At 41.3% G+C, this 288,358-nt stretch overlaps 7 protein-coding genes and 1 pseudogene across 8 annotated transcripts in view; 1 reads left to right on the forward strand and 7 right to left on the reverse strand.

Moving 5' to 3' along the window:
* Window positions 1-14,923, reverse strand: part of axdnd1 (axonemal dynein light chain domain containing 1) — a gene marked incomplete at its 5' end in the record, with an annotated part of 40,793 nt that extends 25,870 nt beyond the window's left edge. The window contains 12 exons of the mRNA XM_080731147.1: window positions 478-579; window positions 2,191-2,311; window positions 3,340-3,444; window positions 4,658-4,798; window positions 6,997-7,118; window positions 8,264-8,372; window positions 8,886-8,942; window positions 9,111-9,196; window positions 9,535-9,625; window positions 9,986-10,089; window positions 11,049-11,155; window positions 14,854-14,923. Of these exons, the coding sequence (XP_080587273.1) occupies window positions 478-579; window positions 2,191-2,311; window positions 3,340-3,444; window positions 4,658-4,798; window positions 6,997-7,118; window positions 8,264-8,372; window positions 8,886-8,942; window positions 9,111-9,196; window positions 9,535-9,625; window positions 9,986-10,089; window positions 11,049-11,155; window positions 14,854-14,923 (1,215 nt within the window). The remainder of the gene's footprint in view (window positions 1-477; window positions 580-2,190; window positions 2,312-3,339; window positions 3,445-4,657; window positions 4,799-6,996; window positions 7,119-8,263; window positions 8,373-8,885; window positions 8,943-9,110; window positions 9,197-9,534; window positions 9,626-9,985; window positions 10,090-11,048; window positions 11,156-14,853) is intronic.
* A 2,994-nt stretch (window positions 14,924-17,917) lies between these two features.
* LOC308289470 (sterile alpha motif domain-containing protein 9-like) lies at window positions 17,918-27,029 on the reverse strand. Its single transcript, XM_080731158.1, has 3 exons — window positions 26,362-27,029; window positions 22,628-22,898; window positions 17,918-22,105 (listed from the first exon to the last, which is right to left on the reverse strand). Exons 1-3 carry the CDS (start codon window positions 27,025-27,027, stop codon window positions 18,504-18,506), a joined length of 4,539 nt encoding a protein of 1,512 aa, XP_080587284.1. The 5' UTR covers window positions 27,028-27,029; the 3' UTR covers window positions 17,918-18,503.
* Window positions 27,030-63,979: 36,950 nt separating this feature from the next.
* Window positions 63,980-64,540, reverse strand: LOC308289481 (sterile alpha motif domain-containing protein 9-like; the record flags this gene model as incomplete). Its single annotated transcript, XM_080731169.1, has 1 exon — window positions 63,980-64,540. The coding sequence occupies one exon, from the start codon at window positions 64,538-64,540 to the stop codon at window positions 63,980-63,982; it is 561 nt and encodes a 186-aa protein (XP_080587295.1).
* A 224-nt stretch (window positions 64,541-64,764) lies between these two features.
* Window positions 64,765-66,897, reverse strand: LOC308289492 (sterile alpha motif domain-containing protein 9-like; the record flags this gene model as incomplete). Its single annotated transcript, XM_080731180.1, is given in 3 exon segments — window positions 64,765-64,803; window positions 66,395-66,532; window positions 66,535-66,897. Coding segments are annotated over 3 exon segments (540 nt in total).
* A 16,018-nt stretch (window positions 66,898-82,915) lies between these two features.
* LOC308293473 (nardilysin-like) lies at window positions 82,916-148,731 on the reverse strand. The gene is made up of 33 exons (XM_080736011.1): window positions 148,664-148,731; window positions 148,052-148,137; window positions 146,202-146,395; window positions 137,484-137,700; window positions 135,219-135,300; window positions 133,321-133,474; window positions 128,954-129,027; window positions 126,372-126,467; window positions 125,461-125,583; window positions 123,791-123,848; window positions 121,022-121,095; window positions 120,306-120,375; window positions 118,961-119,038; window positions 118,156-118,276; window positions 117,954-118,012; window positions 117,745-117,799; window positions 114,185-114,289; window positions 104,317-104,440; window positions 104,033-104,119; window positions 102,538-102,657; window positions 101,608-101,659; window positions 100,855-101,005; window positions 99,774-99,901; window positions 98,886-99,048; window positions 98,022-98,053; window positions 97,770-97,908; window positions 95,783-95,830; window positions 95,483-95,535; window positions 88,645-88,728; window positions 86,890-86,973; window positions 86,303-86,426; window positions 85,944-86,033; window positions 82,916-84,966 (listed from the first exon to the last, which is right to left on the reverse strand). The coding sequence occupies exons 3-33, from the start codon at window positions 146,390-146,392 to the stop codon at window positions 84,736-84,738; spliced, it is 3,267 nt and encodes a 1,088-aa protein (XP_080592137.1). The 5' UTR covers window positions 146,393-146,395; window positions 148,052-148,137; window positions 148,664-148,731; the 3' UTR covers window positions 82,916-84,735.
* A 9,440-nt stretch (window positions 148,732-158,171) lies between these two features.
* On the reverse strand, window positions 158,172-182,537 carry rab3b (RAB3B, member RAS oncogene family; the record flags this gene model as incomplete). The annotated part of the gene is made up of 4 exons (XM_080725782.1): window positions 158,172-158,362; window positions 163,851-163,975; window positions 165,294-165,412; window positions 182,313-182,537. The coding sequence occupies 4 exons, from the start codon at window positions 182,535-182,537 to the stop codon at window positions 158,172-158,174; spliced, it is 660 nt and encodes a 219-aa protein (XP_080581908.1).
* Window positions 182,538-201,955: 19,418 nt separating this feature from the next.
* Window positions 201,956-219,658, reverse strand: LOC308281052 (ATP synthase mitochondrial F1 complex assembly factor 1-like; the record flags this gene model as incomplete). The annotated part of the gene is made up of 9 exons (XM_080721119.1): window positions 201,956-203,450; window positions 203,949-204,056; window positions 204,810-204,905; window positions 207,610-207,657; window positions 209,380-209,430; window positions 213,199-213,261; window positions 213,891-213,947; window positions 217,628-217,736; window positions 219,441-219,658. The coding sequence occupies 9 exons, from the start codon at window positions 219,656-219,658 to the stop codon at window positions 203,271-203,273; spliced, it is 930 nt and encodes a 309-aa protein (XP_080577245.1). The 3' UTR covers window positions 201,956-203,270.
* Window positions 205,442-206,663, forward strand: LOC308281044 (growth hormone-inducible transmembrane protein-like; annotated as a pseudogene). The gene is made up of 2 exons: window positions 205,442-205,708; window positions 205,884-206,663. The product of its transcript is annotated as a growth hormone-inducible transmembrane protein-like (transcript).
* Window positions 219,659-288,358: the final 68,700 nt, after the last annotated feature.

Genomic DNA, 288,358 nt, shown 5'->3' on the forward strand with positions numbered 1-288,358 from the left:
GGGTTAGGGGACAGACAGTACCTTAGCGGTCAGGGACAGGGTTAGGGGACAGACAGTACCTTAGCGGTCAGGGACAGGGTTAGGGGACAGACAGTACCTTAGCGGTCAGGGACAGGGTTAGGGGACAGACAGTACCTTAGCGGTCAGGGACAGGGTTAGAGGACAGACAGTACCTTAGCGGTCAGGGACAGGGTTAGGGGACAGACAGTACCTTAGCGGTCAGGGACAGGGTTAGAGGACAGACAGTACCTTAGCGGTCAGGGACAGGGTTAGAGGACAGACAGTACCTTAGCGGTCAAAGACAGGGTTAGGGGACAGACAGTACCTTAGTGGTCAGGGACAGGGTTAGGAGACAGACAGTACCTTAGCGGTCAGGGACAGGGTTAGAGGACAGACAGTACCTTAGCGGTCAGGGACAGGGTTAGGGGACAGACAGTACCTTAGCGGTCAGGGACGGGGTTAGGAGACAGACAGTACCTTAACAGTCAAAGACAGGGTGAGGTGTTGGGCCGTGGTGGACCAGGTCTGCTCACTCACATGGAGCCTGCTGGCCAGCTGCAGTTTGTTCACACTGATCACCTACAGTCACAACAACAGCAACACAACAACTCCATTTACACACTAAACACAGGCATTTGTAGATCCTTTTCATAAACCCTGGGTTTTTAGCAGAGATCATTTGTGGAGTGATAGGAGTTGTTGATACTTTCAACCACAAGAGGGCAGTAACGATCTACCTGAAAGCTACAGTGAGGGTAGAATGAGAAACCACTGCAGACTAGTTTGAGAGCTGCTACCTTGTACTAATACATGTGTTGTATATTGAAATAATCCTGTTTCTAGAGAAACATTAGAATGTGTTTTTGAGCGGTGGTCACAACGCTCCTATACGTGGCCGTGTGTGTGGGTCTGTCTGTCTGTCTGTCTGTCTGTATGCGTGTCTGTCTGTATGTAGCCTGTATGTAGTACCTTTTGTGACCACACATGTTAAGGGAGGGGCGCTGTTGTTCAGGCCAGGCCAGGCCAGACACCCACCCACCCACACACACACACACACACACACACACACACACACACACACAATATATATATATTTGTTTTGCTGTTGCGCAGCCTCCACGACCACCGCTCAGTTCACACGGGTGTGATTTTTTTCCTATATTTTGTTATGATAGTTATGTTTCTTCTACTTGTGGGCAAATATGATAAAGTAAAAACATGGTATGGCATTGATACTCACACTTCTGAACCTGTGGGCCACATTATAAAAATGTCAAGGGGCCACGGGCCAGTTGATAAAATGACATTACTTGATAACTTCTCTCTTTTATTTGCTTTATTTCCACATAACTTAAGACAAGTGCAATGTGCATTATTTTATGGCTTGGGATTACATTTATATTCTGTCAATGACACAATTTGTAATCAAAGTAATTTGCTACATGTTCTCTCTTTTTAATAATTCTGTGCAATTAGCATATTCCACACAAACACAAATTTACATTTGTCTGCTATTTGTCTGGGTTGATATATGTCTGCCTGCTATCAAGTGGCATAACAACATTAAAGATAGTGTAGCTGCATGAGCACGTCTCTCTTTCAATTGCTTCACAATGTTATTTACACTCAAATGGCTTTTTACAGAAAATAAACTTAAATAGTTATGGCAAAGGAAAATCAAATAGAATCAAACAATCTACTTAAAATAGATTACCCAGACTGTTTAGCCAAATGGCTAATGGTGCAGTTGTTAAGTAGAGCTACAGTGGGCCTATATCTCTCTTTCATTTGATTTGCATTAGGCCTACGATGAGGTTTTGGGTATGCTAATTAGTCGGACGAGCCACTGGAAAAAGAAAAGAAAATCGGCGATTTCAATGGCTGCTTTCAAGATGTTTTGGGAACGCAAGGTCCAATCTGCTCAGTTTAAAGCTTGTTGAATGCGTAACTTCGAGGACATTAAGTTGGTGGGCCAGTCAAAATACCGTGGGCCGGAAGTGGCCCGCGGGCCGGAGTTTGAGTATCACTGTTCTAAAGTCTGCTGTCTCTCCAATACATTATCTGTATAATAAGTTCATACAGTACAGTGCAGGCTGGATGGATAGACCCTTTCTGTGTGTGTGTGTGTGTGTGTGTGTGTGTGTGTGTGTGTGTGTGTGTGTGTGTGTGTGTGTGTGTGTGTGTGGTGACCTTGACAGCCAGGTTGTAGGTCACAGTGCTCCAGAGGTCTCTCTCCTGGGTCAGTCGGACCACCTGACCCTCCAGACGCCTGCGCTGCAGCTCATACAGCTCATGATACTCATGGACCACACTGTGTGCACGCGCGTACACACACACACACACACACACACACACACACACACACACACACACACACACACACACACACACACACACACACACACACACACACACACACACACACACACAATGACCCCATGAACCCTATTCTCGGGGCGAACATTTGGCAAAACATTGCAGATCTAAAAGCTCACATGTCGTGACATGTTGTGACCTTGTTTGAAGAGCTTTGGTGTAGAGGGAAATACTAGGCGGCCTAGTACGGAGCCCTGGGGATGTCCGGTTTAACCAGTAGCTATAAGTGGTTAAGGTCTGTTACAAAAGTGTGTAACTTTAAACACAGTCTGAAATCATACCTGTTTTCACAAGCTTTAAGTTAGGTTCAAAGTGTATGGTTATCTTATCCTTTTGTTTCATTGTATTACGTTCTTATCTTATATGTCAGGGGTGGGCAACTTTGATGATGGGCCACTATATTTTCACACAGTGCATGTACAGTCAAAATAGCAGAAATAGCCGATCTACAGGCTCAGAACTGAGCTTGTAGATTATTATTTTGAGCTATTTTGGAATTTGAATCCTGAAAAGTATTAATGCATTTATGTTCTTAACTTTATGAACAAATACATTGGACATAAAAAAAGACTAGTACTAGTCATTAAGCTACTAATATAGACTGAAGTAATTAAAGTGGGTCATGTTTGCATGTTTTGAATTGTAACAGCTGAAATCAATAAATATATCGGTATTCTGATATTAACCCGCAGGCCACATTAAGTGAAGGTGGGGGCCGCATGTGGCCCCCGGGGGGCCAGTTGCCCATGTATGTCTAATATGTAATATCCTCTATGTTTTTCCATGTTTAATCCTTGTCTATTTTTGTTTTATTTTGAAGTACAACTCGTCTACACCGGAGTACATTATGAAAAGTGCAATATAAATACATTTGACTAAGACATTGGCACACAATTTAAGATATTTGGCAAAATATAATAAAACAGAACATAAAGGAACAGGACAGAACAGTTGTGGTCTTACTCAGAGTTCTTCTGGCACTGGTCCAGAGCTCTGGATAACTCCCGCTGGGTTTTCTCTGCTTGCGTTGATACAAACTCATCATGGTCTCTCACTGCAGACAGCTCCCTGAGGACACACACACACACACACACACACACACACACACACACACACACACACACACACACACACACACACACACACACACACACACACACACACACACACACACACACACACACTAGAGATGCTCCGATTGGAATTTTTGGGGCCGATACCGATCACCGATCAACTGGAATCAATATCTGCCAATACCGATATTCCCGATCACAGCGTCAAATCCATAAATTCTTCTATTTATTGTGTTACTGTAGCAGTATTTATATATTTAATGAAAACAAAACATTGACATTGTATATTAAGTATAAACATTAGGAGATTGCAGGCTGAGGTCCTTTAGTATCCAATTCAACTTGTAGGAGTTGAAGCTGAGTTTACATTCAGTCCCACAGATAAATATTGTGAAAATAGCTCATCTAGCTTGTAGAGCGGAAAAGCCGATAGAGGCAAAGCTGATACCGATATAAGCCAATAGAGGCATTATCGGCCGATCGCGATCACTCACCGATCAATCGGCACATCTCTAACGCACACGATGCATATACATTCATCAGTTACAGTATATTAAACCTCAAGAATCAATATAATGTATTTGTCATTACCACTCATACAGTACAGGTACAAGCAGCAAAATGCTAGTGGCAAGGTCCACAATACACTGCTAACAGCAACGTAAGACAAGAACAATAATATATTGGATAGAATATGAACTAGAAGAGTAAAAAGTAAAGTAATAATAATTACAATTCACAATTTAGGCATTAACCAGAGCGACTTCCAATAAGCAAGGTAAATACATACTGTACTGTACATCAAATGCAGACAGCGTAGTGCCTCAGGAAACTAGGAGCTCTCTACCAATGTTTCTGCGTTTCAATTTAAAGTTAACTGACCCTAAACCTATAGTTCACTTGAATTCATTTTTTTTTCTCGCATTCCCAATAATTTGATTACAATAAATGTACCCCCAATGATTACGGATGGGGACCCAAAAGCACAGGTCCCCATCCGGAATCAATGGGGGTAGATTTACTATAATACATTTTTTGGTCTTAGGGTGACAAATAAAAATAAAAATATTATTGAACTCAAGTCTCTATGCCGTGTACGTAAACAAAAGAAAAAAGGTCATTTTAGGGTGAACTACTCCTTTGAACCCCACACCCCAACAGTGCCAACACACACTGTAACCCTTGACCCCCATCAGTCCCAGACCTACGTGTTGATCTCCTGGATGTTGGTCTTGAAGCAGATGATCTCTTCAGTCATCCTGCGGTCCAGAGCTCTCTGAGCCAGAGTCTCTGTGTGGAGACCCTTCAGCTGCCTGGGAATGTGGTCTAATAGAGACACGTAGCGCTGCCTGGAACATATAAACACAATGTGGTCTAATAGAGACACGTAGCGCTGCCTGGAACACATAAACACAATATGGTCTAATAGAGACACGTAGCGCTGCCTGGAACATATAAACACAATGTGGTCTAATAGAGACACGTAGCGCTGCCTGGAACACATAAACACAATGTGGTCTAATAGAGACACGTAGCGCTGCCTGGAACATATAAACACAATGTGGTCTAATAGAGACACGTAGCGCTGCCTGGAACATATAAACACAATAAGGTCTAATAGAGACACGTAGCGCTGCCTGGAACATATAAACACAATATGGTCTAATAGAGACACGTAGCGCTGCCTGGAACATATAAACACAATATGGTCTAATAGAGACACGTAGCGCTGCCTGGAACATATAAACACAATAAGGTCTAATAGAGACACGTAGCGCTGCCTGGAACACATAAACACAATATGGTCTAATAGAGACACGTAGCGCTGCCTGGAACACATAAACACAATATGGTCTAATAGAGACACGTAGCGCTGCCTGGAACACATAAACACAATATGGTCTAATAGAGACACGTAGCGCTGCCTGGAACATATAAACACAATATGGTCTAATAGAGACACGTAGTGCTGCCTGGAACATATAAACACAATATGGTCTAATAGAGACACGTAGCGCTGCCTGGAACATATAAACACAATATGGTCTAATAGAGACACGTAGTGCTGCCTGGAACATATAAACACAATATGGTCTAATAGAGACACGTAGCGCTGCCTGGAACATATAAACACAATATGGTCTAATAGAGACACGTAGCGCTGCCTGAAACATATAAACACAATATGGTCTAATAGATACACATAGAGCTGCCTGGAACATATAAACACAATATGGTCTAATAGAGACACGTAGCGCTGCCTGGAACATATAAACACAATATGGTCTAATAGAGACACGTAGCGCTGCCTGGAACATATAAACACAATATGGTCTAATAGAGACACGTAGCGCTGCCTGAAACATATAAACACAATATGGTCTAATAGAGACACGTAGCGCTGCCTGAAACATATAAACACATCCCTGCAGCTGTCTGGGAATGTGGTCTAACAGAGACACGTAGCGCTGCCTGGAACACATAAACACAATGTGGTCTAACACAGTGGTTCTCAACCTGTGGTACATGTACCACTGGTGGTACTTGAGCCCCCCTCTGGTGGTACACAGAAGGGGGCTCCGAAAAAAGAAGAAAAAAGATAAAAGTGTAGTGAAATATTTATATTATACTGTAGGAAGTTCTGACCAAGCAATTAGTTGAAAAAGGCTTTCAATGTCTGTCTCAATGTGACAACTGCAGGTGTGAAAGGGGAAAAATACTTATTTCTATTGATTACACAACCCATGAAGCCTTGAATTGATGTTTTTGTTTTTGTTGCATTCCTAAGCCAATAATTTGATGACCGGCGGAATCGGCCTAGAACACATGAACACATCTCTGTAAATATATATATATTTATATAAACATATGAAAGAATATGATCATATGACCTGTTAAATTCTGACAAATGTGGACAGACACTGTTCTACTCTTCTGGAGCAAAAGCAAAGCATCACAAGAAACTAGTCATGCTTATTTTATTCAGTTATGTTGAGTCAGTTTTTATGATTGGGGACTCTTTATAACTCAACAGAGTGTTCCATAGCATAAAGCAAGAAGCCCCAAGATGCAGAGGTTTAAATTGATTTCAGAGCAGCTTATTGGGTCAGGGTTAGGGGTCATTGCGAGGCAAAATGCAGAGCAGAATACCTACAACTCCTCCCCACCTACAACAAATCATATTCAGCCATGGCGTGACGAAGTGGCTTATAAGCTTTTATAGCTGGAGATTCAGTGAGGCAGAAGCAGTATTGCATTCACTGTACCGCAATGTTCTGACAAAAAAACAGGAAGGCCTTGTCTTTGTATGCCTGTCAGTGTTTGTTACTCTCACCTATATAATAGTATAATAGTATGGTCATGAAATGGAGTTACAGACCAGCAAGAGTCCATTTGGTTCCTAACTATGAATAATTTAGCTGGTGAATCGTCCTGGAACGCCCTCAAGAACCCCGTTTTGTGACCTATTGTTGACTATGATAGTAGTGAAGTTAACACAGACATGTCTTATTGTGTGCTGCATGCATAGTGTGTGGAGTTGCATTACCTGAGTTTGGCCAGCAGGTGTCCCCTCTCAGCACATTCCACACTGACCTGTCTGATCAGCTCATGAAACACTATGTTGTAGATGTTCTGCTCCACACGAACCAGCTCCAACAGGTTCTGCATCTACACACACACACACACACACACACACACACACACACACACACACACACACACACACACACACACACGCACACACGCACACACGCACACAAGCACACAAGCACACACACACACACACACACACAAGCAAGCACACACACACACACACACACACGCACACGCGCACGCACACGCACACGCACAAGCACACGCACACGCACAGTTATGGTGGGTATGGTGTATGGCAAATATAGTTTGATTCATTGATTACATGTTGTATTGACAAATTGTGCATATACACGACCATACTGTATGTTTGTACATAATCTGTCAAAATGATAAAACACAACAAAGCCTAGGAGACTCTTTCCATTGTGGTCCTTTAAGTGCAAACTGAGTGAAGGGAATACAATTCCAACATTCTAGACAAGTAAAATACCAAAGAACAACAACTGTACTGTAAAAGGAACCTGTTACAACGGACTGATTGATGCTTTGATTTTGTCTAGCTGCTATTCAGACAGCTCTTTAAGGAGGACATTTAGTTAACGATGGAGCTAATGAGAGCTAATTGATAGTGTCACAGTTTTTGCATATCTCATCTCATTCAATGCAGAGCTGTTCAAGAGGAGAGTGGCGTCACGCTTTGCTCTCGCCGCAGACCGGAAGTGGCGTCGCTGGAGTATTTCTAACAAGCCTCTGCGGCTCTTCAGCCCGTCCACCACCATTGTAACCGAGGCATTTTCACTCGCTGGTAAGTAGACTAAATCAAATCTTTTTCACCCTTTTAACGCATTCACGGGCCTCTCCAAGTTAGGCAACATTATTATTTCACGTAATCGGCTCTAGTTATTGTTTAATGTAAAAAAAATGTACTTAATTGACTTATTGAATTATTTACTTAAATTAACTTGGAGAGGCCTGTGAATGCGTTAAAAGGGGTAAAAAGACGTGATTTAGTCTACTTACCAGCGAGTGAAAATGCCTCGGTTACAATGGAGGTGGACGAGGCTGAAGAGCAGCAGGAGTATCACCAGACTACCAGGACGCTAAATGGTGACGTCACGTCCGCTTTCTACGCTTACAATGGGAGTCAACGTAAGTGTCAGAACTCTCTCTATCTATCTATGGGTCTGATTCAATGTAACCGTATGTCATGTGTTCACCTGTGACAGGTGTGTGAGCTCCTCTGGTCTCTGATTGGCTCCTGCCTTCTCCAGCATGTCGTCCATCACTCTCATCAACTGCACCGCCTCCAGCCTGCCACTGGGCCTCCTGCACACACACGCACACGCACGCACACACACACACACACACACACACACACACACACACACACTCACATCACGGCACTCTGTGCTGCGCTGTGAACTTGTATCCACAATTTTCCCCGGGGGTTTACTGGAGACTATCAGGACCAAACTTCCGGGTTTAACAGCAGACATACAAGCTCATATACATACATACATACATACAAGCAAAATATATATATTTTGAGCCTAAACTTGCCGACGGGACAGTACTGACAGCGACGTGTGTGTGTGTGTGTGTGTGTGTGTGTGTGTGTGTGCGCGTGTGAGTGCGTGTTTGTGTGCGTGTGTGTGCGTGTGTGTAATAATTTTTGTTATAAATACGAAACAAACGGTTTTGGACATACAAGGTTTCCATCCGACAACGACGAAATAGAACCACACCAATTGTGTAAGTTATACTGAATTACTCTACAATACAGTTTGGACAACATAACATTCTAGTCATTAAAACAAGTAGAGCAGCTTTAGTACTCACAGTGAAGGGAAGAGCCTCAGGCGTTGCTCTTCATCTTTGAGCTGCATGGTGAATTTACTGTGAGGAGAAGAAGAGGAGAGAGAATACTGTTTATGGTTCTATGGGTTCATGAACAGAAACAGAAACACTGCTTAGAAGTTCCATACAGTCCATTTTGAGGTGAATTGAGGACCTCAAGGACATGGTGAGAGTTATGGTGAGAAGGTTCTATCATGATGAACTCACTCATTGTAGAACTCCAGACCCTGGACTCCTCGGTTCTTCACTATGTGATACTCCTCTGGGATCAGAGTGTCTGCCACACCCACATCCTGGAGAGACAGACACACAGACAGACAGACAGACAGACAGACAGACAGACACACAGACAGACAGACAGACAGACAGACAGACAGACAGACAGACAGACAGACAGACAGACAGTATTAAAGGCAGAAATTGTGAAAATAGACGATCTACATTCTCACACCGCCCGCAACGCAAACAATAGGACATGTTATACAAAATGTAATGCCTCGACTCTTAGTGCTCGTGGGGGGCTTAACAGTGGCACTTAACAGGCCCACAAACACTGTTTCAAGTGGGCCCTGATGCAGAAAAGGTGGGGAACCTCTGGTCTAGAATGTAGAGACAACAGTAACAGTCTTGCCTTCAGGTTGTCACTGCTCCTGCTGCTCAGAGGTGGGAGGGTCATCCTTCTCCTTGAGGTTACCATGGAGTCACATAGGAAGGAGATGTCCCTGTACGCACACACACACACACACACACACACACACACACACACACACACACACACACACACACACACACACACACACACACACACACACACACACACACACACACACGCACGTGCGCACGCACGCGCAATGTACAGAAACACATCCTGTTAAACATGAGGGACATACAGTTAGGACAGCTGAGATGGAGACAGTGTAGGAGAGACAATACATTTGAGAGACAGACAGTGTAGGAGAGACAGAACATTTGAGAGACAGACAGTGTAGGAGAGACAGTACATTTGAGAGACAGACAGTGTAGGAGAGACAGTACATTTGATAGACAGACAGTGTAGGAGAGACAGACAGACACACACTGACCTTCCAGCTCCGGTCAGGGACGGTGGTTGGTCCAGGAAGTGCTGGTATTTCTTACGTCCATGTGGGTGATTCCACACAGGGTCTGGTCTTCTGACTCCATTAGCCTTTAATACACAAACAACACTATAATAGTATACTGGTTGGAATCATGAAGGTAAACAGCTCAACTTAAAACTACTTTACATCATAAAGAAAAGAAGAAGAAAAAAAAAAAAACACTTAAAAACCAGCGTACCAGCGTCAGTACTAGATACATTAGCCAGTAGCTTGTAGGTATCTTTGCTGCTTTCAGAATGATGCACTCACTGTTTCAACGAGCAAAAGCTACATCATTACATTTTCAGTGGCATTTTGTTATTTTATCAACATAAAATAACAAAACCGTTTGAGTATTGAGTGCAGTTTGTTCATCACACCAAAGAATGAATTCTCCATCTGCATCCATTTGTAGCTTTTTTACACAGTCATCTGTGTTATGTATTTAACCACTCAATGCCATATAGCACACTGTTTCCCAAACAATGGGTCGGCACCAATTTGTGGGTCGCAGATTGACTGGCTCCAGCCAATAGACCAGCCCACTCTCTGAGTGGACTGCTCCAGCGCAGAGTCTGAATTCAGGCTAGGTCGCAGAGTGAGTGTCCCTTTATTTTTTGTTTCCAAAATGTTGTAATTATTATAATTTTAAAAGATTTTTCTAAAGATTCCACAAAAATGCACAAATTCTCATTAATAAATAATCAAATAACCAAACCATCCCAGTCACATTTGGGTAGCTTCAATGTAGCTAGAGACTTTCACCAAGTAACTGGTACTATATTGCTACTTATTTTGTAAAGTAGCTATCTTACTCAACACTGATCAGCACACACAACAATAGATACTGTATGCACTAATAGTGGGGTGTGTGTGTGTGTGTGTGTGTGTGTGTGTGTGTGTGTGTGTGTGTGTGTGTGTGTGTGTGTGTGTGTGTGTGTGTGTGTGTGTGTGTGTGTGTGTGTGTGTGTGTGCGTGCGTGCGTAAGTGCGTAAGTGCGTGCGTGCGTGTGTGTGTGTGTGCATACCTTGGCGTGTGTGTGGCAGGTGGAGGTGAGTGTATCTAACAGCTGGTCAGGGATCAGTTCAGTGTGGACAGGAAGCAGGTGTTTGTCCTTCAGTACAGGAAGCTCCACTGATCAGGAAATACACTTTGATCACTTTTTTTTAATATAAAGAACAGGATCTGCAAATGATTGTTGATTCATTCCTATCACTCACTCAGCCCCTGAAGCTTTGAATCATTGAGATTCTGGTGTTTTTGTCACAGTAAAGTAGGCTAAATAGGAGGCCAGGCTCTGCAAAACTGTAAAGAATTATGAACTCCAAACACTGGGTTACAAGCACAATGTTTTAAATATCGTTTTGATCTTGTTCAGATTGACCTCCTATTTACTTCAATTAATTAATAATTGGAATATTAGATCAGGAATGTGACAAAAAAGAAAAATAATAAAATCCTCACAAATGCAAGGCCTCCATAGGTGAGTAGCCCAATTGATGGAAAACAAAAAGTCATTTTTGGGGGGATGAACTACTAAAGTATACTAACTTAGCAACCACATGCAGGGAATTATAGGGCCTAATTAAAACAATGTATTTCCCCCCTGTATTAGCGGAGCGGTTAAGTGCTACGATCTTTCATTTTATGATAAAAGCGTGAAAATTGGCATGAGCAGTCTCCATGGGTCACTTGACAAGAAAATTGTCCTAGGCAATTGAAATTTCAATATGGCGGCCATTTTTCAAGATGGCCAACACCTTAGTGCAGAATTTAAGTAATGTAATGGTATATTTGGTGATACAAGCATGAAAATTGGCATGAGCAGTCTCTGTGGGTCACTTGACAATAAGCCACCCACAGCCACTTGAAATTTCAAGATGGCGGGCATTTTTCAAGATGGCCACCACTGTAGTGAAGCAATTAAGTGATATAAGGGTTTATTTGGTGATACAAGCATGATAATTTACATGAGCAGTCTCTGTGGGTAACTTGACAATAAGCCACCCACAGCCACTTGAATTTTCAAGATGGTGGCCGTTTTACAAGATTGCCACCAGCCCACCACCTAAATGGAGCATTAAGCAATAGAATGGTTTAGTTAGTGACACAAGTATACGCAAATTGATATGAGCAGTCTTTATGACAAGAAATCACTTCCAGCCACTTGAAATTTCTATTTTCAAGATGGCCCCCTGGATCCTCAAAAGGTACATTTTCTCATATAAATGTATGTATTTTTCATTAAGGACGATTTGGTGTTATTCCATTTTAGATTATGTTAAAGAACAACTTTTAACACATCAAAATACAACTGTGTGGATCATAGAAAGATTAGAAAAGAGAGATTATCTGCACTACCAGGACACGCTGGTGATATATCACTGCTGTTAAACTCAGAATGAGGTTCAATGTCAGCTAATTGAAAGTTAGTATCCCAAATGTTGTCTAATTACCCCAAAACAGATAGCTGCACCTGAATTGACAGGTTGTGCCAGCACGGGAGAGCCGAGCCAAGGTTAAACAGTATTTAAACGGCATTGGAAGAACGATTGGACCAAGTGTAGGGTTAAGGTATGAACTTAGTTGTATCCCATACATCAAAGTGCTTGGTAAAATGTGGTTCAAGGATAAACCCTCTGCCTCTGCCTAAGACATGACAGAAGCCATCATAACAGTTGAGAAAACTAACTGGGACAGATGTTTCATTTGTCAGCAGGTCACAGAGGAAAAACAATTCAGCAGAGAGCACAATCTTGGTTATGATACCATTGCAAGAAATGTTCCATTATTTCAGAACAAAAAAAAACATTGCATGGATGCACCTCAGTGATGTAGCCCAAGCTCATCAGGATTTCGGGTCTCGCAACATCATGCCCCTCACTTGGTTGACCCAGCCGGGGTTGATTAAGTCCCGATTTATGTCCCGGTAGCTACCCACCATCAGTCCCATTAAAGAAAGACAGGACCATTCACTCCACCGCTCTGGAACTACTCGGCCGAGACTGGGAGAGGAAAATCTAGCGCATGCATGGAGGGACTAAGCTTTGTGGATTGACTCCTGTCCGGGCCCCTCCTATGTCTCACCAGGTCCAGGACCTGTGCGTTGCACCATACTCCAGCCCCAGACATTTCACTCAGGAGTGGTGGATTTTGAGCCACAATGGTACTGCAGGCTCCACCTGGCCCAATGGTGGTGATGCATGCAGGCTCCGCTTGTGGCTTGAATGGCCCTCCTAAAGGCCTCACAGTGGGGTTGTTGGGCTTCTTCCTCATGGAAGACACAAGCTGGGGCGCTAACCCAACCTGCTCCCGGATGTCGTCTACATTCCGGCTGTCACCCGTCTCTCTGGTGGTCACCAGACTATTCCTGGTTGTCATGTAGTCTATTATATGAGTCACTATAAATAAAATCAATGCTTTTCCTATCTTACTTAGTCCAACCCGACTAGATGAAGGTGATGGTATAGAAAGCACATTGACAAGACACCCGGCAAAATATCATTCAAGCTGTAAACAACACAGAGCTGGAAAGGGCCCAAAAGAGAGCATCTACTGCTGCTGAAGACACCAAAGATATCATGTCAAGAGGCCAAGAAGATCCCAGCCCTCAAAAGCTTTGTGCTTTATCTGTGAAGATGACAGTGCAACGTCCCCCTTACAGGACGCAATGACAATGAAACTTAATGAAAGGGTTAATGAATGTGCCAGGAATCTAAGTGACAAGAAGCTCCTTGCAAAGCTTATCATTGCGTCCTGTATAGGGGACGTTACATTCTCATCTTCACAGATAAAGCACAAAGCTTTTGAGTGCTGGGATCTTCTTGGCCTCTTAATATGGATATATTTGGTATCTTCTGTGTCTTCAGCAGCAGTAGTTTATCATTTTACCACATTTTACCAAGCACTTTGATGTAAGGGATACAACTAAGTTCATGCCGTAACCCTACACTTAGTCCGATCGTTCATCCAATGCCATTCAAATCCTGTGTGATCTGTACACCATCCAGTTTGTGCCCTGGTAGTGCAGATATTGACTATTTTCTAATCTATCTATGATCAACACAGTTGTATATTCATGTGTTGAAAGTGGTTCTTTAGCGTAATCTAAAATAATTTTTTCCTTAATGAAAAATACATACATTTCTATGAGAAAAGGGATCTTTTGAGGATCCAGTGGGACGCCATCTTGAAAATAGAAATTTCAAGTGGCTGGAAGTGATTTCTTGTCAGAGACTGATCATAACAATTAGCATGCTTGTGTCACTAACTAAACAATTATATTGCCTAATGCTCCATTTAGGTGGTGGCAATCTTAAAAAAGATGTCCGCCATCTTGAAATTTAAAGTGACTGTGGGCATTTTCTTGTCAAATGAGCCTTTGAGACAGCTCATGGCAATTTTCATGCTTGTATCACCAAATAAACGATTATATCACTTCAGTGCTCCCTAAGGTGGTGGCCATCTTGAAAAATGGCCGCCATCTTGAAATTTCAAATAGCTGTGGGTTGCTTATTGTCAAGTGACCCACAGAGACTGTTCATGCCAATTTTCATGCTTGCATCATCAAATAAACCCTTATATCACTTAATTGCTTCACTACGGTGGTGTCCATCTTGAAAAATGGCCGCCATCTTGAAATTTCAATTGCCTCGGACAATTTTCTTGTCAAGTGATCCATGGAGACTGTCCATGCCAATTTTCACGCTTTTATCATGAACTGAAAGATTCTGGTGAAAAAAAGCAGTTAGCCGCTCCGCTATATGCTGCATTAGTGTAGCCAATGAGGCTAAATATGAGCATAAAATTATTTTTATATTTCACGTATTTACCTGTGTTGTGTTCTGAGGCTGTTGGATGTGAGGACTCCGTCTTCTGTGAAACGTTCAGAGTCGCACACATTCTGATGGTCAAGTTTACTGTATGTCTGAATCTGACAAATCCCTCTAACGTCAATCAGTCAGAAATATAAGACTTCATGAACACAAAAACAAGTTTCCTGCGGGGAGCTGCATCGTTTGAAGTCAGTTAATACCAGCCTATAATCACTACACTTTGATAAGAATCGATTCGTTTCTGTTTTTCATACTGTAGAGTTGTTCCTTCACGTCCTCGCGGTTGCCATGGACGCCTGTGCGTGTAGCTATGGAGGAATCCGAGTGTTGTAGATCCTATCGTCCGGAGGGACGGTCGGTCGCGCTGATTGGCTACTTGGTTGCCATAGAAACTGACGGTAGGGGAAGTCTGTGAAGCAGCCTACTACATTTTCTAAAATAAAACAAACTACCAGTCTGGAAAAATACTCAAATGTTTTACTTAAAGGTCAGATGTCAGCCCCGAAATTAATAAAAAAAAATTAGGGTATTGATACTTTTACTTAAAGGGGGCCTCCGGGCCTGTCACCTAAAGTAGGCTATCAGTATACATTTTATTAAAACATTTTAAAAGTATCAAGAATAAAAGTATCAATACCGCAATGTAGAAATACTCTGACAAGTAAGAGTCTGGAATTAAAAATATACTTGAGTAAAAGTACTAAAGTATTGGCATTAAAATTATGCAGAAAGTCCCATTTCAAGCTGAAGGTGTTAATGTATGTTTTGTAATAATAATCAAAATCTACAAAGTAACTAGTAACTAAAGTTGTCAAATAAATGTAGTGGAGTATAAAAGTACAATAGGCTATTTGCCTCTGAGATGTGGAGTGGAAGTAAAAGTAGGTCTACTGGAAATTGGAAATAAGTAAAGTACAAATAGCTCAAAAATGTACTTAAGTACAGTAACTGAGTAAATATACTTTACACCACTGTAAATGACAAAACACATAATGCTGACTGAGTCACACATAGGCCTATACAGTAAGATTGTAAATTATCTTCAGCTGTACTTTCATATGGATTATAATTATAATACAATATATATATGGGTAATAATAATAATAATAATAATAATAATGCCCAGATTTTACCACTGGGGAGGGGGCAATGGGACATGTGCTAATGTGCCAGCTGTTTAGCAGTAAACTCAGTAGATGATGTCTCTGCACTGTGAAGTGTGCACTGTGTAACATTTCTTTGTAAACTCACTGAGCTATGTTGAACCACTGAGTATTATGCACTTATTTTACTTGTAAGTTAGGCCTACTTGTCTAAGTTTGTTAAACCAGGCATTGATACACGATTTACACCACAATTAAGGCATACATACTGTATCTATCTGTCCCAGAACCTTAAAGCAGCACTATTGTATAACATACAGATTGGACAACATTAAATGTTATTTATACAATAATTTACATGACATATATTGCCACTTTAAGCCTGTTTTATGGCCTATGAATGCATTTTATCATTTCAAAAATATCTTATTTTTAAAGTGCCACTATGTACGTTTTTAACAACTATATCATATGATGTTCCACAAAATGATGAAGTTACATGTTTAAGCAATAGCCTCTAGCAGGGACCCCCTGAGTCTATATTTTATGGAAGGATGATTGCTATTGCTTAAACATGTATTTAAGAAAAAATGCATTTATAGGCCATAAAAGTAAACAGGCTTAAAGTGGCACTATATATGTCATGTAAATTATTGTATAAATAACATTTAATGTTGTCCAATCTGTATGTTATACAATAGGCCTATAACTTATATAATTGGGGTGTTTGCGAACTTGCAATTTGTCTCCCTGCTCTTCTGTTGAGACATTTAGATTATATCAAAGGTCACGCCATGTCTCGCGTTTACACAAGTCCCGCCCTGTGGGGACTCTGTCATTGCCCGACGCGTTACTTTAAAGTCATGAAACTGCTGTTTCAATGAAGTTGTCTTGATTATGACAGTGAGAATGAAGAAGACGTTAAGAGGTTCATGTCACACAGATGAAAAATGTCATCAGTGCTGCTCGCTTAAGTGCAAAGCAGGCAATACTGTATAGCCCTTGCGATAGAATAGATGATGCAGCCTAGGCATATATATCCGTCTTAAAGTGACTTTACTGGTTAAATAGGTTTTTAAAATGAATAACACTTGGCTACGGTAGATCTATGTACATAGCCTATTTGAACTTTTACCTAACAAGGATTACGATACGATACTCACTGTCAATGTGTCATACTCAAGATAACTTAAATGAAACAGCAGTTTAAATAACGCATCGGGCGATGACAGCGTCCCCACAGGTCGGGTCTTGCAACACAGATGCGGTTAGTAAAGACGCCACCTACACACAGAATGTGATACACAATATTAACCTGGCTCCGAGTCAGACGATAGACCCTGTCCACTCACTGCTTCAGTCTGATAATCAGGGACACACAAGATAATAATATGACATTTCAAATCCAAGTATACACGCACTCACACACACACACACACACACACACACACACACACACACACACGATTAAGATTAGGGTTCGTCAGTAAGACAAGTAGGCTATTTATTAAGATCAAACTCAACATAACAGGACTTGTTTTACTTTTACTCCATGTTGACGATTAAAAATGCATGAATTAAAATATATATATTTACAGTCACTGAAGTAGCCTACAACAACAAGGCATCGTCTTTACAGATCAAAGCAATGTCAGGATATTTACAATAAACCAAGTACAGGTCTACAATTTCAACGTGACACAAATGTTTTACTTTAACATGTGTTTTCTTGTAAACACATCTTCAATCATATTAAAAAGCTCAGCATAATGCTCAGAATGTATAGGCTATGCTGTCACAAACCAACAATCTGATATCAAATGACAAATCTCTCTTCAGATTGGGGAGGAGCTAAAACACAGCAGCAGCAGCAACAGCTACAAACTGTAGATTATTTTATTGCAATAAATTGATTCCTGCAGACACAAGAATCAAAGATCAAGAGGTTGTATTGGTCACTCACTCATACAGAGTTAAGGTACAATATGTACATCTATCCAGCCAACAACACATTACTCTGTACATTAGACCAGTGCAAGTAACAGTAAAACGACGAGCAAAACAACCATGTTTACAGTATTTACAGGTGAAAGCACTTTGTTTCTTTTTTCTTCATTCATTTTAGGTTCATTTGTTTTAGTTTTCTGTCCTAATCCTCATTCTATAGGCTCTGACAACGGAAAGGGGGAGAATGCTTCTTGAGTATTGAGTCCCACACTTTGAGAACCCCTCAAATGCTTAGTCCACATGGTCACAAACACTCCATTACTGGGGTCTGTCCTTCCCTTTTGCCCTACTCACACCCTGCTCTCGTATGTGTCCTGCAGGCATGGTAGGGAACTTTGTACGGACTATGAGAATAAAATATTCAGTCAATATTCCATTGGTGTGTCAGCCTTTCTTAGAACTCGCAGATCCTGGGAGCAGCTATTCCCTTACCATGCAGTACATGTTTAATGTAGCCTGTGTATTGTGTTGATCAGTCTAAATAATCCAGTTAATCTCGCTTCATCGCACTGAGTCAATCAGGACCACTATGAACAGTCAGTTTTCATACTGGATATCGTATGCAAGTGGTCCATTAATAGCAAAGCCTAAGTAAAAGGACACCTTTTCTTTGGTGAACCCACTTCGTATTCCTGCATAGGCTGGATGCACTGGGATTTTATTTTTCCCATAAATGGCATAAACCACACCTGCATCAAGAACGCCATTGACCCTCTGGAGGCGATCTTGGATTTCTTTCTCTTTAAAGATGTCTCCATTTAACCAAAGCTGTGCCAGGGCTTTGTATTGCAAAACAGAAAAACATCTGTCCAATTGGGATTTAGAAATAACACGTCCTTTACCTTTTCTTCGACCAAGATAAAAATGTGCAACTCTGCGCCTTTTTCTCAACAAGTGAGACAGCTGCTTTCGAGATGATTTGCAAAGTGAATCAACATATGACACTATATTTGTGTCTTCAGTATTTGTACTTGGCCACAGTAATAGCAGTGCTACATAGTATGGCTCTGGGAAGGGGTGTTGCAGGCCAATACCTTGCAGAAGGGCCAGGAGGACATCAGTGAGGTCCTTGTTATTCTTCATGAGTGTGGAATTTGGCATCAAGCAATGGAGAATTATATTTGCCAAAATGAAACATGTTTTTTCTTTGATATTTGTCTGAGAATTTTGGTGTAAGAATGCGTAGCTGTCTGCAATTTTCTTAAAGTCTTCAGGGCTCTTGTCTAGAAACTGGAGTACTCCTGGAAATGTGTCTGCATTCCACTGTTCAAGAAACATTCTGGTCGTTTCAAGAGCTGAGTTTAATCTCAGTGCTGACTTGCTTGCTTGTGCTTGAGAGATTTCCTCTGGTGTAGAGCACATTAACTCTATGTAGCGGTCAAAGTGTTCTGAGATCTTCTTCTGTTTGCGGAAAAGATTGTCTCCTGCATCACTTTCACGCTTCATGTACGTAAAATAGCAGTTAAAGAATTCAAAGATCTTTTTCATGTGGGTATTCAGATCCTGGAGCAATCGCAAATACTCCTGAATTACATGAAAGTACTTAACATTATCTTCAGATTCAATGTCTGGTACAGATGTAATGCGTGTCACTCCCTTGAGAAAACTCTGCATGTATTTCTTCTTCTGTGGGTCAGTTACATCAAAGAATGGGAGGTTGCTGATCATTTCAAGCACTGTGAGTACAGTTTCCAGTTCTTCCAGATGGCCAGAAGTATTGTAGCGTTTTGAGGGATGTATTTCATAATCTCCATCAGGTTCAGCTTGTCTTTTTGCCAGATGCTGAACCCCTTGAAAAGCCTTTATAGCCTTTTGTGCTAATGTAAGATTTTCTCTGAAGTCCTCGGGACTGCATATTTTCTTCTTGTTATTAATTTTGTGTTTGAGCTCACTTTTGTAAACTTGTCCAATTGTATCAACTGTGTAGATGTTTTCAGTGATTCTCTTTGCATCTTCAGCATATTTCAGTGCCTTGGGAAAATCAATCTCATTTTGGTAGAGATATCTTGCCAAAGCTTGAGGAATAGAGGCACAGTCTTCAAATCGCTGTGATGCTTTGATAACGATTTGTTCAATCCTTTCCCCTCCTTCCTGCTTGTGAATTTCCTCTATCAGTGGGGAGAATTGAGTGTTTCCATAACCCCAAATTCTAGGCTGTCGTTCAACCAGCATGCGAAGAACTGATTTCATGAATGTGTCTTTTACCACAGCCGTTTTGAAGAAGAGGTCACAGTGAAGCAGGTTTAAGGTTATATCACTTCGCTTGAAGTTGTGGTATGTGCCTAAATCTTCAAGACATGCGGTGGCAATGCAAGGGTGAAGGATCCTAATGGCTTTTAAGCCTCCCCAATCCTCTATGCTGTCTTCAATGAGAAAGTTTGCATATGGCTCCATTCTTTCAAGCACACCATCGCCCCAGCAAACCATTCTCATCTGAAGAAAATCTTCACAGAGGGAAAGAGATATGTGTGACTCTGCCACATATGTGTTCACCAGTGCTAGGAAAGTAAGTAGTTGAGCCTTTTTGGTGGTGATATCCAGATTCTCAAGAGTGTTTCTCACAAGTCCAGTCACATACTTCTCATCAAAATTGCTCTTCATTATCATGAAACTGTAGAAATTCTCTGGCGTTTTGTGAGTTTCTTTTAGTTCCTCAAGTTTATCTTCAAAGTCTTCTTGTTCCTTTTTGGTCAGTTTGGCTGTGATAAACTGGCACGGTGAAGGACAATCTTTATACTGCATCTGAGGGTAAGGAGAGCGAATACAACTCAGAATGATGACTTGAGGAGCATCTGGAAAGTCCTGTACAGTCCTGCATGAGTATTCCTCCTCAATAGTTTTGCGAATGCAGTTCACAATACTTTGTGTGTTTTCTTCCTTTGAATCGTCTACCAAGAGCAGAACCCTTGTGGGCTTTTCACTCTTTCCACATTTTGCCAATTTCTTTACTTGATGAGCCACTTCCACTGGTTCAGATGAGCCAACCTTCAAAATGGCACATCTGAACTCTCGACGAAGGTCCCACATCACATGCATCGCTAAAGAGGTGGCACCACAGCCTGGATGATGAAACAGATTTATTGAAATGCATGTGCCTTTGGGATTACTTGAGTGTACTTGAGTTTTAATCAACTTCATGAGGTTGTCATATTTGTCTCTTTTAATGAAAGGCTTTGCTCTGAGCTTCTCACAAAAATAGAAGTTCCACCACTTCACTTTGCTCCCTCTGTAGAACTCCTCCTCAACTTTGATTTTCAAGGCTTTGAATTCATCACTGTTCTCATCATAGACATTTTCACATTCATTCTGGCATAAAATATCCAGAGCAGGCATGTAGTCTTCATCTCTCTTCGTAAGAACAACAGCGCTGGAATCAGAGGATGGGAGAAGTCTTCCAGAAAGCTGGTTGTGAGGTCCAAGCTCCATCACTTTTCCATTGATTTGACCTAGGTTAAGCTCATATACAGAGCCTCTGGTGATATCACACTCATATCGGTTCAATACTACTTCCTTCCAATTCTCAAATATCTCTCGTGATGCACATATACTAACAATGTTAGCCTCCCCAATGTGTGAATAGAAGGACAGAAAGGTTTCCACAATTGGATCTTTATCACCATGAATTGGTGAGAGAAGAAGAAATATGACCAGAGTTTTGCCATTTGGTAGCACCTCAGGTTTGCAGATGAATGACACCAAGATATCAATGTCTTTCTTTTTTCTTATCAACCAGTTTTTGTAGTCCAACTCTTTATCAGTTTCACTCTCTATGTCATGCCTTCCATTGCAAAACACCCAGCTGGTTTGTTTGTAAAGGTTGAGGTCTTTAATTACAGCATTTGCTTCACCTTGAAACAGTGATGGTGTATGAAGGTTTGCTGCTCTCAGGGATCTGTAAGAAGAGCAAACTCCTTCCTGAGCTGACCAAGGATCAAAGTCCAGCACACAAAACAGTTTCTCCAATTTACTGAGAAACTGTAAGTGCTCGCGTTGTTCTAACTGACTCTTGTTCACTACAACAACAAATTGTTTGTAATAGTCCAGACTATTTCCTCCACATGTTAACAAGTTCTTCAACTTTTCACCATGTTCAGCCTCTCTGCTCAAGTCCTCTGTGTTCAGTACAACCTGTTGGTGATCTGAAGGATAAAAAAGCGTAATGAATGCAAAAAGTATTTGTATGTGTCTTAAAGATCAGCTGAAATGGCTTTAGTTTACATGACCATATCATGACATAATACCTGGGTGGCATCGCCCTAGCATTTATCATTATGAATCGTCTCTGTGTGGTACAGTATGTGTTTGTTTGTAAAGAAGTCATCAAAGGGGAAAACCACCCATTTTCAAATTGAATTATGTCATTAATATATCATCGCAGAGTTGTGTCCCTCCCCTTCTGTGCTGCCTAGAACTGGAGGATTGATTTTGGGGTTTGTATTGTAAATCACACCGTGATGACATCACACCGGTGATAGAACTCCTCTATGGTATATTAATTACATAGTTCAATATTGAAAATGGGTGGTTTTCCCCTTTTAGATCGGTCGTTTATGGACTTGACATGCTCAAAAAGTGTGAAAGAAAAAACATTTTAAATTTCAGCAGGTCAGACTTTAATATTGCAAGTCATGTCAAGTCAAATCAGAACATATTTCACTTACCTATGTCTTTCTTCAGGTTTGAAGCAAGGTCAGCGCGTGGAATTTTATCAAGGACTTGTAATGTGACATCTAGGGCTGTATCCATCCCATAGTGTTTTGTCATTAAGTCAACAAGTTGAACAATGCTTTTGTCCTCCACATGGCTACGTTTTATAAATGGATATCCAGGCACATCAGACTGTCGCAGATAGAAGATAAACCTCTCTATTTCGTCTTTCGCCAGGTCTTCTAAGGTGCTCTGGAGAAGGACTGTCTTCCATGGCATGTTAACCTATAATGTAAGAAGATAAGTCATATTTATTATTTAGGACAAGTAGCTCTTAATTGCTGTTACAGTTTCAAGGGGATTTAGAAGCCCACATGATCTTGAAGAAGGCTGGAAATCTATAAAATAAAGGAAACTAGAAAAGTGGCAGGAAAGGGTTAACTAAACAGACAAGGGTTGCAGAGCAGAAGGCCTACTGAGAGAAAGCTGCCTTTTATGCCCATACATGGAGATTGCTGATGTCATAAATCCCAGGCCGAAAATGAGAATGTTAGGGTACCCCCTTATGCCCATATACAGTATGGAGATCCACTGGCATCAAACCAAGGCCCTAACTCACCATGGCCCTGCTTGGCATTACTAATTAACATACATTTGTTTTATGCCCATCTCCATGTATGGGCATAACATAATATTGTATGTATATGGATACATATTATTATTATTAATAAAGGATCAAATAAAATAAAAAGTCCATATGGTCATTCCCAGAAAAAGAAAAAACCTTTTATGCACATACATGAAGATTTCTGATGTCATAAATCCCAGGCCGAAAATGAGAATGTTAGGGTACCCCCTTATGCCCATATATGGAGATCCACAGGCATCAAACCAAGGCCCTAACTCACCAAGGCCTGCTTGGCATTACTTACGTACATTTTATAACCATATATGGAGATTCCTATATTATCAATATTAAGGACATATATGGGAATGCCCATATTTGGTAATGTCCATATATGGGCATGTTTTGACATAACATAACTATCATGAAGGGGTCTCCATATATGAGTAACTGGTTCATATACATCACTGGCCAGATGGCCAAGAATTGGCGCGACCTCACCCTTTAGGGCGAGGTCGCATGTCACCCGGAGGTCGCAAGTCTTACTACTAGTATAGTGTCCCCATCTTCACCAAGGACAGTCAGTGTAGATTTATGAAGACAGAGTTTCCTGCTATTATTTGCTACTGCTTGTTACCTTACTACTGTAACTGTGATACATTGAAGAAACCCGGAGATTCATCTACTTGACTTGACTGGCGCTATTACAGGACAATGTGAAAACGGTGGAATTTTTTTCTTGGTCTAGTGGGAATGTGCGTGCAGTTTCACGGCAATCAGACATGTGTACATGATCTGAGGCCTTTATTTTAAAACGAGCTACTCTATGCCAATCTTAGCCAATGGAATATGAAAAATCTGACAGGTCTGTCTTGATCACATGACTATAGAGATAATGTGTACAGATTTAAATGTGATGTTTGGACAAAATATGTAGGAATAATATCAGAAAATGTGTTTTGCAAAAATCGGCCTCCTGCTGAGGCCGATGCTTCCGAGCACAGGTCTCCGCCAGGTCAGGTAGGCTATTGTGGCCTCCTGTGATGCTACTGTAAAATAGGACAATGTGAAGTGTGCCATGTCTTCTTTGGCCTTTCACAGCAATTGGACGCTACAGGATGATTTGAGGCTTTTTTGCAAAAGTCAACCACCTGCACCGGTGGTGCTATAACAGGCCAATGTGAAATGGATGGCATTTGTTCTTTGACTTAGTGGGAATGTGCATGCAAAATGTCATGGAAATCGCAGGCTGCTTTCATGATTTGAGGCATTTTGTTCAAAACGGACCAATCCTGCAAACTTTGGAAGCCAATGTTAGCCAATTAGGATATAATATGAAATATCGGACCAATCCCTCTTGATCACATCACTATAGAGATACTGTGTACTGATGTGCGTGATTTTTGGATAAAATCTGAAGGAGTAATATCAAAGAATGTGTTTTACATAAGTCGGCCTCCTGGTGGGGCTATAAAAGGCAGATATAAAATGCAGCGTAAAGGTTTTTCCTTGGCCTCTAGGGAGTGCACAATTTTACACTGATTGGTGGAGTTATACAGTAGGTAAAAACACGAACCGGCCTGTTATGGCGCCACCATGAGACTGATTTGAAAATGTGGCATTTCTTCTTCGGCCTAGTAGGAATGCACGTGCACAATTTCATCAAAATTGTTGAGGCATTTTGTTCAAAACGGACCAATCCTGCAAACTTTGGAAGCCAATCTTAGCCAATCAGGATGGAATATGAGAAATCGGACAGATTCATGTTGATCACACCGATTTGCATGATGTTTGGACAAAATATGTAGGAGTGCTGTTCAAAAATGTGTCTTGCAAAAATCGGCCTCCTGGTGGGGCTAGAACAGGCCCATGTGAAAAATGTGGGGCAGAGGTTCTGAATTGGCATCCAGGGAGTGTGTTTGCCAACAGTGCCAGAGATTAGCTGAGATGGGGCGGAATGGGGCGGGGACGGCCCATTGTGGGCCTGTTAGTGTTTCGAGCTCCCATTCCTCTTCAAACCTTTATTGAACAATGGAAAATAACATTCCAAAAAGAAAACGTTCCTTAACAATGAAAAATAACTTTTAATAATAAATATCAGGGACGAGGGTCCCTTGCCGCCGACCCACCACCGGGGCCCCGCGGCGCCTCTCGCAGACCGCCGCTCCTCAGGGGGGTTCCCCGGGGGTCCATCGCCAATGATATTTATTATTAAAAGTTATTTTCCATTATTAATAAACGTTTCCTTTTTTTGGAAGGTTATTTTCCAGTGTTCAATAAAGGTTTGAAGAGGAATTCAAAGCCAAAAGTGAATCACAACATGAATCTAATTAATATAGAGTGGATTTTTGTTTATTTTCTTTATGTAACTTAAAACAAATATTGATAGGAACCAATCTGGAGATACTGATAGGGGGACACATTAGATAGCCACTGCAGAGTGGGAGGAGACGGCTAATAGTTGCAGTTATAGGTAAGAATCAAACAAAGTTTTAAGTGAGCGGTGGTGCGTGTGTGTATGTGTGGCCGTGTGTGTAGCAGTTCATTTCAGGGTTGCGTGTGTGTGTGTGCGCGTGTGTGTGATGTAACAGCACCACTTGGTCACCAGTGGTATTGCAGCTCATGCTCAAGCTACATATCTACTACACGCATATTAACAAACCTACACACACACACTCACGCTAAGGAGACAGTGTACCACCGCTCAAAATTTTGATTTGGCTTGTTTATAGCACCACCATAAAGGCCCATTCCCACTGGGAATCTCTTTCTACATATATTTTTCCATTCAAAGTGGATGGTAGATATACAGATAAAACATATCTGCCACATACAAAAGAAATATCTGTGGCAGAATTCTTTTTTATCTGTATCTACCATCCACTTTGAATAGAAAAATATCTGGAGAAAGAGATTTTTTTTATCTGTTATCTGGCCCAGTGGGAATGGCTGGTTTAAAAAATATAGAGTTTCATTTCTTCCTTGGCCTAGTGGGAATGTGCAAGCAAAGTTTCACAGCAATTGCATGCTGCGTTCATAATTCGATGCATTCTGTTCTGGAGTGTGTGACACATATTGTGTCCATTGCTAACAAGACAAAGACATACCATAAAATGTACTTACGTTTACTTGACTTGGTTTTGCGGCATGTGGTTTGGCTTCTTTCTTTTGTGATACTTGTTGCTTCGGTGGCTGAGGTTTGTCCTCAACTTTGACTGGTTCTTCAGTACTGACTGGTACCAGTTCACTGGCAGACGGGTCTTGTTGTCTTTCAACGTGTTTTGGTTCACTGCTGGTTTGTAGTGGAGGTTCATGTGTTCTGTCCAATTTACGAAGCTCAGTTTTGAGGATCCTCACTGCAGGACCACTTTTCACACCTAGATCCATAAGATCTTGCTTTGAGAAGCAAACCAGGCAGTCTCCTGACACCTCTTCCTCTTGAAGGCGTTCTGCACATTTAGAGTGCAGCTTCACGTAATCCACCAGCCACTGGTGAACTTGCTCCTTTGTCCATTTTTCCACATATGCTGGCCATTGTGATTCATGTTTTGACCCACTTTTCAGATGTTCTAAAAAAGATATGATTTTGACAGCAGGTCCATGTTTTATTCCCATGTCCAGCACATCTTGCTTCACAAAGTCACCCAGATTGTCCCCCGGTACGCCATCTTCACGGAATATGTCTGCATATGTGGGATGAACTTTGACCTGTGTCGTTAACCACAGGTGAACTTCTTCCACGGTCCATTTTTTTACCTCAGATGGCAGATCACTTCCTGAATGGCTCATTTTGGATCAACTAAACAATAAGGAAAATGGATCATAATAAGAATCACTGCACACATTTTGCATTACAAATGCAATGTATCAAACCTCATCTTTCTAAGACTCGTTCCTGATACAATGATGGGTCATTTTGGCCCTTTTAATTCATGAGCAAAAACAAGAGAGAGAGACAGGAAAGAGAAAGCTAAACACACTGGCACACACAGTCTTTTGTCATTTTATGCGACTATATATTACTTTTAAAACAACGCACTACTAGCTAACTTACGGTATGCTATAAATAGTCGCGGTGCAACACAATTTGCACACACACTTTTCCATGCCAGGCAGTGTTGCCATGTTTGGCAACACTTTTCAATTTTTCTTGTTTTGCTGCATGGGGACCACCCTGTGTGTCTGATCATGTGGCTTAGTCACTTATTTTGGGCTTGTTTATCTAGCAAAATCTGGGAACAATGATGTCAGCCCTTAACCATAAGTGTAGATAAGTATAGCCAGGGGTGTGGCACCAAATCCTGGGCCCTGGGTACAAGAATTCCCTGCGGGCCCCCCATGAATGTTCTTCATAGAGGGAGGGGGTTTAATCCATTTAGACTGGGACCTGCATGTGGTGGGATTTCGATTACATGCAGAGATCTTGCTTATACAGGTCAGTCTATCTAATGAACTCTGTAAATAGCAGGGACATACTGCGCTGAGGAATGCACTTCTAGACTCACACAAATGGGCGGCTGTAGGCTATATTCGGTACTTAAACAACATGCGTGCTGGGTGTAAAAATGACAACTGTGTTGGTTATGACCCAGTGCGTGTAATCTCCCCGGCCTTATGCCTGGTGGAGATAATAAAGATTAGAAATTATACAAATTAAAAGGATATGTAGAACAAGGCTAAGTTATGGGTTGTAGGTTTAAAGCCAGTGTTCAAACCCCCCTTTTCAGTCCATTAGCAGTTGGCACAAACTGTACTATTTCACTGTTGTGTGTTAAACAAATGAACACATGAGTTGTGCTTCTAATAAACACATAGTTACCACATCAATCTAGAAGTCTCTGGAGTTCTAGCAACATGTTTATTATGGAATCCTTTGCTTGTGGTCAATTAGTGAAACTCATAGCAGAGAACTCATCTGAATCAGTATTAGGGATTGACCATGTTTTTTTATTTATGTGGGAACAAAATTGAGTTTATATTGAAAAAATAAACAGTCCAATTCGATCTTGGGTCAGAATGATAATGTAGCCTGAGAAGATGAGGTTTGCAAATACACTGTAGTGCCCCACGTATATACATACCAGTAAGACTCCCTAATCGGGAGATAAGCGACCGTCAGGTCGCAGCGTGATTTTAGGGAAACGTGTAGGAGCAGTGTACAAAAATGTGTTTGAAAAAATCGGCCAGATGGTGGCGCTATATGGGACAGATTTATGTTGACGGCTCTCTTGGTGCCGCCGAGGCGGACGCGTGGGTACCGGCCCCGGCTCTCCCGGTCACTCCTAGCCCGAGTTACGGCATTTTATGTGCACTGCAGTGGCGGGGGTCCTCCACTAGGGGTGCGACCACTTTTGCTTCCATTCTGGAGCACCAGTAGTCGGTGGTCCCCGGGAATTCCCCATGAACAGCCCCGTTAGGGTGGTCATTTGGTCATTTTTGCAGACAGACAGACTGACTGACAGACAGACAGCCGGTGGAGGTTTTGGTAGTAACTGCGACCTGACAGTCACAATAATTGTAGGTTAACTAGTATTGTGCCCCTGTCCGTGTGTGTGTGTGTGTGTGTGTGTGTGTGTGTGTGTGTGTGTGTGTGTGTGTGTGTGTGTGTGTGTGTGTGTGTGTGTGTGTGTGTGTGTGTGTGTGTGCGTGCGTGCGTGCGCGGAAGTGTGTGTGTGTGTGTGCGCACATGTTAGTCAGTCTAACTGTCTCTCCGTCTGCGACTGTGTGACTGAACAGCTAATCTCGGACAATGCTGGACTGATTAGGCCAAGGAAGAACCAACCTCCACTCCACCCAAAGCTTTCTAATTGGCCTCATGGTATTGCTATAATAGGCCACTTCACATTTGGGCCTATAAGTGTTGAATTAGGGGTCATAATAGACCTCACGAAATTGGCCATGCCCACTTCTGCCATTTTCTTCAAAAGCCCTTTTTGCTACTACTACTACTACAAAAAACATACTTCAATTCCACCCATAGCTAGGGGTGGCAGAAATGCTGCTGTTTACAGAAATACCCCCACCCCCATCAAATTAGGTACAAATGATCTCATGACTCATGTGCTGACCCAGTGCAGAATATATATTTTTCCCCCCACCAAGTTAGGTACACCACGAACACAACATTCTGTCATATCCAATTTGAAATCACATGTTGAGGGGCCTCTATTATACAGCACACCTCTAAAAGCACTTCATCTAATGTTCACAGGAGCCGCCACAAACGTCAACAGTTGCACGTTGTACATAACTCAATTTCCCTTCACAGCTTCCTTGTGGCCTGATGGCTGCACCCCACCACTGACATAGCCCTGGTGACTTCACTTACTTTACTTTGAAGTCAATGTATGGTTAATATTAACTTATATTCTTGCGCACCTAAGACTATCGTGTGTCTCATTCTATTACAGTAGTGTGTAAATAACAATATAAAGATACTTATAATGTAATTTATAACCTAAGTGAAATTATAAATATCTTTTTTGGACTTTTGTTAATGATGTTAATGATTACTCACCTACTGAAGCATAATGTGTCTTTCTGCTCCAGTTGGATGTGGTTTTGTTGTCTCCTGTTGGGCAGTAAAGATTTTTACTTTAAATGACATACAGTACAGCTACACACATCCTATTTGTCTTAACCACTAAAACCCTAAATAGCTCACTAACCGATGTCCCCCGGGGCTCTTGTTAGATCTACAAGCTCACACAGTGGTGTGATGCGCTGTGTGAGCTTGTAGACTTTTGCTTTTCGCCAAATGTTTAGCTATTATGACATGCCCAAAATAGGGTTGCTAGGGTTCAATAGTTCAACAAGTGGAATGTAAAAAACTTTACGGTGAAATCTTGACTTTGTGAAACAATGCATGCAGTGTAAATAATGTACAGAGGGAACAGACACATTAGAATATGAATGAATTGTATATAGATTAGATTAGATTATTTATATGCTGTGCCTCTGTGAGAGGCGAGCCACCGAGGAATTAATAAGGGTAATAATAATAATAATAATAATATATAATAAAAATTGGTCTTAATGAGGATGTTCAGATGAGATTAATAACTTGCAGTAAAAGTAACTAAAGCAAATACATTGTTTGTGAATTCTACTGTTCATGACACATTAGTTAAAGCCTTTAGACACTTCCTATTTTCAATTTCATGTCAGTCATAATTCATAAACAGTCAGTAGGTACAGGATTGGTCTGACATCTCATTGTTCCTACAGTACATCCCATTAGTCAGAATTTGGTGATGTTAACCTGGTGAATAATACTATGCCTAAACCTAAACCTAACTCTAACCTCAGTAAAACTATGCCTAAACCTAACCCAAACCCTAACCTCAGTAAAACTATGCCTATCTCATTGAAACTATTCTTAAAGTGGCCACACTTGTTGGTGTGAAAATCAGTCCCGCCATTACAATATAATCACATTTCCACCAGGCAAGAGATACTGTATAACCTTACAAATAAGGTGTCTAGACAGATGCAGAGTGTTTTAACCAAGCTACTGTATGTAGCAACACACACGCACGCACGCACGCACTCACCCACCCACGCACGCACGCACGCACGCACGCACGCACGCACACACGCACGCACGCACGCACGCACGCTCTGTCCGAAAGCTACGCCTTTCAAATCAGCCGTTCAACTCTGTTTTCCCTGTCTTCCTATTACTTTAGATCAAGTAAGAAATAATCAGCTTGTCACTATAAGGAAACGTACAGAGAGGCTGCTGGCCAGAGCCACCCATAGGATGGAGCCTAATGAATACAGTATCATTATTCGGGATGTTTTAATCATTAACTTGTGATTGTGATTTTCGTATACCTTCTAATCAGTGATTTGTGATTATAACCATAGTATGATTTTCGTATACTTTCTAATCATTGATTTGTAAGTTAATCACATTATAATTATCAGGTGTAAGAGTATTCGTTGGTAATCAATCATCGGAGTAGAATAGATCCTTTGCAGTCAATCAAGGGGTTATACTGTGTTAAAATAGATAATAATTTTTCCTTCCACACCATTCAGCGGTTTTAGGCATTGGGCGGTGGCTTTAGTGAGTAATTGGGTGGAGGACCAACTGTCTCTCTGCGAACGGTGTGCATGTTGCAATGTCTTGACCTCTGCTCCAGTAGATAGAGGAAGGGTGGTTTGATTTAAGCAGAGCAGAGATTCTGGAAAGTATCTACAATAACAAGGTGATGTCAAAATGGTTAACAAGCGAACTATGTGCATGTTGCAATGTCTTGACCTCTTCAGTAGAAAGGGGAAGGGTGTTGGACCTACAGTTTCAGTATGGCATGGTTGGAATGAAAAATAATAATGTGGGGAGCCCGCTGGCCTGGTGGTCAAGGCGCATACCACATACTAGGCTATGATGCCTGCTGGCGTCGCCGGTTCGATTCCCGATCCGGACGACCTTTGCCACATTTCATTCCCCATCTCTCTCCCCATTTCCTGTCAGTCAACTGTCCTATCAATAAAGGCATAAAAAAAGCCCAAAAAACAAATCTTAAAAGAAAAAAAAAAAATTATAATAATAATGTGATGTCAAAATGATTAACAAGATCGTAATGATGTTAATAAAGTGATTTATGTTTAACAAATGTGAAGGGGAGAATGGAAATGGTTAGGAAAAAAGGGTGTTGTTGATGCATATGAGGCCGCAGGCATACTAAAAGGAAACTAGTTACATGTACACGTGTGAGTAGAAGTTTAAAGGAATATGTACGGCAACATAGCTATACTGGCATAGACAGTAGAGCTATATTCATATATTCCTGTTATGCCCATATACATACATACATATATATATATATATATATATATATATATATATATATATGTAGGCTATGTATGTATATGGGCATAACAGGAATATAGTATTTTCGGGGGCCACCGGTATCTCTGTGACAGGTACACAGTGAGTGCTCTGTGTTACTTAAGTTGCTGTATTTGGGCAGACCTGTCGGGGTAGCGGATCTACAGGCTTATCGCATGTGGGTCTGCTATCTATCCGATGGCCGAAGCAGTCAGGGATGTTAGATTGGAGGGATGGACGGGGATTAAAGTGGCTGACTGAAAAGATAGTAACGAGTTGTTTAGGCCAGATAGCGCACTCATAATCATAGAGTACATGGTGGAACACTGCTGGCTGCTCCAAGTCTTGGCCCAAGTATATTCGCTTAGGGGACGCAGATCAGGTCCTCATATCAGAAACTTACAGTAGAGATGGTATGGGGATGTGATTGGAAACGTGACAATGACCGGAGCAAGTTAGGTACACCATGAACACAACATTCTGTCATATCCAATTTGAAATCACATGTTGAGGGGCCTCTATTATACAGCACACCTCTAAAAGCACTTCAACTAATGTTCACAGGAGCCGCCACAAACGTCAACAGTTGCACGTTGTACATAACTCAATTTCCCTTCACAGCTTCCTTGTGGCCTGATGGCTGCACCCCACCACTGACATAGCCCTGGTGACTTCACTTACTTTACTTTGAAGTCAATGTATGTGTAGTGATACGCGGAAGCGGGGATTGAACCCAGGACTCCCACTCGCCAGTCCAACGCACAACCAGTCGTGCTAATAGGGCTGAGCCCGATTAGCAGGGCTGTTGTCGCTGGTTCATGGCTGATACTAACTGTGGGGTGCTACATTCACCCCCCAGGTCTTTTGGAGCGCGCCCTCGCGCTTCACACATCATGCCGCGGACCACCGCACACGACGTGGCACTGTTCCTCCTCACGAGGGCATCACGCTCCTCATCCTTCCGACAACGCCAGATGTAGTGATACGCGGAAGCGGGGATTGAACCCGGGACTCCCACTCGCCAGTCCAACGCACAACCAGTCGTGCTAATAGGGCTGAGCCCGATTTGCAGGGCTGTTGTCGCTCAGGGGCGCTGGAAGTGGGGTGCTGAGGGAGCTGCAGCTCCCCTGGTGGTAGGGAGATTTAAAAAAAAAAGATTTTTTTTTTTCTTTTTTTTTTTTTTTAAATAAGCCTATGTATACACCCACACAGAGCTATATTAAACAATAATGTATTTGACTTTGGGGAATAAAATATGTTGAAAAAGGGTGTTTGATTATCACATGGTGACCTAATCACATGGTCACCTTGCCACCTCCGGTCAGAAGGGAAGTCAAATTGAAATCCCGCTTTGATGGCACACTAAAGTCTATTTATTTGAGAACTAGAAACTGTCTATAGGCAAACTAACACCGTTGTATATGGGGAATAAAAAACTGTAGAAAACTGTTACAAAAATAATACCCGATTTTGTAGTGTGTGTGTGAGTGACTGTGTGTGTGTGTGCATCCGTGCTGTGTGTTGCACTGTGCTAAAATAACTAGTAACTATACAGCTCCTTGTTACACCGTTGTGCGGGGAATAAGCACCCGAAACCGTAATAAAAATAACCCAAAACCGGATAAAAAACGGATAAAAAACGTGAATTTTCGGAACTCCTCCAGCCTCAGCTCCCCTTGGGATTTGGGAGTTCCAGCGCCCCTGTTGTCGCTGGTTCATGGCTGATACTAACTGTGGGGTGCTACATATGGTTAATATTAACTTATATTCTTGCGCACCTAAGACTATCGTGTGTCTCATTCTATTACAGTAGTGTGTAAATAACAATATAAAGATACTTATAATGTAATTTATAACCTAAGTGAAATTATAAATATCTTTTTTGGACTTTTTGTTAATGATGTTAATGATTACTCACCTACTGAAGCATAATGTGTCTTTCTGCTCCAGTTGGATGTGGTTTTGTTGTCTCCTGTTGGGCAGTAAAGATTTTTACTTTAAATGACATACAGTACAGCTACACACATCCTATTTGTCTTAACCACTAAAACCCTAAATAGCTCACTAACCGATGTCCCCCGGGGCTCTTGTTAGATCTACAAGCTCACAAAGTGGTGTGATGCGCTGTGTGAGCTTGTAGACTTTTGCTTTTCGCCAAATGTTTAGCTATTATGACATGCCCAAAATAGGGTTGCTAGGGTTCAATAGTTCAACAAGTGTAATGTAACAAAACTTTACGGTGAAATCGTAATTCATAATTCATAAACAGTCAGTAGGTACAGCATTGGTCTGAAATCTCATTGTTCCTACAGTACATCCCATTAGTCAGAATTTGGTGATGTTAACCTGGTGAATAATACTATGCCTAAACCTAAACCTAACTCTAACCTCAGTAAAACTATGCCTAAACCTAACCCAAACCCTAACCTCAGTAAAACTATGCCTAAACCTAAACCTAACCCAAACCTGAACCCTCAGTAAAACTATATGCCTAAACCTAACCCTAAAGCCTAACCCTAACTAAATTAGGACTAAATAGATGTAGGACTAATGAGATTTCGGACTTATGGGCAGTCCCCGGTACGGCATAGCTATCATAAAGTTACACTAGATTAGCCATCATAAAGCTACACTAGATTGCTGTGAGCCAAACTCAAACATATTTTATCTTTGAAAACGTGGGCGTTGATTTTTCTCTATTCAATGTGGTGCCTACATTTGCATTTCTATGGGAGTAAGGTGTGAAAATCGGCCAAGTAGCAGGAATGTGGATGAGTGAGACGACTCAGATGAGGGAGAACCGCCTGGTAGCTATGGCACCCAGTTATAGACAACTGGGTGCCATAGCTACCAGGCGGTGACTATATCTCCGCCCATGTCTGAACATATGAATTCACGTATTCCTGCCTCCAGCTCCATTTATTTACACAAACATTACATTCTCTAGTAGCCTATTTTGTAATTATTCATTCTTGTTACCTTTGTACACAAGAGTATCCACTTGACTTTCACAGTAAAGACTTTTATATATCATGTATATTTTTTTTAATTAATGCCCTACTTCGTTGTAAAAAAGTGACACACAAAAGTAGCTAAAATAGCCAATCTACAAACTCGCAAGGTGTTGCATCACGATCAGTTGTGAGCTTGTAGATCTGCTATTTTAGAGTTTTTTTTTTTTTAAGTCAAAGTACAAGTAGTTAAGTGTGTCTGTGGGTATTATCAATATCGAACCAATGACAAGTATTAACTAGAGTTTATGACTAAATAATAAATACATTGGATCCAGTGGAACACAAGTCCTTATTTCCATTTCCTGACAAGTATACCGTTTTGGATGTACAAGGTTTCCACACGACAGTGATGATCCTTTCCTTTTATTACACTAATTCGACTGGACTTGAAGTCAAGCTTACAACTTCATTACAATATGTTATTTAACTCCTTACCTACTGATGCCGGTCCAAAAGAGCCCCACTGTTCATCTTAGGAAGCCGTCTCTCATGTAGGTGCTGTAGTTCCAAGCTGATGTGCACAGGATGATTATACTGTACATAGCTGTCACTGATTGGCTCTGATGTACGGTGAAAAATACTAAGCCTATCACACGCTTCATTCTGGCATGAATTATACGGTAGTGCTGACTCATGAGGAGTGTTGGACAAAGTTAACAAACCATTCCTTGAGTCAAAGCATATACTCCCTGTCAAATATCACACCACTACAAGTTAAAAGAGCACGTCACCCATTTTCAACCTTATCTTATATATTTGTCTGCCATTTTATGTCTCAATGAAATTAGTACAAAGGACCCCAATGTAAACAAGCTATAGTGCTTTCTTTGGTTTAAATCCTATTAGTAGACAGTGTACCAGTCTGCTCTACGGTCCTGTCCGACTGTGAATCAAAAACGGACAAAACGAATAAAGTATTAAAAACCTCTGAGATGATAATGTTATTACAACCTGTATGTGTATGTACATGTGTATGTGTATATGTATGTATGTATGTATGTATGTATGTATGTATGTATGTATGTATGTATGTGTATATATATATATATATATATGTATATGGGTCAGTGACGTGACGCCCCAAAAAATGTGTTTTTAAAAACACTTTAAATTGCAGGCATAAAAGTTATTTACTTTTGTTCTACTCACTCTCAACCTTATGGAAATACATTTTGTTTTTAGATATTTTATTGGAATCAGACTTTATTCAGCAGTTTGTTGTACTTGTGCCTAAAATCGTCATATGGTGTGACATGAAAATAATTGTTCATAAAATGAAAATGGAGTACATCTTTCTTAAGTTACTCACTTTATCAAAGTCCTTTATCATAACTAACCAGTGATCCACTATAGTTTGTTGAAAATTAATTATATCTGTATATTTTTTTCATAATCGACACTCTGTGTGAGGCCCATGTTCATGATCTTACAACATATTTTAAATGTATTCTGTCAAAACTTTCTCTAAAATTACACAAATATTTGTGACTCTTCCTGATAATATTCTCTATGTAATCCATAAACATTTTTTTGGTTTAATCATTAATAAAGGTATGATTTTTCACTATTTGGAATGTCACACCAAATGATTTAGTGTCACACCGTATGATCATATCTTCATGTGTCAAAGCAAACTGTGTTTTAACCTACCTATTAGTGAGTACTGAACTTTACTGATTGATTAAACAATTACCCAGGATAACATGGCCTTAATATTTCTGAACAGGATATTATTGTAGGGCTTTAACATGGGATAAGAAAGAATTGTAGTAGTAGATGGATGATGAGGATGTGCACAGGAATGCTACGCACACCTAAGTCTTCTGCCGGCCCACGGCAGAAGGATCCTAAAGAGACAATAAGGCGCATAGCCACACTTGGAGCCAAGGCAACATTTTATTAACACCAATTAGTGGAAACAGAACTCAGCATTCAGGTAAATTGCTTTTTTCCGAAGTCTCCTGAACTTGAACACAGCATTTTGTGTTGAACAAATGTAATTAGGAATCATGACATTACACCACATCTCCACTAGCTAAAGAGTGCTGGGTTGCGCAACTCCGAAAATAGCTGATCTACAAGCTCTCGCAGCACAACGTGTTGAGAGCTTGTAGATCAGCTATTTTCGCTAGTTTTGTCTCGGGTCCTACCTTAACACTGTCCACTGTCCAGTCCAGTGAGTGAAAGTACAAAAGTATTAGATCAGATTAGATTATACATTTAGACTGTATTGTACATCAGCCAGTCGTATTTGGTGAGGGTAGCAAACCGGCTGCCTTGTTGCGGTTCTGCTATGCCACAGACAACCTCCTGCTCTTCGTAGAAAATGCAGTCTCGCCCCTTTGGCTCCTCTCTCCTTGCTGGGTAATTGTTTAGTTTCTCCCTGTACTTTCTCGTTCTCTCAGCACTTGTCATTTTCCAGCTGACAAAAGAAAATGGAATGTATAGTTTAAGACAAAGAGAAAATATTGTTTAGATTGAAACAATATGTTAAGGTTTCTGTGAAGGGGTTTCTGCTCTGTCTGATGAATTTGAAGTATCACTGAATGAAGCTAAATTACATTTTATGTAAAAATGTTTAAAACAAATGTTTAAATTTACAAAAGAAACATGGAACTTTGTTATTTATTGTTATATCTGTAGTTAAATACAGTATAAATCATATGGTGTGACAATCAAGTCATATGGCGTGACAAGCAGACATGTCACACCATTATGATTAAGTGTCACACCATATTACGTTTTCTGCATTTAGGTTTACCTTGAGGCTACTATGTACACATTAGCATGCTAACAGCATGCTAGCTATAACAAAGCAACCTAGATCTACATGGAAATATGACCAAAACTTCAAATAACTTAAGCTTTTTTTAATGAAAAGGTGTCACACCAACAGACATCCAAAGTGGTGAGTTTGTCAAAGTTTCAACAAGATGGCATTTCATGAAAATGTTAAAATCATAACTCACCTCAGACACCTGTCTTGCAGTTGTGCTGGGAGTGCTGAATAGCCTTACAGAAGAAGGACCTCTCTAGCCAATAGGTGTCCAAATAATTGCCTGTTTAATTTGTCCAAACTAGTGTCACACCAAATGATTTTGGTTTGGGGGACAACATGTTTTTGATCAGAAATGACTGAAAACATTATGCTTTGACTTTGAAAAGATATAGGCTCACAAATAGACATTTTTTTTAGCCTAAATTCATTTTCAAATGATTTTTAGCAATTCTTTTTCTTAGTTTTATTCAAGTTCCCACTTTGAGAAACAAGGTCAGGACAGTCACACCTATGAGTTTTGCCATGTTTGGTTGAAAATTCTGAAGAAATGAGGAATGAAATGTTTTAATCTTGAGTAAGTTCACATAAAGCTTAATGTCCTGCACAATATTCAGAAGGTTTTTGACAAATATATTTTTATTTATACATGTTTGACACCGAGGACAGCGAAAACGTTACGTCACGTCACCCACCCATAGGATATATAACTTGATATTTTGTATATAAAATTGAGTATTAAGTTTATTTTGAAATAAGTCAGGTACAAAAGGGGTGGCAGTTTATAAGTTTGACTTGATATGTTATTTTGTTTATTTTTTTGTTGTTTTTATTACTTGCTATGTTTTAATTGGATATTCTTTATTAGTTTTCTTTGTGTTTGGAAGTGCAGTATTGTGCTTTTTTAATTTGACATATTCGAAAAATAAATATGACTAAACTAAACTAAACCAAGTAATTTATTGCGACCGAAGGTCGTTTTTTTGCGACCGAAGGTCGCATTATACCCTGAAAAACCTTGTCGCTTGTCTGACTGTCCGGCTGTACAGGAAGTGATGTCAGTGTGATGTCACGTGTTTTTCAGTACAGGAAGTGATGTCACGTGACATCACTTTTATGCCCATATATGAGTCATTCTGTACCACATCACTGTGACTCACTGTCACTCTCTGAGATCACGTACACCACATGAGTCAACAAAAAATGCCATGGTTACTGAAATGTAAATTATTATGAAGTTAAATAAATGTGGAATATGGATAAATTCCATAACCAAAATAAGACAAGAGACGAGCCAAAGGACTGATCAATAAATTGCTGTATTTGAAGAGAGTCAGACAAGGAGACAATACAGTGAGCATACCATAGTGGTAGCTTTCTAAATCTCTCTCTCTCCCAAGTTGGAAGTTAACATGTATATAAAGAGTACAGTTATGACAGTAAGATCTTCGTGGGACTCATTGATTCGTTCCCAGATCATAACAAGGAAGACAGTGACACGTAGTGTTGGTAATTTTCCACTAGTGACATACAGTATAAACAAAAACATGATTATAGTCATGGCAACCAAAGTTACTATGACCTGTAATCTATTAGCCTGAGCTTACAGTATCCGACCAAAATATGGTCCTATACTGTAAGTTCAGTTCATAATATATCCTTATATGGTCATATGAGCCTCGTACACAAATCATAGAATTATGTATCATAATTTATATCTAACAGTTACGTATTCTGATGTTCCTATATGGGCATAAAAGGACACAGGCAAACATATGGTCAAAACGGCTCTTATGACAGCACGAAAGGTTCGGATTCTGATGTCTGACATGAGATCACGTACACCACATGAGTCAACAAAAAATGCCATGGTTACGTATTCTGATGTTCCTGTATGGGCATAAAAGGACACAGGCAAACATAATGGTCAAAACGGCTCTTATGACAGCACGAAAGGTTCGGATTCTGATGTCTGACATCAGGATTTTCCGGAACTGGCACTGTGTCTGCATAGATCTCCATATATGGGCATAAAATGGATGCAGACAGACAGATACAGATATCTCCATATATGGACATAAATGGACACAGGCAAACAGATGGTCAAAGATCTCCATTGTGGTTTTCCAAAACCGGCACAAAACGTTCGGAGGAAATCGGCGCAAGCGCTGACTCATTGTGACATCACTTCATAAAAGGCTCTGACATCACGTACGCCACATGAGTCAATGGGCATAAATGGACACAGGCAAACAGATGGTCAAAACGGGTCCTATGACAACAGGTATAATGGGGTTTGCATTAAAGGGGGAACCGGCACTGTGTCTGCAACACAGTCGGAGGCACAGACAGATACAGAGATCTCCATAATGGGCATAAAGGGACACAGACAAACAGATATAGAGATCTCCATATATGGGCATGGCATAAAATGGATGCAGACAGACAGATACAGATATCTCCATATATGAGCATAAATGGACACAGGCAAACAGATGGTCAATACGGGTCCTACAGAGATCTCCATATATGGGCATAAAATGGACACAGACAGACAGATAACTCCATATATGGGCATACATGGACACAGGCAAACACTTCATAAAAGGCTCTGACATCACGTACACCACATGAGTCAATGGGCATAAATGGACACAGGCAAACAGATGGTTAAAACAGATCCTATGACAACAGGTATAATGGGGTTTGCATTAAAGGGCAGGGCATTCATTCCCTATTTACATTGTTCCCGAGTTCGAGCTTCTAGTACAGAAAATGGAGGCCGAAAATTAGAATGTTAGGGTAGCAAACCAAGGCCCTACGTTTTATGCCCATATATGGAGATTCCTATATTGTCATTATTAAGAACATTATTATGGCCCATATATGGAGATCCACAGGCATCAAACCAAGGCCCTAACTCACCAAGGCCCTGCTTGGCATTACTTACGTACGTTTTATGCCCATATATGGAGATTCCTATATTGTCAATATTAAAGACATTATTTTACGTTATCAATATTAAGGACATATATGTTCCTCCCCCCGCGTCATCAGCACCCACACCCTAGGTGGGGTTGGCGATAGGGACTTTCTGTGTGGAGTTTGCATGTTCTCCCCGTGTCTCCTAGGGTTGATACCCTCACAAAAACAGGAACAAACTCTCCCCAGAATGACAACAACTAGAATCGTCAGAGAAACGCTGTGGTTGGCCAGATGGCCAAGAATTGGCACGACCTCGCCCTTTAGGGCGAGGTCGCATGTCACCCTGAGGTCGCAAGTCACCCTGAGGTGTCTTACTAGTTAAGTTTTAAATGTCTCTTTCAGTGTTAATGGAATGTCATGAATCATCACCTTGGCATCAAAGCTCATATTATAGGATGCCATGTGACAAGAATGAGTAGGAAACCAAATGTGAATAAGCTACAGATAGTTTTAATAAATATGTACATAATATTAAACAGTTGAGAACATGTCAACAGTTCAGTGGTTATGTTGTTTAGGGTGGAAAACACTGTCTGTACAGTCATAATTACAGTGCTCTTTAACAGGTGGGTCGGGACTCCAAAACGTCCAAAGTAGAATACAGTAGGGATATCATATTAGAGGTATGTTGGTTAATGTAAATGATATTTTTCTTGGTTAAAATAAGTTTTAATTTGATGTATATTCCCATAGAAATCATTGTTTTTAGAGTATTGCTTCATTAAGTGCTCTTAGTAAACAGAACATTTCAGGTTATGATACCAACTTTGTCCAATCTGGAGAGAGGACAGATACAGGATGAACAAGTGAAATTGGACGTGACGAAACAAATAAATTAGTATAAGCTAATAAAAGATCTTTGTGGTGTTCTCACTCCTGAGTGGATGACATTTTGCAACCCACCTGAAAATATATTTTCTGTTTACTAAAGAGCAGGAGAGACGGGGAGACCCCTGTTACTGAACAACCACTCTATAGCAATGATTACTAGCACAATGCAGAGGTGTAATTAGTCCCCCCAGGAATCCGCGGAGAACAATCCTGATTCTGCGGAATTCTGTGGTGAACAATTCTTGATTCCGCGGACATTAAAAAACAACCTAAAATGACCAGTTATCAAGCTAAAAATGATATAGTTCTAATAATAGTAAAACCCTTCATGAAATAGCTACAATTAATTGTAATTAGTGGTTAGAATAATCAAATAATCATTTTTGAGAATAAAAATCTAATATTAAATCTATTATTTTTGTAATTGTTATTGTTTTTAATAATTACTTTCTGTTGCAAGGACTATATTGTCATGCAAACCCTGCCCATATAGTAACCACATTTTAGAGGATAGCCTACCTACTACCTAGTATGATGTAAATATTTATTTATTCTCTTCTGCATTAGCATTGTTATTGCCAGGACCATAGAGGCATAGAGAGTGCAGGACACAGTTTCTGTCAGGAACGAATGTGGGACCGGACCAATACAGCGTCAGTGCAACTAGCAGGAGGGAAGCTAAGCTATTCCCCCAGGCTCTGTATGAGGTGGCCACTGGCCAGACCATGTACACATCGTTTTATAATAGTAGTAATAACTACTCCCGCCGCTCTACTGCCACTCGCGACCGTTATTCCACGGACGTCAGCAAAGTCCGCGAATGGCCGAGAAATCCGCGGGTGGTCGCGAATTCTGCGATAAATTCCGTGATCACGGAATCGCGGATTCCTGGGGGGACTATGTAATGTTTCTAATAGGGCTGTCAATCGATTACAATTCAATTAATCGTTCATCAATCATGCCCAAAATATGTCCATTTTGCCCCTCTCTCTCACCACAAAAAAAAGAAATAAATAAATAAATAGTTTGGTAATTATCGTCTAATCAGGCTTTTATGAACACCCTGAACAGTTTTTAATTTGCTTGATTCAATATTTAGATATTTGATGTAAATGTTACCAGGCCCTCCTCCTCCTGGGCCTCTCCCCATACACACCCATTGTAAATTCAAACTCCATTTTAACCATGATAGATTCATTAAAAACAACCATTATTTTTTTTCTGGTGACTCATATTACCCTCCTCATACGTGAGCAGGTTGTGTTTTTTCAATATTTTTTTTTCATTTATTTTAATACTTTTGTATTGTATTTAATTTTTTCCAATTTCAAAAGAATTATTAAAAATAAATGTAAAAGGTTATTGGAAAAAATCACGTATTTGGAGGGTGGTATGAGTCAACAGAAAAAAAAATAATGGGTGTTTTTAATGAATCTATCATGGTTAAAATGGAGTTTGAAGTTACAATGGGTGTGTATGTGGAGAGGCCCTGGGCCAGGAGGGCCTGATAACATTTACAACAAATATCTAAATATTGAATCAAACAAATTAAAAACTTTTCAGGGTGTTCATAAAAGCCTGATTAGACGATAAAATTACCAAAAGTTTTTTAGAAAATTGAAATATCCCTTTAAGTTAATGAACTCTGTTGCCACCCCGTTTTTCCAATGCAAAATGCAAACATGGCCGCCCGGTGAATATGGTCAATAGCCTGACATGGATTGCATTTCCATGTCAGGCTCCAAGGGGATTAAAATGGCTCTGGTGATAAACCTGCCCCATATTTGCATACCAGTTCCTGATCGGTGCCGCACAACTGCTGCGAAAACCCAATCACAACCGAGCGGGGCTATTTTCCAGATTCCAGGCTTCGACGAGACAACGACTAGTGCAGAGTGGCTGGAATTATGGGATGTATGGGGCAGCTCATGCTGCGCACCTTATTATTTTTAACCAAATTAATTAAATTAATTTACTGTTAATTTGACAGTCCTAGTTTTTGTTTTAACGAAAGAAATATCACTTTCAGCACCTTGCTCTTCTATTCAACATCACCTGTAAAAACACTGGCCGTCATTCTATAAACAATACATTTACTATAGGACAAACATCTTACAGTATGAACATGCATACGTATCCTGGATCCTGAAATTATACAATATTAATATCATGAACACTAAAGGGGCTTTGTCTCCTCGTTAGTAGGTTGTGACAGGAAGTCCATATACTGTAAGGTATGAGAATCTTTCCACTTAATTTCCGCTTAATTAATGCTCGTTATCACCCTGAGTTACCATAGCGACCGTTAACAGGAAATACACTGGCAAAAACACAGATGATGTCTTCACTGCTTCCTTCAGTTTGTCCTAACTACAGTGGTTCATGTGATGCCTTCATTTTAATGCCGTCAGACACAAAACCTTGCATCTCCTGATTTCTTTTTATGTCCGTTTTTCTTTTCTGTAAAGAAAAAGTGGGGAGAGAGGAGGTGAAGGATCACTGTAGGATCTTGTGGTAGGGGTGCAGGGGGAGAGAGGAGGTGAAGGATCACTGTAGGATCTTGTGGTAGGGGTGCAGGGGGAGAGAGGAGGTGAAGGTGCGGATGTCCGTGATGAGCGTGGCGTCCTGCAGGGAGGAAGAGGAGGCAGGGAGGAAGGTGAGCCAGGACACCTCCCCGTACGAGGAGGAGCGCTCTTCCTCCCCCCGCTGCTGCTGCTCATCCTCGGCGGGGGAGGGGTCGTTCTCCTCCGCCCCGAAACCCACAACCTGACAACACACACACACACACACACACACACACACACACACACACACACACACACACACACACACACACACACACACACACACACACACACACACACACGTGGAGGTTAGGCCTGGTTAGACCCATCGTTCACAACGTGACGAAATCACAGTAGTCTGAATTGTTCTGTTGCCAGGGCCGGACTGGGACCTAAATTCCAAAAAACAAAGACAAAACATAGAAGATCTACAAGCCCACGACACACGAGGCAGCTCTGCGTTGTGGGCTTGTAGCAGCTGTTAAATGTTTGGGGGGGGATTCCTGGGCCACAGTAGCCTGTGATTGGACTACACAGCCAGTATTCAGATGATAGACAAGCCAGTGGGCCAATCATGTGGTGTCTCTTTGCTCTGTGGGCCGGTGCTACTGAAGGGCCACCCAGCCCAAAAAATACTCTAAACTATGCTAAAATGGTGGCAAAAAGAAATTGTCCCACAGGCCCACCTGCATAGTACGGCCCTGTTGCAGGTCGGCACATGCTGGCTGACTGTGTTGCAATTTGCCAATTTGTAATGTTCTTTACAAATCTTTTCAGGCCGTGACCCAGAAGAATAATCATATTTGAACTGGGGACCCCCAAACCTGACAAGCACTAGGAATTGTAGGAGATGATGCATTACATTATAGTTTGACTCTGTTCCAGACATATTGTGAAAATAGCAGATCTATAAGCTCACAGCGACTGGCACCGTGTGTGCTATATTACACACACACACACACACACACACACACACACACACACACACACACACACACACACACACACACACACACACACACACACACACACACACACACACACACACACTAGTGGTCATATCAGAGAACTGCTACAGACACCAGAGGGCAGAGGAGAACGTCAACCCTGTCAGAGTTTCTTTGACACTGTAGCAGCAGGACTAACACTAACAGACAGGTTTGAAACAAATACAGAAACAAGGGTCCAATTGTGTGGATTTAGTTGTTTCCTATAAAGCACTGTCAGTTTCCACACTTACGAAGTGCCTGATACAAACACATTTTAGACTTGACTAAAAATGATCTTGACAGAATGTCTCCCCTGGCAAGCCATGAGAGAAACATTGTCCCCAATGTACTGTAGTTTTCATACACAGCAAAATCCAGGCTTTTACACTCTGGGGGGGTCAAATTAACAACAACAACTGAGGGTTTGACCCATTGAAACCGGGAAAGCATCCGTGTCATTTTAGTAGTTAATATAGTGTCATAGTCATTTTAACCACTTTAACTATATTTTATACTTTGGCTATTCAAAAATAGTAGATATACAAGCTCATAGTGCGTCACTTTGTGCCACGCTATTAGCATGTATATCTGCTATTTTTGAAAAAATCTATACATTTTTTTTAAGTGAACACTCATCTCAAATCTATGCTTCTGGAGGTCCCTGAAAATAAAACATTTTGAAGATGTGGGTCCACAAGCCAAATACATATCATTTTTGGGGGTTCTTCACATGAAAAGGTTTGACAACCACTGAATTATAGCAACATACGTTTTTTCAGAAAACTGATTTAGAGCACTGGCTCCCAAACACTGGGTCGGGACCAATTTGTGGGTTGCAGAAACATTTTTACGGGTCGGGGCCCTTGATCTTCCTTACGTCGTCCTCAGACGAGCCCTCCATCGGCATCTCGGTTCTCCATTCATCTGGCCAGCTCATTTGTGCTTTCTGCACCAGCATCTTTATTTAGTACGTCCACGTAGGTAGGTGTGGGACGTCCCCTGGATCAATGCCAGTCACCTGTGTTGGTTCCCAGGTCCCACAGTACAAGCTTTTTAGCCGGGAGTTCTTAGTGTCGGTGGCAGTGGCCGGCTAGTCTCATCCTCCTCCTGACTGCTATCTTCTCTGATACACTTGGTAGTGGCCTACAGACGCTTGTTGTATTATGCTTGTCCTGCCTGATATTTTTGGTTTCCTACATTTGGGTTTTGATTATTCTTATATCAAAAGATTTTCCCAAAAATATGCCACAAAAAGCAAAAAGCACAGATTTTCATGAATAAAAAGAGTAATTCTAAGTTATTATTATTATTATTATCCATGAATTAGAAAACAAATGTTGAAGAAGTACTGAAAATAGCTGATCTACAAGCTCACGACGCGGCGCAAAGCAACATGTTGTGAGCTTGTAGATCTGCTGTTATCACTAGTTTGAGTCCCGGGTGAACGTTTAATTTCTCTTTTGGGTCTTGAGCTGAAAAGTTTGGGAAACACTGATTTAGAGGACATTTTGCAGAATCGTCTTCATGTCTTAATGGGTTAAGAGCTGAGAAGCTTGAAGTTCTGCCTCACAGGAGGAGCTTGTCTGCGCTACCGAAACCAGACACAGCATGACGATGCTGTCTGGTGGAAACCTTGTATGTCCAACACGGTTACTTTTCAGAAAACGTGTTCCAATGGGATCCAACATTGTTATTTATCACAAAAAAGGCATTAAGCTTTTCATTGGTTCAATTCATATTTATTTATAATTCAAGCTTAACAACTTTCACTTTTAATTAAAAAAAAGACAAAATATAGCTAAAATATCCGATCTACAAGATCGTTATGTGATGTGTTGTGAGCTTGCAGATTGGCCACATATGCCACTTTTGTGTGACGTTTTAGCGTGACGTATAGGACATTAATTAAAAAAAAAGAAAAAGAAAAAAGTTATAATAAATAAACGTGAACTATGGAGATACAAGGTTTCCGACAGCGATGATGAGTTCCTGTGTACAGGAAACACAAACAACAACCTGCGTAGACAACGATCAGCGCCAGAGACGATCACCAAACACGATAGCTTCTCCTCCCAGCCTGTATGAACACCAGTCTTCATCTAACATGGACACATACTTCACCTTCAGACCCTCATCGCTTTGGAAAGTTCTGCTTGTTGCCGCTCAGATTCTACACACCGGTAAGCTATGTTTAGGCCGGCTTCAAGTCCTGGTTTAATTATGAATACGTTTTCAATAAATGACACAGGAACTGTTCTCTGTGGAAATAGAGATGCATTAAAAGTCAACAGTATGTACCTACCGGTACTATACACATGATGGTCCACAAGAACAACATGGCATCACTAAATAAACATAAGTACAGTGAGACATACAACAGACTGAATACTTTCGTAAAATAATTACAATTTAGGCATCCAACAGATGCACTTATCCGGGACTGGAGTAAATACACAGTATATTGGACGTAATATCTCACAAGGTTTTGCTGTTCATGTATTCTTAGTTAAATCAGTGCCTGATTCTTCTTAAAACATTACGTTAGAACCTATTCTGTGTGTGTGCGTGTGTGTGTGAGTGTGTGTGAGTGTGTGCGACTGCGTGTTTTTTTTTCTCTTTCACTTTCTGCACATTATCTTTGTTGATCTTATTTGCTGATATGACATTTGTTTTAGAAGGTTCTATGAAATAAGACTGTTGATCGATTGTGATACTGTTATTTAACAATGTGCTGTCTCCTACTGTACATACAGGTTGCAGCAGGACACACAACTTCACCGGAACACAGGGGGAAGACATCACCCTTAAATTCCCATTGGGGATAAATGGATCCATATCTATAAGTTCTGTTGCACTGTATTTTGGACATGGACCATTAGACAACAAAAAGCTCCATGAATGTCCGTTCCTAACTCACTGCTCAACAGACCATGTCTGTGTCTTCAACAACGAATCCATGACTGCTTTTTACTGCATCACAAACCTGATATTCAACCATACTGGAAAATACTGGATTGCTTTTTATAAAGCAGACAGTATCGACCCGCTGAAGAGCACGAAAATATCTCTGACGGTCCAAAGCAACAACCGAAGTATGAGAACTAATGTAGTATATCTTAAGTATATCTAAGTATATTAGTATATTAGTATATTAAGTATATCTTCTTATTTCTTGGTACCATTTTTCCAGGTTTTAAAGAGATACCATTTTTATTATCATTAAAATCTCTGTGTTTTGTCAATTATTTAATGCCCCCCATCCCACCAGTGGGCCCTAACTCACAGGTCTGGTAAAGAGTAACGTGTATTTGATCTGAATTTAAAACTGAGCCAAAATAAAGGTAGTTGCACACTGCTTGTTTTTTCGGCCGAATATAGGAGTGAATTTCGGAGCACGTAAATAAATAAATCAACCTCACTTTATGTCAATCACGTTTGCACACTGCTGCCCGCTTCGTATTTATTGTAGATAATAGTCCTAAGAAAAAACGCAGCAGTGTGCAACCAGCTTAAGAGCCTGAAAAGGTTATCAAAAGTATTTAAAAGAAAATACATATACCATGTTTTTTACGCTGACTGTCAAACATTATTGTATTTCACATATTGTCAACCTTTTATAATATGTCTATATAATGTATTCTGGTACAGGTGCAACAGATGCACCAGGTCCAACTGATGCACAAGATGTGACTGACAGCTCGAAGACGCCTTTCCCCCTGATTCCTATCCTCCTCGTCTATCTGTTCAATAAGATAGTGCTGAGTCTACTGATGTTCTCCTATCACATCTACAGCAACTGTCCAGTCACAGGTATGGAATGATACTGAATGAATGCTAAACGGATTTTTTTACGTTAGAAAAAAAAAGGTATCTGAGCAATTCAAAATAGACAACCCAAATAAATGACTGGAGTACTGAAATAGGTCTATTACACGTTTTTAGTCAACCAAAGGGTTGCCTGGTGTGAAAATGTTGTTGGAATTCCCTTTTGACATTATTACACGTGTACAACAATAGATCTGTGCCATATTTTGTAACATAATTGGTGGGAAGTAATCTAGTGCTTTAAACTTAAATGTAATCATGTTTAATCCTAAACCGGAGGCTCTGTCCTGTCCTGTATGGCACATTTATAAAGTGCATACACCTACACTTCAATGGAAACAGGATGGCATGTATGATGTGGTTAAATGTGCCACATGCTAGGAGACAGGATGCAGTTTCACTTCCTTTTCATGAGAGATGACTCACTTATTCTTATACTGGGTGAAAGCTTACATGTAGACAATACTATTGACACGCATTAGTAACACACACACACACACACACACACACACACACACACACACACACACACACACACACACACACACACACACACACACACACACACACACACACACACACACACATGACTTGCAAGGTGTGAACATTGCCTCTCTTTAGCCTGTTTTGACAGCCTCTGTGCTCTCAGAAAACAAATAGAATAGCAGGCTGTAAACAAACGCCTGGGTTAGACACAGTGTTTCTGCTCACTATGCATTCTGGTACTGCATTATTTCATGCTAAACTGGTCCAGAAGAGACAGCTTTGTGGGGGAATTGTGGAAATGAACCATCATCATATATATATGTTTTACATTGACTTCTACCACTTTTTCGAGTCACGTGTTCAAATACTGGATTCTGATTGGCTAAATTCCGGAGGTTATGAGAGGACAACTGCCGCAAAGTTGTGTGTCCGAGATCAATGCGCCTCAGTGTACATCCGGGGACTTCAGGAGGTAGTCCCCCAACCAACAAATGAAGGTCGCAGCGGTCCTATGTTTACTAACGTGCGTACTATCGTCGCCGATTTATTTGGATCCAATGCAATCCGCCAACTTTAAAGCCCCTTTTCTCTGAACCTATGCCTTTCTGGAAGCGAACAGCCTCTATTTACGGCCGGAACGGTGCTTTTAACTGACGTTAGCTTAGCTGTAAGCTAGACGCATGGATTAGTATGGAGTTGGCGCCATCTGTTGGTGAGTAGAAGATGTTGTTGGTGGAACTATCTGCTGTCTCGCGGAAGTTTTATAGGCAATAATGATTGTAACTTAAGATCCTTGCAAGTTACAACTATGTGTTTTCTTTCATGTATACGGGAAAAAGTGGTAGAAAAGCTATTTACCACTCGGGGTCGGACATTATGCTCTCATAATGTCCTGAGTGAGTGTGTTATCGGACTCGGCTGCGCCTCGTCCGATAACACCCTCACTGCGGACATTATGAGAGCATAATGTCCTCTCACTCGGGGTAAATTGCTTACTTTAGTACTGCCAGGTCTTAAACAAAAAACACACAACAGAAACATAATGTTGCAGCAAACGTTCCAAGGCATGTTCTTGAGAGGCAGTAAAAATAACATTTCCTGGACATATTACTTTTCCTTGAATATTTCTCTCTTGTTTTTGTCTTTTTTCTTTAGCGAACCAGAACCAGAACCAGCCTAAGACCTCTATCGTAAGTAAAACACCAAAGTAATTCCTTTATTTTTTTGGCACAAATTACTTTATCTTCAGCTTCAAATTCAATTTGTCCACAGGAACTAACAGAGGTTTCCAACCACGCAGCTCCTCTGACCAACATCATGCCCCAAAGAGCCCAGAGTGGAATGGAGGCAGGCCGTATTCGGCGTATGGATTTCTGGACAACACATAACCACAGACATATCCACAGGAAGTGGTCTTCACCAGGAGTGCCCCCCACCCCTCCCCCGCGGCAGAGTAAACAAATAATTATAACATAGTGGGCTACCATGGACAGCAATGCTCTCCAATAAAACACAAGATTGCACCAAAACAAACAAACCATTTTCACGCTAGCTTTGCTATCGATTGGTATCCAAGGGTTTCCAACGCCCCATAGTGCATTGCGCAGACGTTGTACTGAGCTTCCGGCGCCGCAGCCGAGTGTGATTTACAAGCTCACAACGGGTTGCATCTGCGACGCGACGTGAGCTTGTATGTCTGCTGTTAAACCGGAAGTGTGGTCCAAATAATCTCCAGTAAACTCCCACGGAAACAGGTGGATAGGAATTGAGAGTTGAGAGTGTGGGGTGGGCAATATAATCGATATGGCAATACATCGCAATAGTTTATTTGCCAATACTGTATCGATACTTCAGGCCGTAGTATCGTGATACTTTGAGGGAAATAAAATATGTTCCCATACATAGGAGCCAATGGTAGAAGTCCGGTCCTGACACTCCGCTGCCTCTAGATGTTGCTTTACTGTAGTAGCTACTTCCCCTTCCCACGGTTCAGTGAGTGAGGTCTCTCGAGAAAATGTCTGCGAACGACGAAAACAACAACATTAGAGCAGCGTCTTCAGCTTTTAAAGCTGATATATCACAATAGTATTGTATCGCAAAGATTCGCAATATATCGTGATACTATTGCATCGTGACCCAAGTATTGTGATACGTATTGCATCACGAGATTCTTGCCAATATCCACCCCTAGTATCTAGTTCAAATGTGCAACCAGTGGGCAAATGTCTCTGGCTTATTTAGGCTTGCTTCTGCACCAGTAGTCAGTCCTGAAACATGACGAGCATTGTGTAATCCATGGCTACACCAGTAGCAGACTAGAGGTCCACTCTACAGTCTTCACCCCCCTCCCCCACATCACTATACAACACGGATATCGGCGGCTACCGAGGACGGCAAACGACCGACCATGCTCAGTTCTTGTCGGCAGGAGACACTTTCCGACTTCTTCCGCGTCGGCCCGATTTCGGCGCAGTGGCGAGTTGGCTTAAGTTTGTATTTGATTAACTGAACAAAAACTAATCAACACCCAGGCGGTATCTATTTGTATTTAGCATTAACATTTCAACCCATCTTCATATAATTGGTCCTCACTAATGCTCATTAATATCGTACCATAATATTTGTCTCTCAGAGGAGGACTGGACAGTTCAGAAACAGTGACATCATCGATATGGAATCAAAGCTAATAGAAACGGCAGGCTTTCTATTACTGGAAAGTTAGCATGCTGTAATGGAAGCCATTGTTCTGTTAAAGTGGCACTATGAAACCTTTTTCATATGAATAAATGATATGTAGTCTGTGCGTATACAGAGATGACACAAAGATATGTGTAGGAGGTGTGAACCAATGTGAATGTTTGGACGCCTTTGGTTGGTTGATAATACAAGAGTGGAAACATTGAAGCTGGGTGTTGTTGGGTTTCTAAGTTTAACAGAAATACGTGTTCATTTTTCCATTTAACTGAGAATTAACTCTGACATTGAACTGTTTAACTGCAGTTTTACAGTTTTATGCCAAATACTTCTTTTATAATCCATTTTAAAGTCCTCCTTAAAGGGATATTTCACTTTCAAAAAAGGTTTTGGTCATTTTATCGTCTAATCAGGCTTTTATGAACACCCTGGACAGTTTTTAATTTGCTTGATTCAATATTTAGATATTTGATGTAAACGTTATCCGGCCCTACAGGCCCAGGGCCTCTCCTCATACACACCCATTGTAACTTCAAACTCCATTTTAACCATGATAGATTCATCAAAAACACCCATTATTTTTTTCTGGTGACTCATGCTATCCTCCTAATACGTGAGCAGGCTGTGTTTTTCCGATAACTTTTTTCATTTATTTTTAATAATTCTTTGGGAAAATGGAAAAAAATATTATTTATACAAATAAATAATTAAAAATAAATGAAACAGTTATCGAAAAAACACAGCCTGCTCACGTATTAGGGGGGTATTATGAGTCCCCAGAAAAAAATAATTGGTGTTTTTAATGAATCTATCATGGTTAAAGTGGAGTTTGAAGTTACTCGCTTTCTTTCAAAATGTTCTCTCACGTACCTTAATATACCGAAACGTACAAATTACAAATTGTAATTGTATCTGTCTTTTTGTGAGTATGTTTGACAATATAGTTTGTGATCGTATTAATACAGTATCCACACTTGGAGTGCTTTCTTCAGGCAGAGAGACTTAGGGAAAAAGACAGTGGTCTTGTTTTGCCAGAGTCAGCTAGCTGACCACACTTGGTGGTTTTATAACTTTGTTGCAGATGGTGGGTATGCAGCATGAGGGTTCCCTGTTATCTTTATGTCTTGAAAGGGAACTTGGGTAACACACATCGACTGGTGGGTGCTGGGCTAAAGAGGCTTCAGTTCACGAAAGGATAGAGGCTGCACACCGAAGTATAGGTACAAACATCTTTATTTGGCTGACAACGTTTCGATCCTGTTGTGGATCTTCATGACATGACATGAACCGATGAAGATCCACAACAGGATTGAAACGTTGTCAGCCAAATAAAGATGTTTTAGATCTACTTCGATGTGTGAGCTCTATCCTGTGAACTTTATTTTTTTAATTCTTTACAACTTTATAAATACATATTTTCAAAAATATCCTCTACATATTGGTCGCAGTTAATTGTATTACCATATTCATGATGATTTATGAAAAAGTTATTACTTGTTAAACATTAAATAAATATTTTGGAATATCATTGCTTCTGTTCATCAAATGATGTATGAATTATGGATAATTTCATCCATGTTATCTGAGCACTATAAAGAACACTCACGAAAAAGGTGTGACATTGATGAGGATTTGCTGATAATAAATAAACAAGTGTGTTCAGGATTTAGATGCCGTTTCCAAACGAAACATATTCTCTGAAGGTCTGATCTGAGTACTGGTCAAAGGCCATCATATTATGTCTTTACTTTATCACAACACACTCACAATTTATTTAGCTAAAATCCTAGCTCACTGAATGGCTGCCACGACACCATTTGCAGTCAGATCAGATCCAACTCTATATTCACAGTGACATTGTATCGTTAAAGAAACACTTTAGAATATACTCCCTGGTGTCCTTTAGATCAGCTGCTAAACTGAACTAAACTAAGTGTCTCACAAGGGGCCCACGGTGGCACAGCTGCCCCCACATGTTCCTTGTGAGTCACCAGTTGGAATTAGAGTTCTAAAATTCTGCCCGAGCGGCCAATTGGGTTCCATCACTCAGGCAACAGAGAACAAGCGCATATCCCTGTCTGTCTGTCTGCACCTCAACACTGAAGCCTGACCCAATGGACCAAGGATAATCGGTGACACATGCAGAAGTATAGCTTGGTTGCTGGGATGACGTCAAAAGCATAACCTTTGGATATACAGTAATTCTGCCTCAGAGCTCCGTGGTGGAGCGGCTGCGATGAAAGGTTAGAGCTGCGATGTCAATTTAAAAGGCAGCACGCAGCTTCACAAGTTTGTAATAAGTTACAAATCAAAGAAAAGTGGACTCAAAGTGGAACAAAAATATTGACAAGGACTTATAGGAGGATTGTATTCAACAACATCAACATAATATTAAGCTGAGCACCACATGACTCCCCTCTCTCACATCAGTTTTCCTGAAGCTAATACTTAGTTAACAAGTTTTGCTGGATAACAACTCATATGGGCTAACAGCTGGAAGCAATAAAGCAATTCACACTATCAGTAATATTGATATCAAACTGTTGTTATGTGAAGATGTGAGCAATGACATGTTCATAACAGAGAGATAAAAAGAGAATAGAGCACTGACCCCAGAGTCTCCTTCGTCCTGAGGAAGTCAAAACATGGTTCCTCCATGTGCATCTAGAGAGAGAGAGAGAGAGAGAGAGAGAGAGAGTAGAGTAACTTACACTTTTTATAAGTTTAACTGGGAATAAACTAATAAAAGCCTGGGTTTCGGAGGCAAGGAATAAACTATAACTTGTACCTAATACTTTTCATAGGGAGTAAAGTAGGCCTATATAATACCTTATGAAGGGAATAAAGTAACTTTAACATAATACTTTTTACTGGGAGTAAAGATACTCACCACCAACAGCTCCATCAGTGTGTGTTCCCTCAGATTCTTCAGTCCTGACTGCAACACTAAACCTGGTAATACACATCATCATCATCATAACCTTTATTTAAACTGGGGAATACAATTCAAGGCAGGTCCTCATTTTCAATGCAGCCGAGATAATCAACAATCATTCAATAATAATCAACAGAAATATACATTTACATACAGTGATGTTAAAATATAATCACCAGACAGAATACTTAGAAAACAAAAGAATATTCAAGGAACTAAAAAAAGATATTTAACACAAAATTAAAGCAGTTACAGTCTATGGTCGATGGTTTCTAACACAACATCGTCCTGAATTGGCCTAAGGACGGCAGTGATCTGATTTTTAAGGACTTCTGGAGCTCATTCCAAGCAAATGGAGCACTGATAGAAAATGCTGCCTTGCCCAGCTCTGTAGGAGCAAATGGAACTTTGAGCATCAGGACCTGCTAGTAGCCTACACATTAGTACCAGGTAGTACACATTAGTACACACCTGGTAGTAGACGGTGACCTCAGAGTTGGCGTCTCCCTTGTTGAGGGACTTGACTTTACACATGTGATGTTTCTGAGGAAGCTCCACCACCCGAACAGCACAGGGACCTCTACTGACAGAGGCTGGTACTGCATCTTACTGCCACCAGGAGGAAAACAGCACATGCATGAGAAAGGTGAGGTAATCAGTTGTACATTGAAAACGTTTGTTGACTAAAAAAACACTATATATACAATATTCAACATCTAAAAGAATATATAATTATTATTGTTACGTATATTTATTTTAAAGTACAGAAGTTCATCATTATTTATTCATTTGTATTTATTTGCGAGCAAACAGAATGCACTAGTGAAAAATGAATGTTTTAATCACAACTGGGGACATTGCTGGTCACAAGGTGAGGTGGGTTTTTAAATGTCATGTTTGACGATGATATAATTACTACTAATAATGTACAGAGTATGATTTAAAGATGTAGGCCTAATGAAATACTTACTCTATGAAATACTGTAGAAACTCTATCGACTCCTGGAGAAGAGAGACACAATACAAACGTGGAATTAGTTTACCCCCAAAAATGACTTTTTCTCTATTGATTACTGATGCCATGGAGACTTAAGAGAAAAATCGATTACAGTAAATTGACTGTCATTGATTCCGGATGGGGACCATTTGTGTCCCCATTCAGAATCAATGGGGGAAAATGTAATTTGGGGGGTGAACTACTCTTACTACTTTTAACAGACAGCAGAGAATACTTCAAATAAAGTCTGAATGAGGAGGGTGTGTGTGTGTGTGTGTGTGTGTGTGTGTGTGTGTGTGTGTGTGTGTGTGTGTGTGTGTGTGTGTGTGTGTGTGCGCGCGCGTGTGTGCGTGCGTGCGTGCGTGTGCGCGCGCGCTGGTGAAGTTTCCCTGCACCAGGCCTTCGGTGTACATCTCAGCCTTCAGGGCGTTGACGAAGGCGAGCAGATGGTCTACGGTCAGACCCTTCATGATGGCCTGGTACTTCTGAATGACTGACCATGCTGGTATTTCTTACGTCCATGTGGGTGATTCCACACCGGGTCTGGTCTTCTGACTCCATTAGCCTTTAATACACATTAATGGGCGGCTTGCACCAAGAGGGATTAAATAAATCTTAGTTTAGGGTTAATCAAGGATTTGTTGATCTTATCTAGGTTTTATTTTAAATCGAGGTGCGTTGCACCACTTAAATTTAAGCATTGCTTAACAAATCTATTAGCCTCTATTGAATATCCATGTGTGTGTGTGTGTGTGTGTGTGTGTGTGTGTGTGTGTGTGTGTGTGTGTACAGTACCTTGGTGTGTGTGTGGCAGGTGGAGGTGAGTGTATCTAACAGCTGGTCAGGGATCAGTTCAGGGTGGACAGGAAGCAGATGTTTGTCCTTCAGTACAGGAAGCTCCACTGATCAGGAAATACACTTTGATCACTTTTTTATAAAGAACAGGATCTGCAAATGATTGTTGACTTATATCTATCAGTTACTCAGCCCCTGAAGATTAGAATTCATGGAGATTGTCATGTTTTTGTCGCAGTAAAGTAGCACTGCAGGCCAAGCCAAAACTATATAAAATGTATAATGTAAAGTAGGCCTACTCCAAAACTGGAGTTCTAAATATACCGGTAGGTTGGCTATTGTTAAAATTAGCCTTCAATTTATTTCAATTGATTAAATAGGCTAATGGAATATTGAATCAGGAATGTGAATGCTTTTTTTGTATTATATGTGGCTGTTATTTAAAAAATAATTACAACAAATATATTATTTGTTGAATGAATATAGGCCTAATTATTAATGGCCTAGCCTAGGCCTATATCATTAACACGACGGAATAATGTAGGCCTAGGCCTATTTCTTCCCTATAGACTGCATATAGTGTAGGCTACAATAAGGCTATAGCCTATGTGTACATTTTTTTTAATATATTTCATGTAGTATATTTACCTGTGTTGTGTTCTGAGGCTGTTGGATGTGAGGACTCTTCTGTGTGACGTTCAGAGTCGCACACATTATGACCGTCAAGTTTATGTCTGACAAATTCCAATACCTGCTTAATGTCAATCAGGTGACAAATAGGCTTCATGAACACAAAAATATATTTTTTTTTAAATAATTTTATACTTTTTCTATTGAAAAATAGCAGATCTACAAGCTCACAGCGCCGCGCTGCGAGCTTGTAGATCTGCTATTTTTTGAAAAGTCTTGAGCAAACATTTGTAACTCAAATGTTGTCCCTGGAACTAAATATTTTGAGATGGGGGTCCGTTGCCAAACATATTATTTTGGGGATCCTTCACACGAAGAAGTTTGAGCAGCACTGACATAAAAACATATAGGTTTTTCAAAAAATCTTAGAAGGATTTGAAATATTCAAAGACTTGGCGACGGGGTCTCTTACTAAATCGGCAAGATTACATTACATAACATAATACATAAAAGCTAAGCTATCACCTCTCCATCATCAGCAATAGTCAGTGGTGCGTGTCCCCCACACGCCCAAGCCCCCACCGTTGCGCACAGATTCACCGGGAAATACCCGGTCGTGGGCTGAGCATGGATCAGATTGTAAATATCATCATTTTTTCTATTTCACTGCAGATTAGGTTATCATCCCTAACCCTTAGATTCAACAAATTCTTTCAATGGACTAAAATCTTGTTTTATTTGATGGCCTTTCTGCCCTCAAAAAATGGACAACACCAAAGGCCAAGTGGCCTTGCCCCTAAAATGAAGAAATTCCACGCCTGATAACCCACGCATTGTACACACATTTTTTATAAATACTTTTCCATTTTACTCTTGCCTTGGCAAATGTCAGGATTAATAATAAATTATGGATCTCTAAATCCATAGTTAAAATAAGACAAAGAGCCAAAGGACTATATTTCTTTAGATTGCTGTATTCTTGAGAGAGCAGACAAAGAAGACAAAACAGTGCGCATATCATCCTAGTGGTATGCTCGATAATCTCTCCCCACCCTAACGGCAGGACAGAGGATTCTCTCTCTCCCAAAATGGAAGTTTAACATGTATATAAAGAGTACAGTTATGACAGTAAGAAGTCGTGGAACTTATTCATTTGTTCCCATATCATAACAAGGAAGTAGTAGGAACTCATTGATTCGTTCCTATATCATAACAAGGAAGTAACAGGAAGAAAGGGACACGTAGTGCTTGGTAATTTTCCACCACTAGTGACTTATATCATAGTATCACAGTATATCAAAACATGATTCTATTCAGGGCATTCAAAGTTATTATGACCTTTAATCAGTTTGCCTGAACCTACAGTATGCGACCAAAATGTGGTCTCTTATACTGTGAGTTCAGTTCATAATAATATCTTATATGGTCATATGAGCTTCATACACCAATAACATAATTATGTATCATAATTTATCCTAACAATCTATCCTTTTAATTTTTGTATGAGGTTCATATGACCTCCATATTAAACATTTTATCAGGGTAATAATAATAATAATATTATGAAGACTTTAATAATATTTAGAAATTCAAATTTTCAAAAAGGGAACTGTAATAAATCCTTAAAGTTAAAGAAACTTGACACCAAATAAAAATATTTCATCGTTTTTTACAGATGAAATGAAGACAGAATTAAAATTGAATAAACAGATAAAAATAAAGAATGAAAAATGAAAACCTGTAATAAAAGATGAATTAAAAAAAAGTCCATAAGTCCAGTGATCGGATGACGATGACGACGATGATGGTGATGATGACGGGGACGATGATGACGGTGGTGGGGCAGTGGAGAGACGGCGGTGAGGACATGCAGAAGCTGTGGGTTCTTCTGGGTCTTAGATTGCGTCTTCTTTCAGGTGTTTCCTACGGGGGACGAAACCTGGCCAGTTTACTGTTTCCAAAACAATTTAGTTCAGAACTTCAGGTAGCGTTTGTACTACATGGCTGTATTTCAACAGTGCAACAGAAACTCACCGACCAGGCACCATTTTACTGGTGCCGCTGCGGTGGATTGGCTCGTGCACTGGTCTGGCCGGGCCTCAGGTCGTGGTTCGTCTGCACCCCATCAGTCAGGTGGTTTTCGATGATGACCCGATTCTCCTTCCCCACACTCTGCATTCCTCTCTCCGTCCAGTCTCAAGCCCATGTAAACAGAAATATTTCAAATTAAGTTTCAAATAAATCTTAAATCAATGAAAAACCAAATTAAATAAATCAAAAACAAATTAAAATTAAAATATATTAAACCTTAGACACTCCCCTTTTTTACAACAAGTTGTAAAAGTTAAATAAAATAATTTAAATTATTTAAATCAATGAAAAAGGCTTTAATTCATGCACTCAGTACAGTACAGTAGGTACAGGGGAGATAGGGACAGTTTGAAACTGTCTGTGATAAGTAATACGCCCTAGGTGCGAGAAAGGGACCTTGTGTCCTTCTCCACAATGGGGTCTAATTTGGTTGTTATGGTAACCGGGGACATGACGTTCCAAAACAGAGATTTCTGGGTAATGAAGTTCTTAACAGTAAGAGAACAGGACAATTAAACAAAATACCATAGACAGTAAACAATCAGAACGTTTACGAAAAATAGGAGAAAGGAAAGTCTAAACAAGACATGTTCCCAAAACAATTCTCTCACACACAGACCATCTGACCTTGAAGGCTCCAGGTGGTTTCTCAGACAGGCACACATACGCTGCACTCAGAAGTGCACACACACTCACATACTGGGTCAGAGACACAGAGTTAGGGGGGGGGGGGTTGACAAGATGAGGGAGGGGGGGGCGGCATGCACGCCCGCACACTCTCTCAGAACACCACTCACACGCACTTCCCCAAAATTCGTGCACGCCCTCACACATACAGTAGCCTACGGCAAACTCATTCTCACAGAATCCATTCATCACATAAATGAAATTATAGTATAATACACAGCCAGAATCCTCTAGCAGGTTTTAAATCTTAACGTTACAACAGTTTAAATGAATTTAGGCATCAATAATTTGAGTTAGTTATTCTTAATCTTAAATCTTAACTTTAATTTCTCAGAGACATTTTAAAACGTCTTAAAAGTATTTAATATTACAGAAAACAGAACTGGTCAGTAACATAGTCAAAGATAAAAATATTGTTTCTCAATTTCCAAATGGCTGGGCCAAGCCATGAAAGTGAGAGACCTAAATAAACACAGTAGTATCGGTACATAAACAGATAACTAAACACTCCGCTGACTTGCGGAGGACAAATAACATCCAACTGTACTATACAGAGATTCTGCCTGGGTCTACAGTGGGGATAACTGTACTGGGTCTACAGAAAAACTGCCTGGGTCAACAGTGGGCAAATAATGACCCTTCATAGGGTCCAGACAAACAAATAATGACAAAAACAACTGTACCGAAAAAAGTTAAAGTTTGAAAATCAGTATTGTCTCTTCCTCCTCATCACAATGAGAGAGCGAGAGCACGAACCAGAGAAATAGTTTAAAATAGAATAGGGATTGTGTACACCTCCCTGAAACTTTGTAAGATGAAACAAAGAGTTACGACCATTCGGTATCTATAGATAAGGGTTAATTTACGACGCGTGTCAAACCAAAACATTATTAGGAGCTATCGGACTCCTCCAGACGGAGGGAGAACATCATTCTCAAATCATATCAATTATCATAACATTAACATCGTTAATTCAAAATTCAAAGACACGACGCGTTACAGGGATTTAGTAAATATGTACTTATCTTAATCAACTTAGGAATTTGCCGATGCGCAGAAATCCAGGAGGCGCAGCCGGGCGGTGGTGCATCGGTGGAAAATCCAGCCTTTCGTCACGGTCCGGTGCTGCTCCTGGATGTCTACGCGGTTCCACATTAATCCAAAACTCATAACACTGTTGTCTAAATAAATTCCTTTGTCTGAAAATACAGCAATGTAGAGAATTCCTTGCTGTTCTTTTAAAGCGTGTCGGAACGTTTTGACCAGCCCTGGTAAGAGAAGGACCGTACAGTACCGGTCTCTAGTCCCCCCCTGGCTGGTCAAACGCACCGCAGCTTGACCATTCTCGAAGGACCAATTAATAATAAATTATGGATCTCTAAATCCATAGTTAAAATAAGACAAAGAGCCAAAGGACTATATTTCTTTAGATTGCTGTATTCTTGAGAGAGCAGACAAAGAAGACAAAACAGTGCGCATATCATCCTAGTGGTATGCTCGATAATCTCTCCCCACCCTAACGGCAGGACAGAGGATTCTCTCTCTCCCAAAATGGAAGTTTAACATGTATATAAAGAGTACAGTTATGACAGTAAGAAGTCGTGGAACTTATTCATTTGTTCCCATATCATAACAAGGAAGTAGTAGGAACTCATTGATTCGTTCCTATATCATAACAAGGAAGTAACAGGAAGAAAGGGACACGTAGTGCTTGGTAATTTTCCACCACTAGTGACTTATATCATAGTATCACAGTATATCAAAACATGATTCTATTCAGGGCATTCAAAGTTATTATGACCTTTAATCAGTTTGCCTGAACCTACAGTATGCGACCAAAATGTGGTCTCTTATACTGTGAGTTCAGTTCATAATAATATCTTATATGGTCATATGAGCTTCATACACCAATAACATAATTATGTATCATAATTTATCCTAACAAGGATGAAACTCATTGTCTCCCCAGGGACCCCTCTAGACTATATACCTTTATGGAAGGATGATTGTTATTGCTTAAACATGTAACTTTATAACTCTGGGACATCATATGCTAATATACTGTGTGTGTGTGTGTGTGTGTGTGTGTGTGTGTGTGTATATATTAGGGCTGGGATGCGATTAAAACTTTTAATCTAATTAATTACAGGCTCTGTGATTAATTAATCGCAATTAATCACATTTTAATCGCACATCGATATTTGACCTGAAAAGCATCTTTTTTCAAGTAAAACACATTTTGTTGTACGAGTGAATCAACAAGTGAGTTTTTTAAATCTAAATTTCGCATCCACTGGGCCAAGCAAAGCGCTCTGATCGGCTACTTCTCCCTTTGCGTTTGTTGTCTCGCTGGGACTTTAACTGATTAATTGCGATTAATTAATTACAGAAAAGTAACGTGATTAAAAAAATTAACGCATTTTAATCGCACTTGGTTTTTGCACCACAGAACCTTCAGTTTCGGGCATACCGATCATAGCGATGCACCAACCAAGAAGAGACAACAAACGCAAAGGGAGAAGTAGCCGATCAGAGTGCTTTGCTTGGCCCAGTGGATGCGAAATTTAGATTTAAAAAACTCACTCGTTGATTCACTCATACAACAAAATGTGTTTTACTTGAAATAAAATGCTTCTCAGGTCAAATATCGATGAGCCTGGAATTAATTAGATTAAAAATCATCCCAGCCCTAATATATATATATAAATTATAATATATATATTCTGGCGTAGTACAGACGGCTGCTACGGCGGCAGGTTGAGCTATCGAGCGCTGATCATTTCCATCTGCCGTCACATTACTAAGCTTAAATAGCCTAGTATTAGCCTGGCTACAGACTATAGACCCAACCTCACTGAGTGAGTCAGAGGGGAGCTAAAACACACATGCAGCAGTTACAACCTGGTATTGTCTGTAGATTTTATTGTAATAAATGGATTCCTGCAAACACAAGAATCAAAGATCAAAGTTTTATTTGTCACTCACTCATACAGAGTTAGTATCAGATTTACAGAAGGTACAGTATGTACAGTACATCTATCCATCAAGTACCCTTATCTCTTAGTGCAAGTAACAGTGAGCGAAACAAACATATTTATTTACAGATGAGAGCACTTTCTTTTCTTACATTTTTGGTTCTTTAGTTTTTCGTATTCTGTCCTAATCCTTGTTCTAGGCTCTGACAGTGGAACGGGGGAGAACGCTTCTTCAGTATTGAGCCCCGGGCTTTGAGAACCCTCAAACGCTTGCCAGTACACATCACACATTACAAACACTCCGTTATGGGGTGGTGTCTGTCCATCCTTTTTGCCCTACTCAAACACCTGCTCTCATATGTGTCCTGCAGGCATGGTAGGGAACTCATTTAACTCACTGGTATACGGTACTTTCAAAAATGTGTAAATAAAAAGTCAATATTCAAAGGGAGCCTCGTAGGTGCGCCTACTTTTTTAGAACTTGCAGATCCCGAGAGCAGCTATTCCATACCATACATTACATGTCACAATTTCTCATGTTAATGTAGGCCTACTGTAGCTTGTGCAATAACGTTGATTAGTCTACTCTAAATCAATAATCCAGTTAGTGAATCAGGACCACTATGAACAGTCAGTTTTCATACTGGATATCGTATGCAAGTGGTCCGTTGATGGCAAAGCCTAAGTAAAAAGACACTTTTTCTGTGCTGAAACCACTGCGAATTCCTGCATAGGCGGGATGCACTGGGATTTTATTTTTCCCATAAATGGCATAAACCACACCTGCATCAAGAACTCCATTGACCCTCTGGAGGCGATCTTTGATTTGTTTCTCTTTAAAGATGTCTCCATTTAACCAAAGCTGTGCCAGGGCTTTGTGCTCCATGTCAGGGAAACATCTGTCCAATTGCGATCTAGAAACAACCGTTCCTTTACCTTTTCTTTGACCAAGGTAAAAAAGTGAAATGGTGCCTCTCTTTCTCAACAAGCGAGAATACTGTTTTTGAGATGATCTGCAAAGTGATTTTACATATGACACAATATTTTCAACGTTTGTACTTGGCCACAGTAACAGCAGTGCTACATAGTATGGCTCTGGGAAGGGGTGCTGCAGGCCAATATCTTGCAGAAGGGCCAGGAGGAATTCAGTAAGGTCCTGAAGGGCCAGGAGGAATTCAGTGTTATTCTTCATGAGTGTGGAGTTTGGCTTCAAACAATGGAGAATTATGTTTGCCAAAATGAAACAACATTTTTCTTTTACGTTTGGTTGGGAATATTGGTGTAAGAACGCATAGCTTTGTGCAACTTTCTCAAAATCTGCAGGGCTCTTGTCTAGGGACTGAAGTAGTCCTGGAAATGTATCTGCGTTCCTCTGTTCAAGAAACATTCTGTTCGTTTCAAGAGCTGAGTTTAATCTCAGAGCTTTCTTGCTTCCTTGTTCTTGAGAGATTTCCTCTGGAGTAGAGCACATTAACTCTATGTAGCAGTCAAAGTTTTCTGAGATCTTCTTCCGGATGTATGACTGATTGTCTCTTGCGTCACTTCCTCTCGTGTACGTATAATAGCAGTCAAAGAATTCTAAAACCTTTTTCATGTTTGTATTCAGATCCTGGAGAAATCTCAAACACTCCTGAATCACCTGAAAGTACTTAACATTATCTTCAGATTCAATGTGTGGTACAGATTGAATGCGTGTCACTCCCCTGAGAAAACTCTGCATGTATTTCTTCTTATGAGGTTCAGTTTCATCAAAGAATGGGAGTTTGCTGATCATTTCAAGCACTGTCAGTAAAGTTTCCATTTCTCCCAGATGGCCAGAAGTATTGTAGCGTTCTATGGGATTTAAATCAGGTTCAGTTTGTGCCAGAATTTGAGCCCTTTGAAAAGCCTTAATGGCCCCTTCTGCTAATTTAAGATTTTCTCTAAAATCCTCAGGATTGCACATTTTCTTCTTGTTACTCAAGTTGTGTTTTAGGTTACTTTTGTAAACCTGTCCAATTGTATCAACTGTGAAACTGTTCTCATTGATTCTCTTTGCATCTTCAGCATATTTCAATGCCTTGGGAAAATCATACTTATTTAGGTACAGATATCTTGCCAAAGCCTGAGGAATGGAGAGACGATCATTGAATCGTTCTGATGCTTTGATGAAGATTTCTTCAATCCCTTCCCCTCGCTCCTGCTTGTGAATGTCCTCTATCAGTGGAGCAAATTGAGTGTCTCTTTCATCACCCCAAGTTCTACGCTGCCGTTCAACCAGCATCCGAAGAACTGATTTCAAGAAGGCGTCTTTTACCACTGTTGTTTTGAAGAAGAGGTCACAGTGAAGCATGTCTAAGGCTATATCACTTCGCTTGATGTTGTGGGGTGAGGTGCCTAATACTTCAAGACATGCAGTTGCAAGGCAAGGGTGTTGGAGCCTAATGGCTTTGAAGCCTCCCCTATGCTCAATGCTGTATTCAATGAGGAAGTTTGAATATGGTTCCATTCTGTCAAGCATGCTGTCACAGGGCCAATGAACCATACCCATCTGAAGAAAATCTTGACAGAGAGAAAGGGATATGTGTGACTCTGCAACATATGTGTTCACCAGTGCTAGGAAAGTAAGGAGTTTAGCTTTTTTGGTGGTGATATCCAGACCCTCAAGAGTGTTTCTGACAAGTCCAGCAACATATTTCTCATCAAAATTACTCTTCATGATCATGAAACTGTAGAAATTCTCTGGCATTTTGTGAGTTTCTTGTATTTCCTTAAGCTTTTCGTCAAAGTCTTCTTGTTCCTTTTTGGTCAGTTTGGCTGTGATAAACTGGCTTGGTGTACGACATTGCTGATACTGCATCCGAGGGTAAGGAGAGCGAATACAACTCAGAATGATGACTTGAGGAGAAGTGTCTGGAAAGTCCTGTACAGTCCTGTGTGCATATTCCTCACCAATAGTCTTGCGAATGCAGTTCACAAGACTTTGTGTGTTTTCTTCCTTTGAATCATCTACCAAGAGCAGAACTGGTGTAGGCTTTTCACTTTTCAATTTAGCCAATTCTATCACTTCCATGGGTGATGAATTATCCTTCAAAATGGCACATCTGAACTCTCGACGAAGGTCCCACATGACATGCATTGCTAAAGAGGTGGCACCACAGCCTGGATGATGAAACAGATGTATTGAAATGCATGTGCCTTTGGGATTACTTGTTGATTTTTAATCAACTTCATGAGGTTGTCATACTTGTCTCTTTTAATGAAAGGCTTTGCTCTGAGCTTCTCACAAAAATAGAAGTTCCACCACTTGACTTTGCTTCCTCTGTAGAACTCCTCCTCAACTTTGATTTTTAGGTCTTTGAATTCATCACTGTTCTCATCATAGACATTTTCACATTCATTCTGACACAAAATATCCAGAGCAGGCATGTAGTCTTCATCTCTCTTTGTAAGAACAACAGCGCTGGAGTCAGAGGATGGGAGAAGTCTTCCAGAAAGCTGGTTGTGAGGTCCAAGCTCCATCACTTTGCCATTGATTTGACTCAGGTTAAGCTCAAATACAGAGCGCATGGTGATGTCATACTGATATCGGTTCAATACTACTTCCTTCCAATTCTCAAATATTTCTTGAGACGCACATATGCTAACAATGTTAGCCCCCCCAATGTGTGAATAGAAGGACAGAAAGGTTTCCACAATTGGATCTTTATCACCTAGAATTGGTGAGAGAAGAAGAAATATGACCAGAGTTTTACCATTTGGTAGTACCTCAGGCCTGCAAATGAATGAAACCAAGTATTCAATGTCTTTCCGTTTTCTTATCAGCCAGTTTGTGTAGTCCAACTCTTCATCAAATTCACTCTCAAGGTCATGCCTTCCATTGCAAAGTACCCAGCTGGTTTGCTTGTAAAGGTTGAGGGTTTTAATTAGAGAATGTGCTTCACCTTGAAACAGTGATGGTGTATGAATGTTTGCTGCTCTCAGGGATCTGTAAGAATGACAAACTCCTCCTTCCTGAGCAGAACAAGGATCAAAGTCCAGCACACAAAATAAGTCTAATTTGCTGAGAAACTCTAAGTGTTCTTGTTGTTCTACCTGACTCTTGTTCACTACAACAACAAATTGCCTGTAATAGTCCAGACTATTTCCTCCACATGTTAACAAGTTCTTCAGCTTTTCACCATGTTCAGCTTCTCTTCTCAAATCCTTCTTTGTGTTGAGTGGAACATGTAGACAATCTGAAGGATAAAATAATAAGGGTAACAATAATACTGCCGAACACTTCAGGCAGTTTCTATTCAAAATCCTGTGGCCGGTGTACACACTCGAGCCGGTGTACACAACACGATCATTTGCTCGAGTTCCTAAGGCTCGTGTTCAGGCTTCCCGATCACGAAGCCCGGTCTCTGTGCCGACTTTACTTTCTCAATGGGGGGCAGCAGAGAGCCATAGTCTAGCCTACTACTGCATGGTTGAGCTTCATACAGCCAAGTACTGCCTTGGCTGGTTCCCAAGGTGTGGTTTGGGGACCTCTGGGGGTCCCTGAGGGGTTACCAAGGGGCTCCATGGCTGATTCCAAAAGTGTGGTTTGGGGACCCCCAGGGTTTCCATGGCTGATTCACAACAGCCTGGGACAGCCATGGCTAGTCCCAAAGTGTGGTTCGGGGACCTCTGGGGGTCCATGAGGGGTTTCGAAGGAGGTCCATGGCTGGTCCCAAAGTTTCCGGGACCCCCGGAAATCCATGGACACCCAGGGACCCCCTGGTGCCGCTGCCGAAAACTGCAAAAATAACCAAATGACCACCCCAACGGGGCTGCTCACAGGGAATTCCGGGAACCACCGACGCCTGGTGCTCCAGAACGGATGCAAAAGTGCTCGCAGCCCCTAGTGGAGGACCCCTTAGGTTTGCTGGGCTCTATTTGGCTCTGGTGGGCTCTGACTGCAAGTCCTGACTGCAAGAATGTGGGCAAAGAGGAAAAAGAAATACTTGAAAACATTTTGGGACCAATCCCTCAGTGTCCATTCATAAATTCAAAGTGCTTCTGTGACCGTCCTATTAATGTAATGGCGTGATAAATGAGTATAGAGAAAAGGGTTTACCAGAGACAATCCAGAGAGAGAAAACATCTCACCAAAGTGTGGGTCCTACTCCAGAATTGACAGTTTAGCGTGAGTACAGGTGTAATACTTTCAGTTCATTTACATTTAGCATGATTGAAATTTTAATCCTATCATTTACATTTTAGAATTTAAATTATGATTCAATTGTATGGAAACTCAGTTTGCTAAGCAAAGTTTTAGTTTAGCCTATACACAAGATAATGACCAAGTATCCCAATTAGCGTATTCCCATCCCATTTACACAATGAGTTTAGCAGCAACTGTTGCATTATTCAGTCAAATCATTCACAAATGCATGCTTAATGTACAAATGTGCATTTATTTGTCACAGTACCAAAACACAAAAAAAAAAACATAGAAAAACACACCAGTGTGAACTGAACTATCGAAACATAAATCTGGCCTCACACCATTACTAGCGAAACATAGCACTGTACTCAGAGGGGCCTTTTCCAACGGCAAAGAACGGTTTTGAGTTCTTTCTCCCGCCTATGGGATCATGGCAACTTTCTTGGAACCTTGTTTGTCCTTGCGAACTGGCCACGAACCAACTGTTCTCGTTGGAAAAGCTCACTTCTGGTTCAACCCATAGGCAGAAGAAAGAACCCGGACCGGTTCTTTGCTGGTGGAAAAGGCCCCTGAGTGGCAAACATAGTGAGCCAGCCAGGCAGCCATGAGACAAAGCTGTTCCTTGGAGCGGTCCAGGGCCCAAAAAAAAGGGGGAGGGGGGGAACTGAAAATGGGTGGAGGCAAAACTCTACTCCACAACTTGAAAGTGCAGTCAACTGGAATACATCCTGTGCTGGGGTTGTTTCATTCTAAGCTGCTATCTGCTACACATTAATTCACATTCTAAGAATGGTCAACATCGAGCTTCAGCTATAAAAGTGGGCATATGAAACAATTGAGGATCCTGAGCAAAATTAAACTTCATCTGGAACTTGGTGCGTGAACACACTAAAATTGCACAGAATTTGAACATTATCAGTGCATGTACCTCAGGACCATACATTTCTATTTCTAAAGTTTTCAAAGCAAGTTCAGTACACAAGATATTAAAGTAGTTTCAAGTATTCTACACAGTATAAACACTGAAAACCTATGTGGAACCCAGCTATACACCAATTTCCCCGAGCACTGCTGTGGGCGCCATGACGCCGCAGCATGCAGTTATGGCAGCGCTCAGGAAATTGGCGTATATATGCAGAAGCAGGGCTGGTTCCACATACACTGGACGGTTGAGGGGCGGTGGAGGGGGCTGGCGGGAGAGAGAAGACTGGTGAAGAGACCACTCTTGGCTCCACTTGTTATGGAGTTTCATCTGTGGACCAAACACAATATATTAGTACCATAACTAACTGTTAACGGTGAACAACATCTGTGGACCAAACACAATATATTAGTACCATCACTAACTGTTAACGGTGAACAAATGTTGGGTTGCAATATCGAAACGCTCACATTCGGAGCTGTCGAGAATAGCGCAAAGCGTGACATATTTCCAAAAAATTATGAATGCATCTGGTAAGGGAATGTTCTCACAGATAACATATATACTGTATATAAACATGTCAGCGCGCGCGTGTGTGTGTGTGTGTGTGTGTGTGTGTGTGTGTGTGTGTGTGTGTGTGTGTGTTCCTAGAGATAAAGTGGAGCATCAGTCATTATGCTTTCAATATATCTGTACTTGCCAAAATTGAGCTTGGTCAAGACCATAGACAAGACTCTTTTATAGGGTAGGGGATTCTGGGTGTTGGGCCGCAACACCTGGCTCCGTGGGAGCGATCTCCGGGTCTTGATTGGACTTGTTCGGCTCCAATTCATCTTGGGCTGCTTTTGGGGTGCCCTTTTGGGCTGCTTTTGGGGTGCCCTCTTGGGCTGCTTTTGGGGTGCCCTCTTGGGCTGCTTTTGGGGTGCCCTCTCCTCCACCTCCACGTTTTCCTGCTGTGAGGATGTGGGCTCTCTCTCCTCCACCACAATGTTTTCCTCCTGTGAGGATGCAGGCTTTATCCCCTCCATCTCCATCTCCTCCACCTCCTCGTTTTCCTCCTGTGAGAATGAGGAACCCCCTGATTCCTGGTAGACCACCTGGAGAGCATTTTAGAAGAAAAGAAATACACACTTCCCTAAGTACACAAGACAACATAACTACTCTTCTTATTGGCACAGGTGTACCAATACCAATATATAACTATGTAAGAGACTGAGAAGGTAGTTAAATGATGTGGTAGTTAATGTTGCAACACATTATAGTACTAGTGCCTTCTAGATAAACTTTTAGCCAATCAGGAAACAGCATTATCGGACGTAACCATTATAGAGTAATAATAAGTCCATTGAGATCAATAAGGGAGTGGTGCTAGTTTGAGGAAAATTGGTAAAGCTTCATATGACAATTTGGTTATATGGGGGGGTGACATTCGGTTGGAGGGGGAAATGTAGAACATAAAATCAATATTCAATTTAATTAATAAACTCATCCAGTACAGGGCTCCCAGTTATCCAGACAATAGGCAACCACACTCGCAATTTCCCAGGATTTAATCTTTCTAGTTAAATATATTCTAAATAATCCAAGATACCTCCTGTTCCTCCTCCGTGGTCTCATCGTCACTTTCTTGCCGAGTCCTCCTCGACTTGAACTTGTCCTTGGCTTTTTTATAGAAAAATAGAAATGCATGTTTCAATAACACATGATCACACCAATGTAAGATCCAAACAACAGGAATAAGTAACAGGAGTAAAGCTGAATGGTTTACTCACCAGGAACTTTGGGGAGGGTGGAGACGTAGTCTTCCAACTCCTGCAGTGTGGAGGGCTTGAGGTTGTTGAAGTCAATAGTTACTTCATTGACCTCAGGGTTTATACCCTCGTGCGCCTGCAGGAGAGAGTAGACGTGGCCTGTCTGCTCATTGTTCAGCTGGCTGATGGTTCGGTTGAGCAGACGGAGGCGCTTCTCCTTGTCTTTATCCTCGCCTTCCCTCTCTTTCTCCCCACATTCATTTTCGGGGATCTCCCCCTCCTCAATGGCCTCCTGTCTGGCCTTCTCTAGAAGCCTCTCCATTTTGTTGGCCATGGTGGCGCGCTCGGGCCCATACAGGGAGCGCTGGATCGATTGTCTGATCTCCAATGCCCCCTCAGGGGTGGGGTTCAGGGCATAGAACCGGTCAGCGACTTCCATGTTGTGGGCCATGAGATCGGTGACCTTCTTGCGCGCCTCCGGTGACATGGTTTGGCGGACCTGTTTCATTTAGCACATAAAAAGCAAATAATTATTGAGAAATCAAATTGGAGCACAGATATTCAATATATTCAAACAAATTAATGTATGTAATGTTGGTCAATGCTACCTACATAAAAGGATATGGCAGTCCGTATCAACATAAAGAAGGGCCTCCCCTTCAGGCCACAGGTGGACCACTCCTTCCGGAAATAGTCGAGAAGTTTCTCGCAGACCCCCTCCCCTCCGGTGAAGAATACATGAGGACTCTTTCTCCCTGGGCACCGCTCCTTGAGACAAGGAAACGTACAGTATTTGTATTAATGTCTGCATTGGACAATTTGCGAGTAACACGGTATACAAATCCACTGTACTAATTAACCTACTGTAGTTGTGCTAATATGTCAGTTGATGTATGTGTTTGGTTTGTGTGTGCTTGTGCAGAAGTGTCAACCACTTTAGTAGCACGGATATAACTTTACTAACCTTGATCTTGAGCCACTCCTCCACCCAAGAGAACTCCTCCTCTGTGGCATGAACACATGCCTCAGCAAACATATGGGCCGTCTTGTGCTCCTTGACCTATCATAGGATAGAGAGATTTACACATGGGAAAGGAAACGACACTTTACGCCAGCATACAGCCCCCACCTTCACCTAAGGTGGCCTGCATATTAATATCAGAATACTGATATAGTATTGATTTCAGCTGTTACAATTACAAACACGCAAACATGACCGCTTTAATTTGAAACATTTGTTTAATGACTAGTGTTAAAAATGGTCTGTTTTATGTCCAATGTATTTGTATTTAAGTTCATAAAGTTGACATAAGTATAACTAAATACATTTGAAATCAAATTAAACATAGCAGATCTACAAACTCAAAATTGTGTGTTTGTAGATCAGCAATTTTTTTCCTGAAGTAGGACATTCATTTATGAAAAAAGACTAGAGATGGATTTCTGCCCAACAACAGTGAGCATGGACATAAAGTGACCCTCTGGAGTGGGGGACTGCCCATAAGTCCTACATCTCATTAGTTCTAATGTAGGGTTAAGCATAGTTTTACTGAGGTTAGGGTTTGGGTCAGGTTTAGGTATAGTTTTACTGAGGTTAGGGTTTGGGTCAGGTTTAGGTATAGTTTTACTCAGGTTAGGTTTAAGCATAGTATTTTCACCAGGTTTACATTCACCAGATTCAGACTAATGGGATGTAGGAACGACTGGAGTGAGAGATATAGTGACCCTCTGGAGTGAGCGTGGACATAAAGTGACCCTCTGGAGTGAGCGTGGACATATAGTGACACTATGGAGTGAGCGTGGACATAAAGTGACACTATGGAGTGAGCGTGGACATAAAGTGACCCTCTGGAGTGAGCGTGGACATATAGTGACACTATGGAGTGAGCGTGGACATAAAGTGACGCTCTGGAGTGAGCGTGGACATATAGTGACCCTGTGGAGTGAGTGAGGAAATATAGCGGTCCTTTCCATCATCAAAGTTTCCCACACCTGCTATAAGGGCTGGGGGATGTTTAGAGGCTGAAAAAGTGTGACAGGCAGATTGATATATAAAAGAAAAGACCACAAAAATAATGTGAGAAATACACTTTTTAAACACCAACCCGCATATCAAGACAGCGAGCAATAAAGGAGAACCAAGAAATCCACCTGATGGACTGGGAGAGGGTTAAAGGAGTAGTTCAGCCCCAAAATGCATTTTATTTTTATTACGCACGCCATGGAGACTTGAGTTCAATAATACTTTTTGGTATTTGTCGCATTCCTAAGAAAACATTTTGATTATAGTAAATTCAGCCCCATTGATACCGGATGAGGACCCAAATGCATTCGGGTCCCCATCCGGAATCAATGGAAGGACATTAATTGTAATCAAATTTTTGTCTTAGGAATGCAACAAAACACAACACAAAAAAATATTATTGAACTCAAGTCTCCATGGCATGAGTAATCAATTGGGAAAAAAATGTCATTTTGGGGGTGAACTACTCCTTTAAGATAGCTCATGGGGACAGTGGATAAGAGAAGCTGTGTAAATCCAGAAACAAACCAACTTTCCCACACCTGGGACACAGTCCTGCAGAGGCGCCCTCTTACGCATGGCAGACCACTGGGAAATCTGATATGGAGAGGTAAGTTAGTGATGCAGCAGTGATAACCACTCAGTTACAGCAAATCTTTGAGTAGCAGCAGCGCTATAGAGAGAGATCTCTCTCCATAGCGCGCAATGAGGGCCTCTCCAACTCTTTTTCCCGGGCTGAATCAGGGGCCCAGCATGTCCCTGGATGCAGCAGTGATAACCACTCAGTTACAGTTAAACCTGGACTCATCTGAAATGAAAAGGTAAGTTAATGATACAGCAGTGATAACCACTCAGTTACCTGGACTCATCTGAAATGAAAAAGTAAGTTAGTGATGCAGCAGCAGTGACAACCACTCAGCAACTCACCAGGATGAGGAAGTCCTTTGCCTTGGTCCTTTCTCTGGTCTGTCTGGCCAACTCCACCTCCTGGTCCAACATGTTTTTCAGGACACAGGGCCTGTGTCCGTACAGGGTGGACCAGAGGCCAGACAGGAGTCCATAAAACTGGAACCTAAGGCTCTTGTTCGATGGCTTCTTTTTGAGTTGCTCTGGGTAACAGGACCAGGGGGGAGACAGAAGTGCAAACAATAAATATAAGTATTATGTTTTTATAGGCTAAAACCTGTAACAATGTTGCTATATTGTGATTGGTGGTGAATAGCTCCGGGTATGTTTGGGAATGGTATAGTCTAATGAAATGAGGGTAAACATACCGAGGACTAGCGGAATTCTGGCCCTTGCCTGGGTCTGGAAGGTCCGGAGCTCTTCTTTTGTGGGGAGCATCTCGTGCTTCTGCCTCTTTGTAGCCTGCTGGTGTCGCACTACGGCCTTGTGGATTGTTTTAATAAGCATTGCGAAAGTGCTCTCTATGTTATACCAATCAGACTTATTGAGCTTGCAGGCCGGGTAACGGCTCTCCTTGGCATGTTTCAAGAACTGCTTCACACTCTGTAAATAGTGCAGCACTGACGTCGGCATCAGCGACGAGTTGAGGCTCTTGTAAAAGCTGCAAAATGTGGAGATAATGTTATCATATTGATGTTGATATATTAAATGTACAGATAATAATAAAAAAAAAAGGAAATCCAACACCGGACTGTTACAGTGCAAATACGTCTTTACCCCCCGACCGGCCATCAGTCAGTCCATCAGACTCACCTTTTGATTCTCTGTATGTCAGACAGGAATCGCCAGTCTGCTGTCTTAGGCACACTGTGCGACATAGATAGAATAAAAGCCTTTATGCGGCTGACTTTCGATACTGCATTGTTGTGTGCAGTACGATTCGGATCTGCTCCCTCACGGGCCGCCTGGTATGTCTCCAATATCGTTTCTGTAATGGCACAAGTAACACACATTGTTGAATACAACATTTTTGTGCCTGAATAGTTCATACAGTAGAGAATGTTCTGTGTGGCAAATGAATGGCCCTTGTTGTGTGTGTGTGTGTGTGTGTGTGTGTGTGTGTGTGTGTGTGTGTGTGTGTGTGTGTGTGTGTGTGTGTGTGTGTCATGCACACTCACGAAACGACGAGGGCACAGAGATCTCGCGCATCTTATTTCCCCTGCACTTGCCATCCGCCCACGGCTGGCACTTTGAGGGGGAGAATTCCTGAGCATGCAATGCATGCACTCTGAGTCGAGTCTCAGAGTGCGATCCATCTGGTGTAACTGACACCATCTAGATGTGCGAGACAAAATACAACAGCCGACAAGAGCATACATAAACAATTACATAAAATATACACAAACAAGATTAAAAAAAGATCTCTACATATTGTGAGCATGATGTTGAGTGTGAAAGTGAATTGAATTAGAAAACAACACCTTTACCGGGGTCCCGTTACCCTTGGGCCTTATGGCGGGGGCAGCCGACTCCATGGCAGGGGCAGCAGACTCCATCGCCTGTCCAGTGTCCTGATCATCGTCAGGACTGAGTTCGGGGTCTGGACACTGAGGTGGAAAGGTAAGTTAGTGATGCAGCAGTGATAACCACTCAGTTACAGTTAAACCTGGACTCATCTGAAATGAAAAGATAAGTTAGTGATGCAGCCAGGGACGTGCTGGCCATTGGGAAAACCGGGACAACTCCTGAACGGCCGGTTCATTCCCGGCCAGTCCAGGCCGGCCATTAGGAAAAAATGAAAAATAAAATGTCGGCCCTCGTTCCTTTTTGGGGGCTGGGCGGCCAACAAAGTAAATCGTCACTGTCGGGCAGAAACCTTGTATCTCCAAGTTTCAAATGTATACATTTTTCTTCGCAAAGCATAGACCTGCTTCATCATACAAGGCCGTTGCACAAAAGTAGTGAAAATAGCAGATCTACAAGCACACAACGCCTCGCACTGCGAGGGGTTGTGTGCTTGTAGATCGTCTGTTTTCACAAATTTAAATCATTTTTAAAGTGATAAATACAAAACGGTTTTGGACATACAAGGTTTGCACCCAACAACGACGAAATATAACTCATGTACAGTAATTGCCCCACTGGCTTTTCATGATCTGAAATGGCAAATCTTTGAGTAGCAGTAGCGCTATAGAGAGATCTCTCTCCATAGCGTGCAATGAGGGCCTCTCCAACTCTTTTTCCCGGGCTGAATCAGGGGCCCAGCATGTCCCTGGATACAGCAGTGCTAACCACTCAGTTACCTGGACTCATCTGAAATGAAAAGGTAAGTTAGTGATACAGCAGTGATAACCACTCAGTTACCTGTACTCATCTGAAATGAAAAAGTAAGTTAATGATACAGCAGTGATAACCACTCATAATGTTCATTGTTAGGTGATGTATGCAACGCATGTTGACAGACACAGACCTACAAAGCTCAAAGTGCCTATATATCTGCCATTTCTCACCTCTGGTAACACTGGTAGGGAGGACTGCAGGAGACCTCTAGCCATTTGCAAGGCCCGGTTCTCACTCTTGACCTTGACATGGAGCTGCTTCAGCAACCTGAACCAATTAGACACGACCTTAAAACGTTGCTGTAGTCCCTGACATTTAGGCTTTCGACATACCAGCCCGCTCTGCCTGGCCGGCCGTTCGGGACTTTGCAAGTCCACGGCACGATCATCATTCTGTGTGAAGGAGAGAAAAAACATGATCAGTGTGCACAATAGGCGCACTAGATAGACTAGGAAATCTGAGGGAGAATGAGGTTGAGGATGAAGGGGAGATGAATAAGGAGAGGGAAGTCCAACATAATACAAAATATATTGTACATACGTCGTCGTCCCAGGTGGTACTTAATGGGACCACCGGGTTGGTGGCCCTTAACACCCGGAGGAGTCGATCTGTTTCCAGCCTCCGGGCTGTTTGTGTGAGGTTGTCGATTTCTGAATTACCCAGTTCCTTATGGGCTCGGGCAATGTGCCTCTCAAGGAACGTCCCCACAACTCCACAGCCCGGGACTGGACATGGGCACTTCCGGATGAAGGTGCGTTTATTGCACAGATTTAGTATAATTTTTCGCTCTTTTATATTTAGATACTTGTGCTGGCCTTTTAGATGGCCTGGAAGGGATGTCAGAGTGTACTCATTGAAACACACAGGACAGGTAGGCATCCTACACATAACAGAGAGGGGAGAGAGAAAATTGGTTAGATTTTGTGGCCCTCACAAAACGGAGAAACGTGATGACTCATCACTAAACCTAAGTCATGGGTCAGTTTTTAGCTTGCTCACTGTATAGTAAAGTTAATGGGACCCATCTTTCAGCAGTTGATAACACTAATTTAGCTGTGACTCAGAAAGGGTTATACCAAAATATTATCTACAGATAGAGCTTCTCAAAAATACTAAGTAACTCCGTCTGTCTGTAGCCTACAGTACCCCGGCCGGAGCGAGCCAGCCAGCCAGCCAGCCAGCCAGCCAGCCAGCCAGCCAGTGATATGATTATTTTGGGGGAATTATATGCAGGGTTTAAATTGCCTACAGTATATGAGTGCACTCTCTCACACTTCTGCCAGTGTGCCATTGATCACCCACACCTGTGCCAGTGTTGGCACCCGTGCCAAAGGTCGTCTAGCCCTGCTGTAGACCCTCTCAGTAAAACAAACCTTATTTGATTTTGCACTGTATTTGATTTATTTTTTCAGCTATGGTCTCTTCACCCAAAATTAACAGATCACAACATACCATGTTGTGAGTTTATAGACTTAACGGTGTAATTGAGGGGTGTCATGGATGAAAAAAATATTTACAGGGGTGACCTGTGTCAAAAGTTGGAAAACCATTGGTATAGAAAAATCACACCCGTGTGAACTGAGCGGTGGTCGTGGAGGCTGCGCAACAGCAAAACATATATATATATATACCTGTATATATATATAATAAAAAATAGTAAAACAATATTAAACAAAATATTAATAATAATAATAATAATAATAATAATAATAATTATCATCACTTCATCCACATCCTGAGATATCCTGTCCCATTTTGACCCTTTCAAAAAGCATATCTTGGAGAGCATATCTCCACCAGGCTGGGTGGCCTACCCATGGCTGTGTAAGTTGTGGGTTTCAGAGAAAGCTATGGGAGGAAATAACATATAAAATAATTAGGATGAAACTTTTTGGAAGTGCGCTCTTTAGAGGCCCCTCAACATGTGATTCCATTGCATTCATGATCCATGGGATTCAAATTTCTTGTACAAAATTGGTGCATTCCATACATTTTTAAAACCATTTACAGATAGTCCAGGCGTTTCGGGCAGTATTTTGATGTACCTGTAATCGTGCACTTTACGAAAGAAGCATGAAATTTGGCACACAGTTAGAACATGCCATATGGAACATTTTTGGCTATAGGGGCATCGCAGATTTGTCTTGGGAAACTTGTGGGAGCCAATTAAAGTTGGGCTCTCATAGACTTTACTGTAGAGTAAAATAATACAAAAAATACATATGCTTTAAGTAGCATGTAAGGGGTCAAACTGGGTGTTTTTTGGGATTCTGAATCCAATGCAAACATTTGTTTTGCAGGAAAAAAATTCCTTGGGCTAAAAACGGACCACATATAACTATGGTTTAGTGATGAGTCATCACTTTTCAAGGTTTTGTGGCGGCCGTTTCTTTTGAAAGGAATGTTTTTCGTGCAAAACAAATGCTTGCATTGGATTCAGAATCCCGAATAACACCTAGTTTGATCCCTCACATGCTACTTAAAGCATATTTATTTTTTATATTATTTGACTCTATAGTAAAGTCTATGAGAGCAACTTTGATTGGCTCCCACAAGTTTCCCAAGACAAATCTGCGATGCCCCTATAGCCAAAAATGTTCCATATGGCATGTTCTAACTGTGTGCCAAATTTCATGCTTCTTTCATAAAGTGCACAATGTTTGATTGAAACGTTCGGACTAAGACAAACAGTATAACAAAAGGTTGTGTGATGCTCATTGCCATGACTCCTGAGATCTTGTGTACATCATTTGGTGAAGACTGGTACAAACAAGACAGATTAAATCTCATTTGGAGATATGGCTACGCTAAGGCTTCCCATTGCTGTTTTGAGAACTCATACGTTACCAGTAAGACTCCCTAATCGGGAGATAAGCGACCGTAGGTCACTTATCTCCACAAATAGGGCAGAAATGTGTTTTTCCAAAATCTTCCTGATCCATATTGATGACATGAGTGTAGACATACTGTGTAGTGATTTTCGTGATTTTAGGGCAAAATCTGTAGGAGCAGTGTCCAAAAATGTGTTTTTAAAAATCGGCCTGAAGGTGGCGCTATATGGGACAGATTCATGTTGATGGGATGAGTGTAGACATACTGTGTAGCAATTTGCGTGATTTGAGGGCCAAAACTGTAGGAGCAGTGGCCAAAAATGTGTTTTAAAAATCGGCCTGAAGGTGGCGCTAGAAGAGGGCCATGTGAGAAATGAGGGGTGGGGTCTCCGCGTTGCCTTGGCGGACGAATAGGTACCGGCCCCGGCTCTCCCGGACGCTCCTAGCCCGAGTTACGGCATTTTATGTGAGCTGCAGTGGAGGGGGTCCTCCACTGGGGGCGTCACCACTTTTGCATCCGTTCTGGAGCACCAGGAGTGGGTGGTCCCCAGGAATTCCCCGTGAGCAGCCCCGTTGGGGTGGTCATTTGGTCATTTTTGCACATTTGGTCATTTTTTACACCTGGGGGTCCCCCAGGGACCTGAGGGTCCCTGAAGCTCCGGGGGTCCTTGGAGGTTGTAGTTTGGCAGGTAAGGAGTGTGTGTGCAAAATGTGGCATGGATGGGGGCAACGGTTGTGGAGATATGAGCAGGGCAAAAGTGTGACGTGTGACTCACGGACGGACATTTTTTTACACCTGGGGGTCCCCCAGGGACCTGGGGGTCCCTGGAGCTCTGGGGGTCCTTGGAGGTTGTAGTTTGGCAGGTAAGGAGTGTGTGTGCAAAATTTGGCATGGATGGGGGCAACGGTTGTGGAGATATGAGCAGGGCAAAAGTGTGACGTGTGACGTGTGACTCACTCACTCACTCACTCACTCACAGACGGACAGCCGGTGGCGCTTTTGGTAGTAAATGCGACCTACGGTCGCAATAAACAAGTGAAATTGGATATAAATAAATAAATAAATAAATAAATAAGCAAGCAAGCAGGAAACATTGGAATGGGAACATTATAGAATTAAAGCTGATATTTTGGGTTATCTTTCCTGATTGGATGGGTCAGGTGGATTGGCCCACCTGACCCAAATGTATTTTCAGCTTATTAAAAAACTGAAGAGCTGAAAAACATTCTATAGCAAATACCGTAGCATATTACTCATAATACAGAACTTTAACCTTTTGTTAACGTTAGCACATGACAGTAAACAATCTGATTGCGTAATAGTGTTCCGTACGATGAGTCAACATTATAGTATTTTGCAACGTATTTTATTGCTGTAATAACATTATAAATGTTTTGTATACCGTGTATTTGGAAAAATAAATTGCGCACATAAAACAGCATTACCACTGGACACTTGTGGGCCTATCTGGGATAGAGGGCAACAGGTTGGGTCCCCTCAGAGGTGTAGCGGGACGGTGCTGCATGTGGATGTGGTGGGATTTTGATTACAAGCAGAGATCTCACCTATACAGTTCAGTCTACAGTACAGTACTATCTAATGCACTCTGTAAATAGCAGGGACATACTGCTTTTCAGTCCATTAGCAGTTGGCACAAACTGTACTATTCCACTGTTGTGTGTTAGGGTTAATGAACACGTGTTGTGCGTCTAATAAACACATAGTTACCACATCAATCTAGAGGTCTCTGGAGTTCTAACAACATGTTTATTATGGAATCCTTTGCTTGTGGTCAATTAGTGAAACTCATAGCAGTGGAGAGAACTCATCTGAATCAGTATTAGGGATTGACCATGTTTTTTTATTTTATTTATGTGGGAACTAAATTTAGTTTATATTGAAAAAATAAACAGTCCAATTCAGAATGATAATGTAGCCTGAGAAGATGAGGTTTGCAAATACACTGTAGTACCCCACGTATATACATATCATTAACTAGTATTGTGCACCTGTGTGCCAAATGTCATGCTTCTTTCATAAAGTGCACGATTTTTGCCTGAAACGCTCTGACTATTGCTACTATACTGTACTAAGAAAACTACTACAAAAACATACATCAATTCATCCCATAGCTAGGGGTGGCAGAAATGCTACCGTTTGCAGAAATACCCCCACCCCCACCAAATTAGGTACAAATGATCTCATGAGCCGACTCAATTTTGGATGTACAAGGTTTCCACACGACAGTGACGATCCTTTCCTTTTATTACAATAAATCGACTAGACTTGAAGTCAAGCTTACAACTTCATTACAATATGTTATTTAACTCCTTACCTACTGATGCCGGTCCAAAAGAGCCCCACTGTTCATCTTAGGAAGCTGTCTCTCATGTAGGTGTTGTAGTTCCATCAGCTGATGTGCACAGGATAATTATACTGTACATAGCGGTCACTGCTATGGTGTACTGTAAAAAATAATAAGCCTATCATAAGCTTCATTCTGGCATGAATTACGTCAGCACTACCGTGTGTTGGACAAAGATAACAAACCAACAAAATCCTTGAGTCAAAGCTACTCCCTGTCAAATATTACACCACTACAAGTTAAAAGAGCATGTCACCCATTTTCAACCTTATCTTATATATTTGTCTGTCATTTTATGTCTCAATGAAATTAGTACAAAGGATCCCAATGTAAACAAGCTATAGTGCTTTCTTGGGTTTAAATCCTATTAGTAGACAGTGTATGGGAACTGTACTGTCCTGTGCTTTTCCTATGCAAACTGCTAATGAAGTATTCAATCAATCAATCTTAATATAATTGGTCCTCACTAATGCTCATTATAATATGGCAACATTTCTTTCTACTCACTCTGTGTCTAAGAGGAGGGCTGGGGACAGTTCATGAATCTGCCGACCATTGACATCATGGACGGGGATTTCAAGTAACTGGAAAGTTAGAAAATAGATACAGTACTGTATGACCATTGGTTCTATGTTCTATGTGAACCCTTGGTGCATAGCAGCCATGTTGGAAAGACATTGGGCCACTTCCTTACTTCACATGTGTTAGCAATGATAAGCTACTAATGAAGGCTCTGTTCCATTCTGGTCAGAGTCAGGGTGTTGATATTGTGCATGTTGGCTCACTGGAAACACTCTGTACACCAGTGGGTCTCAATGTGTGGTCCAGGGACCCTCATGGTTTCTTGAGAGCATTCCAAATGGCCCCTTACAGGTGTGTGTAACTGAGTGTACTTATGGACCTGTGAAGGAAGTAAGGAAGAGGCCCAATTTCATTCCAGTGTGACTGCTGTGCATAGAGCCTCCAGCAGGTGACCAGTCTGCTCTACGGTCCTGTCTGACTGAAGCAAAAACTGACAAAACGAATAAAGTATTAAAACAAATCAAACCTCTGAGATGATAATGTTATTACAACCAAGTCATTTATGAAGTTTTAAATGTCTCTTTCAGTTGTAATGGAACGGTAATGATCACTGAATCATCACCTTGGCATCAAAGCTCATACATAGGATGCCATGTGACAAGAAGGAGTAGGAAACCAAAGGTGAATAAGCTACAGATGGTTTTAATAAATATGTACATAATATTAAACAGTTGAGAACATGTCAACAGTTCAGTGGTTATGTTGTTTAGGGTGGAAAACACTGTCTGTACAGTCATAATTACAGTGCTTCTGAACAGGTGGGTCGGGACCCCAAAACGTCCAAACAGAACTACAGTAGGTCCTTCAATAGAATACAGTAGGGATATCATATTAGAGGTATGTTGGTTAATGTAAATGATATTTTTCTTGGTTAAAATAAGTTTTAAATTACTCTATATTCCCATAGAAATCATTGTTTTAGAGTATTGCTTTAGTAAGTGCTCTTAGTAAACAGGTCTCAGGTTAGGACAGATACAGGATGAACAAGTGAAATTGGACATGATGAAACAAATAAATTAGCAGCCAAGATTGGAACTGGAGTATAAGCTAATAAAAGATCTTTGTGGTGTTCTCTCTCCTGATTGGATGACATTTTGCAACCCACCTGAAAATATATTTTCTGTTTACTAAAGAGCAGGAGAGACGGGGAGACCCCTGTTACTGAACAAACACTCTATAGCAATGATTACTAGCACAATGCAGAGGTGTAACGTTTCTAATAGGGCTACAACTTAATTAATCAGTCGTTAATGAATCATGAATGGCCTAATTATGGCCATTCCAGGCTATGACAACTTGTGCAGAGTGGGGGGAATTATGGGATGTACGGGTCAGGTCATTCTGCGCAGTGCGCATGCGTTAATTGTGGTACTTTTCTTAACCAAATTAATTAAATGAATTGACAACCCAAGTTTTTGTTTTAACCAAAGACATCGCTTTCAGCAACCTTGCTCTTCTATTCAACATCACCTGTAAAAACACTGGCCGTCATTCTATAAACAAATTAATACTTCTATGGACAAACATCTTACAGTATGAACATGCATACGTATCCTGAATCCTGAAATGATACAATATTAATGTCATGAACACAAAAGGGGCTTCGTCTCCTTGTTAGCAGGTTGTGATAGGAAGTCCATATAAGGTATGAGAATCTTTCCACTTAGCTTAATTAATGCTCGTTATCACCCTGAGTTACCATAGCGACCGTTAACAGGAAATACACTGGCAAAAACACAGATGATGTCTTCACTGCTTCCTTCAGTTTGTCCTAACTACAGTGGTTCATGTGACATTCATTTTAATGCCGTCAGACACAAAACCTTGCATCTCCTGATTTATTTTTATGTCCGTTTTTCTTTTCCGTAAAGAAAAAGTGGGGTTCCGGGGACCCCCAGGGGTCCTTGAGATTATCAGGGTCCTTGACAAAATTGGTTTAGATATGGTCAGAGTCATTTTAAACACTTTAACCATATTTTATACTTTGGCAGTTAAAAAAGAAATCATGAAAACTAGTGCAAATCTTGTAACTCAAATCTTTGCTTCTGAAACCTTTTCAGAAGGGGGGGTCCACGACCAAAAGCATATTAATCTGGGGGTTCTTGACATGAAAAGGTTTGAGAACCACTGGCGTAAATGAATGCCCTACTGTACTTCGTCCTATGACAGTGTCAAAAGTAGCCAAAATTGCCTTGCAAAGTACCCGTTTTGGAGATGCAAGGTTTCCACCCGATTTTAGTATCTATTATGAAACAAACAAAAGGGGTTAAAAACAAAGAGAGAGAGAGAGAGAGAGAGAGAGAGAGAGAGAGAGAGAGAGAGAGAGAGAGAGAGAGAGAGAGAGAGAAGGTTGTTTCATTTGAACAAGAAGAGGTTACTGGTGTCGCAGCCAAAACGGTTCCCCCCGTTGCGGGAGCCGTTCCTCAGTTCCGGTGGGAACCCGTCTCACTGTAGGATCTTGTGGTAGGGTTGCAGGGGGAGAGAGGAGGTGAAGGATCACTGTAGGATTTTGTGGTAGGGGTGCAGGGGGAGAGAGGAGGTGAAGGCTCGGATGTCCGTGATGAGCGTGGCGTCCTGCAGGGAGGAAGAGGAGGCAGGGAGGAAGGTGAGCCTGGACACCTCCCCGTACGAGGAGGAGCGCTCTTCCTCCCCCCGCTGCTGCTGCTGCTGCTGCTCCTCATCCTCGGTGGGGGAGGTGTCGTTCTCCTCCACCCCGAAACCCACAACCTGACAACACACACACACACACACACGGAGGTTAGGCCTGGTTCACACAGCAATCGTTCGCAATGTGACAAAACTGGTTAGCGCATGCTGGCTGATTGTGTTCCAAGAGATTCTACTCTACGGGACAAAGAAAGGTAGAGTGTGCAGCTATGGCCTGTTTGTCACTGTCCAGTTTTAGGCAGATAAACACATTTATTGTAACCTGACTTTCGCCAGATGGTGGCAGCATTGCGTTGCATTGCTTTACCATCTGGGCTCGGTCCGGCAGAGTTGATAACACTCGTAAAGTCCCGGGCCGGACCAATCAGCGGCAGCTATGGGCGGGCTCTGAGCGGCTCTGAGCCAATAGAGTCTGATTGTTGGCACTCCCAGACTGTGACAGAGAGACGGCCATATCCAATCACCTGCTATAGAATTTGAAAAAATGGCCCGCCCCTTACATCGGTTCTGCCGGAGCGAGCCCAGATGGTAAGCAATGCAACGCAATGCTGTCACCATCTGGCGAAAGTCAGGTTACATTTATTGGCCATAACATAATAAAAGTGCAGTGAGCCACCCGACTGATCATTACACGCAATCACTTCCCGTGTTCATAGTTTCTTAAAGCATACAGTATATACTCCACAGTGATTAATTTGTTAATTTATTAGGGGCTGGTGCCCATGAATCCGACAAAGTCAGGCCCCCTCCGAAGCCCTTTTCTATATATTATTCATGAAATATAATTCATTGATTTAAGCGTATAATAGCCCCAGAAAGCTAGGCCAAATAACAGCATAAGGGCTACCGTTTCCACATTATATAATGCATTTAATAATCATGTAGCAATAGAAGAATGCTAGTGTTATTTATTTATTTTAGCGGTCAATTAAACATGGTTATCGTGAATCGGCCGGTATAAGGTTATATCCCGGCTGATGGAAACCTTAACACACACACACACACACACCAAACAAACACTAGTGCTCATGTCTTACGTGCACACTGAGCTTCCTGCAGGAGGAGTCTCTGTGTTCCATGAACCAGGAGAGAAGATGTTCCTTGGTGATCTGCTTCAACGCTTCAATCTACACACACACACACACACACACACACACACACACACACACACACACACACACACACACACACGATTAAAACACGACACCAGTGTTACATTGTTTTTCTTTGCACTCTATGTACTCTATTGTTTATTGGCTAGAGTCCATGACATTTACTCTGAGCTTACACTTTATAAGTCACTCTGGATAAGAGCGTCTGATAAATGCCATTTCTGCCAATTGTTCTGTGTGTGTGTGTGTGTGTGTGTGTGTGTGTGTGTGTGTGTGCGTCCTACCTCCTTGCCGAGGCGGTCAAAGATGTACTGCTGAGTGACGACCTCGAACCAGTTCCTGTCCACCTCCTCTCCCAGGTGTGTGTCCTCACACTCCTTCAGCTTGATGAGAGCTGTCACCTGAGTCCTGCAACCAACACAGTCACTCTCACCAACTCTACAAACCTTGTTCCATCTCCCTCAGAACTACTACTTATTTAAGGAAAGGGAAATAAAACATGTAATAGAAACCTCTTATCTCCATATTTTAGCTTGTCATGTTTTTTTTTTTTTTTTGTAAATTCCTACTTGATCATACTACAGCGTCAAACAAATGTGTCATAAGCAGCAGATCCACAAGCTCTAAACACGTCACTTCATGCCGGGTTTCGAGCTTGTAGATCTGCAACTAGTTCTGACGTGGATCTACTTCTGAGTAAAATATAAATAATACATTCAAAATCAAAGAGATTTCTACAAGTGATTGAAATGTCAATCTATCTGAATTCAACATACTTCACTGGAGTGAAAAGTAGAGAATAGTGTCAGTGAACAATTATCGTTCGCACGCACGCACGCGCGCACACACACACACACACACACACACACACCTGAAGGCCTCCTCACTCAGGTTAACCATCTTCTCTCCAAAGTTCACCAGGAACTCTTCAATCTTGCCTTCTACAAAGTCCGTACTGAGAGAGAGACACACACAGTTAGCAGAAAACACATCAATGACAATAAAAGGTGCAGGCACGTCGGACAGTGAAACAATAAACAAAACAAAAACCACACAAACTCTCAAATGGAATTAAAAGCCAGGGCGTACAGGTGTGTCTTCAGACGAGATTTAAAGATCTGGATGGTGGGGGCCAGTCTGACTTGGGAGGGGAGTGCGTTCCATAAGGTGGGACCTGCGACTGAAAAAGCTCGGTCGCCTCTGGTCTTTTTTTTTTTGTCTTTTGGTGCCTCCAGATTCAACTGGCCCGTGGAGAGCAAAGACCTTGGGGGGGTTGTACAACTCTAAGAGTTCTGCAAGGTATTGGGGTGCCAAACCATTTAACTCATACAGGGCCAGATTTCCAAAATATGAATATGAATGTGCGCTTATAACGCCAGGAAATAGCTATTTTGTATCCCCCCAGACCACCTTAACCAGACCACCTTAACGAATGCACGTTCAGCATACCATACCACCAGATGACCACTAGAGACCACCATACACCATACACTGACATGGTCCCATGTTAAGCCTGTTTAAATCCACATAACAGGATGAGATGCTGACTTGGTCCTCATTGACTTAACATGGACGGGCCGCCGGTCACCATTTCAGCTCAATACTGTTCAATTCGTGCTTGATCGTCTCAAACCACCATTGGTATGGGCATCGGGACGTATATAGATGCCACACAGAAAGTTTCAGAATCAAAATCCGACCTAGTGAAGCTACGTGAGGGTCGGATGGTTGCATTGAGGCTAACGCTAGCAGAGGCCTGTTGTCAACAGGAAGCCCTGGTTTAAAGGTGACGTCATAATCGTATCCTTTTTTTTCACGGTTTACGTGTGGACATTAGCTGAGGTAAGCTAACCATTTCGCTCCGTCTATAAACACATATTAAAAGCTTAAACAATGCTTTTATATAAAAGTCGCTCCGAGTCGCTCGGCACCAAACGCCATAGTGAACTAGTCGCTCGTAAAGTCGCCCGGCGCTAACTGAGTTAATGATTTAAAAACAAACAATAGGATCTTAAAATCAATTCTAAAGCGAATAGGGAGCCAGTGAAGAGAAGCCAGCACCAGTGTTATGTGGTCACGCTTGCCGCGCCGCAGCATTTTGGACTACTTGTAGCCGTGCAAAGGATGCTTGGTTTAAACCAACATAAAGTGCATTACAGTAGTCTAAACGAGTGGAAATGAATGCATGGATGACACGCTCAAAATCCTTAAAAGAAAGCACAGACTTAATTTTAGCGAGCAGCCTCAGGTGATAAAAGCTGGAACTGACCACAGCGCTTATTTGTTTATCCAGTTTGAGTGCATTGTCCAACTTGGCACGCAGGTTGGAAACAACTGGTTTAATATAGGGCTGCATGGAAGTTAGCAGGTATAACACCGGGGCCATTGGGTCCAAACACTATGACCTCGGTTTTGTTCTCATTTAAACAACAACATTAAAAGCCAACCAAGCCTTTATGTCATTTAGACAGTCAAGAAGAGGAGTCAAGGAGCTGTTGCTTTTCTTTTTTAGGGGCATGTATATTTGGGAATCGTCCGCATAAAGATGATACGAGATGAGATGTTTATTTTTATAGGACAGCATCCACAGCATCACATTCATGTTGTTCACAGTGGGTGAACTCACTTGAACTTGGTGGCCTGTGTCTCCACGGTGACGGAGAAGCCCAGCACCCCGGAGGTGTTGCGACAGGCCGGGTACACCTGGTACCTGCAGGACACAAGGGTCAGAGGTCAAATCACTGCTTTCATCATCATCATAAACTATCAGTGAGCATACTGTAGTCATTGAGTGAATTCAATTATAATCATCGGAGCTCATCTGTTTGAATCAGGGGTGTCCACACTTTTTTCAAAAGGGGCCATATTTGAAAATATGAAAGTACCTTAGGGGCTGACTATAGTGCAATATGTAAGCCATTTACCATGAGAGGGAGTGGGTTGTTGGCTGATTTACCACTGTTTCAGGGTTGTGGCACGAGACAACCCATGACCCTCGAATGGTAAATTGCTTTTCTACCACTTCCACCATATAAATGAAAGAAAAACACAGTTGTAACTTGCAAGGTTATTTAGTTGCAATCAACTGCAACACAACAGTGGGCGGGGTCCATGAGCCAACTCAAGGTTGTTGACTGATTTGCCACTGTTTTAAGCCAATCAGAATCAAGTATCTGAACATATGACAACAAAAAGTGGTAGAACAATGTTTTTTTTTCGTTGGCAGAGTATTTTTCTCCACATGCTATTATAGTTACAGTCTTTTGTTCAAAACCAAACGTACCCATGTGTGAAAGGGATTCAACAAAAGAATGAGACAACACAAGGACCTGTTTACTGTAAATATATATTTTAATTTTCTATTCCTGATTTTTGACTGTTAATTTCTTTTTCTTTTTTTGCATAGTACTGTATATCACTGCTATTTAATGTCTCTAAGAATTGAGTACAACAGGACCCCAATGTAAACAAGCAATAGCGCTTTCTTGGGTTTAAATCCTAATAGTAGACCTTGTATCTGTACTGTCCTGTATTCAATTAATCAATCAATCAATCAAAGGAACAAGCGGTTATGAATCCTCGGGCCGATCTCTGGACATACAGTACATGTCTGGTTTAGACTTTGAAAAGCTTAAAGTTCAGCATCAGAGGAGGAGCTTGTTGTAAGACACTACTGAAACCAGTACAGGCACATCATCAGTTCCTGTGTACTGTACAGTTTCCTCCTCTTTGATAAAAAAACAACTATCAAAGACCCCGCACTGCTGCAGAGGTATTCACCACACTCAGGCAGTGAACAACAATCAGCGGAGAAGAGATAGCGTCTCCTCCAGGCCTGTACGAACACCAGTCTTCATCTAACATGGGCAAATGCTTCCTCTTCAAACCTTCATCGCGTTGGACATTTCTGCTTCTTGCAGCTCAGATTCTACACACCGGTAAGGCTGCCCTTTCATGCCCTGCTAATCATCTTATTACACATACAGTAGAACAGTTGGCAAGATATTTAGTAGGTCGGGCTACAGTACATCCTGTAGTTATTTTATTCTGAATGCATGTAAACACCAAGCTATGAAATCATACAGGAATCGATCTGGGTGGAAATAGAGATGCATTAACCCATTTAGGCCTAGAATTATTGAATGCTTTAACTATTGAAAAATAGTAGATATGCAAGCTCACAGCGCGGCACCGAGTGCCGCGCTGCGAGCTTGTAGATCTAGTATTTTTTTTTAAGTTGTGAAAATGTGTGCAAATCTTTGAATATATAAGCAAACGTTTGTAACTAAATATTTTGAGATGGGGGCCCGTGGACAGATTTTGGGGGTCCTTCACATGAAAAGGTTTGAGAACCACTGACATAGTAGTCTCTAAATAACAGACTAACTGATCTCCAGTTATGTGAAAAGGACCTTTTCTTTGACGATGGCCAGCCAGATTGCTGACGTAGAAACATAGGTTTTTCAAAAAACCTTAGAAGGATTCAAAAGACACTTATAGAATCGGGTCAAAATTCTAATTTTCACAATAAAAAATAAAAAAAAATAAAGAAAATAGCAGATCTACAAGCTCACAGCGCGGCACTCGGTGCCGTGCTGTGAGCTTGTATATCTGCTATTTTTCAGTAGTTAAGCATAAAATAATAATACACAATAATGTGTTCTGTATGCATTTTAAGGCTGACACTATGCACTTACGACACACAGTGCACTACAAGAACATGACATCACTACATAAACGCAAGCACAGTGAAAGACAACAGACTGTGAATATTGTGTATAAAATGTACACTTGAGGCATTTAGCAGGATTGGTATCCCCATTAGAGCAGACTATTACAAAGTGCAAGACTGGAGTAAATGTCACTCTCTTAGCCCACACCACATCCACCACCGCTCTACCCACCCAAGGAGCACCCCATTTCCTGTTCAGGTCTTCATAGTTGTTTTTCTTTTCTTTTTTTTTCTTGCTTTTCAATCCAGATTTGTATGCCATTCTTCTTTATTATTGCTTATTTTTTCTTGTCTGATGATATGCGAAGCGCTTTGTAACTTTGCTTTAAAAAGGATCAATAAAATAAAAGTAAAATTAAATAAAAATCATTAAATTATCATCATTATTTAACATTGTTGTCATTGTTGCCTCCTACTGTACATACAGGCTACAGCTGGACAGAGAGCTTGAACGGAACGCAGGGCCAAGACATCATCCTTGAATTCCCATTGGGGAGAAATGGATCCATATCTATAAGTTCTGTTGCACTGTATACTGGATCCGGACTATTAGACAACAAAAAGCTCCATGAATGTCCGTTCCTAACTCACTGCTCAACAGACCATGCCTGTGTCTTCAACAACGCATCTAGGTCTGCCTTTTTCTGCATCACAAAGCTGACATTCAACCATACTGGACAATACTGGGTTGCTTTTTACACCGCAAACAGTATTGACTTGCTTGAGAGCAGGAAAATATCTCTGACGGTCCAAAGTGACAACAGAGGCCAAGGTATGGGCATGGGCATGTCTAAATTCTAGATAAATGTCATTTAGATTTTCACACATCGTTTCTTTTAAATGCTTTGATTGAGTTGCATTAAGAGACAGAGATAGAGAGAGGGTGTGTGCACTGCATATGCATCTGTGTGTGCACGCGTGCACATGCATGTGACTGTACATGGTATGTTTCCATACCACGTGGATTTAAAATGTAGTCAAATCAACGCCAGCTAAAGTTATCACAGTAATGCAAATCCAATCCAATATATTGATAAAGCACATTTTACAAACACAGGGTTTCCAAAGTGCTGAACAGTAAGTCCATTCACATTATGCCTCAACCCCAGAGACCCCATACAGACAGTTAACATGGGACTTTACTCTGAATGGCAACAACACGCTGTACAGGTAGGTATTTTCATGGTATCACACTTTATTATTACAAAACTCTGAATGTCTTCCTGTACAGGTCCAACGGATGCTCCAACTCAGACTACGACTCGCATCACAGAGAATGACAGCTCTGCACCAGAGGCAGAGCCTGTCACGATGATCCTTATCCTCATGGGGGCGCTAGCTGCAGCCAAGATAGCTGGACTGCTGTCCTGGCTCACCTGGAGCCACTGGAGAGAGGGCGAGATCATTTAGCGACCTACAACCGGGTTGCAACGTGGTCGGTAGTTTTCAGCGACCGGGCCGGAAAATCACCAACCGGGACGCTAAATCCACGGACCGGGTCGCTAAAACTACCGACCACGTTGCGACCCGGTTGTAGGTCGCTAAATGATCTCGCTCCTACTGGGCCACTGTACAGCCACAGGTAGGGACAGACCTGCTATTTTCAGAGCGCAACAAAGCATAAAATGACTTGTCTTTTAGTTCTACTGGATCTCTTCTCCACTAGTCCCTCCCTGACATTTTAGTCTAGTTTTTATTTGTTGATGAAATTGTCAATATATTTAGTCACTGCTCCGGTGTGCCCATCGTGGCCATCTGAACAGCCATCGGCTGGGTGACGCTGAAAACTGAATTTCCCCCATGGTATTAGCACAGGACTGGGAAAAGTACAAAGTTGCATGGGTCCACATCAGTGTTCCGACGGGCCGGTATTCCGACACTAAAACTAACCCTAACTCTACGCCTAACCCTAACCCTAACCCTAACCCTAACCCTAACCGTACCTCAGTAACTAACCTGCCGACGCTAGTCGGTAACCGTACCTCAGTAACTAACCTGCCGACGCGGGTTCGGAACAGCGGCCCGTCGGGATAGTGAGCTGACCCCCATCCGTATACAGTACCTAATTCATGGGTTGCATTTGTAGTCCTAAAGGGCCATGTTGAGGACCAACACAGGTTTTTCAATTTGTCTGATTGGCACTCAGAACACCTGTGTTGGTCCTCAACATGGCTGGTGTAGGACTACACATGCAACCCATGAATAGACCCACACACAATCACATGTACATTGACCAACTTATTTGAATGGCAAGGTCTGAACATTGCCTCTTTAGTCTATTTTGTCAGCCCCAGTGACCTGAGAAACCACATCGACAAACACATGCCTGGGTTAGACACTGTGTTTCTGCTCGCTGTGCATTCTAGTACTGCAGTATTTTAATGCTAAACTGGTCCAGGAGAGACAGCTTTGTGGGTGAAAAGAACACAATATAATCTATTTGTTGCGACCGTCAGGTCGCAGTTACTATCAAAACATTCACCGGCTGTCTGTCAGTCCCTCTGTCTGTCCATCACGTTACGTCACACTTTTTGCCCTACGCTTATCTCCACCACTGTTGCCCCTATTAATGCAAAACTTTGCACACACACTCCTTGGCTATCAAATCACAACCTCCGCCCCTGATTTTTCACATGGCCCTGTTCTAGCGCCACCATGAGGCTGCTCTTTGCTGACAACATTAATGGACACTGCTCCTACAGATCTTGCCTAAAAAGAAATCATGCAAAGTGGTACACATTATCTCGCAACTCATGTCAGCAACATGCATCTGTACCATTTCCCATAATCCCTCCTGATAGGCTTCGATTGCCTTCTAAAGTTTGCTGGATTGCTCCCTTTTCAAAAGAAATCTGCAAATCATGAACACCACATCTCCTGATTAGGGAGTCTTATTGGTATTTAGACTGCGTGTGTTGTGTGTACTGCCAAACACCAAAACCATACAACAGACACATAAAGTTACAGAAACGTTCCAAGGTGTGTTCTTGAGTTGACCACATCACTACCTTTTACTGACGACCTATAATCGAAGAAATTACCTTTCCTGAATAGTTTTCTTGTTTTTGTCTTTTGTTTAGAGAAGTAACACCAAAACCAGCCCACTTCCACAGAGCTGGTGAGACCCCTACAGGAGGACTTAGAGCCCACGTTTCCCGCTCAACACTCTCTGCTGACAGGTGCTGCCCCCAGCCCGTAGGAATACATGCAGTGATATCACCCTCCCTGTCCAGCTTCGCTCCCCTGAATTGTGTTCGTATAGACACTAGACAAAGCCAAACACACCACAGTGGATTTGAAACCCGCAACCTCCATGGTGGTGGGTAGGAACTTTATCACTGCACCACCTGAACGCCATCTCAAAAGGACACTTTGAGAACATTAAATACAATATACCTGTGTATATATATATATATATATATATATACATATATACAAAAACTGTCCTGAATCCTGATGCTTTATTTTTCACTGATTGCATCTACTGTTGGCGGTGCCACTTGTGACACACTGATATTTGTGACCTTTCGACAAAACTCGAAAGGTCACAAATATCATGTACAGAGATCATATGTTTCAATGCATACAGAGAGAGGTGATACAGAGATATGTGTAGGAGGTGTGAATGTTTGGACTCATTTCGTTGGTTGATAGTACAGTATAAGAGCAGAAACAATGAAGATGGGTTTTAACAGAAATACATGTTAATTTTTCCATTTAACTGACAGTTAACACCAGACACAGTACTGTTTAACTGCAGTTTTACACTGTGTAAATAGATCCAACTTCGCTTCTGACAAATGTTCAATAGACAAACATTACATTACTAATCTGTTTTATGCCAGATATAGTCTTTTACAATCCATTTTAAAGTCCTCCAGATAGTTTTTAAGTCTCTGAATGGTTTGTTCCTCTCTATGGCACTGAGTGTCTTTAATTTAATGTTCTCTTGTGTACCTTAATCAGGTCATGACACCCCAAAATAATCATATATGAACTGGGCACCCCCCACCCTGACAAGCACTGGGAATTGTACGAGTTAAAAATAACGCCTCTTTCTTATATTATTTGACAATATTAAGGCTTATGGGTTTCACTCTATGCTATGAGGGCTGCTGGGCTCTGCTGGGCAAACTGTGGCATTTCTGTCTAATAGAACCCATGGAGAGTCATTTTTCAAAATGAGCCTAGATGTTATTTAGTGCGGAGTTATCCTTCCCAGTTCTCCCAACAGTGACATTCTCTGTTATCAACATGTAGCTAAAATGCTAGCTCACTGAATGGCTGCCACGAAACCATTTGCAGTCAGATCAGACCCAACTCTATATTCACTGTGACTTTGTGTTGTTAAAGAAACACTTTAAAATATCGTCACTGTCATGCATGCGGTTTGTAATAAGTTACAAACCCAAGAAACGTGGACTCAAAGTGGAACAAAAATATTGACAAGGACTTATAGGAGGATTGTATTCAACAACATAAACATACTATTAAGCTGAGGACCACACGACTCCTGTCATGTTTTGTACGTCTCCCCTCTCTCTGCCCTTAGTTTTCCTTACGCTAATACTAGTTAACAATTTGTACTGGATAACAACTCCTATTGGCTAACAGGCTGGTAGCAGTGAAGTAATTCACACTATCAGTAATATTGATATCAAACTGTGGTTATGTGAAGTTGTGAGCAATAACATGTTCATAACAGGAGATAAAAAGATAATAGAGCACTGACCCCAGCGTCTCCTTCGTCCTGAGGAAGTCAAAACATGGTTCCTCCATGTGCATCTAGAGAGAGATAGAGAGAGAGAGAGAGAGAGAGAGACACAGAGAAAGAGAAAGAGAGAGACAGAGAGAGAGAAAGAGAGACAGGGAGAGAGAGTGAGAGAGAGAGAGAGAGAGAGAGAGAGAGACAGACAGTAACTTACATTACACGTTTTATACATTTAACTGGGAATAAAGTAACTTGTACCTTGAGTATAGTAATCCTACAACTGTAACTTTAACATAATATTTTTTACTGGGAGATACTCACCACCAACAGCTCCATCAGTGTGTGTTCCCTCAGATTCTTCAGTCCTGACTGCAACACACACACACACACACACACACACACACACACACACACACACACACACACACACACACACACACACACACACACACACACACACACACACACACACACACACACACACACACACACACACACACACACACACACACACACAGATTAATAAAAAAATAAGCACGCATACAGTACATGTACATAATAGTTTCATCGGGCCTGAAAGAGTCCGACTGGGAACAAGCCTGTCAAATCTCTGTGACCAAGACCGACCTCGATCACCTTTTATTAAACCTGAACTGATTAACACATTGACCGCCATTTTAACATACCTCCGTACTCCCACCTGCCATTCGTCTCCATAGACTTCCATGTAATTGGGTGTGCACGGATCATGCACACCCATGCCTAGATAATGCACCACGTGTGTCCACATTGCTCACAGCTTTCAAACAAAAAAATCCGAATGGAAATCCGTTCAGGCATTCATGAGATAACAGCCACTATGTTTAACAAAGATGGCTGCCAAAATGGCTGCCATGCTTGAAAGATGGGGTTGCTATGGGGGTTAAACATGCAATTTCGCGATTGCTATCATGCCTACTCCATTTTTGGGGGTCAAAAAAAATTTTTGAAAAAAAAATTTTTTGAATCTTTTTTTTTTTTTAAATTCTCGGGACTATCGGGCCTGGCCGGGAAAGACATTGGAATAATCTCGGGACTATCGGGCCTGGCAGGGAATGAGTTAAAGCCTGACATTTTTGTAAACAGCAGCAGGAGAATCTAGCCCTATACCAGTACATCTCTAAACCTGGTAATACACATCATCATCATCATCATCATCATCATCATCATCATCATCATCATCATAACCTTTATTTAAACTCGGGAATACAATTCAGGGCAGGCCCTCATTTTCAATGCAACAATACTCAACAAAAATATACATTTACATAGAGCAATGTTAAAATATAATCACCAGACAGAATACTTAGAAAACAAAGCCATATTCAAGTAACTAAAAACAGATATTTAACACAAAATTAAAGCAGTTACAGTCTAGAACAAAAGTGTTAGAAACCATCATCCTGAATTAGCCTAAGGGTGGCAGTGAGGACTTCTGGAGCTCATTCCAAGCAAATGGAGCACTGATAGAACATTCTGCCTTGCCCAGCTCTGTATGAGCAAATGGAACTTTTGAACATCGGGACCTGATAGTAGACTACACATTAGACAGACAACGATGCCATGAGGTTACTTCTTCGTGTTCCTAGGTGGCATAGTGCCAGTCAGTTGTTCACTTCTGTTGGTGTGCCCATTTGTGAAGCACTATTAAGACAAGTCATGTATAATTTCATGCAGCGCTTGGAGGTGTCAAATAAGAGCATTATAGTTGGGCTAACAAACCCTACAAAGAGCTGTTACCGTGTCACCTCCAGGCTGCACAAGCACTGGTTCAACAGCTTGCTGCTGAGTGGATATTTTCTCATCTTTTCTATATGTCTGTTATTGTATGTTACATTTTGTGATATGGACTTGAAATAAAGATTATATATCGTCACTGTCTGGCCAAAACCTCTTCACTTGGCATAAATCAGGGATATTGAACACCGTTTACATCTGAGTGTTGGTTCAAATAATATTGAACCAATGGAAAGTAGTAAAAAGTGCTTGGGACAAAACCTCCACACTTTCTGCCAAACCAGCTAACTCCACCCGATTGGCCCTCTCATTTCTTCCATAAATATGTGCTATTGAACACCCTTTATGTCTGTGTGTTGGTTAAAATAATATTGAACCAATGAAAAGTAGTAAAAAGCTCCTAACTCCACTTGAGCTCATTTTCCTGAAAATGAACATTTTGGAGTTAGGAGGTTTTGACCCGACAGCAGAGATATAATAGTACCTGGTAGTACACATTAGTACACACCTGGTAGTACACATTAGTACACACCTGGTAGTAGACGGTGACCTCAGAGTTGGCGTCTCCCTTGTTGAGGGACTTGACTTTACACATGTGATGTTTCTGAGGAAGCTCCACCACCCGGAACAGCACAGGGACCTCTACTGACAGAGGCTGGTACTGCAGCTTACTGCCACCAGGAGGAAAACAGCATGAATGTGTTAAATGTCATGTTGATGATGATATAATTACTACTAATAATGTACACAGTATGATTTAAAGATGTAATAATGAAATACTTACTCTATGAAATACTGTAGAAACTCTATAGACTCCTGGAGAAGAGAGACACCAACGTGGAATTAGTTCACCCCAAAAATGACATTTTTTTTCCCCTATTGATTACTCTCACGCCATGGATATTTGAGATCAATAATATTTTTCGGTATTTGTCACATTCCTAAGACAAAAGTCGATTATAGTAAATTGACCCCCATTCCGATTCCAGATGTTTCATTTGAGGGGTGAACTACTCTTTTAACACTTGGGGAGCCAAACGCGTTCAGGGACGAGTTATGGCCACTAGATGTCACCCTGCCACAGGAAGTTATATCGTCGAGGGACGAGTCAACAAATAGTTAACTTTTCGAGACCGCAGCTTCCCTTTGCATGCCCTGAATCCATTACGTCACCCAGCCAGGGCAGGAAGCCCCCTGTCTCTCCCCACACGGAAGGATTTTACATGGCTTTAGATTCTACTTTGAAACATAAGAACGGCTTTATCTGAGAATGAGGTAAAAACAGCCCCATGGAGGCAGAGAGCTGATTGTTTTCACGGCGACACTTTACCGCGAATTTACCGCGATTTTTTTACCGCGAGTTTCGCGAGCGTTTGTAAACAAATGGAGTACCTCCTCAATCTTCTCTGGACACGCACGTGCACACGCACGAAGCTTGCGGGGCTCATCAAAACATAACGTAAGTCAATGGTGGCACCAGCAACAGCTATAAATGTTATAAACCTTGGCCGCCCATGTGTTAACAGACAGCAGAGAAAACTTCAAATACAAGTCTGAATGAGGAGGGTGTGTGTGTGTGTGTGTGTGTGTGTGTGTGTGTGTGTGTGTGTGTGTGTGTGTGTGTGTGTGTGTGTGTGTGTATGCTCACAGCACTAGTGAAGTTTCCCTGCACCAGGCCTTCAGTGTACATCTCAGCCTTCAGGGCGTTGACGAAGGCGAGCAGATGGTCTACGGTCAGACCCTTCATGATGGCCTGGTACTTCTGAATGACTGACCATCTGCAGTGCTCCAACACCAGCAGACGGACGTCCCTGAGACACAGAGAGGAGGGAGAGAGAGAGAGAGGGGGGGGGGGGGGGGGGGGAGAGAGAGAGAGAGAGAGAGAGAGAGAGAGAGAGACACAGAGAGAGAGAAAGGAGAGAGACAGAGAGAAGGGAGAGAGGGAGGGAGAGAGTGAGAGGAGAAAGACAGAGACAGAGAAAGAAAGATGTTTTAACATGTATTATGTACAGCACTTGTTCACAAACACTGGGTCGGGACCCATTTGTGGGTAGCGGACAGTTTTTTATGGGTCCCTTAATCTTTTATTTCCTATTTTTTTTTTTTATTATTATTATTATTTCAAAACATTTTCAAAAAACATTCCCAAAAAAAGCAGTCATTTAATGAATAAATGAAAGAAGCAGATCTAAAAGCTCACAACAATGCGGTGCGTTGTGAGCTTGTAGATCGCAGATCGCTTGAGCTTGTAGATCGTCTATTGTCACTAGTTTGTGTCCCGGGCGAATGTCCAATTTCTCTTTTGGGTCACAGGCTAAAAAGTTTGGGATCCACTGATGTACAGTAACCAGTCATCATTAGATTCATGTTCAAGCCAACACAAATACACATTTTATATCAATCTGGAGGTTTGAGAACTACTGATTTAGAAGGCATTTGTAGAATCAGCCTGAGATCTTAATGGGTTAAATGTATTAGTTAGACTAACTGTTGCACCACTGTGTAGATAGATGTATGTTATCCCAGCAGGACTCACTTGCCCAGTCTCTCTGGTTTGATGAGGATGTTGAAGTAGGTTTTCTTCAGCTGCTCAGCGAACATGGTGAACACTCCGGGGTCCGCCGTGAAGTCTGCCAGGTGGTCCACGATCAGCTTCAGCAGCAGCTGAAACAAACACACAGTTTACTGTTTTGATACGGCTTTGTATTTCTGTGTGTGTGTGTGTGTGTGTGTGTGTGTGTGTGTGTGTGTGTGTGTGTGTGTGTATAATTCTGGCTTGCCATGTACTAGCCAGGGTATCTGGCATTGCAACCCAGATACTCCAGCAACTAACCATTAGGATAAGTTTCAGGTTTTTACATTTATATGTTAGGATTTGATTTATACTTAATTGTGCAGCGGTGTGTGTGTGTGTTGTGCACCAAAAACAACAGATCTACAAGGTCACAACTCGTCACAGCGTAACACGTGAGCTTTTGCTGAGTGTAAAAGGCCATTCACACTGTGCACTATAACTACGTATATAACTACATAAAGATCCATCTAAAAAAAAATGAATATTGTGTAAAAAAGCATTGCAGATGCCATAGCACCACAAATCATCACTGAGAGTGGAAACTTCCCACTGGACTTCAAGCAACTCTTGGCTTCAGAAGGCTGGCATTTCTCTATTATAAATCCTTGTTTAGAGTGGTCTCGTGTAATATTGTAATATTTTGAAATATGGACTTTTGATATTCATGAGCTGTATGCCATAAAAATGCTAAATTTTAACAAAAAAAGCTTTGGAATAATTCACTGAATGTGCAAAAATATATTAAAGTTTTAAGAAAATTTACTTTTACACAATATTACATTTTATTTAATGGATCTTTCAACTATATAAACAAAGTTTTAAATATCTATAAAAAATCAAGTGGATGTATATATAAAGTATATACATATACACATACAATGGTGAACGATATACAGACAGTAGTTATAGTTATCTTTATCGGTAAAGTGCTCAAAGGGAAATTGCAGGTATTACAAATGCATGCATGCGTGTGTACAATATGTCTGTCTGTCTGTCTGTCTGTCTGTCTGTCTGTCTGTCTGTCTGTCTGTATGTGTCTTACAGGTAGCTTGTGGTTGAATCCCTTCACTCTGATGACCAGGCCGTGTTCTCCTGCTATCAGCTTGTAATCCAGCTGGGCCACATCTGCCTCATAGGCCGGCTCTGCCAGGTTATGAGCCAGGATGTTTATGAAGATGTCAAACAGCACCAGGCTGAGGGAAAATCAACACAAGAGCAGATTGAGAAAGATTAAGAGTTCAAATACTGAGACTGAGAGACAACATGTTCGATCCAACAGTTCTGTGTATACGTAGCCCCTGTCACTACTGACCGCTACAATGCAGTAGTTAGTAATTGTGGTGTGTTCATTGTGTACACTGGAACAGTGTGCATTTCAATGACGAAAAATGTTCGCCGAATACTGTACTAAATATATTGACAATTTCGTCAACAAACAAAAACTAGACTAAAATGTTAGGGAGGGACTAGTGAGGAAGAGACCCAGTGGAACTAAAAGACAAGAAATTTTATGTTTGGTTGTGCTCAGGTGTGCATGTCGTGTCGCAGCGCAACGCATTGTGACCTTGTAGATCTGCTATTTTCAGCATGCAACCAAGTGTAAAATTACGATGCCATCAAGGCCTTTTTTGCAGACAAAATCAACTGTAGATTTGGTTGCCTAAAATCTTATATTTAGTCAACCAAAACTAGACCTTTCAGAGGACTAAAATGTGACTAAAACTAAATTACATTTTATTCAAGACTATGACATAAACTAAATCAAGATTTGCTGTCAAAATAGAGTAGAACGTACTTCTCTGGACTCTTCTGGATGACGGGGGACAGCAGGTTGAAGCGAGCGAAGCCTGCAGAACAAACCAGAGGTTGGAGAGAATATAATGGACGGTACGGTGAAGGAAGGCAGCAAAGACAAAGCAGAGAGAGAATGACGGGTGTCATCTCACACACGGTCTGGCCTGGTCACAGGTTGGTTACATCTGTCAAAAGCGGAGACCCCCACATGTACACGCATACCATCTACTTCTCGTATGATGAATAGCCAAAATACGCAATCTACAACTGGGCTCAAGGTTGACGCGGAAGACACTATCTTTCAAATGGATGGTGGCAACTAGACAAGGATTATTTTCTGATTCTAGAACACCCGTGGGCATCTTTTGAATGCTCCCGCGGGGCGGATCGGAGCAATGCAGAATATTCCGCGATTTTTCAAAGGTTGGTGAAGAACGCTCTGAATCCTGGCAGTCAATTGACAATATCTCTGCTGTCAGGCCGAAACCTCCCAACTCCAAAATGTTCATTTTCGGGAAAATGATCTCAAGTGGAGTTAGGAGGTTTTGACCGAAGGGCTTTTTACTACTTTTCATTGGTTCAATATTATTTTAACCAACACTCAGATATAAAGGGTGTTCAATAGCCCTGATTTATGCCAAAAAATCAAAAACCTCAAAAAAAGGAGTTAAGAGGTTTTGGCCAGACAGTGACGATATAATAACATGCTCAAAACAGGGACGCCGGGGTATTACAAGTGGATTGAAGCAAGTAGTGCAACATGTTGGGACTACCTCCAGAGAGACCTTACTGTATCTTCATCACACAGAATGTGTATTTAACTTTCTTCTAGCTGGCATTCCATTCTTATCTCATACCCAGGATCTGTGTATGTGTATGTGTGTACACGCGTGCACATGCGTGTGCCTGCAATGCGTGTGTAATGACGTACCTTTAGGGATCTTGAACTTGTTGTCTTTCTTGTACCACAGACATCCTCGTTCGTTGTTGACGATCCTGACAGGAACCTCGGTGTCGGGACAGTCCGACGGCTTCAGGGTGAAATCCGTGGCTGTACAAGAGAGAGAACTGATCTGTACGGGAGGATGTCAACGGTTTCCATGGGAGCGTCCCCATGTTACCACAGAACTAGCACTAAACCATAACCTCAAAGCTAACTCTAAGCTGAGGGAACATTATTTTAACCATCGTGTTTAGGGCTGTCACAATTATTACATAATCGTCTAATCGTGATTATTTGACCTTATCGTAATTATTTTGTCATAATCGTCATAATCGTGAATGTTGAAAAATGTCAGAAATAGTGGAAATAGCAGATCTAGAAGCTCACAACGCGTCGCATCGCGACGCGTTGTGAGCTTGTAGATCGGCTATTTCCACTATCAAAGTTATTTTTTAAGTAGTAAGTTGTCAAATATGTCAGTAATTTCTTTGTATGTTTATGTTTATTCAACTTTCAGCATGATCACAGATGTTTAAAAAAGACAGGTGCCATTAAAAAACACTGAATTATTTTGCTGATTACAATAAAAATCATAAAATCATAAAATGCATTTGCCTATCTAAAAGTCCATATAACCTATATTTAGGTTATGTGTCATATCTACCATGTACAACTTCAAAGCCTAAAAGCCAAACAGAAATGTAATTATTATTAACGACAAAAACACAATTAAATCGTTAATCGCCAATTATTTGAGTGACAATTAATCGTCATGTAAAATGTCATATCATGACAGCCCTAGTCGTGTTATAATCAAACAGAAAATGAGTCCACGGTACTCTTTACTATCAGGCTAATTCATAATAGAACAGTTCAAATATTACGGTTAGGGACATAATTCTTTTTTAAATAATATCTTCACTGTTCTGTTTGCACTCAATGTACATGATCCTTTACCCAGTTGTTTGTTGACTTTTATGACTTTTATTCTGACCTAATACTTATTCTGACCTAAAACTTTTTAAGTTTCTCTGGATAAGTGTGTCTTATAAATGCCTAAATGACAATATCGTCTCTATCGGATGGAAACCTCACATGTCCAAAACTGTTACTTGGATTCAAATTCAAAAATAGCAAAAGTAGCAGATCTACAAGCTAGAAACACGCCACAAATGAGCTTGTGGATCTGCTACTTTTGTGTGATGCTGACCTATGATCAAGTAGGGCGTTAATTTAGAAAAAAACAAAGAAAATAGAGATAGGAGGTTTCTGGCCAACAGTGATGATATACTTTATTGTAAATCTTGCAGAGGATCACTACAGATGCCACGGTTTCCTGTGGTATTGTGGCTTACTTGACTTGGATATCCACAGGCTTTGAGGAGACACGTGCAAAGGACACACTGAACAAAGACAGGATACACACGGCAGCCAAGTGGATGCATCCAAGTATTTAACGTTAAGTATGAGTGAGTCTTCATACCTATAAACTTGTTTTCTGCTGGCAGGTGGAGTCCAGGGTTCACATCAAAGTCTTGTCTCCAGCGCTGCATCCACTCCTCCGAGATATCTGACACACACACACACACACACACACACGCACACACACACACACACACACACACACACACACACACACACACACACACACACACACACAATTTAAATGATTAAATGTTGCACCCATATTGTGAAACTCCAGAGGAACGATGTGAACATTCAGTCCCCATGCGGTGATGCCCAGTGACAACCAGCTCCCTGCAGTACCTTCCATGCTGTAGCTGGTCCCAAACCAGCGCTCTCTGAGGGGACACTGGCCCTCGTGTTCTGGGGACAGCAGCAACAGATTGGCCCGCTTGGGAGTCAGCAGGGACACAGCCTCTGAGATCACCTACAGACACACACACACCGCAGCATGCACATTAAGAAGTGACTACACTGCAAAAATGAATGAACTAAGCAAGATTTGCAATCGTATATCTAGCCATAAATTCTTATTGGTCTAGTTTTAAAAATTATATTCTAAAGAAGATAAAATTGTACAAGATGATGATTTTTGTTTTAAGAAAATATTTCTTTTTTTTCTTACCATGATATTAGATCTTAAATTATAATATTTCACATTTACATCAAGTAAAAATTACCCTCTGAGACAAAGGTTGAATCCACAGTGTCACTTTTAAGAAAATGAGTAGCTCTGAGTACTTATTTTAAGTACCAAACTAGTAAAATACCCTATTGTCTTTATGTATGGATCTCAGTGTTTGATTAGGTCATATGGAAATACAATGACTACAATATGGGCATTCCCAGATATGGGGTTAATATTGATGACACCATATATGGCATATATGGATATGTCCATGTGCTTTGCCAGATATGGGCTTAATATTGATGACATCAGGGATCTCCATATATGGATATGTCCATGGGCTTTGCCAGATATGGGCTTAATATTGATGACATCAGGGATTTCCATATATGGATACATGGGCGTTGCCAGATATGGGCTTAATATTGATGACATCAGGGATCTCCATGCTGCATAAGGGCAAAAAGGGGAGTCCTACATCTTGGTCAGTGAGTCAGAGTGATGTCACAAGATCTGCACGGTTTCAGAGAAACAGCGACCGAAGGTCACAATAACTATTTTCACACTACATATTGGAATGAAAAATGTTGTTCAACATCACGTTTATTCACATTTAATTAAGTACAGTGGCTTTCAAATGGCAAGATCAGAGTACATGGAATAAAGTAAATAATAAAGCAAATATATAGAAATCCCACCTCAGCCAAACCTTTAAATATAACATGTCTCTCGAAGTGGTGTTCAAATACATCATTTTGGGGGACCTTGGCATGACAATGTTTGAAAACTAAGGCATTTGTAGAATCAGGCCCAGGTCGTATGGCTCAAGTCATAACGGGTTAATTACACCACACTCATTCCTTTTGGGTTCTTAAAGGAGTAGTTCACCCCCAAAATGACTTTTTTTCTATTGATTACTCACCCCATGGAGACGTGAATTCATGGAAATGTATTTTTTGTTTTTTTGTCACATTCCTAAGCCAATAAAGCCTAAAGCCCCCATTGATTCCGGTAGGGGACCCAAAGTGTCTTTGGGTCCCCTACCCCTACATTTATTATAATCAAATTATTGACTTAGGAATGCGATAAGGGTAATAATAATAATTATTATAATTATTATTACCCATATATATATATATATATATATATGGGTAATAATAATAATAATTATTATATATATATATATATATATATATATATATATATATATACATGAATTAGAGTCTCCATGGTGTGAGTAATCAATCATTTTGGGGGTGAACTACTCCTTTAATGGTAATTTTTCAGTGCAATTACGTCATCAATGTCATATGGAGCAAATAACGCAATTCAGAAATGACATAAATAAACAATACATTTTCTTTTTGTAATAGCCTGGGCATTATTTTAATGTATTATGTTAGGCTTATTTCCACAGGGCTTATGACGTAAGCACGTAAGCGCACGTTAAGCGCACGTAGATAGGCTATTTGAAAACGTCACATCCGCTTGACTTCATCATCATCATCATCTTCTTCTTCAAACTCCCAACCGCTAACCTATGCCGCTAACGCTAACAGCTGTGGACTTGGAGTGGAACCGAACGCACGCACGGTAAGCTATTATTCTATTATATTCTACTTTGCACACGAATGTTGAGTGCCATAAAACAACAAGACGAGGCCACAAGCCACAAAGCCTAATTTATATTTTGCACGGCGACGGTGTCGCACGCTGAAAATAACAGATCTTGCAGTGTTATACAAGCTCACAAAGCCGACCACGCTATGCACGGAGAGCTTTTAGATCTGCTATGTTCAGCACCGTCGTGCTGCTAAGTACTTAAACATGCAATTGCACCGTGTTTTGAACTTGTGTATGGTTCATTTTTATAAATTAGGGCTTTTGCCACGTTATCATGCAAAGTGGAGGGCCTGTTTATTATGATTTCAGGTTAACCTACAACAATAAAAGAACAATGATGATAAAAAAACGTTTTATTTTTACGATGAATAACAGAACAGTAAAGTTGTCAGAGTTGCAATTGGTCCCTCCTGATGTGATCATTTTAAATGATGCCATAGCATTTCAGTGAATTCACCCCCCCCTCCCTGTCTGCCAGGTACAATATGTGACAACATGTACTGCATCATGGTTAAGCTGGAAACTACCACACTATCCATTTTACAAGGTATGTTGATATTCAGCTGATTAAATTAATGCATGACAGACCTAAATGTGACCCTTGCGGGTACATTTGAGGACCCCCACCCCAAAAAGCACTTATAATTGTAGGATTTGAGGCATTACATTTAGTTGAAGCTTGTGGATTGGCTACTTTCATCTTGGCCAATGTTGGACCATTTAGCTGGCGACCACCTTAAAAGGATATTTTACTTTCATAAACAAATGTGGGTAATTGTTGTCGACCCATGCTTTTGTGAACACCCCAGACTGTTTTCAAGTTGTTCAACATAGTATGCAGAGCATGACATCGAAGGCTCTGTTCAATATAGTGAAGTGTTTCTCAACTTTTTTTAATTTCTAGGACCCCCATAACAGTATGGTCAAAAAGAAGCCAATGAGGGTCTACTCACTTAGGTTCTCCTCACTCTGAGTTACACCTATTTACATATTGATATTCATTTGATCAGACACGCCCCTTCCTATTCAATCCCATTGTAACTTAAACCAGTGGTCCTCAACCTTTTCAGGCTGTGACCCCCAAAACAATCATATTTTAACTGGGGACCCCCCACCCTGACAAGCATTAAGAGTTGAGGCATTACATTTTGTATAACTGTTTTTTGCAAGGCGTTGTGAGCATGTAGATCTGCTATTTTCACAATTTCTGCGTCTAATTTATGCCAATTTGGCCAATGTTTAATTTGTCATTTTAGAAGTATTAAAAAGTCCTTAAATTGTCACTTTAGAAATGTGCAGATACCCTCTATACACTTAAACTTTATGTTGGTTTGTTTACTGTTGAGTGAGAAAACAGTGTTGCACATTAAGCTAATCTTCTGGAGACCCCCCAAAATAATTTGGGGACCCCCCTGGGGGTCCCGACCCCCAGGTTGAGAACCACTGACTTAAACCATGGTGGATATTTTTTTTACTATTTTGAAAAGCATTTTAAATGGTTCAAATAGCTGATCTACAAGCTCACAATGTGTCAATGTAGCTATCCATTTGAAGTATTTAAAAACATATTGTTCAAAGTGGTAAAAATATTGTTCAAAATGGTAGAAAAGCCTAAGAAGTTAAGCAAAAAAAATAAAAATAGAAATTGATAAATACTGTATTGAAACAACACAAAACTAGGTATAAACTAGTCCCCTGGGGATTTGCACAGTATATGGGGGATTGATTAAATGTAGGGGTGTAGGAGTCTCAGAATTAATGGTGGAGAACCCAGACATATCAGTGTCATGTCAATGCCCATATTTGGACATTGTTTCATCATGCAGCTGTTACCATGGTGACGACACTGTTAAGTTTCAGTGCAGACAGAGATGGACATACATTCCGTAAATTAATAGTTATTATATTATTGATGTGTTCATTTTGCTTTACATTAGAAGCAGACATGCTACGCACCCTCACCCAAGAGGATTTGATGGAGGTTTTTCCAGGCCAGGCTGACTTTGGCCACAGAAAGCGCTTGTGGGCTCCAATTCACCCAGAGGTATTATAACTGCATTGTTTGGCAAATATCAGTGACAGAGTTTTAAATTGGGTCAGTTATTTACCACTTTGTAAATGTTTTATCTGCTTTACTTAGAATGAGAATCCACAAGACAAATCTGGCCCTGTTGGATCCAGAACGTCTTCCTTCTCTCCACTCCCACGGTAGGAGTACATCCCACCACTCCGACATGTCTCCTTTCCGACATGTCTCCATTCCGACACTAACCCTATCTCTAACCCTAACCTGAACCCCCATGGGAGTGTTGCCACTCCGACAATAAGAAGCCAATTTCGGAGTGGCGACATGTCGGATTGGAGAGAGCCTCCCCCACGGTAGATAATTATGTAACTTTGAAAAAAAAAAAAAAGATCTACAAGCTACAATTAAAATCACACGACACGACAAATCATATTGGGACATGGGTCCAAAAATACATTTCAGTCTTGGGATTTCTTTTTGCTTTTACCTCTACATACAGCAGTTGTTTCAATGTTTTTTTTGTTGTTTTTTTTTAACTTTTTTTCTAGGTTAAAGATGAGCTACGTCGGATCTTGGCAAAGGATAACCCTAACTTCACTGAGGCCAAGAAGAGGTGGGATAGCTTCTGCTGCCAGGTCCAGTTCTACGCTGCCTGGAACAAGGCAAGCACAGCTTCCTTTGGATGGAGGTAAGTGATTTTGCTCTCATCCACTCGTCCTAGACAAGTCGCCCTTCTGGCACCCAAAATGTGTAATATCTTCCTGTTGCTCTTAGAACTACAGACCCACTCTCTAGGTTCTGCCGTGGTCTGAAGACTCACCTCTTCAGACTCCATCATAGCCCATAGCACCTGCTCTTTAACCTTAACTATAAGTTAGATTGCATTTTTGTTTACTTTAGTTTTTTCTTAGATTACAATGAGTTTGATGTATTGACCTTGCTTAATGTATGTCGCTCTGGATTAAGAGCGTCAGCTAAACGCCTTAATTGTTTACAGTAGTACATTTTTGAGTAAACAACACTGAGTGAATAGATTTACTAAGCACTTTTATTTTTGTCTCAGTTGAATTTGCTGTAGGGAGAATCAAGGCACCCTGTTTCCCTCCAGCTCCCCACCACCAAAGAAGCTGGGAGGACCCAGTGAAGCGTTGCTCCACATCCTTGAGGTAGGAGTGTCACACCAAATAGACAAAATAGCTGATCTACAAGCTCAAAACATGTCCGTGTGGTATGTTTTATGCTTGTATATCTGCTATTCTTTTTTATTTTTATTGGAATTCTGAAGTGTATTTTCTAATGCATTTATGCAAGGTTTATTAACTTAAATGAACTTAACTACAAATACATTGGACTTAAAAAAATACTGAAATCAATACTATATCGGTTTTCTGTTATTAAGTGACAAGTCGGTTTGCCAGTTGCCCATTTATGTTTACTGAAATCATTTCTATATTGTTTTTCTTTGTTTTGCTGTAGCCATCTGAAGACCCAAATCTCTACCACCAGAAGAGACCCCTCCAGAGCCCCGTCCTGATCCTGGATAGGCCCCGCTGTTTGGTTGCTGTGGGGAACACTCCCATCACCATCTTTCCAGAGGAGCAGCTGATTGACGGTCTGATCTATTTACTTGGCTATTACTACACCTTCCATCTCACGTACCCCAAGTGCGTGGCTACACTCCTGTCTGTCGTGCAGACAGAAATATTATGTGATGACATACATGACCGTGACACCACTCCATCCTACAAAAAGCCTTGGCAGAGTGGAAGACTTTTGTTGATGGGAAGTAGTGAGGTGCTAGTGAAGTGCAATAACGGATGCTGTATTTTTTATTTGTTTTTATTTATTTTATTTGTTGATGTAAAGTAGAGGTGCTTGTAAAGTACAATACCAGGTGCTGTAATGTCAAGTTAACACACAAATCCATTCATTCAAGGAGTTATTGTTTTTAGATATATTTCTAAGCCAATCATTTGACCCGCTCAAATTATAAGCCTGTGAACTGATGAAATCTTCAATGTTGTCATGCCAATTTAAGCACAGAGCCCCTATTGCAGCCTATTGCATGATCAAAATAACAACCTGTAGTATAATGTAAACCTATCACTTCACTTGCATGTTTAAGATCCTTGAAGCAAGGATATGCTTTAAGGATCTTTGCAGGCCTGTCTTCCTTGTTCAGTGTTTCATCGCTGTCTATGAAGGCCCTCCTGGCATCGAGCTCCAGCAGTTGTGCCACGTCACTCTGGTTTGGTTTAGGCCTTTTTAGCAATTCCTGAAGCGTCTTGTAATGCCTGGCCTGTGCTTCACGGCTGTCTTCGACAGTCAACCTCCACTAGTTGACTCTCCTCCGCTAAAATCGAGAACACAATACACAAATCATGGTTATAGGTTTGGAGTCTCCCAAAAAAGAAATCATAGAAGCAGAGTGAAATATTTACATTATACTACAGGTTGTTATTCTGATCAAGCAATAGGCTGAAATAGGCTCTGTGCTTAAATTAGCATGACAACATTGAAGATATCATCAGTTCACAGGCCTAGTGGATGCATCTGTCCAATGACCTGGTGAAATTATTAGCTTGGAAATATATTTAAAAAAAGAGAACTCCTTAAATGAATGAATTTGTGTTTTAACTGTGCTACACACCTATATTAACATCAGTTATTATGATGGTACTTGGAAAAACATTTTCTGAGGTGGTACCTGGTGTAAAAAGGCTTAGCCTATAGCCAAATCTACTTGCATGCAACAGGGCCATCAGGTCCATCATCTGGTGCTGGGCTCCCCAAAATCCCCAGAGGTCTCAGTGGTTTGGGACAAAATGATGGTTGAGCCACTGGATTCGTCATCACTGGGAGAAAGGTTGAGGCGACGTCTCTTCTTGGGGACGCCTCGCTTAGGTGTTGGCCCTTGTTTCTTCGGGTAGCAGTGCTTCTGTCCATGTTCACTGGCTTGCAGTATCGCAATCATGCTAGTGACTGTATTTCTCACTGTGGGGGTGTCAAAGATCTCCTGTATTTTTTGTAAAGTTAAAGTGCTGCTATTATGTTAAAGCTCTGGTACCTTTTGTTGTTAAAAGCTCTGGCAGTTTTATTTTTGCTAGTTAAAGTGCCGCTATTATGTTAAAGCTCTGGTACCTTATGTTGTTAAAGCTTTGGTGGTTTTATGTGAAAGCTCTGTAAGTAGTAATCTCTATAGTGTACGTATCTACAGTGTTAAGTCAGCAATCTCCAAATTTAGGCCTATCCAGGATCAGAACATACTCTTAAGATGTTCTGTCCGTCCGTCTGTCATGTCGGTCATCTCTAAATTTGTTAACTGTTTCCGCATGTGGGAGTATCTGATGTGGGCACTGTTTAGTGTCGGTCGTCAGCCATCTCCAAATGCGGGCTGACTTCAGTGACTTGGCAGCCAAATTCAGCCTGAATCAGATCTGGGCCACATCCAGATTGAAATCTGATCGGTATTAACAACACGTGACCATTAAAACCGATTGGATTCCAGTCTGGATGTGGCCCAGATCTGATTCAGGCTGGATGTGGCTGCACTGTAAATGGTGCCTTAATGACGTCAGTCATCTCCAACTTCTGGCATGTTTCAGCATCTGGCTCATATGGTGGTGTAGTGTCAGCATGCATGGCGGATGGACAGACATAGACATTGTGACACTGATCTCTGGTTTGGTTTGGGTCTCTTTATTGTCAAGTGCTGGGAGTGCCCTGACTATGGCAAATTCAACAAAAATAAGTGCTTAGTATGTGTTTACTGAAAAGTAAACACATACCCAGCTTCTTTGGTCGTGGTGAGCTGGAAGGAAACAGGGTGCCTTGATTATCCCTATAGTAAATTCAACTGAGACAGAAATAAAAGTGCTTAGTAAATCTATTCACTCAGTGTTTACTCAAAAATGTACTACTGTAAACAATTTACTGTAACACTCTCACACTTATTTGTTTTATAATAAATTTTGAGAACATTCATTATGCCTTCATTTATTTACTACATTTCAGGATTTGCTTTTTACCGCTTATTTGAGTAGCTTTGGGGTATTTTGGAAAGGGATTAACACTTAAATTTCAAGACCTTTAAAGGAGTAGTTCACCCCCAAAATGACTTTTCTTCTTTTGTTTACTCACGCCATGGAGACTTGAGTTCAAGAATATATTTGTTTGTATTTGTTGCATTCCTAAGACAAAATCCGATTATTGTAAATTTACCCCATTGATTCCGGATGGGGACCCGAATAGAAAATTCATTTTGAGGTGAACTACTCCTTTAATGGCTAGTTATTAGTCTCTTTGACTTGGTATTGTGCTTGAAAGGGGATTTTACCACCGATTTCAAGACCTTTAATGGCTAGTTATCAGTCTTTTTGACTTAAATATAGTGCTTGGAATGAGTCTGAAAAACTTATTTGAAGAGGTTTGCCAACTAATTTTGAGTTTCTATGACTTAAATGACTAGTTACGAGTTTATTTAACTTACATTTAGTGCTTGGAATGAGTCTGAAAATCTTATTTGAAGAAGTTTGCCAACTAATTTTGAGTTTCTATGACTTAAACAGGTAGTTATGAGTCTATTTGACTTGAATATATTGCTTGGAATGAGTCTGAAAATCCTATTTGAAGAGGTTTGCCAACTAATTCTGAGTTTATATGACTTAATTAATTACTTGGAATGGGGTTTAATGAACTTATTTTAAGAATCCCTGACTTCCCTAAAGCCTTGATATATTTTCTTATTTCAAGAAATCTTACCGGGAAAAATTTTCTTACCCCACTGGCAGATAATCTTACTTGTTTTTAGTTGATTTATACTCAAAAACATATTTTTTTTCTTATATTTAGAGTAGGTTTTTTTGCAGTGTAGAATCATGGTGTCATTATGATACACACACACTTTTTTGAGGGGGATGTATTTGGTAGTTTCTTTTTTCCAGTTCAGGTGAAAAACTATGCTGGTAGAGCGGCAGGATGGCAACCGCGAGGTTCCCGGTTCGATCCCGGGCTCCCCCAGTGTCCTTGAGCAAGAGTCTGAACCCCTAGTTGCTCCGCCATTGGTGTATGAATGTGTGTGGATGGGTGAATGTAATGCACAATCTAAGTAAAACACGTTGGATGAGAAGCGCTATATTAAGTGCTTTATTAGACAGTGACAGTGAGTAGAGAGACAGGGGTTGGGACCCAGGGTGGCATTATTTCATTAACTTAACACTTATGTTGCTATGATTTTTTCTCTTCAATGTCCCACGTTGCCATGGTTACCATAGACTTCCATGTAATTGCGCAATTGTGTAAAAAGTGCACGCCCATGCCTAGCTGATGCACCACATGTGTGCACACTGTTCCACAGCTTTCAAACAAAAGAATCCGCTTGGAAATCCGTTCAGGCATTCATGATTCATCAGCCATTATGTTTTCTTCAGATGTAAACAAACATGGCTGCCATGTTTGAAAGAATGGGTTGGTATGGCGGTTAAACATGCAATTTCACGATCGCGATCATGCCTAATACATTTCTGGAGGTCCAAAAAATAAATTGAAAAATTTTTTTTTTGTTTTTTTTTTCAAAAACGGCCCAAACTCGGGAAACTCTGGGTTGGCACAGCGGTAGTACCTTTTCAAACTCGGGAAACTCGGGGTTGGCACCAGATGTGTTAATAAGAAAATGGCCGCCGTGCGAATATGGTGAATGGCTGGAGAGAGAAGGGAATGACGTGCAGCAAAGAGCCTCAGGACGGACTCCAACCTTGGCTACAGTGAGGACTCAGCCTTGATAAGGTACAGTACACACTCTACCAGACCCAATCTGCTGTCGTTTGAACCTGAACTGGAAAGGGTTTCACTCCCCCCTATTATTATAAGACTCTCCCACTGGAGTGCCGTGGTACCTGGGAGTTGTAGTCAAACATGAGCTGGTCTCCAGTCAAGAAGTCCTCTTTAGGAAACAGCTGCATGTTTTCACAGATGTTCTCCACAAACTCTATGGGGTCCGTCTGCAGTTACACAACAGTACAGTACACACAGTTAACACACACAACCATTGACACACACAGTTACACGTACAAGACACAATGATATCTGGCAGTGCAGACAAAACCGTCATCAAAAACAATAAATAAAACCGTCATCTATTAATAGTGCCTCGACATATGGTTAAAAATAGTCATATTATACCTGTGTATGTACAGTATATAGTTGTTGTTGGGCAGAAACCTTATATCATATTCCAACTTTTTAGAAAGTTTCACCTATAATACGTCTGGCAAACAAAAGAGGAGAAGGGCGCACAACAGTATTGATGCTTGCTAAATAAGTCTAAAATTAAAGAAAAGGCTGCACACTCATAGCCCTGATACAGAATAATTTATTAAATGAATACCCACAGTTTACCAAAACCAGTTTACCAATACCAGGAACAATTGATCCCTGAAGAGGACCGTAGTCAAAACATACAATATGGTATTCATTTAATAAATTATCCTGCATGGTGGCTTTGAGTGTGCAGCTTTTTCTTCACGTTTAGACCTACAGTTTAAGTCCAACATAAATAAACCAGGTTGGAAGTGTTACTGTAAGTGTGGCTGTGGCTTTTTAAATAAATATGGTATTAAGATCAGCTTTTGACTAAATAATAACTATATTGGATCCACTGAAAACTCCATTCCCTGAAAAGTAACGATTTTGGACATACAAAGTTTCTACCAGACAGCGACGATACAGGCACACATAAAGTGATGTAGTGCTATTTCTCACTGTGCACAAAAAGTAAAGAGAATTGAGTTTGGTCCATTATATCTCCCCTTTAATAATACAAATTGTTATCGTGTGTTATATCATTTTTTATCGTTTATTAGTCACCTTTACGAGGTACAGCTTGTAAGCATCGGGTATTCGTGGAATGAGCAACACAGCCAAACTTGTGGGTAGCGCCGAACAAAATCTTTCCAAAATGGCCTGTAATACTGTTCTGCTGGCATTCACTCTCGTTTTGCTGGCAGGTGTGTGCCGGTCACAGGTGTGTGCCTAGGGTTGCCAACTCCCAGAGTTTCAAATACGGGACACTTTCTAAGGAAACATGCGCCGCCAAAGGCGGCGCCGAAAAATCGCATATTTTCGGTTATAAAGTTGGCTAAAACGGGCATTTTCCGATATTAAATCATATTTTTCCTTTCACAATATTAATTCGGGTGTCTTTGGGCCGAAAAATCGGATATTTTCGGTTATAAAGTTGGCTAAAATGGGTATTTTCCTCTATTAAATCATATGTTTCCTTTCACAATATTAATTCGGGTGTCTCTCAATTTTCCAAAACATATCGCCTAAGTCTACCTGGTCCTTATGTGCCCACTCTCTGGTACCCAACACTAGTTTAATCATATTGGCATACAGCAATAACCATTAGGTTTTAAAAACAAAATCAACGCATGCTTATGTTATTTCACATACCAGCCTGTCTGGGGTCGCTTTAGTTGGCAGACAAGATTACTGTAGTGTTCCCAGGAATACCAATATCCATGGCTTATTTTCTGTTGCTTGCCTGCTTTTTCACCTTTTTGTTTAGCCTATCACCTATTATGGATTCATGTCTAATATGTTTGTACACAATCTTCTGTCACACGTTTTTTTAAGACATTAAACAATGTTCTGAGCCGAGCACTGTCGTATGGTCGCTCGCACGCACTCGTTTCGTCTCTCGCAGGCAACTTGTGGAGTGAACCTACAGCCCATGCTTGGGAAGGGAGTGTGTAGGGGGCGGAGACTGTGTCTTAGCAACACTCAGAGCCGTATGTTAATAAGCCAATCAGCTGCTTACAAACAGCGCAGCGCCTCTCACAGCAATGGGATGCAGCACTTATCGTCTCAGAGGAGAGCAGAGTGGAAGTGGAAGCTCTCTGACAGGCAGAATCGCTGTCATTTCTCAATTAAATCATCCCGTCATTCATATTTATCCCCCAACCTTAAAATACGGGACAAAGAGCGTCCCGTTTCAGTTCAATACGGGACACGTCTTTTAGTTTCCAAAAAAGGGACGATCCCGTATTTTACGGGACGGTTGGTAACCCTATGTGTGCCAGTCACAGTGACCCTCTAGCACCTGAGCATGGGTTCTGCCAGAATTTGGGACCTAATGCTATCCTCCCGGATGACAACGCTCCCCCCACAGAGCCAGGATCATCGGAGTACCTCCAGAACTTGGGTGTGGAGAGTATGGAATGGCCTGCTGTGAGTCCAGACCTTAACCCAATTAAACAGCTTGGGCGAGCTGTACGTGCTAGAGCGACCAACAGAACCATGTTGGCTGACTTGTGACAAATCCTGGGTCCTACAGCAAAATGTGGCTAGGTTGGTGACCAGCATGAGTAGGAGGTGCCAAGCTGTTGTCGTGTGGCTGTCTATGGATCTTCCACGCGCTACAGAGGTCCCAGACACTGAGTGTAAAATTAAAGTGTATACATGGCCAATATGTGTTGTTTTCTCTTGTCCTTATTACTGTGGGAGAGTGCAATTGTCAATGCTCCAAGCAACAAAGGTGAATACCAAAAAAAAAAAGGTATTACAGGCCATTTTGGCCCATTTTTGGTCGGCGCTACCCACACGTTTGGCTGTGTTGCTCATTCCACAACTGCCCCATGCTTACAAGCTGTACCTCGTAAAGGTGACTAATCAACAATAAAAATGATATAAAACACAATACCAATTGGTATTATTAAAGGGGAGATATAATGGACCAAAGTCAATTCTCCTGACTTTTTGTGCACGGTTTTAGAAGCTGGAGGATGGGAGTGGATATGCAGAGGGCCCGTCTCCATATGGGCTCAGTGACAATTAGGGTTGGGTATCGTCAGCGATACTTTTAATGGTATCGATCGCAAGACGTCGATACTATCGAGTATCGGTTCAGTTAAAAACGAACGTTACCTTGTTTCGATACTCTTGAACACACCCCTGGCCGGTCACATCTGACAGTTGGGCTACTGAAAGTTTAATGACTGCTTTAGTAGGCTACACTCATTAGCCTACTGTGAAAATAGCCGACAATAGCCTAAAATGTTTATCATTATGCTGATTCTCCAACGTCTATACTAAAATAGCTGAATAACTGGCTTATTAACCTATTGTGGCGTGTAAAATAGCCCATAGAAAAAGGAAAATAATAATTATAATAATAATAATAAATAAAAAGTATCGAAAATGGTATCGAAACAAGGTATCGTATCGATTCCCAGGTATCGAAAAAAGTATCGTATCGATTCAAAGGTGAACGATACCCATCCATAGTGACAATACTGTAGCACATCAGTGTCAACTTGGCAAGAAAGCTAACCAGAGTGCTATGTTCAGAGTGATGGGTGTTTTAATGGTGGTCCAACCAGCCATACAGAGTGCTAGGTGGTCCAACCAGCCATACAGAGTGCTAGGTGGAATGGTGGTTTGTGAAGTACAGTACCTGTTCCTGGTAGTGGAACTCATTAGCTTCAATCCTCTGAATCTCCTCATAGATCCTACACAAACAGAAAGGACTTAGTCAGTGTGTGTCGGCCTACAGTAGTGTGTGTGTGTGTGTGTGTGTGTGTGTGTGTGCGTGTGTGCGTGCGTGCGTGCGTGCGTGCGTGCCTGCGTGCGTGCGTGCGTGCGTGCGTGTATACGTGAGCTCACCTCTGCTGTGGTCCCATGATCTGAAGCATCTTTAGATACTGAAACACTAAATGAATCACCTGCAAGGAGGAGGAGAAAGGTCAATAGGTCAAGAAGCATGTATGGTTTTAAAGTGAAGTGAAGCTTGCTGAGTTTGTGTGTGAATAAGGTAGAGGTGAGTGTGTTCGTGTGCGTGCGTATACGTGTGTGTGCGAGTGTGTACCTCATAGAAGTTTTGAAAACCCTCATTGGTGAGTGTGATGCTGATGGAGAAGATGGAGTAGGTGGCGTTCTGGTCAAAACCCGTCTCACTGTTCCCTCCAAACAGAGCCAGAGCCCAACACCTGCACGCACAATGTTTAGGTACTTAAGCTACCTGTAATGTTGTTCAACGAGTTCCATAAAGTGACAAGGATCACAGTTTTATTTTTTATATGATTTTATATTTCGAAATATATTTACAGGGTTCCCACACATTTTTACCAATTCATTTCCAAAACCTTTCCAAAACTTTTCCTGAATATTTAACCCGATTTCCAGGACTACCGGTACATAACAATAATTCAGCTCAATAACGAGTCGCTTACTCCTATGTGCAATACCCAAAGACAGGTAGTGTATGCCAGTGGTTCTCAACCTTTTCAGGCCGTGACCCCCCAAATAATAATGTTTTAACTGGGGACCCCGGCACCCTGACGAGCACTAAGAGTTGAGGAATTTTGTATAACACGGTTCTATTGTGAAAATAGCAGATCTACATGCTCACAACGCCTCGTAGATCGACTATTTTCACAATTTCTGCCTCTAATATTTGACAATTTGGCCCATGTTTAATTTGTCATTTCAGAAGTATTAACAAAATCAATAACCAAAGACAATGCATGGCTATTTTTTCCAGGACCTTTGATCAATTCCAAAACCTTTCCAGTACTGGAAAAATATTTTTTCTAATTTCAAATATTTCCAGGAATTTCATGACCGTGAGAACCCTGTATACAGTATTTATAAACTGTCTGTCTGTCACTCACTTCTTCCTGAGCAGTGATAGGATGCTTCCGGTGCCCTCGTGGCCAATCAGCCAGGAGATGTAGTGCAGTGGTTTAACCCTGAGGACCATATGACACAGTTACACCATTTAAACGCTACACACACACACACACACACACACACACACACACACACACACACACACACACACACACACACACACACACACACACACACACACACACACACACACACACACACACACACACACACACACACACACACACACACAGTAATACAAAACTAACGCACACTAGGGCATTCACCAAATATTCTAATATTCTAATATCAAAGTCACTATTCGACGTTGCTCACCGAAGTCGAATATTCGTTTTGTTTTTGTTTTTTTTGTTTGTTTGTTTGTTTTCTCTTTAAAAAATATATAGTTTAAAAAGCTTGGCTAGATAGGAAGTCATAAGAATGAGTTGTCAATGCCCCTGGTGGATGAATTTGTTAATGCTCTATACCAGGGGTTCTCAAACCTTTTTAGGCCGTGACCACCAAAATAAACATATTTGAACCGGGGACCCCCACCCTGACAAGCACTTGGAACTGTGGGTATTACATTTAATGTGACTCGGTACCGCAGATAAATATTGTGAAAATAGCAGATCTACATGCTCACAACGCCTCGCGTTGCGAGGCGTTGTGAGCATGTAGATCGGCTATTTTCACAATGTTCGCCTCTTGCTTATTTAATATTTAACAGTTTGGCCAGTCCTGTCAAATATTCGACTATTCGAATACTTTGAGGTTGAATAATTCAAATACTAAAAATCACTATTCGTGAATGCCCTAACGCACACACTCAGAATTATCACTCAACAATGATGGTACCATCATACGTAGGAATGTCCATGGCAAGGCTATTGCTAATGCAAAATAGCAACACAAATATTTATTGATGTTTCATCAAAACCACATGTAACAGTTTTAGTGTGATGACAGAAGCTGCTTTGGAGATGTAGAGTCCGTCGGGTGTGTCAACACCTCTGCAGGAGAGCACACGTGTTGTCAAGAATGTCACTGGTCACCTACGTTTCATGACTGATGCATACACACACAGGAGGACACTGGGATATGTTTCATTTGTAGCTTGTCCTATAGACCAGTGGTTCCCAATTTTTTTAGCTTGAGACCCAAAAGAGAGTTTGCCCGAGACACAAACTAGTGAAAATAGCACATCAACAAGCTTGCACTAGCGTGTACATTGTAGAAGCTTGCAGAAGAACATATCATCAGTCCAATGGTAACGTGCACAGTCTGCACACACTCACACAGCAGTAATGTGCACTCTTGCACACAAGGACACACACAAACACTCACCTGTAGTGTTTTCCCTGAGGGGGAACAGCCCAGGTGATGGTTAGTGCATGAACCTTCCTCACAGGGACCACTAGAGAACAAACACGCACACTAGTTAATATTTACAAGGGGTGAGCATTTTAAGTAATTTTTATATTCAAGTACTCACATTCAATTATTACAGTACGTAAAAAAAAAGACAAAAAGGAAAAGGCTAACGTAAGAACAGGGTCCAAAATGTGGTCACCACCTTTTTCACTTTGTGCAAATGGTTAATCATTAATTTGTCTATTATAGACAAGCCCAATGTTACAGAGCATGGACTGCACATTCATTTAATGTATTATTTGTGCCACCAATGCCCACCATACAGTTCAATAATTGGATTACACAGAACCGGATCTTTGCAGATATCCATATAGCAATTACCACTTCTTTCTTCCTGAGCAGTGATAGGACTTTTTTTTTTAACAATGTAGAAAGAAAAAGTGAAAAAGGTCGTCAACCACAGTTCAGAGTTGCAGAGTGATGTTCTGTTCATCGAACAAAGAGATCTTTGTACTTGAGAGTCAACAAACCACATCTAGTACATGGCAGAGTTTCTGCATCGGGTTTTGAAATGTGTTATTTTCGGCACATGTCAACAGCACATAATCAAGTATGAACCAGGTTTCAGACGTGTACTGGCCTATCATACGATAACTGGCCTCAGTAGTTTGTAGAAGATAATTACTGACCTCGGTACAGTTTGTTGAAGGCTGGAGTTTCAAAAGGCTCTTGTAGCTGATGAAAGTCTGGACGTGGTTCACCACTGGACACAACACCACACATATAAACACACACATTAGAACAGCTGAGGTTCAGTAGCTCAGTCCATGCTGGTTCAAGTCCAGCGTGGAAATCTTTTCACATCCTGGCCACTGCTGAGGTGCCCTTCAGCAAGACACTGAACCCCTAAACTGCTCCTAGTTGCCACTATGAGCAGTCTGCCACTCTACATTTGCATATCTGTGCGTGTGCATGTGTGTGTGTGTGTGTGTGTGTGTGTGTGTGTGTGTGTGTAATAGAAAAACGAGTTTCCCCACAGAGAAATGTAATAAAGCAATTAGTCAGCCACTCTTCTGTATTTTGTGTCACTGTATATTTGCACATAGATGACCATTTCCCCTCAGAATGTAACAATTCCTTTGTTTGTTTGTTTAGGATCCCGGTGCTACCGGCAGCATCCCAGATAGGGGTTAAGCGTCTTGCTCAGGGAAACTTCGACTGGGTGGAGTGGGGGTCCAACTGGGGACCTTCTGATTCCATTTCATGGCGTTTAGCCATGGCCGCCCATGCAGTCTATATATCGTCTCTGTCGGGTGGAAACCTCATATGTCCATGTCATTTTCAGGTTCAAATTCAAAAATAGCAAAAGTAGAAGATCTAAAAAGCTCTAAACACAGTGTGAAGCGAGGCATTTCGAGCTTGCAGATCTGCCACGTTTGATGCTTTTGTGTGAGGCTGTAGTATGATCAAGCAGGGTAAATGAACAAGCAGTTCATTTAGAACTCAAAAAGTTAAAATATGGAGGGTTTACATGCTTACTCAGTTATTCGTTATGTGAAAGTCCTATGACGTCTATGATATCTGACATCATCATACATACATTCCCTTTTATGCCCATAAATGGAGATCCCCTCTGTAGAACCAGCCACTGACATCACTGTAATGTCAGGGGAACCAAATCCCTTTTATGCCCATATATGGAGATCCCTGTGATGCCAGGGGAACCAAATCCCTTTTATGCCCATATATGGAGATATGGAGATCCCTGTGTTGCCAGGGTAACCAAATCCATTTTATGCCCATATATGGAGATCCCTGTGATGCCAGGGGAACCAAATCCCTTTTACGCCCATATATGGAGATCCCTTATGTCATCAATATTAAGCCCATATCTGTGAATATCTTTGGGTACCAGATGTCTCCATATATGGTTAAATGGTCCGATATACATCACTGGCCAGAAGACCAAGAAATGGTGCAACCTCGCCCTTTGCTTTTCTTCCTTAGGCATCTTACTGGTAGGTAGTTTAATGAGGAATGCAGTATGGTGGTAGGTAGGTAGTTATGGCCTTTGATGTAAGATTTTCACTTTCTAGGATAACTATATTTGCTATTCCCAGATGATGCCCTTTTAGGGTACCCCTCATGCCCATATATGGAGATCCCCAGGCTTTACTAATTAACATAAGTTTTATGCCCATATATGGAGATCATTGTCCCAATGTCATCAGATATATGGGCATAAATGGACACAGGCAAACTAGATGGGCTGTATGGATATCCAGATGTGTGATGTAAGTGTTTTATTCCAAATGTGGCACCCCACAGACATATTTCCAGAAACAAAATCCCTTTCATGCCCATATATGGAGATTTCTGATGTCATCAATCCCAGGCCCTGTAAAAAACATGGTTGCTATGGTAAACAGTTGGTTGCTAGGGTAAACAGTTGGTTGCTAGGGTAAGAAAACATGGTTGCTATGGTAAACAATTGGTTGCTAGGGTAAACAGTTGGTTGCTAGGGTAAAAAAACATGGTTGCTGTGGTAAAAAGTTGATTGCTAGGGTAAACAGTTGGTTGCTAAGGTAAAAAACATGGTTGCTATGGTAAACAGTTGGTTAGTAGGGTAAACCTTCAATGATTTTGACATCTTGTTACTAATCTGTCGGTAGATAATGCCGGTCTTATATAAGGGTCATTTGTGTACGGTGCGATGTCATACTGATGTCAGCAGTGTGACAGGAGATAAGCGACCAACGGTCGGTCGCTTATCTCCCGATTAGGGAGTCTTACTGGTACAGTATATCTTATGTGAGTGTGAGTATGTGCGTGCGTGCGTGTGCGAGCATGTCGATATTTCGACCTAACGTTTTGTTCGACGCTCCATTTTTTCGACACAGGTGAATACTAACCTGCTGACGCTGGTGAATGTTAACCACTATGCCCAAACCTAACCCAAACCCTGTGTGTGTGTGCGTGTGTGTTAGGGCATTAACGAAAAAGTCGACAAGTCAACAAGTCGACTCTCACCAGACAAAGTCGAAATTCGAAGTTGAAAAAAACGTTCTATTGTGAAAATAGCCGATCTACACTCGCGATGCGAGACGTTGTGAGCATGTAGATCGGATATTTTCACAATTTCTGCCTCTATATATTTGACAATTCGGGCAATGTTTAATTTGCCATTTTAGAGGTATTAAAAAGTCCTTAAATTGTCAATTTAGAAATGTGCAGATACTCTCTATACACTTATTTGGTTGGTTTACTGTTGAGTGAGAAAACAATGTTTCACATTAAGTTAATCATCTGGGGACCCCCCAAAATAATTGAGGGGTCGTGTGTGATGTGATGACGTCATCAAACGATAACTTTTTACTGAGTCGAGTCGACTTGCAAAAATCACAAGTCGTTAATGCCCTAGTGTGTGTGACTGTGTGTTGTGTGTGTTCTAAGCTTACTTGTTGGGAACTTTAATGAAGATGTCTCTGACCCATTTCTCCAGGGTGTCCAGAGTCTCTGGAGGAGAAAACAAGCACACAGCATGACTCATCACTACTCCTCCACCCTGCTGGGAGGGAGCCAACAGCCTCAGCTTTCAACATCACACGTTAATTATTGCTGAAAAATAACCAAATGTCCAACTCTCCCCTCGAAGGAGAGTATTATTATATAACTTATTTTTTCCAGTCTTTTCATGCCTTTATTGATTGCAACCGTCAGGTCGCAGTTACTATCAAAACCTCGACCAGCTGTCCGTCTGTCCGTCAGTCACGCGTCACACTTTTGCCCTGCTCATATCTCCGCAACCGTTGCCCCGATCCATGCCAAATTTTGCATACACACTCCTTGCCTGCCAAACCACTACCCATCAATTCTCACATGGCCCTCTTCTAGCGCCACCATGAGGCCGATTCTTGCAAAACACATTTTTGGACACCCTGATGTTAAAATAAAAATAAATAAATACTATTTCCTTAACCCATTTAGGCCTAGAATTATTGACTGCTTTAACCAGTGAAAAATAGCAGATCTACAAGCTCGAGCTTGTAGATTTGCTATTTTTAAAAGTCGTGAAAATGTGTGCAAATCTTTGAATATAATGTATTTTCAAAGCGAACGTTTGTAACTCAAATTTTGCTTCTGTGTGGTCCCTGGAACTAAATATTTTGAGATGGGAGTCCGTGGCCAAATAAATATCATTTTGGGGGTCCTTCACATGAAAACGTTTGAGAACCACTGACATAGTAGTCTCTAACTGACTAAGTGAAAAGGACCTTTTCTTTGACGATGGCTGGCCAGATTGCTGACATAGAAACATAGGTTTTTCAAAAAACCTTAGAAGGATTCAAAAGACACTCGATTGGGTCAAAATTGTAATTTTCACAATTTTTCAAAAATAGCAGATCCACAAGCTCGCAGCGCGGCACTCGGTGCCGCGCTGTGAGCTTGTACATCTGCTATTTTTCTATAGTTAAAGCATTCAATAGTCTCAGGCCTAAATAAACTCTGTCTAAGGAAGGAGTCTTCCTTAATTGTTTATGCTGAGAGAGTTTAAAGGCACGGTGGCGCAGTGGTTAGCGCTTCGCCTCACAGCTAGAAGGTCCTGGGTTTGATTCCCGCCAGGGGACGCTGTGGGCGCTGGGGCGTGTTCCTCCCTCCGCGTCATCAGCGCCCACACCCTAGGTGGGGTCGGCGATAGGGCCTTTCTGTGTGGAGTTTGCATGTTCTCCCCGTGTCTCCTAGGGTTGATACCCTCACAAAAACATGCAGTAATCCTGGTCTCAATAATGCCTCCCCCTTGCCAGCCGGGGCGCCTGATGGAGGGGAAAGGAACTGGTTGGAATAACGTGTTCCTTCCACGTGCTACGTCCATCCCAGGGAAATCCCCCCTGTCAGGTGAAAAGAAACAACTTGGACTACCCATGTATAGAAGGAAGCATGTTGTCCGTTGTCTCCCCAGGCGCAGCAGAGGGAGAGCAGAGCCCAGGATTACATAGGCAATTGGCCCTGGGTGAAAATGGGTTGCAAAATCGTGGGATAAAAAGTTATAAAAAAATAAAAATAAATAAAAAGAGAGAGTTTTCTGCCAGTTTTCCCTTCATCAGTCATATTTATTTTGATGCGTTACCTTTGGACTGCACGGCCAGGGTCATGTAGTGGGCGGAGTAGTATCTCTTCCAGAAGTCCCGGAGCCTCTGGTAGGTGTTGATGCCTTTCTCTCTGGGCTCGTGTTTTAATGTCTGGGCGTTACCTGGGAAGTGACATGACATACAGTGTGTTCAATGTGTGCGGTATGTGGTGTGACCTGTGAAAGCCTCATCTGCAAATACATCAAATACATTCAAATTAGTGGCATGTCTTACTTTGCGTTCAGACTACGGGGACCCTTCAAGTGCTGCTCAAGCTAGTCTCGCGTGGAGCAACAGAAGCTCTTTTGCTGTGTTGATATGGCGGTGTGATACTTGTGATACTTGTGTTGCATTGACTAGCATTGACTGCTATGTGCACTTTTTTGTTTGGCACTGTTTGTTAGGTTGTGCTTTGAGTATAGCTTTTTCTTGTGTGTGTGACGAGTCACTTATGAGCGTTGAATGTTTCGTGGTCACTTTATGTATATATTCTTCTTTTTTGCAATAGCTTTTCGACACTTTATGTTTATATTCTTCTTTTTTTGTGCTTGCTCTTTGGACTACAGTACTCTTATATCCTTTTCCTACTTGTTGTAACTTGTAACCTTAAACTGCTGTGCTGCCTCTGGGCAACTGAATTTCCCCCGTGGGATAATAAAGGTATCCATCTATCTATCTATCTATCTATCTATCTATCTCTGCAAATGATCAAGTGATAAAGCAGAAGTGAAGCCTCCTCCCTGCTTCCGTTTCATCTTTACAGTCGCGCAAATTTCTCCAAACCATAAATCTAAATTATCTAAGCTTGTATAGCTTGCTGCTTAGCAAATGGTGAAATTACTTTCTCTAAAACTATGACTGGTTGATGCGGTACTTGTGCGTGCTTGCTGTGTACGTGTGCATGTCTCACCCCAGCAGAACTTGCCCATGGGGTGTCCGGGCTTCGCCAGGCTCCCAAACAACATCTCCTTACGATGGGAGTCAGAGGGTCTCGCCAACTGGTACTCTGCACGAGAGAAAGAGAACAGGAAGGTGAGGGGTAGGAGCAGGGACGTGCTGGCCATTGGGAAAAGCAGGACAACCGAACGGCCGGTTCATTCCCGGGCCGGTTCAGGCCGGCCATTAGGAAAAAAAATAAAATAAATGCCGGCCTTTGTTCCATTTTGGGGGCTGGCGCAGCCAACAAAGTAAATCGTCACTGTCGGGCAGAAACCTTGTATCTCCAAGTTTTTGCAAAGCAAAGCCCCGCTTCATCATACAAGGCCGTCACACAAAAGTAGTGAAAACAGCAGATCTACAAGCACACAACGCCTCGCACCGTGTGCTTGCAGATCGTCTGTTTTCACTAGTTTAAATCATTTTTATAACGATAAATACAAAACAAACGGTTTTGGACATACAAGGTTTCCACCCGACAACAACGAAATATAACTCATGTAATTGGCCCACTGGCTTGTCACTTTGTCACAAATCTTTGAGTAGCAGCAGTGCTATAGAGAGAGATCTCTCTCTATAGCGCGCAATGAGGGCCTCTCCAACTCTTTTTCCCGGGCTGAATCAGGGGCCCAGCACGTCCCCGGGTAGGAGGGCTTTATGAATGAAGACAGAAGAAGTGCTTCTGTGTGGTGCAGTGGTAAAGTGCCTGCCCACCACCACAACAGAGGTGGTGAGTTCAAATCCATCGTGGTGCATCTGGCTTTGTTGGACGTCTATGCGAACACAACTGGCCCGTGTTCCGGGGAGGGTGATATCTATCATTGCATGTATTCCTACCGCGTGATTCAAAATAACGGCGTAGTTCGGCCAGTGGAGACGCCCCTCTCGTTCCGCGAATTCGAATAAGCTTTAAGGAAATGCTGAGTATGAACGTTAATTCACATTTTATGGTTTCCTTAATTGTTTCCTTAATTGTTTCCTACAGCCCATGTTTTACAACTGTATTACATTTTTGGCTGTTGTAAATAAACAGTTATGTCTTCTAAGTTATGTCTGCACTTTCTAGTAGTGAACAAAACAAGACAGTATATTTTTATCTTTTCAAAGTGTGTTGTGAGCCGTTTTCAGTCTTTTCACTAATTCTAATTTCTCTTTATGTACCATGCCAACCCATTAAAAAAACACCCAGCACAGAAGATAAATAAAATGAGAGGCCTTTCAAAGTACAAGTGTCAAGTTTATTTTGAGCACAGCACAAAAGTGTCAAGTGCAGGCTTTAACAGTTAATGCGTGTGTGTTGTTAAGAGGGGCGTCTCTATAGAGTATAGGGGCGTCTCCACTGGCCGAATTGCGCCGTTATTTTGAATCACGCATTCCTACCGACTGGGGCGGCACCTGTCAGCAGGGAGTGTTGGGTGGGAGGAGTAGGACGAAGGCTCTACGTCCTCTTGGTGGGGGCTCCTCACTGGCAGGTGAGTCAGTAGGATACAACAAACACCCACAAAACTGTGATTAGTGATGAAAAGTGATGAGTCATCGCTTTTCATCACTAAATCATTTTCTGGGGCCATTTGTAGCCCAAGGAATGTTTTTGGTGCAAAACAAATGCTTGCAATGGATTCCGCATCATGACAAACCCCTAGTTAGACCCCTCACATCCTACTTAAATACCCAGAAAAAATTTTTTTCTGGGTATTTTCCTCCTGTATAGAAAGTCGATGGGAGCCCAACTTGATTTAGCCGCTGTGGCGACCCCAAAGGTTGCAAACTCGGGAGCCCTAGCTAAATCATTAGAGCAAGCCCTGGGCTACATCTGTGCAAAATGTTGCGCTTTTAGACAGATTTGCACAAAATTAGCATTTGCTCCCCTTAACGCCCGGCACTAACAGCAGTGACAACACAAAAATGTGTGTGTGGAGGAATAAATTGGCATAATGACTAAACTGGGGAGAAAAGGGGTAAAAAAAAAATGGCTACTCTAAAATAAAATTAAAAGAAGTGGTTCTGATGTCCACCAGAGGGAGCAGGAAAGGCTAACTGGAGAAGAAAATGGACGCCATAATCAGGCTCTTACTCCAGTATGCTGTATGTTCAGTCAAGGTACTACTATTCACAGTTGTTCAGTCCAGCACTTTGATCTACAAGCTTGTAGATTGGCTATTTTTGGAAGCATAAAATGACTTGTCTTAGTTCTACTGGATGTCCTGTCCACTAGTTCTCCCCAACATTTTAGTCAAGTCTTATTTTTTGGGTCAAAATTGTCGATCTACAGTATCTAGTCATTTTTTGTCATCATAGCTTAGTTTTTATTTAGTTTTTGCTAGTGAAACGTTTTGGTAATTTTTGGTCATAGTTTTAGTCTACAAATTAGCACTGCTCTGGACGGACACACAGACAAATAGACAGAGTCCAGAAGGACCTGGGGGGGACACCAGTCATGGGTCATGTCATCCAGCTTTTTAACAAGGAAACCACTGTGGTGGATTAAATGGCCAATCAGTGATGGCATTGTTGGGTGAAAAGGCCAATCAGTGATGAGAAGGCTGCGGTACTGACCACTGTCCACGGCCTCCACCTCTCTGTCGATGGCGTCTTCTATCATCAGAGGACAAATGAAGAACTGGGCCCACCTGCAGAACACGCACACGCGCGCACACACACACACACACACGCACACACGCACACGCACACACACACGCACACGCACACGCACACACACACACACACTTGAAGGGCATGTTAAACAATGCAAAACACTAACTATCAGACTTTCAGATCAGGTCAGTTTTCCAAAAATCTTATCCCCGAAGGCAAATCGTGTTAATTTATGGCTTACATGTTTCTTAGGGGTATTAAGGCGTGCTGAATCCAAATCTGCTGTATGTCCAGCTCAAAAATGGCCGACAAGCCCTCAAAATGGACCATTTAACCCTCTAAGGCCCACTGTTGTAATATTACAACGTTTGTATTTTATCCAAAAAAAGGTTTAAATCATTTTATTTTAGCTCCCCCTACCACCTAAACATCACCATTGGATTCTATTGTTTAGTATTACAATGCCATTGGCCACAATATTTGCATATAAATACCCCCCACAGGGGCTGACATTCACACCCGCTGACATTCCAGAGTTTTGACGAACAACATCTCACTTTTTCATGGAAGCTATTCCTCACAAAAACATAAGTAAAATGCCTGTACTATTTTTTTTGGTGATCATTAGAATGTCTACTCTAGAACATGTACATATGTTATTATTGTGAAAAATATCCCCCGTATGTAAATTAGAGCATGATTTTTGATTTATGGCTATAAAACCTTACAAAAACATTTTTTTGAAAAAAAAACATTACATTTTCCTCTTATTAGGACTCCTACAACACCATCTGATTTTTTTCAATTTTTTATTTCAAGTATTTCTATATTTGGGCCTTAGAGGGTTAAAGATGGCGGCCACCACTATGCTGAAACATAAAAGTGAGAATATCTCGGCTTCCAAGCCACTTTCATGCTTTCGTGTGTGTGTGTGTGTGTGTGTGTGTGTGGCGCGCGCGTGCGTTCTTGCTTAGACATGGTCTGCATGTGTGTGTGGTGTGGGCTGTCATTTTGTTATGTTGCTGTTGGTAGTCATGGCAGCCAGTTCCCACCTGATGTCATGTGGGAGTTCAGACTCATCCAGACCATAATGAATAACTGATAGCTTGCATAACATCTTCAGGCTAGGACTTAAATCTAAGATGTACAGGTCATCAGTGAGTGCTTGTGGGTATGCTCCATTGAATCCTCCAAAGATGATGATACGATCTCCCACCAAGCAACAGCACATCCCATACATCCTACACGGGTCTTTCCCCTTGGTCTCAACCTGCTTCCAGGAAAAAGTCTCTGGACTGAATTTCCACAGATCATTGAAGTACTGGTTCAAGTTCCCGCCACCAAATATGTACAGCTCTCCATTGTAGTAAAAGGCTGAATGACTTGAACGTTCTTCTGGGAGAAGCTGTGCAGAAAGTGTCTTCAGCCAGCAGTTGGTATCTGTGTCAAACACAGTGTTGTTGTTGCTGAAGTAGTCTAAGCTACTACTCCAGCCCCCAAATACAAACATCTTTGTTCCAATGATGGTGGCAGAGTGATTGTAGGAAGCAGGGGGTGGAGTTCCTCTGGTGTTAATTAAAGACCAGACCATTATGCTGGTGTCCAACTTGTACATGTCAATGATGTCATTAGTATTTTTTATTGAGCTGGGTGTCTCCTCCGTACACATATATGACCTTCTCCAGGACACAGGCTGTGTGGGAATGCCTTGCTTCTGGAATAGTCCCAGAAACATTGGGTTTGAACCATCTGTGGGTGTCGACATCAAAGGCATAAAGCACATTGCAGTAAGGATACCCTCCCCAGATGTAGACAATGTCTTCTACCAGCACAGCTGTGTGGCCCCAGCGCCAGGAGGGAACCTCAAGGGGACGTCGTCCTCTTCCATTCGTCACTGGGGGCAACTTCCTCCAACGCAAAGACACTGTGTTGAAGATGTGGACTTCAATCTGATCCCTGTAGTTCTGGTAGTTGTTGTATCCTCCAAATGAGTACAGCTCGTGTCCGACTACCACAGCAGCGTGGTAGAATTCTTTAGGTCCGCCTTTCAGATGTATTGTCCAGTGAAACATTTCACACACCAGCACCACCGTGAATAAGTGCTACAAATGTACAGGATTTGTTGTCAAAGGAGAGTTTAATTAGTTGGAGTAGTTGTTGAATGACATTTGGTGTATTGGACGTTTACTTTTAAAGACAAGTGCATTGGTTGTGATGACAATGTTGTGATGTCAAATGTGTGATGATGTAATTATGTAGTATTTGGAATTTCGATCCATCCAGACTAGTATAGAGCCCTGGTGGATCCCAACCAATTAAGTATAGAGGGTTTAAGTGGTCAGACTGTCATCATTCACAATGTGTGTACATTGTGAATATTATGCAGCGTTGAAGTGACTTAACACCTGAGGCAGATTATGTTTTCTGAAAAAAAAAACATTGTGTTGCTATGTATATATGAGTGGTGCACAAACGGAAATTATAATTATATATTTGGCAGTAGACCCCCATCTGAAAATGTTTAGTTCCATGGACCCCCAAGACCTTGCCTGGCGTTGCCAGCCTCTATCACATACTTTGTTTTGGGAAGAGAGTCTGGGATTTCAGGAAGAGTTTTCATTTCTGGGGTTTGCCCCAAACCACTTGCCCCAAGCCTACAGAAACCATGTGCCCCAAGCATACAACCCTGATTGGCCAACCCTTGAAGCTGGTTGAGGAAATAGAATCTCAATGGATCGGTGCCAGACCGTACTAAAACACCACTACCGCCAGGGGGTGTTGTTGTGTTCGGTCTGGTTTATTAACCAGGCAACCGAAGACCCCCAAGAGATATATATTTTTAAATTCATATATTCAAAGAAAAAAAAAAGTGAGGCACTATCAGTGTTGATTTCGTCGACTAAAACTATGACGAAAAATGTTTGTTGTTGTTTTTTTCACTGACGAAAACTAAATAAAAACTAAATAAAAATTAAGATGTGATGACTAAAACTATTGACAATTTCGTAGACAAAATACAAACTAGACCAAAACGTTAGGGAGGGACCATAGTGGAGAAGAGTCATTTTATGTTTGGTTGTTCTCAGGTGTCGCGTGCTGAAAATAGCCGATCTACAAGCTCACAACGCGTCTTTCAGCACACAACCAAGTGTAAAACCAGTCATTACGATGCCATCAAGGCCTGCCAAAATACATTTTAGTCGGCTAAATCAACTGTAGATTTAGTCGCCTAAAATCTTATGACATTTAGTCGACTAAAATTAGACTAAAACTAAAACTTTTCAGGTGACTAAATTATGACTAATACTAAATTACATTTTATTCAAAAGACTATGACTAAAACTAAATCCAAATTTGCTGTCAAAAACAACACTGCGCACTATGAGGGGAAGCAGTGGCAAAGGGTCACGTAGGATATCTGACCAATTCCCCGGCAGCTTGTTCTGACCAGCCATCTTACGTTGTATCCCTTGAGTTGCCCCTTCTGACTTATTTTCCAGCCGTATAGTTTCCCTTTATCAGACAGAAAGAAGGGTATGGTTTTCATGCTTAAAGGGCAATTCCAGGCTAAAAGCCCACATACAGGGTTCCCAGTTCCCACACATCTTTACCAATTCATTTCCAAAACTTTTCCCGAATGTTTAACCCGATTTCAAGGACTATATAACGATAATTCAGCTCAATAACGAGTTGCTTACTCCTATGCACAATGCCCAAAGACAGGTAGTGTATGCCAGTGGTTCTCAACCTTTTCAGGCCGTGACCGCCGAAATAATCATATTTGAACTGGGGACCCCGGCACCCTGACGAGCACTAAGAGTTGAGGAATTTTGTATAACACGGTTTTATTGTGAAAATAGCAGATCTACAAGCTCACAACGCCTCGCGTTGCGAGGCGTTGTGAGCATGTAGATCGGCTATTTTCACAATTTCTGCCTCTAATATTTGACAATTTGGCCAATGTTTAATTTTTCATTTCAGAGGTTAGGGTTAGGACCCTTGATCAATTCCAAAACCTTTCCAGTACTGGAAAGATATTTTTCGAATTTCAAAATATTTCCAGGAATTTCATAACCGTGAGAACCCTGCACATACCAGCTCTGCCAGCGTGATGGAACCGGTTCCTGGTTCCAGAGTCCGACGCTTTCTACAAAACCATGGCGGAGGGCGGCGTGCCATCTCTAGCGACCTTGAGCCACGTGACGCCGGGCCGAGTGTTGCGAAGGTCGCTTGAGCCGACTCAGTGCCGTTTGAGTTCGAGGGACAGAATGGTAAATAATGTTTAGGCAAGAGCGTTTGTCTTCTGACCGAGAAGCAGCCGTGCTCACCTGTCGAGTGCGTCGTGGAAATACTTCCTCTGGACGTCGAACTGGAAGATGGTTCTCTCACAGTCTGTGGAGGCGTTGTCACTCCCTCCATGCTTCTTCAGGAAGGCATCGAAGCCGTTCTCTGCTGGATACTTCTCACTGCCCATAAACACCACTGGAACAAGACACACACATCTCACTACACACTTCTCTCTGCCCGTATACACCACTGCAACTAGGGGTGGGCGATATGGAAAAATACAATATCACAATATTTTCCCAAGCTGTATCACAAATCGATACACGATTTTATCACAAGTCTTTTGTCATGTTGGTTTTTATGGTTATTTTTCAAGGTACTTGACAAAAACTAGACTCTCTGGGTTCCTTTTGGGAGGTCTAAATTGAACTTTACAAGTATGTAACTCTGACAGTATACAAATGAGAACTACTGATTTAGACCAAAATGCAGGTTTAAATTGAATTATGCAATGAATCTCTGTATTAACGATTAAACAGGATTTTTTACAAGGCTACCTCAATTGTATCACGATATATACGATACCTCTGAAAAGGCATATCGTGGAGACATTGTATCGTCTCAACGATAATTATCACCATATTGCCTAGCCCTAACTGCAACCAAAATACACACACGGTCTGTCCACTGGTCGCATTAAAGCACAACAGATATCGGATTTATCAGTCTTCTGTAGACTCATATATCGGCTGGCCAATAGTACAGACCAAATGGCCTATCAAAGATATATTGTTGCCAATACTTTCGTACTTATACTCAAAAAGTTTGAAATTTTGAATTCCAGACTTATATTTTAAATTTAGAACTTTTTTTTTTCCAGAACAGAAAATATGCTTAGGGTTAAAAAAAAAAAAGGAGCAAACTGTCCCATTTTTAATTTCTTAAATGTGTATTTAATTAGCTGTGTCCACTCTTATCAGCTCTTCCTAACGCTACAGTGGGACATGTTGCTGCTGGTCTATCAAATCCAGATCTTCGCACCACCTTACTCCCAGTGACAACCCCTGGAAACTATGTTTCCTATTGTATCGCATCAATACCTACAGTGCTTTGGTGATACTCTAGTCTACACAGACATAACTTCTGAAGGGAGACACAGAGAGCAAGAGAGGGAGAGATGGAGAGAAAGATGCCTAATTTATGCTCTGCTGTACAACAGTATAGCAGTGTAGCAGACCTACTAGCTCACAACGCATCATAAATGCGACACTGTGACTCTGTCCACCATCACTGTGTATAACAGGGGTGGGCAACTTTGATGATGGCAAGGGCCACTATATTTCCACCTTCACTGCAGAGGGCCACATTGCATATTGCTACTCCTAGCATATTGCTAGTCCTACTTTGTCATATCTCATATAAAAAAGAAGCAAAAATAGCTGATCAGCTAGCTCAAAACGCATCGTGCTGCGATGCGTTTTGAGCTTGTAGATCGGCTATTTTTGCTTCTTTTGGCTACTATAATAGACTGACGGAATTAAATGTTCATGTTGGAATTGTAACAGCTGAAATAAATATAATATTATCTGTATTATTATATAGATTATTATTATGAATAATATATCAGTATTCCGGTATTAACCTGCGGGCCGCATTAATTGAAGGTGGGGGCCGCATGTGGCCCCCGGGCCGCCAGTTGCCCATGTATGGTGTATAACATAGTATCAATCAGGCTATTATAGTGGACTAGATCAGTGGTTCTCAAAGTGGATTCCAGGGACTACGTCGGTTCCTTTATAGGGGTCTAAATTGACCCTTACAAGTCTGTAACTCTGACAGTGTACAAATGGAACCAAATGAACCCGTTACTGTCAGAGTTAAGGGGAGATCATGAAACTTGAAGGTTTGAGAAGCCCTGAACTAAATAGAGGTGACTCACTGTGTTCCAGGAAGTGTGCAAGGCCGGGCAGGTCTTCAGGGTCACTGAAGCTTCCCACGTCGATACACAACGCTGCTGCAGACTGTGCACGCACAAAGATACATCTCAACAACTGTTCTGCTCATTTGTTTTCCTAATTTAACACACGAATGTATAGTAATCATTATTACAGTGCTTTGTTGAATGCTTGATTCTGATTGGTCAATCGCTGAATTAAAAAGTGTGTTATTTCTGGATAATGACCTATGAGCTCAAGAACTGTCTAATCAACAGCTCAGAGCACCTGCTGCACTGCGTGAATTTTATGCTGTATCCAACATGACAGCCATGAAAACAATGTCATTTACAACTAAACATGTTTTTGAAAACATTTGAAGTGAAAAATAGATGATGCAAGTAAGTAATTGAACATGAATCCAACATATTAATAGAAAAGATAATGATGTGTAAACCTAATTTTATACTGTATAGTAGTATATCGATGTTGCAGAAACCCTTTGCGCCTGGTACAGGGTTCCCACCCATTTTTACCAATTCATTTCCAAAACTTTTCCAAAACTTTCCAGAATATTTAACCTAATTTCCAGGACTATATAACAATAATTCAGCTCAATAACAGGTCGCTTACTCCTATGCGCAATGCCCAAAGACAGGTAGTGTATGCCAGTGGTTCTCAACCTTTTCAGGCTGTGACCCCCGACATAATCATATTTTAACTGGGGACCCCCCCACCCTGACGAGCACTAAGAGTTGAGGAATTTTGTATAACACGTGTGAAAATAGCAGATCTACATGCTCACAACGCCTCGCAACGCACAATTTCTGCCTCTAATATTAATTTTGACAATTTGGCAAATGTTTAATTTGTCATTTCAGAGGTATTAACAAAATCAATAACCAAAGACAAGGCATAGCTATTTTTTCCAGGACCTTCCAGGACCCTTGATCAATTCCAAAACTTTTCCAGTACTGGAAAAGTATTTTTCTAATTTCAAAATATTTCCAGGAATTTCATGACCGTGGGAGCCCTGCTGATATTACAAATATAAAAAATATTTAAGAAGCACTTCTGACTTAAAAAACAGACGATTTTTTTTTTAAAAGAAAACAATGATTCTCTATGACCTCATGCACACCGGCTCCGAATTTGCCATGCGGTAGGTGGCTGCGGCTGTGTTTTTTTTCCTGATCGAACCCAGTTCGATTCGTGTGTCTTGTCACATGCGGTAAACACTCATTGATTCCTTTTATGACTCCTCTTCGGATCCGCAGTGTGGATTCCGCACAGCCTTGCACACCAAATCCAATGTGGTTTATTCATGCAGCAAATGGAAAAAACGCAACAGTCCTGTGTGCAAAGCCCTTAAACCTCCTAACTCCATTGGATCATCAACTCCAACTTGTCGAGTTAGGTGTTTTTTTCCACCACTGATTTAAATGAAGAAGTCAGACGTAAAAAAAAAAAAAAAACATTTATGGTCAAAAAACTCCACTTGAGCTGTGTTTGGGTAAAGTAATAATAATATATGGACACATTCTAGTATCTAACAAAATGTATAAAGTCACCATACCGAGATTACCGACTTTGATGAGGAAGTGTTGTGTTGTTCGAAAAACACGTTTGTTTTCTTACAGCAGAGAATATGTAGTGGGGGTCCCTGCTTAATCTCTCTCTTAGCTAAGGGGTCCTTCCTTGGCCTGAAAAACCTTGAAGACCCCTGCGCTACATGGTTGGGGCTCTTATTGCAGGTGTTTTCAAAGTGGCTGACGGGGCACCCTGGGGTGCCGCGACGGCAGTCTAGGGGTGCCACGAGATCATTTGATAATATTTGGAATTTATTTGGACACTTTTATTTATTTTATATTTTAAACTTGAAGTACAAAGTTATTTTCAGTCAGTTCTAACCAAAATGGCTATTATCTCAACGGTTTCCTCGCAACATAATCACTAAAATATCGTCACTGTCAGGCAGAAACCTCTGTCGCACAAAACTAGTGAAAACAGCGGATGCGAGGCGTTGTGTGCTTGTAGATCTGCTGTTTTCACTAGTTTAGTACATTTTATAGATGATAAATACACAACGAACGGTTTTGGACATACAAGGTTTCCACCCGACAATGACGATATGCTATAAATTATTAAAGGTGCTGGGAGTGAAAATTATAATGTAGGGGTGCCTTGGATTTTTAAAAAAATGTATAGGGTGCCCTGAGACAAAAAAGTTTGGGAACCCCTGTCTGCATAGCATAGCACATGTGACCAACCTGCTTCTCAGAGCTTCCTTTGGGCTTCTCCTCTTCCTCGCTCTCATCCTCTTCCTCACTGTGTCCTTCCTCTTCCTCTCTAGGCCCCTCCTCTTCCTGTTGTTCCCTTCCTGCTTCCTTCTCAGCCTCCTCCTCCTCTCTCCTCCGTTCCTTTGCGTCCGCCTCGGTGAAGTCAGAGATGAGGAGCGCTCTGAGGCCGTTGGCCAGCTCGATGTATCTGCACAACACACACACACACACACACAGCTCAAATGTTATTTAGCAAATTACAAATGTCCATGTTGTTATGCTAATACGATATATGGTAGAGTATGTTAATACAAAATAATAATTAGCTCAAATTTATATAGCGCATAAAGTACACTTTTTACACAAGGAAAGGAAGGAACAAACTTTAATGAGAAAGAAAAAAGAAAAGGAGAGATTAACTGTGATAAAAAGTTAAGCATGGTTGGGGAGACTTCCTAACTAGACCTCAACTGGGAAAGGCCGCTATCCTGAAGAGATGTGTTTTGAGTGTGGTTTTGAAGGAAGTGAGGGAGGGGGCATCTTTAATATTGTTGGGGAGTGCTTTCCAGAGGATATGGACTAAGTAATTAGCACATTGGCAGGTACTAGAGTATGTTAATACAATACAAGCAGTACATGCTCAGGTTGGAGGTTATTCATCCATTGAACATTTAAACCCGGGTGTCTGGTAGGATACCAGGGTCCAGGGACCAGGGACACCAGCCATCTACTGGTTTGGAATAAAGTTATTTGAGGCAGACCTTGTGGACAGCAGCGGAGACTAGAGGCCTTATTTTTGTCCATTCCTTACCCCATATCCCAAAACGTCTTTGCCTTTTTTACTATTTTGAAAAACATTTTTAATATAGTTCAAATAGCTCATCTACAAGCTCACAAAGTGTCGATGTAGATCGGCTATTTCAAGTAGTTTAAAATGTTTTTTCAAAATAGTAAAAAAAAGGCAAGGAAGTTTAGAGATAAGGGGTAAAGCATGGGTGAAAATATAGCTGCAGATGTATGATTATGGTAGCTCAGACATCGTTGTAGTTACCTCTCCTGGTCAGGAGAGGGAGACAATGTCCATAAAACCTATACACCCTCTATGTGTTTGGTTTCTCAGTACACTGAAGGTAAGCCTTAGCCTGACACTCAGCCTGAATTGACATTTCGTTAATCGCAGAAACACAAAAATTAAAGGGGTGTGGCTAGCGATTCAGGGTCTGGAACTAGGCTAGGTAAGCCTGACTATCAGCCAGAATTTTCATTTCGTATCACTCCATGAACATATTTCTTTAATGGGCGTGGCTAGTGATTCAGGGGCTGGAGCCAGGCTACTCTGAACGTGAACTTAAACCTAACTGCTCCTGATTAACAGGTATAACTGTATATAAAGTGGGCTCAGTCTTAGCAAGTCTGAGTCTGATTGCAGTGTGTAGTTGTAGAATTGCTGCTTCCTACAGAAGTTCCAGGTCATTATCTGTTATCGTTTCTTGGGTTTAAATCCTATATTAGTAGACCTTGTATCTGAACTGTCCAGTCATGTCTTTTCCTATGCAAACTGCTAATAACGTATTCAATCAATCAATCTGTGCTGTTATGTCATCTGCCATTAAGATAATTTCACTGATCTGTTATTTAACTTTACATGGAATAATGACATGACTGGGAGGACCAATCTATTCCTAGCTGTCCTTAACCATGTAACCCTTATATACTGTACTTTGTTCTACAACAAATAGTGAACATTTTTTGCCATTTTTTAAATGGTTTATGTTTTGAAATCTTCAGAACATTTTTGCCTATAATGATGACCTGCTACAAATTCTTCTTGTTTTTTCATACACAAATGCCATATGCCATATTATACTTGGTCGTATGACAGCACTGTGCAACATGTCTTAATTGATTTTCTTGATTTTCCTTTGCATTCTGAAGCAGTAGGTGTTTTGTGTATTGAAGTTGGGTTAATAGGTTTTTTTTCTGAAAATCTTAAGTGACCAGATCAGATCTGCCCCGAGGATGCGTCTAGTTGTAGGCTTGTAGATTAACGCGCAACACGTTCGTACGGACAAAGTACAAACCCAGTTTTACCGTAATTCCTCCAACAGTCGTGCATGATTGGTTCTTTAGTTTACCGTATATGACAATCACACCAGCAAACTGGCTGAGGTAAGATTTTTAGAAGCCACAAATGACAGTATAAAAATAGAAAGGATTGTCAAGCCAATTTCACCAGCAACAACAACAATATAATAACAACAATAACAATAATAATAAATATTATTATAATAGTAATACTAATAGACCTGCAATAATTTATTTATTTTTTGGGACGTATTACATTCATTTGGGGACGGTTCAATTTGTATTTTGGGACGGTCCCGGGACGTAGGTGAAAAAAGTTAGTCTGGAGCCCTGGTTAGGGTTAAGGTATATCTCCGCCCCCCCGACTTTCGTCACCTCCGTGCAGCCAATCACAAGCTTCTGCTGCCTTAACCCAGTTGCTTTTTTGATACACTCGGACTGAAAGACCTGCGAAAAACACCCTCCCATATTTATCGGTACTTATGCAGAGCAGGTTTTAAAGGAATAGTATGCCTGGTGGAGTGTTTTTCAACATGTTTCAACATGACTGACAGTGAATAATGAAGATCTCTAGGATAAACACATAAAAGTGTAATGAAACATTTCTTTCCAATGTGGTCCTGCAACATAAATACAAATACAAATTCCAATAAATTATATTATAGCACCAATACATTACATTAGAGCACCACTAAAGGACATTATAGCACAGATACATTACATAGCACCAATAAATGACTTGCACGCAGCATGTCACATGAAGTCACGTTGTGTGACTGAACATGCTGTAAATCTATAAAGAGTTCATCCATGTTGAATCAAAAACCTGATTAGCACAAAACTATCTCTATCTCAAACTATAGTTAACTGGGGTCCCCCAGAGATCTATACTTGGTCCACTCCCTTTTCCTCTGCACCAAGTCTCCTCGCTGAAAATAACGGTACATGCTCACAACACATTGTGAGCAACACAGTTGTACGACGAAGAAAAGGGGTTAAGTGATAAATCAGATGAATCGCTTCGAGTCGATTATTTAAAAGGTCTACAGTATTAGAATTGTTGCCGTCGATTCAAGTTGCGTCAAATAATCGCGATTCACGATATTATCGCGATAATCAACACTATTATCCTGGGGCGGAACATTTGCCAAAAAATAGCGACGCGTTGTGAGCTTGTAGATCTGCTATTTTTTGGCAAAGACATAGAGAGTGAAAAAATACTGTACGTATATTATAAGTACCTTTTACCAGTTATAGAGGGTTTAAGAGATACCGGATATGCAGCTCGGCAAATAAATGTGAATTGATCCCAGTGCATGACGGAGGACGATTTCACAATATATTAAATCTCCACAATACGATTATCATGAGTGTTTTTTATCACGATAAACGATAATATCGCTTATCGTCCCATTCCTAGAAGAGGGCAGACGCCTTTTTAGGAGATCAGAAGCAGGTTGGAGTCCATCATTTCCAATGGGAGAGTGAACGTGAACGCAGCTTCAGAACTTTATCTCCATGATGACTGAACTAAATATTGGACCTGATCGACACAAGCCACACAATAAAGCAGTCCAACATCATTCACTGTTCATTCTACACAAGCTCAATATTGTCACAGCTATCTTCTGCAGTCTGTGTGTTGAAACTCCCTCCACCTTCCTGGCCTCATTACACAAGTCGACTCCCACCAGAGAAAGTAGAAAGTCGAAGTTGAAAAAAAAAAAAAAGTCCTTTGTATTTTTTTCTATCATTATTTTTGCTCCATGTGTGCGTCTGTACAGCATTCAAACAGTAGGATTGCTTATTGTCAAGGACGGCACGATCCAGTATTACAGTGCTACATTACATTTGGTATAACATGGTTCTATTGTGAAAATAGCAGATCTACATGCATGTACATGCATGTAGATCGGCTATTTTCACAATTTCTGCCTCTATATATTTGACAATTTGGACAATGTTTAATTTGTCATTTTAGAGGTATTAAAAAGTCCTTAAATTGGCTCTTTAGAAATGTGAAGATACCCTCTATACACTTCAACTTTATAAAATAATTGGGGGGTCATGTGTGTTGTGATGACGTCATCAAACGATAAAGTCGACTTCAACTCAACTTTTTACTGAGTCAAGTCGACTTGCAAAAATCACAAGTCGTTAATGCCCTAGTGTGTATCTTACTTGAGACATTGAAAGGTTCAATGTTATTGTGTAATAACACCCTTTTTTGGGGCTCTGCTTCTAGACTAGAGGGTTTGTGATCTCAGATTCTGTGTATGCTTGAACAGATACATAGTAAATGGTGCATTTATATAGTGCCTTTATCCAAGGTGCTTTACATAGATTGTGCATTACATTCACCCACACATTCATACACTGATCATCAGGAGCAACTAGGGGTTCAGAGTCTTGCTCAAGGACTCTAACTCTGGGGGAGCCTGGGATCAAACTAGGAACCCTTAGGGAACCCTCCGTGTTCTAAGACGGCAACTCTACCCCTGAGCCACTGCCGCCCCCAGATAAGCTGTAGCATCACAGGAGTCATGCCGTCAAACTGAATGCAATATCATCTATCTATAAATGCGAGAAGTCTCTGCGTGTGTGTGTGTGTGTTTGTAATCCGCGTATCTCGAGAACCGTTCGTCCCACCGGCTTCAGATTCGGCACGCGCGTTCCCCGCCGCGGCACGGAGTGCAGTGCCGGGTCTCGACCCGACCCGACGCGCGGTTTTCCCAAACCGGCGCGAAACGTTCGGAATCTCCTTATGCGGGGTTGATTGTTGACATCAGGCTGTTTCTGAGGAAATCGGCGAAAGCTCTGACTCATTGTGACATCACTTCATAAAAGGCTCTGACATCACGTACGCCACATGAGTCAACAAAAAATCTCTGTGAGTGTGTATGTATGTAGGTAATCCACGTATCTCGAGAACCGTTCGTCCCACGGGCACGCGCGTTCTCCATATGGGCATAAAATGAATGCCCCCATATGAGAACCGTTCGTCCCACGGGCACGCGCGTTCCGTCCCACGGGCACGCGCGTTCTCCATATATGGGCATAAAATGAATGCCCCCATATATGGGCATAAAATGGATAAAGGGACACAGACAGACAGATTCAGAGATCTCCGAGAACCGTTCGTCCCACGGGCACGCGCGTTCTCCATATATGGGCATAAAATGAATGCCCCCATATATGGCCACGGCACGGAGTGCAGTGCCGGGTCTCGACCCGACCCGACGCGCGGTTTTCCCAAACCGGCGCGAAACGTTCGGAATCTCCTTATGCGGGGTTGATTGTTGACATCAGGCTGTTTCTGAGGAAATCGGCGAAAGCTCTGACTCATTGTGACATCACTTCATAAAAGGCTCTGACATCACGTACGCCACATGAGTCAACAAAAAATCTCTGTGAGTGTGTATGTATGTAGGTAATCCACGTATCTCGAGAACCGTTCGTCCCACGGGCACGCGCGTTCTCCATATGGGCATAAAATGAATGCCCCCATATGAGAACCGTTCGTCCCACGGGCACGCGCGTTCCGTCCCACGGGCACGCGCGTTCTCCATATATGGGCATAAAATGAATGCCCCCATATATGGGCATAAAATGGATAAAGGGACACAGACAGACAGATTCAGAGATCTCCGAGAACCGTTCGTCCCACGGGCACGCGCGTTCTCCATATATGGGCATAAAATGAATGCCCCCATATATGGCCACGGCACGGAGTGCAGTGCCGGGTCTCGACCCGACCCGACGCGCGGTTTTCCCAAACCGGCGCGAAACGTTCGGAATCTCCTTATGCGGGGTTGATTGTTGACATCAGGCTGTTTCTGAGGAAATCGGCGAAAGCTCTGACTCATTGTGACATCACTTCATAAAAGGCTCTGACATCACGTACGCCACATGAGTCAACAAAAAATCTCTGTGAGTGTGTATGTATGTAGGTAATCCACGTATCTCGAGAACCGTTCGTCCCACGGGCACGCGCGTTCTCCATATGGGCATAAAATGAATGCCCCCATATGAGAACCGTTCGTCCCACGGGCACGCGCATTCCGTCCCACGGGCACGCGCGTTCTCCATATATGGGCATAAAATGAATGCCCCCATATATGGGCATAAAATGGATAAAGGGACACAGACAGACAGATTCAGAGATCTCCGAGAACCGTTCGTCCCACGGGCACGCGCGTTCCGTCCCACGGGCACGCGCGTTCTCCATATATGGGCATAAAATGAATGCCCCCATATATGGGCATAAAATGGATAAAGGGACACAGACAGACAGATTCAGAGATCTCCATATATGGGCGTGAAATGGACGCAAATAGACAGATATCTCCATATATGGGCATATATGGGCAGACGTACGCCACATGAGTCAACAAAAAATCTCTGTGAGTGTGTATGTATGTAGGTAATCCGCGTATCTCGAGAACCGTTCGTCCCACGGGCACGCGCGTTCTCCATATATGGGCATAAAATGAATGCCCCCATATGAGAACCGTTCGTCCCACGGGCACGCGCGTTCTCCATATATGGGCATAAAATGAATGCCCCCATATATGGGCATAAAATGGATAAAGGGACACAGACAGACAGATTCAGAGATCTCATACGGCATAAAGGGACACAGACAGACACACAGACAGACGGATACAGAGATCTCCATAAATGGGCATAAAATGCGCGTTCTCCATATATGGGCATAAAATGAATGCCCCCATATATGGGCATAAAATGGATAAAGGGACACAGACAGACAGATTCAGAGATCTCCGAGAACCGTTCGTCCCACGGGCACGCGCGTTCCGTCCCACGGGCACGCGCGTTCTCCATATATGGGCATAAAATGAATGCCCCCATATATGGCCACGGCACAGAGTGCAGTGCCGGGTCTCGACCCGACCCGACGCGCGGTTTTCCCAAACCGGCGCGAAACGTTCGGAATCTCCTTATGCGGGGTTGATTGTTGACATCAGGCTGTTTCTGAGGAAATCGGCGAAAGCTCTGACTCATTGTGACATCACTTCATAAAAGGCTCTGACATCACGTACGCCACATGAGTCAACAAAAAATCTCTGTGAGTGTGTATGTATGTAGGTAATCCACGTATCTCGAGAACCGTTCGTCCCACGGGCACGCGCGTTCTCCATATGGGCATAAAATGAATGCCCCCATATGAGAACCGTTCGTCCCACGGGCACGCGCGTTCCGTCCCACGGGCACGCGCGTTCTCCATATATGGGCATAAAATGAATGCCCCCATATATGGGCATAAAATGGATAAAGGGACACAGACAGACAGATTCAGAGATCTCCGAGAACCGTTCGTCCCACGGGCACGCGCGTTCCGTCCCACGGGCACGCGCGTTCTCCATATATGGGCATAAAATGAATGCCCCCATATATGGGCATAAAATGGATAAAGGGACACAGACAGACAGATTGAGAGATCTCCATATATGGGCGTGAAATGGACGCAAATAGACAGATATCTCCATATATGGGCATATATGGGCAGACGTACGCCACATGAGTCAACAAAAAATCTCTGTGAGTGTGTATGTATGTAGGTAATCCGCGTATCTCGAGAACCGTTCGTCCCACGGGCACGCGCGTTCTCCATATATGGGCATAAAATGAATGCCCCCATATGAGAACCGTTCGTCCCACGGGCACGCGCGTTCTCCATATATGGGCATAAAATGAATGCCCCCATATATGGGCATAAAATGGATAAAGGGACACAGACAGACAGATTCAGAGATCTCATACGGCATAAAGGGACACAGACAGACACACAGACAGACGGATACAGAGATCTCCATAAATGGGCATAAAATGGACGCAAATGGCATATATGGGCATAAAATTTACGCAGAATCACAAAGATCTCCATATACGGGCATAAAGGGACACAGACAGACAGATTCAGAGATCTCCATATATGGGCGTGAAATGGACGCAAATAGACAGATATCTCCATATATGGGCATATATGGGCATAAAATGGACCCAGAACTATATCTGCAGTGATCTCCATATATGGACATAAAATGGACGCTGACAGACAGACAGATAACAGATATCTCCATATATGGGCATAAATGGACACAGGCAAACAGATGGTCAAAACGGGTCCTATGACAACAGGTATAATGGGGTTTGCATTAAAGGGCGGGGCATTCATTCCCTATTTACGTTGTTCCGAGTTGGCCAGGTCGCCGACTAGACGCTGGGCCGCCCGAAGGGCGGCCCAGCTTCTAGTTGCAATAAATGGTTAATGGTTAATCCTGAGCTGAAGTGTCTCACTGAACTGGTATGAAGTCAAAAACGTAGACCTGGTATGACCCTTTAAAAGCACTCTGCTGACCTCAGCTAGCCTCGCATATCCAGACAAATCTGCCACTGCAAAGAAAAATTGCCCTTGGCAGACTGGGTCTGGCCCCACTCAGTTATTCACATATTTCATGGCTCTCAAGCCGACAGGAACCAACCAGGGCCAAGTATGCATTGGAAAAGAGAGCTTTCTCTAAATTGGCTTTCCCTGAATAAATAAGGGTGAAATGAAAAAAGAAGGGGAAAAAAAGTGATGTAACTACTAACGAGTCTCACCTGTACTTCTTGGGGTCACTGGGAGACTTGGTCATTTGGGGGTCACCCAGGTCCTCCTGCTCAGAGACCCTGTCCAGCTCCGGACCCCTGGGCTCGGCTGGAGGTGGCGGTGGAGGCTCCCCCTGGTCCGGTGCAGCCACCTGCCCCGCCGATCCTCCGGACACACTCAACGACTTGCTGGTCTGAGGCATCTCCTGTACGGTGGGAGACAATGATGGAACAGCTGAAACCAATCAGTCCCATGGGGAGAACACACTGGAGTGGTTGACTGAAACCTTTACTGACAAATAGGGCTCTATGCGCAGCAGGCATACTGGAAAGAAATTTGAAATTGGGCCTTTTCCTTATTTCTCTCACAGGTGTTTCCAATGACACTAATGAAGGCTCTGTTCCATTCTGGTCAAACAGAGTCAGGGTGCTGATATTGTGCATGTTGGCTCACTGTGGAAACACCCTCTGCTACTCCAGTGGGTCTCAAAGTGTGGTCCAGAGACCCTCATGGTCATTTGAGAGGGGGGGGGGGGGGGGGGGGGTCCAAATGGCCCCTTATGGATTAACTCAGTATGAATGGACCCTTATGGGTTCATTTGGTTTCATTTGCACACGCTCAAGAGTTATAGGGTCCTATCAATTTAAATGTTTGAAAACGACTGTGTTACACTAAATGTAACAACGGAGCCTTAATTACCGCAGTATAAGGGGTAAGACCTGTGAAGAAAGTAATGGCTGCTGTGCGTAGAGTTGTCTATTGCAGTGTTTCTCAACCACTGTGCCTGGGGACCTTTGGTGTGCCCGTGAGAAGGGTCAAGTGTGCCCCTTGAAACTGCTTGAAAGCCAGTATTGTATTTATCATTTTAAAGATGATTTAAACTAGTGAAAACAGCCAATCTACAAGCACAGTTGTGTGGTTGTAGATCTGCTGTTTTCACTATTGTTGAGCGACAGCCTTGTATGATATTAAAAGCAGGGCTTTACTTTGCGAAGAAACACACAAATATGAAACTTGGAGATACAAGGTTTCTTCCTGACAGTGATGATATTTACACCCCCGTATTATGTTGGTGTGCCTACGGATTCTTGGGACATGAAAAGTGTGCCCATGCAGAAAAAAGGTTGAGAAACACTGGTATTGCATACATCGCTGTGGGGCAGATATCTCATCCATGTTTCATCTCTTAGTTTTTTCATAAATGAATGAATGCCCTATTTCGCTGTACAAGAGTGTCGCACGGAAAATAGCAGATTTTGCAGCCTTGCGAATGTCGCGATGCAACGCGTTTGAACTTGCCTTGTAGATCTGCTACTTTAGTGTAGGAAGTGGCTATATTATATTGTCATCATTATAAATAAATACCAATGAAAGGTATTAACAAGCGCTTTATTACTAATTAATACATTGGATCTACTGGAGGAATACACTCCCCCCTAGGACCAAATGTGTTTAGGCGAATACCGTATTTTCCGGACTATAAGGCGCACTTAAAAGCCTTTAATTTTCTCAAAAAACTACAGTGCGCCTTATAGTCAGGTGCGCCTTATATATGAAAACAGTTTGAAAATAGACCATTCATTGACAGTGCGCCTTATAGTCAGGTGCGCCTTATAGTCCAGAAAATACTGTACCTTTTAGGCGAATTTAGCTGACACCGATTTATTATTACTCTGTTCTGCTTTTTGTTTTCTTAAACTTTATGTTGGTTAGTTTACTGATGAGCGAGAAAACAACGTTGCACATTAAGTTAATCATCTGGGGACCCCCTTAAAATAATTTGGGGACCCCCCTCCCCTGGGTTGAGAACCACTGGATTGGCACAGTATATCTATTCTAGCTTCTTCTCTCCTCCACCCACCTTGACTGGTCTTGCAGGCAGGGCTTGGTGTCGCTCTGGGACAACTATTATCTGCTGATCTTCACGATTCAGGTTCAACAACAGCTCTGTGCCAGAGGAGTAAAAATCACACATTGTACATTTACTTAAGTATACTGTACTTAGGTAACCTACAATTCTGAGGTATTTGATTTGTACCTCACTTGAGTATCTCCAATGTCCAGTACTTTTACTTCTACTCCACTACATCTGAGAGACAAATACTGTACTTTTACTCGACTACAATGACTTGAAAACTTTAGTTATGTATGTTATACTTTGTAGATTTTGACTATTATTACAAAACATACATTAACCATTTCACATCTGCCCTATACACATTTAGGCCATTTTGATAATAGCAGATCTACATGCTCACAGTGATCTTGTAGTCGATCTGCAGAGGAGTCAAAATCACACATAAGTGAGTTAAGTAAAGCTCATTACTAGCTTGAAGAGGCTATGATAGCGGCTAGCCCGGCTAATGTCCACACAATAAGACTCAACAACATGAATGATCGCTTATTAAAATGTTCCAATGAATGACGGCTTATTAAAGATGTGATTAATTGCCAAGTAAGCTAATAAACTCACCTTTGATTGTGACAGAGCTACAGAGCGTGGTGAAAGTAGAGCAGTTTTCTATATCCAACCTAACCCGGTCTAAACATGTAGTCAAAACAAAGTCTGCAAGGCCACACGCGATTGGTCGATCTAATGCCTCGGTTGAAAGAGGGAGCGTCTGATTGGTCCGAGGCTTGGCCTCTGAAGAGGACATGGGGTACTTTTGCCTTGTGTGAAAATTATTATTAATTATTTGGAATATTGGTTTAATTATTAATTTTATTTTATTTGATCATCTTTTCTATTTTTACTTTACTTACACTTACACGTAGGCCTATTGCCTTTTGTGAAAATTAATAACAGGAATAATACACTTACACTGCAGATGTAGCCGTATTGTCCATGATGTGATTTTTTCTATCTATCTATCTATCTATCTATCTATCTATCTATCTATCTATCTATCTATCTATCTATCTGTTTATCTATCTATCTATCTATCAAACTATCTATCTATCTATCTATCTATCTATCTATCTATCTATCTATCTATCTATCTATCTATCTATCTATCAAACTATCTATCTATCTATCTATCTATCTATCTATCAAACTATCTATCTATCTATCTATCTATCTATCTATCTATCTATCTATCTATCTATGCCCTTACAATGTTTTATGACACTGCTTTCTTGGGATTAAATCCTATCAGTAGACCTTGCATCTGATTGCACTGTCCTGTGCTTTCCCTGTGCAAACTGCTAATCAAGTATTTAATCAATCAATTCAAACACTTATATTACATTTAACGAATCAGGCTAGTCTGCTTACGTTACTATTGATTATTGTGTAATAAAATAATAATAATAATATTAACAGACAAAGAGGATTATTGAAGACACCACCCACCCCCACACAGGACTTTTCTCCCCTCTTAAGTCAAAGAGGGTACAAGATCCTCAAGGTGCGCTGTGCGCACCAGGCTGAGGAAAGCTTTTTTCCCTCAGGCCATCAGACTTTTCAATGCAAAGTGAGAAATGTGTAATAACTCTTTGCACTCTGCACTTTATTGGACTGATATTATTGCCATGTGTTTATTAAGTACTTTTACTGTAGGTCCTTTTATTTTACATGCTTTTATTATCAAGTTTTTATTGAAATTTGGAGCTTCCAAGCGTAAGATTTTTACATGTATGTAGCCTACCCAGTGCATCTAAGTGACAACAAATAAAGTGAATCTGAATCTGATCTGAATATAAAATAAAGTTAAGGAAAAACAGTAGATAAAGAAAACATGGCAAGGGCCACTTATTGAGGTGGTGGTGATGGTCTTGGGTGTCCAAGGCTACTTGGGGAGAATAAAGAAAAGGTAGGAAAAGAAAGAAGGAAAATAAAATGCAGTCGCATATCGGCCAAGTAGCCGTTGTTGCCAGGGCCGGAATTCAAGATGCACTCATCTCAAGCTTGTGCAGGCTCGTGTCACATAAATATGGTACAAAGATGGAGGGTGAAATGGGAAGTCAGGGCAAAAAAGCACCCTGGGTTTGTGTAGTAGGTCAGTCAAGTATAGTGCTGATGCTGGCTTGGGCCCAAAATAAGAAGTGTCTCCTCTTAGTCCGGCTGCCAACAGGCTCCCAACAGGCCTTTGCTGACTGTAGTATGACATAAGGTAAAGATATATATATTTTTTTATTGGCCTAAAATGTTGTCTATATATAGGACTATACATTCATGAAACCACCTGCTAACCGCCTGTCAGCATTGAGCATTTCTTTTATGGGGGTAAAAGTTTGGGCCCATTCACTTACTATACACTATACTATAAATGATATATAGGATAAGTGTATAGTAAGTGAATGGGCCCCACACTTTTACCCCCATAAAATAAATTGCTCAATGCTGACAGGCGGACAGCAGGTGGATTCATGACTGTATAGTCCTATATATAGACAACATTTTAGGTCAATAAAAAAAAAACGATATACCACGTCATACCCCACCTCATCCCCCCAAAAAACTGTGAAAAGTGATCACTCATCACTAAACCATAGTTTATGGGGCTGTTTTTAGCCCAAGGAATGTTTTTCATGCAAAACAAATGCTGGCAATGGATTCTGAAAAATTAAAAACCCCTAGTTTGACCCCTCACATGCTACTTAAAGCAGATGTTTTGGGGGGTATTTTTTCCCCTTTACCTTTTTTTCCCAAACTCTTACCCCCTATAAAAGAAATTGCTCAATGCTGACAGGCGGTCAGCAGGTGGATTCATGACTGTATGTATATAGACAATATTTTAGGCCAATAAAATAGTTGTACTCAGCCCGCTTTACTCCAATGACACCACCGTGACATGGCACTATATGTGTGTAGTAGCTCAATGTATGGAGCTACACCTCTATACATAGTGTCATATAGATTGAAAAAGTATCCCTACATTTATTTATTGACAACCATTACGTTGATGTGTGAATGATACAGAGTTGGCTCAAGGTAGAAGACAGATAGTACAGCATATCTCTCACTGGGTCTGGTCTTTAAGATACTCAGAGGACCAGCAGTGCCCACTGCCCAGAAAGGCCTACCTGTTTCCCCCAAACATGGATAATAAAACATACTCTGTTCCACCAATATGACCTACAGTACCAAAAGACAAGGTTCTCGACTCCCTGCCCAAACTCAAAACTCACCTAAAACAATTCCTGTTCTAAAAAAGAAGTGGACATAGTTTAACTCCTTGAACATCGTGATAGTAGAATCCTCTCACAGCCACCTTCTTTGGAGCTTTATTCCAATATGTATTGTATTGTATTGTAATGTAATATATTATTATGTATTACTGATGAACTCATCATGTTCAGGTTTGATCCAGTCAGGAGAGAGGATTCTTACAGGATAGTGAAATTGTAAAGTGGAAGTGATGACACATAAACCTATATATTTCATTGACCTGAACAGTGGTTCTCAACCTTTTCAGGCTGCAACCCCCACAATAATCATATTTTAACTGGGGACCCCCCACCCTGACGAGCACTAAGAGTTCTACATTCTACCTCTAATATTTGACAATTTGGCCAATGATTAATTTGTCATTTTAGAGGTTTTAAAAAGTCCTTAAATTGTCACTTTTAGAAATGTGCATATACCCTCCATACTCTTAAACTTTATGTTGGTTTGTTTACTGTTGAGTGAGGAAACAATGCTGCATGTTAAGCTAATCCTCTGGGGACCCCCCAAAATAATTTGGGGACCCCCCTGGGGGTCCCAACCCACAGGTTGAGAACCACTGGACCAGAGTACCGCAGGGCTCTAAACCAGGCCCCTCTTTTTCCCGCCCTGCGCTCCACAACAAATTGGCTGATATAAAGGCTCACGCGGGAGCTTGTAGATCGTGTTAAAACAGCGTACACCCCATTAAGACCAGAGTCACATTCTACAAATGCATTCTAAATCAGTAATTCTCACACTTTCAAAGAATCTTTAAACATTTTCAAAAATAGCAGATGTACAGGCTCGCAGCGAGGCACGAAGTGACACGCTGCAAGCTTGTAGATCTGCTATTTTCGAATAGCCAACGCAGAAACCTCAAATGACACAGAGTGATGCTTTGTTGAGACAAAATACAAAACGGAACAATCTGTGGTTAAAGATTGCGATTCTTTTTTTTATTCATTATTATACTAAATTGCATCTATAATATACAAACATTCACAATATTTTGTACAATCACTTTGTGCTTCTCCCTCGTACAGGAGGACTGTTAGGTATAAGACACCGATAAGTTTGACATAAACTCTCTAGGGTATTTTAATACAGCATAAAAATAAATCCACGCTCAACACCAGTAGAATGTCCTAAGCTCTATCATTTACAAAGTCACGTAATAAAAAATAATCATATGAAGACATCGTCAATAATAATATTATCGTTATTATTTCATCAATATGAAGACACACACGGTGGGGTTTCACACACAGAAAACGTGCGCTGTGATTTCTATGTAACAATTTGGCAGGATATATTGTTTATACTACAGTATTTTCTTTTCTCTTTTTAATGATCATCGTCCTCGTAATAATATTCAATGATAAATCCACAAAAGGTTTCCCATGGTTGTTTTTCTTTTCTTTTTTTTCTACATGTGATCGCTTTTCTCTACGCATTTATGTTTACGTATGTAATAGGCTATATGCACAGCAGCCATTTTGGAGAGAAGTTGGGTTTCTTCCCACTTCCTTCACAGGTGTTACTAATGATACTAATGAAGGCTCTGTTCCATTTCCGGTCAAACAGAGTGAGGGTGCTGATACTGTTCATGTTGGCTCACTGGAAACACTGTTTGAAAGTGTGGTCCAGTTGGGGTTCCAAATGACCCCTTAAAGGTGTGTAACTCTGAGAGCATACAAATGGAACCAAATGGACCCTTACGGGTCCATTTGGTTCCATTTGTATGCTCTCAGAGTTATGAGAGTCCTTGAAATAAAATGTTTGAGAACCACTGTGATACATGAAATGGAACAGAGCCTTCATTAGTATCATTGGTAACACCTTTGAAGGAAGTGAGAAAAGACCCAACTTCTCTCCAAAATGGCTGCTGCGCATACACCCTATTATGTCGGCTGACACGTTGTCAGGAAATAGCACACTTCAGTCAATGATACTGCACACGACACCGAACCCATAGAACTCAACACGCAATAGATAGTCTGGCATATGGAATAGGATAGATACACTCTCTAAACACGCACAAACACACATACACACACACACGCAGGCACCCATGCAGACGCACGCGCTTTTGTTTATTATACTTGTGAGGACATCTTATTAAGATGGTGAATTGAGTACAAAGGACCCCAATGGAAACAAGCAATAGTGCTTTGTCTGGTTTAAATCCTATTAGCAGACCTTTGTATCTGAACTGTACTGCCATGTCTTTCCCTATGCAAACTGCTAATAAAGAATTCAATCAATCAATCAATGACAATTTGATGAAAGCCATTTTCTGTTTGTGACATTTTTAACCCTAAATGGTGAAAATGGCCAGTCGAAAATCCCACGACGCGCTGCAACGCAACGCATTGTGAGCTTGACTGTCTATTTTCGGTGCGCGACACTGCCACGAAACTATGTATGTAAAAATCAGGCTCAATTCCATCCCATAAAACAACCATTCCTCTTGTGACGACCAGGGAAATTGTCTTCACAATGTCTGTTTCTTAAATTCTACCACATGTGGCCCTCACACGTATAATACACAGTTGTACGCACACACGCACGCACACGCGCACGCACACACACACACACACACACACACACACACACACACACACACACACGGATGAAAGAAACACTGCTAATATATGGGCTACAGCTACATGACTCCACCTGGAGATACAAGATAGGTAATAAGCGCTAAGCATGTGCTTTTAACTCAACAGCTCTACATAAGACTGTCACAAAAAAACTATACCATAACATGGCATTGGATTGTAAGGTAAGTTAAGCTATGTTTTCCCCTTGGGTATATTTTCCCTCTATAGCTAGTAGCTACTACTACTGTATTAGCAGTGTGCAGCCACGGTGCAGCATTGACCCCTGGTCAAGGTATCTCTCTACCTGATGCCAACATCGGCCATCTTTGATCATTGTATTAGTGTCTCATGTTCTTACTGTGTAACATATTACCGCAAAACAAACAACATACTAGCCATGTTGGTCCGTCTCCAACTTGAACGTGAAGTGTGAGTATGTATGTGTGGACTCTGTTGAGAGCAAATATTACTTTTGGTTGGCTTCTAAGTCGGCTACAAACTTCAACCTTCTACAGGGTAAGTAAGAAATGACGAAATTGAGCTGAAGAAATTTCAGACAGTGTGATTGATAAGATGGTCAGTCAATCTAGTTTTGTTTCCGCACTCAGACCAAGACTTAATTCTGCCAGCAGTGAAAACAGTGACGTTGGTTTCGTAGGTTAGGAGATTATGAGGTACTAGTCTCACTCTGAGGAGGCTAGGAGTGACTAGTCTCACTCTGAGGAGGCTAGGAGGTACTAGTCTCACTCTGAGGAGGCTATGAGTGTACTAGTCTCACTCTGAGGAGGCTAGGAGTGTACTAGTCTCACTCTGAGGAGGCTAGGAGTGACTAGTCTCACTCTGAGGAGGCTAGGAGGTACTAATCTCACTCTGAGGAGGCTAGGAGTGTACTAGTCTCACTCTGAGGAGGCTAGGAGTGTACTAGTCTCACTCTGAGGATGCTAGGAGTGTACTAGTCTCACTCTGAGGATGCTAGGAGTGTACTAGTCTCACTCTGAGGAGATTATGAGGTACTAGTCTCACTCTGAGGAGATTAGGAGGTACTAATCTCACTCTGAGGAGGCTAGGAGTGTACTAGTCTCACTCTGAGGATGCTAGGAGTGTACTAGTCTCACTCTGAGGATGCTAGGAGTGTACTAGTCCTAGTCTCACTCTGAGGATGCTAGGAGTGTACTAGTCTCACTCTGAGGAGGCTAGGAGTGTACTAGTCTCACTCTGAGGATGCTAGGAGTGTACTAGTCTCACTCTGAGGATGCTAGGAGTGTACTAGTCTCACTCTGAGGATGCTAGGAGTGTACTAGTCTCACTAGTCTGAGGAGGCTAGGATAAGGAGATACTAGTCTCATGATCCAACCTCCCAGGAGGTGCAAACACATCTGTAATGCCTCTCTGAGTGACCAGGCATAAACACCACCTGTTGCAAGAAATGGCAACCATACCTCCATGACAGAGCACTTCAGAGGAAGGTCCAGGCTGTAAAACTATCAGTTCCAGCACTGGGCAATGCTTCAGTGGATCTGAGCCACTCGGACTGAGCAAGCCACAGTGTTGCTAGGCAGATTCATTGAGCTACAGTATAAGGGCAGATCATTAGAGTGGTTGGGGTCTGGCATTCAGAACTCAGAACTGAGTTTTGAGACAGTAAAAAAACACTTTCGCCCTCTCTGAACTTTCCTCAGATCAGAAGCCTTTTTCCGAAAAAACTAAGTCCTACGTAGCCGGCTTCAGTCTCGCGTAGCCAGAGAGTCGGGGATCTTCTCCTGATATCTAAATTCAATGAATGGGCTAAAATTGGGTGGCAACAATTTTATTAATTTAAAAACTAACTGCGTTTGTTAGAGAAGCACAGTTGTTACCAAAAGCTTCCTGGTTTTATTCCCCGGACTGGCAGGAAAAACATTATGACAGTGTGGAACGAAATGGCCACCATGTAACCCACTGCTGAAGAGCTGCTCCAATGGAGCTGCACAGCGGCCAATAGACTGTGGTTGTGTGGGTGGGTGGGTGTGTGCGCGTCTGATCTCTGATCATCTGGCTACGCAAGACGAGTACGTTTGAAGCTAAAATAAGTTAATATTGATAATAATAAACTTGGTTTATATACCTCTATGTAGAATGTAATTCAGAGTGCTTTAAGGCTAATAAGGGTGCAAAATGTAACCTTCATAATAGTTGATTGTGACTACAATCCAGTCTGGGAGTTGTGCGTTGGCGGTGCAACGAAGCAGCACTGTGCACACTCAAATCCACTCAGGACTTGACAGTGTGTTAAGTAAGGCCCGGGATCAGATTAAACTCACTATGACACTCTCAGAGTTAAAGAGTTATAAAATGGACCCTTATGGGTTCTTACTGGCCTCATGGTGTTAGACACTGATGACCGCCCGTTGGCCTTCACCCCTGTAAACGTATGATTGTGAACAGCTATGGCGCAACGCGTGTCTTATTGTGCTGTGCGACACTAACACACACGCATACTCATACACATACACATACACATACACACCCGCACACGCACACACACAGGGGCATTTTCCACCGGCAAAGAAACGGTTCCAGAACCAGTGCCGGTTCAACTTTCTTGGAACCTTGGTTTGTTCTTGCGAACCGGCTTGTGTTTCCACCAGATTTAACCATGATTGAACCAGAAACACCAAGGATTTTGTGGTTCTCGTTCGGAAGCAACTTTTACGGTTCGGAACCAACTCCGGTTCTCGGTGGAAAAGCTCACCTCTGGTTCGTCCCATAGGCGGGAGAAAGAACCAGAACCGGTTCTTTGCCGGTGTTAAAGGCCCCACAGGAGGAGAGGGAGAGGCAGTGCTGTGCTTACCAGTGTACCCTGCTTTAAACTTCCTCTCTCGCCCCTCAATAAACATCAGGGCCAAGCTCAGATGACTGGGGGACGAAGAGAGATGTACACACTAGAAGTAGCAGTAGCAGTAGTAGCAGTAGTAGTAGGCTAGTAGTAGTAGTAGTAGTAGTAGTAGTAGTAGTAGAAGTAGTAGTAGTAATAGTAAAGTAGTATTAGCAGTAGTAGTAATAGTAGTAAGAATAATTTAAGAGTTAAATATTTGTTGTTCACATTAGAGCGCGACCGATACTGGTCAGCCGATATTGGCCTGCCACAGATATATCGGTACCGGCCGATATGTCTGATATGCAGAGATAGGAATGTTTATTTTTAAAGGATATAATACAAGAAAATAATGCTTGGGGTCATTTAGAAATATTGGGGGTTGTTGTTTTATTTTATTTTTTATTATTATTATGTAATTCCCAGTTAAGTTTACTGTTTCAGTACACTATTGTCATTTTGGAAATTAAAATGTAATGACTGTAAAGTCAAAATCCTTTTTTTTTTATGAGATCAAGATAATTTCATAATTTTCTACTACCTAATAATAATGGCATCGGCCTTCTAAAGTCCAGTATCGGTCGGGCCCTAGTAGTTCACAGATGTGCGCAAAATCGTGTGATTTAGGGAATGTCAGCGGAACAGATGCTGTTTCTCTTTTGGCAGGTTTGGAAAGAGAGAGAGAGATGAGAAGATAAGAAGAAGAAGAAGAGGAAGAAGAAGAAGAAAGCTGGAGAAAAGAGGAATGACAGGTAGGGCTGTCACAATTATTACTTAATCGTCTAATAGCAATAATTTGACATAATCGCAATTATTTTGTGACCATCGGCATAATCGTTTACATGTTGAAAAATGTTTATATCTGTTCAAACATAAAAAAAAATAGTGGAAATAGCAGATCTACAAGCTCACAACGCGTCGCTTGTAGATCGGCTATTTCCACTATCAATGTACTTTTTAAAGTGTAACATTGTCAAATATGTCAGTCATTTCTTTGTATATTTAGGTTTTGTGTCATATCATGTGCAACTTCAAAGCCTACAAGCCAAATGGAAATGTAATTGTCAACGACAAAAACACAATTAAATCGTTAATCACAATTAGCCAGTAGCTATGCCCCTCCCGAAAAAGCTTTTGTCCAATGCTAGCTTAGCAACCGGCAGCTTGCCAAGGCTGTTGCCAAGGCAAGCCTTGGCAAGCAGGAAGTAATTCTAAGCTAGCATTGGACAAAAGCTTTTTGGGAGGGGCATAGCTACTGGCTAATTATCTGAGTGACAATGAATCGTCATGTAATGTCATAATGGTGACAGCCCTAATGACAGGAAGTAAGAAGGTGAATCCTGGTAGAAAGACAGGCGGCGGCGTCCGATCAGCAGCACTTCTGCGGCAGCTGGGCGGGCTTGTCGGTGAGTCGGGTGGTGCCGGATCCGACGCCGGGTGCGGCGGGGGCCTCCACGTCCACGCGCTCAGACATCTTCACGCAGATGATGTCCACCAGGCGCTCGAACACCTGCCGCACGTTGATGTTCTCCTTGGCGCTGGCTTCATAGTACTCGAAACCTGGGGGGGTCATATGAAGAGTTCATTTGCAAAAACAGATAAAAGCCATTTTGGAAAAAAATGAGATGACTATTGTAAATAACAGTTAAGTTAGAGTTGTATTAGAATATAAAATCTATTTTGTTGTTAAGGCAGATATATCCCATTCTAAACGCCCTCAAAGATCAGGTTTTGTAGCAAAAACAGACAAGTGACATCTTTGTTTGCAGAAACAGATAAATCCATTGGGCAGCGTGTTTAGACCATGTGATCCAAGATGGTGCCCCATTATGCACCAAACTTGTCTCAAACATTGTTCAGGGGTCTGCCATGAGGATAGTCAAACCAGGGGCCATGTGTGGCCCCCAGGGGCCATGTGTGGCCCCCAGGTGCCTCTGGGTGCCACAGGCGCACTGTTGCCCCGTTTTGCACCAAACTTCTCTCAAAGACTGTTCCAGGGGTCTGTCATGAAGATAGTCACACCAGGGGCCATGTGTGGCTCCGAGGGGCCATGTGTGGCCCCCAGGGGCCTCTGGGTACCATAGGCGCACTGTTGCCCCATTATGCACACTGTTGCCACCATTATGCACCAAAAGTGTCTCAAACACTGTTCAGGGGTCTGCCATGAGGATAGTCACACCAGGGGCCATGTGTGGCTCCCAGGGGACATGTGTGGCCCCCAGGGGCCTCTGGGTGCCATAGGCACACTGTTGCCCCATTATGCACCAAACTTGTCTCAAACACTGTTCCAGGGGTCTGCCATGAAGATAGTCACACCAGGGGCCATGTGTGGCTCCCAGGGGCCATGTGTGGCCCCCAGGGGCCTCTGGGTGCCATAGGCGCACTGTTGCCCCATTATGTGCACTGTTGCTCCATTATGCACCAAATGTGTCTCAAACACTGTTCAGGGGTCTGCCATGAGGAAAGTCACACCAGGGGCCATGTGTGGCTCTCAGGGGCCATGTGTGGCCCCCAGGGGCCTCTGGGTGCCATAGACGCACTGTTGCCCCATTATGCACCAACATTTTCTCAAACAATGTTCAGGGGTCTACCATGTGGCCCCATGTGGCGTGTGGCTCCCAGTGGCCCCTGATATACAGGGGCCCCTGATGAGGCCTGTGAGGTGGCCCCTGGTGTGACTATTGTCATGGTAGACCCATGGACAGCGTTTGTGCCATATTTGGTGCAGATCAGAGCAGCAGTGCGCCTTTGGCACCTGGGGACCCCAGGGGCCACTGATATGGCACACTGGGGCCCCTGGTTTAGCCCTTTGTGTGACTATTGTCATGGCAGACCCTTAAACAGTGTTCATGCTAAGTTTGATGCAGATTGGAGCAATGGTGTGCCTTTGGCACCCTGGGGCCCCCGGGGGCCCTTGATATGGTACACTGGGGCCCCTGGTGTGGCCCCTGGTGTGACTATTGTCATGGTAGACCCCTGAACAGTGGTTGTGCCAAGTTTGGTGCAGATTGGCGCAACGGTGCACCTTTAGCACCCCAGGGGCCCCTGAGTTGTCCCCTATTGTGCCCCCTGGTGGCTACATGTGGCCCCTATAAAAGTACAGACTACTTAAGTATGTTGTCAAAACTTTGTTTTTGCTCTCCTGTAAAATTCTGGAAATCCTTTTTTGCGTCCTCGATATGGCAAAATTCAATGGTGAAACATCAATTGTGGAGTTATCTGTTTTTGATAAAAAACGACTGTTGTTGTTATCTGTTTTTGCCAAAAAAATAAGTTTAAATTAAAAGAAAAACTATTTTCTAATAAAGTTACATTTTTTATGATACATCTATTTTGTTAAGTCATTTTTACTTAGTCAAATCCACCCAACTTCAGTTTGATTGATATTACTTTGAGTGCACAATAAAAAAACTGGATTTGTGAATATTTATAAAAACGGAGTTATCTGTTTTTGCAAATGAACTCTTCATATGGAGAACAGTGTTCATTTTGATTTATTTCATTCATTTTGGTCATATAGGGCCCTATTTTCGTCCATGCTAAACCCTTTTAAATAGTTCAAATAGCTGATCTACAAACTCACAATGTGTCGATGTAGATTGGCTAATTGAAGTATTTAAAAATGTTTTTTCTAAATAGTAATAAAAGACAAAGAAGTTTACTTTGATAGTTCCAAGGACCCAGTGTTAAGCAGCATTCCCACAGGGCAATTTTGCAGGGAAATGCAGTCCCGGTCACGGCCACACGGCTCAGTAGAAAACATATAAAGAAAAGGCTTTTGGGGCTGAAATTAACGGAGTGGGTGTTCTAAAACTTTAGCGATTTAATAGTTAGGACAATTTTAAGATTTGTTTTATTAAAAAAGCTACATAGTATAGCTTTAATGTAGGCTTGCACACGCAAAGAATTGCATGCGGTGCTCACTCACATACAGTAACAACACAAGAAAGGTACTAGATATTAAAAGACTAGATATTAAAAGAGGCCTAGCCTGAAGACCCCTCATGTGCGCATGTAGTCTGCATACATGAAACCAACCTCTCACATCGACACACATACTATGAAACCTGTATGGTGTATCCTTAATTACACTGCCCTGGAGCAGCACGCACACACACAGACACACAAACACGCACACACACAGGGGCATCAATTGGGTATGGCAGGGGTATGCAGCTGCCATACCCTGGGTCCAGGGGGGGAAATAAAAGTTACTTTCAAATATAAATCCATCCATATAAATCTCTTTGTCTACTGTGCTGGTTATTATGTTGTTAAATTACAGTAAAATAACTACAAATGCAAAATTTTACAAAATGGTCACTTGAACAAGGTATCATAATTCTCCACACTTGTATTCTCCCCATCTTGACCAAATGTTATATTCCCAGGTTCCGCAGGTCAGCTGCACAGGTGCAATTAATTATTGTTAATTGTGGCACGTTTTAATTACTAACAACCCAAGTTTAGCTGCACTTGAACAACCGTTCCAGGCTGCCATATCCAGCCCAAGAAACCGTAGAAACGGGGGAAAACATAAGATGTACTTCTTAAAATAAATGTATCGTGCATGTTGCTAAGGTATGGCAACATGACTGGTGTCTTGCACACGCGTGCGAAGGCGCGTGTGCAAGACACCAGTCATGTTGCCATACCATAGCTTTTTCTGAACTGACACCACTGCGCGCACACACACACACACACACACACACACACACACACACACACACACACACACACACACACACACACACACACACACACACACACACACACACACACACACACACACACACACAGACAGAGAGAGCCCCCAGGGGAGCGCTTTGTGGTTCAGCAGTGCTTGTGTTCTCACGTTACACACTGCCGCTTAGCATAACTGTCACACTCTGTTGGAACGGCACACAACCTCCTGGGCAACAAACACAACGCTGGCATCTGGACTGTCAGAACTGTTCGTGTTTTATCCCGCTATAACCTCTGTCATTGATCTGTCGTTCCTCTCTCACAGTGGCGTCAGTTCAGCAAAAGCTAGGGTATGGCAAAGATGGGAGTCCTCGTGGAAAAGAGGCATTACATTTTGGATAACACGGTTCTATTGTGAAAATAGCAGATCTACATGCTCACAACGCCTCGAGCTGCGAGGCGTTGTGAGCATGTAGATCGGCTATTTTCACAATGTCTGAAAAAAAAAGAAAAAAGACAACTTTTGTCAGTTTTTTACACAGGTTTCTACGGTTTCTTGGGCTAGATATGGCAGCCTGGAATGGTGTTTCAAGTGCAGCTAAACTTGGCATGTTAGTAAACGTGCCACCTGTGCAGCTGACCTGCGAAACCTGGGAATATACCATTCTGTCAAGCTGGGGAGAATACAAGTGTGGAGAATATCATTATAATACCTTGTTAAAGTGACCATTATGTTAAATTTTGCATTTGTAGTTATTTTACTGTAATTTAACAACATAATAACCAATGACAAAGAGACATTCATGGATTTATATTTAAAAGTAACTTTTATTTTGTTGTGTGCTTGTAGATCTGCTGTTTTCACTACTGTTGTGCGACAGCCTTGTATGATGAAGCAGGGCTTTATGAAGAAACGTACAAATGTGAAACTTGGAGATAGAAGGTTTCTTCCCGACAGTGACCCCCGTATTATGTTGGTGTGCCATGGATTCTTGGGACATGAAAAGTGTGCCCATGCAGAAAAAAGGTTTAGAACCACTGAATCTACAGGCTCGACAATTCGTCGCATGACGACTGGATCACTTCACTTCTAAGTCGTGCTGTGGACGGCGGTGGCTTGGGAGGTAGAGCGGCCGCTTGGCAATAGGAAGGTTCCAGGTTCGGTCCCGGGCTCCCACTGTGTTACAGCCGTAGTGTCATTGAGCAAGACACTGAACCCTTAGCTGCTCGTGGTTGGTGCTGACATACTGGTTGGTGCCTTGCATGGTTTACTCTTCCCACTGGGTGTGAATGAGTGAATGCAATGCACATTGTAAACCAGCTAACATGTTGGAGTTAGCTGGTTTATGCCCAACAGTCAACTCCAAAATGTTCATTTTTCAGGAAATGAAAAAAAAACTAGACCAGGTCACCTGGTTCTGCCAGACCCGCAATGAAAATCAGAATGCAAGGAAGGGGGGGGGGGGGGGGGGTGGATCAATGTTTCTGAGCTTGTAGATGGGCTGAGGAATTTATAGTGTCAGCAGCTCGTCAGCCAACTCAACTCAGCTGGTCCTGTACAGGTGACGGCACTCAAGGCAATCAGCCGAGCAAGGGAAGGGAGGGGCAGATGAGCAGTCAGAGGCAAACACAGGCACACTGAGGAAAAGAGGGACCGACCGACAGACAGACCGACAGACCGACAAAGCCTTTTGTAGGCCGACCCCCTGGGTCTGGCAAAAAAAACATCCAGCTCAAGCAGGACATACGAGTTGAGTGGAGCGCGAGTGGTACGGGGAGCGGAGCGAGCCGTTTTTTAGTTGAGCGTGAGCGAGCGACTTTTATAATGGGTCTGAGCGCCGAGTGGACAGCAAGTCTCCATCAAAGCCGAGGCTCAAGTTACCGCAGCCATTTGTGTTGGGAACACACTGGCAAAGGAGAAAGTGTTTCGGACATGGTAGCAAACTACTTTTTTGACTCTGATTGACGACCCTGAGCGGAGCGTGGAGCGAGTGCGAAAATCAAGGTGGGCGACGGAGCGGCGGGGAGTGGAGCGGCCCGGTGGCCGACCAGAGTGACGAGCGAGTGGGACAAGGGCCCTCTGGAGTGCGGAGTGGCTTTTATTACCGCTCCACTCCGCTCGTGTGACTTGAGCTCAAGTGGAGTTATTTTTCTTTTTTGGCTGAAGCGCTTTTTACTATTTTTCATTGGTTCAATATTTTTTTTAAACAACACATAGACATAAAGGGTGTTCAATAGCACTTCAAAGGGTAAAGTGTTCACGTAAAGTACGACAAATAGCTGAGTCATGGAGCAAGAGGGCCCAGGTGTGACAATGCCCAGGCTCCACCCCTTTCATAACCATGCAGGAGTGTCGACTCACCTAATTGCTCGGCCAGGTGTTTTCCTTTCTCGGCAGGGACCACCCTCTCCATGTCCATGTCACACTTGTTCCCCACCATGATGACCTGAGCGTTGTCCCACGAGTACGTCTTGATCTGGGTGGCCCTGCACACACATTGCCCAGAACCAGTTTAAAACATAACAACGCCATGGTCGCTCTGCTCATTCAGTAACAGGGACATGCAAAGAATGTTAGAGAGGCAGGGGCTGACATTTCTAAAAGGGCCTTTTGGTGAAAATATCGAAAATAGCAGACCTCCAAGCTCACAACGCGTCGCGCTGAGCTTGGAGGTCGGCTATTTTCGGTGCTTGATACCACACTGAACTAAGCATAATCAAGTCAACACTGGAGATGTGGCATGGATTTCTACACAGAGAGGGCAATGCTTTCAACATAAGATGCCGCATTTGGGAGAGCTTGGAAAAGTCAATTCCCTTGAACACTGCCTTCAGATATGGCAGGGAAAGGGGGGCATTTGCATTTCTTTTTTACAGGCGGATAAAAGGGCAGGGGCTCAAGCCCCCTTTGATGTCTATGTGTGCACGTGCCTGTTCAGTAATTAGCTCTGAAGTAACAACAGTTCATTAAAGCAGTGGTTCGAGTGGGGTCCGGGGACCCCCAGGGGTTATTGAGAGGGATTCAGTGGGTCCCCAGCTACATTTCTGGTGTATAGTCACCAAATGGACCCTTACAGGTCTGTAACTCTGCGAGTTTGCAAATGGAACCAATTCGACCTGTAAGGGGGGTCCATTTGGTTCTGTCAATCACAGGGCCAAGAGTGCATATGCTGATTGGCTCTTCCACTCTTTGGTTTCTGCAAAACGCCAACCCTGCAGCACTTGGGGCCAGACCGGTCTGGAGAAGGCACATGATAATGTGAATTCACACCACCGGAATGGTTTGTTTACCAGGATACTAGCTTCTTGGTTTACCTATGATCCTAGATTACTGAGGCACTGCAGTCTTCTCTGCTAAATGCGTTTAAAATGGCAAATTGTATTTTTTCTTTTACTGTAAAGCTGTGCTGTGCTGCATTTGGTGACTGAATTTTCCTCGCAGGATCAATAAATGTCTTGTCTTATCTTGTCTTATCTTGTATGCAGGTGTGTGTGTGCATATCGTCGTTGTCGGGTGAAAACCTTGTATATTCCAAAACCGTTCGTTTTGCATTTATCATTTTAAAAATGATTTAAACCAGCCGAAATACAAGCACACAACGCCTCGCACCGCGAGGCGTTGTGTGCTTGTAGATCTGCTGTTTTCACTACTTTCGTGCGACGGCCTTGTCTGATGAAGCAGTGCTTTACGTTGCGAAAGAACGTACGAATTTGACACTTGGAGATACGAGGTTTCCGCCCGACAACGACGATATCGTGCTGCCATGTGACAGGCCATGTGACGGTGTGAGGACCAATCCCGTACCAGTCCTGCACGGCGTTAAAGGACTCCTCGTTGGTGATGTCATACATGAGGATGAAGCCCATGGCTCCTCTGTAGTACGCTGTGGTGATGGTTCTGTAGCGCTCCTGTCCCGCTGTGTCCTGTAATACACATAAACACATGTTATTAATACACTGTCCTGCTGTGTCCTGTAATACACATAAACACATGTTATTAATACACTGTCCTGCTGTGTCCTGTAATACACATAAACACATGTTATTAATACACTGTCCTACTGTGTCCTGTAATACACATAAACACATGTTATTAATACACTGTCCTGCTGTGTCCTGTAATACACATAAACACATGTTATTAATACACTGTCCTGCTGTGTCCTGTAATACACATAAACACATGTTATTAATACACTGTCCTGCTGTGTCCTGTAATACACATAAACACATGTTATTAATACACTGTCCTGCTGTGTCCTGTAATACACATAAACACATGTTATTAATACACTGTCCTACTGTGTCCTGTAATACACATAAACACATGTTATTAATACACTGTCCTGCTGTGTCCTGTAATACACATAAACACATGTTATTAATACACTGTCCTACTGTGTCCTGTAATACACATAAACACATGTTATTAATACACTGTCCTACTGTGTCCTGTAATACACATAAACACATGTTATTAATACACTGTCCTGCTGTGTCCTGTAATACACATAAACACATGTTATTAATACACTGTCCTACTGTGTCCTGTAATACACATAAACACATGTTATTAATACACTGTCCTACTGTGTCCTGTAATACACATAAACACATGTTATTAATACACTGTCCTGCTGTGTCCTGTAATACACATAAACACATGTTATTAATACACACTGTGTCCTGTAATACACATAAACACATGTTATTAATACACACTGTGTCCTGTAATACACATAAACACATGTTATTAATACACACTGTGTCCTGTATACACATAAACACATGTTATTAATACACACTGTGTCCTGTTATACACATAAACACATGTTATTAATACACACTGTGTCCTGTATACACATAAACACATGTTATTAATACACACTGTGTCCTGTATACACATAAACACATGTTATTAATACACACTGTGTCCTGTATACACATAAACACATGTTATTAATACACACTGTGTCCTGTAATACACATAAACACATGTTATTAATACACACTGTGTCCTGTATACACACATAAACACATGTTATTAATACACACTGTGTCCTGTATACACACATAAACACATGTTATTAATACACACTGTGTCCTGTATACACACATAAACACATGTTATTAATACACACTGTGTCCTGTATACACACATAAACACATGTTATTAATACACACTGTGTCCTGTATATACACATAAACACATGTTATTAATACACACTGTGTCCTGTATACACACATAAACACATGTTATTAATACACACTGTGTCCTCCTGTATACACACATAAACACATGTTATTAAAGGAGTAGTTCACCCCCAAAATGACTTTTTCTCTTTTGATTAGTCACGCCATGGAGAGTAGTACATTTTCCCCCATTCGTTCTGGATGGGGACCCGTTTCGAAACGGGTCCCCATCCGGAATCAATGGGGGTAAATTTACTTGAATCAAATTTTTGTCTTAGGAATGTGACAAAAAACAAAAAATATTATTGAACTCTACTCTCCATGGCGTGACTAATCAATAGAAAAAAAGTCATTTTGGGGGTCAACTACTCCTTTAATACACTGTCCCGCTGTGTCCTGTATACACACAAAAACACACCCCGCATTCATGATTTAGCAGCCATTATGTTTTCTTCAGATGTAAACAAACATGGCTGCCATGTTTGAAAGAATGGGTTGGTATGGGGGTTAAACATGCAATTTCGCGATCGCGATCATGCCTAATACATTTCTGGAGGTTTTCTGAAAAAAAAAAATGAAAAAAAGAGAAAAATCTTCAAAAACGGCCCAAACTCGGGAAACTCAGGGTTGGCACAGGGGTGGTACCAATACAAACTCGGGAAACTCGGGGTTGGCACCAGATGTGTTAATACACACACAGCTGTAGTGATGGTTCTGTAGTGCTCCTGTCTTGTAATACTCATAACCATGTTATTAATTATACACGCATATATATTCACACAACAGCTGGAAGAGAGTGTCTACAGTGCTACACAGCTGTGCTGATAGAAGATACAGTCCACATTTGGGGAGATTAACCTTACTGCGATGTACTTTGTGCATTTGATGCTCACAGATGGTTGGAGCCTGAGAGTTCTGGTACTGTTCCAAAGGGGGGGAGGACAGTGGTGTCAGTTCAGAAAAAGCTAAGGTATGGCTAAGGTAAGGTAAGGCAACAAGGCAACATGACTGGTGTCTTGCACGCGCGCGAAGGCACGCGTGCAAGACACCAGTCATGTTGCCATACCTTTGCAACAGGCATGATACATTTATTTTAAGAAGTACATTTTTTCCCCCGTTTCTACAGCTGGATATGGCAGCCTGGAACGGTTGTTCAAGTGCAGCTAAACTTGGCATGTTAGTAAACGTGCCACAATTAACAATAATGAATTGCACCTGTGCAGCTGACCTGCGGAACCTGGGAATATACCATCTTGTCAAGATGAGGGGAATAAGTGTGGAGAATATAATTATAATACCTTGTTAAAATGACCATTTTGTTAAATTTTGCATTTGTAGTTATTTTACTGTAATTTAACAACATAATAACCAGCGCAGATAGACAAAGAGACATTCATGGGTTTATATTTAAAAGTAACTTTTATTTTCCCCTCTGACGCCCCTGATGCATTGGGGAAGGTCATTTATATCTATGCAGGATGGACCCAGCTGACTGGACGCACTAATGACATCTACCACTGGTCTTTAATTAACACCAGAGGCACTATACACCACCTGCTTCATACAGCCACTCTACCGCCATCATTGGGACAAACTGTCTGTGTAGCCAGAAGGGACAACTACAGTACATCAGAGTGTTTGACACAGAGACCTTCTGCTGGCTGAGCACGCCTTGTGACCAGCGCCTTCCAGAAGGACGCTACGGTCATTCAGCCTTTGCCTACGATAGAGAGCTGTACATACATGTACAGTATTTGGTGGCTCTAAGGGGAACTTCAATGATCTGTGGAAATTGAATCCAGAGACCTTCGTCTAAAAGAAGGTTGAGCCCAGGGGCGTCAATTGGGTATGGCAGGGGTATGCAGCTGCCATACCCTCCGTCCAGGGGGGAAAATAAAAGTTACTTTTAAATATAAATCCATGAATATCTCTTTCTCTATCTGTGCTGGTTATTATGTTGTTAAATTACAGTAAAATAACTACAAATACAAAATTTCACAACATGGTCACTTTAACAAGGTACAGTATTAAAATTATATTCTCCACACTTGTATTCTCCCCATCTTGACAAAATGGTATATTCCCAGGTTCCGCAGGTCAGCTGCACAGGTGCAATTAATTATTGTTAATTGTGGCACGTTTACTAACATGCCAAGTTTAGCTGCACTTGAACAACCGTTCCAGGCTGCCATATCCAGCCCAAGAAACCATAGAAACGGGGGAAATAAATAAAAAATGTATTCTTAAAATAAATGTATCATGCCTGTTGCTAAGGTATGGCAACATGACTGGTGTCTTGCACGCGCGCAAAGGCGCGCGTGCAAGACACCAGTCATGTTGCCATACCTTAGCTTTTTCTGAACTGACGCCACTGGTTGAGCCCATGGGGAAAGCCCCGGTTCCGATGTATGGCATGTGCTGTTGCATGGTGGGAGATCGTATCGTCCTCTATGGAGAATGCAAAGACACACTACACACACACACACTCTACAGAGCAGTACATCTTAACCTGAAGGCGGTCGCGCGAGTCATTGAACTTAACAGACTTCAATATTCGTTACTCTGTGGAACTTACAGATAATTGCAAGTTTCATCAGCTCAAATAGGTGTTGACGTGGAAGTAATCAAGATTGAGCTACTGTTTGGCATAGTAACCACCTAAAATGTATCAATATTTGATAGACCACCTTCCAGAGACCAACCACCAGCTACTGTATGTGTTTCTTTCTCCCCCACCTGTGAGCTCTGCTGCCGGGCAACGGCTACTTGCTTTGAGTCACCAAAGCTCACTTATTAAAGTCAATATATTAACTCCACGATGAATGTAGTGGAGTTGTGGAGCGTTGTCCAGGGTGTTTTAGGGAAGGGAGAAGAGTCTAGGTCAGGGGTCTGCACTCTGCAACCCCTGGCTCTGGAGCCACATGTGACTCTTTAGCCCCTCCCTATCCACGGGTTTCCAACGCCCCATAGTGCATTGCGCAGACGTTGTACCGAGCTTCCGCGACGTGAGCTTGTAGGTCTGCTGTTAAACCGGAAGTGTGGTCCAAATAATCTCCAGTAAACTCCCGTGGAAACAGGTGGATAGTGGCTACCTGTAGCTTTACAAAGAATATATGGAACACACAGGCACATGCACACCTAGACATGAAAGTGCCCTCTCCAGACCATGAATGCAGTCTTTACTATGGTGAAAGAAATGCAAATGCCCTCTTTCCATGCTATACCTGAAGGCAGCATTCAAGAGAATTGCCTTGTCCAAACTCTCCTGAACTTGAACGCAGCATCTTATGTTGAAAGAATTGCCCTCTCTGTGTAGAAATCCCTGCCGTTACCCCACATCTCCAGTATTGTCTTTTTTATGCTTTTAGTGTGGTATCAAGTACTGAAAATAGTCGACCTCCAAGCTCATAACACGCCACACCGCAACGCGTTGTGAGCTTGGAGGTCTGCTATTTTCATTATTTGCACCAAAAGGCCCTTTTAGACATTTCAGCCCCTGCCTCTCTAACATTTTCTGCACGTCCCTGATGGAAATTAACCTTTGCTTTCACTGCCAATACTGCTGAATTAGCTGTATGTTTGGTCTGTTGCGAGAAGTTGTCATATTTTATGAGTAGTTAATCATTTGATAGGCTACCCTTAATAGCCAGTGTATACTGGCTAATATGTTCTACAGCAGGGTTCCCCAATAGGCGGCCCGCGGGCTTCTGTCTGGCCCACACCAACCCCAGTAATAATGGTGGTATAAGATCAGCAACAACACTAGTATATCGTCGTTGTCGGCTGGAAATTTTGTATCTCCAAATTTGTACGTTCTTTCGCAAATCATACAAGGCCGTTGCACAAAAGTAGTGAAAACAGCAGATCTACAACCACACATATCCAGCCCGAGAAACCATAGAAAAATAGAATGTACTTCTTAAAATAAATGTATCACGCCTGTTGCTAAGGTATGGCAACATGACTGGTGTGACACCAGTCATGTTGCCATACCTTAGCGTTTTCTGAACTGACGCCACTGAGCGGTACAGTACAAGCTGCTGCTTGATTAGCCTTTCAAAGACACAGCTATTACTGAGGCTGACAGCACACTGCGCTCTGGCAACATCAATGGACCACAGCTGTGTGTGTATGCGTGTGTGTGTGTGTGTATGTATGCGTGTGTGTGTATGCGTGTGTATGCGTGTGTGTGTATGCGTGCGTGCGTGCGTGCGTGCCTGCGTGCTTACGCGCGCGCGCGCGTGTGTGTGTGCGTGCGTGCGCGTGTGTAAAGAGCAGAAGAGCAGCTGCTATGGCAACCATCGTTGCCAGCGATGCAAGCGGGCGTCTGCTCTCCATCTTTCACTTTCATCAAGGAAGAGAGAGGCAGAGAGAGAGAGAGAGAGTACAAAGACACATTTACTATATAAATGCACCATTTACAGATCGAGACAGAGACACACAGAGAGGAGAGTGGTAGAGAGAGGTAACAACGGAGACAGAAAGAGAAAGACAGACAGAGAGGGAGTGAGACCATAAAAAAAAAAAATAATAATAATATATATATATATATATATATATATATATATATATATATATATATATATATATATATATATATATATATATAGTCGCATTCCTAAGACAATAATTTGAGGAGACTCTTTGTCTCCATAGGGAACAAAGCAGGTTCTTTGTGTCTCCATAGGGAAAGGGAACCATGCTGGTCATCAAATTATTGGCTTAGGAATGTGACAACAAAGGAAAAAAAGAAAAAATATCCATGAATGGGGTCAGTAGTTGATAGAAAAGACAATATTTTGGGGTGAACTACGTCTTTAATTAAACCACTCAATTAAGTGGGTGTGATCCACTACACCCGTTCATAAAATATCTATTGAACCATCAACCATCAACATATAGATGCTAAAGGCCACCATTTCATAAAAGACAAACTCCACTTAACCACTTAAACCCTATATCGTCTCTGTCGGGTGGAAATGTCCAAAACGTTTTTTTCCCGATTAAAAATTCAAAAGCATCAAAAGTATCAGATCTACAAGCTCGAGCTTGTAGATCTGATATTTTTGATGCTTTTGTTTGACCCTGCAGTATGATAAAGGAGGGCGTTAATCACAACAAAAAACTAAAAACATAAAAATAATATTAGTTCGAACAGTGTTTCTCAACCACTGTGCCTGGGGACCTTTGGTGTGCCCCTGAGAAGGGTCAAGTGTGCCCCTTGAAGCTGCTTGAAAGCCAGTATTGTATTTATCATTTTAAAAATGATTTAAACTAGTGAAAACAGCCGATCTGCTGTTTTCACTACTGTTGTGCGACAGCCTTGTATGATGAAGCAGGACTTTACTTTTCGAAGAAATGTACAAATTTGAAACTTGGAGATACAAGGTTTCTTCCCGACAGTGACGATATTTACAACAATATTATGTTAGTGTGCCCATGGATTCTTGGGACATGAAAAGTGTGCCCATGCAGAAAAAAGGTTGAGAAACACTGAGTTAGTATATGGAGATAATAAGAGCTTCCTGCCCAGACAGCAACTATAATGCTTAGTTGCCTGGCGTCCCCCACAGGCCTCTATTAACTCGGGTCCTCATTGTTTCCCTTCCCTTGATTGTCCATAATTTCATAAAAGGCCCGCCATGAGGCCAAATATAAACTTGCCCTGTCATACCGCCTGACGTACATGTCATCACCAGATCATGTCCACACGGTCCAAGTACACTGTCTGCACGTGAGCTGGAGAAGAAAAAATATATCCTTCATTGCTCGTTGTTTTATACCTCTTATCTCCACGTTTTATTTATTTTTATTTTTTGTTTTTGAGAAATGCTAACCGCTCCTACAGACGTCTGGCTTTGTGTGTCCCAGACAATTGTACAAGTCCCTCTGATCCGAGTCCAAGTCGAGTCGCAAGTCATTTGGTCCAAGTCTCAAACAAGTCTCAAGTTTTTCTGTTGTGGGCAAGTCAAGTCGAGTCGAGTCAAAGGTTATGTCAAGTCAAGTCGAGTCGAGTCACAAAGTAGTCAAGTTGAGTAAATGATACCTCTGTGACCATAACTATTAGGTAATTAACATTCAGTAGGAAAAAAACAGTAACACTAGGCCTACCCTCTGACCATAATACTCTATCATGGCAGTTCCTCTGTTTACCATCGGAGTGGAAGTTTTTATATGCAAACTGCACTACTTTTGGAACTGCAGCAGCAGAACCGGCAGTGGCTGCATCAGGCTCGGGGGCAGTAGCCATTCGTTCGTGCTGTGTGTGTGTGTGTGGTGCCCAGTCTGATCATAGTGTTTTGCTGCTTCCGTGCTTGTGCTCTCGCTTACATGCCTGTCTCCAATCAATCAATCAATAAAAGTGTGAACCTAGCGACTGCTTTGGTGAGTGGCGTAGCGGCAAGTCGTCCGAGTCAGCGTGTCTCAAGTCGAGTCGAGTCGGGAGTCATTGTCTTCCAAGTCAAGTCGAGTCTCAAGATTTTGCCCTTATGTCCGAGTCAAGTCGCAAGTCGTCAAATTTGCGACTTGAGTCCGAGTCAAGTCGAGTCCTCATGACTCGAGTCCAATTGTCTGTGTCCCCATGTCCCAATGTCCGTACGAGACCGACAACACCCGAGACTAACGTCATAGAAAGTACGCAGAGACCGACATCACCACAGATGATGTCACAGACAGAACGGCCCATACAAGGAGGTATCAGGGGTAAAAAAGAAATCCCAAGACGCAGATGGAAATTTATTTTCAGACCATGTCCCAATATGTGATTTTTGAAACATGGCTTGCGCAGCGCACACCAATATCTGGGGTGTTTCCCTGAAGTTCTGAACTGCCTTCACTGAATGTGTGTCTGCCAACCATGCTTCATTTTATAGAAGTACGGTATCTTCTGGAGTTCTGTTGTATTCTATTGCTAGTCTGGCCAATTCAAATACTCATATCTTGAAATTATAACTGCTTTTTTAGTTTGGAGATCACTTGACTAGCGTTTTGACGACTTGTCATTCACACCGCGGCCATCGCTACACCTCCCCTTTTATTTATTTATATTTTTGCGGAGCTGCACTGATCTCAGAAATAGCCCCCATGGCAGTGTTTCTCAACCACTGTGCCTGGGGACCTTTGGTGTGCCCCTGAGAAGGGTCAAGTGTGCCCCGCCCCCTTGACACAACTTGAAAGCCAGTATTGTATTTATCATTTTAAATATGATTTAAACTAGTGAAAACAGCCAATCTACAAGCACACAACGCCTCGCGTTGTTGAAACTTGGAGATACAAGGTTTCTTCCCGACAGTGACGACATTTACACCCCCGTATTATGTTGGTGTGCCCATGGATTCTTGGGACATGAAAAGTGTGCCCATGCGGAAAATAGGTTGAGAAACACTGCCCTATGGAATCCCCAGGACTGAGAACTTCAACCCCTGAAATATGCACGTGGGTTTTTGATTGATTCATTGAAGAATTTAAAACAAGTATACAGTTTCATGACAGTACAAATCACTGGTACAAGGTCAACTAAAAGGAGATCCTCGAAAGCCGAGGCTTATTTCCACAGGAACCACACTTTAAGTATCTCATATAACATTGAAAGACAGACGGATAGAATATAGTACTTCTAGGATAATATCAATTTCAAAAGCAGAAAAAGCACAACATCAAATACAAAGGCAGAAAAAAAAGGGTGGGGGGGAGCATGGGGGCTTAGTCTATTTAGATGTCAGCCGCCTGAAGGTGAATTTTCATACCGATTTTGAAGGAGGCTAGGGATTTGCTCTCCTTTAAGGCTTGTGGGAGGGCGTTCCACATGTTGATGGTGTAGCAGGAGAACGAGTTAGAGTCTTGTTTATTAAATTGTGTTTGATACAATGCGAGCTCCGCTCACTTCGCACTTAACACCCTACTTGATTATACTAAAGCTCCAGCATCCAAAGTAGCAGATCTACATTCTCGAAATCTTGTGTGGATGTCCTGAAAAGTAACAGTAAAAGTTTTGGACAGAGATTTCCGCCCGACAGAGACCATGTCGTGTGACAATAAAGATCTTGAATTGAAGGGACGCCTGCTGCCCTGCTCGCAGGTTCACTAAATGGAACATGAGTGGAACAGAATAAAAAGCTGGTTTAAAAAAAAGCTCAAAGCTTTGCCGAAGGATATCATTTGCATCGGAGGTCTTAAGAAGAATCGCAGGAATGCACAGGAATAATTGACACAGCTTAGAGTTAACCACGACAGTAGAGCTCTTCTTATAATAGCCTCTTGCCATGACACAGTAGCTGTGTTTACATGGACACTTTTAATCGGGTTAAAACAAGATTTAAAATAAACCTGATTTACCCATTTAGTGCCTAGAATTGTTGAATGCTTTAACCAGTGAAAAATAGCAGATATACAAGCTCACAGCGCGGCACCGAGTGCTGCGCTGCGAGCTTGTAGATCTGCTATTTTTGGAAAAAGTTGTGAAAATGTGTGCAAATCTTTGAATGTATTTTCAAAGCGAATGTTTGTAACTCAAATTTTGCTTCTGGGGGGTCCCTGGAACTAAATATTTTGAGATGGGGGTCCGTGGCCAAGTACATATCAGTTTGGGGGTCCTTCACATGAAAAGCTTTGAGAACCACTGACATAGTAGTCTCTCAAGAACAGACTAACTGAGCTCCAGTTGAGTGAAAAGGACCTTTTCTTTGACGATGGCTGGCCAGATTGCTGACATATATCAAAAAACCTTAGAAGGATTCAAAAGACACTTATAGAATCTGGTCCAAATTCTAATTTTCAAGATTTTTCAAAAATAGTGCCGCGCTGCTAGTATATATCTGCTATGCCGCGCTGCGAGCTTGTGCCGCGCTGCGAGCTTGTATATCTGCTATTTTTCAATAGTTAAAGCATAACATAATGATACACAATAATGTGTACCCGTTCTAAATGGGTTAAAATTCTCCATTTATAGATCTAATAAACCCGATTCAAATTCTAATCGGGTGCAGTGAGAGGGGTGGTCTAGATCTTTTCACAACCAGATCAAACACCAGATCCGATTGATCTCACCACATGGAAACACTTGATCCAAAACCTTCAATCAGGTTTATTTTAATTAGATTGGAGGAAAGGTGTCCATGGAAATGTAGCTAACAAGTCCTTCAGTTGCATGGAAGCAGGCCATTCCATTATATGGCATTGAGTGCAGCTCGTGTTGATCTTGATCAGTGTTCATGTTTACAACAAAATTATGATTTAGTTTTAGTCATAGTCTTTAGTCCCATTTTAGTCATCTGCAATTAGTTTTAGTCTTTAGTTGCCAGAATGTATAGTCAAACTCTATGGTTGATTTAGTCGATTAAAATGTGTTTTGGCGGCCCACGTGATGGCGTTACAACTTGCTTGATTTTGACTTAGCTGCAAGCTGAAAATAGCGGATCTACAAGCTAGATCGGCTTTTTTCGGAGCACACAATGACTCATCTTAGTTCTACTGGCTCTCTTCTCTAGTCCCTCCCTAACATGTTCGACTAGTTTTAGTCACATAGTTTTAATCATCATAGCCTGGTTTTTATTTTCGTCAGTGAAAAAAAAACGTTTAGTCGACAAAATCAACACTGCTCTCGAACATACAGTGCTTCTGCAGACAACACATTGTAGGATACACATCACAACCACATCACATCCACGGGTCCATTGGACCCTCGCACGCTGCACGGACGTGGACAGTAGCAGTGTAAAACCCAGTGGCGTAGCCAAGGGTGGGCCTATAGGCCTATCCAGGCCCACCCATTTCATTTTTGCGCCCACCCAAAAATAACGAAAACATAAGCGGCGTGGTGCGGCGATGTGCGGTGCGGCGATGTCTAGGAAGCAATAGCTTAGTCAATTATGAAGCGAGTTCTAAAATTAAAACGTCTCCATATTGCTATTTGGGAAGTCCACTTCCATGACAGATGACTGTATTATGTCCCTGTAAATATTTAATCGTTCGCTATTTTAAAATAGCCGATGTACAAGCTCACATCTGCGCCCACCCACATTGGGCCAGGCCTAGCCAGTTGGTAAATCCTGGCTACACAACTGGTATAACCAGGCCTTTACGGCGCTCTGCCATCAGTCCCTTCATGACCTACAGCAGGGTTCCCCGATTAGTTTTCCCCAAGGGCCGAATTATGTCTAGGGTACCAAGCCGAGGGCCACAACATTGCAGTGGGCGACGGTGGCGTTCCCACTTCTCCAGTGACAGTTCAGATACCGTTGTTGTCGGGTGAAAATCTTGTATGTCCAAAACCGTTCGTTTTGCATTTATCATTTTAAAAACGTTTTAAACTAGTGAAAACAGCCGCTGCTGTTTTCACTACTTTTGTGCGACGGCCTCGTATGATGAAGCAGGGCTTTACTTTGTGAAAGAACGTACACATTTCGAGATACTAGGTTTCCACCCAACAATGACGATATACTAGTGTTGTTGCTGCTCTTACACCACCATTATTACTGGGGTTGGTGGGGGCCAGACAGTATCCCCCCGCGGACCGCAAATGGCCCGCGGGCCGCCTATTGGGGAACCCTGACCTACAGTATGTAGGCCTACACGTATGTCCTGCAGCTTGTTCTTTACAGTGGGCCAAAACAGAGGTTTTGGATGGCCCAGAAACACCATTTAAAACTGTATCAGCAGACGTTTGCCCTCGAAGAAGAGTATATTGGACAGACAGACAGACAGAGAAAGAGCAGAGGCGTCAATTTGGTATGGCAGGGGTATGCAGCTGCCATACCCTGGGTCCAGGGGGGAAAAATAAATGTTACTTTTAAATAAATCCATGAATGTCTCTTTGTCTATCTGTGCTGGTTATTATGTTGTTAAATTACAGTAAAATAACTACAAATGCAACATTTAACAAAATGGTTACTTTAACAAGGTATTATAATTATATTCCGCACACTTGTATTCGCCCCATCTTGATAAAATGGTATATTCCCAGGTTCCGCAGGTCATCTGCACAGGTGCAATTCATTATTGTTAATTGTGGCACGTTTACTAACATGCCAAGTTTAGCTGCACTTGAACAACCATTCCAGGCTGCCATATCCAGCCCAAGAAACTTTAGAAACCTGTGTAAAAAAAAAAGAAGACAAAACTCGTTTTTTAAGACATTGTGAAAATAGCCGATCTACATGCTCACAACGCCTCGCAGCGCGAGGCGTTGTGAGCATGTAGATCTGCTATTTTCACAATAGAACTGTGTTATACAAAATGTAATGCCTCTTCTCAATCTTTGCCATACCCTAACTTTTGCTGAACTGACGCCATTGAGAAAGAGAGATGGGGAAAGAAAAGAGAAGATGGTCACAGACTGCCAGGGTCAGCTGTGACTCTGTGAGAGATTTGTCACGCAGTGTGCGCAGTGCACAGGCACACGTGTGAGTGTGGGTGTGAGTGTGCACGTGCGTGTTTGTGTGTGTGTGTGTGTAGATTAACAGGCAGACTGTTGGCTCGGAGGGCATCCTACACCATCTATAAATCCTCCTCATGTTGCCTTGATGCTCTGCCAACAGGCCTTTAAGCAAAATGTTTCACATCTTCTGCACACTGTCAACACATCTCTCCTCTCCTCTCAGGTTGCTCCCAACAGACCCTGGTAGAAGCAGCCATCAAGCCGCACTCTTATAAAGGAACAATCTGGACATGTCACTAATGGACAATTACAGCCAGGCCCGTAGTCAAACCCCCTGTTTCAACCCATTCAGAATGGGTACACATTATTGCGTAAAATTATTATTTTATGCTTTAACTATTACAAAAATAGCAGATCTACAAGCTTGTAGATCTGCTATTTTTGAAAAATTGTGAACATTTGAATTTTGACCCGATTCTATAAGTGTCTTATGTCTTCTAAATCCTTCTGTTTCTACGTCAGTGGTTCTCAAACCTTTTCATGTCAAGGACCCCCAAAATGATATGTATTTGGCCACGGACCCTCATCTCAATATATTTTGTTCCAGGGACCCCCAGAAGCAAATATTTGCGTTACAAATGTTCACTTTAAAAAATACATATATTCAAAGATTTGCACACATTTTCATGACTTTTTCAAAACTAGTAGATCCACTTGGCTCGCAGTGCAGCACTCGGTGCCAAGCTGTGAGCTTGTATGTCTGCTATTTTTCAATAGTTAAAGCAGTAAATAATTCTAGGCCTAACCCTAAGTAAAATCATCATCATCCTCATCATGTACCCAAGACTAAGCGAGGAACCTGGGGTGACTGAGGCTTTCTCAGAGGCCGCCCCTCCCTTTGGCACTCACTCAAATCAAAGCTCACATCAAATTCCCAGCCCTTGCCATGTTTAAAACCTCCCTCAAAACCCTCCTTCTCAGACATGCATTGCATTCCCACCTAATTCTAATCCCCCCCTTTGCCTTTCAGATTCAATGTTTTTTCTTAATAAAGCAGATTTTGTCAGATTTATTTTGCAAAGCGGTTTTGAAGAACTAGAAAAGCACTAATCTATATACATTTGATGTATTCTTCTTATTATTATCATCATCATTATGACCGTCACGTCACTGTTATTCAATAACTGAACAACGTCTTGACACTGAACAACGCTTTGCTATCTTCAGACAGCATTTTGACCACACCACAGCAGTTCATCCACTTAAACACGGATAGTGGCCACATTTACAGTCTTAGTACTGGATCTCAATATTAATAGACTGACTGGAAACTGGGTGGGATTTTTATTTTTAATTATTTATTGTCTTTTATGCCTTTATTGATAGGACAGTAGACTGACAAGGAACGTGGAGAGAGATGGCGAGTGACACGCGGCAAAGGTCGCCGGGATCGGGACTCGAACCCGTGACACGCTGCCTGTCAGGCATCAGAGCCTGTGTGGTATGTGCATGGACCGCTAGGCCAGTGGGAGCCCCCGATTTGAGTTCCCAAAGAATACTGGGGCCTGTTCTGTTCAACATCTACAGTATATATAGTGTACATACTCCCGCTCCCACTGTCTCAGATTATGGAAAACAACATATCGTCGTTGTCGGGTGGGAACCTTGTATGTCCAAAACCGTTTGTTTTGTATTCATCATTTTTAAAATGATTTAAACTAGTGAAAACAGCCGATCTACAAGCACACAACGCGCACACAACGCCTCGCACCGCGAGGCGTTGTAGGCGTTGTAGATCAGCTGTTTTCACTACCTTTGTGCGACGGCCTTGTATGATGAAGCAGCGCTTTACTTTGCGAAAAATTTACACATTTGAAACTTGGAGATACAAGGTTTCTGCCCGACAGTGACGACATGTTACCATAATTATACACACAAATCAACAAAACCATATCAGCAGGGGACTAGGCTCCTAATCAAGCACCGTAATTGCATTCAGCAAATCAAAGATTGGATGTTGCCAGACTTTTCTTCAATTAAATAAAGACAAAACCTGAGTAATTGCGTTTTGCAGCCAAGGAAGACTGATTAAACGCCAGCGCTCAGCTTCAAGCAGTAATGTTAAAAAAGAAAAAACACAATCCGAGCCAAAAACCCTGGTGTTGTCATGGACCTGAATTCTTAACAGCCGCCTTAACACAATTACAAAGTCAGCCTACTATCACCTTAAGAATTGTTCACGGATTAATCCATTCAGAACGGGTACACATTATTGTGTATCATTATTTTATGCTTTAACTACTGAAAAACAGCAGATATACAAGCTCACAGCGCTATTTTTGAGAAATTGTGAAAATTAGAATTTTTATCCGATTCTGTCTAAGTGTCTTTTGGATACTTCTAAGGTTTTTTAAAAAACCTATGTTTCTATGTCAGCAATCTGGCCAGCCATCGTCAAAGAAAAGGTCCTTTTCACTTAACTGGAGCTCAGTTAGTTTGTTCTTGAGAGAGTACTATGTCAGCGGTTCTCAAACGTTTTCATGTCAAGGACCCTCAAACTGATATTTATTTGGCCACGGACCCCCATCTCAAAATATCTAGTTCTAGGGACCCCCCCCCCCCCCCCCCCCCCAGAAGCAAAATTTGAGTTGCAAACGTTCGCTTTAAAAATATGTATATTCAAAGATTCACACATTTTCACAACTTTTTCAAAAATAGCAGATCTACAAGCTCGAGTGCCGCGCTGCGAGCTTGTACAGTATATCTGCAATTTTTCAATAGTTAAAGCATTCAATAATTCTAGGCCTAACTGGGTTTAAAGGACTTATGTCTCAGCAGGATAGGATTTAGAGTAAAAAAGAACGCGTCCATTTCAGCAGAGTCGACTACCGTGGGGGTACGGATCACCCTAAAGGAAATCGACCAGACAACCGCAGTTGATCCGTCTTGAGTCCTTGCTAATACCAAGAAAGTACATCACTCCAGTGTTTGGATTTGTACACTGCCTCCTTTTCTGTAAAATCATTTAAATGTAAGAATGCTACTGTTGTTTAAGCCAGTGGTTCTCAAAGTGAGTGGGTCCTTGGGAGGGGGATTCCAGGGGGTCCCCAGCAAAATTTGGCTGTTAAAGAATAGCAGTTATAAAAGCTCAGAGAGCGTCACTTTGTGCCACGCAAGTCTATCAAGCTAATCTATGAAAAATCTACAACACAATTCTACGCAATGTGTAGTGGGGGGTCCCTGCTTCATCTCTCTCCCAGCTAAGGGGTCCTTGGGATGAACAGCGTTGGAGACCCCTGCATGCCATAATTGGTTTTCAACCAGTGGTCCAGGGACCATCAGTGGTCCTTGAGGGGGTTCAAGGTGGTCCCCAGCTAAACGATGGATAGTTTGTAACCAAATGGACCCTTATAGATCTTTAACTGATATGATTTCATGTTATGCTCTCAAGAGTTAAAGTATTGTTAAACACCTACATTACTTCATTTACAAGAAATCGACACAATTGTAGAATAATTGTTATTTTGATCAACATGTGCCTGTTATCTCTTTTATTGGTACCACATCAATACAGCATGGAATTGTGGACAAAGTCCTATCCAACGGTAGCAAAATATTCAACGTTTTGGGTCTGAGTCAGGCAAAATCTCATCAAACGGACGGTGGCCTGTGGTTCAAATGCTGAATGTTAAATGGACCTTGATATGAAAAAGGTTGAAAACCACTGCCATAGACCAACACAGAATGAACACAGAGCAGGCAAGGGTGTCGCACCAAATTCTGGGCCCTTGGTACTTTAACTATTGAAAAATAGCAGATATACAAGCTCACAGTGCGGCGGCACCGAGTGCCGCACTGTGAGCTTGTAGAAAACCGTGAAAATGTCTTTGAAAAATGTTTCTATGTCAGTGGTGCTCAAACCTTTTCATGTGAAGGACCACCAAAATGATATGTATTTGGCCATGGACCCCCATCTCAAAATATTTAGTCCCAGGGACCATCCAGACGCAAGATTTTTGTTCAACAAATGTTCGCTTAAAAATACATATATTGAAAGATTTGCACACATTTTCACGACTTTTCAAAAAATAGCAGATCTACAAGCTCGCAGCGCGGCTTGTATATCTGCCATTTTTTCAATAGCTTAAGTATAAAATAACGAAGGCCCCTCCACCTTGGGCCATAGTAACGCAGTCCCAACCCCCCCCCCCCTTGTGACGCCCCTGAACACAGGCATCCATCCATCCACATACTGACCCATATCTGCAGCTTGACCCTCTTCTCGTTGCGGTAGACGGTCTTCACCTTGAAGTCGATGCCCACCGTGCTGACGAAGGAGTTGCTGAAGGAGTCGTCTGCGTAGCGGAACAGGAAGGAGGTCTTCCCCACGCTGCTGTTGCCGATGATCAGCAGCTTGAACATGTAGTCAAAGTTCTGGTCCGAGCCGTCCCTCTGGCCATAGCGCTGCTCCACTTTCGCCATCTGGAAACAGTCGACATTTTATTATATAGATCAGGGGTCTTCAACGTTTTCAGGCCAAGGACCCCTTAAGTTGAGATAGAGATTAAGCAAGGACCCCCACAACCTTTTCATAGATTCATAGTTTCCAGATATTTAACCACTTGAACCGTACCGTTGTACTTAATAAACTTGACCTTTCACTCTGTATTTAGTCTGCTCTTTTTTCCCCTCTACACCAAACCTCTTAGCCGAAAATAGCCGATCTACAAGCTCACAACGCCTCGCAGCGCGAGGCGTTGTGAGCTTGTAGATCTTGGCCGTCTAGCCAGTGATGTATATCGGACCAGTTACCCATATATGGAGACTCCTGGTACCCATATATGGAGATCCATGTACTGTATATGGCGATATGCTGTGAGACCCCAAACATGCTTACTCAGTTATTCGTTAGAGAAAATCCTATGACGTCTATCACATCTGACATCATACATACATCCCTTTTATGCCCATGAACCTTCGGACTTATGGGCAGTCCCCATATGGGCATTCGTCCTGTTAGATATGGGCTTAATATCGAGGACATCAGGGATCTCCATATATGGGCATAAAAGGGATTCTGTGGTTCCCATGACGTCACAACATTAAAGGAGTAGTTCACCCCCAAAATGTCTTTTTTTCTATTGATTAGTCACACCATGGAGACTAGAGTTCAATAATATTTTTAGTTTTTTGTCACATTCCTAAGACAAAAATGTGATAACAATAAATGTACCCCCATTCATTCCGGATGGTGACCCGTTTCGAAACGGGTCACCATCCGGAATCAATGGGGGTAAATTTACTCTAATCAAAGTTTTGTCTTAGGAATGCGACAAAAAACTAAAAATATTATTGAACTCTACTCTCCATGGCTTGACTAATCAATAGAAAAAAAGTCATTTTGGGGGTGAACTACTCCTTTAAATCCCTTTTATGTCCATACATGGAGATCTCTGTCTGAACCAGCCAAACCACTGTGATGTCACCTGTTTATGCCCATATATGGAGATCCCTGCACTGTGATGTCACCTGTGATGTCACAGTGATGTGTCAGGGGAACCACAGTGCAGGCGTTATCCCTCCTCTGAGTATCTGACATGACTGTGATGTCACCTGTGATGTCACAGTGATGTCACAGACAGTGATGTGTCAGGGGAACCACAGTGTCATTGGTTACCCGTCCAGACGGATACAGTCAAGATGTGACGGTTCTGATAGTAAACTGCGACCTATGGTCGCAAAAATTGCCTAGAAGGTGGGTGGACGTTACAGACGTAACATGTGGACCTGCGAAGTGCACTGTTGCTCCAATCCGAACTTAAACTTGGAACACAATATCCACACCAGGGACCACGTTGGGGTCCCCGGGGGCCGGTGTCTCCGATCCACAGCCAACTCAGCACAAACACTGTTCAGGGGATTGCCATGAAAACAGTCACACCCACAAAACTAAATTGCACACATATGGAGCACTACAGCAGGTCACCGAGTTATGGCCTTTACAGCAAAGAACCATAACTCTGTGACCAATGCTCTGATCAGCACAATAGAGGGCTGGATATGAAGGCTGCATAGCGGACTGCAAGTCTAGTCCTATATTAAAATTGTGGACGTCACAAACGTAACATTAGTGAGCTGCACTGCTGCTCCGATCTGTGCGGCCTGCAGGGGTCAAGTCAGGGCCCCCGGGGACCACAGTCCCACTGTTGCTCCAATCCACACCAAACTTGGCACTAGGGGTCTGCCATGACAATAGTCACACCAAACAAGCTACATTTCACACATATGGGGCACTACATACAGGGTTACCACACATTTTTACCAATTCATTTCCAAAACCTTTCCAGAATATTTAACCCTATTTCCAGGACTATGTAACAATAATTCAGCTCAATAACAGGTCGCTTTCTCCTATGCGCAATGCCCAAAGACAGGTAGTGCATGCCAGTGGTTCTCAACCTTTTCAGGCCGTGACCCCCGAAATAATCATGTTTTAACTGGGGACCCCCCACCCTGACGAGCACTAAGAGTAGAGGAATTTTGTATAACACGGTTCTATTGTGAATGTAGATCGGCTATTTTCACAATGTCTGCCTCTAATATTTGACAATTTGGCCATGTTTAATTTGTCATGTCAGAGGTATTAACAAAATCAATAACCAAAGACAATACATAGCTATTTTTTTTCCAGGACCTTCCAGGACCCTTGATAAATTCCAAAACTTTTCCAGTACTGGAAAAAATATTTTTCTAATTTCAAAATATTTCCAGGAATTTCATGACCGTGGGAAGTGGGAACCCTGCACATAGCAGTGTTACAGCAGTTTCTAACATTAACTCAGCGACCATTGCTCTGATCAGAGACATATAGGGCTGGATTTTCAGGCAAATTAAAGTATGTTTTTGATAAGAAGTGATTTTATCAGTCCGATCAGGCAGAATGCTGGCTCATAGGGTCTATGTATCATGCAACAAATCACCTTATTATACAATAATTACATTGCTGTAAAATGTAATAAATAAGCTACTCGTAGAAATGTGTGTGGAATAAAATGTTACATGGTGCATACAGAAATGCTTGTGTAATCATTTTGTGCAGACCTTGGATGTGGCACCTGTAGGATATTTAGTTAATAAAGAAAATCATTTCATCGAGACAGTCAGTCATACTCGAACAAAAGCTCTTTCACGTTTCAAGGTCTGTCTTAGAACAGAGAGAAACAATGTATTGTTTATGGCACTGAAACAGTTTTGGTTAGTTTTTTTTTTCTTTTTATGTGAGAGACATTTTTAATCCCAAAGACTAAAGAGGAAAGTTGACAGTGAAAACATGAAATTCAATGAATGGAAATAGAACCTTGCATTCATTCTACCGTGTTTAATCAATGCAAAGCCTTTGTGATCCACATCCTATACCTATGTGGGACTGTCAGGCCCGATTTGATCGAAGAAGGGCCGCCAGTTGCCTACCACTGAATATCTTCTCCGAAAATGGCAGATCTATAAGCTCACAATTGCGACATGGGCGTACAGTAGATCTGCCATTTGCACTGAATGTTCAGTTGATCAGCAATGGGATGCTAGGGTTCATGTGGTTAAAGATCCATAGATCAGGGGTTCCCAAACTTTTTTTGTCTCAGGGCACCCCATAAATATTGTTTTTTAATCCGAGGCACCCCTACATTATAATTTTCACTCCCAGCACCTTATATTTATAGCATATCGTCGTTGTCGGGTGGAAACCTTGTATGTCCAAAACCGTTCGTTTTGTATTTATCATCTATAAAATGCACTAAACAAGTTAAAACAGCCGATCTACAAGCACACAACGCCTTGCATCTAACCCTGTGCTTGTAGATCGGCTGTTTTCATTATTTTTGTGCAACAGTCTTGTATGATGAAGCAGGGCTTTTCTTTACCAAAAGACGTACACATTTGAAACTTAGAGATGCAAGGTTTCTGCCCGACAGTGGCGATATTTTAGTGGTTATGTTGCGATAACAAAAACGTTGAGATAACAGCCATTTTGGTTAGAACTGACTGAAAATAATTTTGTACTTCAAGTCTAAAATTTTTCAAGTCTCCAAATAAATTCAAAATATTATCAAATTATCTCGCGGCACCCCTGGACTGCCGTCACGGCACCCCAGGGTGCCCCGTCACCCACTTTGAAAACCTCTACCATAGATAGCTCATCCGCCGCTGCAGTTCATTGGAGCTACCTGTAAAAACGAGAGGACGGGAATGAGGAAGGCACGCTGCCACTCAAAGTGACTACTGGCCATTGGCCAATAACAGCACGTCTTTCCCGGGACTTAAGGATGCTTGTCAGAATAGGTGCCCTCTGTTCCTATATCCGAAAGCATATCGTCGTTGTCGGGTGAAAACCTTGTATGTCCAAAACCGACACACAACGTCTTGCGGTGTGCTTGTAGATCTGCTGTTCTCACTACTTTTGTGCGACGGCCTTGTATGATGAAGCAGGGCTTTACTTTGCGAAAGAACGTGCAAATTTGAAACTTGGAGATACAAGGTTTCCACCTGACAACGACGATATCCTGGGTTACGAAAAGACCCGCCCTTACCGACCTGGCTCTGACAGGCCTACGTAGATCACGTTCAGCCTACCAAACCTCCATTTCTGTGACGCATGCGGAAGCTTGCCCCCACCGCCCCAGAGCCGGAAGAGCCGTCTGCCTTTCTATGTCTATGTCCAGATCAATCCTGAAACAGACAGGAAATTAAAAAGAAACAGAAACCTCTTATCTCTCCATAGTTTAACTGTCTGAGTTTTGTAAATGATCATGATCACACTACAGCGTCACACAAAATCATCAAAAGCAGCAGATCAGCAAGCTTGAAACAAGGCGCGAAGCGACACGTTTCAAGCTTGTAGATCTGCTACTCTTTTGATGCTTTTGAATTTGAATCCTGAAAAGTAGGTACAGTATTGGACATACAAGGTTTCCCCCTGGTAGAGACGATATGTTCACTTAACCTGGTTTTGGTCTAGCAACGGCAAAAATAGCAGATCCACAAGCTGTCACCGCGACACCTCATGAGCTCATAGATCAGCTATTTTTGTCAAAGAGATTCTGTGTAGACTGGGAAATGAGGGTGGGCTTAATATAGAGATCCTAGTATTGTTTTTTTAGTGCAGGTTAAAGGGACATTTCACTTTAAAATGATGTTTGGGGTCATTTTATCGTCTCCGCAGCCTATTGTGAGCATTTTTAAGTTGCTCGATTCAGTATTTACTAGCCCTTACCCGTTCAAAGATATGAGCTCCTTAACGATGTGCAGTGTGTGTGTATTATGGGATGTGCACTGTGCACACAGTATATGAGGGATGGAAAGTAACTTTAACTGGTGCTTGCATGATAATATGTAGGAGCATCAATGTAAGAAATACCCGTTTCGTTTAATGGCTATAGAGATGCTGTGTACCGATCTGCATGATTTTTGGACAACATCTGTAACAGGGCCAGACAACCACAGTTATGTCAGGTCTGTTCATATGCTAATGGTGATGCGATTTCAGATCAATTTCTCCAGCCACTGAGGAGAAACGCTGTGACAGACAGACACTCACTCAGACAGACATTCGGAAAATTATATGTTTGATATATTTATACACTGTAACTTCAAATCCCATTTGAAGAAGCATAGAAACATCTCGTTTTTTAATTAGCCAAACAAATTGCATTGCCTGCATCACATTGAACTAATAATTAATACAAATCTCAAATAACTCTAGTGGAGTAGGTATTGACAATCCAGACAGATTATGGGTGATCAAATATGATCTAATTATGAATAGGATTTGTGTCTATTTTGAGGCACAATGCACCTATGAACAGTTTAAAACACAAATCCTCAATGTTAATTTAACTCAGAATAGCGCACAAATGGACCCGCAAGGGTCCATTAATTTGGTGCTATTCTGAGTGGGGTCCCAAAAATATTCTGATCGTAATCACTGCTATAGAGTGTTTGTTCAATAACAGGGGCATCCCCGTCTCTCCAGCTCGTTGATAAATAGAAAATTCATTTTCAGTTTCGGTTACAAATGTCACCCGATCCGGAGAGGAGTAGCAATTTATCAGTTTCAATTTGATAGTATTCCAACTCCAATTGTGTCTGCTCATTGTTTTATTGATTTCCATCACTTTCAATGTCACTTGTGTATCCTCTGTCCTGTAGGAGATCTATCTCCTGATTGGCTGAAATTGGTACCCTGACCTGAAATGGCATTTTGAGTTTAGGCTATTTTGAGACGGAGAGATCCCTGTCACTGAGCAATGATTCTCTATATCAGGGTTCCCCAATTAGTTTTCCCCAAGGGCCAATGTCTATGTCTAGGGTACCAAGCCGAGGGCCACAACATTGCCGGGTGGCGACGGCGGTGTTCCGCTACTCCAGCGACAGTTCAGATATTGTCGTTGTCGGGTGAAAATCTTGTATGTCCAAAACCGTTCGTTTTGCATTTATCATTTTAAAAATGATTTAAACTAGTGAAAACAGCCGATCTACAAGCACACAACGCCTCGCGCCGCGAGGCGTTGTGTGCTTGTAGATCTGCTGTTTTCACTACTTTTGTGCGAAGGCCTTGTTTGATGAAGCAGAGCTTTACTTTGCGAAAGAAAGTACACATTTTGAGATACAGGTTTTTCACCCAACAACGACGATATACTAGTTTTGTTGCTGCTCTTATACCACCATTATTACTGGGGTTGGTGGGGGCCAGACAGTACCCCCCGCGGGCCGCAAATGGCCCGCGGGCCGCCAATTGGGGAACCCTGCTCTATATTATGATATAGAACAGTGGTCCTCAACCTTTTCAGGCCGCGATCCCCCCAAAATAGTCCTATTTGAACTGGAGACCCCCCACCCTGACAAGCACTTGGAATTGCAAGAGTTGAGGCATTACATTTAGTATAACTTGGTTCCACAGATAAGATGTTACCTCTTTCTTATATTATTTGACAATTGGCCAATGTTTGATATGTCTCTAATTTGTTGATTACTTTTGATGCATTAATGGTCTTTTTGAAATGTCTTTCTCTTTTTTCAAAGTATTAAAAGGGTCTCAGAAGTCCTTACATTGTCCCTTTACTTTACTGTCATCTAGGGCATGGTTTTCCAAAGTGGGTGACGGCAGTCGAGGGGTGCCGCGAGATAATTTGGTATGTGGAATTTATTTGGACACTTGAAAAAATATTTATTATCATTTTAAACTTGAAGTACAAAGTTCTTTTCAGTCCGTTCTAATCAAAATGGCTGTTATCTCAACGTTTTCCTCGCAACGTAATCACTAAAATATTGTCACTCTCGGGCAGAAACCTCGTATCCCAAAGTTTCAAATGTGTAAGTCTTTTGGTAAAGACTGTCGTACAAAACTAGTGAAAACAGCCGATCTAGAAGCACACAACGCCTTGCGATGCGAGGCGTTGTGTGCTTGTAGATCGGGAAAAAAATATATACATTTATGGGGTGCCTTGAGACAAAAAAGTTTGGGAACCCCTGATCTAAGGGACTAATGAACCTTCGGACTTATATGGCCAGAATAATTTGATAATGCTGGAATTCATCAATATCACTAATATCATGTCACTGCGATTTGTAAAACAGACTTGATTTGCACTGTACTTGATGAGTTATTTTTCCATCTATGGCCAACTCTCTTCACCAAAAATAGCCGATCTACAAGCTTGTAGATCGGCTATTTCTGGTGAACCTTCGCCCCAGAATAGGGATGCTGGGGTTCAAGTGGTTAAATGTCAAAAGTTGTTTTCAGTCAGTTCTGAATGGAAACGGATGTTTCTCCGTGACATAGCCCCTACCATATCTCAGGTGGAAATATGTGCATATTTACCTCGTGTAGGCCTATATATGATTTAAGATTCTAAAAATTAACAGTGTAATTTAGGCGTGCCGCAGATGAAAAGGTTATTTACAGGGGGGGTGCCCTGAGTCAAAATAGTTTGGAAACCACTGATCTATAGGGACCCCTCTGGGGGTCCCGACCCACATGTTGAGAACCACTGAGTCTAGAATATGGATCTATTTAACACTTATTCTATAATGGGGAAACAAGCTCACACAGCACATTTGAATGAACAGTGCAGGATGGATAGGACTCAGTAACAACTAGGGCAATTTGCCTTTGTACTTAGTGATGTCAATCAGCATAATAGTCACTGTCCCAATAAACAAACTCAAGCCATGTTTAGCTTAGCCTGCAGCCTATACTGTAGGCCTACTGTAGGCCTATGTGATGATGACTCACAGAGACAGAGCAGTCATCATTCTATATGATGGCTTCATTCTAGAATACAGTAGCTCTGGCTGTCAGTACAGTCCACCCATTGAAAACATCATCATTCACATTGGAATGGATTTACAGTAGTTCATTGGATCTGTCATCAGATCACAGTATTATCTATTCTAGCAAACATAGCTCTATACTTGCTGCATGGCATTAGAGTCCAACCAAACATTATTGGAATGGCGTTGGAAATTCTTATGAGCGTTTAAAAGCCATGCAGTTTGTCTATGTTTGGGGGAGCCTGGCCACAATAACGTTAATAGATTATTAAACATAATAGATTATTAGAGCAAGTTTACAACATCCAACAAAAAAGATGCTTGCATGACAAGCCAACACATCAACATCATCACCATTAAACATAATCAATAATCGACAACAATTTGGCCACAAATGACTGTGGCCAAATTAAATAATGCTCATCATTCTTCATCACAGCAGATGTACAGCCATGGCAGGCCTGGCAATTCTTTTTTAGGTGAAGCAAAAAAAAAAAAAAAAAAAAGAATCGCACCTACCGGCCCCATGGCAGGTGTCTGTTTTAATCACACTATCATCCGGTGACTGACAATTAAGCATCGTTTTAATTACATGGCGATCACACAATTAACAGATCTTTAATTACCTCTGAACCGGGCTGGTTTGTGCTGGTCTTGTTTCAACCTGTCTTCACGGCAGAGAAGATGTTGAATGAATGTCTACCTGCTGGTGATGATGAAGAGGGCGAGATCAACTCATAGGGAGATGTTAATGAATCAGATCGTCTTCATGGGTGTCGGTATTCCACTCTTGTTCATTAAAATCCGTCCACGTTGTTGTGTGCGATGCAGCGCGGATCTGATGTGAACGAAGCCTACAATATGTTGTGTAATGATGTGTTACTGTACAGCTGTCATCCTCCTGAAAGGTGGAGCGGCGATTCTGCGTTACACCGCGACTTGTGACCCTGTTGAATCTTGCGACTTTGGAGGTCGCTGTTGTGCAACACGGCTAAATTGCTTTGACTGTCGCCTGCTATTCGAGACTGACGAATAATTTAAAGCGATGAGTAAGCAATAATACAACAGGAGGACATTTATTGCGACCGTCAGGGAGCAGTTTACTATGAAAACCTCCACCGGCCGTCCGTCCGTCCGTCGGTCGGTCGGTCGGTCGGTCACACGTCACACGTCACACCTTTGCCCTGCTCATATCTCCGCATCAGTATATAGGGCTTGTTTGTTTATTGTATGACATCACGCCACATCATCAGCTGTGGACTCTGTGATGTCATCGTATCGCATCAGTATATAGGGCTTGTTTGTTTATTGTATGACATCACGCCACATCATCAGCTGTGGACTCTGTGATGTCATCGTATCTCCATATATGGCCATCTCCGTATATGGAGATATAAGTCGTCCATGCCCAAGTATGGGCTGGTGAGGTCAGACTTTGTGTGATGCGTAGGTTATCTCCATATATGGAGATTCAACATTCCAGGCAATGCTCTCTTCCCTGGTGAGAATTGCCCCTTTATATAGGGCTTGTTTGTGTATTGTATGACATCACGCCACATCATCAGCTGTGGACTCTGTGATGTCATCGTATCTCCATATATGGCCATCTCCGTATATGGAGATATAAGTCGTCCATGCCCAAGTATGGGCTGGTGAGGTCAGACTTTGTGTGATGCGTAGGTTATCTCCATATATGGAGATTCAACATTCCAGGTGTAACTATGGCTGCCCGTATGACGTGAGAGGTGGAGGTTGTGATATTTGTGGAGATAAGCGACCAACGGTCGCTTATCTCCCGATTAGGGAGTCTTACTGGTTTAATAAGTGTCAAAAATGAGGAGACAAAGTAGATTAATAATTTAAATAATATTGGCCATTTATTTTATTTACAGTAGGCTATGTATTTATTTTGTTCTGTCCAAGTGGCAAGGCATCATCTGAAGTAGCTCTGGTCCATGGCGTTAGAAGAACAAGAACTCATTCTAAAGCTATAATGGACCATCTGATGGGTGAGCATTGAGCATCATTCAAACGTTAAGCAAATAAAATGCTATAATAGGTCTTGTCCTAGCCCAAGAGAATGTAACAATTCCCAAGTCACCACTTCAGTGACCCCGAGTCACAGCATTCGGTAGGTTGCAGTTGTTGCTGTAACCGCTTCTAAAAATAGCCTGTGTTTCGGTGTTTCTGGAGATGTGAATGAAGATGTTTTTTTTTTCTCCTCACCCAATAAACAAGACTCTCGCTCTGCCCGGTGCCGCAGAGAGAGAGAGAGAGAGAGAGAGAGAGAGAGAGAGAGAGAGAGAGAGAGAGAGATGTTAGATGATCCTCCTATCAGATAGTCATCATATAACACGCGTCATCACCGCCACGGTAATGAGTCATAATTATAATCCCTAGTATAACAGTGTGTCAAGATCAGCCTTTGTCGCAACTTGAAGATTAGTTCTTATTTTTAGACAGGAATAGCAGCAGAGTGTATGGCTATAAAGAAAAATGAACAGCTGAACGTTGAGACAGGGGCGTCAATTGGTATGGCAGGGGTATGCAGCTGCCATGGGTCCAGGGGGGAAAATAAAAGTTACTTTTAAAGCTATACTGTGTAAGTTGCTCAACTAGTGGTCAGTAGCGTCCGCGTCTTTCGGCCGTTTTTCGCCGCGGACCGGGCCTCACACCCCCGCGTCACCCCCGCGTCTGCCTCCACCTCGCCGAGATCTATCTTTGGAGGGGTCCCTGGTTCCTGTGCGTTCAGGCAGTCCAGAGAAACGGAGTGTTTCACCCGAGTATAGATAGAGACACACGGGCGCCTACAAATATGGCCGCCCTATTGTGATAGCTAGCGACCCCACTTCAAGATGCGCTGTGATTGGCCGGCAGTGTATAACCCTCGCTGTGATTGGCCGGTAGTGTATGATGACGTCATTTTGCCGGGAAATCCCGCCCCTGTCACTGCTAGAAGAAAATATATAAAGAGAAGGCTTCAGAAGCTGAACATAACGGAGTGGGTGTTCTAAAACTCTAGCGATTTAAGAGTTAGGACAATTTTAAGATTTGTTTTATAAAAAAAGTTACATGGTATAACTTTAAATATAAATCCATGAAAAAAAAATAACTACAAATGCAAAATTTAACAAAATGGTCACTTTAACAAGGTATTATAATTATATGATCCACACTTGTATTCTCCCCATCTTGACAGAAAGGTATATTCCCAGGTTCCGCAGGTCAGCTGCACAGGTGCAATGCATTATTGTTAATTGTGGCACGTTTACTAACCTGCCAAGTTTAGCTGCACTTGAACAACCGTTCCAGGCTGCCATATCCAGCCCAAGAAACCGTAGAAACGGGGGGAAAAATAAAATGTACTTCTTAAAATAAATGTATCATGCCTGTTGCTAAGGTATGGCAACATGACTGGTGTCTTGCATGCGCGCGCCTTGTGCAAGACACCAGTCATGTTGCCATACCTTAGCTTTTTCTGAACTGACGCCACTGCGTTGAGAACATCGTTTTTCTGCTCCTGAATGCAAGTTACACTCATTTACCTATGGCTTTCTACAGTAGGCCTAGGGCCCATCTGAACATTATCTGCATATGATATGTATATAGCCTAAAATGATTGACATATAGCCTACTCAATAAGTGATGCAAGCTAATACTCACTGCATGTTATATATAGTTCATGCAAGTACAATAGTGCATGTGTATGCAGGACAAGTATTGATCTCTTTCACAACTAATGATATCAATCATATATTCTGTAAATTGTATTTACAACTATATAACAATTTAGAAGGTATTAAGGGCGAAAGTCAGTTGGTAGGTGAAACCTCCAGGCGAACGGACAGCAACAAATAATGGGCGAACGGCCAGGAGGGAGAACAGACTGTTACCTTTAGAACTACTGTATGTAGGCCTACTCTAAATATTTTAGTTTTTTGGGCTTTTGTGCCTTTATTCGATAGGACAGTATACTGACAGGAAATGGGGGGAGAGATGGGGAGTGACATTCGGCAAAGGTCGTCTGGATCGGGAATCGAACGAATGTGGCAATGCCTTATGTGGTATCGGGCGCCCCATGTAGGCCTACTCTATTGGCCTGCAACTATAAAAGTATTTAATATAAAAGTATACTTTATTGATTATGGACTATAACTACAATCTTTTGACACATTTGTTTTACATCTAACACATTGTGTTGTATGTCGGATGTAGCCTACAGTCTATATACTGTAGGCCTATACACTAACACATGCTGAATTTTGATAGCATGTAGTGATACGTGATTAGTTCCATGTTACTGGAGGTACAAGGTGGTATTTGCCTGGTTAATAAACCTCAACCTTCAAGGGTTGGCCAATCAGGGTTGTATGCTTGGGGCATATGGTTTCTGTAGGCTTGGGGCACGTGGTTTGGGGAAAACCCCAGAAATGAAAACTCTTCCTGAAATCCCAGACTCTTTTCCCAAAACGAAGTGTGTGATATAGTGTGTGGTATAACAACACTACATAGTTAAAACCAGTAAGACTCCCAAAATCGGGAGATGAGCGACCGTCAGGTCGCAGACTCAAACTTTGGAAGGCAATGGTAGCCAATCAGGAGGGAATATGGGAAATTGGACAGATCCAGCTAGAAGAGGGCCATGTGAGAAATGGCAGCCAAGGAGTGTGTGCAAAGCTTGGCATAGATCGGGGCAACGGTGGCAGAGATAGGGGAAAAGTGTGACGTGACGGATAGACAGACTGACTGTATGACTGACTGACAGCCGGTGGAGGTTTTGATAGTAACTGCGACCTGACGGTCGAATAAAAACAAAACAGTAGACAAAATGGGACTGGGGTGCTGCAAAGTTGAAGCTGATCAATGTATTCTCTCTCCTGGTTGGAAGTAATTGTAGTCTGGTACAGTAGTCCTGTAAATATATTTTCAGTTTATTGCGACCGAAGGTCGCAGTTTACCATGAGAAACGTCACAGCTTGTCCGTGTGTAGCCGTGAGTGTACACATTTTTACAGTCTATGGATTGGTTCCCTTGACATCACTGTGACATCACAGGTGACATCACCTATGTAAAAGTCCATATATTTTCATTCCCCAGAATCCCTTTTATGCCCATATATGAATATCCCTGATGTCATCGATAAACTGTATAACACTGGCCAGATGGCCAAAACATGGCCCATATCTGTGTGGCTGGTTCAGATAGGGATCTCCATGTATGGGCATAAAATATATGGTATGTTGTGATGTCATGGGAACCACTAACAGAATCCCTTTTATGCCCATATATGGAGATCCCTGATGTCATCAATATTAAGCCCATATATCTAACAGGACTTCATGGGAAAGCCCATATATGGAGGAAGACAACCCATATCTGTCTGGCTGGTTCAGACAGGGATCTTCATGTATGGGCATAAAAGGGATGTAGTATATACAGATGGATCTCCATATATGGGTAACTGGTCCGATATGCATCACTGGCCAGGTGGCCAAGAATTTGCACGACCTCGGCCGTCTTACTAAACTCAGCACAAAAAGAAAGGAAACTTGACTTCGGTCCATTATATCTCCCCTTTAATAATACCAATTTGTATTGTGTTTTATATAATTTTTATCTTTGATTCGTCACATTTACAAGGAGGTACAGCTTGTAAGCATGGGGCATTCGAGGCATGAGCTACACAGCCAAACGTGTGGGTAGCGCCAACCAAAATTTTGCCAAAATGGCAAATACTGTTATGCTGGCATTTACTCCGTTTTGGGCTTCCCTGACACTGAGCTTAAAATTAAGTTAATTAACAAAGTGTAAAAATGGCCAATATGTGTTGTTTTTTCTTTTCCTTATTACTGTGGGAGAGTGCAATCATTCAATGCTCCAAGCAACAAAGGTGAACACCAAAAGAACAGTATTGCAGGCCTGCCAGGCCATTTTGACAATTTTTGGATCGGCGCTACCCACACGTTTGGCTGTGGTGCTCGTTCCACGAATGCCCGATGCTTACAAACTGTACCTTGTTGTAAAGGTGACACATCAGCGATAGAAATGATACAAAATACAAATTGGTATTATTAAAAGGGGGATATAATGGAATGCTGAGTTTAGTTAATTTTAAGATGGAGACAGGGGAGACCCTGTTACTGAACAAACACTATAGCAATTATACTATGACAACATAGAGCTTTAACCTTTGAACAAAAAACAAAAACGTCTTAACCACAGAAACATCACTTACAGATTTTAATTACTTGCTAAAACATACATTATGTACAGCATCGTATACACAATACACCGCGTTCCCTTCTCAAATTGTATTATGTACAGAATGCAGACACTAATGTCTCACACACACAGTACAGTAAATAAACATTCTGCTTTGATGAGAATGAAAACCATTGAGAGAGTCACACCTTCAGTCAATATAATCGTAATATAATCTAAATTCAAGTATAGGCCTAAAAGACCGATTAATCCTGTATTATTCATTATTTGTTGTTGGCTTACAAAAGTCAACACGCCTTCAACTATTTAACCACTTAAACCCTAGGCCTAGTTATCATATTCTCTTCACCCCCCCCCCCCCCCCCCCCCAGATAATTGTATAAAATTGTGTTGCATATTAAACTTATTCTTAATAGCCAACAAGGCATTTCAGATCTTTTAGATGCTAGGGTCCAAGTGGTTAATGTGAAAAAAGAAAGTTCCTATCACACAAAGATTTGGCAGCCCCCCAGTAGGACCCCCTGGTGAAGACCCATGCTTTAACCACTTAAACCCCTGGGTGAGTCACGATATGTCAACATTCTGAACAACATTCGAACAATTCTGCATAAACTACGCCAATGAGAAGCTCGAACAGCATTTTAATCTGCATGTTTTCAAAGTGGAACAGGAAGAATACACTAGCTCTATGCTACAACGACACAAAGATAAATAGGATGGATATGAATTATAGCCTACATACCGTATATAATAAATTCATTTGTAATAGTTGAATAGATATAAAATTATAGTAATTATTTTAATATTCTTGGACTGGCCCAAGACGGACAAAAGCGAAATAATTTGCCAAGAATGTGACTTTAGCTCTTACTTTGAGACAATGTTCACCTCTGGCATGAAGGAATCCAAACAGTGAAGGGTTAACTCATTCTGTGCCAATGACGGCTTATGACGTTTTTTTTTCCAATAGCCCTGTGTGCCAATGACGGCTTATGACGGTTTTTGTGTTTTTTACATAGAAAAAACAAACAAACAAAAAAACATTTTTTTTTTTTTTAAAGATGTCAAAATGACCTGAGATCAGAGAGATGCTTTTCTCTGTTTGTGTGTTCGCTCCCTCGTTTAGCTGATTGAGAAAATGTGTGTTCATGTGTGTCCATTCTAGTGGATGGACACTTTTTTTCATTCAAACAGCTCTATCTCTGGAACCATTTGTCCGATTGACAAAATTCTTTTTGCCACTGAATCACAACAACTGTGTCTGTTTCCGTGGGGAAAAAAATTATACAAAAAAAAAAATCATTTTTTTTCATTGCATAGTAAAGAAAAACATACAAAATCTCGGCACAGCTACCTTGGAGCCATTTTGGCATCTGGCACAGAATACAGGTATTAGCGATGCACAGATATTTTCTTCAATTTCGATCCCATATATTAATTTGGATATTATATTTATAATGTATAAACAGTATATAAAAAAACATGTATCATTAAATATATGTCGTCGTTGTCGGTTGAAAACCTCGTATTGTATTTCCAAGTTTCAAATGTGTAAATTTTTTCGCAAAGCAAAGCCCTGCTTCATCACACAAGGCCGTCGCACAAAGTGAAAACAGCCGATCTACAAGCATACATCGCGAGGCGTAGTGTGCTTGTAGATCTGCTGTTTTCACTAGTTTAGTACATTTTACAGATGATAAATACAAAACGAATGGTTTTGGACATACAAGGTTTCCACCCGACAACGACAATATGCTATAAATATAAGGTGCTGTGAGTGAAAATTATAATGTAGGGGTGCCTCGGATTAAAAAAATATTTATGGGGTGCCCCGAGACAAAAAGGTTTGGGAACCCCTGGTCTATATATTAAAATGTCAAATGTTTCCAGATGGCGAAAGTGGAGCAGCGCTATGGCCAGAGAGACATTGGCCAGAGAGACATTGAGTCATTTGCAACAGAAGCGTGGGGAAGACCTCCTTCCTGTTTCGCTACGCAGACGACTTTTCACCCGACAATGACGATATATTAACTCATTTAGTGCCACCCCTTTCACCACTAGAGGGCGCCCAGTGGCCATAGAAAATCCCATAGAGATATGCTGGTATATGCAGAAGCCCTGCAGCCATGACTTGCCTGAACACTTTCCTTTGTGCATGTACAGGAAGAGGATGAAGTTAGATTGAAGTTAGCTATTGGCTACCAAGCATTTTAGAAGCCTTATTTTCGTCAACTTAGCCATGATTAAACCTTGCACACCTCATGCATGGGAAAAAAACAGAGAAGAATGAGCTCTAAAAAATCCAATGCAATCCTGGATTGCATTGGAGTGGATTTGTGCAGTTTGTTCACAGCTTTCAAACAAAAAAATCCGATTGGAAATCCGTTCAGGCATTCTTGAGATAATCGCCATTATGTTTTACATGTTATGTAAACAAACATGGCTGCCCTGTATGTTAGATGGGGTTGTATGGGGGTGGAACATGCAAAATCGCGATTGAAATCATGTTCACTAGATTTGATGGGGTCCAAAAAAATAAATTCAAAAAAAAAAAATTCAATTTTTTTTTTTTTTTAATATCCCGAACTAGTTCGGGATAGGCACTCTGGGATGCGATAATATATCCCGAACTAATTCGGGATAGGCACTCAATGAGTTAATGTATTAATATATAATTATAATATTTATATAACGTATTCTTGGACCGGTGCAAGACAGACAAAAGCATTTGCCAAGAAGGTTCCTTTAGATCTTTTACTTTGAGAGAATGTTCACGTCGGGCATGAAGGAGTCTTTTCAGTTTTGCATCAATTATTCCAACAAGAAGCTATTATCTATTTGTTTGAGTTGATTACAAGGATTATGAGTAATAATACTGACAATAACATCCTCCATCCTCTGTCTCTGTCTGTCTGTCTCTCTCTCTCTCTCTCTCTCCCTCTCTCTCTCTCAGATGTCTCCAGTATGACGGTACAGCACATGGTGGTTGAACCTCAGAAGCATGGCCGTGGCCGTCCCAATAAATGTGGCGGTCCTGTCCCCTCCCCTCTGCCAGAGGAGGAGAGAGCAGGAAGAGACGAAGAAAGAGAAGATGAGATGGCAGGAGAGGATGAAGAGAGGACAGGAATACGCTATGATGGAGATCCAACAGAATGAGAGAATGTTCACGTCTGGCATGAAGGAGTCTTTTCAGTTTTGCATCAATTATTCCAACAAGAAGCTCCAGCAACAATTTAACACGCAGGTTTTCAAAGTGGAACAGGAGGAACACACTAGCTCTATGCTACAGCGACACGACTCCAGATAAGCCATTGAAGATAGATAGGATGGATATGGATTATAGCTTACATACAGTATACAGTATAATGCATTCATTTGTGATAACTGAATAGATATAAAATTAGATAAGATTGTGGGATATCCTTTATTTAATAATGATATGCTAAAACTTTGCTTATGGGCTTAAAATTGTGTGATTATATTTTAAATTTATAATATTTATTATACTTTTTTTATTATTATTTTTTTATCTGTGTACAATATCCGATATATCGGGACCCGATATGGTATCGGTGGTGCATCACTAATTAATATCAATGGAGTATAACCTTGAGATGGTTGAATACAAATTATGCATAAACAGTATATAAAAAAACATTATCATTAAATATAAATATATACCATAATTATAATAATTATAGAATTTATAATAGCCTAATATTCTTGGACCGGTGCAAGACAGACAAAAGCATTTGCCAAGAATGTGACTTTAGCTCTTTTACTTTGAGAGAATGTTCACGTCTGGCATGAAGGAGTCCAAACAGTAAAGGGTTAATATCATATATTTAACCACCTCAAGTAACCTTGAGGTGGTTAAATATACATTTAGAATTTAAATTATGTATACTAGCCTACAGCCCCTTGGTGTGAAGCAGACAGACTGTGATGTTGACGCCCATTTGTGATGTAAATCGCATCACAGGACAGCCGCCTACAGGCCAAAATTTGGGAAAATACTTTAAACATTTTGGGATTATGAGAAGTAGAGACACATCTGAAGGTGATAAAGTTGATGTTGGGCAAGGTACATGCGTTATTGATTTTTGTATTGTGTTTTTTAGACAATTGAGCAACTGCTGAACGTGGAGTTACAGATGGACGGTCGGACCAACCAGCATACACACTATTTTTTGGGGCGATTCTAATTAGGTTGTGGGATACACAGTATATAAGAAAACATGTATCATTAACTCTAATAATGTAATTACTATATGGGGAGTATCTTGGGTGGATTACTGCACTGGAGTTGGTTAACACAATAGCCAGAATGTGGCCTGCTATGGGGAGAGGCTGACACCTTAGTCTCTCTGTTCAAGTTAAGTTTGTCATTTGAGTTGCCTTATTTTGAGTTATATTTCACTTATGTTATGTTAGGCCTGGAGTTAAATAGTTATTTTCACCTGCAAGCCTGCCTCCATGTCCATAAATGACATTATAAATATAATAATGTAATTAATATATAATAATTATATAATTTATAATAATATTCTTGGCCCGGTGCAAGACTGGACAAGAATAGATTTCTTTGACAACTAGCATGCTTCAGCCTCGTGGAAGTTAATACGGGAATCCTGGACCTTCTGGACGAGAAGTGCAAAAATGCCATCTGGTCCGTTCCCTATCACACTTAAAGACCACTGAGTTCAAGAGTTTTCAGCGGAGTGTGCCCCCTGGTGGACAGAGGAATGAGTGACCATGTCAAGTTCCCTGCGCATGACAAGGCACTGATTCTGGCCATGAATGAAGCGTTCCCTACGGACCGCTCAGAAGACAAGGTGAAGAACTACAGTCTCCATAGACCAGGTCTGGATAAAAACGACACATTCTCTTCAGACCATGTAAAGCTGAAACTTAAAGGAATTGACGTTAAGGGCACCAGCAGGACTCACTTTGGATAAGTGAATCCTGCCTGTATGCAGCATGGAAAGATCTTCGATAAGTTACAGGTGCTGAGGGAGCGAAACAGACCAAAGACAAATTTAAAGGAATTAATTGAAGGGCACCACCAAAAGCCCTGAAACCGACTCCAACATGTATGGAGCACTTCATCCTAGAGTCCAGAGTGCACGTTCATCAGGCTGCCTCACACTAACGAAACAAAAGATAGGCATAAGTTGTGAGCTTTTAAATCTGTGATTTTCTGAGAAACCAGACATTCTATGAATAGGTTTAAGTGAATATAGGTCTTCAGTAAAATACAGATTATAGGCCTTTTCCATTTAAAAGTATTTCTCTCATTTCTTTTCATACTTGAGTAAAACACTGAGCACTTCTTCCACCAGTGAGGTTAAACCATCAAGCTCTTTCAGCTTTCAGTTGAAGGACTGAAGACACAAAGCTGTAGGACTTTGAAACACACATTTATAGATTTGCTATTTTTGAAAAGAATATGACAGATTTGTTTTTGAAGATTTTCGCCTATGGTGACATGCCCAGGATAGGGTCGCCAGTGAACTCTAACGTCCCAGCATTCACAAAAAAAGAATCAAGTTCATTATGCACCGCGCAACATAATATATAGAAAATAGCAAAGCTTGTAGATTTGCTACTTTCTGTGAAAAAGGGGAGGGCCTTGTATAGGCCCTTGGGGGACTCCATTCAACAAAGTATCCAGGGTTTGAGTGGTTACAGTGAGCAGGACTCTTCAACAGGCATAAACAGAGCCCTGGGAGCACGTTACACTGATATCACACTGACTGACGTCACACAAAACTCCTCAACTGATCATTAGACACAAAGGAAAAGAAGTCACAGAACTCACATCAAACTGTTGGCGGTTTTCCTCCTAGTGCAGAGGAAGAAGGCTTAGGATCAGGGGTCATCAATGTCCATAAATGGATAAATGTGTGCTGTCCATGGCAAAGACTTGGCCTTAACTGTGGCAAATTCGAGTTTCTTTTTTACACACCAGTATAATGTTCTTATTTCTCCAGGTTCTACTATGACAAATTTTGGAGTGCACTAGTACTGGTTCTCAAATGTTATTTGCAAGGAACCCCATAACTCAGAGTGTAAAAATGTCACCGGGCAACGGCCTGCTGAACACTCAAGAGTTATAGACCGGTTATGGTCATTCAGGGCTAGCTCTTTATTGTGTTTATGGTAATATTTCTGTCCACTCATTGTATCTGTGTCAAAACAGTAGTTTTGACAAAAATATCCACCACAAGATGTTTACTGTGATCGCTCACTCTTCACTTATACTCCAAATACAGTATACTAGATACAGTATGTTGAAAATTAACTTTTGCCAAAAATGTCCACCACAAGCCAACGTGGCGATGACCCTCACAAGCGCACCTCACAAGCCTCACACAGGACGGTGAGTGAACCGAAACAATCGCCCCTCAAAACACCATGGTTGGAAATCTGTTGGGAATAGCTTGCATGTAACCTGCGTACGTGCGTGCACTCTCAATGCCTCGATGTTCATACCAATTACAAACTGGGCTACATTTTCAGTCTCTCCATCTCTCTCTCAGTATCATCCTACAGGAGTCAAGTCTCTCCATATAAGGCTTCTCTCCATATAAGGTGTCAAGTCTCTCTCCATATAAGGTGTCAAGTCTCTCCATATAAGGCTTCTGTGTCTTTGCATCTCTCACATCATGCTGTAGAGGGCGCTGCAGCTCCCAGTCCACTCTGCTCCAGCTCAGCGATCACAGACACGTGTTTGAAGTCCACTGGACTGTGGTTGAACGCCTCCACCAATCGGAACGTCTCCTGCCTCGGCGTGCCGTAGAACAGCTGCACCTGATTGGCCAGGCACTGGGCCTGGTGGACGCTCTGGAACAAAGGGGGGGAGGGGTCAGAATGGTCCATTTAACCCATTTAGGCCTAGCATTATTGAATGCTTTAACCGGTGAAAAATAGCAGATGTACAAGCTCACAGCGCGGCACCGAGTGCCGCGCTGCGAGCTTGTAGATCTGCTGTTTTTGAAAAAGTCGTGAAAATGTGTGCAAATCTTTGAATATGTATTTTCAAAGCGAACGTTTGTAACTCAAATGTTGCTTCTGGGTGGTCCCTGAAACCAGATATTTTGAGATGGGGGTCCGTGGCCTCCCTTTGAGATCCACTGACATAGTAGTCTCTCAAGAACAGACTACTGAGCTCCACTTAAGTGAAAAGGACCTTTTCTTTGACGATGGCTAGCCAGTTCTCCCCATCCAGATAACAGACCGTTATCCCAGAAATACTGCTCGTTTTAGTTGTTTATGTGTAGATAAAATGTATCTACTACATACATTATAATCTCTCAGTTACAAATTGAACAAATTACTCACTATGAACTTGCGGTCCATCTCTGCAGTCATGAGGATGATTCCCTTGTCTTTGCTGAGCTCAGGATAATGGTAGAGAATCAACTGGCTGGGAGCGTGCTCTCCTAGGGTCTGACAGAACATACAGTAATATAATTAATTAATAACATGACATACTAATAAGACACCTCAGGGCGACATGCAACATTGCGCCAATTCTTTGCCATCTGGCCAGTGATGTATATCGGACCAGTTACCCATATATGGAGACCCCTGGTACCCATATATGGAGATATGCTGTGAGAGCCCAAACATGCTTGCTTACTCAGTTATTTGTTATGTGAAAGTCCTATGATGTCTATGACATCTGACATCATACCCTTTTATGCCCATACACAGAGATCCCTGTTTGTAGAACCAGCCACACAGATATGGGCTGTCTTGGCCATCTGTCTTGGCCATATATGGATTCTGTTAGTGTGGTATGTGGCCGATGTGGCCTCCATATATGGGCATTCCAATGTGAAGTCCTTTTAGATATGGGCTTAATATTGATGACATCAGGGAACTCCATATATGGCCATAAAAGGGATTCTGTTAGTGTTCCATCACAGTGAAGCCAGAGCGTGATGTCAGAGTGGCAAATCCATTCTGTTAAGAGTGGTTCCCTCAGTAATGTGTCAGGGGAACCACAGTGTCAGGTGTGAAATAAAGGGTGATATGTCTTCTTTTATTTTACATAACCAATTATTTAACCAATGTCTCAATCATTAAAAGAATGTGTTTATTCCACCGTGTTCTCATTGAGTCCAGGCAGGATGATTGTATAGGGTTTATATAAACTTTATTTACATTTGTTTGAAGGCATTTATTGTGATGGCGTACCTGGACGTTGATGAGGGAGGTGAAGTGAAGTTCATGCCCCGCCCACTGACCCAGGAAGAACTCATAGCCTTCCTGCTGAGGCAACGCGTACAGGAACTGCACAGGAAGACATATATGGTCATAAGGAAATACACAGGAAGACATATATGGTCATAAGGAACTGCACAGGAAGACATATATGGTCATAAGGAACTGCACAGGAAGACATATATGGTTATAAGGAACTGCACAGGAAGACATATATGGTCATAAGGAACTGCACAGGAAGACATATATGGTCATAAGGAACTGCACAGGAAGACATATATGGTCATAAGGAACTGCACAGGAAGACATATATGGTCATAAGGAACTGCACAGGAAGACATATATGGTCATAAGGAACTGCACAGGAAGACATATATGATCATAAGGAAATGCAAAAGACATGTATGGTCATAAGGAACTGCACTGGAAGAAATATATATCGCTGTTGTTGGGTGGAAACCTTGTGTGTCAAAAACTGTTTGTTTTGTATTTATAAAGGTGATTTAAACTAGTGCAAATAGCTGATCTGGTCAGTTAGCAACGCACAACGTCGTAAAAGGTGAACCAGCTCTCTGGAGTGATATAGAACACACTGATCATTGACCATGTTGGTGGCGAGGCTGACATGCCTGAGGAGTCTCCCCGGGGGGTGGCTGGGCTGCGTCCCATGCCGACACACGGTGGCACCCTCTGTCCCCTGCCCTGAGAAGTTCCACCCTGAAGGCTTGTCCACCCCTGCTAAAGCCTCATCAGGGTTATTCCACAAAGGCCAGGTTTGGCTTCCGTCGGGGGAGGACCACCAAAGACCAGCTGACAGGAGCAGCGTTCGAGCCAGCCACAGATGCTGCCATTAACATTGATAAATAAACACAGTCTTTTAACCCATTTAGGCCTAAAATTATTGACTGTTTTAACCAGTGAAAAATAGCAGATATACAAGCTCACAGCGCGGCACCGAGTGCCTCGCTGCGAGCTTGTAGATCTGCTATTTTTGAAAAAGTCATGAAAATGTGTGCAAATCTTTGAATATGTGTATTTTTTGGGCAGAATGATCCTGGCTGGTGGTGCAGCCTTGGTGCTCTGTGTTACTATGGACTGGGCATGTCGAATGAGATCGGTGCCATTGAGAAGGCAAAGATCTGGCCCCAGTACGTCAAGGACAGAATCCATTCCACCTACATGTATTTCGCCGGCAGCATTGGAATGACGGCCATGTCAGCTGTTGCAGTGAGCAGGACCCCAGCACTCATGCGTCTGATGATGAGGGGCTCTTGGCTGGCAATTGGAGCTACGTTTGCCGCCGCGATTGGAGCTGGCATGTTGGTCATTTCATATGAGCAGAGTCCGATGCCTAAACATCTTGCCTGGATGTTACATGCAGGTGTAATGGGTGCTGTCATCGCCCCCCTCACTCTTCTGGGAGGACCCCTGATGCTGAGGGCCGCTTGGTACACAGCGGGCATCGTGGGTGGCCTTTCTACGGTGGCCATGTGTGCCCCTAGTGAGAAGTTCCTCTACATGGGTGGGCCACTGGCTGTTGGTTTCGGAGTGGTCTGCGCCTCGTCCATTGGATCGATGTTCCTGCCCCCCACCTCGGCGTTTGGAGCTGGCCTCTACTCCATTGCCATCTACGGTGGTCTGGTGCTGTTCAGCACTTTCCTCCTGTACGACACACAGGAGATCATCAAGAGAGCAGAGACCGACCCCCTCGATGGTGTCCAGAAATATGACCCCATCAATGCGTGCATGGGTATTTACATGGACACTTTGAACATCTTCGTGAGGCTGGTGATGATTCTGGCAGGCGGCGGTGGCAGGAAGAGATAGATGTCACCTGTTCCACCTCAAGTCCCCTTCCACTTCCACTGAGTACACAAGCAGCATAACCAGAAGTCTACCTTGTTTTAGTTATAAAACGCTATCCGACTGGTAAATAAACATAATATGCTGTGTTATTGATTTTTTTAGTGCATATTGCAATTTATCAGTCTAATGTTTAATTTACAATTTGCCATACAATGAAGATTTTCAAAAAGTATAAAATGTAGAAAATACCTCATCTACAACTTTGCAACGCACTGAGATCAGCTACAGCTATGTTTGGTATGTGATACGTATGACAAATTATAAATCAGACACATCAAGACAAATCGTTGTATATTGATATGGTTATAGGGAGAGCTGTTATCTTGATTCTGAAAGTTCTGTTTGACGCATTCCAGGTTTGCTGGAGGCGAATCTGTCTCCTCTGACCTTGACTTGTTTATATTGTTCCTTATGTTTTCTATTTATTTTGAATGCACAGTTGTAACCCATTTTTGATTGGGGTAAAAGAAGTTCCGGACACCTAAGCTCATAACCATACGTACGTCATCTAAATCTGGGGATGCTTCTAGCTCTCACACTTATTTTCTTAAGATACATTGAGATTTAACTTTTTGCATCAGGGAATGCCATTCTGCGCAGATTGATTCAGTTTATGGGATCCAATAAAGACATAAAAAAAAAGAAAAAAATAGCTGATCTACAAGCACACAACACCTTGCGGTGCGAGGCGGCGTGCCCTTGTAGATCTGCCATTTTCACTAGCTTTGTGCGACAGTCTTGTATGATGAAGCAGGGCTTTACTTTACGGGGAGGAAAAAAAACGTAATAATTTGAAACTTGGAGATAAAAGGTTTCTATCCGACAGTGACGATATGGTCATAAGGAAACTAATCAAAAAGAATGACAATGTTTGATGTTCTCACAGGTATAGCTGTGTGTCTCTTACCACTGGACAGGATCTGGCTCTGTTGAACATGATGTCAAATGTCTGGGTCTGAAAGAAGCAGAACACAATTTAAGGTTGCAAGAGGCTTGTAGATCTGCTATTTGTCATACGAGGAATTTATAAGGCCACGTAACCTCTATACCAGGGTTTAAGCTAGGCACTTTTTGGGCTGGCCACCATGACCGACATGAATGTAGTCCAATAATCGCCCATATTATAACTAACATACGTGTTTGCAGATACGTGCTCCCAACTGATTATATACCTTGTTAGGTTAGCGCTGAGCTTCTTTCCACTTTATCACAGATGCAATCGGTTCCTGTTGCCAAATAAATAATATCTATCTACTAAAAATAACTGAATATATCTACTAAAAATAACTGAATAAAGTCGCCGTGAGTGAACATCTCATTCAACCTTAAGCGAAACCTACAGCTTTAGTTGTTTTGTTATCATGATGGCGCAAGGAAGGATCACTACTTGCCTGCAATGTGTCACCAACTTTCACCACTTTAGCCATTGCATTATCCATTACTGAACCTCTAATCAGAAGACCTGGCTAAGTAATCATAACACCTGGGCAAACCAAGAAGACCCAGCGCTGATTAGGAGAAGCTGTGCAAAGCATCATTTCTGCATTCCTATGCATGCAATGTTGTGTTACTTTATCCAATTAATAAGAATAATAATCGGCTTAAATGAAATAGCGGCCATGTTTGGGAAAGTGTAATTAAACATTTCATCGGTCAATGGCCGGTAAACACCGTTTAATGGAAAGTTTCTGAAACCTTGCCCTATAAACTTTGTTGATTAGGCTCTATGCATATACGCCATTTTGTTCTACTTCCGGGTGTCTTTCAACTTCCTTCACAGGTGTTACCGATGATACTAATGAAGGGTCTGTTCCATTCTGCTCAAACAGAGTCGGGGTGCTGCTATTGTGCATGTTGGCTCTCTGGAAACACTCTGCAACACCAGTGGGTCTCAAAGTGTCCTTGAGTGGGTTCCAAATGTCCCCATACAGGTGTGTAACTCTGAGAGTGTACAAATGGAAGCAAATGGACCAGCAAGGGTCCATTTGCTTCCATTTGTTGATTCCATTTGTACCGAGTTATGGGGGTCCTTGAAATGAAAGCACCACTGTACAATAAACCAAACAGAGCCTTAATTAGTATCAATAGTAACACCTGTGAAGGAAGTCGAAAGACACCCGGAAGTAGAACAAAATGGCGTATATGCATATAGCCTAAAAATCTCTTGAAAATAGCCAGTCTGAAAATAGCTAGTCTACAGCTTGTAGAAGTCTGACAGCCCTTAACATTTGGCTAAAATAGCCAATCTGCAAGATCACATGTGAGCTAGAAGATCAGCTATTGAACTGGAGTTCTGCAGGACAATCCTGTTCATGTCCATCATATCAACCTGACCACACTCTTAACGACATGCTCACTGTTGGGTTGTCACTGGAATAAAACCATCACCATCACTCAAAGTCCTTTTATATATATTTTTTTTTTTTATTATTTTTATCCCTCGATTTTGTAACCCATTTTCTTTCACCCAGTGCCACCACCACTCAAAGTCCTTTTAGGTTGTTTTATTATTGTTTGGTACCAAACAATAATACAATTAATGTAAATGAGTGCTGGTGATGGTTGGGTTTTGCTAGACCTTGTGCATGCACACAGCACAGTAAAACACTGATGGGAGAATGCATAGTATGATGGTTATTATCATTAGCACTGAAACGTTCCAAATGTAAAAACTCACCGGTATGACTGCACTGATCGTGTCCTTTGTTGAGTAATACTTCATCCACAGCTAAAAGAGACAACAGACAAAATAGATTCAAAATGATTCATATGCATACATCATTGTTAATACTGTATGTCATGTTAATATTAAAGATCATTGTTAATACTGTATGTCCAATTGATATTAGATATTGTTGATAATACTGTATGTCTCATATAGAGCTCACCACGGCGACTCCATCTAAACAGATGCTTGATTTAACAACAGCTAGATTTTTACATTATTATACATAAACTCAGCAAAAAAAAAGAAAAAAAAAAAAGGAAACTTGACTTTGGTCCATTATATCTCCCCTTTAATAATACCCAATTGTATTGTGTTTTATATCATTATCGTTGATTTGTCACCTTTACAACAAGGTACAGTTTCTAAGCATCATATTGTTGTATTACTTTTTATTTTCTATTATCTATCGGCACCGTTGCAGGTGTATCTATCGGCACCGTTGGAGGTGCGTCAGGCCCAAGGCCCATCATCCCTTAAGAAATAATACCATTGATTTTACAAGAAAGGTATCTTGCATCTTTCTAGTTAGTGTGGTTGCCAGTAGGGCAATCAGACTATATTAGTTCTAGTCCGGCCTGTTTTTTCTTCCGTATCAACTTGTTTTAGCCAATCAGGAAGCAGCATTCTCGGTGACGTCAACATTATAGAGTCAGTCCTTTTGCTGGGATTGGAACTTTTTTTTTGTTTGTTTGTGTGTTCATCGTTTGATTGTATCAGGCTCACTGTGTGTGCATGCATGCGAGCTCAGGGGCGAGGTGGGCTAATTTTGTTTTTCTTTCTCTTGGTAGTCATGAGTGCCAGTTCCCACTTGATGTTATGTGGGAGTTCAGACTGCTTCAGGCCATAATGCTTAACCGATAGCTTGCATAATGTCTTCAAAGTAGGATGTAAATCTAAGACACACAGGTCATCAAGTGGTACGCGACTACGCGGCCTGCTTTGCATCCTCCAAAAATGATACGATCTCCCACCATGCAACAGAACATCCCATACTTCCTACACGGGTCTTTCCCCTTGTGTTCAACCTGCTTCCAGGAGAAGGTCTCAGGACTGAGTTTCCACAGATCATTGAAGCACTGGTTCCTGTTCGAGCCACCAAATATGTACAGCTCTCCATTGTAGGCAAAGGCTGTATGATCGCAGCGTCGTTCTGGGAGAAGGTGTCCAGAAAACGACTTGCTCTGCCAGCAGTTGGTCTCTGTGTCAAACACTGTGATGTCGTTGTCGACGAGGCCTCCAAATACAAACATCTTTGTCCCGATGGTGGTGGCAGAGTGACCTTGTGAAATAGGTGGTGGATATCCTCTGGTGTTAATTAAAGACCAGACCATTGTGGTGGTGTCCAACTTGTACATGTCATTAGTCCATCCCCGCAGGATGCGTCCTCCATACACATACATGGCCTTCTCCAGGACACAGGCTAAGTGTGAGCGGAGCCTGCTTGCTTCTGGAATAGTCCCAGAAACATTGGGTTTGAACCACCTGTGGGAGTCGACACACCTGTGGGTGTCGACATCAAAGGCATAAAGCACATTGGAGTAGGGATACCCTCCCCAGATGTAGACTATTTCTTTTACCAGCACAGCTGTGTGGCCCCTGCGCCTGGAGGGAACCTCAGTGGGACGTTGTCCTCTTCCATTCGTCACTGGGGGAACTTCCTCCAACGCAAAGACACTGTGTTGAAGATGTGGACTTCAATCTGATCACTGTTGTTCAGGTAGCTGTTGTATCCTCCAAATGAGTACAGCTCGTGTCCGACTACCACAGCAGCATGGTGGAAATTCTTAGGTCCTCCTTCCAGATATATCGTCCAGTGAACCATTTCACACACCAGCACCACTTTCAAAATGATTTACAATAGAGGTTGTTAGAATGTGTTCCAAGAAGTTGCTAAATGGTCTTGTGTTGGAAAATACATACAGTATGTAATAATGATGTGGTGATGACATTGCGTGTTGACATTATATGGAATAGCCAATGACGTTACTCAACATGAATGGCTATTTTAGCTACTATGACATCAGTATGACATCAGTAATACATATTTGGGCATATTGTGATAAAGATAAACAGACAGATATGCAGAGAAAGTCAACAACACCTTGGAAACAGTGTGTTTGTGGACTGGTAAGTTTGATGTGTCTCAATGCTCAGGAAGAGCTTCAACCTAGTAGCTATTAAGGACACATGGCACAAACCTCTAGTATTATAGAATCTATAATAGTAGAGGTTTGTGCCCATTTTGTAAGATATTATGCGGTCATGTAAAACTTGACCAATCATGGTAATTGGCTCATTTATAGTCTGGTTGGCCAAAATGTCACGTGAAGCTCACCAAACGTAATCCCCAAGCTTATGGGACATACATATGCCCATCTGATTTGCTTCGCTCTATTGTTTTATCACGTTTACCGTGCTAAAATGTTGGGCATGCATACGCATGGGGGCATGCAAACAAGTGGCTAAATATGTCTTTTTAGATAAAATAAGCCAGTAGTTTCTTTATTGCTATTTACAGTAACACTTCTAGCCCCCACAAGTCACATCCAACCATGAAAGGTTGTGTTGTATGTTGGGAATGGGCTTATTTCTGTGTAAAATGACATATTTAGCCACTTGTACGCATGCCCCCAACCACTGAAATAAGAATCTCTAAAACAATAGAAAGAAGTACATTAAATAATTTTAACACTCATCTTGTATATTCTTTAATTACTAAATTAAAGAACCCTTGTTGTAAAAAACTAAAGTTGTCCTTTAAGCACCCAATTCATTTCCAATGGGAAATGAGTCTGGAGAGAGAGGAAGAGAGAGGGCCACTCTGAATGTAGGAGTCTCAGAGGTAATGTTGGAGTGCTCGTTGGGCAGATCTTTATGCCCATACATGGTGTTCCATGCGAGCCCACACTGTTTCGTAGGAACAGTATTTCTAGTTTATAGATAGTTTACCTGAATTTCTACTCTTTTAACTTGTTCTGTAAAGCAATTTGTAACCTGGTTTGGAAAAACTCTTTGCAAATAAATGCATTGTCATTATCAGTATGGTCACTAGAGGGCAATGTGACTCCACACATAACTGTCAGTTCTCTTTCTACAAAGCGAGCAATGCTTCTCTCCACTCACATCACCACACGCTGTGGGCTTGTAGATCGGATATATCCACTAATTAGAACAGTGGTTCTCAACCTGTGGGTTTGGACCCCCAGAGGGGTCCCAAAATTATTTTGTGGGGTCCCCATATGTTTAGCCTAATGTTAACATTGTTTTCTCACTCAACAGTAAACAAACCACGATACAGTATATGTGTATACACTGGGTATCTGCACATTTCTAAAGTGACAATTTAAGGACTTTAAAAACTTTTAGAACCTCTGGTCTAACACTGACCAAATTGTCAAATAGGCAACAATTGTGAAAATAGCAGCTCTACATGTTGACAACGCCTTGCGTTGCGAGGTGTTGTGAACATGTAGATCGGCTATTTTCATAATGGAATAGATAGTCAAACTAAATGTAATGCCAGCTCCTAAATTCCAATTGCTTGTGCAGGGGATCCCCAGTTCAACTACAGGTATGATTATTTTGGGGGTCACTATCTATTTTCATTGGATATAATATAATATCAGACTGACCTCAGAAATCTCATCTCTGATCTTGTTGTGAATGATATAAATATATAACGTGGATAATATGATCAGACTGACCTCATAAATCTCTGATCTTATTGTGAGTGATACAACAGAGATATACAGTAACATTCACACTGACCTCAGAGATTTCATCTCTTGTCTTGTCGTGAATCAATTCCAGGTTCAGGATGGATCCCAGCGTCTGAACAGGAGACAATTCATCACATCATTATGTGGCGGCCATTTTACCCTGACAGCACACACACTGTGTAAGGTTGCAACACTTATTGCATCTAATCAAGTTAACCAATTTAGGTCTAGAATTATTGAATGCTTTAACTATTGAAAAATAGCAGATCTACAAGCTCGTAGCGCGGCATCATGAAAATGTTCAATCTTTGAATATCTCATTTTTAAGTGTACATGTGTAACTCAAATATTTGCTTCTGGGGGGTCCCTGATACAAAATATTTTGAGACGGGGGTCGGCGGCCAAATACATATAATTCTAGGGGTCCTTGACATGAAAGAGTTTGAGAACCACTGACGTAGAAACATGTGTTTTTCAAAAAAACCTTCGAAGGATTTAGAAGACACTTATAGAATGGGGTCAAAATTCAAATGTTCACGAATTTTTAAAAATAGCAGATCTACAAGCTCGCAGCACAGCACTGCTGCACTGTGAGCTTGTAGATCTGCTATTGTTTTTTAATAGTTAAAGCATAAAATAACACGCAATAATGTGTACCCGTAATTTTTGCTAAACAAAAAATAACCAAATCACACCCCCCACACTGGATTTCACAAATTCAAATTAGAATTCATGTTTTACCTTGTCTTTTGTAAAGCCTCCAGAATGTCCTCCTGTAGACTGTTGGCCTTTCTTCAACTATGAAAATACAAATGAATCAATGTTAATCAATGTTATAATCGTATTCATCAACATCGTTGATGAATACGTTGATCGTTCACATTCATACATCCAGATGAATATCATCTCGTAGTAAACATTCACATCTTATTTATCAACATTATTCATATCTAGATGCAGATCATATCAGAGTTAGAAAACCTTCATTTTATTAATTTAATTCACAAGTTTGATTCTCTAAATACGATCAGATGATTGTAGCATCATCAGAAAACATTCAGGAACAATAATTGTTCAACATAGTCATCCTTTAATGCTTAAGGAATCTACTGTCAGAAATCAATGCCCAAGTAAAACTGTTTACATCCATGCTGTCTGTCAAAGGTACTGCTGTCTGCAGGGACGTGCAGAGAATGTTAGAGAGGCAGGGGCTGACATTTCTAAAGCCTTTTGGTGAAAATATCAAAAATAGAAGACATCCAGTCCAAGCTCACAACGCATCACACTCGGTGCTTGATACCTCACTGACTGAACTAAGCATAAACAAGTCAATACTAGATGGCAATCATAGCATGGATTTCTACACAGAGAGGGCTCTTCTTTCAACATAAATTCAGCTTTTAAGTTCAGGAGAGGACAAGGTAATTCTCTTGAATGCGGCCTTCAGGTATGGCATGGTAAGAGGGCATTTGCATTTCTTTCACCATAGTAAAAACTGCATTTGTGGTCTGGAGAGGGCTGTTTTTACTTATGGATAAAAGGCCCTTTTAAAAAGGGCCTGGCTGTCTGTGTACACAGTCGGGGACCCACATGGCCAAAAGCTCAAAGAAAAGAGGTGTACCTGTGATTTTCTGCCGTACTTTTTATTTCTGTTTTATCTATTAGTTTGGTCATTAAGGTCCACAGAATGAGAGGCCTGCTCTGCCGGAAAGTTCGCGAAAAAAAGTTAGAGGCATTTTTGTGTAATAAAGCCTTCATTTTTTGACCTTGTGATATGAATTAGGTTTCCTTTCTTAAAGTGCTCAGTAAGTTGTGTAGAATGTCAATAAATCATTCCCAGATACACAGAACACATGTGTGAACAACACCAAGTCAAGAAATAATCTCCCAAAGCCTTTCCAAATTATTTATAGCCATTTTATGTACAAAAATGTACCCGTTTCTTGCATTTTTCCCAATAATTGTATCTTTACTTCAATAGTAATCAACTTTGCCATGGCTTATGACATCAGGCAATGTTTCATCCTTTTCAGCAATCTTTATAATTATTCCACACAAAATATTATTAAAATCAACCCTAAATTAAAGGAACTGTTGTGATTTTATTACCCTTATTGCTCAAAATTCATATAGCCTTTTTCTGTCAGAAAAAAACCCGTACCCCCTCAAAAAACAAAACAAACATGCAACACAACAAATTCAAGTATTGTTTTATTATTAACAGCTGTTATCTTTTACAGTATATGAATTGATTAAACAGGAAATTAAACATTTAGCTGAATAATATAATATCACGAAAATGAAAATGAAATGAAAATAACTAACGATTAACTCATTCACTGTCACTGTCCTCAAGTATGAGTTCAACTTGTGAACATTTGTTGGGGTCCACAGTGCAGAGACATGCAATTACACACATGGCCCTGGCTCTTGCACATGAGCATCCTCTGGTACACTTGCTCTTCTTGCAGTGGCAGTATTTGGTGCGTTTATATTCTGCAGGTTTGGCATCCTTCAGCATCATGGTTGCCACTAGCTTACCACTGACAAGCTCTCTCCCAAAGTTGGTTGCAACAGGGTAAGTTGGCTGAGACATGTGTGCTCGTTTACATACAGCCAACTGATGCATGGCTAGAAAAGGTGTAATTGGAAGGCATCTTCAGTAGGTGGAAGACAACGCATGTCTCCTTTGATGTTGCCAAAAAAGATGAGCTTGCAGTGGAACCAGATTACCACTGAAATCACTCCTCTCATACAGTGAAACCATGTATCGTCTAGCCGCCGTCACATCTTCTGTAACTTCCAGACTTTCCCCATGAGAGTCTCCATATCGGCACAGAGGCAGAAGGACTTTTGGGTGCTCAACAGCAGTTTTGTAGGCACGCCTTTTTCCTCTTCTGTAAAGGTAGCTCACTGTGTCACATCCAGTCAGTATGTAGCTGCTGAGGACTATGCATGAAAGATCTAAACCTTCAACATCATACTTCACTGCCAGGGCATCCACAATTACATGAGCAGGTAGGATGATGTGCATATACTACATCACACACATGGATGGCCTACATGAGTTATGGGTAAAGAAGATGTGCAAGAGCCGGGCCCAAGTGTGTAATTGCATGTCTGCACTGGGGACCCCAACAAATGTTCACGAGTTGAACTCATACTTGAGGACAGTGACAGTGAATGAGTTAATCGTTAGTTATTTTCATTTTCGTGATATTAGATATCACAATCTTGATTTTATTCAGCTAAATGTTTAATTTCCTGTTTAATTAATTCATATACTGTATAAGATAACAGCTGTTTATAATAAAACAATACTTGAATTTGTTGTGTTACATGTTTTTCTTTTTTTTTTCTTTTTTTTTTTTGAGGGGGTACAGGTTTTTTCTGACAGAAAAAGGCTATATGAATGTGGAGCATGAGGGTAATAAAATCACAACAGTTCCTTTAATTTAGGGTTGATTTTAATAATATTTTGTGTGGAATAACTATAAAGATTGCTGAAAAGGATGAAACATTGCCTGATGTCATAAGCCATGGCAAAGTTGATTACTATTGAAGTAAAGAAAAAAAGTATTGGGAAAAATGCAAGAAACGGGTACATTCTTGTACATAAAATGGCTATAAATCATTTGGAAAGGCTTTGGGAGATTATTTCTTGACTTGGTGTTGTTCACACATGTGTTCTGTGTATCTGGGAATGATTTATTGAAATTCTACACAACTTACTGAGCACTTTAAGAAAGGAAACCTAGTTCATATCACAAGGTCAAAAAATGAAGGCTTTATTACACAAAAATGCCTCTAACTTTTTTTCGCGAACTTTCTGGCAGAGCAGGCCTCTCATTCTGTGGACCTTAATGGCCAAACTAATAGATAAAACAGAAATAAGAAGTACGGCAGAACATCACAGGTCCTCTCCAATTTTGAGGACTGGGTCCCCGACTAGGTGTTGTGCTTCCATGGAGTGTGATCACAGACCCCTGGTTGTCTCCATGGAGTAGGGCTGCAGATTGAACTATTCAAGTTGTTATTGATGTAGAGTTGCCTGTCCGTCTTTCTCCCTCCCTCGATCATATCCATTTCCATTTCTGTCTGTCTATTTGTTTCTTCCTGCTAACTTTTTTCCTTTTTCCTACCAAGTGTTTGCCCTTGGGGGAATGTTGGGTTTCTAGTGTAGAGCTGCTCTAAATGTAACATTTATTGAGATAAGTTGTTTATAACTTTTTATTTGGCACTATTTAAAAAAGAAAACATTTACAGAGTGGTTCCTGTGTAAATAAGCCGTAAGGCTTTCTAGGATTTCCTTTTAGTTGACCTCGTACCAGTGATTTGTGCTGTCATGAAACTGTGCTTTTTTTCAATTGAAAACTGCTAACTCATCAATCAATCAATCAGACAGACAGACAGACAGACAGACAGACAGACAGACAGACAGACAGACAGACAGACAGACAGACAGACAGACAGACTACCTCCTGCTCCATCATTCTGATAAACTCTGCTTGCTTGGAGTGTCCAATCGGTTCATTCTTCACTTCATGACGTTTCTCCAGTCGGGCCTTGAACTCCTGAGGTTTGGCACTAAAATGTAACATAGGCGGAATTAGACATTTACAGCTGGCGTTCATTATAATTATGTCAAATGCTTCGCTATTACATTTCTCAGTATAGTCTAGTGGAATTTCTGAAAAATGTGATTGTTAGAGGCATTTTGGGGTAAAAGTTGGGAACCAGTCTATTTTACACAATTCAAGGGTGCAGAATCTGAAAAAAATGGTTCCCAAGCTAAATTTTTAGTTTTTGACCTTATAATTTGCATAACAAAATAGCTGCCGAATTGTCAATTTTAAACTATTTCTTCAAGGGATATTTCACTTTCCAAAAACCTTTAGTAATTTTATTGTCTAATCAAGCTTTTGGGAACACCCAGGACAGTTTTTGAGTTGTTTGATTCAGTTTAGATTTAGATATTCATTTTATCAGACACGCCCCCTTCCTATACAAACCCATTGTAACTTCAAACTCCATTTTAACCATGATAGATTTAATGAAAACACCCGTCCTTTTGTCTGGTGACTCCTGACATCCTCCTAATACGTGAGCAGGTTGTGTTTTGTCAATAACATTTTTCATTTATTTTTAATAATTTCTTAATTGTATTTAATTTTTTTCATTTTCCCAAATAATTATAGAAAATAAACTAAAAAGGTTATCGAAAGAACACTGCCTGTTCGTCTATTAGAAGGGCATCAGGAGTCACCAGAAAAAAGGATGGGTGTTTTCATTGAATTTATCATGGTTAAAATGTTTTATTTTTATTTAAAAGGGATATTTCACTTAAATACAAAAACATTTAACCATGAAAGATTCAATGAAAACACCCATCCTTTTTTCTGGTGACTCCTGACGCCCTCCTAACAAACAGGCAGTGTTTTTTCGATAACTTTTTTAGTTTCTTTTTAATAATTATTTGGGAAAATGAAAATAAATAAATACAAAAAATAAATTATTAAAAATAAATGAAAGGAGCTATCGAAAGAACATGACCTGCCCACATATTAGGAGGGCGTCAGGAGTCACCAGAAAAAAAGGACGGGTGTTTTCATTAAATCTAGCATGGTTAAAATGGAGTTTGAAGTTACAATGGGTTTGTATAGGAAGTGTCTGATAAAATGAATATCAAATATCTAAATCTAAACTGAATCAAGTAACTCAAAAACTGTCCTGGGTGTTCGCAAAACCCTGATTATATGATAAAATGATGAAAAGTTTTTTGAAAGAAATATTACTTGAATAAATAGTTGATAATGTACAATTCGGCAGCCACTTTGTTATGCAAATTAGAAGGTCAAAAACTCAAATTTTTGATTGGGAACCAGGTTTTTCAGATTCTGCACCCTTGAATTATGTAAAATGGCCAGGTTCCCCACTTTTACCCCCAAATGCCTCTAACCTGCTTATAGAAGGCCTTTTTTCAGAATTACCGCCTGACTAGTAGAGAACAGTTCTCCAATAAATATCCATGTTTAACAGGATGGTGCCCACAAGTTGAGAAACAACGACATCTACTGGCCGTTAGCACATTGCAGAGACTAAAGGTCGAAATATTTAACCCAAAATAACGTCTAATTATCCATTTAAACTCACACTGTGTCAACATTTGCACAGACCCCGTTTTGAATCATAATAAAATGAGTTTAGAACATCTGCAGCGCGCTGTGCAGTGTGGCCATGTTAGTTATTATTAATGTTATGTTATGAATGCATGTTAGCATGCTAGGCTACCTGCGCAGCTTGCGGATCTTGTCCTGGTATTTGCTGTAGTAAGGATTGTCCTCCAGAGGCTCTGCTATTGGCTGCTGAACGCAGAAGGTTCTGAAGTGAGTTGGAAGAAGACCCGGGATGAGAGGAGAAGAGATTCCTGCTCTTCTGACCAACAACATCCCACGATACCAACAGGACATCTGGAGCAAGGCCGCCGCCATCTTTCCTTCACTCCCCATTTAATGGTCCGACTGGGAACCAGGTCACTGTGCATTCATTCTGGGGTTCCAGAACAAGACTGACGGAAAATTTTGTTTTGCTTCCTTCCTCATGATAGTACCTTGGGCTGTTTGCAGCATAGGCCTATCATATGTCACATGATGACAAAGAAACGACACATCATCACCTCACCAGTCACCAGGCGGTCGTTCGAAAGAGAGAGATTTCCCCCATGTTTGGAGGTTCATATTTGCAAACAGAAAGTACAACACAGATGCTGCGCACATTAGTTTAGATTAAAAAAAACTCAATAGAAGGTCTGGCAGTACGGCGGAATAACACTTTGAAACGGCAAAACCAAAGTTATAATTAACGTCTTGAGAAAAACAAATTATAGACCTACGTTAGACTGCGGTCACGCTATCCACACTTCAGGAAAAGCTGGTCGCGCTATCCTCACTTCAAAATATGGTGCGCTTCTACACGGCTGTTTACGGTTTGACAAGGGGATGGTGCGTTCATGCTAGCTGGTAAATTAGAATTTCTAGACTTTATAGAGTAGTGATGTCTGTAGCTCATATACTGAATGAATATGATGCATAGAGTAGTGATGTCTGTAGCTCATACACTGAATGAATATGATGTATAGAGTAGTGATGTCTGTAGCTCATATACTGAATGAATATGATGCATAGAGTAGTGATGTCTGTAGCTCATATACTGAATGAATATGATGGCATAGAGTAGTGATGTCTGTAGCTCATATACTTAATGAATATGATGTATAGTGATGTCTGTAGCTCATATACTGAATGAATATGATGTATAGTGATGTCTGTAGCTCATATACTGAATGAATATGATGTATATAGTAGTGATTTCTGTAGCTCATATACTGAATGAATATGATGTATAGTGATGTATGTAGCTCATATACTGAATGAATATGATGCATAGAGTAGTGATGTCTGTAGCTCATATACTGAATGAATATGATGCTTAGAGTATTGATGTCTGTAGCTCATATACTGAATGAATATGATGTATATAGTAGTGATGTCTGTAGCTCATATACTGAATGAATATGATGTATAGAGTAGTGATGTCTGTAGCTCATATACTGAATGAATATGATGTATAGAGTAGTGATGTCTGTAGCTCATATACTGAATGAATATGATGTATAGTGATGTCTGTAGCTCATATACTGAATGAATATGATGTATAGAGTAGTGATGTCTGTAGCTCAAATACTGAATGAATATGATGTATAGAGTAGTGATGTCTGTAGCTCATATACTGAATGAATATGATGTATAGAGTAGTGATGTCTGTAGCTCATATACTGAATGAATATGACGTATAGTGATGTCTGTAGCTCATATACTGAATGAATATGATGTATAGAGTAGTGATGTCTGTAGCTCAAATACTGAATGAATATGATGTATAGAGTAGTGATGTCTGTAGCTCATATACTGAATGAATATGATGTATAGTGATGTCTGTAGCTCATATACTGAATGAATATGATGTATATAGTAGTGATTTCTGTAGCTCATATACTGAATGAATATGATGTATAGAGTAGTGATGTCTGTAGCTCATATACTGAATGAATATGATGTATATAGTAGTGATGTCTGTAGCTCATATACTGAATGAATATGATGTATAGAGTAGTGATGTCTGTAGCTCATACTGAATGAATATGATGTATAGAATAGTGATGTCTGTAGCTCATACACTGAATGAATATGATGTATGGAGTAGTGATGTCTGTAGCTCATATACTGAATGAATATGATGTTTAGAGTAGTGATGTCTGTAGCTCATATACTGAATGAATATGATGTATAGAGTAGTGATGTCTGTAGCTCATACACTGAATGAATATGATGTATAGAGTAGTGATGTCTGTAGCTCATATACTGAATGAATATGATTTATAGAGTAGTGATGTCTGTAGCTCATATACTGAATGAATATGATGTATATAGTAGTGATGTCTGTAGCTCATATACTGAATGAATATGATGTATAGAGTAGTGATGTCTGTAGCTCATATACTGAATGAATATGATGTATAGAGTAGTGATGTCTGTAGCTCATATACTGAATGAATATGATGTATAGTGATGTCTGTAGCTCATATACTGAATGAATATGATGTATAGAGTAGTGATGTCTGTAGCTCAAATACTGAATGAATATGATGTATAGAGTAGTGATGTCTGTAGCTCATATACTGAATGAATATGATGTATAGTGATGTCTGTAGCTCATATACTGAATGAATATGATGTATATAGTAGTGATTTCTGTAGCTCATATACTGAATGAATATGATGTATAGAGTAGTGATGTCTGTAGCTCATATACTGAATGAATATGATGTATATAGTAGTGATGTCTGTAGCTCATATACTGAATGAATATGATGTATAGAGTAGTGATGTATGTAGCTCATATACTGAATGAATATGATGTATAGAGTAGTGATGTCTGTAGCTCATATACTGAATGAATATGATGTATGGAGTAGTGATGTCTGTAGCTCATATACTGAATGAATATGATGTTTAGAGTAGTGATGTCTGTAGCTCATATACTGAATGAATATGATGTATAGAGTAGTGATGTCTGTAGCTCATACACTGAATGAATATGATGTATAGAGTAGTGATGTCTGTAGCTCATATACTGAATGAATATGATTTATAGAGTAGTGATGTCTGTAGCTCATATACTGAATGAATATGATGTATAGTGATGTCTGTAGCTCATATACTGAATGAATATAATGTATAGAGTACTGATGTCTGTAGCTCATATACTGAATGAATATGATGTATAGTGATGTCTGTAGCTCATATACTGAATGAATATGATGTATAGTGATGTCTGTAGCTCATATATCTTGAGTGGGACTTGGAATAACAATGTCTGGCTTTTGTGGGGCCTTCGCAGCTCCACTCGCATCCGACCGAGGGGCCTCCACCTCGGACTCCAGAGTGGCAGACCCTTCACCCGGGGACCACCTCCAGGGACCCCTGGCGATATACCAGCGCCCCTGGGGATATAGAGACTGAGAACCGGGTGGCGAGGGGCCGACGCCGCTCCTTCTCGCATCCGACCGAGGGGCCTCGGCTGAGGGACCAACCAGGGACCCCCTGGAGCTCCGGGGACCCCCTCGCGCCGCTCTGATTTTTGGACCTCCAATGTTAACTACGATCGGACAATTATTTTTTTAGAAATTCGGGACTTTGACTTCGTAGACCCCCTCCAGGGGACCCATGGAACCCAGGAAAATTGACAGCGCCCCTGGCACTGCAGCGCACAAAAATCGACAAATATTACCATAATACATTCGCTATACAGCAAATAGTATAAAATCAGATAAAAATTAAGAAGTTTGTTACCATAAAACAACTATGTCACCTTGTTCATGATGTACCTAAGTACCTCTAAAAATATTCCCAACCTGTTTTACAGTGACAATAATTTATAATAAATTCGACAAATATTACCATAATCCATTCGCTATACAGCAAATAGTATAAAATCAGATAAAAATGAAGAAGTTTGTTACCATAAAACAACTATGTCACCTTGTTCATGGTGTACCTAAGTACCTCTAAAAAAATTCCCAACCTGTTTTACAGTGCCAATAATTTATAATAAATTCGACAAATATTACCATAATCCATTCGCTATACAGCAAATAGTATACAATCAGATAAAAATTAAGAAGGTTTGTTACCATAAATCAACTATATCACCTTGTTCATGATGTACCTAAGTACCTCTAAAAAAATTCCCAACCTGTTTTACAGTGCCAATATTTTTTAATAAATTCGTCAAATATTACCATAATCCATTCGCTATACAGCAAATAGTATAAAATCAGATACAAATTAAGAAGGTTTGTTACCATAAATCAACTATATAACCTTGTTCATGATGGACCTAAGTACCTCTAAAAAAATTCCCAACCTGTTTTACAGTGCCAATAATTTTTAATAAATTCTTCAAATATTACCATAATCCATTCGCTATACAGCAAATAGTATAAAATCAGATAAAAATTAAGAAGTTTGTTACCATAAAACAACTATGTCACCTTGTTCATGGTGTACCTAAGTACCTCTAAAAAAATTCCCAACCTGTTTTACAGTGCCAATAATTTTTAATAAATTCGTCAAATATTACCATAATCCATTCGCTATACAGCAAATAGTATAAAATCAGATAAAAATTAAGAAGGTTTGTTACCATAAATCAACTATATCACCTTGTTCATGATGTACCTAAGTACCTCTAAAAAAATTCCCAACCTGTTTTACAGTGCCAATAATTTTTAATAAATTCGTCAAATATTACCATAATCCATTCGCTATACAGCAAATAGTATAAAATCAGATAAAAATTAGGAAGGTTTGTTACCATAAAACTACTATATCACCTTGTTCATGATGTACCTAAGTACCTCTAAAAAAAATCCCAACCTGTTTTACAGTGCCAATAATTTATAATAAATTCGACAAATATTACCATAATCCATTAGCTATACAGCAAATAGTATAAAATCAGATACAAATTAGGAAGGTTTGTTACCATAAAACAACTATGTCACCTTGTTCATGATGTACCTAAGTACCTCTAAAAATATTCCCAACCTGTTTTACAGTGACAATAATTTATAATAAATTCGACAAATATTACCATAATCCATTCGCTATACCGCAAATAGTATAAAATCAGATAAAAATTAAGAAGTTTGTTACCATAAAACAACTATGTCACCTTGTTCATGGTGTACCTAAGTACCTCTAAAAAAATCCCAACCTGTTTTACAGTGCCAATAATTTATAAAAAATTCGACAAATATTACCATAATCCATTCGCTATACAGCAAATAGTATACAATCAGATAAAAATTAAGAAGGTTTGTTACCATAAATCAACTATATCACCTTGTTCATGATGTACCCAAGTACCTCTAAAAAAATTCCCAACCTGTTTTACAGTGCCAATATTTTTTAATAAATTCGTCAAATATTACCATAATCCATTCGCTATACAGCAAATAGTATAAAATCAGATACAAATTAAGAAGGTTTGTTACCACAAATCAACTATATAACCTTGTTCATGATGGACCTAAGTACCTCTAAAAAAATTCCCAACCTGTTTTACAGTGCCAATAATTTTTAATAAATTCGTCAAATATTACCATAATCCATTCGCTATACAGCAAATAGTATAAAATCAGATAAAAATTAAGAAGGTTTGTTACCATAAATCAACTATATCACCTTGTTCATGATGTACCTAAGTACCTCTAAAAAAATTCCCAACCTGTTTTACAGTGCCAATAATTTTTAATAAATTCGACAAATATTACCATAATCCATTCGCTATACAGCAAATAGTATACAATCAGATAAAAATTAAGAAGGTTTGTTACCATAAATCAACTATATCACCTTGTTCATGATGTACCTAAGTACCTCTAAAAAAATTCCCAACCTGTTTTACAGTGCCAATATTTTTTAATAAATTCGTCAAATATTACCATAATCCATTCGCTATACAGCAAATAGTATAAAATCAGATACAAATTAAGAAGGTTTGTTACCATAAATCAACTATATAACCTTGTTCATGATGGACCTAAGTACCTCTAAAAAAATTCCCAACCTGTTTTACAGTGCCAATAATTTTTAATAAATTCGTCAAATATTACCATAATCCATTCGCTATACAGCAAATAGTATAAAATCAGATAAAAATTAAGAAGGTTTGTTACCATAAATCAACTATATCACCTTGTTCATGATGTACCTAAGTACCTCTAAAAAAATTCCCAACCTGTTTTACAGTGCCAATAATTTTTAATAAATTCGACAAATAATACCATCCATTCGCTATACAGCAAATAGTATAAAATCAGATAAAAATTAAGAAGTTTGTTACCATAAAACAACTATGTCACCTTGTTCATGATGTACCTAAGTACCTCTAAAAATATTCCCAACCTGTTTTACAGTGACAATAATTTATAATAAATTCGACAAATATTACCATAATCTATTCGCTATACAGCAAATAGTATAAAATCAGATAAAAATTAAGAAGTTTGTTACCATAAAACAACTTTGTCACCTTGTTCATGATGTACCTAAGTATCTCTAAAAATATTCCCAACCTGTTTTACAGTGCCAATAATTTATAATAAATTCTACAAATAATACCATCCATTCGCTATACAGCAAATAGTATAAAATCAAATAAAAATTAAGAAGTTTGTTACCATAAAACAACAATGTCACCTTGTTCATGATGTACCTAAGTACCTCTAAAAATATTCCCAACCTGTTTTACAGTGCCAATAATTTATAATAAATTCGACAAATATTACCATAATCCATTAGCTATACAGCAAATAGTATAAAATCAGATAAAAATTAGGAAGGTTTGTTACCATAAAACAACTATATCACCTTGCTCATGATGTACCTAAGTAACTCTAAAAATATTCCCAACCTGTTTTACAGTGACAATAATTTATAATAAATTCGACAAATATTACCATAATCCATTCGCTATACAGCAAATAGTATAAAATCAGATAAAAATTAAGAAGTTTGTTACCATAAAACAACTTTGTCACCTTGTTCATGATGTACCTAAGTATCTCTAAAAATATTCCCAACCTGTTTTACAGTGCCAATAATTTATAATAAATTCTACAAATAATACCATCCATTCGCTATACAGCAAATAGTATAAAATCAAATAAAAATTAAGAAGTTTGTTACCATAAAACAACAATGTCACCTTGTTCATGATGTACCTAAGTACCTCTAAAAATATTCCCAACCTGTTTTACAGTGCCAATAATTTATAATAAATTCGACAAATATTACCATAATCCATTAGCTATACAGCAAATAGTATAAAATCAGATAAAAATTAGGAAGGTTTGTTACCATAAAACAACTATATCACCTTGCTCATGATGTACCTAAGTAACTCTAAAAATATTCCCAACCTGTTTTACAGTGACAATAATTTATAATAAATTCGACAAATATTACCATAATCCATTCGCTATACAGCAAATAGTATAAAATCAGATAAAAATTAAGATGTTTGTTACCATAAAACAACTATATCACCTTGTTCATGATGTACCTAAGTACATCTAAAAATATTCCCAACCTGTTTTACAGTGCCAATAATTTATAATAAATTCGACAAATAATACCATCCATTCGCTATACAGCAAATAGTATAAAATCAGATAAAAATTAAGAAGTTTGTTACCATAAAACAACTATGTCACCTTGTTCATGATGTACCTAAGTACCTCTAAAAATATTCCCAACCTGTTTTACAGTAGAGCCCGACCGATACCATTTTTTCCGACCGATACCGATATCCGATGTTGGAGAGTGCTAGAGCACCGATACCGATACGATACCGATGTTTTGTAAAAAAAAAATGATTCATTTAAGATCATTTAATTGACAGCTCGCCCCTCGGATAAATGGTCAGATTATTGCTTTTTTTGTGCTTTTCATGTCAAACTTTAAGTTTGGTCGCAGTTATCAATTTCTATTGCTTGTTGGATAATAATACTCTTTTAATTTGGGGGTTCTGCTGTGTTTTGTCTCGTTTATGAATTAATATGTGTCTTTTATCCAAACGTAAATGCATTGCCAAGCAATTAAACAACACAAGTTCTATAGTCTATAGTCAGACATCTATATTTCTCTGTGGATTTTCACATAGGCCTACACACCTTCCTCCACCGCAACATGAAAAATCAGAGTTAGACAGTGCATGTGGTGAGTGAACGACACACGAGAGGCAGCAGCTCCAGTAGTGTTGGCTTGCATCTTGGACTATTATACTGCACTCTGCTGGATAATTCTGGTATTGCCCACACATAGGCCTATATAACTCAGGGTTTCATGCTCTATCCGCAGACACGTTACAGACAATTAACTCAGTTACTGCCAATTAAATATGCCTTCTTTGGGTTCTCCCTGCCATAAATCTCCATAGACTTCCATGTAATTTATAGTGCACAGATCATGCACGCCCATGCACAGAGCATGCACCATGTTTGTGCAGGCTGTTCACAGCTTTCAAACAAAAAAATCAGATTGGAAATCCGTTCAGGCATTCTTGAGAAAATAGCCATTATGTTTTACGTTTCATGTTATGTAAGCAAAGATGGCTGCCCTGTATGAAAGATGGGGTTGTATGGGGGGTGGAACATGCAAAATCGCGATTGAAATCATGTTTACTAGATTTAATGGGGTCAAAAAAAAAATCTAAAAAAAAATAAATATCGGTATCGGTGGAATAATTCACCGATACCGATACCGATACCGATACCTCCAAAACGACCGATATATCGAATTGACCGATATATCGGTCGGGCTCTATTTTACAGTGACAATAATTTATAATAAATTCGACAAATATTACCATAATCCATTCGCTATACAGCAAATAGTATAAAATCAGATAAAAATTAAGAAGTTTGTTACCATAAAACAACTTTGTCACCTTGTTCATGATGTACCTAAGTATCTCTAAAAAAATTCCCAACCTGTTTTACAGTGACAATAATTTATAATAAATTTGACAAATATTACCATAATCCATTCGCTATACAGCAAATAGTATAAAATCAGATAAAAATTAAGAAGTGCGTTACCATAAAACAACTATATCACCTTGTTCATGATGTACCTAAGTACCTCTAAAAATATTCCCAACCTGTTTTACAGTGCCAATAATTTATAATAAATTCGACAAATAATACCATCCATTCGCTATACAGCAAATAGTATAAAATCAGATAAAAATTAAGAAGTTTGTTACCATAAAACAACTATGTCACCTTGTTCATGATGTACCTAAGTACCTCTAAAAATATTCCCAACCTGTTTTACAGTGACAATAATTTATAATAAATTCGACAAATATTACCATAATCCATTCGCTATACAGCAAATAGTATAAAATCAGATAAAAATTAAGAAGGTTTGTTACCATAAAACAACTATATCACCTTGTTCATGAGGTACCTAAGTACCTCTAAAAATATTCCCAACCTGTTTTACAGTGCCAATAATTTATAATAAATTCTACAAATAATACCATCCATTCGCTATACAGCAAATAGTATAAAATCAGATAAAAATTAAGAAGTTTGTTACCATAAAACAACTGTCACCTTGTTCATGATGGACCTAAGTACCTCTAAAAATATTCCCAACCTGTTTTACAGTGACAATAATTTATAATAAATTCGACAAATATTACCATAATCCATTAGCTATACAGCAAATAGTATAAAATCAGATAACAATTTGGAAGGTTTGTTACCATAAAACAACTATATCACCTTGTTCATGATGTACCTAAGTAACTCTAAAAATATTCCCAACCTGTTTTACAGTGACAATAATTTATAATAAATTCGACAAATATTACCATAATCCATTCGCTATACAGCAAATAGTATAAAATCAGATAAAAATTAAGAAGTTTGTTACCATAAAACAACTTTGTCACCTTGTTCATGATGTACCTAAGTACCTCTAAAAATATTCCCAACCTGTTTTACAGTGCCAATAATTTATAATAAATTCGACAAATATTACCATAATCCATTAGCTATACAGCAAATAGTATAAAATCAGATAAAAATTAGGAAGGTTTGTTACCATAAAACAACTATATCACCTTGTTCATGATGTACCTAAGTACCTCTAAAAATATTCCCAACCTGTTTTACAGTGCCAATAATTTATAATAAATTCGACAAATATTACCATAATCCATTAGCTATACAGCAAATAGTATAAAATCAGATAAAAATTAGGAAGGTTTGTTACCATAAAACAACTATATCACCTTGTTCATGATGTACCTAAGTAACTCTAAAAATATTCCCAACCTGTTTTACAGTGACAATAATTTATAATAAATTCGACAAATATTACCGGCTCAACGCAGAGACAAGCCCTCCCAATCCCGGGTCCAGTTAGACTAAACACAAACCCCCCCCCCCCCAAAAAAAAACAAAAATAAAAAAAATATATTAAAAAAAAAATATATATATATTAAAAAATAAATAAAAAATATATAAAAAAATAAAAAAATAAAAAATATATATAAAAAAATAAAAAATATATATAAAAAATGTAAAAAATAAAAAAAAAATATATATAAAAAAAAACGCCCCTTTAAAAACGGACCGGACCTACCTGTAAATAGCCCCCCCCCCTCCACTTTCACTTCCCCTTTCCCCACAGGCCACGATGATGCTACTAGCGGAAAACTGCCGGCGGCACAGTCCGCTGTGGCGCGCCGCTGCTGAGTGGCCTCATTCTCCCCTCACCCCCTCCCCCTTCCCCCCAAGTCCCCCCTCGACCTCGAACCCGGAACGACGCCGGGACATAATCTCCCAAAACGCGTGAGGGCCGCCGTTCGCCCCACGGCGCCGCCGAGTGGGTTCATCCCAACCCCCGACCGATACCCCACCCCGAACCGGGACCGACGCCGAGACACAAACCCCGAAAACGCGTCGGCGCCGCCCGCCCGCGTCTCAAACTCCCGATCCCGCACGCACGCCGGAACACGCCTGCCGCTCCGAGACCGCCGCCGGGACCACGGGACGACGGCGCCGCCCGAAACCGAAAAACGCGCGGGTGCCCTCGACACCGCCTAGCCGGGCCACCCCCATCCCCCAACAACCGACCCCGCACCTCCAAACCGGACCGACGCCGAGGCCACGACTCCGGAAAAACGCGCGGGTGCCGGCGCTCTCCCCACGAAGTCGCCAAGCCGTACCGTTCCAGTCCCGAATCCCCCCCTCCGACTTCCAACCCGGACCGAAGCCGGGGCGCAAACTCCCCCCTAACCAAACGCGTGGGCGGCGTCGTTCGCCCCATGGCGCCGCCCAGGCGGATCGTTCCAGTCCCCCGACCCCCAACCTCCCACTTCGAACCCGGACCGACGCCCAGACCCAAAACTCCCCCCTACCAAAACGCGTGGGTGTCGCCGCCCGCCCCGAGACACCGCCGAGCAAGATCATCCCGATCTCCGAAGTCCACGGCCGAGTCGGTTGCTGTCAGTGAGAGCGCACTCTCCGGGTGTCCGAGGCGGTGCTACACTGTTTTTTCCCTTTCCAATCTTTCCGTTTTTCCTTTTTTCTTTTCGGTGGGCACGCTGACCAGGGAGCCCCCTCACATAAGAAAAATATTTTCAGGGGTACTTAGGTACATCATGAACAAGGTGACAAAGTTGTTTTATGGTAACAAATTTCTTAATTTTTATCTGATTTTATACTATTTGCTGTATAGCGAATGGATGGTATTATTTGTCGAATTTATTATAAATTATTGGCACTGTAAAACAGGTTGGGAATATTTTTAGAGGTATTTAGGTACATCATGAACAAGGTGATATAGTTGTTTTATGGTAACAAACCTTCCTAATTTTTATCTGATTTTATACTATTTGCTGTATAGCGAATGGATTATGGTAATATTTGTCGAATTTATTATAAATTATTCGCACTGTAAAACAGGTTGGGACTTTTTTTTAGAGTTACTTAGGTACATCATGAACAAGGTGATATAGTTGTTTTATGGTAACAAACCTTCCTAATTTTTATCTGATTTTATACTATTTGCTGTATAGCGAATGGATTATGGTAATATTTGACGAATTTATTAAAAATTATTGGCACTGTAAAACAGGTTGGGAATTCTTTTAGAGGTACTTAGGTACATCATGAACAAGGTGATATAGTTGTTTTATGGTAACAAACCTTCCTAATTTTTATCTGATTTTATACTATTTGCTGTATAGCTAATGGATTATGGTAATATTTGTCGAATTTATTATAAATTATTGGCACTGTAAAACAGGTTGGGAATTTTTTTAGAGGTACTTAGGTACATCATGAACAAGGTGATATAGTTGTTTTATGGTAACAAACCTTCCTAATTTTTATCTGATTTTATACTATTTGCTGTATAGCTAATGGATTATGGTAATATTTGTCGAATTTATTATAAATTATTGGCACTGTAAAACAGGTTGGGAATTTTTTTAGAGGTACTTAGGTACATCATGAACAAGGTGATATAGTTGTTTTATGGTAACAAACCTTCCTAATTTTTATCTGATTTTATACTATTTGCTGTATAGCGAATGGATTATGGTAATATTTGACGAATTTATTAAAAATTATTGGCACTGTAAAACAGGTTGGGAATATTTTTAGAGGTACTTAGGTACATCATGAACAAGGTGACAAAGTTGTTTTATGGTAACAAACTTCTTAATTTTTATCTGATTTTATACTATTTGCTGTATAGCGAATGGATTATGGTAATATTTGTCGAATTTATTATAAATTATTGGCACTGTAAAACAGGTTGGGAATATTTTTAGAGGTACTTAGGTACATCATGAACAAGGTGATATAGTTGTTTTATGGTACCAAACTTCTTAATTTTTATCTGATTTTATACTATTTGCTGTATAGCGAATGGATTATGGTAATATTTGTCGAATTTATTATAAATTATTGGCACTGTAAAACAGGTTGGGAATATTTTTAGAGGTACTTAGGTACATCATGAACAAGGTGACAAAGTTGTTTTATGGTAACAAACTTCTTAATTTTTATCTGATTTTATACTATTTGCTGTATAGCGAATGTATTATTGCGACCGTAGGTCGCAGTTACTTGCACACTATCCAAACCTCCACCGGCTGTCCCTCCGTCACTCCCTCCGTCACTCCCTCTGTCACACGTCACACGTCACACTTTTGCCCTGCTCATATCTCTGCAACCGTTGCCCCGATCCATGCCAGATTTTGCACACACACTCCTTGCCTGCCAAACTACAACCTCCAAGGACCCCCGGAGTTTCGGGGACCCCCAGGTCCCCGAAACTCCATTTGGTAAAAAATTACCAAATGTGCAAAAATGACCAAATGACCACCCCAACGGGGCTGCTCACGGGGCATTCCCGGGGACCACCCACTCCTGGTGCTCCAGAACGGATGCAAAAGTGGTGGCGCCCCCAGTGGAGGACCCCCTGCCACTGCAGCTCACATAAAATGCCGTAACTCGGGCTAGGAGCGACCGGGACAGCCGGGGCCGGTACCTATTCGTCCGCCTTGGCGGCGAGGAGACCCCACCCCTCATTTCTCACATGGCCCTCTAGCGCCACCATGAGGCCGATTCAGATTTTGCCCTAAAATCACGAAAATCACTACACAGTATGTCTACACTCATGTCAACAACATGGATCAGGAAGATTTTGGAAAAACACATTTTTGCTCTATTTATGGAGATAAGCGACCAACGGTCGCTTATCTCCCGATTAGGGAGTCTTACTGGTGGTAATATTTGTCGATTTTTGTGCGCTGCAGTGCCAGGGGCGCTGTCAATTTTCCTGGGTTCCATGGGTCCCCTGGAGGGGGTCTACGAAGTCAAAGTCCCGAATTTCTAAAAAAATAATTGTCCGATCGTAGTTAACATTGGAGGTCCAAAAATCAGAGCGGCGCGAGGGGGTCCCCGGAGCTCCAGGGGGTCCCTGGTTGGTCCCTCGGCAGAGGCCCCTCGGTCGGATGCGAGAAGGAGCGGCGTCGGCCCCTCGCCACCCGGTTCTAAGTCTCTATATCCCCAAGGGCGCTGGTATATCGCCAGGGGTCCCTGGAGGTGGTCCCCGGGTGAAGGGTCTGCCACTCTGGAGTCCGAGGCGGAGGCCCCTCGGTCGGATGCGAGTGGAGCTGCGAAGGCCCCACAAAAGCCAGACATTGTGATTCCAAGTCCCACTCAAGATATATGAGCTACAGACATCACTATACATCATATTCATTCAGTATATGAGCTACAGACATCAGTACTCTGTACATCATATTCATTCAGTATATGAGCTACAGACATCACTATACATCATATTCATTCAGTATATGAGCTACAGACAACATCAGTACTCTATACATTATATTCATTCAGTATATGAGCTACAGACGTCACTATACATCATATTCATTCAGTATATGAGCTACATACATCACTATACATCATATTCATTCAGTATATGAGCTACAGACATCACTACTCTATGCATCATATTCATTCAGTATATGAGCTACAGACATCACTACTCTATACATCATATTCATTCAGTGTATGAGCTACAGACATCACTATTCTATACATCATATTCATTCAGTATTAGCTACAGACATCACTACTATGCATCATATTCATTCAGTATATGAGCTACAGACATCACCACATCATATTCATTCAGTATATGAGCTAAAGACATCACTACTCTATGCATCATATTCTTTCAGTATATGAGCTACAGACATCACTACTCTTTGCATCATATTCATTCAGTATATGAGCTACAGACATCACTACTCTATGCATCATATTCAGTCAGTATATGAGCTACAGACATCACTACTATATGCATCATATTCATTCAGTATATTAGCTACAGACATCACTACATCATATTCATTCAGTATATGAGCTACAGACATCACTACTCTATGCATCATATTCATTCAGTATATGAGCTACAGACATCACTACTCTATGCATCATATTCATTCAGTATATGAGCTACAGACATCACTACATCATATTCATTCAGTATATGAGCTACAGACATCACTATACATCATATTCATTCAGTATATGAGCTACAGACATCACTACTCTATGCATCATATTCATTCAGTATATGAGCTACAGACATCACTACTCTATACATCATATTCATTCAGTATATGAGCTACAGACATCACTACATCATATTCATTCAGTATATGAGCTACAGACATCACTATACATCATATTCATTCAGTATATGAGCTACAGACATCACTACTCTATGCATCATATTCATTCAGTATATGAGCTACAGACATCACTACTCTATACATCATATTCATTCAGTATATGAGCTACAGACATCACTACTCTATACATCATATTCATTCAGTGTATGAGCTACAGACATCACTATTCTATACATCATATTCATTCAGTATGAGCTACAGACATCACTACTATGCATCATATTCATTCAGTGTATATGAGCTACTGACATCACTACGTGGGGGGGGGGGGGTCTAATTTAAAGCATCTGTTGATTGAATAGTATGTAGTTCAATATTTTATACACCCTTGGTCTCGAAAGTCTAGAAATTCTAATTTACCAGCTCGCCTTGAACGCACCATCCCCTTGTCAAACCGTAAACAGCCGTGTAGAAGCGCACCATATTTTGAAGTGAGGATAGCGCGACCAGCTTTTCCTGAAGTGGAGATAGCGTGACCGCAGTTACGTTAGTACCCGGACCTCCCAGACAAGGAGGAAGCCTACTTTTCAGATTAACTGTGTGACGGTTGGAAGTGGATATTCATAAAGAACATCGAACCAGGAATATCAAAGTTGCCGAAATTGGGTGAGTTTATTTATCCTTTTGTGTCTCTACTCTCTAGTTGTGTGTCTCTCTGCTGTTTGATTTATTGATTGTATTGGATATTTCCAAACCGCGCATACGCGCGCACGGCCCGCATACGCACTGACGCGCGTGAAAAGCCCCGGCCGGGCCGTAGAAGTTTTGCATAGGAAAAGGTAAAGTTTCGTAGGCTACAGTTAGTTCACTGTCCCCCGACTCCCCCGCACCCCGCCTCTAATTTACAGCAGTCTACAGTGGTACATTTTCCAATGTTGCACCCACATTTAAGCACCATATTATCAAAGTAACAGCTAATGGCAATTATGGCATTGGAGACATTTACGGTGGGACTACACCAAAAAATGTGCACATACGCGCGTACTGTCCGTGAAGAGGCTCGCGTATGCGTAAACGCTCCAGGCTACACCAAGGAGGGAGTATATGTGAGGAAGACCAGATAGTCTGTGTACAAAACGCATAGGCGTGCTCAGGGCCGTGCTTAGCGATTTGGAGGCCCCAGGCAAACCCCAGTTTGAGGCCCCTGGGTCGGGAGCCATATGCGGGTCGCGGACCAATTTCTAGGGGTCGCGAATAAATACTCCCTTATGTTTTGTTTCCTATATTTTAGCTTTTAATTATTTGAAAATATATATATATATATTTTTTTTTAATAACACAAGTTTAATAGCCTATAAACTCTAGCACTTTTTCAAAAGAATTCCAGAGAAAATAATAAGAGGAGGAGGGAGAAAACAGGGGTTGAGTGTTTTACTCAGGGACACTGCAACACATTGCTAACCTGGCCTGGAATCGTACCTGTGACAACCAGGGATCTGGTTCCCTTGGCAGGCTCACTAACCACTCAGCTATGGATGGCCACAATGTTTGACATATAGAAGATAAATAATGAGCTTCAACTTCTCTCACCAGAAGCAACTTACACAGGACAGGTAAAGTAATAAGAATAAGAATACTGAGTTAAACATTACATTACATGACCATGTTAACAGCCTTTTGTTAAGGGCCCTTTTACTATTTATATATGAGGGTATTGAGAGCTTGAGTTTGAGAGCTGGTGGGGCACCAAATGAATTTGGGGGCCCTCAAAACGTTAAATATAAATATATACAGTATAAATCTTGTTTATATTTTTAAGGAGACTAAAGTAACTTGTGACATTAAAGCTCTTTTCAGATAATCAGAGCCCATTGTTGCAGCGACAGGCCAACTTCTTTCAGGTGGTAATTAGCTGCATGTCTGTGACAGAAATGTCATCTAAGGATGGTTGCTTCATGTTAAATAACACACTTCAGCTCAAGTTTCATACACTATTAAACCTATGAATTGAATCAGTGTTATTACTTATAGTGTTTTTAAAAAATTTATTATAATAAGAATAAGAATAACTTTTAAGTGCATGTTTTGCAGTGGTTTTCAAAGACAAAGTTTGTCTCACAGGACAGTCAGTGGGTTAAGGCTATACATATCCATTCAAAGTTAAACACATACATTACATGACTATGTTAAGGGCCTTTTTACTGTTGATTTATATTTGACGATAACTCATGGAGCCCCCTGGGTGTTTCTGTTTGAGAGATTGAGAGGCCCCAAATGGATATATGTGGGCCCCTCAAAATGTTAAATATAAATAAACAGTATACAAACTATGCATGCCATCTTTAAGAAGCCCCAGTAAACCCTGTGAAAGTATTTCAAGTTAAACATCACATTTCATGTTAAGGCCCTTTTTACCCTTCTTTTATATTGATCTCATCCCGGGCCCCACTTCAAACTATCTGGGGCCCCCAAAATGAAATGGAATTGATACACATATATTATATGTATATATAAATATGGGGGCCCTCAAAACTTTTTTTAAATATAAATATATACACACACTTTAGAAATAATGTATCCATTCCCTGCATCGATCCTTCTTAAAGTTAAAGTAATGTACGTGACATCACAGAACAGACACAAAAGAACCGCTTGGGTAATCAGGACCATTGTTCTCTGGTCACACCTTTGAGAGCCACGCTCTTTTCAGATTCTAATGAGCTAATGTTAACCCTCACCCTCACTTCAACTGTTCTCTGTCTCACAGTTGAGAGCTCAACTGGGGCCCCCTGATGGCCATGTTGGTTAAAAAATAAAATAATAATAATAATCTCATGAGGCCCCCAGGCTGTGAGGGGGCCCCAGGCGGCTGCCTATTTTGCCTGTATGGTAAGCACGGCCCTGGGCGTGCTTAAAAAATAGAACCGATCCTATTTTTAGGGAATGCGTATCCGTGGTTCGCGCTATCCGTACGCCTGGTGTAGCCGGCTGAATTGATATGTTTTGGATCTATCCAAAACGCGCATACGCGCGCGCGCCCCGCATACGCACGCACACGCACTGACGCGCGCGAAACGGCTTGGTGTAGTCCCACCGTATTGATGATCTCTCTCACGGCCGGACTACACCAAGCCGTTTCGCGCGCGTCAGTGCGTATGCGTGCGTATGCGGGGCACGCGCGCGTATGCGCGTTTTGGATAGAGCCAATGTATATCAATTCAGCCGGCTACACCAGGCGTACGGATAGCGCGAACCACGGATACGCATTCCCTAAAAATAGGATCGGTTCTATTTTTTAAGCAGGCGTATGCGTTTTGTATACAGACTATCTGGTCTCCCGCACATATACCCCCTCCTTGGTGTAGCCAGGGGCTTTTCGCACACGCACAGCGCACGCACAGACAGCGCACGCATACGCGCGCGTTTTCTGGTGTAGTCCCACCGTCACAAAAGATAACTGTCTACGTGCGCAAGCAGAAGTTAGAATGCCTATATATTTTTTTCTCCCCGTTTGAAACTGAAGTAAAGGTAGCAAGAGATTCACAGATTAGCTCTTCCTAGCCCTAGAATATCTGTGATTAAACGTATTCGTGTTAATACTCAGCCATAGAACGGGTAGCAACCATACGCGCAGCGATAGTGACGCGCAGATTAGTTGCTAACCACCGCGCACCGTTCTATGGCTCGGTCGGACTACACCAAGCCGTTTCGCGCGTGTCAGTGCGTATGCGGGGCGCGCGCGCGTATGCGCGTTTTGGATAGATCCAATGTATATCAATTCAGCCGGCTACACCTAGCCTTACGGTGGGACTACACCAAGCCGTTTCGCGCGCGTCAGTGCGTATGCGTGCGTATGCGGGGCGCGCGCGCGTATGTGCGTTTTGGATAGATCCAATGTATATCAATTCAGCCGGCTACACCAGGCATACGGATAGCGCGAACCACGGATACGCATTCCCTAAAAATAGGATCGGTTCTATTTTTTAAGCACGCCTATGCGTTTTGTACATAGACTATCTGGTCTTCCCATGGGTCTTCCTCACATATACTGCCTCCTTGGTGTAGCCTGGAGCCTTTACGCATACGCGAGCCTCTCCACGGACAGTACGCGCGTATGTGCACATTTCTTGGTGTAGTCCGGCCGTAACATTAATCCTCTCCTGTAGTAGCTTCTGCTTTGATGACGTCTATTGCTACAGGAGAGTCTTAACGCTTTGACAGACAGGTCGGGAGTATGGTCTGCAAAACTGCTACTGCGGCTCTACACATGCATACATGCGAGACATATCTTCCGTACAAGTTCTGCAAGGTGTATGCGACTTGTAAGGTAGCCCTGTTTAATGTATAAGTCCGTATTGTTAAATAAAATGAGTTTTTACCAAGTGTACAACTTTTCCTCGTTTGCTACAATGTTAGCTGCAACAGCGCCCGTTGGTGGCTGGAAGCATAATTGTGCATTCTTCCGTATACACTTACGTCATGTCCTTGTATGAGCGAATGGGGGAATGGATGAAAGTCACGTGATAAGTGCAGCCATCTTTAACCAAACCAGAGCTGCTCGATTTGGAAAAGTTGTACACTTGGTAAAAACTCATTTTATTTAACAATACGGACTTATACATTAAACAAGGCTACCTTACAAGTCGCATACACCTTGCAGAACTTGTACGGAAGATATGTCTCGCATGTATGCATGTGTAGAGCCGCAGTAGCAGTTTTGCAGACCATACTCCCGACCTGTCTGTCAAAGCGTTAAGACTCTCCTGTAGCAATAGACGTCATCAAAGCAGAAGCTACTACAGGAGAGGATTAATGTAAGGCTAGGCTACACCAGGCGTACGGATAGCGCGAACCACGGATACGCATTCCCTAAAAATAGGATCGGTTCTATTTTTGCCAGACCCAGAGGGTCGGCCTACAAAAGGCTTTGTCGGTCGGTCTGTCGGTCGGTCCCTCTTTTCCTCAGTGTGCACACACACACACACGCACACGCACACGCACACGCACACGCACACGCACACACGCACACACACACACACACACACACACACACACACTCACACTCACACTCACACACACACACACTCATACACACACACACACCCACACGCACGCACACACACACACACTCACACACACACACACACACACTCATACACACACACGCATCTGCCCCTCCCTTCCCTTGCTCGGCTGATTGCCTTGAGTGCCGTCACCTGTACGGGACCAGCTGAGTTGAGTTGGCTGACGAGCTGCTGAGACTATAAATTCCTGTGTGTTCATGTGTTAGTTCAGTGCTGCACCCCTTCCTTGCATTCTGATTTTCATTGCGGGTCTGGCAGAACCAGGTGACCTGGTCTAGTTTAAGCAGGCGTATGCGTTTTGTACACAGACTATCTGGTCTTCCTCACATACTCCCTCCTTGGTGTAGCCTGGAGCGTTTACGCATACGCGAGCGTCTTCACGGACAGTATGTGCGTATGCGCGCATTTCTTGGTGTAGTCCGGCCGTAATACATGAATAGACTACTTATTCGTTTATCACAGACATTCTAGGCTAAACTCTTCCGGGCTCAATAGCTCAGGAACGAAACGTTCCAAAACCATCAAAAATGTCTCATTCTTATCCCGATTAGATAAAGAAACAAACAACTACAACTTGATTTCATCCCCAAAAAACAAGCTCCGAGTTTAACCGATTAGACGTGTCTCTATGTGCGCCGCGGCTGAATCCTAAGCGAGCGGTTAGGGACCGTCTACAAAGTGCAACATCACTGAAAGCGAAAATATTCAATAATTGTATTAATAGGCAATGTATTACCAATACCACAAAAACACGCCACTCACTCACGCATCAATGGTGTACTTGTGATTGTACTACAGCATTCCCACTGAGATCCTTCTCTTTATAGGGATATTCCACTTTCAAAAAACTTTTGGTCATTTTATTGTCTAATCAGGCTTTTATGAACACCCTGGGCAGTTTTTAATTTGCTTGATTCAATATTTAGATTAAATGTTACCAGGCCCTCCAGGCCCAGGGCCTCTCCCCACACACACCCATTGTAACTTCAAACTTCATTTTAACCATGATAGATTCATTAAAAACACCCATTATTTTTTTCTGGTGACTCATACTACCCTCCTAATACGTGAGCAGGCTGTGTTTTTTCCAATAACTTTTTTCATTTATTTGTAATAATTTATTTATTTCCATTTTCCCAAATAATTATTAAAAATACATGAAAAAAGTTATGGAAAAAACCTGCTTACATATTAGGAGGGTATATGAGTCACTAGAAAAAATAATGGGTGTTTTTAATGCATCTATCATGGTTAAAATGAAGTTTGAAGTTACAATGGGTGTGTATGTGGAGAGAAGCCCATAAGCTGTTTCCCTGTTGAAAGTGGAATATCCCTTTAACTCATATGACATTGAATCACAGACAATGTGCTTTGCTGCACTGCTGAAGGCAAGTGAAAGACTCTGATGTTGTGTGTGCTTTGCTGTTGTATTGACTGTTTAGTTTTTAAGCATTGTTATAGCCAGCCAGCATGTCTTTATTATTCTATTTAGTGTGTGTGTGTGTGTGTGTGTGTGTGTGTGTGTGTGTGTGTGTGTGTGTGTGTGTGTGTGTGTGTGTGTGTGTGTGCGCGTGTGCGTGCGTGCATGTGTGCGTGTCACTTTTCATGGAACTTCATCTGTATGTATAATATCTGTCCCCACAGATCAGATGCATCACCTCTTCCTTCCTCTCACCACAGCAGTAGGAGGAGACTACATCACTCAGTGACTCTCATACCAATCAATGTGTCAGTCAGCAGCAACACAGAATGGAGCAGACATCAGTCTACCTTTTTCTAGTCTGTGAGTATCACACACACACTTTACAATGATTGTACTCAGTTATGAGTGTGCGCCAGGCGCGCGGCGCGCCTAACTTTGTCACCGGTAGGAGGAGCACACGCTACGTTTCGCGCCCCCTTTATTAAATCATTTTTTTAACTTTATTAAATCACATTTTTCCTTTCACAATATTAAGTCGGGTGTCTTTGCGGCAGTCAGTTCTGTTCATAACTCACAGTTTGTTGCTCCCCAGATCATGTATTCTCCCTCCTCCATGCATAGCTTGGTCAGTGGTGATGAGTATAGATTGATGATCCTTGGCTTACTTTTCCCAGAGTAGCGTTCACTCAGTATCTTCAGGGCTTTTCTGCCGTCATCGGCCGCCTCCTGCCTTATTATGGATAGGCTTTTGTCATCAATAAGTGTGATTAGCTCAGCAGAACAGTCAGCATTTTTCCTCCTGTCTTCAGCTTGCTGCTCTCCATTCCCAGTTAGTTCATTTAAGATGGTCTCTTTTAATTTTAGAATGTGTAGAGGTGACATAAGAACCTCGCTTCCCATACAGATAAAAAAAATATCTGTCACGGATATGTTTATCTGTATCTTACCATCCACTTGAATGGAGAAAGAGATTTTTGTATCTGTTATCTGGCGACTGGCCCAGTGGGAATGGGCCTTAATTTTGTGTGGATTCATTCTTTGAGAAATGAGAATGGCTGTTATCTTCTCACTGACCCATGGTTGACCCAAATATATGGAGATAGATATGTTACATTTGTGAGCGAAAGCAAACATTGATTTGAGAACCCGTAATATGCGATCCGAACAGTTGTAGGTTTGAATTTGCAATCCGTAATCCATCCACACATGTAATCTGAATTATTCACACAAAGGAAAAAGGGTGCACAGAAGAAATGCAAACACATGTAAATCGCAGTAGTACACTTGTAATCCAGAATTTACATGTGTATTTATTTTTTACTTAACCCTATTGTCCAGTACAACTTCAATTGTCTCACTTAAAACATCTCAAGTGTTACACAACTCTGCACACACACATTCAGAAAACTATTGCGCTCGGATATTGCTACATATGTTGTGATGCAAACTTGTGGCCTAATCTATCAGTTCCAACGTGTGTGTGTGTGTGTGTGTGTGTGTGTGTGTGTGTGTGTGTGTGTGTGTGTGTGTGTGTGTGTGTGTGTGGGTGTGTTGATACTGAAAATATTTTTTTAGAGACAAATTTATTTCGGTTTGGCTCTGTCTCAACTACAGGGGGGGGGGGGGGGGGGTACCGTCATTAATTCGGCTGTTTGGTGCCACCGATATTTTGTGACTCCCCGAACTGAAATAAATTCGGCTCTAAAAGTGGTGTATGAATCGGCCCTTACAGTTCAAGAGGTATCAACCAAAATGTGAAGCGGCCTGTTATTACACCACTATGAGGCTGATTGTGAAATATAGAGTGGAGGTTCTTCCTTGACCTACTGGGAGTGTGCGTGTGTGCATCTGCATGTTTCACATAGATCAGTACAGCGATGCCTGAAATGAGTTGCTCACAGACAGACTCGCAAACAGACAAAACATAAAGCCGGATCTGAATACAATGTTGTTGTTTTGCCTTTAATTACTTTTCTGTCCTATGCCTTATGGTAAGCTCTTTGAATTATCTTTGTCTATGAAACGTAGCCTACTATAGAAATAAAGTTGCCTTTTATCTATTTTTTGTGAATGTGTATTTGTAAATGCACTAACCCGTTGATCAAAAGTAGAAAAATACGCACATCTCTTAGTGAGGTGCTGGGTGAAAAATAGCACAATAGAGAAAAGGAAACCCGCACACTCTGCTCCAAATTACTGAATATTTATTGACGACGTTTCGAGCTACAAGCTCTTAATCTGGTCAAAACTCGCGCTGTGTGTCACCAACCCACTTTTATGGAGACACCCATAAGTCACGTCAGCAGGAGGTGGAACAACACAGCAAGGTAACCAAGTATACAATATATATAATAACAGTGATACAGTGTTCGTCATCATATTTCAATACACAACAGTGAAACAAACAAACAAACAGATAAGACATGATTATTACAAAAGGAATAATAAAAATCTAGAAAATCACATTTTTTGTTATTTTTTCTTCTTTTTTTGGCAACAAGAGAAACAGTACAAAAGTGCAAGGTAAATAGATGCACCAAGGATGGAGATACAGAGTGACAATTATAGGAAATGGCTGATATAAAAATCTTCATTCATACCCTTAGGAGACATGGTATTAAGGGTAAAAATCCAAAAAGACTCCTGCTGCAATAATAGTCTGTTTATATCACCACCTCTTCTAGGGCATTTGACCTGTTCAATGCCCTGGTATCTAAGGGTGGAAACACTGTGCCCAGCGGCCAAGAAGTGTATAGCAACGGGGCTCTTTGGGTCTTGGTTACGGATGCTGCTCCTGTGCTCGCAAATGCGCGTTTTGAGCACTCTGTTGGTCTTGCCAACGAGCCAAGACCACACGGGCATTTTAAGAGATAAATTACATTTTTGGTTTTACATGTTATAATCCCTTTTATTTCAAAATGCCTGCCCGTGAGGGGATGCGTAAAGGTATGGCTTTTGGTCGTGAAATTGCATTGTGCGCTCAGTGCGCACAATGCAATTTCACGACCAAATTTCATGCAATTTCACGATCAAAACGCGCATTTGCGAGCACAGGAGCAGCATCCGTAACCAAGACCCAAAGAGCCCCGTTGCTATGCACTTCTTGGCCGCTGGGCACAGTGTTTCCACCCTTAGATACCAGGGCATTGAACAGGTCAAATGCCCTAGAAGAGGTGGTGATATAAACAGACTATTATTGCAGCAGGAGTCTTTTTGGATTTTTACCCTTAATACCATGTCTCCTAAGGGTATGAATGAAGATTTTTATATCAGCCATTTCCTATAATTGTCACTCTGTATCTCCATCCTTGGTGCATCTATTTACCTTGCACTTTTGTACTGTTTCTCTTGTTGCCAAAAAATGTGATTTTCTAGATTTGTATTATTCCTTTTGTAATAATCATGTCTTATCTGTTTGTTTGTTTGTTTCACTGTTGTGTATTGAAATATGATGACGAACACTGTATCACTGTTATTGTATATATTGTATACTTGGTTACCTTGCTGTGTTGTTCCACCCCCTGCTGACGTGACTTATGGGTGTCTCCATAAAAGTGGGTTGGTGACACACAGCGCGAGTTTTGACCAGATGAAGAGCTTGTAGCTCGAAACGTCGTCAATAAATATTCAGTAATTTGGAGCAGAGTGTGCGGGTTTCCTTTTCTCTAAATGCACTAACCCACCTCTCTCTCTCTCTCTCTCTGTCTCTCTCTCTCTCTCTCTAGTGGTTTATTCCATGGTGAGGGTCTCAGCAGAAGTTCCCATCAGTAGTGATGTTATGAGAGGTAAGACTGATGTACATCTACTGACCAGGTGTTCAAATGATCCTCTACTATTAAAGTACAGCATATCTCACCAAATTAATGTTCTCCTCTCTGCCCCACAGCCTCTCTCAGACTCAGTCCTGACAGAACACAGTACTTTACACGTGAGTCTGTCTTTCTGAGCTGTGAGGACAGACAGTCTGACTCTACTGTCTGGACAGTGAAGAGGACCAACATCAAAAACATCACCTCAGAGTGTGGAGGAGATGACTGGGGGGAGAAGAACAACACAGGATGTTTTGTCGAAACCATGCGACCTTCTGACAGTGCAGTTTACTGGTGTGAATCCTCAGAGGGACAGAGTAACACTGTGCAAATCACTGTGACTGGTACGTTCAGCAAATCAACAACATTGTTCATCTGTTTACTTGACTGTCGATGATGTGATTGTGAAAAGACTATTTTATATCAAAACTTCATCATGTTGTGAATGTTTTGTTCAGAGTGAACTTCTATTCTGATGTTATTTATCATTGTTAGCTGTGATCCTGGGGATGCCTGTGCTTCCTGTGATGGAAGGAAGTGATGTCACTCTGCACTGCTGGTCCAAAGACAAGACAACTGCTAAACCATCCTCTGACCGTCCAGCTGATTTCTATAAAGATGGATCCCTCATCAGCAGTGAGTCTACAGGACAGATGACCATCCACAGTGTTAACAAGTCTGCTGAAGGAGTCTACAAGTGTCTCATCTCTGACCTTGGAGAGTCACCAGAGAGCAGGATGGATGTGAGAGGTGAGATTGTTGTGGCACAAACACTTTATATGAGGAGTGATACAATTCTGAGAGGTTGTGCTGATTGGCCAGCTGCTGTATAACCCCTAGGGCTGATACAACAGCTGACCAGTCAGTGTAAGCTAGGGATGCTTGGAGGTTCTAGAGCAGTTGATCAATCAGTGTAAATAATGACAAGGTGAGGTAAACTGTCAAGTCAGGGAGTCCAGCTGGACTGAACCATTAAATGGTTTAGGTTGGACTGTTTTGGTTAAGGTAGGGTTATATCTATCTTACCTCAGGTTAGCCTGACACTCAGCCTGAATTGACATTTCGTTTCACTTCATTATTAGAAACAAAAAAATTAAAGGGGTGTGGCTAGTGATTCAGGGTCTGGAACTAGGCTAACCTCAGGTACTATGTGTAAATACCGGTATGTAGATAATTTGTTTGTTTTCTTTGATTGATCCCCCCTTATTCTTATTCCCTTTCTTTTTTTTTCTCCTATGGAAATAACAATACAATAGGACTATGCACAGATTTGACGCTCATTCTAATTCTGATCTATTGATCTGGGGCTGTGTTTATCAGGAAGCAGGGCCATAATGCACATCACCTAATCACCTAATGCACGTTAATAATAATAAACTTTATTTGTATAGCACCGTTCATGATATGAAATGCAGCTCAAAGCGCTTTACAGAGCAGAAAATGAAACACAAGTGCTTAACAGAGAAAGTACACATGATTACAATAAAGCAGAAAAAAATAAAATAAAAACATAAAACATTAAAGAACATTTAAAACATTAGTAAGGACTCTATCATTAAAAAAAAACATTTTGCATTGAGGAATAATAATCAATAAGAAAAGCAAAAACAAAAACATAACCACTCAAGTATACAGTATAACTCTGCAACTTCAGCAATTAGCGGAAATGGCCGATCCACAAGCTCTTTTTATCAGACTCAGTCTATGCACGCACACACACATGTCTGTGATTTTCAATGATGCATAATCTTTACTCTTTGAATATAAATATGTAAAATCTATATAAATTCTGCTGAGGCTGAATTGAAATGATTGACGTTGATTGGCATTAAAATAGATTCACATCTTCTTATGCGCTTAAGACGAATATGTGTCTCATTCTGCTCCAAAGACAATGACCGACCAGACGCTCGCTCCTCTTCTCTGCTTGCATATTTCTTCGGTCTGATGTTGGTTGGGGTCGCCATCTTGCTGAGTCTGTTTCTCTGGAAGAAGTACAGAGGTATGTCATTATTTTCCAGACAGCCATTCAGAGAAACAGCCCCGCCAATCAAAGTCGATAAGTGTCAATCAGCTGTGGCTGAAAATCTGTTGTAGTGTTGTTATCGATGGTGGGGAGGTGTCACACAACATCTCTCATCTCCTGACCGAACAAGCTCAGTAACTGTCACCTGTAGATTACAATAGGGGGTTGGATGCAGGGTAGAGCTCTCTTGTTCACTGTTTACCTTTGTTCAGCCAAGCATAGTTCTGTCAACATGTGGAACTGCTGCTACACAATGTAGTCTGTGCGCAACTGAACTGATATATCATAGAATAGAATGTATTATGCGTAACCACAGTACAAGTTGTGCCCAACGTGTTGTGTATCTTCAGTCTTTCCTCCACAGACAATCAAGCCAGAGTTTTGAATGATCACAAATTGATCCCACAAATGCCCTGTCCAATTGCATTGTAGCAGCCACATTCATATGTAGACACTACAGTATGCACCAATTCAAACTCCTTGCATGTGAAAATACTTCAGTAGACAGATTTTGATTAAAATAAGCACAAAAAAATACACCATTTATATATATATATATATATATATATATATGTGTGTGTGTGTGTGTGTGTGTGTGTGTGTGTGTGTGTGTGTGTGTGTGTGTGTGTGTGTGTGTGTGTGTGTGTGTGTGTGTGTGTGTGTGTTTTGCAGGCTGTAAGACAGACAGACAGAGTGAAGATGTGACATATGCTGATGTGAGTCTGAAGTTGCCTGCTGACCACACGAGGAAAGGTAGAGTCACTCTCAACAATACAACACATTAATACTGTAGGCCTATTAATACACACTAATACTCTGATCAGACACTTATTCTGTTGTTTACTTGTTATTTCCATCTCTGTGTTTTAACTTTATTTCACCAGAGAGTCAAATGTTTTAACACTCCTTTTGTTAATCTTTTTCCAGCTGAGACCTCTGAAGAACAAGCCATCTACTCAACTGTGAAGACAGACACAGTCACAGGTCAGTCACAATGTACACAGCTACTGTATATGTTAATGGTTTTTAATCAAAGAATCAGGACTCACTCTTCAGCCTAGTTTTCATGAAAGGAGAACAGTTCTAGTTAGTTTAGGCTTTAGCCTGGTTTTACATAAAGGAGAACACTCTGGGCGTACTCTGCAGGTTTTAAGGCCCTGACAGATAGAAAATGTAAGGAATGCATCACGCGAGGCAACCTGTTCACCATAATACGTTTGCAATTGTTAATGTGAACCACACTGTCTGTACTGACTGGTTTGGAATGAGGGAGGTCCCTTAACACAGTGGTTCTCAACCTTTTCAGGCCGCGACCCCCAAAATAATCATATTTGAACTGGGGACACCCCCCCCCCCCTCCCCCACCCTGATGATGAGCACTATTAGAGTTGAAGCATTACATTTTGTATTTGTGTTCTATTGTGAAAATAGCAGATCTACATGCACTGTCAGCATGTGGATTGGCTATTTTCACAATATTTGACAATTTGGCCAATGTTTAATTTTTCACTTTAGAAATGTGCAGATATACCCTCTATACACTTAAACGTTGTGTTGGTTTGTTTACTGTCGAGTGAGAAAACAATGTTGCACATTAAGTTAAATCATCTGGGGACCTCCCAAAATAATTTGGGACCCCCCTGGGTGTCCTGACCCACATGTTGAGAACCAGTGCCTTAACACATAAAACATATGGTCTGCAGCAAACTGGTAAGAATAAGTGCCACTATTTTATTATTTCAATGTTGATGCAATACGATTGCCTCTCCGCCAGGCTTAAGGCCCCCTGTCTGTCCATGTGTGTATGTGTTCGTCTGTCTGTCTGTCTGTCTGTTAACAGCTAATCTTGCTGATCGGTGCCAAACTGTGCACACACACTCCCTGGAAGTGAGAGCAGAACCAGTTGCCCACATTTTTCACATCAGCCAGCCATCAGCAGATTCTTGCAAAACACAGTTTTGGCTATAACTCTAAAGATTTAGTTTGACCTTTTTGTGAATTTTGAGTGCACATATCCACATGTATGGAATAGTAATAATAAACTTACAGAGCACTCATTGAAACTTAGAAAGAACAGTGGTTTGTTGTTTAGAAATAGCAGACCACTGACTCACCACTAACAGACAATATTTGCATCAATGCCAAACGGAACAGTCTTTACATTTTATTTTTTACATTTTACATTTTCTTTTATTGTTTTATTGTTACAGGTGGAGATGTTTGAGTGAAGAAGAGAGGAAGACTTCAAAGTGTGTACACACACACACACACACACACACACACACACACACGCACACGCACGCACACACACACACACACACACACACACACACACACACACACACACACACACGCACACGCACGCACACACACACACACACTCACACAAAAGTGGATATTTTTCATAGTATCGAAAAGAACAAAGTGTGCCATTGAGCATGAGCTCACTGATATACAGTAGATGTTTCATTCTGCAAGCATTAGCGGAAGAGTGTACTGTGGTTAAACACATCTTCCCCCTGCTAAGGGCCTCATTGTGAACACTTCCCCATGTGACCACTGTTAGATGTCAGTGAGTGCATATACATGTATTCAGGAAGAAGACCATGAAAACCCAACTTTACTATTGACTATTAAAATTGTTAACAGATGTTGTTCACAAGACTGCCATGACTCTCTGTCATAACCATGACTTGACAACATACAGGTAACAGGAGCAGTAACTCTCACAATGAACTGCACACTAACCTAGAGTAACAAAGTCATGACGTCACTCGCTCATCCCCCGGTTCGAGTAAGTAATTTCTCTATGGAGAATAACATTGAGTCATCTTAAAATCGTCTCATATAAGCATTGTTGGCCAAAAATAAACAAACGGTCTCTGCGATATTGTCAGGGAGGTGGGTCTGTATGGTTTATGATAGTCAGTCACTCATATTTGATAAAGCCTGTTTCTAGCGAAAATGTAACTCATTTGGCGACAGTAACTTTAGAGTTTTCTCACCATCATTTATTCTTCATATCCATATGAGTCAAACCACTGAGATCATTTGTTTATGTTTGGAACACAGTTCTTATATGACACAATATGAAAAAGGTCTATGGGAATTGGGAAAAAAACGCGAACCAGGTAGGATGTGTAAAGGAGAAGGATAAGTAAATGTAAGCTACTCATTTGAAACAGTTATCATGTTTCAAAGTGGACCATTATACACACCTTACCACCCATATGTTGCCAGCAGCCAGCTCAGTGAGATTCTCAGCACAGTGTTTGCTGAATGAAAGGTGACCGAACCTTTGCATCTACAGCCCCTAACAATCCCCCCCTACACTTAAGAGTTGTCATATGTCAACCGTTTAAAAAAATAGTTGCATAGTTTTTGCTATTTGTTGCTTCTTTTTTATCGGTTGTTTGTTTGTTGGTTGTTTTACTGTTTTGCTTTTTGACAATTTTATTGATAAGCTACTATGTTTTTTAAACACAAACTGTGAAAGGTGGTCTATGAATACAATTTATTTAGTTACAAATAACTGGTACAAAAGGGGCTTTTGCCAGGTGGTGGCAAATTCTGGTCTGGCCCCTGGACTATTATGACAGTGTTATGACAGTTGTACATACAGTATACGCACGCACGCACGCACGCACGCACGCACGCACGCACCTTCAAATAAACGTCTTCACTGACACTAAGAAATGAACCAGCATGCAATATATGTTTGTATTACAAACATGTTTGATATTATTATTGGAGACACAGAAGAAGGTGAAGTGGTATGATGTACACATTCAAGCAACAGCTAAGAGTAATAATGCCCAAGCCAGAGGGCAAAGTTAATAACTAAACCTGATATGATCCACTTCTGTACTTGTCATCAGGAGATCGTTTTGTTACTTACCAATGTGCTACTTTTTAGCATATTGTCCTTAGTGTTACATACTGTGTGACACTGAAATTTCACTGTACATTCAATATTTTTGTAACAATGTTTATTTTTTCATATAAAAAATTAAAATAAATGCTCTTTGTGTCAGAGCTGTTAATGAACATCGTCATCATGACATCATAACAGTGTTTCATATTCAACAGAGTCATTTGTCAGTAAATACAGATTCACTGTATTAATTCAGCAATATTACATGAGAGGGCACATTGTCTGGTCCGGGAATCAAACTTGAGACTCTGTTTCTCAGGCAGCCTCTCCCATTCAGCTATGGCTGTCCTGAAGAGTTTGAAGTTCATGGGAGCCCTCTAATCATCTCAGCTTTGTGAGTTTTAACTGGAACAAACAAATATTTCTGTGCAAGTGGAAGTTTTTGAAACGTCTACTGTTAACCACAACACTTACACATTTCTATGACAACAAGGTCTGCAACTCACTGGTAGATGTTGCATCCTGTTTCAGAGGAATTAATGTGCTGTGGTTTGCAGATGTGAAAACAACCCTCTCTGTTCTGTGCTCCAGTACACACACACACACACACACACACACACACACACACACACACACACACACACACACACACACACACACACACACACACACTGAATACTGAACTCACATGTCTCATGTTAAAACAATGTATCCTTTGTGCCCCCTGCTGCTCCTCAGTTGCTATTCATTATAAAACTGATAGCACTTTTCAAAAACATGTTTGCAGAGTGCTTCACAGACAAGCAAAGAACAAAGTGCAAGTAAAATATTTGCAGTGCAGTCAAGAAATGGGAACAAAAACCATAACAAGCATAACATTGTGATCCGAACAGGTAATTTACATTCCTCAATGCAGTAAATGTTTTCTCTGTGACTTAATCTTATCTTGATTCGAACTGCTCTCAGAAAGGTTTGAGTGATAGAATCAACTCCCCTCTGCAGTTTACCACAGTTTGAGAATACATTTAAAACCAAGGCAAGCATTTTATAACAGATAGTAGTTCGACCTGTTAAGTTAGGTATGATATCATCAAGACATTTGAGAGCTCGCGGTCATGTTACGCCCACAGGGCCTAGGGGTGTTTGCAGGCGGAACAAAGGCAAGGTGGTAATGCCAAAAAGTAGTTTTATTACTGTTAGATATGAATTATTATACATAATTCTATGTTTGTGTATGAGTCTCATATGACCATATAAGATATATATATGAACTGAACGTACAGTATGAGACCACATTTTGGTCGGATACTGTAGGGTCAGGCTAAAGATTAAAGGTCATAATAACTTTGAATGCCCTGAATGTAATCATGTTTTGATACTATGATATAAGTCACTAGTGGTGGAATATTACAAGCACTACGTGGCACCTTCTTCCTGTTATTTCCTTGTTATGATATGGGAACGAATCAATGAGTTCCACGCTTCTTACTGTCATAACTGTACTCTTTATATACATGTTAAACTTCCATTTTGGGAGAGAGAGAATCCTCTGCCCTGCCGTTATGGTGGGGAGAGCATTATCGAGCATACCACTAGGATGGTATGCCCACTGTCTGTCTTCCTTGTCTGTCTCTCCTCAATACAGCAATCTAAGATCAGTCCTTTGGTCTCTGTGTTTTATTTTCACTATGGATTTAGAGATCCATAATTTATTAATAATTACAATAAGTATAAGTTTACATGATATGCAAAGTAGGTTGCTTTTACAGTATCGATGGTTCAAGGTGAGACAGGGCTGAGCTGGGCAGGCACCTATTGAAAGGAACGTGAAAGAAAAAATACAAAGGACTGCTCCCTAACCTAAATGTAACCCCCAAAGCTTCTCCTAGCCAAACACAGAACAGAAGAGTGGTTACCTGCCCCTATACCTGAGTGACTGCAGTGCACAGAAGTATAATAGCAAATATGCTCACTAACTTACCCTGCTCACCGTACAATAAAGAGTGTATCTGACTCTGGTAACAAGCAACCTTCACAAATAGGACATGCGGCTAATGCTACCCTGCTCGGCGGGCACGCTGTCTCTAGACTACCCTCGTAGCTGTGTGACAGAGAGACAGCGGCCATCGGAGCCTTCTTCATGGTGCTATTTATAGCACAGGGGCAGAGCCGGCGGACCAGACGGACCGAACGTTGATTGGCTGGAGGTGACAGATTGACGGGAGCCCTCCTCCACTCATAGCGGCAGCAGGGATCTGCAATGACGAACAGGGCGTGCGCACACCACATAGGCCTACCAGTACAGATCCCAACCCAATTGGCACTATGGCTTTAATCATTGCTCTTGTCCGTAACAGTCAACAAAGTCAACTGCATTGTCTCACTCCAGACCAGTTGTTTGTTTTCCCAGGTTGGGATGCTAATTTAGGTCTTGTGTTGACAAAGCCCTTCTCTCTTGGCCATGAGTGGGGTTAATATGGCCTGGCTGGACCTTTAGGTCAACACGCACAGCCAACAGCACAAAGTCACTTTCTGGGCCACAAGCTCTGTATTGCCCTGAACACCCTGCAGAGAACCCAACGCCAGGCAGAGAGTTTGTTGCCCGAGTCCGCGCCAGCTCCAGGGTATCGGTGAGTAGGCGGTCATATTGAAACCTGAATGTTAACATTTAACTACTCTGAGAGAGCGTGCAAAGTTTGTACACAAGACCCTTGGAGGCAGTGCTTAATTTGTCAATAAGAGGCCGGATCCTGGGCTGCGCGTGGGATGTGCGTGCGAACATAAACTGCACGTGTGCGACAATTTACATTTTTAATTAATCTATCATGGTTAAAATGGAGTTAGAAGTTACAATGGGTGTGTAGGCCTATGTGGAGAAAAGCCCATAAGGTGTTTCCCTGTTGAAAGTGGAATATCCCTTTAACTTTTTGAGGCGCAGTGTCATCTGGACAGTCTTTTTATTATTTTTTTCCTCTTTTTTTGGACAAATAAATAAGACCCCCTTGGCCCCCTCCACTCCACAGTCCATAGTCTGCATACAGCACAAAGCTGCTATAGGAGCATCACAGAAAAAGTGAAACCAAAAGCCACAGCTATAGTAGCAGGGCTTGACATTAACTTTTTGAGGTGGAGTATCCTCTGGACAAGTACATTTCCCTTTCACTTGTCCAGGCACAAAAGTCACTTTGTTAATTTGCCATTTCACAGTTTTTATTTTATTTTATTACTATACAGCACAAAGCTGCTATGAGCGCCACAGAAAAAGTGAAACCAAAAGCCACACGTACATTTAAAAATGTTCCTTAGAGCTAGTATGCTGCATGCATGCATTGAGGCTCAACTTTATTTTTTATTTGATTTGTTTGTGCTGCAGAAAGGCTCATAGACATTAGGCTTGTCTTGTTGTCCGGGACAACTATAAATCCTTATGAACAAGTTAATCAAAATGTACTTGACCCTGGGTTAAAAATGGGTTACAAAATCATGGGATAAAGATTTAAGGAAAATTATTAAAAAATACTTGCAGACTATGGACTGTGGAGTGGAGGGGGCCAAGGAGGTCTTATTTATTTGTCAAAAAAAAAAAAAAAACAATAAAAAAGACTGAAATGGCAAATTGACCAGTTACTTTTGTGCCTGGACAAGTGAATGGGAAATGTACTTGTCCAGATGAAACTGTGCCTCAAAAAGTTAATGTCAAGCCCTGCTACTATAGCTAGTATATATCCCCCTACCCTCTCAAAATGGCTGCCGGGGGAGGGGCATCCCAGTATGACACCAGCTTTGCAAGCCCAATTAAGCACTGCTTTGAGGTATAAATGTATAAATACACACAGAGGATTTATTACTTCCATGTCCTCCGTCATTGAGGACTATTATTAAAGCACTATGCATTTGTGTCAGTGCCATTGGAGATCTTTTCTTCCAAAAAACCAACAGTTCTCATTTAAATTAAATGATTATATTATATATATTATCAATACAACTTATTAGCATTTAGAATTTGAGTTGATTTACCTTCTGAGACAAGATTAAAGCAAGTGACTGCTGAAGAAGAATTGCTATATAATATAATTGGTATGCTTAAACCCTGTTGTCGTCACAGATAGTATGGCCACGGCAATAGAATATTACATTGCAGACTGATTGCAGTCTATGTCATTTCCACTTTTCTCACTGCAGTAGGCTTACAAACAACTGTATTTGCCTTGATAATTACTTGCGAAAACATAGTGCGTAAGTACTGCGTTTGGCTGCGTATGTAGGTAGGTAGCTGTGTGTGTTTAAGCTTGTAACCCAATCAGGGACCAGCATTTCTGGGAACGTCATCATTAATAGCCAATGAGGGACCAGCGTTCCTGGTGAAGCCAGTGGTGATGTCACTGGCATCTCCAGTAGTGATGCCAGTGGTGAGCGCACCTCATGGCACGCTCTGCTGGCTCACAAGTAGGCCTTACATGGCCTACTTGTGCACAAGACACAAGTTGGCACCTCGACAGAGTGCAGTTCTAGTTGTTGGTTGTCATCCTGGTGCAGACCCAGACTGCCTTCACTCATGTAACATATGCTTGCTGGCTGAACTGAGTGAAAGGGAAGTCAATGATACAACGTTTGATAATCTTGTGTCCAATATTAATAGAAACAAATGGGTTCAGGTATATCCAGAGGTAGCCAGTATCTGCTCTCAGTAGAAACTGGCTAGCTGACCCTTTGACAAGAACCTTGTTTTATGTGTAAGTGCAAACTAAAGAAACTCACAAATGAATAGAGCCTGAAGATCCCTTTTTTTAAGATTTGTTTTGGGGCTTTTATGCCTTTATTGATAGGACAGTAGCCTACTGACAGAAATGTGGAGTGACATGCAGCAAAGGTCGTTGGGATCGGGATTCAAACCCACAACATGCTCTCAGGCATCAGAGCCTCTGTGGTATGCGCCTGGACCACTAGGACAGCCGGCGCCCCGAAATGTGTCTTTTCTACAAAGGTTTGTATTATCATTTACATTTTGTGCAACTCTTCTGCTGTGCTACCTCAAAAGTATCATGGCACGTAAACTCCAGTAGGCCTATAGTCTGTGTTTGATGGCCGAGTTTCATCAATATTTGACATGGACAGTTTCTTAACTACTTAAAACCTGCTAGTCCTCCCATTCATCATTCCCCGCCCCAACCCAAAAGAATCCCTAATGAAGTGACAAAGATAACCCAAACATGTTCAATTGAGTTCATAATATACACTTGGCCAAGCCGGATCCACCGCAGTGGATTCTAACTCCCAGACTCCGCGATGGTGGACAGGAAAGGTACTACCTTTCCGCCACTCTCAATCTCATTTTCCCAAAGAATTATTAAAAATCACACCCAATGTGAAGTGAGCGGTAGTCGTGCTTGCATAACGTCTTCAGATTTGAGTCTAGGATGTACAGGCTATGCTACACACACATGTTTTGCTATGGCAAAACGCTGAGGAAAAAGGCTACAGACATATGATGATGACATCACTAGACAAACATGATGCTACATACACACATTTTGCTATGGCAAAACGCTGAGGAAAAAGGCTACAGACATATGATGATGACATCACTAGACAAACATGATGCTACATACACACATTTTGCTATGGCAAAACGCTGAGGAAAAAGGCTACAGACACACGCACAGCCACGTATAGGAGCGATTTACCACCGCTCAAAAATAAATGAAAATAGTTATAAAAAGAAAACACGGCCTGCTTACTTATTAGGAGGGTAGTATTGAGTTTTTAATGAATCTATCATGGTTAAAATGGAGTTTGAAGTTACAATGTGTGTGTATGGGACCCTCCTAGGAGGACGACTGATAGCATTTACATCAATTATTGAATCAAGCAAATTCAACTAATTCAACATCACTGTACTCTTATGTGAACCATTATACGGACCTTACCACCCAGGTGTTGCCAGCAGGCCAGTGAGAATCTCAGTGCAGGGCTTGCTGGATGATAGGTGACCAATTACCTTTGCATCTACCGACCCTAGTCCCCCTCCCCATATGAAATAAATAACATAACTGTGCTCTGTTTTTTCTTATACGATTCCCGGACGTTACACCAATGTAACGCCCGGGATTCGAACTCAGGTCTCCCACTTGAAAGACCAACATTTATGTGTGTGTATCATTCTTTATCTGTTTAACAATAATAATAATAATCATTATAATCTCCCTGCTCTTTTATTGAGAAACATAGATATTGTGGTAGAGTACGACACCTACTGGTTGACAAGTGGTACTGCCTGGAGGTCCTGCCCCTGAATTGTTAACAGGAGATTTCATCAAATATACGTTTCCAAATAGTAGCTCAGAGATTTTGATCTGGTTCATCAGAGGACAGAGGTGAATTCCTCTTATTCACCTTGTTCTTTAACAATATGAAATGTATTTATTATTTATTGTTGTTATTTACCAGAATGTCCTAAATGAGTGTAACTACCTTCATCAGTGGACCACTTCCATCATTGAATCCTCCTCCCCACAACAGCAGTAGGAGGAGTCATCAGTCAGTAACTCTGTGATAACAGTGTGTCAGTCAGTGAGCAGCAACACAGCATGGAGTTAACATCTCTCTACCTTCTAGTCTGTGAGTAGCCTATTAAAGGAGTAGTTCACCCCCAAAATGACTTTTTTTCTATTGATTACTCATGCCATGGAGAGTAGAGTTCAATAATATGTTTTGGTTTTTGTCACATTCCTAAGACAAAAATTTGATTTGAGTAAATTTACCCCCATTGATTCCGGATAGTGACCCGTTTCGAAACGGGTCACCATCCGGAATGAATGGGGGTAAATTTATTGTTATCACATTTTTATCTTAGGAATGTGACAAAAACCAAAAAATATTATTGAATTCTACTCTCCATGGTATGAGTAATCAATAGAAAAAAAGTCATTTTGGGGGTGAACTACTCCTTTAACATAACGTGTGTGTACGTACATACATACACACACACACACACACACACACACACACACACACACACACACACACACACACACACACACACACACACACACACACACACACACACACACACACACACACACACAGTATATAGGAGGATTAATTGTGCTTACGAGGACAAGATGAGACATTGTACTTCCTACTAGGCTACTGCTGTATGTTAGGCTCCTTGCTTTGATCACAAGTTAAGGTTAGAATTAAGCTTAATAAAGTTGATAAATTCAATCAATTTAAAAAAATGTACTTTCATTGGAGAGGAAATTGAACACATAACAGCAACAATGCCCGATACAGCTTTTACCGGTAACATTTCAGCCATTATTTATGTATTTCTCTCCATTAAGATTAAGATTAAGATTTAGACTAAGATTAAGCCTTGAATCTTAGAGGGTCCTATAATTAGATGATAATACCCCCCCCCCCCCCTCCCTCCCTCTCTCTCTCTCTCTCTCTCTCTCTCTCTCTCTCTCTCTCTCTCTCTCTCTCTCTCTCTCTCTCTCTCTCTCTCTCTCTCTAGTGGTTTATTCCATGGTGATTGGCTCAGCAGAGGTTCCCATCAGTAGTGATGTTGTGAGAGGTAAGTCTGCTTGTTTTCTACTGAACACATGGATCAGTGTTATGTTAATGGAATCAGGGAACTCTAATGACAACTATAAAACATACAGAACATGATCCATCTATCAGGAAATCAACTTTCTTCTCTCCATCTCTGCCCCACAGGGAACTCTAATGACAACTATAAAGCATACAGAACATGATCCATCTATCAGGAAATCAACTTTCTTCTCTCCATCTCTGCCCCACAGCCTCTCTCAGATTCAGTCCTGACAGATCACAATTCCTCAAATATGAGTCTGTCTTTCTGAGCTGTGAGGACAGACAGTCTGACTCTACTGTCTGGACAGTGAAGAGGACCAACATCAATAACATCACCTCAGAGTGTGGAGGTGATGGTGGTGGTCGCTGGGGGAAGATGAACACCACAGGTTGTCTTGTCGACAACTTGCTGTCATTAGACAGTGCAGTTTACTGGTGTGATTCCTCAAAGGGAAAGAGCAACACTGTTAAAATAACTGTGACTGGTATGTTCAACAAACCAACAACATCGTTCTGTTACTTGAATATTGATGATGCGATTGTCAAAACGTCATCATGTTGGGAATGTTTTGTTCAGAGTGATGTAACCTCAGTCTAATGTTCTTCTATTCTGATGTTATTTATCATTGTTCAGGTGGAGATGTGATCCTGGGGATGCCTGTACTTCCTGTGATGGGAGGAAGTGATGTCACTCTGCACTGCTGGTATCAAACCAAGCAAATTGGTAAACCATCCTCTGACCTCCCAGCTGATTTCTATAAAGATGGATTCCTCATCAGCAGTGAGTCTACAGGACAGATGACCATCCTCAATGTTTCCAAATCTGATGAAGGATTCTACAAGTGTCTCATCTCTGGCCTTGTAGAGTCACCAGAGAACAGCATGGATGTGAGAGGTGAGATTGTTGTATCACAGACACTTTATGAGGAGTGATACAATACTGAGAGGTTGTGCTGATTGGTCAGCTGCTGTATAACCCCAAGGGCTGATACACCAGCTGACCAGTCAGTGCAAGCTAGAGATGCTTGGAGGTTATAGAGCAGTTGATCAGTCAGTGTAACTAATGACAAGTTGAGGCACACTATCAATCAGGAAGTCCAGTGGGACTAAACCATTAAATGGTTTAGGTTGGACTGTTTTGGTTAAGGTAGGGTTATATCTATCTTATCTCAGGTACTATGTGTAAATATGTAGATCATTTGTTTGTTTTCTTTGATTGATCCCCCCTTATTCTTATTCCCTTTCTTTTTTTTCTCCTATGGAAATAACAATACAATAGGATATGCACACATTTCGCCAATTCTTTACTTCTATAAAACCTGTGATGTGACAATGAAGATGATTCTAATTCTGATCTTATGGTTTGGGTCTGTGTTTATCAGGAAGTAGGGCCATAATGCACATAACCTAATCACCTAATGCACGTTAATTGCGACCGTCAGGTCGCAGTTACTATCAAAACCTCGACCAGCTGTCTGTCTGTCTGTCTGTCTGTCTGTCTGTCTGTCTGTCTGTCTGTCTGTCTGTCTGTCTGTCTGTCTGTCTGTCTGTCTGTCTGTCTGTCACACGCCACACGTCACACTTTTGCCCTGCTCATATCTCCGCAACCGTTGCTCCGATCCATGCCACCCATCAATTCACACATGACCCTCTTCTAGCTCCACCATGAGGCCGATTCTTGCAAAACACATATTTGGACGCAGCTCCTACAATTTTTGCCCTAAAATCACGCAAACCGGTACACAGTATGTCTACACTCATGTCATCAACATGGATCTGTCCCATTTAGCGCCACCTTCAGGCCGACTTTTTAAAACACATTTTGTACACTGCTCCTACAGATTTTGCCCTAAAATCACGCAAATCGGTACACAGTATGTCTACACTCATGTCATCAACATGGATCTGTACCATATAGTGCCACCATCAGGCCGATTTTTCCAAACACATTTTTGGACACTGCTCCTACACATTTTGCCCTAAAATCACGCAAATCGGTACACAGTATGTCTACACTCATTTCATCAACATGGATCTGTCCCATATAGCGCCACCATCAGGCCGATTTCTTTAAAAAAAATTGGACACTACTCCTACACATTTTGCCCTAAAATCACGCTGCGACCTGACGGTCGCTTATCTCCCGATTAGGGAGTCTTGCTGGTAATAATAAACTCGATTTGTATAGCACCGTTCATGACATGAAATGCAGCTCAAAGCACTTTACAGAGCAGAAAACGAAGCACAAGTGCTTAACAGAAAAAGTGCACATGATTACAATAAAGCAGAACATATTAAAATGAAAACATAAAACATTAAAGAACATTTAAAACATCAGTAAGGACTCTATCATAAACAAAAAAACATTTGTGTGTTAGGCGGTTGCATTGAGGAATAATAATCAATAAGAAAAAACAAAACAAAAAACATAACCACTCAAGTCTTATAGTACCAGTAAGACTCCCTAATCGGGAGATAAGCGACCGTCAGGTCGCAGCGTGATTTGAGAGCAAAATGTGTAGGAGCAAAAAAGTGCTTGAAAAGATCTGCCTGATGGTGGCGCTATATGGGAGAGATCCATGTTGATGACATGAGTGTAGATATATTGTGCACCGATTTGCATGATTTTGCGTGATTTTAGGTCAAAATTTGTAGGAGCAGTGTCCAAAAATGTGTTTTGCAAGAATCGGCCTCATGGTGGCGCTAAAAGAGGGTCATGTGAGAATTGATGGAGGGTGGAGGTTGTGTTTTTTTTTTGGCATGGATCGGGGCAACGGTTGCGGAGATATGAGCAGGGCAAAAGTGTGACGTGTGACGTGTGACAGACAGACAGACAGACAGCTGGTCGAGGTTTTGATAGTAACTGCGACCTGACGGTCGCAATAACTCTGCAACTTCAGCAATTAGCGGAAATGGACGATCTACAAGCTCACAATGCGCTGCAAACTCACAATATGGGACAGGTTCAAAATAGGGACTCCATGTTGAAAGTGGTAAGTTGGTAACACAGACAACGTTAGAGAATATAATAAGGAAAGTGACAAGGCATTTTGAGGCACCATCTCAATACACATTTTTATCAGACCCAGTCTATATGCACGCACACACCACACACACACACACACACACACCACACACACACACACACACACACACACACACACACACACACACACACACACACACACACACACACACACACACACACACACACACACACACACACATGTCTGTGATTTTCAATGATGCATAATCTTTATTCTTTGATTATGAATATGTAAATGCTATATCAATTCTGCTGAGGCTGAATTGAAATGATTGACGACGTTGATTGGCATTAAAATTGATTCACAGCTTCTTATGTGTTTAAGAGGAATACTTGTCTCATTCGGCTGCAGATAAAGACAACAACCATCCGGACACTCCCTCCCCCTCTCAGTCTCCCCCTCCCTCTTCCTCTCTGCCTCCATATTTCTACGCTCTGCTATTAGTTGGAGTCCCCATCATTCTAGTGATTCTGGGCCTGTTTCTCTGGAAGAAGTACAAAGGTATGTCATTCATGTCCAGACAGAACCATTTAGAGAAGCAGTAAAGGCTCCCCCACACTGGCCTGCCTTTGAAGTCGATACATGCAGCATCTTTTGTAGTGTTGGTATCGATAGTGGTGAGGGTTCACAGTCACACACAACAATCTCTGACCGTGTGTGTTTGTGTTTTGTGCAGACTATAAGAGTGAATATGTGACCTATGCTGATGTGAGGGTGAAGCAGCCAGCTGACCACAAGAGGACAGGTGGAGTCACTCTACTACACCCATTAATACTGTATTAATACACAATAATACTCTGATCACACTTATTCTGTTGTTTACTTGTTGTTTCCATCTCTGTGTTTTAACTTTATTTACCAGCGTCAAATGTTTTAACACTTATGTTTGTTTTTTCCAGACCAGACCCCTGAAGGACAAACCATCTACTCCACTGTGAAGATAGACACAGACACAGGTCATTCACTATGTACACAGCTGTATGTTAATGGCTTTTAATCAAAGAATCAGGACTCACTCTTTGGCCTAGTTTTCAGGTTTTAGGAGAACAGTTCTAGTTAGTTTAGGCATTAGCCTGGTTTTACATAAAGGAGAATACTCCTCATCTGGGCGTACTGTAGGTATTAAGATTGACAGATAGAAAGTAAGGAATGCTCACCTCAGTGACATGCATCACGTTAGACCACCATAATTAGATCGTAAATTGTTAATAATTTGAACCACAATGTCTGTACTGACTGGTTTGAAATGTGGGCGGTCCCTTAACACACTTTTTCCCAAGCACTGGGTCGGGACCCATTTGTGGGTCGAAGACAGATTTTTATGGGTCCCTTACATTTTGGTAGCCTACATTTTGTTTTCAATTATTATTATTTCAAAACATTTCCAAAAAAGCAACATTTTCCATGGATTAAAAAACAAATTCAATGATTTTTTTCAGTAACGTAATGTAACGCCGGTTTATCTTTTATTGTTTTATCATTACAGGTGGAGATGTTTGAGTGAAGAATAGAGGAAGAGTTCAAAGTATGTTTACTGCTTGTTTGCCACACACAACAAACACACAAGCGCATGCGCGCGCGCGCGCACACACACACACACACACACACACACACACACACACACACACACACACACACACACACACACACACACACACACACACACACACACACACACACACTTGTGGGAGTTTTGGAACAAATGGTGGATATTTTTAGTGGTATCAAAATAACAAAGTGTGCAAGCAATGAGCATAAGCTCACTGATATAGATTCCATTCTGCATCACTAGCAGAAGAGGAAGAAGCCTACTGTGGGTTTCATTTGAAACACACAACCTCTTCCCCTGCTCTGGGCCTCAGTGTGAACACACCCCCATGAGACCACTGTTTAATGTCAGTTAGTGTGTACTATACAGGATATATACCACTAAAAAAAGACACACACCACCTGACGCACACACACACCCCCCCCCCCCCCCCCCACGCCACCATCATGATCTCTTAACCACAATACTTCCCTCTGCTGCAGACAGTCCTCTGTGTGAGTGAACACCACCACCATGTTAGATGTCAGTGAGTAAGAAGTAGTGAAAATAGACGATTTACAAGCTCACAATGCTGTGTGAAGCATTGTGTTGTGAACTTGTAGGTCTGCTGTTTTCACTAGATTGGGTCACAGGCAAACGTTTAATCTTTATTTTGGGTCATGGCCTAAAAGGTCTGGGAACCACTGATATACAGGAAACAGCTGTGAAAGACCTCATGAGACCTAACTTTATTATTGACTGATAAAAGTTATTTGGAGGTGTGTCAGATTGTCATAACCATGACTTTACATCACTCATGAACTGTTCGGTATTTCACTTGAAAACTCTTCTGGGGTCATTGTAACAGTCTAATCAAACGCACCCCCAGACACTTTTGATGTTGCTTGATACACACGCACGCACGCACGCACGCACGCACGCACGCACACACACACACACACACACACACACACACACACACACACACACACACACACACACACACACACAGGTCATGTGACAGGACACACACATACCACCCCCTCCTCCTCCTCCTCCTCCTCCTCCACCACCATCTTCTCACCTTTGTCAGTTTGAAACAAACTTTTTTTACTGTATCTCTGTGTACGTCTTTTGCGATTATTGGTTGTTTGATTGTTGATTGTTTTACTCATTTGCTTTCTGACTCTTTTATTGATGCTTTTATGTTTTTTATCTTGAACCATCAAGCATTATAGACTATGATGTTATGGGGACAGATGAAGATGAAGTGGTTTGATGTTTACAACATAACAAACAAGAAACGGCTAGGACAGAGGTCAAGGTTCATAACTACTGTATACCCACTTCTATTTGCTGTACTTGTCAGGACAGGAGAGATTGTTTTGTTACTTATCAATGTGCTACTTGTTGGCTTTAGGGTTTTAGGAGTCATACAGTACATGCAGGGACGTGCTGGCCACTGGGAAAAGCGGGCCAACTTCCGAACGGCCGGTTCATTCCTGGCTGGTCCAGGCCGGCCATTAGGAAAAATAAATAAATAAAATGTCGGCCTTCGTTCCATTTTGGGGGCTGGGTAAATCGGCAAAGTAAATCGTCATTGTCGGGTAGGAACCTCGTATCTCCAAGTTTCAAATTTGATTTTTTTTTTCGCAAAGCAAAGCCATGCGGCATGAGGCGCTGTGTGCTTGTAGATCGGCTGTTTTCACTAGTTTAAATAATTTTTTTAAATGATAAATACAAAACAAACGGTTTTGGACATACAAGGTTTCCACCCGACAACGACGAAATATAACTCATGTAATTGGCCCACTGGCTTGTCACTTGTCATGATCTGAAATGGCAAATCTTTGGGTAGCAGTAGCGCTATAGAGAGAGATCTCTCTCTATAGCGCGCAATGAGGGCCTCTACAACCCTTTTTCCCGGGCTGAATCAGGGGCCCAGCACGTCCCTGAGTGCATGCATAATGTCCTTATTAGTGTTATGACATTGAATACAATTTACTGTACATTCAACATTTTGTAACAATGTTTATTTTTGAATAAATAAATCCTCTTTGTGTCAGAGCTGTTAATGAACATCTTCAATTCCATATAGAGTGGTCCAGGTATGATGTATTTACTTATTCCATGCCAGAAGTTCTCTTCCTCCTGGTGCCCTTGACAAAAGGGGATTTTTGACTTGTACCCCCACCCTCCTCCATCATCTTGATCTACCAAAGTACTGCTAGTTCTGTGGAAGAGTAGCCTAGTTCCAGACCCTGAATCGCTAGCACCACCCCTTTAAATTTTTTGTTTTGGCGATTCAACAAAATGTCAATTCAAGGCTGAGTGTCAGGCTAGTGGAAGAGTGTATTTCTAGTGGTATTGAAACTATGTGAATAATGTTAACCTATGAGCTCACTAGATGAGCCATCCTGCATGAGGGGAAATATGCAAAAAACCCTGTCCTCTGTTCAGGCGTCATTGTGACCAACAACACCCACCGTGTGTTCACTGTTAGTGAGGGGGGACAGTTACAGATGCAGTGTATTCATTTATTTTATACCACATTTCATCCTTACATGTTTTGTTGAGCAAGATAATCTTTACCAATCATGAATAATACATTTATGAAAGTATATAGGAGTCATCTTCGACCCCACCTTGTCATTCCTCCCCCACGTCAATAACGTAACCAAAATTGCATTTTTCCACCTCCGCAACATCGCCCGTCTCCGCCCCTCCCTGACCTTCTCTGCAGCTGAAACCCTCATAAGCCTTCATTTCATCCCGGATGGACTACTGCAACAGCATAGTCTATGGCATCACCTCCAAATCACTCAACAAACTCCAATATGTCAAAAATTCTGCCGCCCACCTACTCACCAGCACCCGCTCCAGAGACCACATCACACCCATCCTCCATGACCTCCACTGGCTGCCCGTGAAACAACGGATCCATTTCAAAATACTCCTCACCACCTACAAAGCACTGCACAACCTGGCCCCCCCATACCTCTCCGACCTCCTCCAGCCATATGTCCCCACCCGGTCGCTCAGGTCCAGAGAGGCTGGCCTCCTCGTGGTCCCAAAGGCCAACCGCCGCACCTGGGGGGACAGGGCGTTCTCAGTGGCTGCCCCCCACCCTCTGGAACGAACTCCCTAAATGCGTCAGAGACGCCCCCTCCCTTCCCTCCTTCAAAACCGCTCTGAAAACTCACCTATTCAAAACTGCCTTCCCCAACTGATCTCGGACCATACTTTTCTTTTTATTGTTTTCTACTGTATCTTCTTATCTTATCCTAGTTTTTGTTCCTAATAAAGTTGTTGTTTTTATCTGCCGTACACACACGCACACACAAACAATTAGTATTGTAAAGCGACTTTGAGTACTAAGAAAAGCGCTATATAAATCACAGCTATTATTATTATTATATACCATGGTTGCATTCTACTTCCCATTGTCCCCACTCCCCACCAATGTTGCTTTTCGGCTTGAAATTTCATGTTGTGCTTGCAAAACGTGATCATATAAGGAATTTAGTGTATTTGTGTGGCTCAAAACCATAATGAGCACAAACAGATTTTTTTTTTGCTTTTCTTAAAAAAATAAATAAAATGAAATAAATCATCCTCTCTACCCACAGCAGCATCAGATAAATTGACAGTGTGAGTAAAGGCCCATTCCCACTGGGCCAGATAACAGATATCTGGAGATATTTCTCCAGATATTTTTCCATTCAAAGTGGATGGTAGATACAGATAAAAAAAATATCTACCACAGATATTTGCCACAGATACTTTTATCTGTGGCAATTTTTTTTTTATCTGTATCTACCATCCACTTTGAATGGAGAAATATCTCCAGATATCTGTTATCTGGCCCAGTGGGAATGGGCCTTAAGAGAGGGAGGAGTATGAAATGCATCCATCCATCCATCCAAGTGTCGACACATTGCCTGAGACTTTCCCAAACGGCTTCTACCAATCAGTTTTAATTGGAACAAACAAGTATTTCTCTGCAAGTGGTATGTTGCATCCTGCTTCAGAGGAAATAATGTGCCGTGGTTTGCAGGTGTGAAAACAACCCTCTGTTCTGTGCTCCAGTATGAACACTCTCATCATGATGTAGCTGTTGCATTATGTCATAATTGTTTATGTCCCAAAAACGTTTTTCAAAAGGTTTTAGGCTAAATTACCACTCCTGAATAGAGAGCCTCTCTCATTTTTGAATGGCTCTCAGAGCATTTCAGCTTTTTGAAAAAAGATTTTTTTTTTTGATTTTTTTTTTTTTTTGAATTTTAGAATTTTTTATGATGACGTCACAATCGGCAGATGACGTCACAATCGGCAGCAAATCTGGATAGCCTGTTTTGAGAACCTGTGGGATACTTTTAACCTTCGCCTTCTCAAAACCAGAGAAAGACACAACGGTCAGAAATGGGACTTTGTGAGGATAGAAGGTGCTAGTGGGACCCCCAAAAAAGGTTTTAAAATAGGAAAAGTGAAATTTCATGGTGTATCACCTTTAAGAAATATAGCCAGACTACGCCACCTGGGAAGTAGCAGCTTGGCAGACAGACGCGTTTCGGCTCTAGGCCATCATCAGTGTTACTGAATGTTAGCATGCAGGAAATTACGTATATAGTTATTTCACAGATTACAGGATGCTGAACAGCTGTGTCTATTAACAAATCAATAATAAAAAAGAAATCAATAAACAGTAAACAATAAACAGTACTGTGCAGTGGACACATTTCAACACAATTTACTACACAACCAATTATAATTATAAAAAACAATTTAACTGCAATTCTTCATTAAGACCTTTAGGAAATTCAGTATTTAAAGAATGGATCCAGAATGCCTCTCTCTGTAATAATAGCCGATCTCTATCTCCTCCTCTCTTGAGTGGATTAACCATCTCTATACCTTGGTATCTTAGAGTGCATATATCGTGGCCAATACTGTTGAAGTGTCTAGCTATTGGGGATTTTATATGCTGTGAAATAGGAGAAAAGGTAGAAGATAAAATAATAGATTGTCCTTAGGGACCTGAGAGGACTTGGGGGTAAGGAGATCAGTTCTTTTTAAAGGCTTAATTCTGGACAAACTTGTGTTTAAAGTGACATCATCGTACCCTCTGACCTTGAACCTGGCACTCATTTCTAGAGCTTGTCTCTCAAATTCAGATTCTGTAGATACGTTTTAGTCTTAACATTTGACTGTACGGTAACCCTTTTTTAAATTGGAAGAGTGATAACTTGAGTAGTGCAAATAATTGTTTCTGTCAGTTTGTTTTCTAAACACTGTTGTTTGGATACCATTGGTGGTTTTTATCACATTAACGTCCAGAAAAGATACGGATTCTTTACTTGCTTCTAGGGTAAATTTAATAGAGGGCAATCTAGAATTAATATAAGACGTAAACTCCTTAAGCATATCTGATGTACCATTGAAAACAAAAGATATGTCATCTATGTACGGTATCTGAACCAGCCTTTTATAGAGGCAAAGAAAGGGTAATTATTATATACAAAGTCATCTTCAAATTTTCCCATGAACAAGTTCGCATAGTTAGGGGAGAAAGGGCTACCCATAGAGAGACACCTTGTTTCTGAAGGTAAAAGTCATTATCAAATTTAAAATAATTCTTAATAAGTATCTCTTCGGCTAAAGCCATAATCAAGTCAGTGGAAGGTGACTGAACTTCTCTTAACCCCATACAAAATTTCAATGCTTCTGAGCCTTCTTTGTGAGGCACATTCGTGTAAAGACTGGTTACATCCATGGTGCAAAGGAGGTCACCAATAGAATACAACTTGTTCAACAAATCTGTAGTATTCACTGAATGATTCATAATAGGAGGAATATGAATCTGTTCGCCTCAATTGAGGAGAACAGAGGAGCCTACAATACCCAGTGACAGTCATGTGATTAAAGTTTAAACCCAAGAGTACGTTTGTTCCTCCTATTATGAATCATTCAGTGAATGCATTTTGTAGATTGGTAGACCAAGATGTGACATCTGTTTTCCCCTAAGGAGCCTATTAACTGTTGCCATTCTAATCTATCTGTTTCAGAAAGAAAAGCTCTGAAAGAGTTATCCAATGATCAATCTATTGTTATACGCAGAGCTGATAAGGGTGGCGCTATAGTCCTGCAGGACAAAGAATCCTACACTATTGAAATAAAAAGGCAACTGGGAAACTCGAATTTTACACATTATTGTCTTTTGACCCTACTATTAAATTTGCTAAAGAAATAAAAAATACCCTAGATAAAGCTTTGTTTGATCAACTGATAACCAAAGATGAGTATAACTTCATGGTAAATGAACACCCATATTGTATACTTTACCTAAAATCCACAAAAGCTGTGTTGCACCTGTCCCAGGGCGCCCCATAGTGGCTGGTAACGGCTCCCTTACAGAACCGCTCTCTCAATTTGTAGATGCTCATATTAAAAATGTGGTTTTTAAATTGCCCTCATACGTGAGAGATACTACAGATTTGTTGAACAAGTTGTATTCTATTGGTGACCTCCTTTGCACCATGGATGTAACCAGTCTTTACACGAATGTGCCTCACAAAGAAGGCTTAGAAGCATTGACATTTTATATGGGGTTAAGAGAAGTTCAGTCACCTTCCACTGACTTGATTATGGCTTTAGCCGAAGAGATACTTATTAAGAATTATTTTAAATTTGATAATGACTTTTACCTTCAGAAACAAGGTGTCTCGATGGGTAGCCCTTTCTCCCCTAACTATGCAAACTTGTTCATGGGATAATTTGAAGATGACTTTGTATATAATAATAACCCTTTCTTTGCCTCTATAAAAGGCTGGTTCAGATACATAGATGACATATTTTTTGTTTTCAATGGTACATCAGATATGCTTAAGGAGTTTACGTCTTATATTAATTCTAGATTGCCCTCTATTAAATTTACCCTAGAAGCAAGTGAAGAATCCGTATCTTTTCTGGACATTAATGTGATAAAAACCACCAATGATATCCAAACAACAGTGTTTAGAAAACAAACTGACAGAAACAATTATTTGCACTACTCAAGTTATCACTCTTCCAATTTAAAAAAAGGGTTACCGTACAGTCAAATGTTAAGACTAAAACGTATCTGTAGTACAGAATCTGAATTTGAGAGACAGACTCTAGAAATGAGTGCCAGGTTCAAGGTCAGAGGGTACGATGATGTCACTTTAAACACAAGTTTGTCCAGAATTAAGCCTTTAAAAAGAACTGATCTCCTTACCCCCAAGTCCTCTCAGGTCCCTAAAGGACAATCTATTATTTTATCTTCTACCTTTTCTCCTATTTCACAGCATATAAAACAAGTGGTTAAAACACATTGGCATACTCTCTAGTGACCCTTCCATAGGTAAAGCTTTCTCTTCTCCTCCTATTTTTGCCAATAAACGGTCTAAGAATCTAGCAGACACCCTGGTTAAAAATGATACTCATATTCAACCTTTACACTTTTTATCTGCCATACCCCCAGGTAATTATCCATGTAAAGGCTGTCTTAACTGTAACGCTATGATTAAAGGGGAATATTTCTTACACCCGCATACGGGGAAGAAAATTAAAGTAAGAGGGAGAATAAGCTGCAGATCTAAATACGTAGTTTATCTTATAAAGTGCCATTGCCGCTTCTGTTATATAGGGAAAATTAAAAGAGAGTTAAGAACTAGAATAACAGAACATAAAAGTAATATCAGAACTAAAGATGAGAAATCCCCAATAGCTAGACACTTCAACAGTATTGGCCACGATATATGCATGAGATACCAAGGTATAGAGATGGTTAATCCACTCAAGAGAGGAGGAGATAGAGATCGGCTATTAGCCCTATTCACAGCCCGCCCACTCAGCATCCCCCGGGTGCTGAAGTCCCGTTTTGAAGGGGAAAATCCTACTAAAAGCCTATAGAGTTAACACAGAAATCGCAAATTTAATGCAATTTCCGAATAGTAAAGTATAAAATACGGCTAGCATGATCAAGAACACAAGATAGTAAAAGGCACAAAGCATTATAATTTATTGATTTGTTGGCATTAAGTCCAGCTATTTCTGTTATAGTTTCCCCTTCTAAATTGAAGTCAGCACCCGGGGGATGCTGAGAAATTTGTGGGCGGGCCGTGAATAGGGCTAATTATTACAGAGAGAGGCATTCTGGATCCATTCTTTAAATACTGAATTTCCTAAAGGTCTTAAGAATTGCAGTTAAATTGTTTTTTATAATTGTAATTGGTTGTGTAGTAAATTGTGTTGAAATGTGTCCACTGCACAGTACTGTTTATTGTTTACTGTTTATTGTTTTTCTTTTTTATTATTGATGTCATTTGTTAATAGACACAGCTGTTCAGCATCCTGTAATCTGTGAAATAACTATATACGTCATTTCCTGCATGCTAACATTCAGTAACACTGATGATGGCCTAGAGCCGAAACGTGTCTGTCTGCCAAGCTGCTGCTGCTGCAATATTAATAAAAAATACTCCTAAGAACTGAAAGTGAGTGCGGTTTATACCTTTTTACGTCTACTTACCTGATCCCGCACCCAAGAAACTTTGAAGCAGTCCAGAAGAGACTTAAAAGTAAATATGAGTAGAGCGAACCTTCCAGTGAATTACATTAGTGACTCCTCACACAGTTTGTGTACTAATAAAAGCAAGGCAGAAACATGGATCATAGTTATAAAAACACAATCTTAATTTATACACAGTTGTCGCTAATTTTAAGAAAATATCATCAATATTTATTGAATACTGGACAGTGTTGTTCCACACCAGAGTTGAAGCATCCGTCTGTCTTTCAATGTTATATGAGATACTTAAAGTGTGGTTCCTGTGGAAATAAGCCTCGTCTTTCTAGGATCTCCTTTTAGTTGACCTTGTACCAGTGATTTGTACTGTCATGAAACTGTACTTTTTTCTATTGCAAACTTCTAATAAATTCTTCAATCAAAAAGCATCAAATAGTGGGACTGGGGGGCTTCAGATAACGTGGATAGTTAAACTCATAACCCAAATAAATAAACTAGTAAGATTAGAGGCCTAAGGGAGACAAGCGCCAAAGGCCAAGGTCGCGTCATGTCTTGGCCATCTGGCCAGTGATGTATATCTGACCAGTTGGCAGTTACCCATATATGGAGACCCCTGGTACCCATATATGGAGATCCATGTACTGTATAAGGAGATATGCTGTGAGACCCCACATATTTACTCAGTTATTCGTTATGTGAAAGTCCTAAGACGTCATCTTTGACATCTGCCATCATCACACAGATATGGGCTGTCTTCCTCCATATATGGGCATTCCCATATGAAGTCCATATTGGGCATAAAAGGGATTGGTGGTCAGAGCGTGCTATTAGAGCAGCTACCCATAGACCGTAAAAAAGCGCACACATAAATACAGACGGCCGGATCTCACAAGTTAAACTTTATTTAGGCTACTTGAGTAAAAGCACAAAAGTACGGTATTGGAATCAAAATGTAATTAAAGTACCAAAAGTAGGATGTGCTCATTATGCAGAATGTCCCATTCGACAAAATCTTTTGAAAATAGCAGATCTACAAGCTCACAATTTGTCACATTGTGACGCGTTGTGAGCTTGTATGGCTATTTTCAATGTATGCAGTATATAATTAGTATATAGTTTTCAAGTGCTCATAATAGCCTAGTGCCAGGCCCCTAGTTGGTTCTTTTGGGTTTGTTTTCCTAGACCTGGTTGCTTATTTCTCAGAATCTGGCAACACTACCAGAAATGATACATGACGCTGTTTAGATGCCTCAATAACATTATACAGTGTGCACATGAAAAAAATATTGATTGGAAAACAATTTATTCACAAGCAGGGTCCAGCTGGCTGCCATAGACTCCTTCCGTTTTCCAGTTTTGGCTCCCATGAGCGTCAATGGCGCATGCCCGGCCAGTTTACTGACCATACCTTCTTCTTCATATATCTTGGGTGAGTACAGGAAGTGTAACACTTTCTGATCATTTACTTGAATGAAATTTTGATCTGATCATTTACATTTTTGCATAATTTATTTAAATTATGATTCAAATGTCAAAAGTATAGAAACTCATCAGCTGAGTTAGTATGCCAAGGCCTGGTGTGAGATATGATCTACTGGACGACAACGTGAAGTTGATGATAAAGTCGACCACTTCTGTAACTTAGTCACTTTCTCTCTTTTTAATATTCAGTCATCCTGATCTTCACTTTAGATCATTCTTCATTCTTCCTGATCAGTATGCTTTTGACCAGAAACAAGAAAACTGCAGTGCTCAACTGAAAAGTACAAAAGCAGAAGTAAATAAACACATTTGTAAGGTTGTGAAGTGTGGTTATAATAAAATGTATGAAATGCATTTATGTGTATTTATTTGCATGTACATATATGTGAGAATCATGCATGCATATAATGTCCCCCAAACATTTTATTGAAAGCCCAGAGCCCAGACTTTCGTTATTTCCTATCAGTTTGCATGTTATATTTGTGTCACAGTTGCAGGCATGGACACATTGTTGTGGTGAATCAGGGGGACAGAATGATGCTACTGTGAAAGCCCCCCTGCCTTTCCTTGAAATGAACCACCACAATACAAGGCACACTGCTCTTTACCTTGAAATGAACCACCACACACAGGTTTTACCTAGAAACCCTTTATAATGAGCAGGCCTGGCAACGCTGGTTAGTTCTGGGATGAACATTATTTTTGTACCCTCTTTTTCTCCCCAATTTAGTCGTTATGCCAATGGATTCCTCCCAGGCCCACACACATTTCTGTGTTGTCACTGCTGTTTCTATAATATCTATAGTTCTACTGACTCAAGTGCCAGTGAGGAGCACACACACCAAAAGTTCAAATATGGAAATAAGAGTTTTCTGCCCGACAGCAACATTATATTCTATAACTTCCACAAAAAAAACGTTGCATATACTGTAGACGTCCCTCAAATGTTTCTGTACCTTTATTCGTATACTGTATATGATGTTTTCTGCATATTACTGTATATCGTTTGTCTTTAAATGTCTTGATGAACTGAATACACAAAAACAAGCCCTGAGCTTATTGGGTTATCCTTTTAGCATTCCTTTTTATAAATATGTGCCCCCGTGCCTTTTCTTTTTGCAAAATGTTAATAACATATTCGATAATACAAGCAGATTAGATTCAACCCATTAAGACCTGATTAAAAAAGAAAAGCAGATCTGTTTCAGTCTGCAGAGTATTATATTTGTGTCTCAGTGCACATGCATGAGAGCGTTGTGGTTGTCAGAGAGACATTTGGTAGGAAATGTGTGTCTGGTTTCTACGGCCCGCAGCTTCCTCCCTAACGGCCTGGTAGCACTGTCAAACAAGATGTTTATACTAGTATAAACAATGTTATAATAATGTGTCAGTATCTTTTAACTTACATGTCTGGTTACATTTGGTAATGTGAGTTATTTGTATTTAATTCAGAGCACACACCTGACAAAAGATAAATAATGATAATGATAATTAAAATATTGTCATTGCGATGCATATGTGACTTTGTTATGGTCCGACCGAAAGTACATTTTGTCAGGAGATAGTCGGCCCTTGAATGTTTCAATATTTTCTAATGTGGCCCTCTTTGAAAAAAGTTTGGACACCCCTGCTCTACCTTCTAGTCTGTGAGTATTATTTACAAACACACATTATTATAGTTTGATTGTAGGCCTATACTCACTTATGTGTGTGTGTGTGTGTGTGTGTGTGTGTGTGTGTGTGTGTGTGTGTGTGTGTGTGTGTGTGTGTGTGTGTGTGTGTGTGTGTGTGTGCGCGCGTGCGTGTGTGCGCGCGCGTATGTGTGTGTGCGTGTGTGTGTGTGTGTGTCATTAGCCAGTCTAATTTGTGTGGATTCATTATTTATGACCAGGGCCGGACACAGCCAGTAGTACTAGGGTGGGCATGAAGAAATGTCCGGTGGGCGACCCTCAAGCCGCGCAACCGGACATGTTTTGGGGGTCTCACTCTCTTTCTAATGTATTTACTACTGGCAGAGGCTACAGAGCTTTCGCCAGACTAGCAGCACACTACTCTGTGTGAGTGACAGACAGCGTACGTGTAGGGTAAACTTTCTTTGTCCACCGTTTAAAGGTTATTTTGGTGGTAGATATTGAATAGGGGGGTTTCCACAGCTCATTCTCCCCAGTGTGCCCTGTCTTGTCGTCTAACTCCCTCCCAGGGTGAACAGAAGAAATGCACACACATGTTAATCGCAGTAGAACACTTGTAATCCAGTTACACATGTGTGTGTGGGTCGGTGTGTTGATACTATCATTGGGGAGGTATGGATGGATGGATCAAGGAAGGAATGCACGACTTATAGTCCAGTCATTTTAGGCCAAAATTTGTCCAAACCTAGAACAAATTGCAATAGTAGCAAACTCAACTGATTTTGTATCCTCAATATGTCCTTAGTGAGGGAAAAAAAGTCCCAAGGAATCCCACCGGGGCAAAGTTTTGAAAACGACCTATCTACCTTCACTTACTATACACTACAATATAAAGGAAAAAATGACTGAAAAAAAATCTGCTTTAAGTGGGATGTGAGGGGTCAAACTAGGGGTTTGTCATCATGCTGAATCCATTGCAGGCATTTGTTTTGCACAAAAAACATTCTGTGGGCTAGAAATGGCCTTAGAAAACAATACACGTATGGATGCGTTTTCATGTTAGTCGGAGGCCTTAGGGTTTTTTTTCTCGTGCTAATCAGTCTAAAAGTTCAAAATTTTGCACAGATGTAGCTCAGGGCATGCTCTAATGATTTAGCTAGGGCGCCCGAGTCTGCGACCTTCGGGGTCGCCACAGCACCAACAAAACTCTGAAAAGTGATGACTCATCACTTTTCATCACTAAAGTCGATGGGAGCCCAACTTGATTTGGCCGCTGTGGCGACCCCGAATGTTGCAGACTCGGGCGCCCTAGCTAAATCATTAGAGCATGCCCTGAGCTACATCTGTGCAAATTTTTGAACTTTTAGACTGATTAGCACGAGAAAAAAAAAACCCTAAGGCCTCCGACTAACATGAAAACGCACCCATACGTGTATTGTTTTCTAAGGCCATTTCTAGCCCACAGAATGTTTTTTGTGCAAAACAAATGCCTGCAATGGATTCAGCATGATGACAAACCCCTAGTTAGACCCCTCACATCCCACTTAAAGCAGATTTTCTTTCAGTAATTTTTTCCTTTATATTGTAGTGTATAGTAAGTGAAGGTAGATAGGTCGTTTTCAAAACTTTGCCCCGGTGGGATTCCTTGGGACTTTTTTTCCCTCACTAAGGACATAATGAGGATACAAAATCAGTTGAGTTTGCTACTATTGCAATTTGTTCTAGGTCTAATCCTAAAATGACTGGACTATTAGGGCCGATTCATACTCCACTTTTAGAGACAAATTTATTTCCATTCGGCTCTGTCCAAACTACAATAAGACGTCATTCAGAGGTTCAGGTTAGTCAGGTACCGTCAATAATTTCGGCTGTTCGGTGCCACAGATATTTTGTCACTCCCTGAACCAAACCTAAATACATTTGGCTCTAAAAGTGGAGTATGAATCGGCCCTTACAGTTCAAGAGGTATCAACCAAAACGTGAAGCGGCCTGTTATTACACCACTATGAGGCTGATTGTAAAATATACAGTGGATGTTCTTCCTTGGCCTACTGGGAGTGTGCTAGTACAGCGGTGCCTGAAATTAGCTGCTCACAGACAGACTCACAAACAGACAAAACATAAGGATCCAGGCCTAGAATTTTGTCTTTTTATGGTCATGGACACTTGGCCTTTGGTTTTGTCCATTATTTGATGGCACAAAGGCCAAACGCTATAGCAGGAAGGCCATCAAATAAAAAAAGGTTTAGTCCATTGAAACAATTAATTGAATTTAAGGGTTAAACTTACTGCATTGGTTTAAAGATGGGGTCTTAAAACAATGTATATATCAGTTTAGTTTAGTTCAATATCACTAAACTTTTCTTTCCTTTTTTTTACTATTTTGAAAAACATTTTTGAATATTTCAAATAGCTGTTTACAGTTTACAGTTTAGGCATTTAGCAGACACTTTTAATCCAAAGCGACTTACAATAAGCAGATAAAACATCACAACAATAAACAAGATAATATGTCAGTACATCAACAGCAATATAACAAATGCAAATGAATATCTATCTAGAAAACAAAATAATCAGTCAAGAAACAGGTTCTAAAAAACCTAAAAACAAATGCTAACTAGCTGATCTCACAACATGCCGATGTACAGGGGTCATCACCATGTCCGCTTGTGATGGACATTTTGATAAATAATGTATTTTTGTCACAGACATACAAAATAACTGTCCAATAATTTTACAAAAGAAGAACATATACTGTATCATATTTGGTAAAATGGTTGAAATTTCAGTTCCTTAGTTTATTTATTTTTCTCAGTTCTCTGCTCGAAATGTCTCGTCAAATGATGTGTGGTTTGTCCGCAAGTTCTCTTTCTTCACCATCTGGATGATGAGACAAATACTTGACAGAGCTCCATCCAGTTCCATGCATGCTACACAAATACATAAGGCTTCACTTCCTTCTAGTAGTCAAATGATTGTGGTTAGTCAGAAAGTAGGCTAGCCTAAAGCGGACATTCTATACCCCATACACTCAATAGAGTCCGACAATGCCCCATCCAAGGCCCGCCCCTACTGGGTTTCTGCGTACTGCAGTCGGACCCCTCGAGTAGGAACCGTCCGCCAGGCCCTGGGATAGAAAGATGAAGTGACATCACTCACCATAGTTACCATCCAACACGCAAGCCGATTGGCCACACAACAAGCCGATTGTGGCCAATCGGCTTGCTCGGATTTGGTCACATGAGCGAATGACGTCACCCATTCTTACGATCCCATTGCCAGGAGGGCTGAAGTCAATGTATATTAAAGATCAGAGCCTTATCTTTATCTATCTATAAATGCGACAAATCTCTGTCTGCGTGCGTGTGTGTCTGTATGTAATCCGCGTATCTCGAGAACCGTACGTCCCAACGGCTTCAGATTTGGCACGCGCGTTCCCCGCCGCGGCGTGGAGTGCAGTGCCGGGCCTCGACCCGACGCACGGTTTTCCCGAACCGGCGCAAAACGTTCGGAATCTCCTTATGCAGAGCTGATTGTTGACATCAGGCTGTTCCGGAGGAAATCGGCACAAGCGCTGACTCATTGTGACATCACTTCATAAAAGGCTCTGACATCACGTACGCCACATGAGTCAATAGGCATAAATGGACACAGGCAAACGGATGGTCAAAACGGGTCCTATGACAACAGGTATAATGGGGTTTGCATTAAAGGGGGAACCGGCACTGTGTCTGCAACACAGTCGGAGGCACAGACAGATACAGAGATCTCCATAATGGGCATAAAGAGACACAGACAAACAGATGAGATCTCCATATATGGGCATAAAATGGATGCAGACAGAGAGATACAGATATCTCCATATACTGTATGAGCATAAATGGACACAGGCAAACAGATGGTCAATACAGGCCCTACCGAGATCTCCATATATGGGCATAAAATGGACGCAGACAGACAGATAACTCCATATATGGGCATAAATGGACACAGGCAAACAGATGGTCAAAACGGGTCCTACAGAGATCTCCATATACAGTATGGGCATAAAATGGACGTAGACAGACAGATATCTCCATATATGAGCATAAATGGACACACACAAACAGATGGTCAAAACAGATCCTATGACAACAGGTATAATGGGGTTTGCATTAAAGGGTGGGGCATTCATTCCCTATTTACATTGTTCCAGAGTTGGCCAGGGCGCCGACTAGACGCTCGGCCGCCGAGCTTCTAGTGATAGATAAATAATGACAATATCTAAAGTGTGCTCGCCTTTCAGGCGAGCCCACAATGAGCTACTTTTCAACTCCTCCCTCTGAACCTTAAAAGATTTACCTGTGTTTTAGGTGTGATCACTACTGGGGGCAGACTTCCATTCAGAAACACCCCCACTTTGAAACATCCCCATTCAGAAATAACCCCACTGAGGTTAGGGTTGGGGTTTAGGTTAGGTGACACCTCCATTTAGAATAATGGAAGTCAATCTTCTGAATGGGAATGTTTCTGAATGGAGATGTGCATTATGTTGTCTTGATTAAATGTCACATTTTATTTACTTTATTTTGAAATCAATGTTAGAATACATTTATTTTGGCATTTCTTTGCTTAATTTAAAAAACAAGCTGAAGGCCAAGAGCCATATGGGACACAGGTGTCCAGACGGAACCAAATAGGGGATCTTGCTATTATGTGGTCAACAGCCCACATTAGATTGTTAAAGCGTCAATGCGATATTTATGTACTGTTCTTTAATTCTTGCAGTATGGAGGGATCCATTGTGGCTCTGCCAGAAGTCATTGCCCTGAAGAAGCGTTATAAGGCCTATCTGTACCTGGATGAGGCCCACAGCATCGGGGCCCTGGGCCCCAACGGCAGAGGGGTGGTTGATTACTTTGGCCTGGACCCCAAAGATGTGGACATCATGATGGGAACCTTTACTGAGAGCTTCGGTGCTGCGGGAGGATACGTTGGAGGAAAGAAGGTAAGAGGCTTCACTCGCACTAGTGAATGTGTTGCAAAGAGAGGAGAGGACAGTTGTCAAGCATTCCAACAAACTGAATTGCCAGTGTTTGTGGGTGGGAAACCAGCAGGGTTTGTGTCCTTGTCACTATACTAGAGAATCCTACTGGTTGATCTGATCACTGGGGTAGATCTACAAGCTTGTCCTTTTTTAAATATAAAAAATACATTTTAAATCCTGCAGTATTGGTTATTTTATTAAAATAATACATTTTATAATGGATTAAATCGATTTGTTTGATTAACTGTTGCACCCCTATTGTCTACTCCCCTCCCTGACTAAAAGTGATGCAGGCAGACTAATTAGGAGAAGATGAAAACATAATTCCTGTGTCACAGGAGAGTCATTCTCGTGAGAGAGTCATTCACACCATGGGTTCTGTGTCATGTCTAGCGTACAGTAAACCACAATTTACCACAAAGGGGAAGTTTTGCTTCCCGTTTTGATGAAACAGTATGATCTAGGCTAGGGTGACCATATTCTGAAAACCCAAAAAGAGGACACTCTACCCGGCATACATCGACGGTATATATATATATATATATATATATATATATATATATATATATATATATATCCTCACTAACTAATCAGAATGCTGTAGTGTGTATGTATGTCTCTTCTGTGCATCTGCAACTCCACGTTCAGCAGTTGTTCAATTGTCTTAAAAACATAATACAAAAATCAATAAAGCATATGCCTTGCTGACCATCAACTTTTCCACCTTCAGCCTTGCTGACCATCAACTTTTCCACCTTCAGATGCGTCTCTACTTTTCATAATCACAGAATGTTTAGATTTTTTTCTCAAATTTTGGCCTGTAGGCGGCGCAGGGCCAGACTGGGGCGCCACACAGTATAGGCACCGAAGGGCCTGACTGGGCCACCACACAGTAAGGGCCTGACTGGGCCACCACACAGTATAAAATGCTGTAGTGCGTATGTCTCTCCGTGTGTGCATCTGCAACTCCACGTTCAGCAGTTGTTCAATTGTTTAATTGAACCCCCCCCCCCCCCCCCTGTAAGGTACAGTATAGTATGGATGGATGGATGTGGATGGATGGATGGATGTGTGTGGATGGATGTGGATGGATGGATGGATGGATGGATGGATAGATGGATGGATGGATGGATGGATGGATGCATGAATGGATATGGATGGATGTGGATGGATGGATGGATGGATGGATGGATGGATGGATGTGGATGGATGGATGGATGGATGGATGGATGGATGTGGATGGATGGATGGATGGATAGATGGATGGATTGCCATTTACACTATTTTGCATTTTGGAAAAAACTGCATATTTAATGTTGAGCTATCCTAAATTTGTATTGCTTAGCTGCCCACTGGACTGTATCTCTGGGTACAGGGGACTTTCGCATAGGAAAGGGGCCAGGCCCCCGCAGGGGGCTTTTTATATATATATATATATATATAGGCCTATATATAATTAAAATTATTTTTTTCCCCCAAAAATAATCTCTCTCTTACGTAGGCTACTCCTAAATTTACAGCTCAATTATCAATTATGCCCAATACCACTAATAGCCTATTATTAATGGTGTCAGGCGTAATCGCCTACGTTTTTTTCGCTGGATTTGGTCTTTTTGCGTGGCACTTTTGCCGTGGAGGAGAGCCTTTTCACCAGGCCTGTCCCCCCCCCCCCCCCCCCCCCCCCCCCCCCCACTCTCTCTCTCTGCGTCTTTTGTGTGAGGGACGCTTTACGTACACAGCTGCAGGGATGCATTTATACAAGCGCATGTCATCTCTGGTCGAATCCCCGCACCAATTGACAAATATTAGAGGCAGAAATTGTGAAAATAGCTGATCTACATGCTCACCCCAGTTAAAATATGCACTGCACCTGCATAGGGCATATAACCATGCAAGCATGCACTTCACACTGCATATTTCCCATATGGCTAATTAATTCTTTGGACGCACCTGACCTGATGGCTGATTCCAATGTATTGATGTGATTACTATGGAGTGTATTATGTGCATAGCTGTGTAATTGTCACTGTTTAACAGGTAACACCCACTGTCACAGTCACACTATACTATTTAAGGGATAATATGCCAGGACAGACTGACAGCAGAATTGAGCATACACACTAAAAAATGATGGGTTGTTTTGGCTGGGTTAAGCCTATTGGGTTATTTAATTGGGTTGTTTTCATGCAAATGGGTATTCTGATAACCCAATTCGCTGAGTTATTTCTGTTGGGTATGGTGTTATTAGCTGTTGGGTTGTAATTTCCATAGAATTTGTTGAGTTATTTTGGACTACCCAACACGTTGGGTAAATACGTTGGTCACCATTGCTTTGCATAACAATGCAAAGCATGCTGGGTAAAGCATTTCCAGTGGCATTTTAAGCTTTTAGGAGCAAAAAATGCTAAATGTGTCAATGACACTGTGTGGATATGACACAGTGTCATATCCAAGTGTCTGCCAAGGCAAGCTGACTGACATTATGTCAGAATTTGATTTGTCAGTATTTGAGCTTCAACCATAAGCTAAAGTGCTAGGGTGCTAGGTTAGGGTTGAGCTCCCTCCCCCTAGAGGTGAAATTAGATGCAGAACCTTTGAGGACTCTTGAAGGTTTAGCCTCTGAGACAATGCTATTCTTCCATGTATTGTCTCATTTTGGTAATGTCAATAAATTAGTTAATATTGTAACTTAACAGGGAAGATTAGCATAGGCTGAATCACTTCGCCCATATGCTTTGTGATAATGTGATTATTTAATTAAATTGACAACTATCAGTTGTTCCGATGAAATTTCAATTTAAAAAAGGAACCACCAACATAATAGTAATATATAATAATGAGGAAATATAATACATTTTAAATAACCCAACACATTGGGTTATATGAATAACCCAACATGTTAGGTTAAATTAACCCAGCGATGGGTCGGTCCAATATTTAACCAGTGTTGGGTTGGGAAACAACCCAAATTGGGTTGTTTTTAACCCAGTGTTTTTCTGTGTGTAGACATACAGATTAGAGCTTTGGAATCAGTGTCCAAATAATTAATTAATTGATACGTGCACTGCTGCGCAAGGTCATGAGTCATGATTTCCTCCTGATATACATCATAACATTTGATTTGGGAGATAGATAGCAACATGCAAAGTGAAATGATCCCAGTATTATTCATTTTATTTTAACTAATACTCTGTTGCCCCCTGCTGGCTCAGCTATTACATTCACTGACTGTATTCCAGTTTTGCATGTCATCCCACTTTTCTTCCCAGAGTTTCCTATCTGTCCTGTCTTAGAAGATCCACACTGGTGTGGTAATTTTTTTAGCCATTGACTAATAGGTATACCGCAGACATACTGCAGACTATATTCTTTGTTCGATTTTCTGCAATTGCAGAGATTGGGATAGGTAATCCAACACACTAAGTATCATTGTGTGGTTATTTTAGCTGATGAAAATAATCTGTGCAGAAAATATTAATTGACAAACTAAATTCTAACATCCATGATGTCGTTTTTGAGAAAGTTTTGTACAAGGGCATTATTCTGGTAACGTTTTATAAAATAAAGCCTTTAAAATGTCTATTTTCCTGTTTTTATATAGCTGAAGCATTGAATATACACTTTGACGCCAGTGTTGGTCCTCTATTATTAAGATTGAAATGCCATCAATCTGCCATTTCGGCCAGGTCTTGTCAGAGAAGGGTCTCAAGTGATTACCTGGTAAAACTTTTGGAGCTGTGTGGAACACAAGCTCTCTATACGTGGCCGTGTGTGTAGGTCTGTCTGTCTGTCTGTCTGTCTGTCTCCGTGTCTGTCTGTAGCCTGCAGTAACCTTTTCTGACCACACATGTTAAGGGAGGGGCGCTGTTGCACACACACACACACACACACACACACACACACACACACACACACACACACACACACACACACACAGCTCCACTTCGAACAGAGGTTCGATTTTTTTATTTTGTATTATTATTATTAAAAACAACTGTGATTTTTCTCTTTACAGGAGCTGATCGACTACTTGCGGAGCCACTCCCATAGTGCCCTGTATGCCACCTCTATGTCGCCCCCTGTGGCTCAGCAGATTATCACTTCCATGAAGATCATCATGGGAGAGGACGGGACCACACTGGGTAAGCAGCGTGAATGTTGGCAAACTCCAGTGAGTGTGAAAAATCACTGCACGGATCCATTAGATTATTGTTGTATTAGCCAACGTTTGACAGATTGTCTTGGCGTACAGGACAGGAGATTAGCTACACATTCATATACAGTATCCTCTGCACCGTCTGTGTTTACATAAGAAATAACTCGAAGGCATCCATCCATGATATCCAGCGTTGCATCTTTTAGGGACCTGCAGGATGTTTGATGTTAGCATTCGTCTGAACGCAGAGGTCATAGTGCAAGACTGATAAATGTTCTAGGTTAGGCACCCTCTGCCTCTCCAGTCATGGTGAAATATAAGTTAGTGTTTGGTGCTTGTTAATATAAAAAAAAGACAGTTCAGCGGCGTCTCCCGCCGGTGGCAGGTTGATAGGTGAAAACGGGCGGGATATTCCTCCCGTGGCGGTGGAAGTGTAATGGACTTACAGTATTAACCCATAGCAAAGTCTGACATGTGTATTAAACACATTTTAATGCATACTGTACTCCTCAGGCATAGAACCACATGTGTACAGTACTAAACATTAAACACTAATTTTCTTGCTATGACACTAAAGTGGATGCTTAAAGCTGCAGTCTGTAAATGTTGTGTCCCCCTACCCGGGAATCGAACCCGGGTCTCCCGCTGAAGTGGTCCTACCCCAACACAGAATATACAGTACATTTCTCAATAGAAAAGCAGGTAGACCCCCCCCCCCCCCCCCCCCCCGGCAGTTATTTATATTGTAATAACATACTCTACCATATAGTCAAAAATAATTGTATTCACACAACATTTTTTTTTTTTTAATGGATTACAGCTTTAGCTTTTAATTAATTGTTAGGGTTATTTATTTATTTATTTATTTTACAGAGCTTCAGATATAGCCATGATACTAGTAAGACAGGAAAGCTGCTGGATGTTTTATTCTGCACTTTGATTTTCTAGGATCATACAGTAGATGGCGGTAGATACCTTTGTCGTGTTCAGCTCAGTGCCAGTCATGTTGACTCCACAGTCCACAAACACATTGTCAGCTGGGGTTGAGAATATGGATAGTCTCAACATGGTGAGGTTATGCCAACTGCAGTATGTTTGAAAATGAAGAGAGTAAGTCCTACTCTAATGTGCCTTTTATATTAAAGGAGTAGTTCACCCACACAATGACTTTTTTTTTCCAAATGCATTTGTGTCCCCATCCGGAATCAATGGGGACGGGGGTACATTTATTGTAATGCTTCAGCCAGTGTACAGCAGCTGTAGTTAGATGGGTCTTGAGTCACATTGAACACCATGTCAAAAGATGCAATTAATGGCAGGAGAGTAAATACCTAATATCAACAAAATAAATCTAAATGTTATGTGTAGTGCTGTGGTGCTTGCTATCCACCTAGTAATTCATGCGATTGAACTCAATGTATTTGCCGCTATTATTTGACCCATGCAGATTGTGATTTCACATTTTGTCAATTAATATTTGTTGCTGCCTAATATGTTCTTAATAAACTAATTAGCTGACGTATACCTGTGAACCAAAAAGTACCAAAAGTAAAAGTACTCATTATGCAGAATGTCCAGGTTGTCTAATGTATACAAATATTTTCAAATGGCCTAAATGTATAGTGTATGTTTTGTATAATAATCAAAATCTACAAACTAACTAGTAACTAAAGTTGTCAAATAATTGTAGTGGAGTAAAAGTACAATATATACCTCTGAGATGTAGTGGAGTAGAATCAAAAGTCAAGTAAATTACAAATACCTCAAAATTGTACTTTAGTACAGTACTTAGTTACTTAACACCCATGCCTACAGATTACAGAATCATGCTACATGAAATAAGCTGAAATAACACATAGTTTATGTATCTTTGTCAGTCACTGTTTGCAGACATTTATACCAGAGTTTCTCAAATGGTACACGGAAGTACGGAAGGGGGTACTCGAGGAAAAAAAAAAGTATAATCATGATAATGTTATTCATAGTTGAATAATTAACTACAATTGAAGAATGAGAAACCTGTCGTGAGCATGACAGTTGCTAACCCAAATTACATGGTACCAGGCAACAGGGATGTGTTTGAATGTAAGTTATTGACATGAAAACTGAAAATGTCATGGCCACAGTGTTGAAAATAAATCTGCAGAGGAGGAGGCACCGTTTGAAACTCTCACTCCCTTTATATTTGTTGTGATGTTATATTCTTGAAAAGGGGGGTTGACTTCCGCTATGACACCAGAGAGAGCGGCTGTGTAGAAGGAGAGCTAGATAGATAGATAGATAGATACCTTTATTATCCCAAGGGGGAAATTCAGTTGTCCAGTAGTAGCACAGCAGTATACAGTTATCTACAAAGTTACAGAGACGTAAGAAAAGATAAGAGGGAAAGAAACAAAACAAAGACAAGAGCAGTACAGTACCAATAAAGAGAAGGTGCATCAATAGATGGGGTGAATAATATATAAGTATATATACATAAAGTGTCTTGCAAAAGAGACCATAGCAGTCAATTCTAGTTAGTGCAAACAAGTATCTCACTGTCATTGTTAAACAAAGCAAAAATACTCAGAAACTACCAACACTAACAACCTAATAGTGCAGTGTCAAAAATCAGTGCGAAAAAAGAAGAAACTAGGAAGCGTGTCACCGCAAGGCGCACATGAGCACTCTTCCTGGAAGGTCCTTAGAGGTCAAAGTCAATACAGCAATAGTTCCTTAGAGGTCAAAGTCAATACAGCAATGGTTCCGTAAAGGGCCTCCCAGACGAAATGCGATATTGCATCAGATCAGATCTCGTCCCCGGGGGTTTATCGGTGATCATTTCAAACGACAGCGATCCTCTGTCTTGAATTCGGGCCCGGTATATCCCGCTGTGCCAGTGAAATATCTGATACCTTTTCAATTGAGCCAGATATCCTGGATGACCACCCCTAGCGATCTCGGGCCAGAGTTGAGTGGGGAAAAAGTTTAATTTTATTTTTTCTGGCAGTTGATTGAATAAAGAAACAAGGCTCCAGCCTCCACGGAAAGACAAAGTGGCAGCGGTTCTCAAACTATGTGTCCCGACCCAACTTGGGGTCGCGGAAGGTGCCATGGGCTCGCACATTGCCGACCATACTACTGTGTATAACGTGTATTTGCCCTTCAACTATAACATATATATTGTTTTTTATGAGACAAGCATTGTAATTAGGCTATGCTCCCAAATCCATTTTATTACCTTCTGTTCGCATATTCAATGAGTCCCGCAGTGCAACACCAAACAAAACAAGAAAAAAGAAACTGCGTTTGAAATTGCCTACTTTCCAGTATGATTTCAGTTTTACATTCCGTCCGTCTTTCAGGAGATTCTCTAGTCTCTCCATCCCCGCACTCTTCTGGAATGGTGCAGATTGTGGGCAACTCCAATATTTGTATTTACATTATAATAAATATTGGCGCTGTGGATTCTGTGTTTCTCGAACATTTCAAGGTCTCCCCCTTCAACTCTTTACAGTGTAGGCCTACAAAATACTATTGCAATGTGCATCAAATGACAGCTCCGTCGCGCGCTGGTCAATCAACTGCTTTTTTTTTCCTTTTCTTTTTTTGCGCAGCCTCTCTACAAGGCACGCATGGTGCTTTCATCAGTGCTGCCAATTAAATATTATAAAACGGCGAAATTAAACAAATATATTCGCTATAAGAGTCTCTCTCTCTCTCTCTCTCTCTCTCTCTCTCTCTCATCTCTCTCTCTCTCTCTGTCTGTGACATATTTGTAGCTATAATGCAGTATTGATACTTTTACTTAAAGGACTGGCGACACCGGCCGAAAATTAACATTATGATACAGTAGGTCACGTGGTGTTTCTTCAAACAGTCTGAGAAGGAGGCGGGGCCGTATCAGTTGGTAGTGAATGTATACTTCGTCCGTCGTGCGGTGCCGCGCAATGCATACTTCGTCCGTCGTGCGGTGCCGCGCACAACCTTGTTGTTAGCGTGTAGCGTGGCTAGCCACTAGCGCTGCACCGCACGGCTATTTGCGAGAGCTATTGTGTGTGTACACACACACACACAGGCTACACACACAGAGTGTATGAGCCATGGACCTCAGTCCTCCGAGACAGCAGGACATATGTCTGCTAAAAGGGCTCAAAGCTGCCGAGGAGGAGGAGATGGCTGGACGCTTTTCACCGGTGTTTCCCCCAGTGCGCCTAGAGTTTAGAAACTCGCCTCCCTACCTCCAGTTCAGCCGTGCGGGCGCGGTTTTCCCCCAGTGCGCCTAGAATTTAGAAACTCGCGTCCCGGCCAGGTCCTCCAGTCAGGTTTAGCGGAAGACACAGCAGGGTATGGCCGACAAAACCGTCCCGGGAGAAGCGTGTTGACCCTCGTAACGAATCTCTGACACCTTTTTTTGAAGAAGACATGTACTTTTTTACCATTTTATAGCGAATGGTGTATAATTTTTACCCCTAGAACTGATAGTTTTAAAGTTGGTTTAGAAAGTCGGAAACACGCCTCGGACAGCTTTTTTTGGGGCAGTTTCAAAAGATAATGATATGGATACTCGACTCCGCGAGTCTCCGCCCCTCCGCCCATATTAGCCCAATCAAAATAATGTATTGCCGTTACTGTAC

The sequence above is a fragment of the Nannobrachium achirus genome (assembly GCF_963921795.1).
Source record: "Nannobrachium achirus genome assembly, chromosome: 1".
In the NCBI taxonomy this organism is placed as follows: domain Eukaryota; kingdom Metazoa; phylum Chordata; class Actinopteri; order Myctophiformes; family Myctophidae; genus Nannobrachium; species Nannobrachium achirus.

Excerpts from the sequence above, each read along its gene's own strand:
- LOC308289470 (XM_080731158.1), bottom strand. The coding sequence starts at position 27,027 with ATGAGCCATTCAGGAAGTGATCTGCCATCTGAGGTAAAAAAATGGACC. Across the intron at positions 22,899-26,361 it reads CAAAACCAAGTCAAGTAAAC|GTTAACATGCCATGGAAGAC; the intron begins GTAAGTACATTT and ends CTTACATTATAG. Across the intron at positions 22,106-22,627 it reads AAACCTGAAGAAAGACATAG|ATCACCAACAGGTTGTACTG; the intron begins GTAAGTGAAATA and ends TTTATCCTTCAG.
- LOC308293473 (XM_080736011.1), bottom strand. The coding sequence starts at position 146,392 with ATGCCTCAGACCAGCAAGTCGTTGAGTGTGTCCGGAGGATCGGCGGGG. Across the intron at positions 120,376-121,021 it reads CTTCAACAAACTGTACCGAG|TGGTCCCTGTGAGGAAGGTT; the intron begins GTCAGTAATTAT and ends TTTGTTCTCTAG. Across the intron at positions 114,290-117,744 it reads AGTTCCACTACCAGGAACAG|ACGGACCCCATAGAGTTTGT; the intron begins GTACTGTACTTC and ends GTGTAACTGCAG.